This window comes from Motacilla alba, chromosome 8 (assembly GCF_015832195.1).
Source record: "Motacilla alba alba isolate MOTALB_02 chromosome 8, Motacilla_alba_V1.0_pri, whole genome shotgun sequence".
In the NCBI taxonomy this organism is placed as follows: domain Eukaryota; kingdom Metazoa; phylum Chordata; class Aves; order Passeriformes; family Motacillidae; genus Motacilla; species Motacilla alba.
The window spans coordinates 18,886,756-19,175,113 of record NC_052023.1 but is presented as its reverse complement, the minus strand read 5'-3'; the positions used below and the strand labels follow the sequence as shown (position 1 = coordinate 19,175,113).

The following is a 288,358-nucleotide window of genomic DNA, read 5'->3' as shown; positions in this document are numbered from 1 at the left end:
GCTGCACAAGCAGCCTACCTTCACTGCATGAGTAAAGAAAGGCACGTGGAGCCAAATGTATTTCCTGTTTCCAGAGACTGGAGGTAAAGAAAAGCTCTGTGGATGCACATTTAACCAGTCTAGTAAGTCTTCAGCTTTCTGAGGAATTTCTTTATGGCATTTTCTATGCTGATTTTCCTATGATTAACTTTTATATTTTACATTTTTAATATACCTTTGGAGCTTCATTTTGCTAGTTGATATTAATCTTTTCCTACATTCTATAGCAAATACTCTTTGTGTATGGCCATATTCAAGTATTTCAATTACTGTTTGGGGGATGTTTAAGGGGCTTTCTGGCAGTATTGATAAGACAGAAATGCTGGATTTTCTTTTTTTTTTTGCTTTTGTGGAATTCACATGAGACTGAAAATTACAATACAAGAGAGCTCATCATACCCCACAGGAACACCATGTAAAATAATAAATCAGATCATTCAAGCAGCATAAAAGCATCAAACCAATTGAACCAAACTGAATTGAAACCAATGTTATTTGTTTAGCACAGATAACAAGTCAATGTGTCATTGGAGCTAAAACCCTGAAGGAAAGGGAGGTTTTGGCTCTAAACACTAAATGAGAAATAAAAGAGATGTGTCTGTGTGTGTGACTCCAAGAGCAGCCCTCATCATCTTGTGTTTGTCTTGTAATGTTCTAGAGGCACCTGGATTTAAGACAATTCCTGCAGCAGTTTCCAAATTCATGCTACTAAAAACCAGAAGTGCAGTAGCTGACAAGATGATTGAGTGACAGGATACAGTAAAGTGTGTAGTCTACAGACTATTTCAGAGCTCCATACCTTGGCCATCACTGACCATGAGGACAAATAAAACAAGTAGATTAAATGTGCCTCTAATGTCAATTATATTAATAAAATCAAAAGTGCAGTGAAGGTTAACCAACCCTGAAGTCCATTCATTTACTTCAGTGCCTTACAAAATCATCAGTTATGATTACTTCAATAGAGCTCATTTACCCTACAAGGTGTCTGGTTAAATGAAATAACTTTATCAAAATATATAGTTAAACTGTAGTTGACTCAATCTAGATTTAATTTTCCAGTGCTTTAGCTCAGACAAATGTTTTTAATCCTCCCCTCCTAAAGCTGTGGCATTTTTCTATTCTGACCTTTATCTGACATGCATGATGGATAGACACTGCATTGGCAGTACAACCCTACATAAATTTGAACTGCCACAGCAGGAAGAAAAAACAATGTGTTAAGAGTAGTCAGAAAAGACTGCCAAGTACTGTCTCTATTCTTTTTCCTTCTTTGAACTACAAGAGCCTGTAGCTGAATGCACTTAAAATACCTGTCTTTCTTTAAAAGATGACATGGAAAATATTTTGAAAATCAAAGTGTCACAAATATTTTCTCATCTTTGGAAAAAAACAAAGGAAATTTACAGTATCTATATGAGTAGATAGAGACACAACCTACTCTTAATTCTTTTTTTCCTCCAAGAAATATTAAGTATGATTGGAAAATGTCTTATTTTGATACATAATATCTGGCAATAGACAACATCTACTGTTGAAATTGCAAGGAGAAATAGTTAGCAGTGTTTCTATTATTTCCTTTTTATTTATCCACTAGTTAGTGTTGTATTTCAAGCAAAAAAAGCCAAAAAACCCCAATAGAATAAATCCAGAATCAGTGTTTCCTGTAACAAAATCCATTTCTAATAAATGAGACTTTCCTGCACTCTAGACTGCCAGAACTAATTTGGCTTTTTGCACCTGCATAATGTCTTCTCTGCATTTCTGTGCTTCGATACAGAGTGGCAACAGAGTCCCAGGCAGTTTAAAATTCACTTCTGGAAAATAGCAAAGACAAGAATGAGTACCTAGTTTAGCTGTGGAACAAGGAGTGCTTTGCCATCGTGTCCTCACACAGCAAAGGACATTGGGCAAGTCACCTTCTGTCCTTTCTTCCCTCATGGCCCCCAGGTTACTCCCAGGGCTGTTGTTTCCCCCACACCCGTGGTCAACCTCTGCAGGACAGGACTACCTGACACACACTGAGCAGCAGAGTACACGTGTGGTGAACATTGCACCCTGGAATTCCCATGGCATGGCAGAGAAAAAAGGGATAGGAGGATGAAAAAAGAGAAAACAAATGCTGCCTTCAATTGACATTTATACACAGAAGCTGAGGGGTACAAAAGGCAAACCAGATTAGCTAAATGAGTGAAAACCAGACACCACACACATGTGCCACACCTTCTCTCCTCCCAGAGGCACAGCCTCTCGCTCCTCCTGTCCCGTGAGCACAGCAGGCCATACTCAGCTTGGTCTCACTATCTCTCCATTTATTTCAGGAGATCAATAAAGCCACTAAAAGACTTTGTTCCCTACTTCCCTGCAGCCAAAAATCAGTTACAGTCACTACAGAAGTTCTGTCAGCCTCTGTGCATGTCTCTGGTTCTACATGATAAGAGCACTTTTCATAGATAATGAAAGATTTAGTTATGCCTCATCAAACACTGTGGGGTTGTTGGCAGTCTCTGAAACACAGCACATTGTTAAGCATAGATTAAAAATAAACAAGTGGCAAAACTGGGAAATGCCTACCTGTTTTCCAGAGATTTTAACTATATTTACATTTCATAGCTGTGGCTGTAGAGGATGTATGTGCTTAGTAACTTCTGAGATATACTGTACAGATTATCTCTGTCCACAGAAACAGATCTGTGGAAATAGTCACAGCTTATGGTAATTGTATACCACTAACATAAATTTTCTTGCAGCAGATAGAAATTATTAAAATTATACCTCACAAGTCAATGAAAATGCTGCCCCAAGCGGATAGTGGTAAGAAAATTGCACTGCTATTTTTCTAATGAAATAAAAAAAGTGAACACATGATTTTCTGATTTCCTTATTGAGAAAGCAAAATAGATTTTATTCTTACTCTCAATTTACCTGCTACATTTCATAGACTAATATTTCAAGCTCACAGCACCTCAAATGCACATTGCAAATATGTAGACATATGCTTATTGAGGCATAGACTGAAATTAATATCTAGGTTTTTAAAAAAAAAGTAATTAGGCATTACAAAATATTAATATTCAACCAGTCTATGTCTGAAAGACAACAGAAAAGCAGTCCATGCCAAATTAACAAAAAATTCAATTCCGTCCCATCCCTTCAGTATTTAGGAAAAAAGGGAGAGTTCAAAAAATGCTTTGGATATTCTTGGCTGATATCTATTGTCTACTTCCACATGCATTTAAAATGCTTTAAAAATACAAAGCCATTAACATCTGCAAGCCTGTTGGCAGGCTCAGGCTGGGTATTTGATAAAAGACCTGCACCACAGCAGCTCCCTGAGAACTCCTGCTTTGCCCTTTCAGGTAGCACTGCAGATGCGTGCTGCAGTAGCTGCATGTCAGCTCAAGAGCAGTTCCAAGGGAAACAAGCCTTTTGCTATGCATCTGCAGGTGACCATGGAGTGCTCTAATTAGACCATAAACTTCATCCTCAGGTGTGTCTGCTCAAGCTACAGCCTTTAAGCATCACTAACAGTTCCAGTGGTCAAAAGCTGCCCCACTCTTGGAAGAGCAGAGGTGCCTGAAGAGAAGCATTCCATGTCAAATCTCTTAAACCCCTCACTTAAGAATCAGAGGGGTTTTTTTCCAGTTGGCAAACCTTATTTCTGAAAATCAAATGCTGTCTATTAGAAGCCACAGTTAGTTATGACTGTATAAAAGAATTTTCAGCTATGTATAGAAACAGTACAGAACTGACTCCCTAAGGTGGGGTGGTTATCATGCAAAGAAATCAGAGCCATGAAAAACAGGTATAAAAAAACACTGCTTTGGTATCTCTGGGAAAGCCCCTCTGCTGCTGCACATGCCTGTGCATGCACACCCTATTCTTCTCATTGTTCAAATCTAAAACCATGTGAAACAATAACATTAATATTCCTACAATAGACATAAGAATTTTTGTAGATAAAAAAATGCCATACATAAATGCTTTCAAATAACACTAAGAAGTAACATTTAAACAAGTAGTTTACAAGCTTACAATCCTTCAAGAATATCTCTCAAATAATAATTCAACAGAGTAAATACAAGGATATAAGCAAAGTGCCAAAGTGTTTTATTACAACAACATAGCTATTTGAAGAAACAGAACAGCCTAATAGTTCATTAATTTAAATAGGTCATTAGCTATTCCATGGGGGGAAAAAATCTATTAGTACTAGGAATGTAAAGAGCACTTAAGGGTGAGGGATGTCTGCCATCACACTGTTAGCAAACAGCTGAATCCTCTATTTAGGGCTTTCTCAATTTTTCCCATTTGTGCCTCAGCTATGCATATATGCCAACAGTAATTATTCCAGCAACATACAGTGTCTCCTGTGTGCCTGATATAACACAAAATACCCATTCTCATCCTTAATCAATGTTCATTCATTTCCTCTCCATTTGCATGGTTGAATGAAATGTTAGTTCTAAGCATAACAAGAACTGCTCCAAACCTCCAGACAAAAATCTTCTTGTAAGTACAAAGTAAAGGAGAATCTTTGACAAGGTTTTTCAGAGACATCTCATCTCCAGTGTATTGCCCAGAAAACTTCTGCTTCTCAGATCTGCTCATGTACCACATACAGAGGCACCTGTATTTCACTGTTCCTGTTCTTTGTTCATCACACAGGTACTGAGCTTTAGAGGCCAAACTGATTCTGAGCTTGTCAGGACATTTCCACTGATTAGACCACAAGTATATGAGCACAGGCTCCCTCAGGGTGTAGGAGAAAGCACAGATGTGCTTCTCTAGTATTCCATTCAGTTTCCCAAGTCTGTAAAATCACAGGCTGACAAGGAGTAAGAAAATAATTAGAATAATACATCCAAGATCAAATCAAATCCATCTTGCAGCATATATTGTTTCTTAGATTAGTGACACATATTAAAAAAGAATGTGTCTAGAGCAAATAAAAACTCTAAATTGTGATATGTTCACAACAGTGATCATGTGTGACACTTTATCAAAATCTGTCCAACTACTGACATTTCACACAGTCAATGAGAATGATTTAAAAGTAAAAAATTTTAACACTGTTTTCAAATATCTACTGAAGCCAGTTTCCATCGACATTTCCTCGTAGACAAATTTAAAATAATCAAAACTAGTAATATCAGCCAACTTTTCTACCAAGACAATTGAGCTCTGTCTGAAGTGAATTGGGCGTGTTGTTGTTAGCTCTAGCTGGGAGGCACTGTGCTGAGAGCAGCCTTTGGTACAGCACTTCTCATTTATAGCAGTCATTGCTAGAAAGCCTTACTACATATCTAAGGCACCTCTGCCAGACTTTGTCCCTTTAGGACAAGCAGAGCAAGTAATGTAAAAGTACTCCTGGCCCTGGACTCTGTGATACAGGTTGATGCAAAGAGGTCAAGCACTACCAAATCTGAATGCAGCCAGATAGCTCCTCATTAGAGTGAGACAGTTTTAGTCAGTTCTGCCTGGAGCCACCATCCCACCTCTTTAAGTACCCAACCGAAATGATTCACCTAGAGATGTGGCAGCCCTGAACTCTGCAGCTATAGGAACTCATCTAATCCCTCAGGACAGGGACAATAATAACTTCAGGGAGCTCTAATCTTAACTTTGGTGCTGCAGTTCCCTGCCTAGGGGTAGCTGAGCTTAACTGACCCCCATCTGCACCTGTACAAGGTTCAGGACACACGAATGTTAAGGTGTCTGCTCATGGCTGTGTTTTGGGGACAGGCCCCTTGAAAGGTACTATGGAACTATTTAAAACATCAAGAAACTGTGAAAATGAGAACTGTTCACACTTAGGACATTATGTATTTTGCTACTCAAAAAAGTAATACAATTATCAGAGAATAAAAGGAAAATAAACATACTGGCACAGTTCAAGATTTGCCTGAACTATCAGTTATTAAGAGTCTTACACTTACACTGCTTTACTTTCACCCAAGCCCAGAAACAGTTCAGGCACACAATACCCATGCCCATTGTGCCCAAGGAACAAAACCTCCCCAATGAAGAAAAGGCCATTTGGATGCCTCAGCTCTAATCTTATTGCATTATAAAATGCTTCTTCTATTCTTTGGGGGGGCAAGTATGAAATATAAGTAATATAGTGCAATAAATGTGAGGATTAGGTATTTTCAGTCTACTATAAATATGCAAGATAGTGGTGGCAGTTCTGAAAGAAGCAAGTTTATAGTGTTATTCTACAGCTGAAAAAAATATAAAAACTCCCCTGCTGTGAAAAAAAATAATCAACTGCACTAATGTGCTTGTTGATACAAGTCACATAGAAGTAGAGGTGTTAGACAGATACGTGAACCAAATCTTACAAGCTCTGGGAACTCAGCTCATGGGCACTAAAGCTGTATCTAATTTGCAGCATCCTGTCCAAGGAAGATGAGAAATAACAGGGCAAAGTCCAGATCATCGCAAAGTCCAGATCATCACATCGTCTGAAATCTGGAAAATCTGGCCTCTTCTTGAAAGAGTTGGGTTTTTTTGCTGTATGGGAGAATAAGAACTTGAGGAGGCAGATGGTGATAGGGGATTATGAGACTGCAGTGAAGAAGACAGAAGTAAACTCTGCTCCATGTTCCTTGTGGGAAGAACAAGTAACAACGTTAAACTGCAAAAGAAGAGTCAGGCAATGGAAAATATTCTCACTGAGCAGACCAGTTTCTTTAACTCCCAATCCTCATCCATCCTCATGTGATTTGAATAAACTAAATATGTGTTCAACTCTTACATATTTTTAAGTGAACGAGTTAATTTAAAAAAAAATATTAGGCATGAAAAAGGTACATAGTTCACTAAAGACAGCAGCAAAAAATTCCATCAACTTTTATAGTTTTAGGATCTTACCCCTTAAGAAGATCCAATGCTGATATAGCTGTTTCCCATTTGATAATGTGCAAAAAGGGATAGAGTAAAAAACATTTTTGTGAGTTCATAGTCTCCACAGCAGAAATAAATGTTTCTAGAAGTATATATGTTTACTTTTTTTTTTTTTGCCAATAGTACATCAAAAGTGATTCTGTTGTGCTTGGAACAAATATATTCTTTTTTTTCTAAAATTAGAGCCACATGTGTGTTTTGAAATGTATAAAAGGCAATTACTATACTGTTTAATAGGTTTCTCATGAATTATGCTACTTTTTCATAGACCTCCTTTTCCTGATACTAAAAAATTTGAAATATCAGAACCTTCATGAGACAGCAAGTGTTAAGCCAACAATTTATGGTTTTGAAGGCTGATAACCCTGTGCTGGTGGAGTGGCTTTTCCCTTTATGGTTCATCTTACGTAAAATCCAATTTTATTCAGTTTTCCTAAGTGCCCAAAAAGCAATATCCTGGTAAAAACATTGTTGAAAGAAGTAATTGAGTGAAACAGCTATGAATCCTAGCCCTCCACTCATCTAGAAAATACAGGGCATTACAGAATAATTGTCTTCACTTCGCAGTTACTCCAAAAGCAATATTCTACAGAAAAATACAAATAATAGGGGGAAAAAAACACCTTTATTTTTCAACATTACTTGGACAAGAGCTCAAACAATGCTCTGTAAGTTTATAACAATTTTGCCCCCCGTTTTATACATTTACTATCAGACAGTTTTAAATCAAATCAGGCTGAAGGTTTGTACCTGGGCTATCAGCTCTAAAGTGATGGGATTTTTGTTACAAAAGGTTTTCAATTACCTATCTTGCTGAATTTATAAGGAGAAAAGCTCCTCCATCTTGGGAGCAGATTTAGATATGCATTGCCAACAGTACTTTGATTTGATTCTTTCAAAGATATACATTTTATTTTGAAAGTATGAAGAATTTTTGGATAATAAATTGACTAATGCTAAGATGGAAGGTTATCAAAAAGCCAGTAACAAATGACACCTAAATACAAACATTAACAATTTATTATAGAACATTTCACAGCTAGATATTTGATAAAGCGCTCAAAAAGATCAGCAATATGCTGAAACATTGTGACTGTGTAATGCAACTTGATAAGTGAAGCAATGGTTTCCAGTTACACCTATTTTATTATATTTAGATTGAATTAAAATAGATTGAACTAATTTTATTTCTGTATTTAATCCACTGTTGCTATTCATAAAGCAGGCGTACAGGTTCAATCAAGGCAGAGTTGGATTCTGACCCCTCTTTTCCTCCTAAAACTCCCTAAGGCCACAGTGCTGTGGCAGCTGCTGAGGCAGGGGCCAGTCCTGAAGGGGGTGAGTGGAGACAACATCCAGGAGTGCCCATGGGGCTGCATTCAGAGCAAGTGCAGATTCCAGAGTTCAGGCACTCCTACAAACCTCTGCAACACTGGGGTTGCAGTTTTAAGCTTGCCCCTCACCCCAGTTATGGTGTTCTTATTCCACCTTCAGGTTGTGCTGCTCTGTACTGGCGTTGGACTGGTGAGTGCTGATTCTGTGTTGTGTGTAATGTGCAGGGATCACAAAGAGCATACTCAAACACTAGAAAAGCACAAGAGAATGATGCTTGCAGATGTTCTAAAAGCTTAGCAAACACCTCTTAGGTTCACATTTAGATCTTCTGCATATCTTGACAATTACTGCTGAGAACTAGGCTTAATCAAATTTCAAAATAACATATGCTTCTGTCTGCTTCTATATAACAAAGCCTCCCAGATAACAAGTGCTTTTAATTGAAAGTTAGATATTAAAATTCTTGTGGGGATTTTGTTCCCTCTGCCACCACTCTTTGTCTGTAAAATAGGACAATGCTCATTAGCACTTCCAGTCTTTTGTAAAGCTTAGACTCTGCCTGTCTGAAATGATCTGAGTTTACAGAGTTTTACTGGACAGAATTCTTAATTTTGAGAATGTAAACACCACACCTTCAACATTTCTTCAGGAAACATCACCTCTCATTAATTTCAATATAGTATGCTGCACACTGATTACACTTGTTTATATATTCCGGCAAAGACAGGGCCAAAGTAGTTTTTCATTTAGAAGAGACATCCTTCTGAAAAAAGATATTTTAATGAATGTTGCTAAAATATTCTAACCATTCCCTTGAATTCAGGCAATAAAAATTGTTTACTATACTAAGGATTTCATTAGGTCTTCAGTGTAGATTGCCTGCTTCTTTAATCAATAAATTGTGGACACATGGGGCCAATCTATTCAACTTATTTAAATTTTAGAACCATTTGATTCAAAGGTGTTTGAATTTCTATAGTTATATATCATTTATCCAGTTTCTATATATATAGTCTGTAGACTATGTCCTTACTGAGATGTAATTTCATTACTGTGTGTTAGAAACAATTGGTGCTGCAATGATGTTACAGCAACACACATATACTTGACACCAATGGATTTGTTTTCACTGCTTTTGGGTATCTCTCCACATGATGACAGCTTTATTCTTCAACTGGATCCAGACTAAGAATCAGTTCTAGTAGCAAGTGCACAATTCATTTATTTCTAATGAGGTGTTTAATCAAAGCATATTTGATATCTTAGCTGTGGAAAGTAGTACTGAATATAATGCAAGCACAGAATCGCTTAGCCAGAAAATATCCTTGCTCTTCCTCCTGAAATGTTTAGGAAGCAATAATTTCAGACCATGAAAAGACATCCCTCTCTTGCAATCCCAACTCTAGAACTTTTAAATAACATTTAAATAAATAATAAATTAAATTATACCACAAATAAACTGAAGTACCAGTCAGGTTGTATTACGCAACAAAACAATTTTGAGTCCAAAAATTGGAGGATGTTGTAAGAACGTCACAATTGGAGAAGCAACACAAAGTCCAAGACATTAGAGCTGCATTTGTTGTCTTGGGAATATATTTTCTGAGTTAGTATTCTACTGGCACAATATTCTGCATACTCATCTCCAGGGTCAAAGAGGTCTCCATAACAGAGAAAGGTTATCTAAGATAACAAAGGTTTCTAAGATAACAATGCCTCCCTCTGCAATGAAGTGGCCTGACAGGAGAGCACGAGGCTGTATCAGACCTGTGTGGACACCAGCTGTGAGGAGGAGGTGCTCAGGAGCTGGACCAGGATGAGAAAGAAGCCTTAGAGTCATCTGGGCTCCCATTTACATTTTCCCTTGCAGGCAGGATGAGAATTGGCAGATAACTAGTAGAAGGGCACAATGCTGCTGCCTGGCTCCTCTCTAATTTCGGACAAGCTGAAAGCAGGATAGTACAAAGAAAACATAAAACTTTCACTGCAGTCTACAGAGTTTATTTCAGTTCACCCTAACTGCACAAGCATGAAGGGAAAGAAGTGGATTGCTATGGGATTTTTACAAAGGCAGATCTCAGACAAACTGAGAATAAGAAGGATGAGAAACGCCCAATTCTGCACTCAGTTAAGTGGACAACACCATATCTACACATTTGCTAAAAGAAGTTACAGACCTACACCAGGGGTAGGAGCTCCTTGGCCTTTTAAGTTCCTCCCAGCATAGCAGCTAGAGATATGAGCAGGGGTAAGAGTCAGGTTCTGCATGTCCTCCAGACCCTGGCTGCTGCAGCTGCCTTCCACTTCAGCAACATTTGGCTGTTAGCAATACCTATCAATCAAATGTTACAAAATGGCACTAAAGTAAGATTTTAAACGCTCTACAATATGCCCCCAGATTTCTTAACTTATAACACAATTTGTATAGCTGATCAAATAATGTCCATGAGTTTATTATTTTACACCATTTATTAAATGGTGTAAAAATATTATAAAAGCAGATGGTATATTAGAGCTTGTTAAAGCATATGTCAGAGAAAAGTTGATTCAGTTCTTCAGTATATTGTTTCCATTATACCATTATTTCCATTATAAAAAGCTGTCTGAGAGAGTCTGGTCAGCCCAATGTCTCATTCTAGACAAAGGAAGATGAGAGCATATCTCATCTCTTCAACACAGAAGTTTTTCCAAGCTCTGCAGCTTTTTCTTTCTCTGGATGCCCTGCACAACTGGAGGGAATGAAGATACCCAAGACTAATTGCTTGTTCAGTAGTTAATTTTCCATGAATACTGCAGGCACAGAAATGGATGGAAAGGCAGGGGCAACTCGACATGACTAACAGCAGCCTAACGTTGATAAAAATACTTGTTTACAAGCAAATTAAAGAAGTTGAAAAACACTTTCACACAACATCAGCAGAAACATGTAAATAATGTGTTTTTAATGTGGTGTTTGACATTCTTCAGAATGATACAAAGATTGCAAAATTTTAAAATGTGCTTAAAATATTATGCTGGCAAAAAGAGAAACCATTTGACATGAAAATTCTGTAGGTGTTTTCAGCTACAATGTTTCACAAACAGATTAAAATAGGGATAGCAGATATGATCACATATTTTGTCCATTGGCTTTCTCTCCTTTCACTACTTCTCTTTGCTGAAACACAAAATCACCCAGCAGTCCATGTGCTTTATGGCATAATCTGTCCAAAACTAATGGGGCTGTAACCATGACTCAGACAGCTCTCCTCTCTTACTAAATCTTATTCAAGTATCTCACCTCCTGAAGTCACAGGCACAACTAAAGCCATACTTTACCACAAATACATCTGAGCTATAAGATGTCTCAGAGGTTAGAAACTCCTTAGCAACCTCATCTACTCCAATATGGATGTCCAAAGTAAAAGAAATTCTGATATGCTGAGTTCATTCAAAGACATTACAAAAACCCACAGGGGATGGAAAACTAAAGTCTTTCCTTGATGTTATAGGCACCAACAGAAAGCAAAAATGAACTGCCATTTGCACAGCAAAGGAAAACTGTTTTGGGGACAGTCTCATACCCTGTGATGCTTGCAAGTGTGCCCGCAATCTGCAGAATGGAGGTCAGAGTTTCATCACCTCTCTGATGTGTTTGAAGGTACAAGCACAGAACCTGAACTGCAAACACAAAAACTGGGTTGGTCCCATCTGTCTCTTACATTAAGGGTGACCATGGTAATAAATCCATTTCCCAACTCTCCAACATACTCCATTAATGCAAAGACCTGGAAGTATCTTGATTGGAAAAATGGAAGTGAAAGAACAATGTTTGAGGGTGACTTCTTTTTTTAAGGAATTTTACAGTGTCTGGAATAGATTCATTATTATCAAGCCAAAAATATTCAAATTATCATATTTTTAAAAAGGTTTTGTCCAGAGGTTGGGAAAAGAGGATTTTTTGACCTCACAAAAAGCCTTGCAGGGACACATTGAACATACTAATTCCCTGATGTAAATTAGAATAGCTTCAAAGCTATTCTAAATTCCACTTTTTCTGCAAAAGCCAGGGAAATTACACCTGCCAAAGGCTGCTACAATCCAGTATACCCCAAGAAGGAAGAACAGCACAGACAGCTAACCTACCTTTGTTCTGCACAGGGATTTATTTTACCAATAGGCAACCTTACCTGTCCAATTAGACCCGTTGCTAGACTCTCATTTTTAACACACCAAGTGGGTATAATTGAGCAGTCCTTGACATGCAGATATTGTTTTGAAATACAGCATGATAAAGGGCTATATGGTGAGTGCTTTCTTACACTGATCTATGGAACACAGTTGGTTAAAAATGGCTGATCACGGTGAAAAGACATCACTGGCACCACTTCAGCCCAGACTCAGCTGCTGCAATTTCTTTATGAAAACCCCAACTGGGATTTGTGATTATGTGCAATGGCCCACAGTTTGTTTCAGACTCTTGAAGAGACTGCAATAAGCCAGAAGAAACGTTTCAAAAACATTCCCAGGCGGAAAAGCACCTGCACAGAGATTACCACTTGCATTTGGTTATACAGGTTTGGACCACTTCCACAGTGTTTTATAGCAACTCCAGAAATTAGGGTTTCTCTTGGTGATCCTTTGTAGAGGATTGGATAATATGCTATGTTACCCCTAGTCTATCAATATAAAAGTAGTGACTGAGTAATGAATAGAGCACAGCCTGTGCTGGGCTGAATTCCCACAGCAGGGATTTGATTTCAAAGTTATGAAGAGGGATCTTTCCATCATCATCTTTCTCATGTGGCCCAGCATAGCCTCAAGGAAGCTCATAGGGGTGAGCCTCCAAGAGAGATGAAACGTGAGCACTATTAGACCTATTGTTCTTTCTTAACTCAGGTGGGAAATATCCTTTTCCACACCCAGTCCAGTCCCCTTCCTCATGCCTACCAAAGAATTGCAGTATTTCTAATCATGTTCAATGTTCATAAAATGATGCCAAGCTTGAGTACTTCTACAGAAAATTGTTTTTCTTTTCAAAATGCAATTTTTGAAGTGCCCAAACTGCACTTTTTGTAAAATATGCCCAAGTGTTCCTTGCCACATCTCAGATGCCTAATTCTAAACGAAAAAAAATACCAAGCACAAAGTAGCAGGCTGAATCCTGAGACTAGTCTGTCCCAGCAACCAGAAAACTCAAGCTAAAGGCTTCTGAATATTCATTAGGATCAGGTTCTGATTATCTTACATGTGCTAAGCAGTAACTTACTCCTCATATTACTGTACTGAAATTGATGTATTTGCACAGTTTATATGCCACGTACCTGTTACTTCACCTGGGCCATAAGTTGCTGCTAGGGAATTATGTAGATAATTTTGGCCGGGCTTTTTTGCCATTAAAAACCACAACTATTGTATTGTTGTGTTCTGACATCATACTTTGATAAGAAGCCTAACTGCTGAGGGAAGGCTGTGCTGCAGCTGCTACTACTGGATACGACTGTCCAGATGTACTTCCTTTTGGCAAATTAAAGCCTTTGAAGTTATCAAAGTTATTACCATTGTTCTGGCAGTTTGCTGAATTTCTAAGCACTAGATGTCACAAAACCCCTGCTGGTTATCTTCAAACTACACTCAGTGGCAAAACACAGACTACTGTCCACCTTCAGCCCTTAGGAAGGAAGAGGGAAAGCCCAGTGGTTGTCTTTGCCTTCAGAACAAGGGCAGGAGCTCAACTCAGGGGTCTGCTGTACATACCAAGAAATGTCATCTGTTGTTGCCATCACATCCTCCCTTCCCCTCACTGTGCAGGATTGCATTATCTCCTGCATGCTCTTTGACTTTTATTTCTCCTGGTGATTATCCCCTGGTATTTCTAGCTTCCTTTTGCAATAACAATGAAGAAATAATGTAGTTGCCTTGGGGAAGACAGCATGGCAATCAGAGAGAGCAAGATGCTCAAGCACTCCATAACTTCCTCATTTTTATCTGCATTGTGCTACTACCTCGTGTTATGTATAGTTTCCCATGATGCAAAGTAAAGGAGAAAGCACGCACATAATTACTTCTAATGGATTATATTTACATGATTTCTGTCTCCAATAAACTAGGAAAGGTTTTGTGAAGGTCACCTTGTTTATGCAGTGACACAGGACAAGCTGTCACCCCACATTAATGCAGAGTGGAACCACAGCTAATGAAATTTGGAGTCCCTGGGTGAAGGGCTCACCCAGCAAGCTCTCATATTTCAGTGCACAATATATTTCTGCCAACAGCACCAACTGATACCTCATCAAGGATCAGCTCAAGCCTCTAAGGAACAGGTTTGGCAGAGAGAACAAAAATGACAAGTGTCTCTTCAAAAAGGCTTCTTTTTAAAAATGGTCTCTAAAAATTCTGATGGAAATTCCCACATGATGGCATTTCATTTTTCATATGATAACCATTAAGAAGTATCCAGATTTAATCTGGAAAATTTGGCCAAAGTTGTGGGCAAACAGAATTTAGGAAACAGGTGCTGCTTTATGAATCTGACTTGCAATCCTTAATGAAAAGCTCAGAAACTAAAAATTGAAAATACATATCTTTACTTTCAGGAACAATCACTTGAAAAAATTTCCTCTGAATTGTTTATAAAACATAATTCTTAGTTGCTTTACATGGAGAAAATGGTTCATTTTCCCTGAAGTCTTCAAAAGAAGAGCTTAAGCTGCTCTGCAAGAAGTACCACGTCAGTCAATTCTTAGAATTTAATGCTTATTATAAAAATTAACTAAAAATCAGTTTTACAAAAAGAAAATTAAAATAATAAACAAAAAATTCATATAAAAGTGTCAGTGGAATTTTTTGCTTCCAGGTAGATCAACTGATAATGCATACAACTATGTGCTAATAAAAATTACAGCAGAGGACATTGTGTTATGCTGAATAATGTCCGTGACAATTTTAACATCTTCAGGGATGCAATTTAAAGAGATGTTATTCAAAATAGTGTATTGATACACTGCTGAGACAAATTTCAATCCACGGAACTCAGGGAACTTCCAAATCCAAGGCTTGTTCCCATGGCAACTGCAATTACACAGCTTCACTTATGCATTATTGCTTTTCCTTATGAGCTGCCAGAGCAGTCTCTGACTGCTAAAACTCTACCAGGACACTGCTTTCACTGCATTCGTAACTCTAATCTACAGGTGCTCCTATGCTCCAAACTCTTACAGGTTTTTTTTTTTTTCCACTCTATTCTGAGTTACGTTTGATCTTGAAAGTCAAGAATATTAGCACAAATCCAGACTGAAGCAGCAAAACCACAGCACTTAAAATATCTCTGAAACACACAACCCAGAACAGCACATAAAGCTAGTCACGTATGGTTTTCATGACAGTAAGCTGTAGCTACCTCATGATGGACAACAGTCCCCTTTTTATTTTTGTTTTAATTCCTATTATTTCAGGAGTTCCTATTCTGGAAATGTGAAATTTCTCAGAATCAAGATAGACAAGGAAAACTGTATACTTCTGTTGGTAAAGGAAATTCTTAATAACAGGATAAACCAAACACTAAAGGAATAAAAATATTTGACTAAGTTCTCAAAAACCCCTGTCCTCTGCATTATAGATTATGACAGAAACATCAGCTAAATCGTTGGAATTATCTTTTTTCTTCCCCTTTAAATTTATTCTGAAAGAGTATATTTCCCTTTGAATGAAGAATGAGTGAAACAAATCCTCACACCATTCAACCATTCTCCTTTCAGTTTGGTTAGACAATGTAAAATTGAGCCAATAGTTTAGTTCAGGGCAAAGAGCAGTTGCAGCTGCTGAGATCTTCTTCAACTATAGCATAAAAACACACAAATATAAGAAAATTAAGAAAATATATTAGGAGCCACCTAACATTCTGGGAAATAGCGTTTAAGACATTTAAGCACAGCTGTTATGCCAGAATTTATAATTTGGCTTACTGAGTTAAAAAACAGATGTAGCACACTCATATAATATGAGCTTTCAAGGCATGTGAAGGTACACAGCTCCCACTGGGACAGAACACATCAGAAACCTGAAAGTCTCTGAAAATCTGGGTTTATTGATATCTATAAGGAAAAATAATTGTCATGAATTCTCTACTGGGGTACTGTGTACATGAGCTCAGTGGTGTATAGAGCTCTCAGGCAGGCTGCTCAGGGTAATTCAGGTTCTGCAGACTGCTCTACGGCCATCACTATTCTCATGTGCCCTGCAGTGAGAGCCTCCCCCCTGCACTGGGCACTCGGGACAGCCTCAGGGCATCCATCACACCTCTGCAGAAGGCTTTTCCAAACCTCAGCTAACCTCCAGTGAGGTCAAACACTCCCTAAAACAAGCAGGTAGGGTACAGTCTCAGGTAGGCTTAGTTTTTCAGGGAGGAAAAGGGGAGGGAGGGGTTGGGGTTTGCTTTTCTGTTGTTACTGGTTTGGTTTAAGGTGAGATTTTATGGGTTTTGTCTGGTTGGTTGGGGTTTTTTTGGTCAATTCCTTTTATTTAATAGTGTTTTTAAAGGATTCGATGTATAATAGGTTATCTTTTCAATGAAAATAGTGAAAAAATATCAAGTTATCAGTAAGCTATATGAAATAGTCTGCTGTCTTGTTTCCCAGCTACTTACTGATCACAGAACTACCCACTCTCTACCCACTCTCCCTTTCTCAGTTCCTTTATTTGTGCATATGTCAAATGCTGGCACGCAGGCTGCCCAAAGGGAATAGAATATCATCTCCAGAAAGCTGTTAACATAAGGCTGTGCATGTACCATGCCATTATTATGACAGTTTGCTCTAAAGCAGAAGAGACAAGCAGAACAGGGGAAAAGTGCACAGCTCCTCTTTCTACCTCATGTCTCCTGTTCAATTCATTCCATAATATTAACCTTGCTGGCGTCTCACATGCAGGCAACTGCAAAGCACAGAGCACTTCAGTTTGCTATAGATGAGTTTATCCATTTTCATGACTGACAATTGAGAACAATCTTCTTCAAAGGCTCCAGAATTGTTAACTTCAGTCAAAATACACCTCAGAAGCACTTTGTGTGACAAGAATCTCACAGCTCTTCCCTTCTCGGAACATTGGGATCATTTGGGTATTATCTGCAGGGATTTCCCATGCTGCAACAAGCAGTAACCTACAGCAAGAACCCATTCACTTGATATTGCTTGAAGTGGCCAATCTGGATCAAACTCAATTAGCAAACTTGCTTCAGATATGTTATTGCTCCTCAATTCTTCTGCCTCATTATATTCCCGTCTCATAGAAGTAGCCTGGAAATACTTAAAAACACATGACTCGCATAAATATCTTAAATAAAATATTAATGAATTACTGTTTCCATTAGCTTCTTGAGTATTTCCCCCAGAGTGAACACTGCAGCCTTGAAATATTCAAGAACCGTTTCTGCTCTCATATTGCCAGTTCCTATCAGAGCTATCCTCTGCTCCTTTCCCAACACTACAGCAATCTCATTAGCCTCTGGTATTCCCTGGCCTCTTTCTTTAATAGGCCCCAAAGAGATTGTTTTTAATTTCCGTTCTACCTCTTGCATAATTAACCCGGAGAACCCCTGCCTTCCCTTCTGTGATTTAATGAACTCAAGAACAGTAAAAGCACAGTATTTCTCACCTACCAATACTCAGAATCGCCTCCTACATTTCTGTACTGATAGTGTTTTTAAAATTCAGTTGATACATAAATTTGACCGGGTGAGTCACTAAAGCATTCCTCTCCACCATTTGGCAATTTGCTAAAAAATAGCATTTTGTATCTTTTATAAATAACATCAAAGCAAGGATTTCTCTAGTTTTGGCCAGAGTGCCTAGTCAGAAGAGCGGAGTTAGTCTCAAGGATAGGGAGCCAGAAAGCCCCCTGCATCCTCATCAGGATACCTGTCTTAGGGGCCAGAGGACAAGTCCTTTCCCCACAGGAATCCAGGCAGCTCACAGAGAGGGCTGGCCCTGTGCAGGTCCCTATCCCTCACGTAGCATTTATTTTGGGATAACCCTTTCTCCCTCTTTTGTGCCCTTGGCACAAACGCTTCTGCTGTGTTCAGAAGGAAAGTCAAGGACAATAGCTAGATCTGAATATATTTTGCTTGCTCTTCCAGCTAGCACACACATAAATCAAACCAGTTCCAAAAAAAAGATCTTTTAAACATGGAAAGGTGCTGACTTTAAAACACCATACTATATAATGGGGGTTGGGGTTTTTTGTTAATTTAGTTCTAATATAAAGATAGATAGCAAATATCAAACAGAAAATTAGTACAGAAAAAAGGGACCACTTCAAAGAGAATACACCCAGAATTTCTGCTTATTTCCTTTTTTTACCTTATAGATTGTCAACAGACCGTGAGTTCTACAGAAAAAAAAAAAAAAAAAACCACCAACCAAACAAACACCACACAACAGCCTGAGAAGGGAGTCTGGTGTGATGAAGGACATACTGGCAGAAGTTCATTGACTACTTCAGCCAATTTGCCTCCCCACCAAAGGACACTTTTTCTTTTTGAATGATATGGGTTGTACTTGCATCATGTTACCAGCTTTCTCATTTTTTTTTGGTTTTGAATGGTCTTCCACTTCAAAAAGTTTAAGGACATTTTCCTACTCCCTCAACTCATTCCAGTATTGAAGATTCACTCTAATTCTTACTTATAGAACTTTAATATATTCTTGAACATCTTCACAATCACTAAACATTTTCCTGAAAAAACTGCAGATAAGTTGGCACCAAAAAAAAAAAAATGAAGCAAATAACAGGTCCTTTCATAGCCACATCCATGCCACCCTTATCATAAATTAGACACTAACACCTACTACCAGAAATTAAATTCACCACCCTTGGCTCCAGACTTCATCAACAGCAAAAGATATGCCCACATGTAAGGGAAGAACCACATATGCACTTTTATCTCCATGTATTTTACTACATGCACATGACCTCATGTTTATATAAACAAGCACTGGTCAGTAAGGGGGAAGTCTTGCCTTACAATCAGAAGGGAGTTTAAGATATCAAGGATGAAGGCACTGTACAGAATAAATAAAGAGAACACATGTATGGATTTCTAACCAGTGCCAGTATGGTTCTGAAAATTGACATTTGTTTTGCACTAGCTCTGGAGGTAATTGGTTGTACTAAGTATGGCATTAGTTTTATACAAGTGTAAGATCTCATTTTCTTTCAATCATAATTTTAAATTATAAATAGGAAATACAGATTTTTTTTAAAAAAATCTTTTAGTCCACATTTTTAATAACATATAAAATACACTTCTCCAGAGTTTTTGATTATAACCTAATTTAGAAAATTCACTAAACAAGCTGATTATCTTGAGGTATTCTTACTACTGTAGACATTTCATTGTTGTGCCAAAGAACTTAGCAGACCATAATAAGCAAAACACCTCCACAGCCTTGATCTTCCTGTGGGGAAGAGCTAGTATGTGCAAAATGGAAGATGATCAGTTGCCATCCTCCCCTCAATCCATAGGCACCATACACTTAGAAATCCTCTGAAGACCTCTTTAACTCCAGTAAAAGTGTAAAGGCATGAAATACCCCACACCTTGAACTGCTCTATCATGTTGCCTGCAGTACAGAAGGAAAGAAATTCCAGAATGTTACTTTAAGTTATCTTCACCCTTTCATGAAATCTCTTGAGTGGAATCTGACTCGAAAGGTCAAAGATTACAGAGGAAATAATATGTAATAACTCAAAACATTAAGCTTGGGGGGGGGGGGGGGGGGACACGACTTTTTTTCAATTTTTTTAAGGAATCTTGAAACAATTTGGGGTGGTTTTTTTGTTGAGCAGGTAAAATAACTGTTCTAGCAAACTATCAGCTTATGGCTATTTCTTGGCCAAAATTCTAAGACGTTCCTAAAAATTTTGGTTCCTTAACACCCATTATTTAGTAATTATCCACCCCGACCTGATAAATAAAGAAAATGAGCTGAAAATATTTAAAGACGTTAATACATTGTAGCAGATACATAAAAAGTCCACAATATAATTCCCTATTGGAAAGGTATTGATACATCTTGATGTATTTGTGCCCCCTAAAATGAAGGGAAGAAACCAAATACATTTCAGCAGAGTTTGTTCACTTTATAACTTGCTTTGAGTTAACTTTGGTCTAAATGAAATACTACATGCAAGTAAAGCCATTTACTTCTTTGCCTTGTTTTAGTCTTTAAATTACCTTGCAATTTTGGAAGACAGAAATGGATTTGAAACACTGATGGATTTCTCTATGTCTTCCAGTCTACAACAAGTGTATTATTGTAACCTTGACATAAGCCTACTGAAAAAACGTTTTTGCACTCAAAATTAAATACTATGTTTTGTGGGAAACAGTATTAAAAAAAATTAAAGAAATTGTGTATGCATTTGCTCCTTCCCCGTTTGGAGATGAAAAAGAACCTGAGGCTGCTCGTTTTTACTGCGAGTTTGCTGTCAAGGGGCAATGAGGTGCAAATGGGAGCCAATCGAAGCTGGTGGTTTGTTTACTCAGGAAGGCAACAGCCAGAAAAAATGGAGGATTTTAGTGATCAGCCAGTCACATCAGATAAGGGACCAACTGGTACATGATATAATTATTAATATGGATACTTCCTTTGGGGGCTTAGAGATTGATTAATTATCTTCCCTGAGGATCAAGGAATTTATTTCACCTTATCTGAACTTGCTGGTCCAAGATATCCTTATCTATTTTTTCCCAAGCCCTCAGGCAACACACATGTCACAGGTTTTTACTTCAATATTCGCAAACCATTCCAGTACACCCAGTAGTCCCTATTGTCTCCAAAAGCAAAGCTTTGTAAATAGGAAGTGGTTTAAAGACTTCATAGCCAGTATTTTGTGAAATTAAAATTTGTGTTATCAGGCATGTATCAATGACTTCTAAATATGTGGCGCAGCTCAAGTATCCCCTACCCACTGGCAAGGAACAGAAAAAAAAATTTTCTACATTAAAATGCCTGCATGCAAAATGCCTAATCCAAAATCTGCTGCGGCAAATAGAAACCTTCCTGATACCATCCTGATTCCAATCAGAGTATGTCTTGTGGAAAAACTTGAACTCCTTTCATGGACAGCTGAGTAGATTTTAATGTTCAGTGAGTTCAATTGGAATTGGTTTTACAAGATGTTATTTTAGACCTTTGACTAAATTGACCAACTTTCTTGATATGCAATTAGAAAACAACAGAACTCACAACACACAGCCCTGAAAAGCATGCAGAGAAATCTGTAGAAATTACAGGGGACACTTTCTGCAGAAAATAATTGTTTCTTAACCCTGTATAACAATATTCTTTGTATTGATTTAGCTGAGTAGCAGTGACTCATCATAACTGGACTAATTAGAAGATGAGGGCCAGCTCTAGCTGGAGCCTATCCTTTAGTCATCAAATTTGAAGCTGCTGAATTTCCATCAACTTCTTATTTCAGCATTATTTTACAAGAGAAATAGACCAAATACTAAGTGAAACACATTAGGGAAAGCAATTGCTATGAAAATTTGGGTATTCCTTACACCAGTATTTCCTCCCCATCAGCCCAAGTGCTCTGTTCCAAAAATGTCACAAAATTCAACTGAAAATCACAGTGGGGAAGGGCAGTAGAAATTTTTATAGTCAAGCTTTGAAAAGTTAGGAGGCAAGTCTGATATTTTTATTAACTAAAAAGTGCTAACACCATTCTCTTGTCTTCTAACAGATGATTACAGGTCATTAACTTGCCTTTGCTGTTGTTGGCTCCTCAGGACAGATGCCTTTCTGCCACCTTGGTTTTTCCGGTAAGGGGCACCTGACAAACGCTACAGAAGCACAGCCTGAGCAGCCTTTCTTGCCACTGCTGCAGTTGGAGGGGAATATTTAAGCAGTTTTGTGTCCATAGAAAAGAAACCAAAGAAATAACACAATTCTGCAAGTTGAGGCAGTAGCTGCTTACCTCATGCTAATTAAAATCAGATGTTATGGGGAAGAAGCTGAAGGAATAGTTGTTAAGCCACTATCTCTACAGTTTGATTTGTACAGTCTGTCACACAGCACACACACAACAGGGCTTTATGACATTTATGGTTAAACTAATTACAGCAACAATTTATTTTTTTTAACTCCCTCAAGCTTCTATGCTTCATGATACAATAATCTTGTCTTCTCCATTTTATCATTACAATCTTGTTAAAAATCTGACAGAAAGGAGTTTAAACTCTTTCTGCTGATAAGCTGGTGTCATACTTAAAACCAACTCATCTCTTTTAATCTAAAGCTATTCACATGCTAACAGCCTAATTTGAAGTTTACATCAAACAACTTCCCAAGCAGCCTGGAGTTCTCACCAGCTACGTTCATGTTCTCTCTGTGAGTAAATGGAAAAGAAGAAGAAGCAACAATGACAATGAATTAGAAATAAACCATGGCAACATATTCTTGAAAGTTAATTTTCAACATGTCCTGAAAGAATTTGCACCAGAATCCTGCCTTTTATGAGGCAAATTCCCAATCCACAGATACTAATGGTATCAAACATATTTTTAGGATGTCTAAGAACACTGCATCCTTGTCTACAGATCAAGAACTATTTTGAAAACAATTAAACATACAAATGAGCTGATGTTTTCATGGGTAATTTGTATGCTTAAAAGAGGACAAACAGAGAGTACATTGTGTCCCCCTGTCCCCCATGAAATACAACTATCTCTAGTTGTCAAATAATTCGTGCAATAAAATAATTCAGCAATAAAAAAAAAAAAGAATTTATCATTTTAACATCAACCCAAGTGTAACCTCCTCTTCCTGAAAAAAAAAAAAGCTAAGACAAAGTATTGCTATTCAACAAAATAGAAACTATCAAAAGACAGCAAAATAAGTTTAATAAGACACCAAGGTACCTGAATTTCTAGAGTTTACTATTTAATGTATGCAGCAATTCCTTCTGCAGATGTGTAAATAGCTTTTCTCCTCATTAGGACAAATTAAATTATGTTCTTATACTTATGAAAACACAAAACCAACTTCAAAGAAAAACAAGGACCATGTAAAGGAATTTATTCTTTTAAGTTTGCAAAATTGATAATACTTCAGATTTCTAGAAAATTAATTAGAAGAGAATAACTTTTGGCAAATAAATGATGGGATGTGAAATTTATGAAACGTGAAAGAAACCAAACTTTCAAATGTTTGTTCTGCTTCAACTGAATTATTCATTGCAAATCATATTCTTGTGACTTTAATCCCCTCTCTTATCACAAATTCTCTGGGAAATGACCATCATTTTATTCAAACATTCATCACCTGCAAGCATTTGCTGAATATTTTATGTCAACAATTTTGAGTCCTTGGTATGTTTGGAAAATCTTTGCCTCAGTACCATACTACTCTTTTATATGTCTGAAATGTTTGGCCAACTTAATTAAAAAACAATGTTTCTAGTTCTCTTATTGAATGACTAAAATGGTTTAAACAAGAGAAAAATAAACTATGAACACTGAATAGCAAATAATGAAGCACTGAAAAAAAAATCAAGCAAATATTTAAAGCATAGGCATAAGAGTGGAACACTGATATGATTAATCATTGCCTTACTTGAAAGTAATTTTTTTTTTATATCTGTCCACTTTCCCTACAGGTTGTTAATTGTCTCACAACTGTGTTTTAAAGGTATTCTTAATTGTAAGACTAATTCTACATGGAAAGAGCATTTATGGTGACTGTTTCTCCTATTCCATGACAGCTGAACTAATAGGTATTTTTTCCAAATGAGGAATATATGCAAAATTAAAGTAAAATCTAGGACAAACATTTGAAGTTTTCCCCAGACTTCACAACAACCTATGCATTAACACACGGTCACATTTCTCTGAAGTTCTGCTGAGCAGCAATTCCCTATGAACTCAACGTTTTGCTTTATCTTCTTAAATATAGGTGATTCTCTCTAATATTATATAAAGCCATTTGAAAATCTCATTCACAAGCTCCCTAAAACCAGGCACAATATCAAACTAGCAGAATAAACACTTCAATCAGAATCACATTCCTGGCTTTATACTGTAACATTCCATTATGAATCTCATAAACAACCATTTACATTTTCCAGAAATATTTACATGCTGTAATTTCATTTTGCTTTGAATTGGAACTAGAAGTTTTTAAAACACACACTTTAATATAAACCAAGTTTGTCTAGCATTGGGGCATTATACCTCAATAACACTGAAAAAAATGCTGAATTTCATATATTGGATATATCTACATTATCAAACCTGAGGAAGGTGTAATGAGTAGTATATTAATGAAAGTTTTGGAATAGAAACCAAAGCAAAAAAGAATCAAGATGGACAAAAAAAATATTTCAGCAACATCAAAATTAACCCATTTTCAGCATCTATTTTGACTTTTTTATATAATCCTATAATTAGTTTGAGTTTAGTAAAACTGTGTTTTCAGATGATTCTGCTTGAACCAGCACAGAATGCAAAATTTAGAATCAAATATTATTGAAACCTCCCTGCTGCCTTCTGTCAGACACTAATTCTAAGGAAATGCAGTACCAGTGTCTGTGCCGTAGCCACAGTGCAGTTGGAGAATATCAGTATTTTGTCAGGATGGAAAAGGAACATCTGGAACTGAATTCTGGGAATATTTCCAATCCAAATACATTGTTGCATTCAGGCAGTATATTTATGAGGTACTTTACAAAGAGTTCAGAGAAGCAGCGCCCGAGACACAGTAATTAGTGTTACTTGGAAATAACCAGTAGCACCAGTTTAGTGAAACTTCTGCTGACACTGACTTCACAAATGAAATCAGTGTTACAAATTCAGAGAATCCAAATCATTTTGAACTAATATCTTATTGGAAACCAATAAAAGATCAACATGAGGGCACTTCTGATCATTAAAAAATTCCTGTGTACCAGAGCTCAAAACCAAAAGGATCTGATAGGGCAACATGAAACAACCACAATGGAAAGACATCAGTGGGATAAAATGGCAAGGAAGAAAAAATTCTACCTTTTCTGTAATTGATCAAAGCTAAGGTAAGATATTTGCATAATTAAAAATCTGTTGACATATGAGTCAAAGAACAGAAATTAAAAGAAGTGTCACACAAGTGAGCAATATAAAGAACATGGAGAAGTTATGAGAAGATGTAGAAGGAAATGAACATTATTCTCTACAATCTGTAGAATCTAGCTTCAAAACAGCCACTGGAGAAAAAAAAAAGAAAGAAACCTCTTTATTGTGATGAAAAACCATAAACAAAGACAAACTTTTATACCAGAAAAATCACACCACATACTGAGAATGCTAACTGGAATAATCAGTGCACGTTCAAATAGGTGTGCAAGAAACTGCAATGAATCAGACATTCCTTCTGTTTCCAGAACAGACTGAACATGCCATTTTATTGCTCTTGAATGTTGTATTCTCTACAAACAAAAAGGGCTGTTTTTCCTTCTCTTCACAGTACACCGCCCCTGCAGTTCCTGGAGTCAAACAAATCACACACAGTACAAGTGAGAGATGGATGGGTACAGATCGATACAAGTTGACTGCAGGACTAGCATGCTGTGTCCAGTGTTGCATTGTTTACCTGAGCAGAGTTTGATCATAGGACCTTATAAACAAGGAGAAAAAGAAATTCTAAAGGAAAAAAAAAGTGCCATTTTCCATAGTGCCTGTATTTTTTCCCTCAGACATTTATTACAGGACCCTGTATATTTAGAGAAAAAGGAACTGGTAAAAAAGCCACACAAAACTGTTGAAGAAATAAGGATATTATTAAAAATGAGACAATGGATTTCCTTACTATATTTTCTTTTTTGCAGGATCATGTAATAAATGGCAGTAAAAAGAACAGGACTTTTACATGCACACAGACAGAAGCAGCATTGGGAAGGAGAGTTAAGAACACTGTAAATATTAACCACTACGGCTTCCTAAGAGCCACTCCATCCTGTGTCAGACTGTACATAATCATTTTATTTTCAAAGTTGTGTGCTGCTGCTTTTATCTAACAATTATTTCTTATAGATTACTATCAGACTGATTGCACCTCCAGTGCTTAAGGACATTTGATGCCAATTGACTCCACTTTTCTGAAAAAGCAAATCACGCTCTCCTATTTCTGCTTTGCATCAGTGTCTGGCTTAATGTATCACACATTTCAAATTACTGCTCTTACTGCAATCTACTGTAGCTAATCACAAGAGGCACCAGTATTTATTCTTAACCTTTGGGTAAAAGTTTCCATTTCCCTTTTCAGCATAATCTACTGTGCTCATTACACTGGTCCGAACCCTCACTGGACAGTGCAAGGACAAACACTGCCTTCTACTGCTCATTTTGTTACTCTCTCAGATACACCTCATTTTTGTACAGGCTAATCACTGAATAATGGAAATACTTATTTCCACAGAAATTAATGGGTTTACAAAAGAAAGTAGTTAATATTAACACTATTTGTAAAACATTACCCCTCACTCTACAGTAGTAATTGCCTTAAAACATCAGTTTCAGTCTAAACATTCTTGCAGACCTTTGTAACATCACAACTGCATTGACTGTAGATAAGTTCTTCATACTTACAAGTTAGGATTTCAGCTAAACAAAACAGCATCAACACTTTTGTAAGGGGATTTTCTTGGGATGAAGAAAGGAGAATTATCCTTGACCTACTCAGAATATTCAGCTTTGTTATGGTATCAGAAGGAAGGTCCAGATGACTACCCTTCATTAGACACCTAATTTTGCACAAGTGGGATAAACCCATTCTAAAACCTGCACATATTAGCAGTACCTTCCATTTGTGGCCACCAAAATAATTGCTTTGTTTCAACATGTTATTACGGTTTCTTATTAAATTGCCTAAAAAACTTATTTTTTTCAGACATTGTTTTGTCCCAGGTGACCCTCATTAAATTCAGTAACAGATTTACTATTGACTCAGCCGGGAGCAAAGTAAGACCTATGCAGCATGGATATTATTTTCTTTGTCTAATACTTCTTTACAGAATACACTAGAGAAAGGAAGGGAGTCTTCTTTTTCAGACAATGAAAATACATGGTTTTAATTCCTTCCTGAAGTATATCCAGCACTATCCCCATGACATTCAGTAAGTTCCATAAACATGACTAAAGAATAAATATGGCCTCATACATCTGCAAAAAGCAATCCATTGAGACAAAAGTCTGTACAGTTCACAGTTTCTACATTTTTATTTTTTAATCCATTGACCTCAGTAATAACACTAGCACAGAGCAGATGGGACAAAGCTGGCATTAAAGCTTATAACCCATCAGAACCCTGGACTAACAATGAGCTGTTACACTTTTTCTTCACAAACTTCATCAGTTGCTTAAGCCAATGAACAGAATATTGCCTGAAATAAATCTCTTTGCAGCAATTAATTCCTGTAAACAAGTCCGTTACTGATCACTTGAATTAACATTAGGGTATTATTTTGAAAACATTAGCTAAAAGTAAACAAACTGTATTTTTCTAAACTTACATATAATTAATTGTTAGAGCAAGCAAACAGATAAACAATACTCCTACTGCAATTTCACTCTGCCAGCATCCACCAGCAAATCTAGGGATGACTCTGAAGTAACTCATTAACCAGTTGGAAACATTTTGTTCCGTTCTAATATTTCTTCCTCAGACTACTATACAAAGATATAAGAATTTGGTGCCAATGTGTCTTGCCTGAGATAACAAAATTGACTTGAAAAACAAAAGGTAATAAACGCATCTTCTTCAGATGCTATTTAAAGAAAAAGTCTTTAAACAGTCTCTGAGGATTTTTGAAGGTAAACATGCAATTTTAGAGATTATTTAATTCTATTTCTCTTAAAAATATTTTAATGTGCTTTAATTTTAGACAGAATTAAACAAGGAAAATCTAACACTCACTAATCTAGACTCAGTCCAGTAGTTTCAGTCATTAAGAGCTCCACAATTTTTGTAACAAGTATATAGGGAATAGTGAAACACAAAACTGATACATTCAGCATTTCACATGCCCCATCTCACTATACAGCTGGGAAAAGCAATTCCTCAGGTTTCAAGATTTTCAATAAGAAACTTTATTCGTTTCCTCTGCTCTTAGTTGTTCTCAAGCCTAGATTTATTCACAGAAACATTAAACCTAAAATTTTTCAAAGATGGCACCCAAGGTTCACATGAAAACATGTTCTGTGTACATGTTATAAACTTTCTGCTATTTATTCTCCTGCTTTTTAAAAGCTTGCTGCTGAAAAATGGAATAGAAGCAATAATGCATGAGTTAGGTCACTAGTCACACACCATGAAAATTCAAAATGGGCAGCTCCCAAACAACCTAATCATGCAAATGTATTGGCTGAGCTGTCTGGCAAGTACCTCTAATTTACAAATAGATCCCTAGAAATCAATAACCATTTCCAGACAAAAATATTTAGACTGAATTCATATTTAACTGTTCTGAGAAGATGAACTATTTCTAATCTAAGAATACAAATCAACAATAAGTGCAAAACCTATGCAAAAAATAATTAAACCAGTAATACCAACTTACACCTAGTTTGGTTCTAATGCAAAAAGTGATCTGTCTCCTTAGATGTCATCTATTCTGCTGTGAGTTAACTTACATCTTTTCATACTGATGCTTTCATGTCTTGGGTTTTTTTTCCTCATGTATATTGGTTTCAGAACCTTTTTCTTTAGGTGCAGTGAATTATTAGCATGCTTTACTAGCAACATTCATAAACTGTGTACATAGCACAAACCACTTTAAATAAAGAAGCCAACTCCAGGTAGCCCATTTTTTCTGCTATCATAGGTGATCAGACTGCAAAGCATTACACAGGCAGCTGAGGAGGACAGAGCAGGACTGCATGTGGGGCCCAAAGGATATGGCAGTCAACTGCATCACCACTGCAGCACCATAAAGCAAGTAGTCGGAAAGGCTGTCTTGCTTATCTTGCTCTAATTTTTAAGACATTTGAGACGTTATTTCCACTTGCTTTTCTTCTTCAATATGAGACTTGGTTTTTTTCTCATCTTTAGTAGTTGGTCCATTCTCACATAAAAGGGAAGAGGACCTCAGTTTGCCCCTGCACCGTCCCAAGGGAGATGACGCAAGCACAGCCATCACATTATCAAACACCACAATATGTTCGTATTACACATCTGAAAGCTAGATGTTCTTTCCTTCACAATTCTCTTAAAAAAACTCCTCACACTTCAGCAGTCCCATGAAAATGTATTTTAACAGATATATCACAATTAGGCATAGTTTCCAGTAGAAGCCAAAATACAAGTGTAGGCCTTCAAAAAACTTTATTCCCAGATTCCATTTTCTGAGAGCCACAGACAGCCTTTAGTGTCCCCATAGAATTCAGTTTCCCTTTTACAAGTGTATTCAGCTATCCATCTTTGTGAGAAATAAATCTTTCACCTGACAAATAGCTTTATAAAAATCCTGACATCTCATTTTCTTCCACTGTATTTGTAGGTACCTACTGCAGTAAAAGTACAAAAAACTCCACACAAATCACACGTCCTAAAAGCAAGCATTATGATGCTTGGGAACTTGATCTGGACATTGTTACAAAGCAGAATTTATCAAAAGAGCTATGCCTAGGAAAAAAATTACTCTGGAAACACAACAAACAAAAAGGAGAAATCTTTCACTTGCTGTGAAGGGAAAGCCAGTGGGTAAAGGGGGAGGGAGCAAGAAACAACCAGGACTCACACTAAGTTGCAGGGGAAAATCTGCGAAGAGATCCAGTGCAGGATCTGGTCCTTTGGTTTACAAATGACTCTGGAAGCCTCATGCTCAGACTATAAAATCTACTATCTTGCTCTTTCCTGAGGATAGGCATTCATACGAGGTGACTTCCCTTTTTTCTGTTTTACTATTTTGCCTTTCACCTCAGAACCTCTTGATGGTTGTCTTGCCTACCTCTTTCTTTTCCAAAGTGCTTCTTAAAGTTCTGTCCTGGGTCAGGTTTTTGGAGGGTTTTTTTCATCTTTTCAGGTGTTAAACATAACTGATTTTTACAATTAAAAAATTGTAGTGAACAACTAACACTGAACAGAACAACTAACACTGAACAACTAACACTGAACCAGAAAAGAAGCTGTGGATTAGCTCTACACAAACTTGTCTCCTCTCTTTCAGTAAAAATGAGGGAAACAATAGAGCCTTAGAGATGCTTCCCATCTTCTCCTACACACCACCTCAGATGGGAACTTGCCAGACACTCAGAATTAAATACTCAGACTCTCCTGTGTCTGAGTATGGAACTAACACGTTCCATTGCAAAAGCCCATCTCAGGTAAGAGCCATTAGGGAAAAACAAAGATGTTGGACTGTAGGGTGCTATTTGGGTCAGTAGGGATTGCAGCAGAAGCATGAGGTTGTTCATTTGTCATGAATGTGGAGGAATACTTGTCTCATTTTTTCCACCTGTGTTTAATCAAAAAATTAATACCCCAGAGGCCTAAAAAGCCATAAGAAATCTCACCAAGGGCATATGTGTTTCCTCATAGATAAAACTTACCCTTGTGATAGCTGAATTCAGGGAATTTTGTAACTTCAAGGGGGGAAAAAGTTGCTGAGAAACAACAACAAACAAGATTTTACAGCAGGAACAGCTTGGGATGAACACTGTGAATAGCAAAAAATCTCCCAAGATATTCCATAATGTATAACAATTCTGTAGAAAAGAAAACAGACAGCAACATTTGTGCTATGGTGATGCTGGTGCTGGAGCCCATGGAGAGGGATTTACAGCCCCTAATGTACTAAGAAGAGATTTTGTGAATCTATTTGTGTACACACACACACACATCATACTGAAGTCCTAGTGTTTTGTGTACTGAACACGCAACAGAGCTAAAAACCTTTATTTCCAGCTAGCACTTGAAAAATTAAGACTGTCATTTGGTTAATACTCATTTGAAGTTACAAAACTACTGCCAGCAAAAGCAATTTATCAGAACACTTGGCGAGCTATGTGGCTGATTGTTTTTGGCACGGGGCTCTTGCAGCCTGAGTCATTCACATCAGTTAAAATGAAGACTCTCATTCACAAGACATTGCTCTATTGAAGCAAAGGAGTGTTCTGCTTTATTTTTCATACTGTATTTCTGTGACATCTAGAATAATTGGAATTAGAGCCTTAGATCACAAACTTCCAAACATCTACAAATAGAGTGATGCAGCACAAATATTTCCAGAGCATACCTGATACTTATCTTTCCATTCAATTCTGAAAGATGTGGGCAGCTGATCTCAACAGCACTAATGATAGAAACAGTACATGCATATACCCAGAATCTCTGTATCATTCTGTTAGAAAAGAAGATGCTCTCAATCTGAGACTGAAAATTAAGTGACCTCCACATTCTCAGACAGTTCCATCAGATAAAGGACAGTTTCTGTCAGCCTCAATTTGCATCAAATCCTCACTCAGCAAAACTTTCTGCTTTTGTTGTCAGTACAGAGCTCCTTAGGAATTCTAGGATCTCCAGAAAAATCTTACTTGGTCCATAGCACTGATGAAAGCATTCTTAAGTGTACAAATACAGATTTCATTAACAGAACATGCTTATCAGATATGAAGGAAAGTGATAATGCTAGTACATGAACTATGATCTCCCAGATGCACTTCATAGCATTTTCCATTACAACTTTCTTGTATGCTTGCAGCCATCTCAAATGTTCATGCAATTTTTGGTGGCTTTCATTTGAACATAGATGCTTGATTCACTGCAGCTTGGGTCTTATAACCACTGAGATGATAAAAGTAACTTATTGAATAAAAGCTAGACTAAAATCCCAAAGGTTTAAGATTTAAAAAGCAAGTTTCAGCCTCTGCCCATTATGCCAAACTCTTCAAGAATACAAAACACCAAGAGGACTAGTTTAAGTCCATGTTCTCAGGGATAATAGATTTTTCATATTGGACTTCATATTGTCAATTCACTGTAAATTTTTGTGCTCTGGCACACAGAGACTCCCGCAGTTTTGCTCCATCTCTCCGAGGTTTAGCACTGTCCACTGATTCTGCAGTCTGATCCCCTTCAATGTACAGCAGTTCTCACCATGTAAATCCAAATTCTTTCACCTCTCTCAAGCCACAGCAAAAAGTCAGTTTGCTGATTTGAAAGGCAGCCAGCATGGGCCAGTAATCATTTTCATCACACTACACCTCCACCAACTACACAAAGACTGAGGCAGCATATCCTCTAGTCCAAGACAACCGAAAGGAGTTCAATCACTCACTAGTTGCTGTTTGAAGGCTTAGAACTGAGAGGGATGATGGTTAGCCAGTTTTCAGGCACTTCCAAGATATAATATTCCCTTCCTTTGGCATACACTTATTTCAGCTACACGAAAGTGAGAAAAGTTTATCCACACAGCTTGTGCTATTCTAGCTAATGTCTTTTGAGCTGTGTCTTCTTGTAGTGACCCTAACCCAAAGCTTGCTGTACATGAAGGAGTTTGAGGCTCAGCTCACAGCTAACATTGTGTTGTGTCTCATGTACATTTCTGGCCAGGGCTGGGCTGGCTGCTGGAAGAGCTTAGCCAGATAATTGTGGTAACAGGAGCATGTAAGGCAGCTCCCATTCAGCATTAGCAATTTCACCACTCCATGGCCTTGAATTTACCCAAAACTCCATTAACAACTTAATCTGAACATCAATTTTCTTTGACAGTAGAAATAATTGCTTACATTACAGCTATTTTGAAAACTAATTATTTCAATCACCTCAAGGAAAGCTAAAAAATCTTAGAAACTTTTATTTTTACCATACATACCATATATGAAGAATCTTGTCAACTAATAGTATAGAAATTGTCTTGTAAGTGAAAGCACAACATATCTCATGTGTAGCTCATTGGTTAGATGATCTGTGGAGCCTTAAGAGCACTATCTCCCATTTATTTCCATTCTGAAAAGTCTTCAAATTTTGTCCGTTCAATAAAAGGAAAAGAGCTGTCCCAGAGCCTGCAGAAAACCCTATTACCCACACTCAGCACACAATGCAGAGGCACTTTCTGCTCTTCATTCTGTTCAGTAATGGCCAGCAGAGGAGAACTGGTTTCACAATAAGTTTTCTGCCAAAGAACACAATTTTAAATGCAGAATTTTATGTGAGAGCTGTTTGGAGGAAATATTAGTCATACAACATGACTACAAGTTTATTCTGTATGTATTTCCACAGAAATGATAAAGCTCTCTTGAAGCTCTGAATTTTATTCCAGTGTAATATTAGACTGTTTAACTTGGTGCTACATAATTCAAAAGTAAAAGTGAATGTGCTGTAGAAAAGAAATTGTATAATAGAGTCTTAATAAATGAGAAGTCAGCATTATCTGGATCTTTCTAATCATAATTTCAGTTGTTAAAGCACCAGGGACTCCATCAGTCTAGACACTATATTCTGATTCAATTACATTATGCATTAAAAGTGGTGGTTTACAGCATCCATTAGACTTGTTATTACCCTTGTGCCATACTCAATTGACCACAGGAAAAAAAGCTTTCTCCTATGGGAGATGAGACTAAAAAAGCATATTCAGTGAAATGCATTAATAAGTACCCCCCAAAAGAAGTTTCAGTTCATTTCTTTCAGAGATGAGTATTTCTGCAAAATGCAGAGTAAACATCATGCCTCATTAAACCTTTGTGTTGTTCAGACCCTGCATATATATAGGTGTAACACTCATTAATGGAAATAAACTACAATATTCTGTGACTCAGAATAAATTACTCCAAACCTTAGCAGGACTAATAACAACAACTGGAATAAAGCATATTAGCAGGAGACTAATCCAAGCCTCATTCATAATATCTAGCATCTCATTTTTCTCTTTATCTTGAACCTCAAAAGTCATAAAAACACAGCACTGCCATTCTGAGCATTCCAGTTGATGACAAAAGCCATGAGAAAATGTTTAACTCTGGTCAGACTGATGAGGAACTCTTTGCTGTTATACTGAACATGAGACACCTGTTTTACAGCTCACAATTTAGCTGTCAGTTTAACTCAGATCTACAATAAGATAACTTTCCATTTTCTAAAAGTGAAAAAGTGCCATCCAAATTTGTTCTCGGGGTCTGCATAGAATTTTCAGACATCTGCAATCTTTATCTACCAGCAACTGCTGTGTTAAAGCCCCTCTACTTAATATTCAGAGTATGATTGATCTCCAAATTAGATGTTTAAGCACTTTTACAGTAATTCAGCCACAAGGTTAATCTTTTTGAGACAAAGGTAGGTCATGACTTTGCACATAAATATATTTATTGCTAAATTAACATATTTATCAAGTAATTGCAGTATTCTGGGTTTCAGATATAACTAAGAATGAGGAACAGTAAATTTCCCCATTCCTCTAAGAGTTTGACATGTAAAATAATTCTCATTTGAAGATTAAAAATATATTTTTTATATTAGTAAGAAAGAGATGCATGCATTTGAATTTGAAAATCTAATTAATGAATAGGAAGAAATCACATTAAATTATGTCACAGAAAAATGTTTTATTTGCAAACTTACCTAAAGAAAAAGAAATCAAATTAGTGATTAAAAAACCTATCTCACTAACATAGCACCTTTTTGTGCAGTTTCCTTTTGGGTAATGAAATCTTTTCAGCCAAATAATTCTCACTATTCTATGAATGCACAGTAAATTTACTCACAATTCATGCCAGTGGCATAATGCTTTTTACTCTTTTGCAGCAGCTGTGGATGCCTCAATTCCTTTACATTCCTATACTTTAGAGCATAAATTTCCTACAAAAGCCATTCTTGTTCATGAAATATGAGCAGTTTAATTCAGGAGCTGCACATGCTCCAGCTCCAATTCCTTGCCATTCCAAGGCAGCCAGGGCTTGCTGTCTCCCAGCTCTGTCCCATCCATCCCACTGGCGCTCCCAAGCCGTCGTGGCTCTGGCCATCTGCTTCCCTGCTGCATTCAGTCTGTCTCACACTTGTCAGGCAGCACATGAGATTTCCTCTCCAGTTTGCTCAGAAAACAAAGTGTCTGGCTAATAAACGCTGCCTGTTTGATAACACTGAACAATATTTACAAACAGTGGTTCCCTTTAATCAACTCATTTGTCCCTGATTCCAAGACGTGATCGTGGCTCATTTTAAGTCTGCACAAAATTCTTGTTGAGACAGATGGAACTGATGGTAAGTGTGGGCCCCACTTTTACAGCAGGCTCCACTCAAAACAGGGTCCTCTCCCCGTGACAGATCCCCACCACCAGAGTTCTGTGCAAGATTTTGGTATAATGGTATAATAACTGGTATAATGCTCACACCAGAAACAAGACATCATCAGTGAATAATTCCTCAAAACTGATAGATAAGCTGAATCCCAGACAAACACATCTTTCTCTCAGCAGCTTATACCAAGGCAAATACCTGCCATATCATATGAAGAGTGACTAAAGCAGCTATCCTCTTCTAGTGTCAGTGATGCTATCCTGGTTTGCTGTAACCATCTGAATGCTTATCTGCTAAGTTCATTTCCTCTATGAAATCTGATGAGGCACTCTATCTGATGATATAAATATTAAAAATATATAACTTCCAAGCATGTAGTTTGTGGAAGGTTTTTCTGGTGAGATTGCTGGGGTTAAATCTTTGGTTTTGAAAGGTGAGGACAGGGGGAGAGTTGAGTGAGGTACAACTTTGAAAAACTATTTTTCCCATAATATCCTTTAAGTATTCCATATTGGCACTAGTCAGCAAAGGGTTGAGTTTTGTAACAAATCACTGTTTACCATCAACCTTTTCCTTTCCCAAAGAAATTTGCGTGACTTCCAACAACCACTGCCAACTCATTATGCTGTAATGTCATTAGTTAATTGCTAGAATAAAAAAGCCCAGAATCAAATTAGAAGCAAAACAACATTTGAAATGGGAAAGCTGAATCTGACAAACCAACCAAGCATTTATTTGTTTCATCCCCACAGACACTAAAAACATAAAATATTATTACCCTTCACCTGAAGATGGCACAGAGCCACTGGCTTAATAAAAAAATAATGAAGCATCAGGAGCAATGCTAAAGGAATTCAGTAAGGGCCATAAACTCACTGCCAGTGACCCAGTGCATCAAGTGACCAAGACAAGCCCCAGGTTTGGCAGCCCTTGGGTGTTTTTTCTCATTATGTGATTTATCAGTTTTTAAACACCATAGCCTCTGCCATGCAATATGGAATAGCCAATGACACAGTTCCCTGCTGGCTTTTAATGCCATTATTCCCACAGTGTTGTGGTATCCTGCAGCAAGAAATCAAAAGCAACCAGCCCTTATTTCTCATTATCATGATGGTATGTGCCAAATCTGCAGCTGGAATCATGGCTCTGCAGAGCTGGAACACTACTATGACAGCTCATCTGACACTCCAAGTGCTCTTGCTCAGGTCACCTTAGACATCAAAAGTCATGCTAATAAGCAGAGCAGATACATGTAAACCAAAAACACAAATAAAAGGAGATAGAGTTTACATTGACTGCAAGGCCAGATACATCTTCAGGCTTTTAGGTTGTCCCAAGCAAAATGACTGAAATAAGATGATATCACTAGAAAATACCATGTATAAACTGTCAGTTGCCTCTATCATTTACATTTTTTATATTTCCCCATTGGAAAGTTCTAAGTTCTACTAACTGTCCTATTATCTCATGGTTTTAACATTCCATTTGTTAGTCAGAACTTCAACATTACACCTCACTCAGAATGGATGCTGTTCTCCATTAATAGCCCTTTCTGTGGCAATGTCCAGCTGTGTGGGTGCAGGAATAGGACTCCCTGACATGATGGATAAAGTTTTTTAGTTCTTTCAAACTCACCTGGGATTCATGTAAATATGCAAACACATGGGCTAAGATCCCAGTCCTAAATCTCTTGGCCTGAAAACAATCTTAGGCCAAACTCACAGCACCTGCACAGGAAGCATGTGATCTGTAGGAGTAGTGAAAACAAAATTGGTAAGACAAAAAAAGAAAAACCAAACCTGTGAAACAAGAGAAAAGTAGACAGAGTTTGTGTTTTAAGATGTCATAGAACTTATGATTTCTCTTTCATTCTCTTTGTAGAATTGTGTTTATGTTAAAATTTTTGGTAAGTGGTATCAATATTGTCTTCCAAAAACATTTCCTCATTTAAAATGCACTGGCCTGCACTGCCTCCAGTTCCAGCAATATATTGATTTAAAATCCAGGCTTCAGAACCTGGTGATAAGGAACTCTTATCTAATTGGAATTATATCACTTCATTACTACACAACATGGAAATTGTGCTTAGCTTTCCATGCTCAGACTCAACTGTTCTAATGCAGAGAGCATTTATCTGTGAAATTGAGCTGTTTAGCAAAGGCCCAAGAGCCTATGAAGCTTTGTGACCACTTCAAAAAGGTACATGTTTATGACCTTCAAAATCCACCTTCCTGATTCATTCAAATGCTTACTCAATTGTTCTCTGAAGCTCCTGGATGATACCTCTGCATCCCCTTTAACAGGAATTCAATTCAGTCCACAAGCACAAAACCCAGACAAGACCAGGAATTCCACTGTTAAACATTTGCCTAGAAAATGTTGTTTAAAGGAAAGTAAAGGATTTGTTTATAATAACATATTAACATTGGTGGAAAATCCACAGAAAAGCATTCTCCCTGTCAAGAGATGTGCTCTGTAATTGCCAAGAACTGTAGGAGATAAAAAACCTTATTGTTCTCAAACTGTAAATGTTACTGTCTTAAATTCTCAGTTCATGCCAAAGCAGTGATGGTGTTAGAGTTCCTTCTACAAGGCTCGTTTCTGACCAGTCACAATAAAAAAATTACAGAATACTGGAAAGGAAGTCCAGAAGGACAGTTCAAATTTATTGCTAAAATCACATGGTTTCTTACAGCTTACTTTTCATAAGGCATAATAAAGATGGCTGACAGAGTAAAATCATCCACATGCCCTTCAATAAACTCCACAGATGCACATCCTCAGACATGACTTTTCATCTTTTACATCCTACTTTCCAAGCATACATCACACTAATACATTCAAATTATAACTCTTACTGCCTAGCCACTACAATTTTATATGATCATTTATTGCTGCAGTTTCTATAACATAGCAATGATATTGGCATAACTAGAAGATCATTTGTAGCAAGGAGCTACCACAGCATTGTGTCTCTATTTCTGTGTGTCTTCTAGTGGGTCTCTTATTTTTAGAGTGAACTCTTAGTGACCCAAGAACTGAAACACAAGATTTGCTTGTGCTCTCAGAATATCAGTTAACCTCAGCCTGAGTGACGTCTAAGAAAAACAGATGTGGTACCAGCCCAAAAATAGAGGGAGAAAATTACAACAGAGGCTTTGAAAAAGCAACCACAGAACGACAATGGAGACCACAGTATTACAAAAACAAATCACAGAAGATTGATTTACAGTCACTATATGCATGCAAGCTTAGGAGCTGGATAAAACCTGCTTTGGAGTACCAAAAGACAGACATCACGTGTAAAACATAACACAAATAACAGATGTTCAATACAACATCACTTACATTCACTGGAGGAAACGCAAGTGAGCAGACTGCTTTAGCAATCACACAAAAAGAAGCCGAAGAAGGTGCAAAATCATAGGGAAGAAAGCATAATCGCATTTCCCTCAGCAAAGGGCTCATTGTGTTTACAATTCATTGTAAAACCACCTTCTCTTCCTTTCCAGGAAAATTAACTCGTGCAACCTTGGGGCTAAAGTAGCATGGGAACAAAGGGCAATAGCAAAAATGGAGATGATAAATTTTGCACATACCTATTTATATTATCATCACAAGTAAGCTGTAATAACAGCTAACTTGGATATTGCTAGCACTGTGACTGTACTAGTAGTAATCCTTTGACCAGATGATTAGCACCATACTTGAGAATAAGTTCTTGCTTCAAGTATGTTTCTTCACTCTGCACAGAGAGGGACTTCAACCTAGCATCCTGCCTTTGAAGGCTGGCTGTTAAATCAGGAGGTGACTTTATTGTCACACTCCTACAATTTAACTTTGTTAATACTGATTTTGCTCATAATGAAGTGAAAAAACTGAAGCATTCCACCTCAGTAAAAGTTGCATGCTTATTTTACTTTTCTGCAGAAAAAAAAAGTTCTACTTTCCTGAATGACAAAGCTTCTTACTCCACCCCTCGTTATTGTACACACACACAAAATGCAACGAATGGAGTCAAGTTCCTCACAAAGTTTTCCCTTAACATTGTCTGTCAAGACAAAGCATCTCTTTGTGATCAACCAGCAGATTAACACATTTTCAAGTCTAAAATACTTAGAAGACAGGAAAGTTATTTTCCCACTTGTGCTATGAAAACAATCAAGAAATGTCACGTTCCTCCAATGCAATATTCCAGTTAAATTGCTCTGCTGCCTTAGAGAAGAAACATATTCAGAATAAGCATTTCAGCTAAATCATACTATTTTTGATGCTTGACAATGGTTGATTTTGATTTGTTCTGGAGCATCTCAGTTGGAGCTGTTGCAACAGATCTTTAAAGAACACAAGAAATGATTTAAAGAAAATGCCTCTACTACTTTCATTTCTTACCACTGTAATTTAACCTAAGAATGATATAGCATATCCACTTTAACAGAGTATTTTGAACAGAGCTGCACCCCAGGTGGTCCAAACTGAAATTAAACCACAAGGAAGGATTGACTTGGAGCAGCAGAGGGAAGGAGAATTGGGGGGGGTGAAGAAAGTAAAAAATCATTCTGTTCGTCCTCCTGTTTCTGGTATCCTTTGTAATTGCACTGTCCACAAAGAAATCCTACTTCCTTTCCAAATCTTGCCTTTTTTAAAATACACAATATATTATAGAAAAAACAAGTCTCGTACAAAACAGCCATAAGCATCCTATGTCACTTCCTATGCTACTTGTGTTGCACAATACTCTGAATGCATGCACCAGCAGTTCAGGAATACAAACTCTTTTGTGGCTTATCACTTAATTGGCAATTATAATCCTATAATTAACTACAGAAAAAAGCCTCTGGCAAAAAGCAGCTGAGTAATTCAAACATGAGTTATAAAATAACTCCTAAAACTAGTCAACAGCAGCTTATCTGCAAATGCAGAAATAAACCCCACTAGAGAGTTAGTACCATCAATTCCTGTGCCCACTCAATCCTCCAGCCACCCAGGGGCCACATCAGTTTAAAAGTGGCAGGAAGTGGTTTCAATGCAGCCATCAATCTGATACTGGCTGAGACTGGCTGTCAGTCTTCCTCATAAAAAGGGAGAAGGCTAAAAAAATCCTGACTCACCTTGCTGCTGTAAACAGCCTGATATATTCTCCTAGTTGACAATCACTTATAGAAGTAGTGGTGCAATAAATGAGCTAATGAAAGTGTCACTTGCAATAAGATGTCAGCAAGCCAAAAAAGCCAAGCCTGACTGGCACCCATCCTGCTGCACTTGACTGAATTCTCCAGATCACACTGCACTGTTAATTACAGTAACACAAGCATCTGCAGCAGCCAACCTCTTCTTTTTATGAGAGCAGCAGATGGGCCACAACTGTGAGCAACAGAAAATAAAATCCAATTGGATTCACCCCACCTTCCTTCTTGATACTCAATGCTTCTTCCCCTATCTGCTCATCATCTAAACCCATCTCTAAAATACCATTCCAGCCAAATGATAGCGCAGTGGATTTCATCATGTACTACAAGTTCCTTCACATAACCTGAGCCCAACCAGCCTATCAGACCATTCAGAAAGCATTGAACATGAGATTATTCGATTACATACTCTTAGATGTTCATTTCACAATATCTGCAATTCTAAGGATTGAGCAGCAAGTTGAGCAGGCCCTCAAGGAGACTACAGCTACTGCAGCTAACTTCAGAAAATATAGAAGTATTGATGTCTAATTCCCACCTTCTTCAAAGACAAATTAAGCAAACCACACAGCTACTTCTCTGAATACTAGTTTGTTATTTGCAACCTTGTATTTATCTTTTTAATTTTTTAAGTTAAGGAGTGTACAAAAAGAAACAACTCAGAGGAGCACAGAGCTGCTCAGGGAGCAATTCAAACTCTTCAGTGGTATGGGGTGGGAGCCCATACTGTAAAATTCTGACATAATTGCCAAATACATAAGTCATTTTTCTCTGGACTGGAAGCCAAGCACCTCTAATTAGAACCCATGCTAAGGGCTCCAGGGTCATTCCTATCCCATCACTCTATTTCTCAAATACTAGAAAAAGCAGAAGCATCTCCAAACCCATTCTGGTGCTTAGCACTCTTATATAGCATAAATAGTTTAAAACACTCAAAGAATTAAAGCATCTGTGTCTTCCTCATCAGAGCATCTGCTCACAGGAATGCAGTGACAGGCTTGCACCATCTCCAACCAGTCCTTGGCTTCCTCCTTGAGTGTGGCTAAAATTAATCACATAATTTATCTCTACTTACAAACATTCTCAATATTAAATAAATCAAAACATGTAGTTTCTCTAACACAGCCAAAAAATACTTTGTTCAGTATTATTTGTCTCCTTTATTTTCCAAATACTAATTCAAGAAGGTGCTAAAGTAAGATTTGTTGTGCTCAAAGAAACAAATTTATAATATGCTGAAAATATAGGTTTTTGATGATTAAGAGCTTGCTGAACTATATTGTTGGAATTCACTGCTAATATTGTGTGGGATTCTGCTTGCTCAGTTTTATATTGCTGGATGCATAAAGTTCAGTGAAAGACACAAAAGGGATTACCAGAGATCTCAACAGAAGTGATAAACAATGATAGAAACAAAAATATCCCGTGTGCGCAGCTCCAAAGCAGAAAACTAATAGAAAACTGCTCCATCCACACCAAAATGAAGTCCTTTTCCTAAGACCAAGCCTGCAATAACAGTGAAAAATGTTAGAAGGAATGGGAGATATGGATAATATGAGAGGTTTTCAGATTTTGTCAATGCAAAACTAACATGCTGGGAAGACTCAAAAGACAACGGAGTTGCTGCAAACAGTTGCAGTTGAGACAGCTTATTAAAAGTTTCTGTCAAATCAGAGACAAAACAAGATGATAGGTGCTCATTTATTGTCTACTGTGAGTCAAACATTTAGCTAAAATTAGTGGGACAGAAGCAAGACAGACAATTAGTCATAAATCAAAGTACCTCTTCAAAAAAATCTTTCTAAATTTAATTTTAGAAGATTAAAATTGACTTTTCAACAGTGTTAAGCACCACTTAGAAACTGCTTGTATAAAATTTGCCATATAAACAACATGTTCTTAAGCTTACAAAGAAATAATTGTCCTTAATTTTTCTGAAAATGCAAGCTTTGGATCCATCTAAAAGATGTTCAAAACTCTTAATTACATATTTTTAAATGCGTAGTTTTCTTTTAAGATATACAACATATTAAAAAAAATATCTACTTCCTACCCAGGTCTATTATTTTCCCTGTAGTTAGGATTCATCACCTCACATTCTCCTCCCATACCACTTCACTGATCAGCTAGGTTAGAGTGCACTCTTTCACTTTTTCAAAAGTCCAAAATACCACCTGTATAATATCACCAGCTCCCAAAAGACAGTTGTGGGAAACTGACAGTAAATTCATGGAAAAAAATCCAGCTTTCTGCAGTGGGAACACATGCATGAGAGCTCACACCTAACAAAATGTCAAGGTGTGTGTTTCAAAGTTGATTTTTTAATCCATAGCAACTTGGTGATAAAGCCTGCTGTCTCCACAACATCCAAAAGCTTAAATCCAATAAAAGTTTTAAACACAGATCACCTAGGTGTATTTGAAGCTCACATCAATCAGTTCCTCCCAGTGTAACTCTGTCCAGAGTCTCTTTTGTGCTGAATTAGCACACTCACAGTGATACATTCATTTCACCAGTGCCCTGCCAGAATCACACAGGTATAGCACAGGACTGGGCTCTTCATTGTGCCTCTTACAGTATTCCAGTTTATGAAAAGAACATTCAGCTCTGTTCACCATGATGACCTTAGTGACATAAGTCATCTTTTATAATTCACTTTTCTCTTTACATTCAGACTGGCTGCTGTATTCAAAGACTGGAACTGCTTCATTTGTTTTGACATGTGAAGCTGCAAAGTGCACCTTTCAATCCATCACTCAGGAAGAATGCACTTGTAATGGCAGGAGAGGTCACTGAGCAGCCACCTCTCCAGCAACTGAAAAAGCAGCATCTGGAGTTAGAGCTGAGACATTTTTATTTTTCATACCATGATAGGAAACTTAATTCATCTCAAATGCAGGAATTCTCATGCCTCACTCCAGGGGAATGAAGGGTTCTCACTGCTCTCAGTGTATAACTAGAATTTTAAGAGGAGTTGAAAAGGAAGGATTTTATTTTTCTCCAGGGCACTGGCACTCAGTCACGGCAGGAAAGGTGTGTATACCTATAGAAAGACTAAGAACTTCTGGTACTACTGGACTACTTCTTAGTTCTTAAGTTCTTAAGTCTCAGGACTTCTGGTATATTAAGTCCTCCAAAACCTGTCCAGCTCTGGTTACACACTTAGGACCAACTGCTTGATTTACATTTGAAGGCAGCAGGATTGCCCTTCCCCAACATTCATAACCAGCTCCTTAGGATGCCAATAAATACATTACCTATATTGATAGGCATCACTCCTGTGTAGTGTTTCTCAATAACAAACTAACCTGATTAGAAAAAATGCACTGCCAAGCTGTTTGATTAGGTATTTCTTTTGTTTTATATTTATTTCTTTCCATGACAATAACTAAGTAACAGAACCAAAGCATGCTATCTTAAATCAAACTTAAACCTCTTGACATTTCTTTTTGCCCAATCTGAAAGATTTTATTTAAACAAATCCAGAAGGTTTTTGTTTTATTTTGAGTGATTTATCCTTTGCATCTTTTGTCATTTTTACACATATAAATGAGAAAATTAGTAAAACTGGACTATTGAAAATGCTATGAGCATGCCAAAGTGAAAGGGCTCAATTTAAGTCCCCTCTTTTTCCAGCCACAGGATTTTTTTCTACTTCTATTTAATCCAGAAAAATCACATCAAAAATTTTCCTTTTTTACATGAAGGACTACACATGTAGCTACAAAAAACTCAACTTATCTCTCTGAGGATTAGGAAAGAACCGAAGAAAATATTTCTATCCCTTCACTTCAGGGAGTTTTACACTGTCCTAATAGAATTCAGTCACACGTCACCATCCCACCAAAGGGGCTCCAGCCATGGTTGCCACCTTCTGTTGATGTGGTTTCCTGGACATCATTTCACTTCCAACAGCACCACTGTGCAGCAGTGTTTCCTTCACCACCCAACATACAGCAGAAGCCAAGCACCTCTTACTCACCACTTCCCCCCTAAATTTGGTTGGAGAGAAGGAAACATCTTCCTTCAACCTTTTAGACCTTACTTTTATCCCCTAAAGCTTAACCATGCTCCTTCCAGGACAAGCGTAGCTGAAGCACACTGGAACCCTAGCCAAGAACAGGGGTAGGCTCCTTTTATGGCATGGGCTAATGAGCACATTCACACTGACTTGCAGGGAGGGTCCAGACAGAAGAGAAATAAATCCCACCTCCTTTTTCTGGAGGATAAATTAATCCAACTGCAATTAGGCAAGAGGGCCACAGCTCTCTGCATCTGCAAGACAGATTGTCTCACCTTGCAGTCTCTTGCAATGTAAGACCCAAGAAGTTTGTGTGGATCCTTAAAAATCAGTGGCCTTTCAGGACACCTCAAATACAAAAATACCCCTCAGTGGAAGATAAGATGCCCTAGCTGGAAAAGAGCAGAAGCAGAAAATGAACCTCCACACTCACAGATGTCATTATTTGTCAGTAGCACCCAAGATCTAGATTTTTACATTTAGACTGGTAAACAAATGAATAACAAAATCAGTCACTGAATCTGGTTTTCAGTTCTGTTTTGCTCATTACAGAAAGTGTTTATTTCCTCCCTACAGAGCAAGGTAAATTATGCCAGGGAACGATAGGATGTATTTAGGTCTTGATTTAACCATTAATGTCATATAATTAAACAAAAGCTCAATGCATACCTCAGTACAAAAGGGCTTAACCAGAATATAATTTTTTTTCTCCTCGTGCTTTTCTCACAGCTATAGCAAAGGAAGCTCTGCTCCCCTCCTGCCCAGTAACCTTTTCCTTTACATTCCCCCCACCTGAGTAGTTCACAAAATGAAGTGTAATGACAACCACCTCAGCAGCAGCCAAAGAGGCGCCAAAACAAATCAAGTGCAGCAGTGCTCACTGGCTGACAGCTGTAATAAATTAAATTGCCTATCCCAATCCAATTCATTATGCCTCCCATGAAAAAAAGGCCTAGATGTAAAATGAGCTATTCAAAACACATTCTGCATTTCTATTAATCTAACAGAGTGAATTGTTTTGTATGCAGTAAAGCCAACAATGCTTGCCTCCACAGCACTGCATCACAGCACAAAGCTGTAGCACCCACCCAGGGAGAAAACAGAGGTGATGCAGGGAGCAGGAAAATGTCACCTTTGAGGGCTGCCTTAGAAGCTACCAGTCTGTGAAAAATGTGTTTCATTTGTTTCGATGTTTGCAGGTACCTGCCACATCTGTGTCATTTAGTTCCTAAATGAATCCAATATTTTTTAACTTTCTGTGGTGGAAATTATTCTTCATTTTTGCAGCATTCAAATTTCAGACTGTTGCTCACTGCCACCTGCTGGAGTCACAGGAATTTTATAGCTAGGAGAAAAACTGTGGGCACAGAAGTGGGGTTTTATGCATGCTTTTATTTACCAGATCCACCGGCATTATGTCTTGCTACTGTTTCAAAAGTAGGGCTATTTTCAGGCATGTTTTACCATTCCCTTTTATGTAAAAGCTCTGAACTCTCTTGCCCCCTGCACAAGCTGGGCGCAGGTACTAGAAGGCAGACTGTGGTAACCTTACCCATACTAGAGCTGTGACCAGGTGATCATAAATATAAAGGGAGAAGCAAATATTAAAAGTTAATTTCACACAATTTCTATTTTCTGGGATGAGCAGAAAAATCTAACACTACTTTTAATACAGCTGTCTATTTAGATGATCTAAGGATAGCTGCCCTTCAATACTGAGCCTGTTTAAGCCCAGTTTGCAGGGAGCAGTATGTTACAAGCTCGGTCCCCTAGCCTAAGCTCATTTACAGAAGTTATATAGTTAATTAATGCAGAAACTGCAGAGAGAAAAATATCCAGGAATTTCATGATCAGCACATTCATTTCATGACCACTCACATTCAGCAGCACATGAAATGAGATATTACTTGCCTGGTATCATCACCATACAAGTATTTCCCACAAGCAGGATAGTAAATTAGACCAAGAAAAAGCAGACCTCATGTTAGAAGCAGAATAGTTAACTGAGTGTGGACTCTTGAGTTTTTTAACCCTCTTACCAACTCTGGTATCCAAAAAACACTGATAGCAGACCCCAAGGGTGATGAAATTCAAAATATTTGAAAGTGTATTACTGCTTTCTTGGGAGATTTGAGGGACTGTTTCAGCCTCTCTTTTGCTTTGCTGGATAAAGTGTCATTTGGAGGTATTTGTTAAGGTTTTTCCAGCACTTTGAGCAGAGTTTTAAGGTATTATTGAAACATCCTCATTATGCATAATAGGGGATTGTGTCAAACTCAAGTTACAAATAGATGCTGAGCGCTGCAGAGCTGCTGCAGAAATGCAAACATCTTGCATTATCTGCTTAGACACGTGTGGTTCAGTACACAATGGATGCAGATGCTTACAATGGCCTGAATGAAACGTAAGATCTGAGAGCCAAAAATTCATCCAAAGTCCTACCTGCTTATGGGGAAGGCCTAGCCCTGAATCCATGGGAGGTTTGGACTGTGAATGGATGTATCCTTTTTGACTTCACAGCCAGATCCCACTGCCAGGAGGCAGCTGAGCCCCTGAAAGGGCCTTTACTGCCTGCCAGCACAACAGAGCCTCAACCACAGTCTTGCATGTCAGGTCAGCTTGATGCACAGCTATTTTAGCACATAGCCCAAGAACACACTAAGCATTTGGAGTCTGACCCCTTGCTTCCAGAGCAGTCTGTAAGTTTATGCATATTAGACTGCTGGAGGCCATGGCTTATATGCTTCCTTTTTGTAGATTTTCAGCCTTCTCTCCCTATCTTACTACACAGCATAACAGACACTGATCTTCTCTACAAGCTGCCAAAACTTACAGGAGCACGGGCACAAAACTTTTTTCACAGGAGTTTTTCACATTCCCTCCAACACCCTGACCAGCATCTACTGTTGCTAGAAATCACCCGAACATAAGGGAGTTCAGGAGTTTCTATGAATCATTTGCTCCAGCCCACTCTTCCTGCTGTCTGTGAGGAAAGGAGCATTTGCCCTCAGAAAAAACAAGGTGAAGCATTTTGCTTCTGTTACAGGGCAGCAGCACGACAACAGCTTCCTAAATCCCAATCCCTTCCACTGCAGCACACTGCTCCCAACACAGCCAATATTCTCTAGAGCAGTACACATTGTGCAGCAGCATCCAGGAGTCACGGCCAACCACCCACTGCTCCAGACGCCGCTGCACAGGCCAGGAGCCTGACCCACATCTGCTTCCAGGAGATTCCCACCACATTCATCCCTTTCTTAGAATCAATGACCATTCCACTGCAACTTAGAGGACACATTACACAGTCTGCTTCAATTCCAGCCCATAGCAAAAGAAGATACTGTGGTTTTGTGGATTTCCAAAACTGCAACCTCATGACCTCAAGAAGGCTTTCTAGAACCTAGGGATCATCAGAGTGGAAACAGAAAGCTGAACTTCTCCACTGCCTGTCTCTCTCTGTTAGCACACAAATATAGCCAAGTGAGTACCACAACCGAAATGAGAGATGATAAATAATGAATGAAACAATATATATTTTAAGGTGACTGCATACTGCTGTGACAGTGCCCAGAGATCAATGAAGAATGGTCACGTGGTGACTGAAACTGTACAAATATAAAATAAAGTGACAGCTACAGGCCTGACAAGCTCATGGGCTAAATAAAAAGCTTACAAGGTTAAAGAGATTCTTTCCATCGACTTCAGTAAGCTTTTAAGAGGGCTCTAGGGCATCTCTCATGCGACAGGCACAACAATCTCCCTGAGAACACACTCCAGCAGTTTCCTGTGCTTCCGCACTTCAAGATGGGAGCGGAACAGAGCTAAGTAGGCATTTAAAACCCTATTTGTAAAGGCATTCAAAAACTCAAAGAAACATACAAGTACCTGGATCACAGTTTTTAAAAGGTATTTATTTCGGTGCACAAGCACCACTGATAGAAATCAGTCCTCTAGAAGCTCCTATATTCAAATAAATTCAAAAATATCTCCATTCAAAATAATAACAAAAACTTAAAATAAAGACCAATCAAAACATAACTACAAACCCCACATAGCACAATAATTGATGAAGCTGACAGCACTGTAAAATAAAGGCTCATTCTTAGCTGCTTAAGGATGACAAGAGGTACCATTCTCCTAATAAGTCACTTCCCTTTTGAAAGCATTCAGAATCAACACCTATCATCACACTACAGCTCTTCACACAGAAATGTAGACCATCCTATGCCAAGGTGAGCAACATTTTCCCAATACCTGTTAAAGATCTTTCAAAGAAAGCAGGAATTCTTGGTGCCCTATTAAACCAGTGGGCCACAAACACATAATGAAGAAGATTTTTACTAGTGGGATTTCAAGCTATAGAAGGCAAAGTTGGTAAATCAATTCTTGCTGAATAAAGTTGTTGAACTCTGATTTTTTGTTCCCTTGATCAATTAATATCACTACTTTCAGAAGACAATTTGGGGGGATGGAGGATTCCCTCCAAATAAGTACAGCTCATAATTTCTTCCATTTTGGAATACAAATCAGGCAGTCTGCAGGTCTCATGAATGTAACCCAGCACTCCCAGGATCTCTTCTTCTGAACAGAAACTTCCAAAGAAACTGTAGCCCTGCATTCAATTTGAATAACATCAAGCATAAAGAGGCAATGAGTGACAGTTTCTGTGAGAAAAGAACTCTTCTAGAAGATATGTTTATATATTTCCAGCACATGAGATTCCCAAAGTCACTGTTTGCATACACCATGTATGTGTAGAAGGTTAACCAGAACTAGGAGCAGATATTTAAATTTATGAAGCTTGACAGCTTCTTCCACATTAGTAAGCTGCCTCCGTCTTCACATCACACTCTTTTCCTCCCACCCTCAGAACTGCATCCCACTTCTTTAAGCAGCACTGCTGCTGGGAGAGGTAGCTGGGAAAACTGCAGTAAGAAATGTCTCCCAGCTGAAATTCTCATTTCCATTTTCCCAGTTCCTTCCCTAATTTATTTTGCACATCAGGAGCCCAGCTCTTCTATGACCCTGTTCACTGTTCTCTTCAACAATACCTCAGAACCCAAACTCCCTTAACTGCAGCTTTTTCTCCTGTCATGTCTCCAGCCAGGTTTTCCAACAGCCCAGTGCCCCAGTAATTCCTCTGCAGTATCCCCAGCTGCAACACAACATCTGAGTGTGGTGTAGGTACTGACTGGAATACAAATATCACATACCACATTATAAAATGCATCCACACAGAATAAAAGTGATAAGAATACATAATGATACCCTGAAGAAAATCTCTAAAGGAATAATATAATTTCTGTCTTATTTTATGGACAAGGCGCTGGTAAAACCCTGGCATGCCCCATAAGTTTTGACTGTCATAAAGAAAAAAACTAAAAACTTTCAACATGGTAGCAATCTGCTTCAGCTGTTACTCTCACTAAAAGTAATTTAACGTCATGTCAGATACCAGTATATCCAATTGTGTGCAAAACTGCAAATACATTTAAAGCCCTGGCACTGGGTAGAGTGGGAATTCAGTTTTCTTAATGCCAATATAAATGTGCACAGGTAAGCAAAGAGAATACAAAAGCCTCTCCCACACAGGATAAAAGTGTGTGTAAATGTGTGCTTAAAGAGGTTTACCAGCTCTTTATTTCTTTCCTTTTGCTGTTAGCCTTGAAAAAAGCAGTCACTGACACTTCATTGCCTGGGGTCCGTGAGCATTTGAATCTGGCCAAATAGAACAGATCATGCAGGGGCTGTTAGCACGTTCAATAAACTGCACCAAAAGTTTAGATTTAAAGTTTAGAATCAGTAGTACAAGAGCAGAAATACAGAATTAAATCTGTTGCTCCATTTCAATACAGAGTCTGACCGCTTTTACCTGCAGGTCCTAATCCTGCAACATTTGATTACACCAATAACCTCTTTCTTGGAAAATGTCCCCTTAGACTTAGTGCTGAAGTCATTATTCAGATAAAGCTCCCATTGAGCTGACCTGAATACATAGATTTTTCTCCCAGGAATAAAACAATATTTAGTATTAGAATCATAGCATATGGTTCAACATTTGTAAAAATATCTGAAAACATGCCCTAAGACTTCTCAATTTTACATAGATTATGTTGTATGCCCTAAATAACAGGTGAAGTACTGTGCTTTAATAGAAACAGTTAAAATGAAATGTGAGTTTCCAGGTTCCATCTGAAGTCATGGCTAATAAAACTAGCTGTGTGTCTGAGTTCTCAATAAACAAAGTGAGGACAGAAATATGATGCACATTTTACAGACAAGAAACTGAGGCTTGGAATAATAAGTCCCCAAACACAGCATAGAGCTCACCCCTAATACCAGATCCCTTGGGCTCAAATTCTCTAAGGCTCAAAAATCCTTAATTTCCCCTGTTTTCCCTCATTTAATAACTTTATTAATTTGTAATTAGATTTGGCAAAAATGTTACTGTTTAGTGACATGACAGAGCAATCCTAATACTGTCAAATTAAAATATTACAGGAAAGTTTTCATCTCTCTATTTCCATACAACTTCAAAATATACTTCTGCTCCCATCAGTATACACTGAGTAAGAACATAACAGCCTTAGTGGGTCAGAACAGAAGCTCATTAGTCTTACCTCCCCTACAACAGTAGCTAACAACAGCAAGAACATTAAAATTGAGTAAATGCTTCCCCTGAATAACCTCCCTCAACTTCCTACAATCCATAGTTCTGAGACTTTAATGCTGAATATCTTGCAATAGTCAGCTTTACCTGTTGAATGGTGACACTGATTATATGACATGGAAAAAAAACCTGATAACTCATTGCAGCTTTAAAAAGGCATCAAAGCCAACTCCAAGGAAGTAGCAAAATATTTCCCCTTTTTTGCCTCTTACAGCTTGCTTTTTATAGATTTTTCATCTGTTAGTAGGAAAGTCCAAAGCTAAAAGGTCCTGTTAGTACTGAAAGGCATTATCAGCAAATTGTCCAGCTGCTTATAGAAAGCATATGTTTATGTGCTGTCAAAAGTGTGTCACAAATACTGACTAGATGAAATAGACAACTTTCTAGCTATAAGGGAAAATAAATTTTGTGAATACTCTAATAACTGAGTAAAAAAATATGGTATGGCCACAGTTTACAGGGAAACAATTCATTTCAGCAAGGAATGGAAAGGAGGTCTAATGGCAAGAAAAAGGAGGAAGTGTAACAAGGCAGAAAAGAGAAAATTAGTCAAGGAATTTCAGCATGAACAGTATGTAATAAGTAATTAACCATATATTTTGGCCACATAGCAGAATAAGTGAACATGATGTGATATTGTTTAATCCCATTATGTATTGACAAGATTTTGTGTATTAACACAGAAACAAAGACTTTGCATGATACACAATAACATATGACCACAGAGTTTAGAAAGACAAACCACAAACTGCTGAAGGTAAGAATTTCAAATTATGTCATTATTAGAAGTATACTGCAATCTTATCTAAATGATTGCTAGCATTGAGACACTGATGGTTAATCTCGTAGGTCATTCCATAAAGCTCTACCTCAAACCACCAAAGAAATCAAACCAAACCTGTGTTTGAATCCTGCTTTGAATTGCTAATAAGGTTTTTGCAGCAGAAGTAACCAGTAAATTAGGATTCTCCAGAGCAACCCTCTATACTCTTCCATATCTTCCCAAACAGCAATTCACCAGAATGGCATCTAAACCTGAGCAACCCAGAGTCAGCTCTGATCCTGCCAGTGCTGACCCCTCTCTTCTCATTGTTCTGGTCTTACACATCTGCTGCACCCACCTGCTGCCTGTTTGTACACAGATTATAGTCCCTGGGACAGGGATTCTGCCTTTGTTCTGTTTTTACAACATCTGCCACCTAGAAACTGACTACAAACTGATTACTCCTCACTGAAGAGAAAAAAAATAGACATTATTGTCTAAAGAGAAGTGAGGCTTATTTTCTACTTTCTCTTTCATGGTCAGACATATTCTATAAAATGTTTTTCAAGTTGATACATTATTCATTTCATTTTCCCAGCCACCATGAGGCAATTCAGAAGGCCATTGTTTCACATATCAAGACTCCTCAAATTACTATAATTATTTTGCACTGCAACTCTTAGGATTCAAAGAGTTTATAATGAAAAATAGCATGAACTGGAGTACCATCTTAACACGAAAATGGTTCTTGCACCAAAATGAGATGGATATTGGCTGGAGTTTCAAAATCCATCATACATTGCAAATTACAAAAATAAAAATATTTATCTCTGCACTTGGCACCCCTGAAAATAAAACCAATTTCATATATGTGATAATGGACAGTCAGAAGTCAAATGATCCATGCTTTTGAATCTCAGTCTTTGACACTGACTTCTTATAAAATTACCTACACTTACAGGGAAAATAATACTGAACTATTTTACTGTCAGTGTGTTATTCTCCATCCATTCTGTTCAAGAACACACCATCCAGAAAAGTAGGGCAAATCTAATATTTGGGTTAGAATGTAGAAATCTCAGGCAAATTATGCCTGCCTCTGCAACAGTCCTTCACATTCATAGATTTCTGTTCCACTTTGTATTTTTACTTTGGTATTAGATGTTCCAGGAAGTCCCTAATAGGATGATGTGAGTACTGCTTATGAGTACATCACATTCCACACACCCTAAAGGTCTTTGCCTTTTGCATGTGCAGGAAACACATCGTCTGGTAACAAATGAAGGATATCTGCATACATAAGGTAAAGAATTTCCTCCTGTGTAAGGCAAGGTTTAGGTTGCATGCCTTACTATCAGTAGGTTCTTCATGCACATTTATAGCTTCTACTGTGTATTCTCCTACTCTCTGCTCTTTATTTATTGGCATCTTGCACTATGCATGACTGTAAAAACTACTAAAGAGAACCTAGTAAACTAATAGCTCTAAGCAGTGTTCATTTTCAAGCTTGCGTTTCAAAACTTGTTATTTTTACATTAGAACAGAGTGAAAGACAAGAAAAAGTCATTATACAGAAACCAAGTGAGTCACGTGTCTCCATTTCAGCATATTGTTGATTTTCCCCAAAGACCTGTCAGTCCCTTCTTAACTTCATATGGTGTTTCTTTCTCCACTTTCTTTCCAGAGAAGTCCTTCTGATGTAATGCTTGTCTGAAAAATATACCAAGTCTGAGAGTGGATGTGGGGCCTACTGAGGCTGATGTAGGGTTAGGATAACAGTACACAGAAACCATAAAGCAAATGGTGACTCATGGTAACTTGCATGGCTTTGGTTACTGCCACGTTTCATGTGAAGCATACTCAGATCTTTTTTTCAGCTAAAGGGAAAAACCTTAGAACCTCTCACCAATAAGAACAGAGCATCACTGTAAGCTTTTTACAACTTATTTAACATATCTTTTTTTGTTGTGTTGATTATCTGCATAAGCTAAGACAATGAAGAAAGTAAAAAAGTTTATTAAAGGAACATTGCTGCCCTCAACACACCTGTCTTGGCAGTCATAAACAAAGAGGTCATCACACCCCAAAATGTCATCCCTATGAAGTCTGAGTTAGTAGTTCCATTTTTCCAAGGAAACTATAACAAATATTCTTAAAACACTGTCATATACTAGCAAATAAACAGCTTAACAAGAGTCAAGCATACATTTGACATACTTTGCATAAAGGAAATATTTCTCCTTCACCTTTGTTTTCCTCAGTGGACCAGTAACTCTTACATTTAACTTCATAAGCCACTCTAAACAAGTGTGGCCTGGGCTTTAGACTGGCTACTTCAGACTGGAAAAGATAGATGGTCTTCCCTGGATAGAATGCATGCCCAGACATTTCCTTGCTTTCATATTTCAGGGAACCCAGACTCTGCAGATCTCAGCTGAGGTAGAATGAAGTCAGAGGAAAAAGGTGTTTTCTTCAGTGGGCTTCTTTTGGGCTAAAGGCACACTGGTATGGGAAAAATGCTTTTTCTAACATTGCTCAGATCTTCTAATAGGCACTACTGAATCAGATTTACCAAGTCTACTCTTTGTCTTAAAGATGTATAAGGATGCCTTTGAAGATATTTATTCCTTAAAGCACAAAATGGACCAAGCTCCCATGAGAAGCAATAATACACTTCCATCAAAGATAGGAATATAGCCATTCTATATTCCCCAAACTACATCTCACCTGCCTCACATTAAGGTGTATCTATATTTGGAGAAAAAGTCTCTCAGCTGCTAGATAAATTTCTTTATAGCAAAGAGTAAAGTTGAAGTGATTTCATATTTGATAGAGACAGAATGACAGAGTAGCATGGGGAATGCATTTTTGAGGGGGGTTTCACGGGAACACATATCTCCACATCCGTAAGTCTGGTAGGTAATGCCTTGCCTGTGATGGATCCCAGCACTTTACATCCCACAGGTTTGCAGTGACCCTATAAAATTACTTTCCATCTTACTGAAGTTCCAGTGGCAAGAAATATTTCTGACAAATAACCAGGGCCTGGCAGCAAGTCTAATAATGTAGTGCCAGGTTTAAAATGCTGCAGTTATCAGTCAGTCACACCATAGAGCAGGTCATGCATAGCAAAGAGCTGCTTTATTAGCTTGAAGGAATACGCAGCATGTATAAAATGATAGAATGCAACTACCAAGCAGAAGCCAGAGCTGAAGCAAAATCCCCATCATGGCCTAGATAATGTGTGCCATTCACAATCTTACTGGAGATCCATCCTAACCAGCATATGCTAGTTAACAGCAGAAGGTTGAGACAACAGTTAGGAAGCCATCCAGGCTCAAAACTGAATTTTGTTTTCTTTCTTGAGGTGAAAAGAGTAAATAGACAAGGAGAAAATTGATACACTTCCCTGAAACTGCAAATCATAAAAAAAAACATAATATAAATAAAGAAGAACTTCTCTGAGGCAATTTTTCACACTAAGACAGTGACCCTTGTCCTTTTCCAAAACAGACCAAAGCACTTCTCTTGACAATCACAGCCAAGTGCAGGCCTCTTATTATTCAAAAGGCATTAAAAGATTATTAAGAAAGGAATGCAACCTTTAGGGATATAAAAAGGAACGACTAGAGGTCAGGGGCCTCCTTTACTAACAAGCAATGAACAACTGCAACTCACTATTGTTGGGCTACTTTGTGCAAACCAGACATTTAATAAAATGCATTGTACACGGTGCTAAGCATTTATGAGGTGACTGCCTCTATGAACAGTCCTGGGCTTTACTATGTCTTCCTAGCACTTTGCTGTAAGATTCAATAATTCTTTTAAAACAATTGTTGAGCTGATAGCAAATGCTAGCTATTAGGAGGGTTTGGTTACAATCTCTCATTTGTTGCAAGAAAAACAAAGAAAAATATTCAAATAGCTGCACAAGAAAAAAAAAATTTGTTCTGTCTCACTTGATACAGCAATGGATATAGGAATGCCAAATTTGTGATTCCTTATGCTTGACCCAAATGTTGGACAACATCTATAAATATCAAGGTATTGATAGAGAAGATATCAAAGGAATATTAAAAACCCATGACTTCCTATTTTCAGGACACATTACAGTCAAAGGTATCCATGCTACAAATTCATTTTCTTTCTGCTTAATTTAAAAATCCTATTTCAAGTTCCAATGCGATTCAGAAATCTTTTCACCAGAAGCAATACAAGGTGTGAATTTTTGTCCCCTGCTCCCCCCTACATCAGCACACCTGAATCCGTAGGCCCCTATGAATGTGGAACTAATATTACTGCAGCAGTACAGAGACTGGGAGAAATCTTCCAAGCCAAAACTGGGCTCATCACACAAGGGATGTCAATAGTAAATGGGAAATGCATCAGAACCAAGGGTGGAACATTAGAACATTACCCAGAGCATCTGATGAATTTTTTCTTTTTCTTTGTTGGAGGAAAAAACATAGCTACATAATAGATCTGATTGCCTTGAAGTTGATTGCAACTACTACCCCAACTCCTTGTTTCCCTCATCAGTCATTCCAGCACCCTGAAACCTGCCTTGCTCAATATTTCCCACAGCTTCTTGCTGTTCTCTCAGAGGTGCCAGCCTCAGTCTCACTGATACCCTGCTCTAACTCAGTGTCACCAACTGATGAGTGCCATACAAGTGACACCACCAGAGCACTCAAGAGAGCTCTCACTGCTGAGGCTTGCTCATTGTCTGTCATTTGTAAGTGCTGGCTGAGGAACATACCCACCCTCATGGGAAACAATGCCAGAGTAACAGCATGGAGCTATAAAAAGGTTCTGTACTGACACATGAGTCTCTTCACACAGAAAGGTAATTTAGACCTTTTGTGGGCCATATTCTGCAAATAGATTAAAAACAGTGTGTAATGGGCAAGATCAGTATGTTCAAGTGTAGGCTATAAAGCTAGTCATCTCCATTTGCACTGAGGACTTGAAGGAAACAGCCTAAACTTCTGAAACCATCTGCTCTTATTTGCCTTAGTAGTTATGAAAAATAAACTGTTTAATTATATACTTTGGCATGGACCTGATTGGCTAACTTCTGACTGCATAAGTTAAAAAAGAAGTGTCTGAAGTAGACGGATCCCTCATTCAAAGAAAATATTGCTTCCCCTCACCATTTGGCCTTCTCCACGTCCTTCATTCAGCTCCTGAGTAACTATAAAAAAACCCAGTCTTTTTTCTCCCATCTAATTCTATAATATCAGTAAAAGTTTATATGTTAAAATGGCAAAAGTTTTTTTCCCCTCCAGGAAGAAGCAACACCAAAATACAAAATTTTACAGCACTCGTTGCTAGAACTATCTGTATCATGGACTGAAATATATGCAATCAAAATAATATCTCAGACTATCATATTTTTCCAGGCATGCTTTTATCACAAAATGAAGGGCAATGTGGAGATATGTAAACTAGCAGAAGCACTGGTGGGACATATATATTGTGCAGTGAAGCATCGTAAAGCCTTATATCACACTATTGCACCCAGGCTGAGCTCTGCCATCAATCCAAGTTTCCTGGCTCTGATACTGTCTCATTCTGCTGTGGCCACACCAATTACATTCTGCTTTATTGCTGTGAATACACGTCTTTGATTCTTCAGGGGAGAACTAGCTCAGACTTGGCAAAGAAACTAGTAAAATAAGAATAAAACTCTAAATGTAAGAAAGAACAGTTTTAAGCATGCAACATTGTTCTTGTTACTTTGTGCAGAACTATACTTTTTAAGTGCACACAAGCACAGACAGGTGAGAAACATGGTGGTTTTGGATGGGGTGAGTTTTTTAATACTACTACAGTTCTGAAGGATCTTGAGCTTAGATTTGAAGCTGCTGCCTGGAAAGATCAGTCTGAACTACTGACTATATACACCACCTTTTGAATTGTATTTCTTAAATATTTGAAGCCCAAATCCCCACCAACACATCCACAAGCTGCTCCAGCACTAACAGTTAATAGGGTGGCAAAGATGTTTGAGAATCAGTAAGGGTAATAAAATGCATTCACATGGTCTCAAGTAATAAGCTGTCTCTATGTCAGAAACCAGTAAAGTTTGAGGTACATCTGTCATTTCCCATCAACTTTTGGCTCAAATGCTTGGGTTCTTTTCCAAAGGAGAGGAGCCTCGGCTGGGAAATGTGACAGTCTGACAGGATTCAGGAGGGGACATCAGAAATAAGACAGAGCAGGGCACAGGAGAGTACATCTGCCTCCAACAATTCAGCCATTCCAATGCATGAATAAGTCAAAATCTCCCCCAGCTGGCAGATTTCAGTCAAGAAATGAGATTAGTACCTATGCCAATCAAGATAAAAATGAAGAATATTTTACGGAAGTTTTGATAATGTCAAAAGTAATAATTTTACTCAAAATAATGTCAGCTTTTCAGGGATTCTTAGAAAGAAAGCATATGACATAGCTTTGTGCTTGAATAAATTGTTAATTTAATGAGTCCTACTAGCATACTTAGCTTTTAAACAGCATTATTTACCAGTGAATCACAAGGTGATTAACAAGTCTTTATTGTTTGTTTTGCCCTTGAGAACACAGGTTCTTGAAGAGGCATAATGCATTATTACCTTTGGGTATATTTTAAGCACATGACAGCTCAGAACGAGATATGTTTTTCATAGATTTTTCATGCCCATATCCAGACCTCTTAAAACAGACCTGTCCTTCAGGTAAATATCAGCACTAACAGGAATATTTGCTTCTATAGTCTATATTAAAAAGCTGCTAAGTCAGAAGTAGAAACGCTCAGTTACACTGAAACACAGTATTCTGAGTTCAGATACAAGAAAATAATTTCCTTTTCACCAAGGAATTGTACTTCAAAATTAACAAATAATTGCTGTTTCAACCCAATATGCATTTGTTGAACAAAATATGCAATCATACTCCACTGCAAACACTGAATAAATTTTCTTCCTCAAGAAAGTTCTATCTTTTTGTGGTGGTGCATCCTTTCCCCTCTTCCATGCTGCTCTGTGATCTGAGAAATACTTTTTGGGCTTGGGCTTGGTGAACAGCACCTTGATGAAGCAGTCCTGCCTCACTTATGAAGATATAACTATTTGTGTGAATGTATGGCAACCCACATGAGGAGATGGTTCTCTTGGTAAAAGAACACTTCTTTTTTCTCATCCTTCTGTTGCCTAACTCAGCTCACTAAATACTTCCTTGAATAATTGCCATTACACAACTGCTAAGAGGGGTGCAAATGAGAGAAGAGGACAGCTGATTTTCCTCAGTGTGGTGCTGTGTTTTGGATTTGTCACCAAAACAGTGTTGTACAAATTGAAAACAAAGGAATCTTGTATTTGTTTCTACAAAATTTCAGGTAATTTAATACTGAAATAATTCCTTTCTAATGCTGTTTCTCAGTGAATTGACATGGCAGCAAAAAGGAATACTTCTATACTATTACAGCTTCAGCATGAGTTCATTGGCAGGTAGGAGCGGTATCCTTGCCTCTTCAAAATTGGTCTTCCCAGGTTTTACAGAGTGATTCAAGGCAAGAATCCAGGTTAAGATCATGCAATGCCCTGTCCATAGAACACTCATGTGTCTGAATGGCTTTAAATTATTTAGTACCAGCTGTTCTCTACCTGAATTTCTGTCACCCTTTTGATCCTCAGTCAGCTGCTCTAAACAATTCTTTGCTGTGCTTCTCTTCAGCAGGGAATATCAGAGAACCCACAGCTTGGTCTTGTTTCCATGCCCTTCCAAGCATGGCAGATCTGTAGTATTTTCCATAGGAAAAAGCGTAAAGCAATTCTAATGCAGAGTTGGTTCCATTTGCTTTTTTGAAAGCCTTTCTTTTCTTCTTTAACCTTTCTGGTCACACAAAATACCCACTTCTTCCAAAGTCTCATGTTTAGTGAAGTATAAGATTACAGACAAACAGTTTCCAAATCTCTACTCCCCAAACCTGCAGCAAGAAGTACACTCTGGACTGGAACACACCTCACAGATATCGTTGCCATGGCAAAGCTTAATACGAGTTTGGAGACTGGGCATGCAGCCAAAAAGAAAATGAGGAGAGCTGACACATGACATTTCCCCCTTTGTTTTTTTCACATAATTTGCTTTCTGCAGCTCATCTCAAGAGCACAAGAAATGTTTCAGCTTCAATTATCTCCACATGAGCTTCATTTTCCCCCCCTTTTCTTTTTTTTCTCTAAGAAAACAATCAGAGCTATTGTGACTTTTTGTGGGGTTTTTTTTCTTCAATTCCCAAAGAATTACATATGTTCATTGCAAATAATTCCTAAAAATATTGTTAGCATATGTTCTGTTGATTTCCTCTTTATTAAAATAAACTGGAGTTGAAGATGGAAACACAAACCTAATGGCTTCTCTTCAACTACAGATTAATTTGATAGCCAATAAGGACAACATTTTCAGGGGGAAAAAAATTTATCAGTATATTGTAAAACACTTTTTTTTATATCATTCTAAACTGAGCTTACAAGCCCTGACACTTATTGTATCACTGTTTAAGTTCCAACATTTTCAGCCAGTGTTGGGCAAGACTGATGTAACCTGATTCAGCAATTGCATCCAGTTAACTTTAACATAAAAGTATAGTGAAATCCAAGTATCCTTAAATATGGAGACTCATATAGGCATAGAGCCTCCAAGCCCTCTGATCCATTATATTGTGAACTTGGCCAAGGCCATCACACTACAGGGAGTTCTGGCTGGCACAAGGAGTTGGTGGCCGCTGCCAGCACAGTCCTGGAGCAGCCCTGCCCCAGGTGGGGCTGCCTTCCCTCAGTGCTGCTGAATGCCTGACACAACCCTGCTGTGCTCTCCAGCAGAGAGCTTCCTCTTCCCCTTTCTAGCACCAAGACACCTCAGCCTGAGCTTCTAGTAGTCACATGAGCACAGCCTACAGAATTCTGCATGTCTGAGCTCTGTTGGCATTCTGCCACAATTCCAGAAAGCTTCTCTTTGGATAGCAATCATGCTCAAGTTTGAACACATCTGAAATCAAAGCCCTGGTCTGCTACAACAGAGAGCAAAATGAACTTAGCATCTGGTACCTCTAACCTGGTCGTACATCTTCATTATTCCAAAACAAGATTCCAGAAAACTTCTCCTTTCAAATATCCTGAGGTTTTCATTTTATTCAAATTCCAAAATTAATTTAGTGTTTTTACAGGAATAAAACTTCATCTCTCAATTGATTTTAAGAAATCCATTACAAAACAAATAACTTCATGGCAAAAAGGAGAGGTTGGAGCTGTTGCACTGTATTCTGTACATCACAGTAATTAATTGGAGACCTGGATTTCTAAACTGTTTCATAAGATGTAGGCTATCAGACATGCCTCTTATTTGGATTTGTAGCAAACAAGTAAACCCTAGGTGAAGTATTCTAAAACTCAGAAATACTTTAAACTCACACCCTCAATGAAATAAAATTGTAAGGCAGGAAAGTAGTCAGCAGGCTAGTGCACAGTAATAAACTTGTACACCAGGCGTAAGGTGGACAATCCTTTGAAATGATGAAGTTCTCAGTGGCAATATTAAATTAGAAGGAAACAAAATAGAAACATGAGGCACTTATTAATGATCTTGAGTTTATACACAAGGGCTGACAGTCACTACCCTTAACTACAAGGACAGCCATTCTCCTGTCACATGGAAGCAATCACTTATTGGCAAAAGCACCTGTAGGGATGCTACAAAGAACAACTGCCACGGGCAGGCATTTCCAACTAGATCAGGAATTATTTCATATGAATGGTGACAATGTTCAGCTGAAATGACTGGATGTGGACTAGGCTGAAAAAAAGCACCCTGCAACCTGATGGCTTTATGAACAGAATGAAAACACTGCATGGCAGTACAGGAGGGTTTACAGCTGCTGCAATCTATTTAGCCATCTGTCCAGCAAAAGGTCCATGTAATTAACAATTTAAAGACACATACTGACATGGAAAAGTAGAGACCAGACTTCACATAAAAAGAGAATCTAAATCAATAAAATAAATGCTTTGATTCCAGAGATAACACCATTAATATCTTCCAGAACACAGATCCATTTCCATATAAAGTGCTGTAGAAAAATGTTACTACAACCCTTAAACAGGTGTTTCAGTCATATTAAGACACCAAGAATGTCAAGTTTTAAGACCTGGTTCTGGGACATTAGATCATATTAAGAAGCTTACAGTTACACACATAAAACCACATTTGATCAGACACCAAAACCCATTCAAGAAGCCACTCTTCCACCCTTTCAGCCCCTTTTCTACATTGCCAACTTCAAAACATCAATTGTAATTTTAATATATGATTACATTGCATAGAATTTGGAAAGCACAAAGGCGATCACAAGAAATGCTAAAAAAATCCCAGCATTCAAAGAACACTATTCTAACAAATAGGAATGGTTAGAAGCCAAGAAAAGGCACTTGTTTGGGTGAGGAATACACATAGCTGAATTTGCAAGGAAGTGCCAGAGGTCCCCAAACCAGCAATGGCCTGTGGAGAACTGCTCAGACTCATGGTTTCAATTCTGCTTTTGCTATCTGTAGAAAATTCCTGCTCCCAAACACCTGAGAGGTATTCTACCATGCCCAGATCTTGGGGTGCATTCATAGAAAACCTGTGCATGGCTTCCTGCATGTGGCTTTTAAGCACAGGGCACCACACCAAAGGCAGTGGCACCTGAGGACAGCTACTGCTTTGAAAATCCCAGCAGCATCACTGTGTCTGTGCTGGAAACAGCCAAACTGGATGGGCACAAACACCTAGAAACCAAGCCTAACACTGCCATCCAAAAATCTACCGAGGTAGAAAAAGCAGTCAGAGCCAGCAAAAACAGCAGCCCTAATTTAAATGAAAATGCACTAGATTTTATTTTCATACTAGCAGTTGCCAAAGGGATGTTTCCTGGGATCTTTCAGGTTAAATCTCATGGTCTTAAAAACAATGTGGGACTAACCATATAACTTGCAGCCACACCATGCTCAGAATAAGCACTACTCTGCTTTGTAAGGCTGGGGATCCAACACCCACACTCTCAGGAGCAAATAGGTGTCATCAACCCAGAAAACCACTTGAGATACAGCAAAGAAATTATTCTTGCTCCTTTTTCTCTTTTGGAAGCACTGCACCTGTCACAAATACAGAAAGGTGGCAGCTTAAGGAAGAACAATTCTGAAGATTCTGATGAGCATATCTGGAAGCATAAGTTCCAGACAACAGAAAACATTCACTGCTGAGCAATAAGAACTAGTATCCAGGTTTTAAAGCTTTTCTTTTAAAAAATTTTAAAACTATTGAAAATATTAGGCTGCTTAAATTTAATCCTTACTTGGTAGAAATCTATATAGCTTTACTAAACTTAGCACAAGTACTCTGATTTTTCTCTGGCCAAATATCTAAAGGCAACTTGGACACAAGAAACTTAAGTGAAATTTCACAGTAATTAGGCACAAAATTCTACAAAATTAATTTACAAACCCCTAAAGAGGGAGAATTACTAAGAATCTCTACATAGGGTTTTTGATCTATCCTTAGAAAAAACACAGTTCTCAAATGCACTATTGTCATGCTACAAAAGAAAAAGCTAAACTCAGTCCTTATTCATGAAAAGGCTTTAGCAACCCCATGAGGCAAGTAGAAATATGTTAAATTCTTATTGAGTGAGATACACGGGTATTTCCATAACCTACAGCTGTTAATGATCATGAAATATCTGCCAGCTGCCATAATCAAAGACACAGTAACTCAACTAGTTTAAATACCACAGTAAAAGAATGACCGCCTGCCAAAGCACTTTGAACTTGAGGTAGCATCTCTGCAATTGACAAAATAGGCATCCATTCCAAAGATAATCCTAAAATTATCATTTTCTCACTTAGTGGATTTATGTGATTTAACATGCAGTCATTTTCTCATAAAGACCTAAATATAAAGTACTTGAACAAGTGATTACTGTATTCAAACCATTACAGAGCATTTCTTTAATGGTGTTCCTGCCTGTGGTACCCAGAACATGCAATGCTTTGCTTTTCAAAGCCAATATGCTGTAGGAGTCAGGCATCCTCAAGCTGCTTCACACATTCAGCTGCTGCAGGGAGCAGCTGCCCCCTGGGGCCTGCCTAGGTCCAACATTAAAGCCAGTCAGCTTTCCTGCAACCTCCTCCCCTGCAAGCAAGGTCACCCCACTGCAGAGATCCCATCTAAGCCTTTAAAAACCTTGATCTTCAATACTTTGGACCTTCTTTTGTTCCCTCAGAGTTCTGGTTTATCAGATGACCCTGGAGCAACGACAACTACCCCCGCAACTGCACACATCCTGAGCCAAGGACATAGTCACTGCCAGTGGCCTTGCAGCCTTCCCCAGGGCAGCTGGAAACAGCTTTATGGCCAATACACACACACTTCAACAGATGAAGGAAGGAAGCAGTGATTGTCAAAGCCTGCTGATTAGCTAACTCCAGACAGGTAACAAGTGATGTCATTTACTGAAAAAAAAAAAAAATTGCATTTTAAGAGCAAAGTGCTTTTCCTTACAGAAATGGTAACACATTAAAAAACTGGATTTACAGAGGTGGTAGATTCTCTCATGTAAATGGATCCTAAGTGCATCAGAGATATTAAAAAAGAAATCAGACATTCAAGATGTTTTAATTCACAGTTCATAGGCTCCACACAATTTACTTGCTAAGCTATCAAACTGTCACAGCAATAACCATCTCTAAACACCACCTTCTCAACCTCAAAACAGCCCTTCTCAAAAGTCACAAAACACAAAAGTATAGCTTTCAATGAAAACTAGCAGAAAGCTAATAGCCAGATATATTTAAATATAAGTATATTCTTAATTTTCATTTGCTACAGTAAAACATGACAGACACAGGCTGGATCATGTGACTTGAGAAAATCAGAACACTCCCTGAATTCTTAAAGAGCTTTCAGGTGTGCCCAAATATTTCTGGCACACTATGAACAAAGGTTGAGATATGACATAAAATGAAGATGCTTTCAGGAATACCATTTCTAGTCCTCATATTCCATGGAGGCATAGGAAATGATGCCACATATATCCAGCCATAGTTTCATAGTTTCTAATGATGGAATGATGGCACTGCAACATTAATTGGGGGGGAGGGGGAAGGAGGTCTTAAACAAAATATCTTAAATATATTTCATAAAAATGATGGATATTTACTTGTCAGAGCAACCTAGGTGATATTGGGGTGGAAGAGGACAGGACAACACTGTGTAAAGCAGAGGCTTCAAATACCAAGGCACTGAAAAGTAGCAATTGCATTTAGCAGTCCAATGCTACCCTAGTTAGCTGACCTATCATAATGAAAACAAACTTAGTCAGGCACTCTGAGTTTTTTCACACAACTGTCTATAATTATCTGTTAAAAACCTATTCATTAGTGACCGCTGTGTTAACAAGAGGGTTTTCAGAAGCTGGGACTGGCTGGCAAACAGTACATTAAATAAAAATGTTTTCCTAATCAGAATTCATAAAATAATTTTACAGCTCTGCTCTCAAATAACAAACCTCATGTTGAAAGGCTTTCTTCCTCTCATTCACAGCAACATGAGATATGGTATTTCAGTGCTGTTCTCAATAGGCAGCCATAATAAATACATACTGAATAAATGATATACTCTTCCACATATAGAGAAAGGCTATTAGTGAACCAAACTTTGAGACACCTCTGGACACCAGTAACTAAGAACACAGCCATACTCTTCAGCTTTCCATTTATTTTTGACCTGTTTGGTATTTGGGAAAACATCCTAAAACTTGCAATAAGAATTTCCAAATTGTCCAATGATTTAGGATTACATAGAATAGAATGCTATATTACTCAAATATTTGTATCCCTTCAATTAAAAGTAATTACTTCACAGCACAAGAAAAGCTTGTCCTTGAGGCAGGGTCACAAAAACAACCTAAACAACAAAGGTGTTTGCAGGTTATGTGAAACGCCAGGAACATTTTGAAGAGCATGTAATCAGTGTTAGAAATAAAGTTGCTTGTGCTTTTCTTCTTCCCCCATGTTATGTATGAAATTGCCAATTAAATCCAATCAATAATTTGCAAGAGCCAAATTATGATAAAATAACTAAGTATAAAATTTATTTTGCGATCAAATGACAAAATCTAGGTCAGCCATGAATCGGACAGAGTCTAGCCCGGGAACAGACCCTGGGTGACACGCTGCGCAGCTCTGAGCCCTGGATGCCTCAGAGTGCAGCGGCACACCACTGCGATTTGGAGCTCAGTTCATATACTCTTTTTCTTACCGCGGGCCAGGATGCCCTTTGTCCTTTTCTTAATCAAGAAAGTCCAAAAAGCTTCTCCGGTCCAGGATAATGCTATCAGATGAAGGATGGTCCAGCTCTTGATGTCTTGGGAATAATTCATCGACTTCTTGTCTTGTGCTAGACGGAACTCGAAAGAACTGTGTTTGCAATACACAAAACTCTATGTCTGGGGAGATAGACAAGTCAAACAGTCCCTTACTGGAAATCTCTTACATGTTAAGAGATTTCCCAGAAACAGATTACAAGCCTGAATGGATTTTCCTCAACTATATTATCCCACTCCCTCTGGTTGTCAGCAGCCAGGTGTGCTGCTGATGGCATAATTCTTTACTCAACTAAAACCTTGAAACTCTGTCCTACTGTTTTTACTTCACATGTAAATGTAGTATTTCTGTGTGATATGTGTGTGTTGACTGGTTTCCCAATCTTGTAGGCTGCTTTTCCTTGGTTTCTTAAAACATGCCCAGACAAGCTTCCTCATGGTTAAATTCAACTTCTTAATTCTTGTAACTATTTCTAACTTATTTATATCATACTTTGCACTTATAACTACATTACATTCACTATAACATTTATTATTTTATGAATTTTGACTCTGTTCATAACACCCCACAACATTATTTCAATGACAAAAAATTCCTGCTGTTGAGAATGAAAACAAGAAGTAATAGTCACACAGTCAAAGCAACAAAAATCCTCAGGTTTAGAGAATTAGTATGGCCTTGGAAAGAGCCAACCCATAGCTGAGAGCAGCTACCCACTGACTCAGCTGTGAATAAATCGTTAAGTTGCTCTTATTGGTTTTCCCTGAACTTACTCCAGACAATGCTGATTTTTTTTTTGTCTTTGGTTTAGACAACAAGAACTCCCTACACAGGAGACTTCACTTCTTTGCAGAAATCAGTATCCACATAGAAGTTCCACAGAAGAACTTTTTCTGAAGCACTTCACAGGTGAGGTCTCCATACAAAATGCTTACTTCACCTTATGTGAACAATCCAAACAAGCATAATATCGTCCGTGAGAAAGGCAGGAGAAATTAGCACACTTTTCCTCCTCTGCAAACTATGCAAGCATCAACACAACCCCCCTGGGACTACTCCAACAGCAAAAGGTTACATTGAAGCAGCATCAAAAGCCAAAACCCATCTCTTTAAATCATGCAGCACACACTCTGCACGCTGTGCTCAATTGCAGAAATACAGAAAAACAAAAGGGCACTTTCTAGTGGCACAGCTGACTTAAGTATGATTCAAAGAGCTCACTGAGGTCAAAGGGGAGAAAGGGGTGGCATAAATTTCAACGTAATTCCACTGAGTGTTGTGTGAACACAGCTCTTGAGGCAGATTATCTGCCACAACATGGCCTCTCAAGCTCCTCTTGGAGTACACTAAATTCCCTGCTTATAAAATTACCATGACCTATCAGCTGTGATGGTTTAGACCCACATCTGCTACCACCAAGTAGTACTCCACACCCCACTACGAGGGACCCAGAGTGCAGGTACCTCTAGGCTGGCTGCTGCTCCAAAATCTCAGCGTTCCAGGCAGGGGAAATCCATTTGCAATTGTTTATAGCCACAGTCTCAGCACTCCCACATTCAGCTGGAGTCAGGCTGAAATAGTCTTCTTTATCCTGTGGGGTGGAAAAAAGCAACCTTTCAGAAAAATAACACAACAGGAGCCCATACCAAGCTACTGCTAATGGGGTGGCTGAAAGGGTCACAAAAAGGTCCTCCAGATCAAAGAGCAGAATGACACTTGTTAGACAGTCAAGAACAGATCAAAGCAAGACAGGCAGACTTCTGGCAACAACGAAGCTGCTGGTCAATATTAGAAGGCATAGATAGAATCCTCTCTCAGATGAGAGCCACAATGCACAGGTCAATGATGACAGGGAGTCACAAACTGATGGGGGTGGGGAGGAAGACTTCAACTGCTGCTCCGGTTCTCAGATGAACACAAGAGCCAGAAGCAGCCTAAAACCTAGGAAGCATTGGTTCCACTGCACACTGGGGCTGGGGAGGAGCATTTCATAGCACTGCGCTCTTCCACAATATGAAACACATGTCACAGAACCTTAATAAGTGTATTTCATAGCATTCGAACAGGATATTTCACATTGCACAACACATTAATAGACAGAAGAGATTATTTTGGGAGAACATGATATGCATTCGTGATTTGCATTCACATGAAAATTCACAAAAAAAGAGAAGTATTTATGTGGTAGGAACAAGAGGCAGACACTTAATCCCTTCTGTTCAAACCATTTCTTGTAGAACTGTATTTTACCATATTTCCCCAAGACATAAAATGGAATTTTAAGAAGTAGTGTTATATAATGGTGATGACATTGCAAAGCAGAGCTGCCCTGCCACTTGCTCTAGACTAGACCACTGGGCTTTTTCTGTTCTGCAGGGGAACTCGTCTGGTAAACTATTTCGTTCTGGATCTTTTTGTGCTCTTTTTTACTCCTAAACAACCAACTCTCTGATTTCCTTAATACACAAAAAAAAAAAAAAATTCTTCAAAATAGATACCGACACTGTTGCCAAACTCATTAATGCAAAATGAGCCCTTCCTACACTTTTCCTCACACTCAGCAAGGTCCCCCCAGCCCTGCTGCCCTTCACAGTGCCAAACTCTCCAAAACAGGCACACACAAGCATATGAATGCACACCATATAAAGACACGAGGGGTAAATTTTCTTTCAAATGCAGGCTGTAAGAGAAGACGTATTAAAAACCAAAATCTTACTCTCAATACTGGAAAAAGTCCAAAGGGGTAGTAGTTCAAATAAAAGATTTTTTTTCTTAATCTGTGCTGGAAATTGGAAAGAATAACAACCATCTGCTACTTTCAGTTCTCTTGTGGACAGTGTATTGAATGATGCAATGTTTTGCCTTTCAGTGCTTCAAAAACTGTGCAAGGATCTGCAGGGGAAGCTGAGAGGAGAGGAAAAATGAGACTGAAGATGGCCCCAGTGTCTCAGGTCCAGACAGCTCAGCAAGGGAGCTTGGAGCTGCCAGGAAGGCAGTGAAGGGACGCAGCAGGACCCACCAGAGCCAATAGCCTGAATTCTCAACAGCTCACTGCAGAGAGCCTTCCTCTGAGCCAGGGCTCGGTGGAAAATAACAGCAAGGAGCCCAGGAACAAAAAGACCACTTGGCTTGAGACCACACTGCAGACAGAGGAACTGTGCCTCTCCAAGAGCAGCTTGCAGCAGCCGCACAGCGCTGGAAGCAGCTGACCCCACCGAGTTCCTGCCCCCACCAGCCCCTGGCACTGCCCAGAGCCCTCCAGTGCCTCCAGCTATGCACTGGTGCCCCTGCCACACCTGTCCCACATTCCTACAGCAGGCCAAGCTGAAAGTAATTTGCACAGCAGAAACCTTTTTCTGTGCCTTCTTTTTTCTACGCACTGGCATATTCCTGTACTGATCACCTAAATGTGAACTCCCCTACTATTTATTTCCAACTTCCAGCATTTTAACTGCTGTTAATTTGACTCAGACATTTGGGCATGTGCCCCAACACAACCACAAAAGTTGTAGTAATTCCATTCAGTAAAACTAAAGAACAAATACTAATGACTTTAGAGTACTTGTATAGGAACATATACATAGGTATCTGTATTTACAAAGAGGTGCCACTGTTCCATTCAAGTTCCACAACAGCCGGACCTACCAAAACCAGCTGAAGTTACCCACCACAAAAAAAAAAAAAGTGAGCTTATTAAATAATACTTATAAATTCCAAAGCATTATTCCTGACACTTCATAAACTAGTTCCAATATTCTGTGGAAACGCTGAAGAAAAATGCTCAAATAAATATTGAAATTCACTTTAAGATGCTACTAAACAAATAAGTTTGTTCTACTAAAAAATTTCATTAGTTTTGTGAAAAAAGCTTATTAAGAACTTACCAGACTGCATTCCCATTATCTTTTCAACTTTAGTAATATTTTATTACAATATAAATGGAGCATAAAAAGTTAAAGGCAAGATTCTAAGAAACACACACATCTTTTCATAAAGAAAATGTTGTAGAAAATATCTCACATACCAAACACAAAAATACAATCTTAGCCTGTAACTAAACCAATTATGGTTTCATAAAAATACTCAAGAAATAACACTCCAAAATGCTTTTAGGAAACACTCCTGTTTACGTCAGACAGCTTCATAAAGCACTAAAAATTCCATACCATAGCCACAACTCCAGAAGTCACTAAAACGAGCTCTGTACTTATGGCAAGCATCCTCAAGGCCGTCTCAACCTCTTCTTACAGAATTCCTACTTCCACAGCACTTAATTCCTCTCACAGGCCAAAACCATCCCACACCCATCACACTACTCTTCTGCAGCTGTTTATATACTCACCCAATTAGTTTTTGTGATTGAAATCAGCAGCAAGCAATTAAGACTAATGATGATCAGGTGATCAGAATAACAAGGACCATGACTGACACTCTCACCCATGGCAACTGGGGAAAAAACCAAACAAACAAACAAAAAAATACCAAGACCATGCTGGACCCCAGCATCATGAGCCTTTCTTCATGAAGGACCCAGCTTTTGGTCATTGATGACTTTTCTTGCTCAGAGGCTGGAGCTTCATTGACTTTCACAGGGCAACATAGACTAGCTCACTAAACCCCAAGGAGCTGCCAACGTTTCCCAGCCAGAAGCTGCATGAAGCAGCAGGGCTCCTGCAGGACACTGACCCCAGGGGCAGCCAGCTGTGGGCTGAGCAGGTCCCTGTGCTCCAGGGTGCCCTGTCAGACACCTTGGATCAGTGGTGGGCACTGGCAGTGGGGAAGGCACTGTGAGTGGAGGCTGGGGCTGACTCCATCTGGCTCCACAACAGCCCCACAGCTGCAGAGCTCTCAGAGAAAGCTGGTGGTGCCTCTCTTGGGGGAAGGCAGGGGGGAGAGGGGAAAGGGAGAAAAAAAATTAAGAAAGGGTAAAACTCTGCCGTGCAGCAAGCAAAAGATATAAGAAAAAGCCCTGCAACCACCAAGGTCAGAGAAGGAGGGAAAGACCAGAGGTCCTCCAGGCATCAATTAGAAAATGATAAAAGAAGACAAACAGTGAACACTCATATTCATTGCACAAGAAAATTATAATGGAATGATCACTGAAAACCCTTCACAGGGGGAATCATCCTGACACAAAGATGCTTTACTACTTAGTTCAACTGTGCCTTGAACCCAAATTATACTTACCCTTGTTCCTGTGGTATTTATTGATATTCTGCACACTGACCCTTTCCTAAACTTTAACCTTTCCTTGAAAGTACTAGTAGCTCTTATTCAACCCAGTTATCTCCATCTCAGCCATGGGCAAAGACAGTTTGCTTCACTTGATGTCATTCTCATTTATCTTTGCATTCCCATCAGCCCTCAGAAAGGCTCATGGGGCAACCCCTGGCAAATTGCTCAATCCTTCCTCTTCATTATGCCAACATTTTAAAGGTTCCCTTTGATCTTAGCTGCAAGTCTAGGATGAATAAACCTCACCAGACCAGCAGAGGCTACAAAAACAAATCACAAGTTTTATCATTGCTCCATTGTCCTCAAGGACCCTTGGCATTTTGTGGAGTCTATCTTCTCACAAGCACTCCTTCAGCTCCAGTAAGTTTATATTTCCAGCCCTGTTCAGTATAACCCTGAATTCTGGCAAAAAGTCACATAAATGTAAGTACACTTGTTAAAAAGAAATATATATTTATGCACACACAACTTGCTTTCATTCTTCAGTTATGAATAACATGTCATGTCTTCCCTGACTAAAGTAATACACCTTTTGATATCTTTAAAACAAGCCAAATTACAGCCCTGACCCAAATACCCTCCTTTTTCATAGCCAAATTGCATTTCTGTTGTGAATGCTTTGCTTAGGTGAAATTACCTTCAATTTAGCTTGCACTATACTTACAAAGTCATGCAGTGGTATTTTTGCCTTATGCTTCTCCAGATATTGAAGCAAGGAGATTAGATGGATAAAGGCATATTTCAGCCTCTAGTGATCTGATTTATACTTGGATACATTATTATTTTTAGCTATACAGGCTCATAAGTATTCTGAAAAATCAAATTAGAAACACATATTAGGGCTAGGAGAAACTAGAAGAAACTTAGTGCACCAATACGAGAAATAAAACACCCTAAATCAAACAGAGTTACCAAAGGAGCACAGGCATTAAAGCTATTGGATGTGTAGGACTTCTTACTGCTAATGTTTTACAGTTTCAAAATGTAATTTTTTTTTATCTTTGTCATCAATATTCTGCAACTGTCTTCTGCAATTTATATATATTAAATGCTTGTGTTCCTAAATTTAAAAGAGCTTAAGAACAATTTTTCTGAGATCTTAGCTTCCAATAAATGTGGGGTTATACATAACAAAGCAGAAGAAGATATGAGGTCTGAAGATAGAGGCGTGAGCCCAGACAAGGTGAAGAGGGGAGCTGGGGGTGGCAGCAGGGCCCATCCCACAGCACCTGACAGAGAGCAGGGCAGCTCTGGAGCTGGCAGCCAGCTTTAACCAGGATCTACATCCATCAGGATGGTTCAAGGTGATGGGGCAAGTCTGAGGCCAGGCTCGCTGGTCAATGGGTCAGACACAGTCTGGAGATTTCCAGACAGACCCACAGTGACAGAACTACTCCACCACCGAGCCAGGAACCCCGTGTGTGGGCCAGAGTCCATGGGCAAGGACAAGCTGTGCCTAAAGTGGAGAGCAGCTGCTTTAACAGACATTGGCAGCTCAGGGTTGAGTTTAAATCCTGCTTCTGGGGTGGGAGGCCCTAGAAAGGCTGGTCAGGGGCTGTTGTCAGTGACCCAGGGCACTTGGCAGAAGCTTCCTTGAGATCAGTGGGATGCTGCCCTGTTGAAGCTCACTGTTGGCAGAAGCATGTCGCTCACCCCAAAGAATTACAGTTGGTAATGAACAAATTTTAAGGTGTTGTCAGTGCTCTATTCATCATGATATCATTACAGGGAAAGCAGAAATAAGTTGCTATATCTCTCAGTCTGTCTAAATCTGTTTTCCATGACAATGAAGTAGCTCTATTAGTACTTAGGATTCCCACCCACTCCCTCACCTACCACTACCACCCATCCTGATGCTTGTGTGGAAAGAATTTTGCCCAAAGGATAGCACAGTTCTCAGTAAAAAGTGAAAACGTAAGGACTTGGCTCCTTCTAACAGGACAAGTTTCCATTAAGCTCATTCTACACCACTAGTCAATGTGTCTTACAAATCAAACAGGTGATTTTCTTATCTACAAGACTTTTAGAATCCAGCCTAGATTGTGCTCATGTATACGTGGCAAAAAGAAGAAAACTCACAAGTCATATCAACCGAAGGAGAGGCAATCTCGTCCAGAATCAATGAGGTCTCTCTAAAGGCAATTGTTTTACAGAAACCAGAGAACCAATAAAATTCAGAGCAAGTTCCTTCTGGCAGATGTGTCTAATAAACACATATGTTCAGATGGCTGAGGTTGTTAATATGACCTTCCATCTGAGCAACTTCTCCATAACTGTTTTATCTTTTAGTTGTTGTGTTTGGCTGTCAGCAGGGCTCATTTTCAACTGGTTTAATTTTTAAAAAAATTAAAGTTCTAAAACAAAAAGACAAATGTAACACAGTCAATATTCAATCCATAGTGATTCCAGCAGAGTTTCTAGCAGAGCATGCATTTATAAGTGATCTGAGCTAACTCACTGGGCTCAGAGGAGAAAGGTCACCTTCTTATTGAGAGAGTTGCATATTTTCTCTACCCTGCTGTCGGAGCCATTTGGAGAGACTGCAGATGGTGAGCTACCACAGCAAAGAAAAGAGGAATAATTCCAAAACCTATTTCAAAACTCTTTCAGCACAAAAAACCTATTCCTTAATCCCTTGCATAGTTTGGTTTAATTTCATCATAACATGGTCTGACCTTTCAAATACCTTTTTAAAATAATTTTCTTCCCATTTTCAACACTTTAATTTCCACAGTGCACAGACTCAGAGGGAGCAGTCCTATCTATACAAGAATTAGCATCACCCAGCCTCTTTAATCTATGAAGTCTGGAACAATCAACTCAGCATAACAGTTTGTTTTGCAGTGGTTTGGAAATGACACAGTGTGCAGAAAGTTTCACAGCTCATCAGTTTTAGAACATTTTCTAAACAAGTGCTTGTAATTTAAGATCAATTTTAATCTAACTCATGCATTTTCTAATGAAGTCAAATAGTGACACAGTAATTTAAAAGATATTATTAATTCCCAGTTAGGAAACCAGTAGCAAATCTAAAAACTCTAACATATTTCCAACAGCTCTTTCTTTAGTGCATTTGGCTTAACACCAAAGGCAGATTTTTATTTATCTTCAAACGCTGTTGTATCTGAAAGTGATGTGCCACAAATGGAAGAACTATAATTTTAGTTGGATGTGTAAATCAGTTTGTTTTCTGCAGATTTATAGCATTTGTAGAATATATTTGGAAGTTACACACAGAACTTTTTAATAGACTGTATTTATTAGCAGCACACTTGTGAGTGAAAGTGGCATTTATTCCTGTTTCAATTTCACACTTCTTTTTTGCCAGTTGTATTTTAGCCTGTCCATACTCATATCTTGAGTCAGTATGATACAACCAAATTGTCGGCATGCAAATTTCAGTGCAGTGTTGTTCTAGTTCTAAGACAGTTGGAGGACAGATATAACAAATGACTCAGGGATATTCTGAGTAGTGGTAAACAGAAGATAACTGCTAGTGCATGAACAAAGCCATTGTTCCCCAATAACTTAAAAAATTTAATTGGATAATTACTATATGAGTCTTTTGTAAATGTCATGAGAGATAGTGTTAAGACAATAGCAGGTATTTCTCAAAAACCATGCTAAGACTATATTTTTCTTGTCAGTTTATGTTCAAAACAACTATATGCTTGAGTTCTCAGTTGTGGAGTTTGTGAATGTCTATGAAACAGCGCTTGTTTCCACAGGTAAAGGGGTCACAAAGGCCATACCTCTGTCTTTTAGAGCATTCCCTGCAAAGTACTTATCCTCTTTAACACTCATGTGTGAAGAGATGTTGAGGCTCTGTTATAAATGGGTTCATGAACAACGCAGACCTGTGATATGCCTTAAACAGCCACATCTTTTGAAGGGATTAAAATCACCCTGCAGCAGCAGTCACACAATATTTAGCTGTGAAATGCTGAGTAACATCAAGAGAAAGCCTCTGAGATGTTAAAAAATGAGGTAGTGGTACTTGTGAGACAGTGGGGTTTGAGTTCCTGTGAGTGTTGCCCAGCCCTAAATTAGGAGCTGATACGACTTTCTAACAGGAGTTATGGCCATATTCTCCTTCTATTCCCCAAGGCAAGGGTTCTGTTGTAGCATTTAACTTGCGTATTGGAGCAGAGGAGCAAAGACTGTCAGAGCTCTGTGTCTGACCTTCTAGCATTTCAAGTTGAAGAATAGATGCAAGAAAATAGGAAAACACTAAAAAGCAACTGTTAGATGATGAAGGTTTTAAAAAATCTTATTGACCTGGATAAAAATGGCAGTCTTTGCTCATTAGGCTGTGCCCTTAGAGTAACCTAACAGAGCAAGGGAAGCAAAGTTACAAGGAAGAGATGTGCTAATAGGCGTGGCCCTGCAAGAGTTATGATTGATTAAATCCAGCATGTAATTTACCTGGTTTCAAGTTACCATACAAATCCCAAGTGAGAAGATTTCCCTGGGATATTATCTTGGGCTCACAAACTTTTCAAGAGGCTGGAGGATCTGTTGCAATGGATTGTTACTTCAGCCCTCTAGAATTAACTAGCTGTGTGTAATTCTTCCTTTCAAACTGGACATTCCCTCTGCTATTTAGCTCTTTGATGCTGCCAGAGCCCTAAAAATCAAGAGCTGGCAACATGGAAGAGAAGAGCTGTGTTGGTACCTTTGTTTCCATCACTTTTTTCTCTTGGTTGCTATGTTAGTGTGTAAGCATAAGAGATAAGATTTTGATATGCAATCTCATGGAAAGAGAGGCTTAAAATTCAATTGTAGTTAAAATCTAGCTTGCATTCAGAACCCCTGAAATTTACATCAGTCTTAATCAATATTTGGAAAAGCACCTGATGAAGAAACTATGACATGTTCATTCTCATCAAAACTTAGAGATAAGGCAGGGACAAGAAAGACTTTGCTACAAAACTCCACAGAGTAAAAGAACATATAAAATTTTGTACAAGTCATTTGTTCTTTATGTAGCTAGTACTAACCCCAAATTATTCTGAGTCCTAGGAATGACCCAGATTGTCAGTGTGATGCAGTCAGAAAGAGACCAGTCCATCAATCAAAAGAGAAAGCAGAGGTTTGCACAACTCCTGAAACTTCCACTTAGTGGCAAATTCTTCCCCTGTCTAAAGAATCGGTGCTCTGTTTATCTTCATCACAGCACACACATACAGTCCTTTACATTGAACAGAAGGCCCCCATCACTCATTCTTGCTGTTGCTGCAATGCTGTTCCAAAAGGCTCATACAAACAGGAATACAGAGAGTTTGTCTCAGGCTTACAGTGCAGCCAAGGCTTGCTTTACTCTGTGTCATATCACAGCAGGCTACAAGAGACCACTCCACCACTGGCTGAATGAGTGGGATGCAGACTTCTGCCTGCCCTTCCTCGTCTCTGAGCACGAGCTGAGCTGCAGACTCCAAAGGTTTTCCCAGAACATGGCAGTGACTTTGACAAACCAGCTCAAATCCTAAGAGGTCAGTGCAGATCTGACTGTGTCATTATTAATTTATGAAGTTATAGAGAATATGTCAAAAGTGTTGGTGGGTGCTGAAGCGGGGCTCTATGTCCTGCTGTTACTGTTGACACTCCCCATGGCAGTGAAACTCTGACACAAATTAGCAGCATTTGCCCTGTCCCCACTGGCCTGCTGAGTATTCGTGTCATGCACTAGGCATTAGCAGGGAATATTTTTAAAAGAGAGTTAGATTACATTTTAAACAACAACAGCTCACATTTTCTCTAGCTACTAGCAATTTTGATTAGGAAAAATAGCTGACCCTCTTACTCCTTGCATAATTAAAGAATCATGCTGTTCTTCCTGTGGATTTTCTTGTTTATGATTTTCCATGACAATCCATTAAGTGGTACAGTATTAACAGGGACCTAAAACACCAAATTTAATCAACACTACTTCTCACATATTAACACTTGTGCTCAGCAAACTGTACATTAAATAGTGGCTTTACTGAATTATCTGACCTTTCCCTCTCAAGTCTGCACCTCCTAATGGCAACTTTCCTTCTTTAGGTATAAAATATTGGCAAGGTCAAACCCTGCCATATCACCTGCAAATTTCCTCAAATGGCTCACAGAACTGGCCCATCTACCTGTAAAACCATGCCTGCAAATGTGTTTGGATTATCTATATATTTGGTAGTCATGATGTTTACAGTTCTAGCTTGTAGCCAAGAAAATTGCTTTGTTTTTTAGTAAGTCTCAGAGCAGAAAGCAAATAAAAAATATAGTATGTTTACTACCACACACAGTTCGTTAAACTCCTGCTACAATTCCCCTGACAATTCCTTTTCCATCAATCTTCCTGCTCTTGGATATCTCCCTGACATTTTCTGCCATGGCAGCAAAGGACATCTTCTGGTTGACATAATTTAAAATTCCACTAAAGAACATTTGCTTTTTCTCTTACGCTTAGAAGCAACTGGACTTTGTTCATGAGTCTAAGAGAAACAAACAGCATTAATAAATCATCTTCATATTCAACACATAATTATTTTGTGGCACAATGGTAGGTGTGTCTAACTGGAATACCTCCAAGTGCCCATCCCATTCTGCAGCAATTAGAGAATATGTATAAGGTCTGTAACATTGCTGGTTTGCTCCTGGAATTTGAGCATAACTGAAGTCTTTGGAAACAATTCCAGTCCTGCCAAGGGATCTGACCAGTCTTCAAGAGCGTAAACAACCACTGGCATCCTCAGCATGTATAAATGCTCTTTGTCTCCTTCTCTGAAAATTCTCTGAGAGACAGAGATAAAAAGCAAGCTGCTATCTCACTGACTGGTGCTGTACTCACTGCATCTGAGATATGTGTCACAGCCTGTCCTCATCTGCCCTCTGCATTCCCAGCCCATGGGGACACTTCTCTCCAGGCCTTTCACCAGGAAAATAGCAAAGTCTCACTGGAGGTTCTGAAAGTTTTCCTTCTTACACTACATTAAGTGTCTCATATCTCATTTCCAGGTAGTTTGGTTTTGGCTGGACAATGGTTTTTCAAACATAAAGTCTACCACGGAAGCCTGTAACACTCTTTTTCTTCCTTAAAAAACCCTGCATAGACTGTTTCATCTATGGGAAGATTCATTTACTTTGATTAAGAATATTTAAATCCCCCTTTTTTTCTCTCCTTCATTTTCTGCCTTCATACCCTATTTTAAATACCTGACTTGAGTTTCAGTAGGATGCTGGTGTGACTCCGGGGCTCCCTGAGGAACAAGGGGGTATTTCAACCTGGCCCATCACAGCTTCTGGAATACTAATAACTTTTGCTGCGTGTATTCCAGTCCATTTGATAATTATATCCACACTATGAGGTGAAAAATGCAGGGCATAATGCAGAGTACAGCTGCCACACCTGCACTTAAGAAAATATAATTTACGCTAGAGTCAAACTCACTCCCTGCTGGAATTTTAGCAGCTTTTCCTTCATGAAAAGATTTTTAATAGCATTTTTCTGTTGGTTCATTTTGTGTCTCTGGTATATGCAAGTAAAGAAATCACATTTTAATGAATGAGAGTGCTGGTTTAAAAGGCAGTAGGGGAAAGCTGTTGTCTTGATTTAGTTTACAGTTTGGAAAGTCTTAAACAAATACAGTACAGCAAATGCAGAAGCAAAATAGATTAAAGAGGAGGCCTTTTCTCCACAGAGCACAGAATGACATTTACAGATGCATGTTCACAGCGCACAGTACTAACAAATGGGTAAGGGTCTGTTCAGCACCATCTCTGATACAATTTGCTCTCTCTAAATTTTAAAATCTCAGCGGGTGATACAGAAGAAAGATTGTTCTCCTGTGGACAAGAATCAGTGTTTTGGCCGGGTCAGGCAGCAAAGGAAGCTCCTCTGAAGCTGCAGCAACAGATGGGTGAGAAGCGTGTTTGTGTAGCCGGGTTCACTTCTCTCATTACCACCAGAGAAGCCAAGCTGTGAGCTGCCTGTGGTTTCTCCTCTAAAGAGTTTCAAGGAATCTGCATCAGAAAGAATCCACAAAGATCTGCTACTCTGACAGCTCCACGAAGCAGACTCAGAAGACATGCCTGGAGGGCAGCAAGGCCATGCTGTCAGCAGTGCCACTGCCAGGTGCAAAGGACAGCCGGGAATTCCCCACAAACTGGCACAGCTTTGGTATTCTGAGCAGACACAGCCAGAGAAGCTTCTGAGAAGCAGCCTCCAGGGACAAGCTGTGTTTTGAAAGTCAAGGGAGAAAGAAATAGTAAGGATCAAGGGCAGGAGAAGGCAATGGAAGGACAACACAACCTGGAACTTGACTATTAAATAAATAATTAATTGTTAAAAGAAGAGAGACTGTAGAATCCTGTCCAGTGAAAATTCAGGAAGAGCAGAGAAATGGGATGTAAAAAGCATTACCAGAAATGTGGAAGCAAAAGCATGGGAAGACCTGAGAAAAACTTGAAAATGTGTTCCCAGTCTGAAATAATTTCTTTTAATGTGATATGTGACACCACTGAATGCTGACAGGATGGAGACAATAAACAGCTTTTCTTGAAGAATATCTCCCTTCTGTGCTGTGCTACAGTGGGAAATTGGAAGCATTTGGACAAGACAAACCAACACGCACAAGGCACTTCTCAGCAGAGCAGTTGAACTCACAGAGACCTGTGCACTGGGCAGAGCTCTGTGTACCCGAGCTCCCCAGCCCGCAGATCACTCAGGCATCTCCCTGCTGCACTGCTCTTTGCTGCTGCAGCATTAGCACAACCCAGGTCTGAGAGATGTGAGCCTTTAGAGGTACCTGTACACCTTCAAATCCAGAAGGCTTGTCATCTTTTCACTGATCTGTTGTACAGGCCACTTATTGTACTTCGGAGAACCGATCTGGGAGAGCTGAAAAAACCATTTGTTGTCATAGAAACAGCAGGACTTTGTACTACTGTGCAGGCTGATATGTGAAGGTATATTGTTTGGCCTTTTTCCAGGTAACCAGATTGAGAATTGCTAAAAAGCTTTTTTAAAGCTCCTGAAATTTTGCCAAATAGTCAGACCTACAGTTCTCACAAACACATTCAAACATTTACTAATTGTTGTGGAAAAATCTGAAAATTCCTGGGTATGGCAAACACTACTGAAAAAAATATGTTCTTGACCCCAGAAAACAAACCAGCAATAGTCATCTTGTAAGGTTGCAGGGAAATGTCCAAAAATCTGAAACCAGTTATGAAGAAGCAATTAAAACTGCAGCCATTGTCTTCAGTCCCCCCTACTTGCTGAGGCTGATATTTTGAACACCTAAAGTTAGTGTGGTAATTTAGGTCAATCCTGCAAAAGCAGCTGTCCCAAGGGTTTAGCAGGTGCCAGAGAGCACCACTCACTGACCCCACTGACAGGGCAGGTAAGGGGTTTGTGACTTTTCCTTTATTTTCTGCTCTTTGCTGCTGTAGAGTAGCAGTGCTAAAATCACTGAATGAATGCTGGGAGTGACCACACCTCTCGGCACTGCAGGCAAACAGCTGTGCTCCCCTGGGAGCTCCAGAGGAAGACAGGTTTACAGCCAAATTACAGCCACAGGAGCATTTAGGTTGGAAAAGATCTCTAAGGCCATCAAATCCAACCCTTGACCAATGACCACCTTGTCAGCTAAACCACAGCCCTAAGTTCCACATCCAGTGGTTTCTTGAATTCCTCTTGGGACAGTGACTTCCCCATCTCCCTGGGCTCCCTGTTCCAATAATTAAATTACCCTTCCCACAAAGTTCTTCCTAATCCACTGGCCACAGAAATACAAGGCATATGTCTTAGATGTCATTTACTTTAGACAAAAGAAGTCCTTTCACCAGAATTTTTTTTTTGTTTCCTTACATCTTTATCTTCCACTTGCAGAACAATATTTCTTGGTTATGACAGAATGGAAAGATAAATATCAGGGTGCTCCTAGTTCATAGAAAAGGTGGAATTTTTAACTTTTTGGCTTGGTAAATGAGTGCATATGAATAGGATATATAATGCAAATATTTACCTGTATGCTGGGCACAGTGGGAGATAGAAAAAGCAGTTTAGATTATAAAGGTCTAATCCATCTGAATAGAAACTTCCCATTCTTATCTCAACAGTCCAATGTTCTCTACATCTGTTCCAAATAGTTCAAAACCCTGTCCCATTTAGCACAGAAATCACCACCCCCTTGCTGTAAGCTATAAAAAATGATCCAAATGGCCTTACATGTCCTGTGTGGAGGAAAAAAATAGCCCTGTGACTTGCAAACAGCCTGTCTCTGTCATGCAGGTATGACATCATCTGACATCATCTGAGCTAACATCCAGCTGGTCTATTGCCCCATAAAAATATTCTCCATTTTTCTTACTGAAGTAATCTGCTGCTATTACAGAATACATCTTACTCTTCTCCCATCGCCACAGAAACAGTCAGAATGCCTTAGGAATTACAAATATGCAATCACTAAACTTTCAGCTCTCTCAGACTGTGAAAATGGATGGATGTGACACTAAATCGAGCCATGAAAAAAATAAAGGAAAATGGCTGGAGAAGCAATTTATGTGGGAGTGCTTGCCTTAGATTTAATTTCTAATTTTTTGTTGGACAACAGCCTAGGGCTGCAGCCAGCAAAACAGCCTCCTCTTATGCCAGATCCAGCATCCATCCTCTATTCCAGCTTCCTTTTACAGGTTTAGTCCCTTTATATTCAAGTCAGTTGCCAGCTACAGGAGTAATCTAATGTGATGCAGAAGGGCATAAGCCTTTAGGAACAGACAAGCACGTGAAAGACAAAACTGTGAGTAAAGGGCTACTAATTTACACTGTAAACACAAACAGAACAGCAAGGTGAATTAAAAAAAAAAAAAGCTGCCATTTTCTAGATTATAATATAGATTATCCTTACTTCATTGGCTATTCAGACTGTTGCCACATTGGCTATTCAGCTCTGTTGCCACAGAGCTCAACAAAAGAGAGGACTGAGAAGCCTGTGGTGATTCTATTCCTGACCTAACCATGGAAGAGAGAGGCTTTTAGCCTAGACTCCTCTTCAACAGCAACCTGTGTGACCATCAGCTGTGGAAAATCCAGCCCAAGTGCTTTTCCTTTCCCTCCACATGCTGAATAAGTACTTGTTAAAGGCAAAGTGAGTGTGACCAGATATGTCAGTTTTTTCCAAGAAAGGAGAGGTCATGACTCTCAAAGCCATGAGTCTGGGTCATATACCTGATCATCAAAATAATCCCCTCATTGCCAAAGCCTGGGATTACGCAGGCAGGGGAGTGTTGCTTGTTCTGCTGCATCTGTAGTTACTCACATGGACTGCAGCCCTTCACTGGGTGGCACCACAGCACAGATGTCTGTCACTGGGATTTGAAGAAACTCTGATGCTATAAATAGTAACATCAGCATGCAGACAAACACAGCAAAGTTCACTTGGTTCTGGAATTTTCCCTCATTTAGGGATGTTTATAACAACAGCTATTAACTGACATGATACAGTTTGCTTGCAGAAAGTCACAGAAGTACTTTACTGTGATGAAATACATATATCTGGAGTGTCTGGACACCACCTGGAGACACGGAATGCAATGAAAATTCAACCATATTGCATATAAGCATTTAAAGAGCTGTAAGTCAAGTATCTTCTTCTTGTGACACACTTAGCTAAAACTGATCAGAAAATTCAAGTTATTTCAAATACAGAAAATAATCACCTGGGCATTCTGATTCTGACTTAGGTCCCAGAAATTATAGGACATGTTCTCTGCAGGACATATGAAGCAAACTAGAATGACATAGTAAAAATCATAGTTCTCTCATTATATGCATTTGTGCTCCATATGAATATGAGAAAATAGCAAATTTGTACATATGAACACTACTTCAGAATATTTTCTCAAAGCTAAAAGCAAACTCTTGACATTTGCATGACAAGAAAATGAAGGTTGTCTGGATACAAGAGACATGGAGTCAGAGTGAGACATAAGCACCAGGTATCACTGGCTGAAGTGAACCTCTGAAATTTCTCTGCATGACAATTGCAGGCTTGTGAAATTCCTGCAGCTACAAATTTTCCTTCTGTCATGTCCTTTCCCTGGCTGGGGAATCAGTTTTCTGCAGGAAGCAAATTAATTTCACATCAAGAGTGACATCCTTCCACTCTCCCAGAAGGTACAGGTTCTGTGTGGGAAGACTCCAGGGTCATTCTGGTGAGATGTTGAGAAGGCAGGTCAGGTAAGCTGCTTGTAATTCACCAAACTAAAATCCACAGATCCAGAGATTGCTCAGATTGTGCTTCAGGAAAGAAGTAATGGGTGTCCAAGGGAGAAGCATATGCTGGGTCATGGGATGAGTGCTGCAGTACCAGCTGGGAGAAATCTGGCAGGAAATTTGAGGATAATCAGAATCTGCAGCTAAGGAAAAATAAAGAGTGGACTTTGCACAACAGAGAACACTGAGAGTAAACATAATTTCCCCATCCTTAAGTATCATTTATATAATGCTAGAAAATTACTAACCAAAGAGGGGAAAACTGGAAAGAAAACAGCTGATGTAATGAGATTAATGTTAAAAAAGGTTAGAAAAAATAATTATGTTAAAGCATCAACTGAAAAGCTGATGTTGCAAAATTTTGTCCTCCTTTGTCCTTACTTTTATATGAAAAGCTTGTTTTGATTTTATTTCCTCTACTTTTCACAGACTCATAGGTTATATCTGCAATATCTAAAACTTGCTGTTCCTGTTTTCACGGTGGAACTTTCCTTTGCAAACATAAGAGAGGTTGGAAAAGGAGTGTTTATGTGCCCTCTGCTGGAAATACAGCACTGACAGCACGGGCAAAAAATGGTTCCCCTCCACACAGAGACCAGCTTCATCATGGATTCAGCAGGCACAGAGCACACAGGCTGGATTTTGTTTAATGAACCTAGTCAAAATAAACTTTCTGTCAGTGCTCAGCATTGACTTATTCTTCTATGTAAATGCTGGGATCCAAAACCAGAAGTAAATAGAAAATATCTCTGTGGAAATCAAGGAAATTTTGGTTTAGAAAACCATTTAAGTGAAAGTTGAATTATACTGTTAGAAATGGAACTAGTGAAATTTGCATGGCTACATTCACAGACAGAGGCACTGTGCATACCAGCCACCCCCAGCACAGTGAGGAAGCAAAGGACCTGCCAAAAACACTAAACATATCCAGCCCCATTACTATACTTACCCTTCTTCTGAAGTCATTCTTCCCCATAACCGTATTGTATTTAAATTGTATTTAAACATACACTTATCACATACTGTTAAAAGCATTTCTAAAATGGCAATTTAAACACAGTGCCAAAGCTGCCCCTTAGCAGCCCTCTAATTCACATTTATCTCTGGTATCAGCTTCAACCATGATGCTCTTCCTTTTTACAAGGTGCTAGAGGGGTATTTGAGTTTGCTTTGGATTACAGTCCATCTCTGCCTTCTGATCTTGCAGAAAGGGATTCTCTGTTAAACAGGAGGCTTTCAGAGCTGCAAAGAGCAGTTGGGAATCCATCTACCACACATATTTTAGAAAGTTTCTCCCAATATTTTATGTGTATCAAAACATACAAGTATTTTAAAAAGCCAGCTTGCTACACTGCTACAAAGTTGGTTCCTGCCTGTATGACTGAAGCTCTCTCTTACAGAAAAGGAGACAAAGAGGTCAATGATTCCTAATACTTAAAAAGCACAAAAGCCACAGCTAACACTGCTTAGCAACTGTCTTTCCATTCTAAACTCTCCTGTTGCTTCTCATTGCCAGATTTTAGACATTTTGCCTTCATTTAACACTGAGTTGTCTGCATCAGACTAAGGGTTTGGCTTTAGGTTTTTGCTGGGATTTTTTGCAGGGGAGAGGGGAGAAGGAAAAAAAAGGAAAACCCAACCAGCCAAAAAGACAAAACAAAAACCAAAACCACAAGGGATCTCAAAATCACCTCATCTCTGCAAATTTATCTCCTTCACTGGGAAGTTCTAACATCTCTACCTTTGAAATGGGTCCGGCTGAGAAGTGTACTTTTGTTGGACCTGGTCACCACCAAAGCCTGACTAAATCCTTCCAAAATCTTCACAAATGCTAATTAATAAAAAATGCAATGGATTTTAGTGGATGAATTTTCTGAGGAGTCTCTCCCAGATGCACATTCTAGCACTTCCTACCAGGCAATGAAACCATGAAAACACCAGCTGCAGACAAGGCTGCAACATCCCAGGATGGGACTTCCCAGGATCACTTGTCAAAGCTCCCCTGGGGTGCAAGAGCTACTCTGACTTCTGCAGTGTTTGGCTTTACAACTTTGATATTACATCCAGGTAGCCTTCATGAAGTGATTGCATTATAACAGTGGAAGATGCACAAAGATATAAGTGCATTTTGCAGAAACATTTCATATTAGTATATTCTCTACCAGCCCAACTTCCACTGCAAATCCTCAGAGTCTTGCCATTAAAATGAACACTAACAAAATTAAATATTTCAGGTTAACAGCTATTTCAAATCATCTAGGGTGAGGCTCAGCAGAGGATTTGGGGTCCAGTACAGATTTATTATTTAGAATAAAGGTGTGAAATACTTACTATTTATTATAGCAGTATATTTCTAAGCTATAGCCAAGAATGTCTGGGCCAATGACATTCAATAAACACATAGCAACAGGCATCCAACTTCTGACCTGATTATTTTTGGACCAAGGTGATCATACAGGTTTTTACATGCTGATTGTAAGGAAGAGATGGAAGAAAAATGTTAAGTAATTGTGACTGAGGCAGAAGTTGTTCCCTTTCAATTCATGATCAGCTGACAAAAACTGATGGCACAGCACAGAGCCAACATCATCAATCCCACCTAGTTACTTACCTCCAGTGTATACCCTGTACTTTAGCTGTTACTGCTGTTCTGAAAGGAAAACGAAATAAACCCCAGAGGGACATGGATTTCTGTAATGACTTATGCAGCTCCAGTTGACACAAGCTGTATGCAGGCTATTTCTAGAGACTTAACATCTTACAACAAAACCATAGATGTTATGGATGGATGATATCTGCTAAGCCATCTGTTCTGTTTCACTGCCAAGGCAAAACTCTTCCTACTGCATATTTATTTGACTTTTACAGTAGTTTTAAATACTCAAGTGAATGGAACTTCCCCTGTTCCCCAGGGAAGGTTGGGCTCACTAAAGAATACTTTTCATTGGCAGGATTTTTTTCTGGGGTTAAGCCTAAGCTCCCCCTTTTTAATTGCATCCCAAGACCTTCCCTGACCTCCATGCATGTGCCAGTCTCCACATTACAGCACACAGGGAAGAGAAGCCATGCACATTTGATTGATACATAAATATTTTTAAAAGAGTGCATATGCAGAGGGTCTCAGACAAAATATAATCTACTCTCCTCCCAGAGAATGTCAGGACAGTGGAGCCTCAAATTTCTCAGGTATGGGCTATAATTATTGCAATTTTATTCAACAGTTCTAGAGGTGGAGACAGACTAGAGCAGACAGTTTCAGAGCACCTTCCTTCATCCATATGAAGGCAGCAGTAGCTTATTTCTAGGCCAGAAGCTCTGTGGAGGCACAGCAGGCAGGCAGCTCCCAGTCCTCCTGATTGTGGAAGGTGAAACAGGAGAGAATGCAGAGACAGAGGAGAGCTGGATGGAATCTCCCAGCCATCAGCCTTGTCTCACCACAGACTGACAGCTGACCCAGTGTCACACTTTCCAAGGGATGCTCAGACAGGTTCAAAGTCACACCTCAAGTCCAGCATTATTGCCAGGCTGTCGGAAACTCTCCAGGCAGCATTTTAGTGTACCCCTTGTGGTTTCAATTGTTACCTGTCAATCATCCTCAAATCTGGAGTGCTGATAAAGGATTTTGTATTGCTGTACATCTGCACTGACTACCTTTTGCTCTCCTCAAAACTGATTAAGATCTGACATCTTTAATGCTTTCCCGTTGCATCTTTCCCTGTGCATAGGTTGTTCTCCAATGTAAAACACTTTGTCCTGTAATAAGGTTAACAATAAAGGGTTTTACCCTTAATCAGCCTCCTACCTCCTTGCTAATTTGTAGATTAAGTAACTGAAGTTAATCATTACAAGATTCAATGTCTGGTTTTGTCCTGGTTCTAATAAGAGTAGCAGAATTCTTATAGGTATTTAAATCTCACTGAACTTGTACACCTAAGTAACATCTAAAACCAAATAGTTGATAATTGATAAGTTTTCTACATAGTCTAAGGTTGGCTTTTTTTTTGCTTTGTTTTGTTTCCTCCTAGCAAATGAAGTTGGCAAATGTAATTTCAGATAATTTCATTACAAATTGCCACTTTCATATTTCTCACCAGTTTTGGGAGCATTGCTTGTTTTCAAGGAAGACAGTGGCCCATAGCAATACTGAGAAATATCATTAATGGAGGCACAAATTTGATACATGTATTTTTTTAACAGTTTAGTGCTGTGTCTAAGCACCATATACAAAGCCTCCATAAAAAATCCTAGGAATCTGGGGCAATTACTGTCTCCAATGAGATTTCATCAGATTCAGTGGCACATTGTGGCTAATCTAGAAATAGATTTGCAGTTGCAGCCCCATAGGTCATTTGTAAAATCTATTGTCCCAACTTTTCTATTGCCTAACAATCAAAAATTCGGTAACAGCGTCCTCTCTCGTGTTCACAGCTCCATCTTTTTCTGACTAAATCAGAATAGTCAGAACAACAGAAATGTTAAATACCATTGAGTCTAAAAGGTTCTCCTACGAACAACGACATTTTATGACCTATTTTAGATTATTTTAAATCCTTTCCCTGCATACATTTGATTTTGTATCACACTTCTGCCTTTACCAAAATATCGCGCGGGACCACGGCGTTGCACTCCGTAATTCCTTGCCTGCAGCGTGGGCAGCTCCGGATTCCAGGGACCGGGAGGGGGAGATGCGTCCGTCCCGCCGCCAGGTGTCGGTCGCGCCGCGCCCGGGGAGCGATCGGCGGCCCCGGGATCCATCCCGATCCATCCCACCCGCCCGCTCACAGACGGCGAGGGCCGCTGGGATGCATCCAAGGACACTTCAGCTCCCGCACGGGGTCCCTCGACTCCCGCAGCGCGGCTGAAAGCCAAGCTCAGAGTCACGGCGAGGGTTTGTTTGAGCCACTCTGACTAAAGGCCTGGAAGCGATATTAGCTCGGAAGTGAACTAATTAATCACTTGCTACCTGATTACACATTATCCATTCACAGGCTCAACAGCTGACTCCTCTTTTTTGTCTGGGTATGTATGTAAGTTGGCATCTAAGTAAGGTCAAGCTAAACACTGCTTGTAGACAGAACACAGGAGGAGTGGGGGGATAAACCAGGAATGCAACAGAAATGGGGAAAGGTCTGCTGACAGCTGTTTCCGGCTCGTGGCAAAATTATCAGCTGGGGTAGGACCATTTTCCTCCCTCCAGGACAGCAACACACTTCCCTCTATTTTCTCTCAAATCAGTGCTGTAAGCATCCCCTCCTGCCAGCTCCCTTCTGCCCTGCAAAGTGAGCGGGTTTTAATTGAAAAGGAGAAGCAGATCAGAAGAAGTAGGGGCTGGAAGAAGTAGGGGCTGAGCACAGCCAGGTGGTGAAGGCGGGAGGAACAAGAAGATGCTGGAGCAATGGGATTCCCCGGGGCTGTCGCTATTGCTGAATCCTGGAGAAGCCCTCTCCAGAGCCTAGCTGCTGCTGGAATACTGAGATGCTAGAAGGCTGTAACAAAGATTAGGGTGGTAGAAATGATTGCATTGGGCAGGCACAGAACACACATCCATAGGAAAACACATTCCATTGCCCTGAGCAGCCACAGGGGAACCTGGGTTTAAATTAGATTTTGGGGCAGAAGAAAATGAAAACAGCAAAACTCCTGTTTGCTAAGTTGTCATACGCTGAGTTGATTGAATAAATTCTCTGCAATTTTTACAGGTGAAAGGCTGCAGGCAAAGTACCAAACAAGAGAGACAATTCATTTCTAGTAGCCCAGAATTCCATCAGTTTTCACTAGCAAGTACCAAGAAGAACCAAGCAATAATTTCAGAGAGCAGCTGTAGACAAATCCAAGTGCAGGCAGGAACATTTCTCCTGCTTTTATTAGAAAACTGTCCCCATTACTAGCCAGTCTTACTCATTCATCTGAGCTGACACAATAGCTAATGATAGATGACACAATCTGCTTGCAGTGGAAACAGTCCTGTGTACTCGCTTCGCTAGTGTCTGTTAAAGGGGGACGTTCTCATGATTTTTAAAAGACATTTTTAAAACTAATAACATGATGTATTCACATAGACATTGTTATTTGCTGTGCATGATGCTTTCTGTTCAAAGCTCTAAGACCATTTAGTTGATTCTTAAAAAATGTATATGCATGCTCACATCAAGTATTATTCAATTAAAGATAGTCCAGAGGGAAAAAAAAAATCACTGGAGGTATAGAAAAAAAAATACCTTTGAGGAATGATTACTTTCATAAGTTAGTCTAAAGACTAAGAGAATGAGGTGGCAGCCTGCCAGATTTTAAATACATAAAATTTTTCACAGCTGCAAATGGAAGAGTAACCTCTATTGACAAAGTAGATGGAATAAGATGGGCTTAAACTGTAAAAAGAGAATTTTAGGAATTTTAGTGGTAACGATAGCAAGTTCTAGGATAGATGGCCTAAAGAACTTGCAAATCTTCACCCACAAAGATAATTTATACAAGAATCTGTTAAAATGTACAAGACTGTTAAAAATGTCTCTAGGATGACCTTCTATACTCATTATCGTTAAAGGTATGACAACATCTTAGATTATTTTCTATAATATTTTCTGTTACATTAATTTATGCAATACTAAGATATTTGTGATATTGCAAGTTTTATAACTTACAAGTTTGTAGATCATGTTGACTGATCTCTAATGGAACATACACCAGTGTTTTCCCTGTGTCCAGTCATACTATAACCCCATGGGAATGCTCATTTTTAATGGATTTTTGCTATTTCTCCTTCCATGCCTGGCAGAATCAGGAAAGGCAGAGGCATGTTCCAAAACCTGAAAGAAAAATAGAAGCCAGGTTCCAGGAATCACCTAAGTTTAAGAATGAGCAAAATCACAACAGACTCAGAAGGGGTTCATCTTCCCCACAACCTGAATTTCAAACAAAGATGCACATTCTGAGAGATTAAAGAAAAATAAAATGTATTGAAGTGGATAATCCTATCGATCTTATGATGTGTGAAGGCTTGAGACAGAAAAGCTCTATCTAGCACAGATGGGTGCTGATATCCTTGGCCCACAGGAAAACCTTCAACTTAACCTCCTAAACTATTGATTAACTGTTAAATCTCCCACAGGGTGGGCGTTGAGAGAAACCTGGACTTACCTTTCTTTTGTTCTGTGGTTTTTTGATTTAGTGCAAGTTAACTGAGATAGCAGAGACTGAGTTAGCTCTCAACTCAATTGTTAAGTACCAGCCTTTCAGAGAAAGGACCCCACCATTTGCAGTGTTCGTTCTGTACCTTAAATTGGGACAAATATTATTCCACAAAATACTTCTATGCCTATGCTGTGAATCCCATTTCATGAAAAGAAATAGACCCTCACACAGCTGCCATTCACTTGTTTTGCTCTATTCTGGATTCTCAAGAATGAGTAAAAAACGGTGTATTTTCTTGCTGATGCAGGCTGTCTCAGTTTGCTCAACCACATATTCAACTGTGCCTGGCAGGGTGGGGCCGAAGTTTGGTTTTTCTAAATATCTCAGATTGTCATTCTGAAACTCACAGACGTGATCAACTTTCCGGATTTCCCTTTCATGCTGGAAAGCAAAAATGCAGACAGCATGCAAGGAGCAGCAGAGGGAAAAGTAACAGCTGGTTAAAGTAACAGCAGGTAAATCTTCCACTGACATCAAGAGTTCAAAGTCTGACCCAGAGCCAGCGCCAATGCAGTCTTGTCAGATGCAGGTCTTGTTTAAGTGGCCTGATCTTTTATCAACTTTGGTGGAACTTCCACAGCTTCCATTTGTTCCAAGAACAAAATCAATCTGAGTGTAGGATCTGCATTAAATGAGTGTTGTTCTTGCACTACTCGTGCAGTCTCCTTTTTGCTTTTTGATGCTTTCCATTCATACTCCCATTGCTAATTAACTGTTAAATAATAACGAAGACTAAGCGAAAGTGCTTTTTAGAGACCAATCAGCAGAGTCCTGTGGCAGACCACTGAACAAGGAACAGTGGGGTGACACCTGAGCGGCTTTAAAAAACCAAACCAAACCAACAAAATAAAACCCTTATGAAAAGCAAGACAAAAAATACAAACTTTAATCCTTCTCCAGAAAAGACAAGTAAACACTCTAATTTCAACTTCCCTTGAACTTTACATATAAAAGCTTGCTTTTGAAATTCACAGAGAAACCACAAACGGAACTGTAGTAATGCCTCTGCAATCAAAACAGCTTTGGGTACATCTGCATGCCTGGGGGCAGATAAATTAGAATATCTAGAGCTGGAGGGATGAAAGAGAAATCAAGTCCAGACAGCAGCTAGCCATGTTAGTGCTGCTGAAACTTGTAAGCTGCACAAAATATGGTAGATTAGTTTAGGTTGCCTTGTGGTTACTCAGCTTTACAGCATTCAGGCTCAGCTGACCAGGTCAAAGCACAGGGAAGACGTGTCTGCACTTGACATACCTTCCATGTGAAAGGTAAATTAAATTCAAACACAAACCTCCAGAAACGTGTAGCTACAAATGGAAAGAAGAAGGGCAGCCTGTTCTTCAGGTCTTCTTTTGCTTTTCATCTAACTTACTCTTCAAACATCACCTTTGCAGGCTAATAAATTCACCAGATACCGTGGCAGTGTTTTAGAGATTGCTGGGACCAAGTCAGACAAAAGTCCAAGCCTCTTTCCTAAATCACTCTCCAGATCAAGCTCTTTTAACTGAAATGCAAAGACACACACAGCCACTCAGAACGAGGAGTCAAAGGCAAATGACAGTGTTTACACTCTCCTCTCATATATCATCAGCGACAGAAACTGCTGTACCTCAACCACAACTAGTCAAACAGGCCAGACATTTCTTTGTAATGGACACAGCAGTAACACACAGTCTGTGTAAGAGTGGCTGCAGCCCTGAGTATCATCTTGATGGGAATTCATGAACCCCATATGAATTATGTTTGTGACCATCTCTGTTAGATCAAAATTTTATTTAACTTGCAGGACTTATTTATCCTCCACAACCTCCTATTTTTTCTAAAATTCCAAGTCTAACAGCAGGGCTAATGGCAGAGAAAAAACAGCCTCTAGAGGCAGTCAATTTACATGGTATTTCCAGGCCAGCATGTCATGAGCCAAAGAGGGTCACAACCAGAACCAAAGCCAGCTCAGCAGCCATCCACCCCAGAAGAGAACTGAGCTGAAACCTAAGACATGTTTGCTTCTTTCTTCATGTAAGGAGTTCATTTGTTGGCATCCTTTCCACACCTAGAACCCAACAGAATGTAAGGATTACAGTGTTGCCTGAATGTGCAAGTTTTTCAAGCTTTAAAGGCCATAAAGACTCATGACATGTTAAAGTCATAATTATATTATTCCAAAACCCTGGCACACGTGGACCTGCTTGATGTACCCAAGCAATGCTCGCAGGGGACAAGCTTTTTTCAGTTTCCTGACTCCAAACAGGAGGTCTCATGCGCGCAATTCTATCAGTGAAAATCCTACTTCTGATTTGTGGGAACTCTTCCACTTTCAGTTTCATTTAATTATCGCCAGATTCTGATCACGGTGAGGAAACTCAGTTAAGGCTTTCCAGCTGATTGATGGAAGGAGGGGGAACTCATGCTGGTGAGTTCTGGCTGCCATTATTTTGAAGTTAATATTGTTTCTTTCCTGACTCATTGTATTATAACAATGACATTCGCTTAGAAGGGAAGGAGCAGTTTTATTACGTTGATTTCCCGTAACAGAAAGAGAGTAGAGGCCACACAAAAGGCTGAGGCTGCAAGAGGCACATATCAAAATGCCTTTAAATACAACTAAAAATCCTTTGCTATTGCCTTCGTTCTGAAGGCAAGTGTAGATCAGAGCCATATTAGCCTCATTTCATGACGGGACACAGTCAAACAGGACAGAAAGCATGACCTCTAGGAATACTTACACTTTCTCCAGTGTACCTGTGTGACTCTGTGTTTGAAGTCCTTTTTATCCCTACAAATAAATGCTTTGACTAAAGGAACTAGTCCCAAGGAAACTTCTTCAAGAAGGAAGATGAAAACAATGGTTATTTTATCAACTAACTATCTGCATAAATGCACACAAGATCAACAAAGGCTAGTGTGAAGGTTGCTCGATAACCTGCGTGAGAAAGCTGGGTCCTCTCCCCAAGCAAGCATTAATTTGTATCATAATTCCCAAGGTGTCAGGCTGGAGTGGTGCCAACCTGTTCCGTGTCTTGTGTCTTCAGTAACCTGTTCCCAGAAGGCTGCCCACAGGTGGATGAGAGATAACAGATAAGTTTGAAGGGCCACAGTAAAGACTGAAATAAACACTTTGTCTATGAACTGTGCCTCAGCTTTTGCACGTGTGCTCAATGAATTTTGTAATTAAACTCCAGCTACTACGACTTCATTACTCTGGGTTTTAATTTCAAATAGCAGCATCTACTCTGCCTGCACTTCAGCAGGGGCATTGTCTCGTAGCCACACGAGAACACAAACACACCACTACTGCTGTAAATCTACACCGTTCCCATACAAACACCCCGGCCTCCTCATAGTGCGAGGGGACAAATCAAGCTGCACCAGAGGCCTTCCTTCCTCTGGGACACAACGCCTGAGACCCTTCCCCGCCTCACCCAGGCTCCCTGCGCCGGGCCTCAGCCCCAGCCGCCCCCGGCCCGCGGGCTTCCCCCGACTGCCCCGCTGGGCAGGGAGCAGCGCCCACGCTGAGCTGCACCCGAGCCGGCGGGGCCGGGGCCTCCCAGGCACGGCCTCGGCCCTAACACCTCCTACAGCCGGCGGCTGAGCTGCTGCTGCTTCAGCCAAGTGACAATAAAAATCGAGCTTTCAGCAACCAGACCTAGACCTGCAATGCACTTCGAGGGGCGGATGGGAAGAAAAAGAAAAAGGGAAAAAGAAAAAGAGAAAAAGAGGAGTCGAGACTTGTGGTTGTTTTCACATTGGCACAAAGCTCCCCCTTGCCGGCAGGAGAGGCTGCCGGGGGCAGGGGCAGGGGCCGGGGCTGCCTCGCTCCACCTGAGGGCCGCGGGCTCGGCCCGGCCGCTCGCCGCGCCTCAAGGGCCGCTCTGAAGGGGGTGGTTTGGTGCTCCTGTGAAACACTCCGAAGAAAATAGACTTCTCTAAGTACTTAAGCACCAAGGAGAACTCTGTGAAAGCCTGGCCAGCTTTGCAGTTGCCGCTCTTGGCTTCTCACCTTTTGGGCTTGGGCTTAACACCCGCAGCCCGAGGCGGCACTGGCGGAGCCGGGCGGCGTTTCACCCTCCCTGGGAGCCGAAAGCTTTCGGGGCTGAGAGGAGCGGGGGCTGCAGCTGCAGCAGCGCGCCCGCAGCCCGGGACTGCATTTAACTCCTGCCAGAGCCTTTGAACTTCTCCCCGTCACAGCACACGCTTTTTGTTCATGTGCTTATCCCCGAGAGAAAAGCTATTTTCAGTGCTTTTTCTGTCAGTTCGGGTTGGTTTGTCCTGTCGGTTCGGGGGTGGCTGCAGTTCCCCCGCCGTGGCTCGGGGCTCCCCGCGGCCGCGGCCCCAGAGAGCGCCGGGAAGCGCCGGGAAGGGAAAGGCGGCTCAGGAAGCGCCGGGCCGGGCCGGCAGGAAAACCGTGGGGAGCGCAGGAACAGCACGCAGGAAGCGGCCCGGGGGCCAGGGCAGCGGGAGCCGTCTCGGTGGCCTCCAGGAGGCTCGGAGAGGAAGGGAAGGTCTTGTTCACCTCCGAGCGTGCCCCTCGAGCCGCGGCTGGCCTTTCTGAGCGCTGGGAGCCGCCGCTCCCGGCCCGGGCCGTGCGGTCGGAGCTGGGGGCTGTGACTGCGGGTGCCGCAGGAAAGAGCCCGTGCTTAAGTGCAGGAGTCGTGCTTCTTGGAAGAAATAAAATAACAATAAAAACCAACCACGCTTAATTATATTCTGAAATACTAAGGTACTTTGAATCTTCAAACATCAAAATACTTTGAAAATACTCTGAAATACTTTACATGTTTTAACTGGTTCTGGTTTATACAGACAGACTCTGCCTTTTGTCTGGAGCTTTAAAACGTTTTCTTTCTGTACCACCCAGCATACTTCCATAGCGTAGCTCCTGGGCTGAGTATTGTGTTTCGCCATTCCCGCCGATGTGGTGGGAAAAGGCTTTGCTCACTGAGCCTTTTATGTTAGTTCATCCTATTAAAGCGCCTTGCTTTGTTGTCCTCTGAACCCTCTTTAATGTCTCTGCATTTTTCAGCAAGTTTGGTGAAAAGAAAAACTTCACCCTGTATCATTAGAGTCCTGACTAGAGCCACATTCACTGATGAATTATTTCAAGTTGAAAGATTCACTGCTCCTTCACTATCACCTTAGCTGAGCAGACAAGTTCTGTCCCTCACATCGACGTTATTTATTAGAAGAATAAAATTCAAATATTTTTGCTTGGGAAATGGACAGTCTCTGAGATGAAAGTTAATCTGGAAGATTTCCTCAAACAACATTTGCGATATGACATACAAAGACAGTAAGAGAGCTGATAAAATGCAAAATGTATTGAATATTTCTGAGAACAGCAGGGAAAAAAGTTGTTACACTTTTTGGAATAGAGTTGTAGGCTGCTTTGAATGAATGTCTCTGTGCCAACATAGAGGATTTGTTCAAAAGGTGCATGGATCATATAACACAGATGAGAGAGAAATACACACTGGCTGCAAGCAATTTCTTATCTTGTGCCTAAACCAGCAGTAGAAGTGGGAGTTGTGATGGAAATAAAAAACATGTAAAAGTGCCTGGTGTTTGGGAAATGGCTCACATGGATTCCTTGTGCAACAGGCATCGAAGTGGTCACCAGATTAGCAGAAATCGTTAGACCATAGTTGTGTCTTGCCTGAAAGCAAGAAAGATAACAGTACAGGCTGTGGTGAGTTGTTTTTCAGCACTTCATCAGAACGTGTTTTCCAGCTAGCATCTTGATCCTTCTTCCAAACATGAGGATAGGGTTGCACATGTTGGTAGAATTTTTTTTCCTTCCACCTTAGAGTAACTGATACAACAGCATCCAGCTCATCAAAGCACAAGGAAATACTGCAAGTAGCTGGGTAATAATCGACCCGGCAGACTCTCCCCCTTATTCAAAATGACACAGATACCAGCTCTTTGAATAGCACCACAAAATTCAAAGTATTCATTTGTAAACATCCCTGTGTGTTTATTACACATATCTCTGTGTGGGAGGGTTCATGAGACCTTGCCCAGAGTTGCTCAGGAAAGAATTACAGATCTAAGGATAGAGTTCACAAGTGAAAAGTCTTAAAATCCTCAGCTTTGTGTCTGCATTACCACAGAGGATTCCTCCATTTCAAGCGGAAAATATCATGGCGTAGTCCAACTCCCTCCCCCAGCAACCCAAAATTATCCCTGAAACCTGTTCTCCCATATACTCTCAATCACAATCTTGTGCCAAATACAATTTTTTTACATAATGAAAATTGTTATTACACATTCTGTGTCACCATATAAATTCTATTTCTGCTGCTTAAAGTAATTCACACCCTCATCTTCACATTATTCAGCTCTGGCTGCTCAGTGTGTGCAAGAATTTGCTGGAGACAGTATTCTAGCAATTTACACCACTATCCTGCTAAGTCAAGAAGTCTTGGTTTATGCCAAGTGTTTCTGTGTTTAAGAGAGCAAAACTACCTTTAGCAGACAGTTCAGGACCTATAAATGTCAGCTGTCAGCTGTGGTTCACGCCAGATTTTCCCCAGGTAGTAAAACAGTTTTCATCCATGATTTCACAAAGCCCAGCAGATAATTTTAACCCGGTATTTATTTGGTGATTTCCCTCTAGCCTGCGTTTTCCAAGTGTCCATTTGTTTTCAAAGCTGAGCATTTGGTATTTTAATCCCACTTTTAGCTGAGCAGAGTGATTCTGAATAAACACTGCAATTGCTATGGACACATCTTAATATTTAATGGGGTTTGGGTCACACAGGTTTCTGATGTGCTGTTTTTATGTACCGTGCACCTAAAAATGGGTCTTCTCCTAGTGATCGTCCACAAAAGCTCAAAATAAATATTGCCCTTTGTATCAGGTTTCCATGATGCGGCTGCTACCCCAGGCTCAGCGGAAGGTTCACAGAGGGTTGACGGAGCTTTGTGAGCTCTGCTTTATTAGGACTTTTCCAAGCCGGAGCATTCCTGGGTGTGGCTGATGGGATTTCCTGCCTTTTTGTCTTGTGGAGGTAGCTCCAAGTGCAAGGAAACACTTCCCGCTTAGCTGCCGTGCGGGGTTTTTCAGCAGAGGAAGGGCTCGGGCAGTACCGAGCAGCCTTGGGGAGCTCCCATACACTGTTGCATTATATAGGCACAGGGATCTGCTGCTGCTGCTGCTGCTGCTGCTTTGATTCAATGTTTCAAACCGTGACACACAAGAATTGAGTCATCCTGGGGCTGCAGGGGACATGGTCCTTAACATTGTCATTCTCTTCAGTGGATCACCCAAGTCAACACTAATTACGTCCCAAGCTTACAAAAAAACTCAAACCAAACCAACCAACCGAACCAACAAACACCCCCAAAACACACCCAAACAATCTTTTTGGATAATAATGTAATTTATACTGGCTGCTTGGCTTCCAGATTTCTTTAAATTCTTACTTAATCAGAAAACTTGTACAAGTTACTGTGCCACATGCTCTTATTGCTCATGTGTGCAGAGTGGATTTAATTACTGTTAATTACCATGGAAAATCCTCTGCACAGAGTGATAGTTGAAGGGAGATTTCATGACCCTATGCAATTCTTGCTGACTGTGTAAAATGAAATAAGGTTCTATCAGAATAAATCAGATGATAGCTAATGAGCAAACTCTTTCCATCTGTAAATAGAAAGATTGGATTAGAAAAGTCTGTGAAAACAAATTATAGGAACTTAATTTAGGTGGATTTTGTTTAGGGTTTCCTTGTTTGTTTCTAAAATCTTGACACTTGTTCTATTGAATTAACCTCATTTTCAAAAGGAAAAAAAAACAACAACTAAACATATGGGTAGTTATTGAAATACAATAGATGTTTTCTGGCAAACTTCAGAAGCCTGGGGAATTTCCAGCATTTCAGAGCTGAGCAGGTTATGTGTTTTTGACTGCTTTGTCAGTTTGACTCTTTTTACAACATCTGATAATGCCTCATCCCATACAAAATGCAATCAGTATTGAGATCTTCTGGGCCAGATTAGGAATTAAGGAATGTTGCAGTTGGGCAATCCCTGTATTTCTTGGGTGACAGGATGAAATAAGGATGGATAACAGTATTTTTACACATTTCTGTTCCCTATTTTAGTCCTGGCAGCCTGTGGTGTACAGCAAGCCCAAGGTTATTTCCAGCTGAGTGATCCATGGGGCATTCCAGCTGCAGCTCCTGTCTTGCTCAATGTGCACCCTGCTATACCTGGCTCTCACACAGGAATACCTGGGCAGGGAGTTGCCAGGGAAGTAACAGACAGATTTTATGATAATTTTATATCCCTGTTCTATTCCTTGCACTGGAAGAACAGCTAGGAAAAAGAATAAACATCAAAGGACCAGGTTGCTCTGAATAATTCAGGCTATTCTATTTCAGGTAGACATTCAGTATAATGCACCTTTTCAGTTCTGAGTTCATTTTCTCTGCCTGTTTGTCACACGGCCATCACCAGGACAAAGCTGCATGCCCTTTCCAGGCACACAGAAGGCAGGCCAGGGCTGGGAAGGGTGCTTTCTACACTGCAGCCTCAAAACTGTGTGGTACCTCTGGCCTAACCTGCTGGTGTGTGGCAATGCTTGGCCATGGCTGAGGAGCTGCAGGACAAAACGGCCTTTTCATTTTTTTCACCTAGCATGTGATTCACAATAGCATGTTAATAATGCTATTATTTTATTACAGCTATTATTGCCTGTCCAAATCTTGTCTACTTGCATGTGGAGTGTCTATGGAGGAAGCAGATTTCAGTCACCATGACCAGAGCATAGGAAATGCTTCCCATGGCCCAGTGCCACACTCTAGGGTGTGCACATCTTTTACTGCATGAATTACGTAGGGCTTTGAGTTCCCTCCCAGAAATGGGCTCCCATCACACAGTCACCTCCATAGGGGAAACTGTCATTTTCCACAAAGGCCCACAGTGCTTAGATGAGATAAGCAAGGGATACAGAAACACCAGAGAAGGGAAGGGAAATGACTCACCTGTGGGCTATCAGCTCCTACACAGAAACAGGGTGGTAGTCACAAGGGGTCAGTGGCACCATGCTGTGATGACACAGCTCAGCCCTTGTCACAGGATCTCAGATGTGTGGGATGAACAACCTTAATGCCTTCAGGAGCAGAAGGGTCCCAGTCCCTCAGATAAAAACACCCCTACAAATTCAGATGTCTCTGTGCATTGCCTCATCTCTGTACATTGCATTTATTTACTCATTGGTAGCACAAGGGTTTAACTTGGACTTCCATGGTTTATACATTTTTGGTGCTCTGCACAGAAGTGACTTTATCCCTGGGACAAAGCAGTGCTTTCCCTCATGACTGTCAGCACCCAGGGTAAACCATCCCTGCCCAAATGAATGCCTGAGCCAAGAGACACTTTATCTTGTGCGCAAATACAGATTTGATGCTTTTTTCAGCCCTGCTCAGGTCACTATTTAAAAGGCTAGGAAGTGAGCACGCATGAAATCATTCCTTCCATACAGGCAGACAGATGGAGAGAAATTCCAGCCTGCTTCCACTCTTTTGTCTTCAGGGCATTTTTGGAATTTCCTTCAGGAAGTGAGGTTATGACCCAGAGCCTTCCTCGGTGAGTAGGCTCTCATTTCCCACAGTAAACCCTGCATAGCGATGACATACAGTACGAGAAGGTGAGGTTTATCTTCACTCTCCAACTGCATCCGCTATGAGCTCCATGGAACTTAAAAGTAATTCTGAGGGGGAACGGCCACAAAAAAGGAAATGGAAGTCAAACCTTTGGGAAAAGTAACGCAGTATCTGTACAACTGCACTGCCACGGTCTTTGCTGGCAGACCCAATGGAGCTGGCAGACCCAATGCGCAGCTGAGGCCACCATCCTGGTTTCATAAACTTCCTTGACGTTTGCAATAAACTAAGAATTGAACTTATGAATCATATTGGTGATACAAGTTAATTACTTCACTTTTCTACTCTAGGCAGTCATGGTAAAACTAGCGACTGTCTGGTTTTTCTTCTGTTTGTACTTCATTGGCTGTCAGAGAAGAACTGCTCTTGTAGAGATTCTTCTAGTGGCTTTTCAGCCATACAGCACATGCTGACAAGAAAGTTATAGTTTAAAATTCATTTTGTATTTTACATGATCCTGTGACATTACACATTATGTTCCCACAGAATGGACTTAATCCTAGCATGTACTAAAATCAAGGAATTCTTTCACTGACTTCTGTGGGAACCACACATGGCATGAAACCACCACAGTAGTACAAAACTGCTAGTAATCTGATAATGGACTCATTTAAAAAATCAGTTTATTAATGTTTAGAAGTCAATAAAGCTATGTGCAAATTGAACAATAAAAGTCAGAAACATTTTAAATACTATTTTTTAAACCAGAAAAAAAAAACCCCAACAGTTTAATTGCACTGGAAATTTTACTACAAAGGCAATACATTTTCTTTACAAAATACCAGTCCTAGGAGTTGCTGATGACTGTAGATAAGTCAATTGCTCTCAGCTATCCCAGATATACCACATTTGTTATAGTAACACTCTAGGCGCATGAAGACTCCTGTATCTTATTTACATTGTACACATTCAACCCCATTAGCACAGGTTAGAAAAATAGAGAAGTAAAAATGATGCTGTAAAACAAATACATTCAATTTAACGACAGGTACTTCTTCCATGATAAAATACAGACATCTTTGCTGAAATTACAAACATTAATAAAATGTGCCAAAATGTATTGCATTTTGTTATGGAAGTGCATTTATCTATAGTCATTTCACTTCAACTTTCTTTTTATTTTTTCTGAAACCCGACGTACTCTTTTCTGATTTTCCAACTGATCCTTCCTTATGGAAAGACTGTGAACCTGACATTGAAATACCCCTTCAGATTTTAGCTCTTCTTACTTAGGAAAAATCCCACTGTTGTCAATAGTATTTTTTACTATTTTGTAGACTTTCAAGTCATCTTGAAGAGAAATGATATTTAGTTCTTTCTTGCATTTTTCATGATAACGCAGTTTATTTAATGCTATAGAATAAAAAGGCAATCAAAATATGGGGCCAAATGCCCTTCTGAGCTACTCCATTAAATCTGACGCAGCCAATGGAATTGTGCAGGCGAAAGTAACTGCAGAATCAAGCTCATGGTCTTCAAACGTAATACAGACTGACAGCAAAAATTCACAGCTATGATCTTGCTAAGTAAAACCCCAAGAGCTTTGGACTCTGCAAACAAAACCTTATGACTTAACTAAAAGCTCTGCAAAATTATGCCAATTATGGTTGTATGTGGTGTAAGTTACATTTGTGTGATCTCCTTCCATGTTATGTACTAAACAAACACAATTCTTACCAACGATACCAGAGCCACCACTAAATTCAGTACAGAAAGATCTTTGTGTCAGTGGTTTGCTGTGAAGAGAAAAAACTTCACATTCTTCTCACAGGGAAAAAAAAAAAAAAAGATTCATTCTCCCTTTCCCTCCTCCCCCTCTCTCTTTCTCTCACACACACCAGGCATCATTTCACCAAGGCATCAGTCTTTCAGAGTTACTAAGGAGATTTCAGGATATGAATGCGCCTGACAATCCTGAGCTGCCTCAGCGCAAAGACAAAACATGCTCCAGGGAAAAAGATTTTCAAGCCAGAACAGTGTGTCCCATTTCTTGAACTCCAGCCTTGCAAGTGCACCGTTTGCCTCACTAGAACTAATGCTACTTGCTCACTCAGCCCAACACTGCTGCTGTGAGCAGGAGGCGTCCCAGCTCCCTGATTTCAGAGGAAGACTCTGAAATACACCCCCATGGTTACTCCTAAGAAGATGAGGTAACATTGCCTGAAGACATGATGGTTTCAGGATGGTCACCGTCCTCCTTCTGTGGGTGTGAGGAGTTGTCAGACTTACTCCGGCTGAACTCCATCCCCCCAATGATTGGCCGTTTGAATTTGGTCCCAGAATCTGCCGGGGGACATGTGCAGCAGCACAAAATCTTGATGAAAGCCCTCCGCATCTCTTTGTTTGTCAAGGTGTAGATGATAGGGTTCGTGGCTGAATTGAGCACGGCCAGTACTAAGAAATACTCTGCTTTATAGAGGATTGGGCAGGTCTTCACTTTGCACCCCACATCCAGTAAAAGGAGGATGAACAGAGGAGCCCAGCAGGCAATGAAGACGCTCAAGACTATGATCACTGTCTTGAGCAAGGCTAGTGACTTTTCTGAGCTCCTGCTCGCTTTGGTAATGTTTTTCCGAAACGTCAGCCTGCGGCTCCTAGTCCTCACCATGGAGTAGATCCTGCAGTAGAGGACCACAATAGACAACAAAAGGCCAGTGAAAACAGTTGTGCAAAAGAGAATATAGTGCTTGTGGTAGAGAGGCAGCACGGTGGAGCAGTTGGACAAGAGGTTCTTGCAGTTCCATCCCATGATCGGGAGCCCCCCAAGGATGGCGGAGATGACCCAGCACGCACTGATCAGCAAGAAGGAGCGGAAGCTGTTGCTGCCATTGTGGAGTTTCATCTTCAGCATGGTGATGTATCTCTCAATGGCAATAGCCAACAAGCTGAACACAGAAGCTGATAAGGCGACAAACATGCTGCCTTCTCTTACAAACCACTGGTTGGGGGTCAGGCTGTAGGTTTTGTGTCCAGATAGCAGGAGGTTGGCAGTGTAAGCCACACCAGCCAGCAAGTCTGAAAGAGCCAAGTTCCCAATGAAATAGTACATGGGTCTGTGAAACTTCTTGGTTTTCCAGATGGTAAGCAAGACAAAAATGTTCTCTAAGATTATAAAGCAGCAAATGATGATAAAAACCACCGACGTCACTTTAATTCCAGTGTCCACGCTCTCATTTAGCTTTCCCGTGTAATTATAATGCTCTTTGATGACATAGTTGACATCGGTGTTGGTGGGGTTGCTGGTGACCTTCTGCGGGGCAGTAGTGTCGGAGTTCATGGTGCCAGGCTGGGGACTGCTCCCCCAGCGGCCGCCGGATGGTGATGCGACCGCAAACCCGGTGGCTGCCCCGCAAATCCTTGGCCCCACAGCCTGCCCGGCACTGCTCCACGGCCTCACAAACTGCAACCCTGAGAACAAGAGGCACAAAACCCAGACTTAAAAGGAGGAAGACAAACAGTGTAGCAAATGCTAAAGGGTTTAAGATGATCTGCTGTTTTAACTGTGCATCAGAGTCATAAATGTATTCACACATGAATCAGTTTCATTCAGCTGGTAAAATACGTTTAAAAGGCGGTTAGGCATATTCAATAAGTAAAGCTAATAAGACAAAAAAAGTTCTGTCATGCAGAACTGAACAAGTTGGAGTCAGCAAGGACTGTTTTACTGGACTTCTTCCAACACAAAAGATCTCAAGCTCCCCAGCAATAAGTTCTAGTCTTTTTTTCTTCAGTGGGAAGTACAACAGCAGAGATTAAAAAAGAGAAAAGGCTTGCTTGATTAGATTTAACTCTAAATGTATGAAAGTCTGCACAGAAATTACTTGACAGAAGACTCGTATTCTCCTCCATTAATAGTCTGAATACACTTTGGAAGGGGGTAGTTATGCAATTTACTGATGCCATCTCAAACAGTGGTAAATTCACTGATGTAAATATAAACAAGAGATCATCTCAAAGCTGTAAACAGGTAAGGGGTGCCCTTGCTAAATACAAGAATATACTTTACAAAGCCCACAGCAGTAAAAAGTTTAGAAAAACAAGAAAAATATGGAATTACGCTAGAGAGCAAGCCTATTCCATGGGTCTGAAACAAAGAATGTCAAAAAAAACCTCCTTGCATTTAAATAACTAGTATCGCAAGCTTTTGAAATGGGCATAATTAAGGAATACGCATATAGAGGAAACCCCCTTTACACATAAAGGTTTCGTAGTGGACATTTAAAAAGAATCAAACACATAATATCACGCAAGGAAAGGAGAACAAGCAGATTTGCTAAATTACAGCCTAAGCGGGGCAAGGCAGTGGGTTCGGCTCCCTGCACTATTCCCGGGCTCCAGTCCGCATCGCTCCCGGGCATAAAACTCCCATCGCTGCTGTCCCGCACCGCTCCCGTCCCGCACGGCGCCGGGGCTCAGACTCGCACCGCTCCGGCTCCGCTTCGGTCTCCAGCGCGCGTGGCTCCCGTCCCGCACCGCCTCCGCTGGCCGCGGCACGCAGCCGGGCACGCCGGCGTCCAGGTAGCCTCCTCCCCACCCCTTCTGTTTTGTTCCGTGGCCCCGGGGGTCGCTCCAAGCGGGGAGCGCAGCGCTGGGACTGGAGGCGCCCCCGCGGTGCGGGCAGTGCGCGGCCGCGGCTCCCCGAGCCTTACCTCGCTCAAGCGCGGCGCGGAGCCCACACCGGCCCCGCACATCTTGCGTGCCCGCGGACCAACTCCGGTGGGCGGGCTGGAGAACTCGGTGGTTTTAATGTTTCTGCAGCTGCTGCTCTCCACCCCGTTTCCGATTGCCTGTCTCCTGACGTGCCCGGCCCGGCCCAGCCGTCGGGACACCCCCGCCCGCCGCCCCGGCCCTGCCCCGTCCCGCCCGCCGGGGCGTGATCTGCGGTGCCCGGCTGCTGCGGACCCCGGCGTCGCAGCGGGCGGCACTGGAAGGCGTGAGGCGAACTCCCCCGCGGGACCCCCTCGCCCTGCCGGCCGGGGGACGCGGGGAGGGGACGCCGCGGCCGGGCTCCAGCCGTCCCCGACCTGGGAGCCGCCGCCTCCGCCACCGGGCGCACCCGGCATTCCGGGGAAGGAGGTGCTGGCACGGCCCGGCCGGCTCCGAGCACGGTTCCTGCCCTCGCGGAGCGCCGGGGCAGCTGCCCGCCCGCCCGGCGTTCTTTACCCACCGAGTAGGCCCAGAAAGGCTATGGCCAAAGGCAGCATCCCGTATGCTACCTCCGCTCTCCCTCTTAGAGAACTGTGTAAGTCAACAAACAAAATCAAAAAGCCCAAAGCAAAACCCAACCCCCCCCGAAAAACAAAAAAACCCCAAAACTAACCTGTGTGTGTTCACAGGATGCTGCAAAACAACTATGTTTGAAAGTATGAAGAAAAGTTTTTAATGCACTTTTTCAGAAACAAAATTGGCAATGGCAACTACTTAACACTGTTATCACTGGTTTATATTGTATATTCTTTTTAAAAGAAAAACCACCTTTGGCATATGTGAAATGCCAGCTCTGGTGTATTCTACACCATTGCACTTACTGCAGAAATTCTCCTCTTCCTTCCTTGCTCTGCTCTGCTCTTGTTAACTCCAAATTGAAATGTAAAAGAATATCACAATAGGCTAAAGCACAATATATTGGGTCTTTCAGTATAAAGTATTTTGCCTGTCAATTAGCTGTAGCAGTTGTTACGGGGAAGCAGCTTTCCTCTGAAAGACAGTACAAGTATTCTACCCTCAGGAAGAGGGTCCCTGTCTTATTTATGCTAATAGTCACACTTCAATTGCTCCACACCTCTCCCAGAATGACTCAGAAAAATTACACTGGCAAACACACATTTACTCTTCTACCACAAAGCTAGAAACTAGAAAAGATATTTAGCCTCCTGAGAGCCTGGAGGAAAATGCAGCCGTTAAGTCACAACTGTCAGAAAAGGCACATGAGATAAATCATGCTTGAGGTTGACATATGTATCCCCTGCAACTACCCAACATACCTCACATATTTCAAGCTTTCCCCCTTATTTAATATATAGAAAATACTAAATACAAGTGTATTCATCAGGCATTTTCTTCTAGGAAATAATTCTCACAGAATTTTAAGTAAGAGGAACATATTAAAGGAACATGCTTTAATTAAAGGATAGAATGATTCAGGGTTTCATTAGTCAGATGTGCAGGCTTTCATGTCCAAGCTATTGGTTACCAGCTGAGAGGATACCAGCTAAGAGATGTGACATTCAACAAATTAATTGTCTGTGTAAAATCACAGAACTATAGAATGGTTTGGGTTGGAATGGACCTTAAAGATCACTCAGTTCCTATTCCATTGCCATGGGGAGGGGCACCTTCCACTCGGCCAGGATGCTCAAAGCCTCATCCAACCTAGCCTTGAACATTTCCAGGGATGGGCAAATCCTCCCTGTCTTTGGGCAACCTGTTCCAGGGCCTCACCGCCCTCACAGCAAAGAAACTCTTATCAATATTGAAACTAAGCCCACTGTCTTTCAGTTTGAAGCCATTCTCTTGTCCTCACACTACATGCTCTTGTCAGAAGTTCCTTTCCAGCTTTCCTGTAGGGCCCCTTTTATATACTTAAGCATCACAAGGAAGTAACCCCAGGCCCTTCTCTTCTCCAGACTGAACAAACCAAATGCTCTCAGGCCTTCCTCATAAGACGTGCTCCAGCCCTGCGATCATTATTTGCATCTTTCCTCTGGACCTGCTCTGACCATGTCTGGTCCATGTCTTTCCTGTGCTGAGAACCCCAGAGCTGGACACAACACTGCAGGTGGGGTCTGGCAGGGCAGAGCAGAGGAGCAGAATCCTTTCCTTTGACCTCTTGCCCACACTCCTTATGGTGCAGCCTAGGATACAATTGGCTTTCTGGGCTGCAAGCTTGCATTGCAGGGTCATGTCCAGCCTCTTATCCAGCAGCACCCCCCCAAGTCCTTCACCTCTGCCTCTCTCCACCTAAAGTGATACAAGAAGTTGCCCCAACCCAGGTGCAGCGTTGGGCAAAATATGCAGACAATTTCAGTTCCATTCCAAAAGGTGGGTACTTGTATCACAAAAAGCATCAATAAACTTAGACGACCACACACATTTACAGCCTTCTTGATATCTTGGCAGTGGGGAAACTGAAATACAGCTTCACTCTTCACAGGCAAATGGAGCGAGACCAGCTGGATTTGCACTGAAGGCTGTCTAAACCCTCAGAGAAGATAGGTTAATATGGCTCAACTGCACAGGCTCTAACCTGCTTACAAGGGCTGAAACACAAACACAGGACTCAGGTTGGTCCAGCCACCTCTACCAAAACTGTAGTTGCTGGTAAGTGTTTAGCAAGGGGCTTTACACCAGGGTTATACTCCAGCCTCACTCGGAGAACAGGCCACCAACAGAAGGAGATCTCTTTCTCAGTACTTCTCCAACTGCCTCGTCCACTGATAAGGAAGCTTGCACTTCTACTACAGAAATCCAGTGTATATACGGCTCCTTTGAGAACTCGAATTGCCTATGGTCAGAATAAGGAGAAAGAACAACACAGTGTTATTCATGCATTTCATAAATAACCAGAATGCAGGTCTCTGTCAAATGCCAGCAGGAAGGCTGTGCACGTCAGGACACCAAACTGACACACAACAGCTGCCTCTCCTGGCTAAACTGGTTAAAAAAAAAAGTTCTGCACCATGCCTACTAGCATAAAGAGGCAGACACATTTTTCACAGGGATCCTGAGTACGTATTTGCTCTTAGGTTGTTTTCAGGATGAGCAGAAACTCACATTTTAGGGAATGTCATGAACAACAACAAAATAATACTGACTGTGTGTGACAGCCGAAGTTCTTCTGGAATTTCCAGTGAGAGCTTAGTGTGGTAGGGATTGCAGAAACCTGGCTAGTCACAGAGCAATTTCCTTGCAGGAAAATGCTTTGATCTTGTCAGAAAAGCTGTAAGCTGGGGTGCACCCAATGCCTGCATATCAAAAGACTGGTGGCCTCTGACACCACCAGACGGAACTCTCCCAGTGCAGCTGGACAACTCACAATTGCATCAGAGAAATGTCTGAACACTATCCATCTTAAAAAGATAGTGACAATTCCTGCAAGAGAGATTAGCAAAGCATTTTTCTCCAACATGTCATTCTTCTGCACTTTTCAAAAGTCTTTGTCCATATAAGCCAAAACTATTTTTATTCATCCTGATGCAACTTGGGTCACAAAGGGAGCCATTCCACTCTGAAGTGCTGGGTCATGACAGGAGATCTGTGAAACAGTACCAGAGTGCAGGTTTGGTCATCAAGAAAACACCAAGAATGGCCTGCAGAATCCCCCAAAATTCTCATGACAAGAAGAAATAAAAAAGTTGGATTCATTATTCTGCTGCAATCCCTGAACAAATATTCCATTTGTTGAATAATTTGTCGAGATCTATATGCATTGTAGCATGATCTTACGTGCCTTCCAGTAATTGATACTTTTCAAAATCTGTAAGGAAAAAAATACGCCTAACTAATGTGTTCAAATGGGTTCAAATGACTCTTTAAATGAAGTACATGCAGGCAGAAGAAAATTATAATATTGTGAGATAACTCAACCCATACTAGGAGACTATACCAGAAAGTTCTAAGAGAGCAGAGAAGACACTGAAAGTATTTCTGTATCTTTAAGAAAGTTACAAAGAATAAATTAAATTATTTTATTAATTTGTTAACATAAGAGTAACTACAAACCATTTATACTGATTCTTGAGTATACTGCGTACCTAAGAGAACAATTCAGATTTATTGTTCAGTTTTAAATTAACCAGTGTTTCAGTTGCATAATTTTTCCAGTTTAGAACAGACTGGTTTTAAATTATTTTTTCCACGGGGAATAGGTTAGATGAATTAATTTTCTGTTGATATTCACAGTGTTCAAAAATTCCATATCTTCTTTCTTCAGATTAGAATCAAAACCCTGGTTTGGAGAAAAAAAAAGGCACGAGAACATTGCAAAGATTAAACATACACATTTTTTCAGTATTATGATTCTATAACTTAGATGGTCTGGTTGTAAGTTCTTGATATTGATAAATAATATTAACTAAATGGCCTTTTTTGTTTAAAAAGGCAATTATAAAAAGTTTACCATTCATTTTTGTGAGAAGCTGCACTTTATTTTTAGCCCACTAAGCTGAATATATTATTAGGAAAAGCTCAGGTCTGAAGGGAAAGAATTGAAGTAGTTGAGAAAGCGACATGCAGTATTTTGCATGGATATCATTGTACCCAAAAGTGACACACACTTTAATATGTGGAACAATCATTAACAGGATGATAAAACTGCTAATATACTCTTGAACTTCCTACTGGTAGTTCAACTAGAGAATGTTTCTCCAAGGGCACTGGCTGGCCCAGCCACTATCAGGATCACACACATTCCACTTGGGCACAGCCGGAGCTTTGCTGCACTGGGTCCCTGCCCGGCTCCTTTGAGCAGCACATCCCGCAGCTCCGGCCTCACCCACAGCGCCCTACAGAGGGAACACGCTACAGCACCGGGAAACGGGGCACACACTCAACACTTGCTTTTGAGTGCGTACCTATCTTACTGGAGGCTGCAAAAAGTTAAAAAACTAGGTACAGAAAAAGTCTCCCAAAACAGCAACACAAAAAATTATCAGAAGGTTGGCTTATCTGTTATTTTTACCCAATGCACAATAGTGAGAGGTGAGCTTCAAAGCTTTGGGAGGAATGTGGCAATGTGGAAAGAGTTAACTGCCTTGGATTCAATCAGTAGCAGCAAGAGCCACACCGCCTTTACCCCCATTTTCAAAAGCATGGGTTAACCACAGAGGTGTGAATATTATGTAGTTGGCTTAGCCTAGTAGATTTGTGAACTTACCACTATTACAGTTTATTTTCTACACATCCTACTCAGAAAATAATGCCTTGGAAGTCATGCTGGGGGGACAGACATGATAGAAACACTTCTGCAGCCTGATTAAAAAAATTCCTGAACATTTACATTAAAAACCCATTTCCATTCTTTTCCAATGAAGCATTCTTAGGTGCCTTCATCTCCAGTAAAACAAGAGATGAAAACCAGAAAGAAGCAAAAAAAAAATAGGAGAGAGAGCTACTCAGAGTCAGGCAGGAAGCTACTTGGCTGCACAGAAAATGGCCTCACCCTTTCCACTGACTTTTGTTTATATTTTGTTCCACTGACTTTAGTTTATATTTTTCTTTTCCTTATTTGTTTCAAGAGTTTCCTTCCATTAGGAGTCACAGAGCTCTTGCAAAGGCAGCTGACTGCATTTAGGTAGATAGCACTGATAAATTGCATCTTATTTTAAGTAATGGTTTATCTCAACTGAAAAGGAGTGTCCCAATCAGTCACTGCCATAAATGACATAATGATAGGTAAGAAAAAGCATCAGTTTTCTGGTGTATTCCCTGATCCTATTGGCAAGGTGATGGGTTACAAAGATGAAATGGATGCATTGATGCATCCTGAAAAGGGTCACTGCAGAAAGGTGAACTAATTTTCTCTCTGGGGAAGTTTGTTTTACAGAAATAAAAGCAAGAGGAAGAATTTCAACCCTGGGGAAGAATATGCATATAATTCCAAGAATTCACTTGAGGGATAAATTCTGAGTTTAAAACAAAGCAAAATCTTAAAAAATGAGCACCTCTAGGCTAACTGACCAAAGAAGAAATAAAAAACAGAAATAAACTTTCTGGTTTTGTATTTCTACTACTTTTATACCCTTTTGGTCTTCTGTGTTCTGCATCTCTTACCATAAATTACTCCTCCCTGCTATTCCTAAATCTTGTTAGTGTTCACTCGTCAATTTCTTATTAGTTGTCTCATTTCTTTGACCAATGTTGGGAGTACTTTAGAAAGGTTCATTTAGATGAGGTGATGTGGACTTACTCTTCAGCAGCCTTCACTTAAGAAGAAAATTATTACTGCCAGAGTAATGCCAGTGTAGTTGTAGATAGGGGCATAAAATATGAATTTGCTGAGTCTGACTTTCCTTCTGCAACCTCACCATAAGTAAAAGAGGACTTGCTCAAAGATTCTAAATTAACAAACATGATATAAAACTTGTGAATACCACAGTCAAAGGAAGAGGCTTCAATGATCTATCCCAAGGCCACCGGAGATAACAGGGTTTCAGTCTCTTGGGCAATTATAGCTTCTAACAGAAAACAATGGCTATTAGTGAGGCACAATTTGCAGAACTGCTCATCACACCTGGGAGAAAGATAGCTTGGGTCAGTGAGTCCCAGCACTTAAAATCTTGTGTCCTCTCAAATTACACTTCACTTAGTACATAGCTAAAATTAAACTCTTCTGTAGTTCTAAAGGCACTAATTGGCAGCAATGGAAATTCTAGGAAAGATTACAAAATTATAATGAAAAAAACCCACCACAGAAAAAAGTCCTGAACCAACAACAGTTCATCTGAATGTAATCAGAAAAGTACCTGATTAAAACTGTAACTTGCCACAGCTACTCCTTAAGAAGAAGAATGCTTTTTTAGTAATACTATTCCTGATTATTCCTCTCATTACTCACTGAATGTCTTAGATACCATGATCTAGCCTGAGAAAATGGTGGCTTGCCCTCTTCACAAATGCAGGTGCAGACACCAAAAACATTGTAAAATCTCTTTAACAGAAGGAACACTGAAATATATCAATGAACTCACAGCCATTCTCACACTAGCCTAAGGTCTCCTATGTGGGGCATTGGCAAAAAAACTGGTTTAATTCCAATTAGCTCAGAACAGGGAGGTGATCAGTCAGAATCAAGTGCAAAAACCCAGAAATGTTATAATGGGCATGTAATGGAGCTCTAGCAATGTAGTCCTAACTGACATTGTTTTGGTAACACTGGAGCTGGAATTTGCCACATAAAGATTTGGTTCCTTTGACACATCATTTATGTTTGAAACAGCATGTTGATGTGATGTCTGTTTCTTTAGAGAGAACTAGAGGTGAAACTCCAACCTGTGTTTTGTATGTTCTTAGAAAGTCATGACTGCCAAAAGCCTTATTTAGGAAATATCAGGCACATGACTCACTTCTAGTCCTTGTTTCTTTAATTCAGATACACTGTGAAGGAAGGAGTCCCTCAACAGCACAGTTTGAATTTTTTTCATACTGCTAAGGCATTGTTCTTTTCAAAAGCAGTATTAGCTGAGAGCCACTGGTAGAAAGATTTATTTCTGGACAATCTTTCTAACTTTCACTTAGTCATTGCCACAGTTATATGCAAAAGCTAAAAGAAATGCCTAAAAATTACATTTGTTTAATAAATGAGCTTTACTGTCTGGAGCTATTGAACCCCTCATCACACAGCTGAGCCAGGTAGAGAGCTGTTCTTAGACATCTAAAGTGGCATTCCTAGGTACTGGAGCCCCCCAGACTGCAGGCCATGCTTGAAACTAAAAAATAACCTTGCTCTGGAGATTGTGTATATTTCTCCGAACACCACACTGTGCAGGTATTACTGATATTACAAGATATAAAATATCTTGTTTTTCATATAAATTATTCTAGATGCAAATCTAGACAAATTTTTGTGGATAAGTTTACCAGAAAAATAGACAATAATTCTGAGGAGTTGTTATGCAAAAGGTAAATTTGTCTGGATTTTAGGCAAGCTGTATAGAAGTTCTACACTTTGAGAACAAACAATGCAGGCTAGAATATGTGATTGCTGTAAGCCACTTCTTGATAAAAAGCTAAGGAGCTTTGTTTCACTATATGACTAAAGCAGAACAGCACTGGGAAAACTGCCTCAGGAAGTCCACACACAATATAAATCATAATCAGATTTTCCATATCTTTCTAGACACAGGAACTCCTAAAATATCAAACCAATGCAACTACAAGTTGAATACTAAGCCAATAGATTCTGCAGGCATATTTCTCAAAACAGATCTGCGAGCTGCATTTATCCATATTCATCTCTCAATAGAGACACCTATTTCATAAGAAAATCTGAGGAACAATGTAGTCTCTTAATGGGATTTCCTCAACAAACCCAAAATGAAATCTAAACTAATTCTCACAAAAAGCTACAAAAAACTCACCCCAATTTCCAGTAAGTAATAACAAAGATGTCTTTCTGGCTCATGGAGCTTGCTGCTCATCTCTCAGCCCTGCAAATACTTAATTTGTACCTGGACTTGTCTGGAAAGATTTCTACTTTGGTTTATCTACAGGCTAGTAACTAATATGCATAGAACTCTCTGAGTCAATGCCATAGTAATGCTGTGATATGTATAAAATTTTTTTGGTGATGCTCAGATATTGTGTATTAAAATGAGATTATATTTTTATGGAGATTTGTAGTATATTTACAACATAAATACTGTTATGATAATGGCATTAACATTTTTTTTAAATCCAGCTTTTTCTTCTTCATATATTGCATCTCTCTAACAAAGTACTTGAAAAATTATTTCACACCCAACACCTATATTGCACACTAACACTTTTGCCCTGTATTTTTCAAGGAGTATCTCCTCATTTCAACTAAACAGCCTGATGCTGTTTAACATATAAAGGGTCCGTGGTATAAATAGGAGTCTTTGCATGGACTTCAACGGACTGAGGAACAGCGTTTGAGATGGAAATCTAAAATCTCTTTGAGGCTTGTACAAAAGTGCTACCCTCAAAAATATCTTTTGTCTGTTGCCAATGTTAAGGATTTCAAATCAGTGATCACTATTAGCAGACATCACTATCTTGATTAGATTCTTACTGTAACCTTCTCTGAATTAAAATTACATGGTGTGATTCACTGATCCCCTAGAAAGCAAAGAAAAGCTCAAACCTTGATTTCACACAATAAAGCTTGGATCCCAGGAAACATGTCTCCCATCATGCATTCCATTCAGAATTTCAACATCATCTTCTGCTATTGTAAAATCAAACACCTGTGGGAATGCATATATAGTTAACATCATGAACACAGACAGAATCAACAACCTCAGATATGTTCTAGTATTTAACTGACCAAGATTCATTTAAATGTGAGACCCAATTTTTATATATTTTTCCTTTGGAAAATTCTTACATTTTGTCTTAGAAAAATAATCCATCAAGCTGACAGGCCCCATTGGGTCTTTTGCTCCTTTAGTGACTCATGTTTATTTGCAGACTATGTTAAGATGGTTTTGTAGCACTCTGGCCTCAGGCAAGGATTCAAGACATGGGTAGTATCAAAGCTGTTTTTGACAGCAATCTCTATTGTCACTGCCAAAGGTAGGTACAGGAATATCCTGACAGCAATCTCTTTGGAAGAATGAGCTCAGTATTTCACTTACATCCCAATGTTCAGTTTAGAGTATTACAGTTCTCTTTCTCAGAACTTTAGACAAAGAGAATTTTTAGAAGGTATCAGGACATTCACAAAGCTAACAAGGCAAAGGCAGTGTCTGCCATTTCTATGACTGAAAAAATTCTCACAAATCAGCTAAATACAGTAAAAGTGCTACAGTGCCTCAGTACTAACTCAAACTTGAAAGCAACCACCTGTCTTCAAACACAGGTTCTTACAGCCACTGCCTTCTCTCTCCTGTGGCCACACCTGCAATGTGAACGACGGTGTCAGTGCTTTCTTAGCAGGTGTCCTATTGAGACATTATCATCAGGCAGTTGCTTCTGTTCTCTTTGTCAGAGCTCCTCTGTGCTCAGTAACAAGATTCTGTGGAGCCTGAACTGCAGCCAAGTGAGCTCCTCCCATCCTGCATTATCCAGCAACCACTGTTTTCTGGAATGATCCTTGTAGTCAAACCTCAGTGCTCTTTTAAGCTTAAACCAGGGAGCAGTCCCAGAACTAGAAACCCTATGTATTATATACTGAGGGTTTAATGAGGACCAACTTGACCAGAAGTGGTAGAGACTCAGGCCAACACAGAAACATGAGGGAAAGAAAAAGAAGGGAGGTGTGATAAACAACACACAATGACTGTGCCAGTTCTTTCCTCTCTCCATCTTAGTGTTTAAGTTTGGATTGTAACACATTCCCTGAGTTGTGTGAAATGAATTGGTGGTGCCATAGAGTAAACCCTTTAAAAAATGAAATTAATCTGGATTTCAAATATTATTGGGGAAAAATAAAAGTATAAGGAAGGATTTTTAAACTGGTTTTGTTCTCTGATCTGGCTCCCAATACAGTACCACAAGCAGCTGTGCTTGTACCACAGAAGGCAGTGTGAATGTCAGAATAAACAGTCAAGGCAGGAGCTGTATAAACAGGCATGGCCACCAGCAGAAATTCTCATTACATGTATATTGATTCACACCTCCACACACACACACCAAGGATAAAAACAGCAGATGGAAGATTCCTGTATTCATGCAAAGTTTCTTTCAGATTTGCCACAGCAGTTCATACCCCTATGATATTTTTGGGAATAAGTTGTAGTTTTGTCTACCGTAAAGAAAGAACACTTTCAGATTAGAGAAACAGAGACACAAAGCAAGTAATGAATTAAAACTATTTGGTATGAAAAGAAAATTTAAAAAAGATGCAGGGCAGGAATCATACTGCCAATTCTCATTCATTTCCACTTTTCTTTGTCCAGCCCCTTCATGCTGGGACCTTTTCTGCACATTGAGTAGAAGGAGAAGGTAGGGGAAGGGTCAGGACAGGCAGGACTGTGATTTCCTCGGAAGGTCTTTATGTTGGAGCTATCCCTAAGTGAGTTTTAAAGCTTTCATAAACTGTTATGCATAGCATCCAAACTCCTTCCATTTGACCTCTGTGCCTATCACAAAAATAATGTAACCATAACCAGATCAGGATGTTCTACAACCAGACAGGTAATAATTAGAACTATTAATTACAAAAATCAACTACAAAAGGTCTTCTATGGATTTTTCTTTACACACAGTGATTAGCTCTCCAGGTCTTTTCTGATACTTGTGAGTTATAGTTTTTTTCCTACACTGTGGTCATTTCATGGTACCATCATTTGCCAATTTTGTGGCAGTATAAACCCCAGTATAAAACTGGGAAGGAAAACAGGAAGGCAACCCAAAATATTAAAACCTCTTGCTTGGATGTTAGTCAGGCTTGAGTGCATAACCAAATCTTACCTTGCAGTTTTCCTCTATCCGTTCTGCCTTTGTTGACTTTGGAATAGTGACAATCCCATTCTGAAAAGAATTATGCTTCTCATCAATAAAATTTGCAGATTTTAAGAAAATTATCTCTCTTCAAGCCATTACAATAAATTCCTCACATCTTCTGAGGTTCTAATTTCATTTTCTAGGGGACACTGACATGTTTCCATGTCATTTGCAACTGCAGTTATATACGCTGTGTTGATTTCCAACACACTACATGGTTTATATCAACTTAAAACATTTCTGTCACTGCTTAGTACTTTATATTCAGTGACAAAAATGAAATTATGAGCAATACTGCTTGTAACATTTCCTTTGGAAACATTTCTTAGTGGTGGCTCTTACTCTCTACAACCAGATTATTAATATTAATTAATACTACATCCAGATTATGAATATTAATAAATATTTGAAATACTGGCATGATTTGTGTACTACATTCTAAATTTACGGTACAGCCATCAGTTCACACAGTATCAACATACTGAAAGCAGAAATACCTTCTGTATAAATTCTGGTTTGATGCACAAACCCCAAACTATTTGCATTTTTTTCCTGAGCAAGGAGACACATTTTTATTACCACCCTCCATTACCTGTATGCTCCAGCGTATGCAAATCTGTGCTGGAGTTCTGCCATACTTCTTTGCCAGCTGAATGACAGTAGGATGGGTGAGTGCTTCACCTTTGGCTAAAGGACAGTAGCCTTCAAAAACAATATCTCTGCTCCTACAGTAATCAACCAGCTCCTGAGGTCTTTGGAAAGGGTGGTATTCAACCTTAGATAAATAGAAATAAACTTTTAGTAAAAACCCTGAAAATAAATTTAGTAGAAAACATAGATGAAAATTAAAATAATTTCTCTCCTGTTTTAAAAATAGAACATGAGTGAAGTCATTGCTTCTGGGAGGTAGATGTAAGGTATTAGTTTTAGAAGACACATGAAGGGTATTAATCACGTATTTTACCAGTAATTGGCACAAAAACTTAACTGCATCTTATGTTTCCCTCAGAAATAAGGTGCAGCTGTTTGCCTGGACTGCAGCTGGACTTTCACTATTGCTCTGTTTTTAAGAAATATATACAAATGCACAGTGGAAATCAGCATCAGGTCATTTTTACTGGTACTTTGAGATTACTTTCTCTTCCCCAAATCCATGTCCTTTCCTGTTTCTTTACTAATGATTCTTTCTAATGAACTTTGAGTTGCCCAGGCAAAGGGAGGGGGCTGAGCAGGGGCTGGGTTTACAAGTGACCAACCAGAACAATTTGCTTAGGGTGAGGACTTGACCTTGGAAGCAATGTCTGTTGGCATGGATTGCACATGGCAAATCCTGTATTCTGTGTGGTGTCACCATCAGCTTGTGCAGGGAAGCAATCACACTGTGGAACTGATGTGTGAAGGAGACCCTTTGTAGGAAGGAAGATCACAAATTGCCAAGAACCAGCTAAAAGAGGAAAAGCAACAAGCTATAAAAACACAGTTGCTGGGAGCAAAAGGAAAAAGACTTCATTGGACAGTAATAATCTCAGAGGAGAGACATATTCTGGCATGTAGCTAAAACCAGAAAAGAAACTCTGTGATGTTCCTTAATAAGTTAATTTAAATAAGTATTTCACAGTCTATTAATTGTAAGAAGCATGCATTACTCTGCATTTAGATGAAAGTGGGTAGTATTTTCTTTAACAAAATACAAAATCATATGATGTGTTTTTGTGACTGGTCATCAGCAGTGTTCCAGGGATTGAACTTGTACGCATTTTGAAGAAAAATACTCTTCTGAGCAATCACCTCAATATGTGGAATCTGGAAAATTTCTTCTGCTACAAAGAGGAAAAATGAACATTTCCTGTTTGTCATCTTTAGTACATGTTGTCTTTTTAGACAACAATAGTCAGGAACAATAGGCTGGCAGTCATTCAATATGAGCTAAGAAAAAACTGTGCCCCTGGAAGGCTGGGCTGAGTCAGCCTAAAGCTGCTATGATCTAAATTACTAGGTGGACTCGGGAACAAGGTTCAAGCAGCAGACATCCATGTCTTCAACCTTTGATGTTTCTTGACCTTTGAGTACCCTTTGTATTTCATGTTTGTATGTGTAAGAGCAGCGCTTAGGTCATACAGTTATTCCCTTGTTTGCACCTGAGCTGGATTTGAAATATTCTCATTGTATCTACGCAAAACTACGAGGGGAGAAGTGAAAGAGCAAGCCAGGTGTATTCCTGGATTATCAAAAGAGTAATAGGCAATTCTAGCGGATGTTCTTTACGGTAAGTAGAGCAAATAACGTAGTTCAGAAAATATTAAATAAAAAAGTATGTATTTAGGACCAAATCTGAAATATCCGCAGCACCTCTATGGCATCATGTGACTTATTCAGCATTTATTACTAATTAAACTGCAAGTACAATTTACCTGCTGGTCTAGTAAGACTCCAGGCAGCACAGTTTCGGGTTGCACCAGAAATGTTTAAATAAAGAGCAGTATGCTGAGATATCACCTGCATGCTTCACAAGCAGAATACATAGCAACAACTACTTCCCACCTGAAAAGATCATACTTTGTGCCTCTCATTGAATCCAGAGACTCCCAAATTTTGCGAATTGAATTTTTGACATTTTGACACATGCAGTTTTGTGTTGGTAGAAGCAAGTATTTTTCTTAAATATATTACTAAAATAATCAAATGCATCAAATAAAACAAGCACTTTTGAATTTTTTTTTAAATTAAAACATCCTGGCAGGTTCTACCAGCATCTGCAAAGCACTAGGATCCTGAGCTACAAGAAGCATAAGGTGAGTGGTCAACATATGCTTCCCCTCAAAATAACAATTCTTGCTTCCTGTCTTGCCCCACCCTTGCTATTTTTGTCACCAGACATTTTTCAGGCTAGGGCTGTCTGTCACGTGATGGCAGAGGAAGATCTTGATCTTTTCTGGCACCCTACCCTGATTGACTGGCATGTAAAAACTGGCATCTGTTTAACAGAACAGTGTGCAGTTCACATTACAGAACTTCACAGCTGCTACATGCCCAGCCACAGGGGACCTCCAGCTAAAGCACTGTTTGTTTACAACACTCATAGCAAATGGGGAAAAGCTGAGCCTAATAACAACCCTGACACATGGCCCTAGAAAGTCGTACCTCAGATGATGGTGCACAGAGGCCTTACTCTTTCCACCCTGCTGTGGTCCTTTTCACATGATAAAATTTCTGCATGTCTGGAATTCAGTAATTTTCTCAATGGGAACGCTGTCTTACAATTTTTTCTCTTTATGAAACTGAAATACAAGCCTATGAGTATTTTCTATATAGAAGAACAGTTTAGGTGAGTTTATGTACAAAGGGGTTGTTTTCTAATGTCTCGTCTGCATTTTTACCTTGTACAAATTTACACAGTAAAGCTCAATATCAATGGCAATATCAACAATGTAACCAAGTCTCTCTGAGGTCATTACATAGTAATTCACACTTCTCCAGGACTGGAAAAATATTGATGAACATTCCTATCTATGGAATTCATAGAGGAACAGCTTATATTTGGCTTCAGGGCATCGCTTTAGTAAATGAAACATATATATTTATTAGGTACTTATAGAACATATTTTTTCCAGTAATGAGTGACAGGGCAATGAGCCTTCAGAGAGACTTCAGAGATTTCTTTGAGCACAAATCCAAATTTCCTACTGCCAAGTCAATTACAAAATTCTGGCACACAAACCTGGAACTTCTAGGTTGTAAGTTTCACACATGATGCTAGAATAAAGTACCATCATTTTACAGTGTTTACCAGTACTTATAATAGTATATTGAAATGTGCTTGCTTATTAATAAATAACTTACAATACCATATTCTTGAAAAGACAGGCCTTGCCTGCTTCTTTAAAAGAAATGACGATACTGGATTTTCCCCAGGAACTGAGAAGAAAGGCAGTACTTAAAACTTGGTTTGTAAAACAGAAGTATTGCTTATTTCTCCTGCCTTCCTACTTTCTCCCCTTCACAGAAAAAAACCCTCAACTTTCAATTTTAACATCATCAGGGGACTGTTGTAATTTTAAGAACACCCTGAACTCTAAAAGGGAAGTATTTTTCCTCCACTTGTTCCTTCAATATTTAGGCTGTGTATCCAAAGACTATTTGCAAATGTTTTATATTCAGTAAGTCCATTGAGACAGTACACTATTTTATGCATAAATATAGTCAAGAACCTGTATTATAATTTGTGGACAGTGAAATAAGAACTCAGTACAGCATTCCCATTTTGAATTTAGAAATTCATTATTTATTTGATGGTACTTAAGTAATCTTACCATAAGATTCAGTAACTCCCCAACACAAAGCAAGAAACAGAATACATACTTTTTTGAGGATAAGCTGAAGTATGGTTTATAAAATTCCTTTAACTCTAAAAAAATATAAATTAATGCTATAAGAAAACTGTTTTAGGTGGAGCACTTGGCAATGGTATGGTTAATTCATTGTTGATTTTTGCTTTCAATTCACAACTGCTGTGTAGCATCTTAAAGAAATTACTAGCAGGGGCCCTCTCCCACCCCTCAACTTTTTGTATCACCACCACCTCAACTTTTTGTCTCCTCTTTTTAGCCCCAGAAAAAGTGTTTCGTCAAATAGCACCAAGAAACAGCTTGTCTCCATGAACACCACTGAAAAAGTAACACTGGTAACATTTTGACGCAGTGGGTAAGAGGAAATTTCAAAACAAAAATCACTATTTTTCCCTTGCAGTAATTTAATAGAAAACTGAAAAGCTACTATTATTTAACAGGCAGTAACAATTCATGCCAAACTCTATTAAGTCTTTGTAAATGTGTATTTCTTGAACCTTGGTAAATTCACCAATTATTAAACAGTCATCAACCTGCCCACTTTAACATATATCTCAATGGTTTATTTTGAATAACTGGATTTAAATATTTTATATGGGTTTATGCTTATTTAACATTAATTAATTGCCCTTTAGTAACCTTTAGTATAGTGGACAGCCAAAATCAGAGTTGTTTGGTTCTGACAGTCACACTCTGAGCAACACTTTTATGGCTGTTAATGACATTAAACCCTAAACAGCTGCCAGAAATCCTGACCACCTGTACAAAGGGGAAAATCATGTGCCTGCACTCCATCCATTCCAGTTCCCACATCCATGTCAGCATACACACACTGTCTGGCAGGAGGTGGAAGGAATGGGAGCATGAACTTCCAGCACAGCTGTAGGCAGAAACCTGCAACAAGGGAACATTTGTCGAGTGTCCTGGCAGTCTGCCGGTACGTAGGTGGCCATCCTAGATCTGCCTAGGGCAGCAAAAAAAATTCTGCCAGGGCTGTCACAGCACCTGCCTAAACCAGGAGTTCACTGAATTTATGTGAACTAGGAAACGAGGGGGGAGCAAGGGAAGGGCATCCTTACACGGGTATGTAACTAACTGACGCTTTCCGTGTTGCTTACAGGAAGCACAAAAGTATTCGAACGCAGGCTTTCCAAAAACTGGTTCACTCTGAAGATGCTAAATGTTCTGTGATTCTTGAATTTTATTTCTAAACTGTTTTATCACCAAAAAACTGTCACAGGGACCATTTGTTTGTGTCTGTGTACCCAGACAAACAAGTAGTCTGGGAGAAACTGAGAGGGGGAAATTTGAGGAAGGACTTCCCTACCCTTCGGGTCATCTTCCTGAATGGCTTTCAATAGGCAAATAGAAATGTAAAAAGAAATTGCATGACTAAGGCAACAGTTTGGGTGTAGCCTTTCATGCATAGGAGTGGGGAAGAGGTTGCTAACCAAAAAAACCAAAGTAAAACTTCAAACCCAGATACTTTAAATACAGGTATCCACTCACCTGATTAACATGTGGAGTAATCACACAGTCCTCCTTTAGTTGCTCAAGATGGCTGATAAGAAAATTGCTTACGCCAATTGATTTACACAAACCTAAAGAAAAACAGAACAAGAAAAAGTTTTATGACAATGCTAACTACTTGGGTGGATGATTTGAAAAATATCACTTTCAAGAGACAAAATTATTTTTTACATCATTGCTATAGAGGAAAATACCACAAAGGAACACAGAAAAACGGGACTGAAATCTAGTTTGACAGTGTTATCTGCAAACGTGGTTCTGTCACAGTAACATTAGGAAATCATTTTATAATCTAAACACACTGGAAACTCCCCAGTGTATAAAAACTCCAGGCTAAATTCTGGGAAAGGCTAATGTAGTATAAGCAAAGAACAATTGGACTCCACCAGAATGAAAAGAAGGAAATGGTGTTCCAAGCAGCTTGCCAAAACTAAAGGAAAGTGGAACATTTGCTGAAGACTAATAAGGTGTGAGCAATACAACCCAAGGACATGCAGCCCAAATGAACCATGTCACACTGCCTGTTTTCTATTAGATCATTACAAGAGGTTACGTAAAACTCAGTGTAAAATCTTCAAGTTAATAAGCAGTGCCTAGCAAGAACCATGAAGGTTAAAAATGTAGCTGGATTTCTCAGCTCCTGGTGACAAGTAAATGAAGTCAAATGGGACCTAGGTGATATGAAGGCTACTTTTTAAACAAACCTCAAGTGTGCATGCATGTGTACAAATTAAGAGCTGACAGGCCAGAAATCAGATGTCTTTCTTCAAACCTCAGATATGATAAAAGCCAACTCCCAGTCCTGGCCTGCCACCACCCCTCAGCCCTGACCTGTCTGGGATAGTTTGGTTCTTCTGCTTTGCTAAGCACAGCTTAGCAAAGGAAGGCAGCTGGGGCTAGGCTAGGAGGGGTCTCCTTAGGCTGTGCACTCTGTGGACCATGGCTCAGGCTAATTTCTTCAGTATGTGAACTTCGTCTGGATTGACTTGAGCTGCATTTCAGTTTGTAATGCTACAGATGGAAAGTCTGTCTCTGTGTGAACACAAAGTCTGATCACTGTTGTTAATCCAGTACTTATTTGAGCAGACCAATTGTATAAAATGCATAGACATGTGTGTATCTACATAAAAATAAGAAAGAAATTACATTTTTCTAGTCCTCTGTGAAATTCTGTAAGTGAAGTTACAGCTTACTGCTAATTTGTGTAAACAGATTGTTGGAGTCCTAAAAAAAATCAGCTTTCACATATTTTAGCAGCATAAGCTAAAGCATAAGCTGTACCAAAAAAACCTGCACACATACTATCACTTTTTGATGTGCTTCTTTTGTGGAATACCAAAAGAAGAAAAAAAAATTAACAACTAAAATTCCAGATGTCTTTCCCTTACAGAAATTACCATTGTTCAAGATGTATAACATAATTAGGTTCAAAACCAGCACTATAGTGATTTACATAATTTACATCTGCCAGAAGGAGCAAAAGCTGAGCTTTTGACAAACAACCCTGGAGTGTCAACACTAATAAATCATTATGCCACAGCAGTCAGAAAAACACAGTTTTAACACAATGGTGAACCAAAATATTATACACTATTGTTGAAAGCTAAGGAGTTACAAAAACATGCCATTATTGTCCTTGAAGAATCAAGCTTTCATTTCAGGTTGAAATAAAACAAAATTAAGTCACGGACATGAAATAGTACATTTCCACAAAAAGCTTCCATTTTTTTCCCCTACACTATATTCAAAGATGTTTTGCTTCTAGCATATTTCTCACAGGAGACTTTGAAATCTGCTCCATCATGTTAGATTTCCCATCAAGGAATTTCAGGTCATTTATGTTTTGCATTAAAAGTCACCTGAGTAAATTCCTACTAAAATCAGTATTATTGCATTCATATGTTCAGAGTGATGTCCCACAGAGAAAGCTTAATTCAAAACTGCCAAGAAAGTAAACATTCTCCCAGAAAACAGAGAAATAATTAGAATTTCAATGTTTTTATAAAACCAATATTTTCTTAAGGGAAATTTTTTAAGAGAATACACTTAAAACATTTTACTTTCATTAAATACACATACTTGTTTGGGTGAAGTTAGAACCCCTCATGTCAACTCCATTGCTTTGGTGTTAGTTACAGTTTACTATATGACAGTTAAAGTGCTTTGACTTTTGCATTAAATTACAATATAAAATACGAATAGTAATTAAACAATTTCTCAGTCTAACTGTATTAAAATATCTTATTTCAATGCATGATTGAAACATGAATTCAAACCACTGGAAAACAGAGCTTAAATTTGAACAATCAGTCAATGGATTCTACTCTAGAGAATTGCTTCCATTTGCCTGATGGAAGATTAACACAGTTCCTCCGCATTGTCCAAATCTCAGAAAGACTGCCTTTAAGAAGAGGATTATACAGAATTATTTCCATATTTATATCTTCTGGATTAATTCAGAAGAATGAAGATTTAGGAAAAAATGGATAAGAAACAGAAGGTCTGGTCAGCTCCTGGGCCTTATCTGAGAGATTGACACTTGTGACTATGTGACCATGTCTATCAAACAAGATCCATGGAATCATATCAACAGTAGAACTAAAAAAACATGCATATTGAGAAACTTGTGAAAAATGGTCCTGACTCATTGCCTTGAAATAACCTGGGAGATGCAGGGGATACATTTCCTTGTATTTCCTTTCTCGTGGGGCACTAACAGAGGTAAGCTCCTGCCAAAGGTCTCAAAAACACCAGAATGCTCTTGAAAATGGGGGCAGGCTTCCCGCCCCACCCCCCCCCCCCCATTTATTGCCTGTTTAGAACACTTTAAAATCTCATTTCAAACAATTGAGGCACAGTACATGTTGTTATAGCTGTTGTGATTGCAGGTGGTTTTGAAGTCCATATTTCTTTTAACTTCGCCACTTTAACTAGTCCTGAAGTTCAGGTTTCCTGAGATAAAAGTTTGCAATGTATTAGCTATAAACCCTCTAGAAAGTACTCTTAAAATATACATTTCTACTGTCTTATTTACAAACTTACAGAGCTTTGACTCAGGGAGAGAAAGCATCCTCCTTATCTGCTTGAGGAAATGATTGGTCTGGCCCCTGTGAAGCAGATTTTGAGAAAGTGCCAGGTGCAACAAACAAAGAGTTTGCAATTCCCCATTCGCTCCCAAAGGCTCCTGTTATATCTTCTGAGGCTTTGTTCTACTCCTTGCGACTCTGACTTCACAGGCTCTAAGAAAAACGTAGGAACACTGGTCCCTTTATGCATGCTAAAAACTGACTGACCACAATGCTCGAACAGAAAATTTCATCCAGCTTTGAAAGCCTATCATGAAACTCTGCAAGACACATCAGAAAACATATGGGCAAAATAACAGTTGATTATAATGGGGAAAAAGGTAAGGATCTTTTTTATTCTCCACAAAAAAATCTTGGCCCTCACCACATTGATAATTTCACCACACTGTACTTCTCCCAGCTACTGTGAAGCACTGTATCATGCTAATGGACTGGTTTGCAATATAGTTGAGTATTAAGCTTAAAGTGTTTTGCATTGCAACTTAGAAAACAATTGGGTATTTTTATCTTTATTCTGCATAATACCAAATGATACAAAGTTTGATGGGCACTGTTAGTCTTGCAGCAGAAAAGCATAAATATACTGTCTTGGCACCACAACCGTGTTTTAGTACAATAGTGAGCCTTATCTTTCTCCAGCACTACTACAGACTTTATCAAACTGCTAAATACCCTCCAGAATATTAAATGTACAAAGTTCAGATCAAAAAGATTTTGTAAATTACAAAACTGGATACCAGGTTTGTGGAGCCCATTTTCCTCCCCCTCCCTGCTGCTCCACATGAGTCAGAGCAAGGGAGAATTCCCACGTCAAGTGAACAGTGCCCATTCTGTTATATCTTCTATTCAGGCCACAGAATAAAAACACAAATGGATCTACTTTTCACAAAAGGTCAACTGCAGTCACTGTATCTTTATTAACTAAGGTTGCACAGGTTGGAAAGGTCCACATTCTCTCTGATATGCACACTGGGTGTAAATTGCACTACTCATAGAAACCCTACAAGATTTCATTTCAGCATAACTTGCCAAATCAAAGCTGTAGGCTTAGAGTGCCCCACATGCAGAATGAAAGCCAAATCCTTGATAAATAAAGCAGACTACTCTTAGACAGAATCAATGAGGAATTAACTTCTAAATCTGTGAAATAACACGTGTTCCCACAGCACAGGCTAAAGCACACAGACACCAGAAGGCTATGTGCCCCTCTCTGAGACACACACAGGAAGACTGTGGCAAAACTGCAAATACAGAAACCGTACTTCCTCCTCCAAAGGATTTCTTTTTAGCCTATTCACTGCCACAGTGCAGGTGCTCGTCTGCAATTCTGTGACCATCACTCCTGCTACACATCACCTTTGACCATGATAAACTATGAGGACAACAGGAGAACAGGCATGAGTAGAAGTCCAATTGTTAACTTCCTGACTGAAAACTCATTACAAATAGCCAGTTTCCACTACTGTTAAATGGCTAACTAAACAGCATAAAGCAGCATAGTACTGGCTTAATGCACATTGTCTCTGACCCTGCCTGCTCATTCTAACTACTTCAATGCAATGTTATTTTAGTTATGTTGACATATTTTTATCCTCACAGTTGACATTACAAACCAGACCAGATAAAAAAAAAAAACCAATCAACTACATGGGACAAAATCAATCCCACCATACCTTATTCAATAATGCTACCACACACAGTGACTTGAAAATGTGATCAAAATTATCAGCAACTCAGCTACATAATAGAATAGAATGTACCCCTAAAAGTAGCTCTTTTGAGGTATTACAGACAGCAGATAGATAAGATGTATTAGAACATATATATATTCTAAATAGTTTGTTCTCCCTGTTAATATGATGGCATGGTTTCCTGAACTGGAATACTTTTTGGACTTCAGTGTCCGAGAGGATAATGATTCCTAAGTGCTATGAATAACAGCAGCCTAATTGATGTTAATAAATCAATACTGATTTGAAATAGTTTAGAATCTAAGGTTTTTCTTCAACATATGCGAAACAGATAAATTTTGCCTTTTCCACAATCATGTACATTATTTATTGAGAAAAAAAGTTATTTTGGACAAGGAGTTTCCTTTGAAAGATATTTCAACATTGCCTACTTCACAAGAGTTCTTGTATTCACACTGGGACCTCTTGGCACATCTGTATGGGAACACAACTCTGAACATTTGCTTTAAATCTTTTTGCTCAGCTTGCTTATTTCCAGTTTTGACAAAAAGGATTCACTTGCTAGCAGAAAAGGTGTAAACCATACACTACAGTAAGACACGAAACAAATTCTTCTGAAGGTTTATTTTTACTCTTAGAATTACCCATTAAGTCCTTGACATTAAGAAAGAAAAATGAGCAAAACATGAGCACAGATGTAAATGCAAGTTTAGATTCATTCTCACTTTTTTATCTCCACCAAAAGAACTTCTTCTATGGTAATTTCTTATTTTTAAATGAGATACTAAAATTATGAAGGTTTCTTTATGATCTTTAACATAAATATGTGTAACATTTTTTTTCTGTCTTTACTGCAGTCTTATCTGATGAAGAGGGTGTGGTGCAAAACCAAAATCCTCACCAATCTCCAACCACCTCCCCATGAAAACACACTTCTGAACTTCTCATAAACAACCCACAAGAGATCACCATCTATGCAGACAGAATATTATCAATGTGAAAAAGAACCGTTTCTAGGCAAGTGAGTTGCTTTTCCTTATTAAAACTTCAGTGCGTTCTCGTGCTTCAGTGTTCTGAGCACACATTCACATGATTCCTACCACCATAAACAGAAGCTGCGCTGCTAAACATTAAAAAGATAAGCAAACCATTTTAGTAAAATGGCACTGAGTTCTAGTGGGATCTGAATCCACAACAACCACCCCAGTACTACTCTTGCCAAGTTCAGGCAAAAGCCCTGGCTGGAAGCCCTCGTTCTTCCCAGCATTTTTAGACAGAGGGACGAGTAATGATGCGCATGTGCGTAGGAAAGCTTGCTGAGATGATGGGCTAGCCACAAAGCCAAAATCAAGGTCATCAGAGACACTGCTTTTGGAAAGGGTCACTTTGCTAGGAACAGCCCAATTACCAGTGAGCACATGCAGTGACTACTCCCCATGTCAGAGCAGTCTGCCATCCTGCTTTCATCTGCCAGCCGAGAAATGCCTACACAGGAATGTTGCAGCTGTCAAGGGAATATATGACTCAATGTATGTATCTTGGAATGGATTCTGTAGGCAGCCTGGATTCTGTTCTGAGGTACTGGAGAAGATAATTCCACAAAAGGACAATTTTGAGACCGCAAAAATTTAAACCGTAGCCTTGATATTACAAGTACTCTAGTTGATTTCAGCTGTTACAACAGAGATAACCAGTTATTATGCACAAATGTCTCACTGACCAAGTTTTAGAATTTTTTTCCTCCCTTTTCCCTCAGCAGTGTTTATCCCATAACTATTTAAAGGAAAACACAAATGCATGCTATTGAACAAAGACATGGGTCTAGAATTCTCTGCCTCTCAGCACTGCAGCACAGATAGAGTCTTCTTCACTCAGACTGTGACCTGAGTCACCTGGCTCCTGTGAAACAGCTCCAATCAAACTGCAGCAGATTAACAAGTCAGAGAAGACAACAATTATAATTTTAAAAAAAATTGAACAGCATTTAAATAAACTAATTATTAAAACTATGTTTTCCTGAGCTAGTAGAAGTCAGTTTAGCAACAAGACCTTTTCTGCAATGAATGGAGAGCTATCAGTTTGGTCTATCAGAAGTCACACAGAACTTTTTAGTGGCAGAATGGCAGACCTTTTTAGTGTAGGTAAACACTATCCTAAATTCCATTCCAAATTCTAAAACCAGTAAAGGAAATAATTCTCCTTTGCCATTCATTTGTTCTTAACGCTCAACATTAAGAAGTTGCAATGGCTTATCAGTAGAAGCTCCTCAGGATGTTGTTTATGAAAAAATCTTCTGATCACTGGGGCTGAATACCAAGACCAGGTGCAGAATTCTGATCCCCACTACAGAGCTACTGTAAGAGTTGGCACGATTCCCTCTGGAAGCAAGGTCAGGCCTAAGTGCATGCAAATCCCAAGTCTGAAGGCATGGAAGACACAGACTGTAAGACAAAACAGAAATCTCTGAACTGAATTCTTTCTTCATCAGCACATGAAGGTCTCATGAATAAAGTAGTGTTGTAATTCATCACTATGAGAAGGAAGCATTCTAATACTTTCTGTATGATTTGGGGAAATATACATAAAATTTGTCTGTTTGATTCTTGGTATGGAATGATAGAACTGCCATATGTTTGGATACCACCATAAATATCTATCTACCTTTGCTGACCAGAACTCTATCACATTTTTCCTTGGAAAGGTATTAATGAAGACCAGCAACTTTAATGGCTTGGCTCTGTCTATACAATAGGAATACTACAAAAACAAACTAAAAGTATAATCTTGCCTTTGTAGCAAGGAGAAGATAGAAGGCATAAACATACAAATTTCAGGTTAAAGAGGGAAAGATGCTAGCAGAACATTTAATTGACTCTAAGAAACTACTGAAGGATTTAGCCAGGAGAAAAGATGAGCATATTTAGCCAAAGACTCTCTAGCTCAAGGGCAGAGAGTCTGTCCTTGAAAACAAGAAAGACACAGACCATATTCCTGATGTAATTCGGAGGGATTAAAACACCTGAGGAAGGCATAACTTCCAGGGTGTGTTATTTTAACACAGATAATTAATGTAGTATGTCATACTGTTACAGTGAAAGACAACAATGGCTTTAGAATCCCTAGGAGAATTTTTGGGCATGCTCTCATATCTGTCATGGTACCTCAGGATTCTGGGAAATTGTTTTTAACCTGAAGTATGATCTTGAGATAGCTACTCAGTCGCCTGAGGCAGTTGAACAGTGGATTCAAGCACAGGGAAGGCTAAAACATGAAACCTTCTTTCAAGTGTTCCTGAGACTCCAGCCTCGGGGCAGTAACCACATTCCCTTCAGTTTCCAAAGCATATTGGATCCAAGCAGTGTAGCCCAAAACTTCAGTATGGTGAGCAATCAACTGGAGAGGGGAATCAGATCGCCAACAAACACTGTTCAGATTCTCATTTTAAATTGTTCATAATTCCAGTCCACATCATATCAGGACAAAAGAGTCTTTCACAAAATGTTAACCTCAAATCCCTTTTGATGAAATACAAAACCAGTGGTAAGCCAGAGAGGGGATTACTCAGTGATAGCAAAGGATCTCTCTCATCACTTGAAACTGCTACTTTCTATTTATGATAATATTCTGATGTGACAGCTCAACTCCAAACCTGCATTAGCAGTACATATAAGAAACATTACTAAGCAGCTACGGATTAAGAAACAGTGAACAAGGATGCCCACACATCTCAATGAAAGCACATCTACCAATTCCACACCAAGTTCATTGGCACCTGCTGCCTTCAAATAGCAATAAACCTGCAACAATAAATCCTCTACAGCCAGAGGTACTTGGGAGTTTATGAAAATCAGACTCAGTATAGTATGAGTTTTATTTAGTTCTTCATGCAAGTCTTCTGCTTTCTAGAATATTTATTTTAATAATTCTGAAAAATATTCAGATTTTTTGAAATTTGTTGCACTAAGTTTATATTATTTGGGGACATGGTCTTTTAAATTAGTGCACACTGACCTAGACTGGGCACATGTCGGAACCCAGGACTCTCCTCTGGGTGTCCTGGATGGCCAGAGCCGCTGGCAGGGGGCTCTGAGACCCTGGCATGCAGCCAAAGACACACGTGGGGTTTTGATCTTAGCCCATGGAGCAAGTTACTAACTCTGTATGAAGAATTACAAGCCACACACACACAAGTTTAGATAGTATAGTAGAAGTAGTCACGAAGTAAAGGGTAGGATTTCTGAGTGCTGTACAGGGGGGTTTTAAGCCTTGTACGCAGGGGTCCAAGTTTTGTACATGGGGGTAAGGAGTTCTAAGATGGAGGGACTTGGGTGTGCCCTGTCCTCTTTCTTTCTCCTTCCTAGCCTCCATGTCTTTGGTGATGTTAGCACTTACAGATTGGTTTAGAGTAGAAAGTCACCATTCAATATAGATAGTAGGTATTGGAGAGAAAGCATAAACATGTAGTACGTAATATATAATATAAAAGATGGCAGCAGCCCCTGGGAGGGCAGAGTGTGCCTTTGTCTGAGCTGCTGAACGGGCCACAGCAGCTCAGGGAGAAGAATCTTGTAGATAACCAACAATAAACAACCTTGAGAACAGACAACAGAAGGCTACTGAGTCTTTCTTCGAAGGCACGGGTTGGAGGAGGGACTTTTCCATCTTTCGGGGTCATCCCAATCCGGGGGTGAAACCCCACAGGCACAGACCCAGAAGCTCTGTCTCTCCTCAGGTAGCTGGGTGGGAAGACACTTGAGGCCAGAGCCCTGCAAGTCATGTTACAGCAGCCCTGTGTCCCAGCAGCTCTGTGTGGGCTCTCAGATGAACCTGAATGAATCTTGTAGACATAACTTAAAAAAAAAATCTCTCAGAGCTATGAATATAGATAGAGTTGGTATTTTGCTTGTGTCAACTTTTGACCAATGTGACCTAAAAGTTAATATAATATTTTTTAAAAAAATCTCCTTTATAGAGTTCTCCATTTTTCAGTCTGGAGTACTAATAGTTTATTTACTCTCCTTCTAGTTTAATTAATAATATATAAGTAATAATTTACATTACTTTAAAATACTGTTTCCTGTCCCAGGTAGGTGGAATTTTGCAGAATAAATACTAACCTGAATTTAAATTGAAGAATGAGATTTACAAATACCTGCATTCAAACTATCTGTGAATACAGAGAAATTATGAAAGAAATTCTTGGTAACTTCAGCCAGATCAAAGACTTAGGTGAATGCTGACAACTTTTAATCATCTTGCATGACCCTTGCAGACAGTTCCACAACACCAGTTTGCTTTCCACAGAGGACAGTGAATATGGTCTCTCCACTTTCAGATGCTCTTCAGGATGGACACAGCTAGCTACCAAACCCACTACCAAGTTGAATAATTTTAATATTACCTTTGTGAATTGACTGCAGAAGCAAATTATTTGTTTAGAATGTTAATTTTTGAATGTGAAGCATTTAGTTTATAATTTTTTTCCAGAATAAACAAGAATTCCAAACACAAACCAATGATCACCTGAACTAATGGCAAGTTCAGAGAAGACAAAGAACTCCCTTGTTCATATAACTTTTAATTTCTTCCCCTAATCAATGAAGATTTTATTATTTTCCTCCAGTAAGGATTTTGACCAAATCCTACATTCAATTTAAACCATGTTGCTCACATAATACATAGCAAGTCACAAAGATATGCAGCAAGTGTTTAATCTTCAGTGGAAAATCTAGTGGTTAACCATACAAACAAATTATTTCACTTTTTGCTCAGGAATCAATGCATTTCCAACTCCAGAGCGGTTAACATCTGCATGTCATTTCAGGAACACATAGTTATGGTCAGGACATCCAGAGCCCTAAAGCAAAAGTGTGGAAGTTGAGGTTCTAAGGCACTTGACTCAACCAGACCATTAAATTTTCCTTCCCCTGTAAATGATCTGAGGTAATTTTGACAACCAGAGCTGGAAAATTTATCCTCAGCTAAATGATTCATGAGTCTACAGAATGCTTAAATTCAGAAAAAGACTGAAATTGGGAAAAAAATTGAAGAAATGCAACCACAGGGAAAAAAAAATCTAGCATGAGATGTCTTTAAAGAGGTATCATGCATAGGAACAAAGATCAAAAGCAATTTTCCCCTCTTTTTGTGAGAAGAGCAATAGTATTTCCAGTGACTTTTATTAAAAGACCACTGAATTGCTCATAGTCTTTTCCATTAGCAAGATACAGACAAAGAAAGATCCTGTAAGACAGACGAGATCACAAAGATGCATGCAAAAGCAGAATAAATCCCATAGGATAGGAATAATAATAAAATGTGGAAAATACAACCTGTTTGCGGGAAATTAGGATGGCATATCTAGGCACAAATGGCATGCAGTAACTTAAATACTCATCAGAAAAAAACCTTCACAGTGGAAAAGATGAAAGGCATTGTGGAATAATCCATCTTTGGATGTAAGTGCTATTCATGCTTTGAAATACTAGGTCAGTGAAGCACTTCTTTAAAACTGAATGTTGTAATGTCTGACATGGCAAAAAAACACTTTTAGCAACTTCCCTTATGCTCAATATAAAAGGAACAAAAGATATATCAAAGATCATTTACTTTTGCATTTGCAGAGGCACAGCAAATTAAAGGAAGGATTGAAGTGTAAGAGGCTCTGGTAAAGCTGGTAGTGACACACAGCCTGAAACTGCCACTGTACAACTCCCCTGCTGCAATCACTATTTCAGTAGCTCTGGGTCAGTGGATACATCACTTCATCCGAGAAATCCTCTCCCCACCTGTGGAACTTCTCTGAAGCTGTAAACAGGGTGGTCCACATGGCCCAAGAATGGCATGACAGGATCTTCTCTCACATAATTTCTAATAATTCTGCATACTTCAGGAGCAAAATCCTCCCCTTAAACTGAAAGTCTACTCTTCCTATAACTATGAGCATAAACTGAAGTTTGCTGTGCACTGAAAATCAAAGTGAATTATCCCAACCTGAGAGAGTAGCTCTGTTCTTTGAAAATTCTTCCCAAAAGTTAGTACCAAAGAATCTGCAGTTGAGTGAGTACTTGTTCCTCACCTAAACATCTTATTTTGTTAACTTTCAAAACACAAATGCAGTTATAAAATACAACATCATATGATAAATTGAAAAATGGCATCATACAGTTACAAAAAAAAAACCCCAACAAACCTAAAGGAGACAAAACTTGGCATGATTTATACTTAAAAAGGAGGTTACTACAAAGACATTCTGTAGTGTTCAGTGGTGTTCTGTGGTGGCATAGAGATTTCAATGAATGAGTAGATTTCCTCAAGAAAGTATGCACAGCATTATTAATCTCATGGACAGAATCTGACAACATATTATTTACAAGCAGGACCAAATTGCTAAGGCTGCAATTTTCAAAGAGATTTTCGAAACTTACACACCCAAATTCCATGAAAGATGAGCATCTAGCTCAAATTAAGTTTTTGAACATCTCTCACCATGAGTTTCCCAATCCCAAAGCACACTATAATTCCTTTTCCTAAGGTAGGCTTTGTTATTAGATCACCTTTCTCATAGAGCTCTTCCATCGCACTCCAGGTTTCAGCTCGGACCTCTCGATTGCTTTTACCTGGAACTTGTGCATCAGGCCAGTGAATCAAATAAAGATCTAAAAAAGAAACAGAACCAGACTGCTTATTAAAGTGTCCAAAAATAAATAATCAAACCACATGAGACAGCATTTTCCCTCCAGTGGCCCCTAACACATTATCATCATAATAGTTCCAATCACTACTCAGTGATCATTAGAGGATGTATCCAGTTAGTTGTAATAAATGAATTCTATAACATCACATTAACAGCTAAGGGTAGCAGAACTTGCACATGTTCCACATGCTTAGGTCTCTGTAATCAGAATTTCATGGTCACATATGCACTTAATAAACTTTCCACACATAACAAGCCCTATTTAATCCAAAAGGATTTTGGTCACTGGAATGATGAGTGGATTGCTACTTATTAAGTGCTGCAAGTCTTCCATTTCATGGAAGATAAATATATTTGACAGTTCTGCAGATATTTTATACAACCTCAGCAGTGGGTCTGTCTTTTTCCTTTCTAAAGAATACTTCTACTTATGAATTTCTATTGGAAAATATAGCACATTATTTATGCAGATTTTTTGTCTAAATTTCATGTCAGCCTTTTTGATTAAAAAAAAAATAATATTTTAAGGGACAAAATTATGTTTTATTATATTTTTTGGAATGTTAGCATCATTTCAAACACAACCAAGATTTACTGCTGATGAAATTATCATAGAATCATCGAACCTTTTGCTAACATCCAACCCAAACCTTCCCTGACACTGCTCCATGCCATCCCTTTGGGTCACTGGTCATCAGAAAGAAGGGACCAGTGCTGGCCCTCCACTGCCCCTCGTGAGGAGGCTCTTTGTGTGCTGTCTTCCTGCAAGAGAAGACTGTGCTTCAACTGGAAAAGGAAGCACTTCCTACATACATTGAGAAATGTACATCTACTGGACTCAGTTCCAAATCAGAGTTAAATTTAAAAAATGACAGATCTATAACTCCTTTACAAGTTTGTAGACACTGCTAGACATTCTGAAAGAGAAATTTAGAGATACTTGGAAAACAATTACATTTCTATTCAAATTCCAACTGCAGATTAAACAGGTAACTGCAGGTATCCCAGTCAAACAGGTTTTGGCCTTAGCTGCATACATTAGTCTGATGAAAAACAGGAAAAGAAAAGAAATAGATGACTGAGATGTGTACCATTTTCCCTGTGCTTTGTAATATTCCTTTTCTGGCAGTTCAAATAGAGTTAAGAAGTAAAAAAAAAACCTGACTTGTTTTCAGTGAGAAGAGTGCTTTGTTCTTTGGATACATCAATCCATTCATTTACAGCACTTCTTTGTGAAAATACAGATCCTCTACTTTGGGAATCATGAAAAAAAAGGGGGGAAAAAAGGGAAAAAAAGCCTTTTATTCACAATCTAAGGACTACACTAACAATTACTGCATCAGTGGGGTGGTATATTAGCTTTCCCCTGCCAAAAATGCAAATTCAACCTTGATTTAAGATGAAAATGTACCATGAAATTCCTTATAACATACCAGCTCCAATTTTGGTACATCATTGCAACAAGTAAGTGCTTTACTTACCTTAAAAATCTAATTAGAACACTACAGAATTATGTACAGCAAAATACATTAGAGATGTAGCAAGAAAAACATTATTTTGGATGTGTCACAAAATCCACAAGCTACATTTGCATTTCTGATACCAATATTCATTTAAATTCTAAATTTTAAACTCTTAGACTTTTTAAATACAATAGCTCAGACAAGCCAATAATCACTCATATATAATAATCTCCAGTGTCTGGTTTTGTACCTCATTTAAGGAGGAAGTTGCTTGCTCTTTGCTCTTTTATCCATAAAATCCACTTCCAATTCCACAGGCTGTCTTACTGATCACCAATCTATCAATAATTACTTCTTTACTAATTTCTCTGAGGAAAGAAGTTGTTTTTATTAAAAGTAAATACCAATACATGATATTGGAATAAATATAAACTCTGTGATTTTAACTGAAAACTAGCCCTGGGATATTGATTAAAGCATTTGCTGAGGTTACATGCAAAACTCAGGACTACTCACATTCTGTTGCCAATAAAATTTCCACTGATTTATATCAGACATAAACCCAAAGGATTAGCATTAGGAATTGCTAATATTAAGTGTTCATTTTGATCCAAAATTATATATGCTACTGGGGCTACTTACTGCATAGATATTGACATGTTTGTATTGAAACTTTTTTGCTTCTATAAAGCAAGTGTCATATATAAGTAGGTGTAAGTTACTGAGATCTGATGCCTACCTCCCAGAAAAATGGAAGAGCAATATATTTTTAATTGCTGCTTGCTATGTTCTCCAAACCAGACTAATAAGAACTGCTTAACTATGCAAAAAAATGTCATTTAGCAAAAATAATCAAACTTCAGCAGAATTTCACCACCAGTTACTTCTTTAAAAGCCTGACTGTTCAGTTAGACACCACAGTTTGGAAATGCTCACAGAAATAGTTACATCATGGATTTCCACAGACACAGATGCATTGTACTCTGCTCAGGAAACTGAAACATACTCCAAAGAAAGACTTTTAAGAGATTTGATAACTGAAAGATCTCTGGCCTCAGACATCCAAAAAAAAATGCAACACATCCCTCTTCTCTGTAGTACTGTCTGAGGCCTCTGATGCAAACAAGATTAGCTGTTGGTCCTTTATTTTAGAAAGGTTTTGTTACCAGGTACACCATGACCATATTCTCCCATTATGTTTCTTTCTATTTAGACTTTTTCATTGAAATAGAAATTACTTCAAATTCCAAAATATTGGCATTTAGAGCTAGAAAGCATCTAGTGGATCACCAAGTACAGTCTTCCTGACTGCAAGAAGTGTTCATGAAAGGTGTAGGGCAAAGGTGCCTTATCTCATAGATAAAAGACTCCTTCTGCCAGTGTGAAGCCCCTCAGCACAGCCAGGACCTTACTTCTACTGCAGCTGTTAGAAAACTTTCTATCATATCTGCAGGCCAATAAAAACAATGAGCACCTCACAAACCAAGGTCTGTGATTTCATCTTTATTTGTACACACATTCACACCCTACACCCACACACACGTTTTCTTTTGCTTAAAATATTTTCCCTCCTGGGGTACTGTGAGAACACAAACACTCTTAAATTCCTTTTGGAGACAAGAAATTAGCTTTAAGTCATTGATTGAAATAGCATGAAGTTCTAGTAAGCAAGAAATATATAACTATATCACTGGAGGTTTTTAAGAACAGACTACATTTTTATTGAGAACGAGGCTGTGCCTTGTAGCATGGGAAAGATTAATCAATATCTTGAGATGCCTTCCAACAATTTTGTTTGTATTTTTAAAAAATAATCTTAAATTTAAAAATCCACCTTGATTCACAGTATCAGGACACACTTGAGAAAGAAGGAAAAAACCTCCAAACATTCACAATCTGGTTTCATATTTAACAGCTTTTTAAAACATCCTTTGCACACAGACAGGCTGCAATGGTGCAGCAGTGAGCAGAGGCCTGAAGGTCATTAAATGTCAATGCACAGTGCTGCAGGAAAACTAAAAGTAACACTTGAGTTGCTTTAGTTGCTTTCACACAGATATTTAAAATATAATGGCTTATTGCTTCTTAGTGGTTGCAGCACCTACGATCAACACACCTCCTCTTAACTGAAAAGCCTTTTCACACATTTAAAAGCCAACGTGATGTTTTCGTGGAAATAAAATGCAATTCTATGCAAAACTCCTAATACAATATTTTAAAAAAGTTAGATTTAACTAAAACAAACCTAGTAGTATGAAAAACAAGCCTGGTCTTCTATCAAGCCTAAAGGCAGAAGTATATTCTGCAATATTTCCCAGCTGTCTTAATGCTGGGAATCATATTTCCTTGCTTTTCTCAACAGTCACTTAATACTGATATGATGTATTTTTCTTTCTCACTCAATCCTTTTTGTTTTGTTTTGTGTTTCCTTCTATTGAACAAGGATTAATGTGAAACAATCTCCAAAGTGTTTTGAAGCAATACAGCATCTGAATTATGATAATACACTAATTTCATGTGGTTCATCTATTACAGTGAAGCTGCTGATAGAGCATTTGTCCAGCTCCAGCTGGGGACTTGTGAGAGGCCAGATTTGCCTGAATGGGACAAACTCAGGACAGTCAAAAGGAAAATAAAATTGTTTATGAATTCAGTAACCCGCAAATCAGCGTTCAAGAAGTTACTTTAGAGGTTGGATCTAAATCCCAAGGAATGTATTCTGCTACTGCCAAACCTGTAAAATCTGCTGCCATTCCATATTGGTTTACTGTTACTGCTAGTTGAGGATCACATTTAGAAAATGCAAGAAGCAGAGTATCTGTTACAACCACTGCCCACAAATAATACAAATTTCCATCATGTCATGGATATATAATCTACCAGCTCAAAAAAAAAAAAAAAATCCTGCTATCCTAGTACCACTTGTCTGAAAAACGTTCATTGAAAAGGCTTCATAACAAGTATTTTACATGGAGTATTTTACTTTTTCTCTTAAAAAGCCATGACTGCTTTCAACAGCTCACACTCCAAATACTGATAATGCAAAGACTTATTAATTCCTGTTAGATTATTTCTCAGGTTTCTAATTCAGTCTTTATGGATGGACTGGGTAACTTCTAAGGACCGTCCACAAAATTAAGATGAACAAAGACCTCAGCTGCACATTTAGCTGCCAGGGCTCCTCGAGCTTTTTCTTCTTGCACACTTCTGAATTACTAACTTTCCCTCCAACATAAAGATCTAACATCACAGATATATTATTTAGGATCTTTCAGTTTTCTTTATAAAATATGTATCTTTATAGAACATGTGAACCCCCACACACTTGGTTAATACCATAAAATGAAGTCTTGGAATTCTGATTTATTCTGGTCACCACTGATTTAGGTAACCACCGCAGACTAAGTGGTTCAGGAACAGCTGTATGAATTTTTGAGACATCTCCACATCAATGGTAGAAAGGTGAAGAAGGAGGGAAGACAGCTGAGGGTATTAAAGAACCAAACCAAAAATATAAAAAATGAGGGAAAATCTAGTATGGAGACTAATTGTGCAGGCAGCTGTAACATCCCTAATTTGGTCTTAGTAATATGTGCACAAGAAGTCTCAGCTCTGAACACATCTGACAAACAAGTTCTGTTTATGCTACTCCAAGGATTCACTCACATATTGACAGCATTGGCACATTTCTTGCTCTCATATATTTTTTCTTCTTTTAGACATTTCTGCTTAGCAGAAACTCAGTATTTGTGTGAGCATCTACTCTAATCTACTATCTGAGATAAAAAGAACAACTTACAGCGCTAGAAGGAATAACTGCAAATAACTTCTTGGAAGTGAGTCAAGTTTTCCTCTCATCAACATTCAGCACCAGTGCCAGAGCAAGCAGAAGAAAAAAGAAAGCAAAAAAACCATAACAAGCAGAAAACAGAGAGGAGGAATAATGTTATTTCTCAGTTTAAAGGACAAAGTCAGGGCTTGAAACTTTGTTTATTAAAGTCTCATTGCAGTGATCTGCATTTGCACAGGACAAACAAAAAGGAATTTTCGTTCATTTTGTATTATTCTGTACCTGTGGAAAAGTTAAGGGATACATTTTCAGAATGAATGGAGCCAAAGATGTGCATGTAAGTATCTCAGTCTTTAACAAATATAGGTTTTTCCCTGTTCACCTTGTAAAGTACTCAAGCAAAAAAGACAGTGAATACAGCACACAGCTGCCATTAATGTTATACATTATTAATTCAGCAAAATTCACTTCCTCATTGAAGTCTGTTTATTGCTAAAATATGCAAATATCATGTTTATTTACAGGTACCTCCACTCGTATGACCTGTTGCAAAGAACTAATTGGCATCATTACTGCAACTCTGCCTGTCTAATAAGGAGTAACAGTATCACATCTTTGACAACAAGAAGCTTATGATCAGGGTAAATTTATAAATGCAGTGTTAGTTAAGGTTTAATTTTAGTTTTCTAAGTTCTTTTAGATACTTCTAATATTTTCTCCAAAAAATATTCCATCAAACAGACCAAACCAAAGGCAGTATTCAGAATTTTAAAAAGTTAAAAGGTCTACAAAACAAGTTTTAGAAAGGACCCCCATTCCTTGAGAAAAAGAAAACAGATCACAGAAGAAACCGGCATGTTTGTCATCCTGTTGTCAATATATTATTGTAAAGTTTATGAATCCTTGTTTTGTACGTTTTGGGTGATTTTAGCAAAATATAAAAAACTGATGTAGTTTTTCCTCAAGTAATTTAATAATAAAAAATACCTTTACAAAACATTTGCAACAAGAAAAAGCTCTGTACTCCTAATTGTACACATGTGAACTTCCTAGAGAACAAACAGAACAAGAAACCTGCAAATGTGTAAATAAAGGCAGAATTTGGTTGCTGTGACCCATCCGTACTACACAAATTTTTTTTCAGAATTTGTTCATCTTTGCAAGTACTCCCATGGAAAGCACAACAAATGAGCTACACGTAAAGATTCATACCAAGATATTCAACACCGAGTCTTTCACATGACTCCAAGCAGGCCTTTTTTGTGTTTTCATAGCCATAATCACTGTGCCACAGCTTGGTAGTTATCCAGAGGTCCTCTCTCTTCACACCACTCTCTCTGATGGCCCTTTGGAGGAGGGGCTCACAGCCATATCTCTTTGCTGTGTCAATGTGACGAATGCCACATTTCTGCAGGGCATGGACCACTGCGGCATGGGAATAGCCACCCCGGTGGGAAGTACCTAAACACACAAAAGCAGAAGTGAATTGTCAGCAGTGAATTATGAGGGGCATATTTTATCATTGTTTTCAATTTTTTTTTAATATTGTCACAAAACCTTGTTTATTTAATTTTCATTTCCTCATAGTAAAGAAACGGGAACTGACTGATCTTTAGGCTTGGAAAATACATAAAGTAGAAGGTGGTGCTGATCAGAAGCAAGTCCATCAAAATCAAATATCAACAGCATTTAACGGTAAAGAAGTGATTCAAGGAGCTAGGCTGAAAATTATCAAAGAGAAAACATGTATTTTATTGGAAATTAGTATCTCTCTTAATTTTCATACAGAAGCATAACATTTACAGATTAAAATATTTTAAGAAACCCAAAAACCTGAACAACTTTCAAAACCATTTAGTTTGCAAAAAGCATATCCCGAAACCTTTACTCTGTTGAACTCCTGGTAGCATGAAATCATTATTGCATTGTACAATCCCAGGCTAGGCCACATTGCAGGTACCAGTCACATAATGTCACATTCAGCAGTCACCAAAACAATGGAATCCTACAAAAGAGTTACAGAATGAGCATGCAGGGAGTTTCAGTAACAAAATCCTGTTACTGTCATTGTGTGGGGATTCACTGGATCTGTATTTTGCATGGGGACGGAAGGAGGAGGAAACTCAGCAGGAAAAGCAACCACCAGGAGGACTTCAGATAAAGAACTGGTTGAGAGCGAGGATGATGTTTCTACTTACCCTTTCCTGTTAGTTGCTTTTCCTGCCATGAGCCCCTCACCCATTCACCCTCACTCCACACACTTCCCACAAACAGTATTTTCTACAGTTTGTTGGAGGAAATGCTCGGTCAGTTCCACTCAGTTCCCAAAGTCACCTCCTTCCAAGCTGATGATTAGTACTTAAAGGCCCTCATGCTGTAAACAACAGGCAGCACAAAACGGCTCCGACACCGACCTGAGACACAGCCCTGCACAGTCCTGAACAGCAACAGGGCTTCAGCCACTGCTAAACTGAAACAAATGAATAAAGGACTCCAGGTTAAAGAATTATCTAAAGTGAAATTTGTACCTGCTCTTACCCTTCTCTTTCCACCCCAAACACTACCTGCACGTTATGGAAGTACCCCTGCAAATGGCCACTCAGACTGGCAGGAAGAGGCCACCACTGAAAGCACCACAGGCGCTCCTCCGCAGAGCCCCCGACCCCAGCTGGGCAGCAAGGCCCAGAGGAGGCTGCAGGACATTCTCACACGCTTTTAACAACCAGCATCAATCAGGAGAACTTAGAATAGCCCGACTTTCATGGAAGGTGAACCAGGTTTTCCTAAATGCTTATCATTTTGGCTCGTTCCTGATCTTAGAAGGAAAGCCAGTGAGTCTTGCTGAACGCTCAAAGTCATTTAAGCTAAGATATAATATGATCTGATCTCCCATCCATACACATCAGGATCATGTCATCCTGCTAAACACAAAAGGACAATTTCCACTTTACATTTGAGGCCAACAAAATGTGGAGTCAAGAACAAAACTCTCGTAAAAATACTTCATGGATTTTAAAGCGATGAAACTGTAATGCTACATTCCTATGATTTTGACATGCATTCATAAATAACTTACTTTCCAAACATAAACAAAGTTTCAATGTTCTAAAAGACAAAACTTTATTTTTTTTTCATAGCCACTAATTATGATTGCTAATTGGCCTAATTTCTGAGCCAATTACAAATAAATGTCTCTACAACTTGTTTTACATCAAAATAAGCTAAGTCAAGCTACATTCAGCTAAGTCAAGTTGGTTTTCAAAATAGCTATTTCGAAATCCTCAGGAATGTTTAAGAATTTTAGATGACCGCAATGCTACTACATTATACTTATGGGCAAAGAATATAGATGCAATTTTACAATATTGAAATCCTAAAGGAATTTTATTACAAAATTATATAACTAGCACAGAAAAATTACTATATTTCTTCACAACAAACCCTTCACTTTTAATACGCTGGTACTGGTGCAAAATAAATGAGGTTGTAACTATTGTGTCTGTTTCTGGCTGAATGGACATTTCTAAGCACAGAATGAATGGAGTTCATTTAGAGGTCTTGCAAATGGACTCAGACTCTTTTCATGCATAATGGATTTCAGTAAGAACATTTAGGACAAACAACTTTTTTTTTTTATTTAACCCTTTAAGTTAAAGGGAGAGAGTGGTTAAGAAGGAAAAGTCAGAATAATTTTGTTATTGTTCCCCATTCAGTGATGGCATGCACACTTGTTACACAAGAAATAAAGACAGCAAGATCAATCTGGAGGAAATTATCTCAATTTCTATGCCTAAAAATGAACTACAGCAGTCCTGGTGTACTACACAGTAATCAAAAAGAAATCAACAATTACTTAATATTACCACTTTGCAAGCCAACTTAATAATGAACAATAGGTTGATAAGTTAATTATACTAATATAACACTTCTAGACTTTAGAAACCACAGTTTTCTTGTGTTTACACATGTGATTAAAGAAATCACAAGTCACAGATGCAGAAGGATAACAAAAGTGAAGGGATTGAACTTTCTAATTCTTCTTCCATTAGAAATTTAAGCAATGCTATTTGAACACATTAACATTCTCACATGTTTGGGATTCCCCTTTGCTCACAGAGATTCACACTGTACATATATATTTAAAGACAGAATCCAATCATGCATTTAAAACTACTATGAACCTGCACCCTTTCCATCCTCTTCCCATTTCTAAAAATATTTAATACATTTTTCCCTTAAAATTTGCTGATAGGAAATAGGAGCTCCTTTCAAGAAACTATGTCAAGTATCAGTAAGTTTGGAAAAGCTTCCTATTTTTTAGCTAATATTTTAACTTATTTTCTAGGTAAATAGCATTGTTACCTCACTGACTGAACGAAGCCAAATTTGACAGATTGCAAGACATTCAAAGCAGTTACATTCCTATGGATTTTGTGAAAAACTGGCGGTTGTAAGGGACAAGGATACTCCAGTGAAAATATAGATAGGTCAGAGGACACAAATCCATGGAAAGCAGGCTTAACTGGTTACATTGTTATTTAGTCACAGTTACTCATCACTTTCTCCGTACCCTGAAGAACAGTGCCATCAAAACTGGAGTGAGAAAATGCTCTGACAACCCATAAAATGATACAAAGTTTATGAGAAAGGCAGACTCCTGCTGACAAGGCAGTTGCTACAGGGGAAAAAGCCCCAACATGCCAATCAGCCACACCACCCCCAACCCCTCAAAACCAGAAAATCAGCAACATCTCCACCCCTGACCCCACCAAATATGTAAAACAAGTAACAAACCACCCGCTATTCCCCCTCCCAGATTTATGCACAATCTCAGCTCTCAGCCTCATTAAACTTTCTGTTCTCCCTCACAAAGCTGTAGAATTACAGAGAGGGATCTAAAGCACCAACAGTTTTTCAAAACAGAACAGGATCTACTTTCTCTCCCTGCTTTCTCCCTCGCTTTGTGGCAAAGTGTCATGTTCTTTGTGAAATGGGAAACGATTATTCATTTGAATATATAAAAATGACCAGTGATATGAATAACTTGGGCTACTTGAATTCAGTGGAATAACATTAGGAAAGTTCCTGCTGGTGAAACCCCAGCCAGAATATTCAGAGATCATATCAGAGACTAATGATCTTCTGACACCAGTACTAAATTTAGAGTTGCCAAAGAAAACATCTGTAAAAACACCATTCCTTGCTGATTTTTTTAATCTCAATCACCTAAAAACTCTCAAAAGCAAAAGCTCAAACATTCTCTTCTCAACTTTTAGACACTCATCGTGTATTTATGGTATTTTATACCATACCAGGCTTGAAATACCTGATTCTATTAGTTTTAGTTCTACTATTTCAATATTAAATCAATATAACACATCTTATGAATATATTGAATTTGTTGATATTCATGAAGTTTGATTTCCTAATTACCTTATGAGCAAATGAGATGATAAAACATGAAGTGGCCATACATAGTGCAAATCAACATATAACACGTTTCCAGGTTAATTGCTCAGACGTTCACAAAACCACATGCCTCTTCTATGGAAAGGCCCAAAGACAGACAATCCTTACTTGCTGTCTGTCTTATATCCTCTTTCTGATTTTGTATTCATATGATCCTCTGACAAGCTGACTCAGACTGTTAAATGGCCAAAAAAGAGAGTACAGTTTAAGAATTATTCATGAACCTAAATAATTCCTCAGAGAGGAAAACCCACTAAATTTTGTGCAAGGGATGGAGCAAAACAAGTTCCCCCTTTAGCAGCAGCAGTTAAATAATTTGATTTAATAAATGCTTTTATTTAAATTTAAAAAATAAAATCACAGTTGTGTCCTAGCCAATCAACAAAAGATCAGAATAACCCTCTCCATGAACTTTTCTCCCGGAGCCCTTCTCTCTGTTATATTCCCCAACACCATCCCCACAGCTCCTCTCAGACAAGCCAATAATGTCACATTAACTTTCTACTACCACAGCACTAGAACCCAAGTAACCTTGCCATAGTAAACTATTTGGCATAGTTTTATCTTAACAGTGTCAGTTACTCTGAAAATCCTCTGCAGTATATGATGACAAAATATTCAAGGATCCTCTCTCTAGATTTCTAGAGAGAGGCTTCCTTCTGCAGCAGGTGAAACCAAAGTCAACCTTGCTTTGAAGTTACTGCACTCTACAATTTTCCTGAGGCAACTAGAGACTATTTCAAGGTAAGAGATCCAAATTTAATAACAATTACTTTTACAAAATAACTTGGATATTTTATTCAGAGTACAAGACTGGCACCCAATGTGTATAAAAATAGGGCAGCTACTCCTGAGGGAATGGAGCCTATGGAGACAAATGGCTTCTGGAAAAACTGGTAGGACACCATCAACAATAACTGAAAGACACTGAGCAGACTCCCATTATATAATCAATGGTTTATAATTGGTCAGAACAAAAGCGGCGCACAGGTTTATCTACAACTCAGTCATTTAAGGCAAGTTTCTCCTGCCTCTGTAAAAGTTATTTGGATTATGAACCATTAAAGTTTTTTAGTATGTTTTACTTTGGTAATGCTTCTCTTATTCTTTTGTTTGCTTGTTTGTCTGCTAAATATGATCCATTGCTTAATGGGGGACTGTTTTTCCCCTGTGTGACTCAGAACACACTAACAGAATTCAGTAACACGAGCAAAAAAAGGTAAGCAAGCTTGATCTAAAACTCTGCAATTCCACTCAGGCAAGTCTACACAGGCAACAAGAAACAAAATGCAGGAATACAGCCTTGCCTCAAGGCAAGAGGGTAGGAGAGAGCCATTACACGTTTATTGTGTATCCAGGGAAAGGGAAGCCAGAATTGCTGGTTTTCTCTCTTCCTGAGAGGAAGGAAGAAATGGCAACGAGCCATTGTTGACAGAAGCACTCTATTCCCTCCATCCCAAAGAGGCTCTGACTGTAGAGGATATTCAGATCATCTACTGTAAAATGACCACACATTTCTGTTCACTGACCGTCCATTTATCTCCTCAGAACCTTAGACAGAGAGTAGGTGCAAGAGTAACTTCTCAGAATGTGTCTCACGGCAATGCCAGGATGTCTGCAAGTGACAGACTGATATCAGTGGGATTATATCGCTCTGATATGGCACCAATTCAATAATGGATTTCTGGCAGTAGAAATAACTATCGCCCCAAAAATGCAAATTTTTCTTTCAGCAATAGTAAAGAGATTTCCACTGGAAAAGTGCCAGCTATTTAAATTATTCATCTGTAGTAGTCAAATATTTTAATCATGCAGAATATATCAATAAAATCTGGAAGGAGACCTGTACATTTAGAAGACAATTATGAATGTGTAATTCATTTAGAAATTTCATAAGCAGAGCAGCAGCACACATTTATTTAAATGCCTTTACAGACAGACTGCCAAATCTTAAAGCCTTTCTTTCACTCCACACTTTCCCAGCACCGTGAGAACTATTTCTCATTAACAACCAAATTGGTTTCAGATGCTCTGCTATAAGATGTTACCTTAGAAACCATTTGGTAAAAGACTGTGGCTTCCTTCCATAGAAATCTCAAGCAGTGAAAAGGCAGATTTTCTGGCATAAATCAAATCCAATTTCTAGGGTTCACTAAACCTTTTCTCCTCAGAATAATGTTTTGTGACTAGATCTTAGCAGTTAATAGTGCACGAAGAATTGCTGGTGTGAACCAGTTTTAAATAATTTTCATTCTATTCCCTTCTTAACTCAATTGAAACTACTTTCACTACTTACCATACCTTGATAGAACCTTTAACTTCTTAACTATAAGGATATTTACTATGTGCAGAAAAATACAGACTGGACAAAAATATTATTTTCCTTCCTTTTTGAAACATGTCCTTAGACTACTCTATCTGATAAGGATAACATTAATTAATTAACATTAGACATTTGGAGATACTTTACAAATGAGACAAATAGAACAAATGAGACAAACCTGTGACTAATTTTTTTTCACCTATAAAACTTCCAAAAAAAAGAATGATCAAAAGAAAATAAAATACTAAGCCCATATTCTGTACTTAATTAGAACATTATCAAAATAATTTCTGCTGTGACAGGTTGACTTAAAAGTAAATTATATAAATAATTTATGATAACACATAGCCAACATCCAATTATGTAGACGGACAGCAAATTTAAGATGTAGTTGAATGTGAGACCAATAATTCAAAGCCACTTAAAATACTGTAAAGATAATATTATAGGAAAAATTATAAAGAAAACTGTGATTTGTAGTGACTCACAGCTTTACACAATGAAAAGCTATGTACAATGATTACCATTGTGACATCCTAATTCAAGCTGATGGGTAATTTCTGACATCATACCAGTGCTCTTTACTTGCAAGTGCAATTGTGAATGATGGCAGATCCTCCTCCTGCACTACCAGGAGACAGGGTAGAGGGCTGAGATTCTGTCCCACTGGTAACTAATTGTGTTCATGAGCTCCAAGGACAGCAACAACCCAGCTCCCCTCAGTGCAAACTAAACTAAACAATAAACACTTCTGATTAAATGCTTCTTTTTCCCCCACATCATCTTAAGAATTTAAAATGCACTTTCTAAAAGTTTCTGAGACAAATAACATCTCCTCTAGCCCCTCCTCTCACCCTGCATATTCAGCTTTAGAACTGTACGCATTAGAATGCAAAGCACCTCCATTCAGGCACTAAGAATGACAAACAGACCTTCAAGTTATGAAACTGCTGCAAAGCCACAAAGAGAGCTTTCCCCTTTCTCTCCCTCCTTCCCCTTTACAAGGATTTTGTATCGCTCTCTGTGCTATACTTTGCATAAACATTAGAACTGAAGAGAGTTCAGGAATTAGTACCACCCTTCTCATCTACTGCAATTCAGGTTACAGCAGCATGTGATATCACCATCCAATGCTGCCAAAACTATGCTAGCAAGCTCTGGCAAAGTATGATGACTAAAATCTGCTGGGTGAAGGTTGAAAGATAAAGCTTACCTTTCTTCTTCCCCCCCCTCCCAAAGTTTGGTCTATTTTTTTTACACTAAAGAAACACACTGAAATACAAAAATTATGCGTACTGGAGCTTGCTTCTCTCTTAATTTCAAACTGCTTACAAATCATTTGTTCTTCTCTTGGGCAATTAGGCTTGTAATATTTAAAAGTCTTAATGGCAAAAAAAAGTGAAAAGCATACACATGAAGTGCCTCTACTTACACTGGTAGAAGTTTCAATTATTAAACAGTGGTAGGAACCTAAATTCATTTATTACATAAACTTAGTGAAGGCTACCTAAAATTCACCTGTATCACATCAGCAATACAGTGATTACCAAAAGAATGCAGTGTGAGAAAGGAAGCTATTTTTCTGCTATCACAGTTCATATGCCATAATCTAAGGTAAAATACCCAGCAAACACATAAAAAGCTGACCCCATAGATTTGCAAGTGTACAAGAGAGCAGAGACAAAGCACCAACTTCCCTCAGAAAAAGGGAGAATATTTCTGTACTGTGTAGACTCTGATGTAAGCAAAAGTTGGCCCAGCTTTTTGCTCCAGATGCATTCATCAGCACACCCCTTAAAACAACACTCGTATAGTATTCAGATCTTTTTAAGGAGTAAAACAGCACCAGGCTGGAAGGAGGTGAAGCTGGAAGAAAGCAAGGAAGGCAGGAGCTCACGAGCTTCAGTCAGGCTGGGAGAGGACACTGCTCTGCTCCACTGTCTACAAGCACCCAGCTGCTTGGGATACGGCCACAGTCCATACAGGAGGGAAGTTAAATATCTGGAGGCCCTCAAAGATCAAGTACAACTTCTCAAGGTCAAATCTACTGAAACAGTGGATGAATTGAGACAGAAAGATTTATAGAGGTGGCATTTTGTTCATCACAAGAGGCTATTAAGGCAACTTGGTAACCATGGGTGAGAAGCAGAGCCTCAAGAGAACAAAAAAAATGGTTGAGACATAAAAAGGGAATAAATAAACAGCCAATTCTTATTACAGGATAAGATTAATAGCAGGGAGTGCCATAGGTCTTGGTATCAGGATCAGTATTCCATAAATTTCCTTAAGAACCAAAGCCATGAAGAAACAGGAGCCATGAATTAAAAAAAAAAGGCAGTAACAGTAGAAAACCAATAAAATTGAAGGCTTGACTCTATTGCCATTGAATTGAAAAGCAAAATCTCATTTTATTCCAGTCCAGCAGGACTGGGTCTTTTTTTGACCACAGCTAAGCTTAAGAATGAGAATAAGCAACTCTAGGATTATAATTAGTAGGTAAGTGGATTACTAGTGCATAATGGAATGTTAAAATACTTCCATTCAGCATTAAGATTTAAATTTATGTAGCATTTTGATGAAAAAATCCCAACACAACCTGATGCAATGAAAGTGAAGCAATCTGATTCTGTGCTTTTTGCCAGGAGGTCTATTTGTTGTGAAAAGAACTGGGAACAATACGAGAAGTCCTGAGTGGTTGCAATGCAAATGATGCAATGTCTTAATGCAACCAGTAAAAATCAGTCAAAACTTACTTTTACGATTTATTTACTTAGACAAGGGTACAGCAGAGTATCAGGAACGTTATCTATGAAAGACCCTGAAATGAGGACAGAGGTATTTCAGTGGTTTCCCTTGAGTCTGGAAGGATTGTGTGTGTGTATTGCTCTCCTGCAGGCTTTGGCTGTTTGACCAGAAGCTGCTCAGAGCAGTACCTGACTGCTTTCCCAGCTACAGCGCCTACAGTAATGATGCTGGGCACTCTTGTTGACCTTCTTTAAAGAACATTATTACTACTGATAAAATACTCACTCTCTATGACCTCAGTAAGGCACAATGAGTATAAAGACTTGATTATTTTGTTTAGTAATTGTGAGTCCTGATGCCCCTTCCCAAACAAATATGCAATTAATTTTATTCTTTAATAAGAGGGTATCATTAGAGACTTTATCTCAAGTTGTTATTAATTCTAGCTGCCCCAAAGATTACATAGAAAACAACATTACACAAAAAGATTCTGTGTATTTTTGGTATCACCAGCATATCTTCTAAAGAAATCACTGGCTACTTGACCAAGCCACCAGAATTGAATTATTATCATCCCAAAAAAACCCCAAACAAAACAACAAACGCGAATTAACAAAGAAAAACACACACAAAACCCTGTTCTAATGGGATTATAACTACTATATAAAGGGGATCAAGAGAGTTTCAATAAACAATCCTGAAGAGATGTCAACCATTCAGCACACGACCTTGACAAAGGTCCTAATATTTCAGACACAGGAAGAAAAGTCCTTGTGCTACTGAATTATAATCAAATGCTACAGAGAGTGGCATTTTCACTCCTCAGACTTAAAAAAAAAAGGAAGTGACAACTGTCTAAGTGAGAGCTTCCTACTGAACAGAAGTAAGCATGAACAGTTCAAATTATGCATTTTTCTTCCAAAACCTGATGAGGATGATACTGTGTATGCCATTTTGACAAGTGCTAAGTTTTTGAGGATGCTGCTTTAGGTAAGCACAAAGTCTTCTGTAGTTAAGAAACTATAAGAATATAATTTTCTACTCTAGTACAAAGTCTCACCAACAGATTCTCAGACACATGTAGCTCCTATGGAAAAGTGTGGCTACATCTGTAACTTCTAAACAGTGTCAGGTTTTGCACCAGTTATTTGCCATGCAATTCTAAAACACTAATCTTATGAGCAAGATAGTGCATGTCTCCTTTTCCTAATGCAATCTACAGCCACTGTGAGGTAATGTACTCTCTGGGGCACAGATTTAAACTTGAGGCAAGTATTAGGGCCAAAATGCCAATTCATTTTAGACTTAAGCCTACTCCAGAAGAAAGCAGCCTTTGTAAAGAAAATTGACCATAAACACGCCTGACCCTCTGCACGTGAATAATGTGGCTAACACAACAGTTAGCATTAAACCATATGAAACATAAAGTTACCAACAGTTTTCATAATCATACAATAAACAAGGTGCAGATTATTTTTATCTGATAATTAAAACTTTACCCATGTTTCCAACATAAAGGTGAGCTGCCTTATAATATAATTGCTTGGTGTCTCAGGGAAGTCAGCTTGTTTTACCACTGCTAGTAGACTGGTCTTCTTGCCAGACACAAGACACTAAGAATATACATCTAAGTGGATAGGAAATTTTGGATGTACACAATTTGGCCCGTTATTCCAAATAACCCTTCAGACTGAACACAAATTTTGGCCTTCTCCATGGCCTTCTCTGGTGTAAAAATTCATCTTTCTCACTAGAGATTTTAATGGAAATGGATCCTTCTCACTAAGAACAGTTTATACAGGAGCACAAAGTCCCAGAAAGTGCATGGTAACCTAATGAAAGACTTAACCTCCTTCCCCACATCTTCCCTTTTGCAGCAAACCTTGACCAACTTACTGAACTTCTATACAAATGAACAATAAGCTGTGGCACAGAAACCCATTAAAAGAATGAAACCATACCAAAAAAACACCATCACAAATACCTTTTGATAACTGAAGCCTGAACAGGAAGAAGAGATATTTTTGACAGAATGCTATTCCAGGGTGTGGCGGCACTTTCTGGAGTCACATGTTCTGGACAAGAAACACATTACCCATCTCCTAAATCAGCTCTCAGATACTACAAAAAGGGTTTCAGCACTTCAAAGTAACTTGCAAACCTATCCGAGCAGCCTTCCAGGTGGCACAACTGGACAGTTGAAACCATCTTTATGGATATTTATCTCTTTTATTTATCCCTCTGAAGCTTTTAGAAAGATTATTTAGCAACAGATGCAACATCTGTATCTATTAAAATTGTCTTTGAGGCACCAGACAACAATTAGGTCTGCATGTTTAGAGGGATAAAAAATGGCAAACAAATCTCGAATCCTGCAGAAAATGGCCTTGCAGAAAATGTATTCTCATTTAAGAAAGTTTGCCTCTACTTCATATCCGAGTAAATTTTTTTGCACTGCAAATATTAGTTAATGCAGTAAGACAGTAACAAAAATAAGCCATTAATGTGGAAAAGAGAAGTTAAGTGAAAACAGCTACCATAAAGATCCCATTGTGTTGGGCTGCACATGGTGGTATTTATAGCTTGACCACAAATGCAAGCGTGGCACGTCTTCACCTTTTTTTTCCTCCCTTCTTTTCTTAAATTCTCAGCATTTTGCAGCATATATCAACAATTTCTTAAAATTACTTGACTGGTGTCTATCTATTGCACAATCCTCAAAGATCTGCAGACTGTATAAAGCAGTATGTAAAGTGTTATTCTAGCAAGACAAGTAAGTGAAATCCAAGAACTAAATCCTGCTCATGACAACACCATCACTCTAAGTCAAGAGTTCCTTGAAAGTCAAGAGAAGCACCTGGAAAGCCATACCTGGCAGAAGTTACTGGGCCAGAAAATTTCAAACTTGATTTTCTTGTATGCCACTATCCATTTACTGTGGTATGAGTTCAGGCATAACAATAAACTACTCAGAACTTTCCAATACAGCAAAAGGACAGGGAACAGCTAGTGGGTGGAGAGTACAAAGGAGTCTTCATGCCTGCTTTCTAGTCAGTTTATTCTACCCATAACCCAAGAAATGTATTACACCAATAAAAAGGTGGTTCTGTAGACAGTCTGAAGCACAGTTCAGCATATACTGAAACAATAGATATAAGACAATCAAGTCAGGTCTCTAAAAAATATTATTTACATTATTTTTTCCTTAATTTTATAAAAATATCTCCAAGAAAAGTAAATTGGCAGAAAGTGTTACAGGTTAAAATAATCAACCACAAAACAGCAAAAGAAAAAAAAAAACCCAGTAGTTTTTTATCAATATAAACCATTTTGCTCACTACACAGTGACTGTGTAAGAAACAGCTGCATCAAACACTCATCCTTATCATCAACCACCATTCCCTTGTGCCTCACAGATGCCGAGATTCCTACACAGGCTCTCAGTTGAACAGGTGCAGTAAGGTTAATTCTATCATGAGAGTCTGCTCTAAAGAAAAGTCTGCTCCCAAGCCTCCTAAGAAGACACACCCAAACCCCAAAACACCGCACATGGCCCGGGCTCAGGTGGGAGGGGAGCGGTGCTGCGCCCAGCCGCTCGCATGTGGCCGGAGCACGAAGCCTCGCCCGGCAGCACAGGGGCTCTCGGAGGAGCACCGGGCCTGCCCGGCTGGGCGCGGGTAGCTCGGCAGGAGGCTCCGGTCCGGGCTGCCCTGAGGCGAGTCCGGCTGCGGGCCAAGGGCAGCGCCGAACCTGCCGGGCCGGCCGGGCCGGGCCCCGGGGTGACCCCCGCCCTCTCACAACGCCTCTGGCAGGGAGGCGGGCTCTGGGCGGGCCCGCCGCCACTCACCGAGCCCCAGCACCGGGATGCTGTGGCCGCTGGCGACCGGCACCGCGGGGACACCGCCCGGACCGGGCTTGCCTGCCGTTGCCATAACCCGGCTGCGGCCTGGGACTACAACTCCCGGCGGCCCCTGCGCCCCAACGGCGCCGCGGGCAGCCGGGGGGCGGGCGAGAGGAGCCGGGAAACGGAGAGCTAGGAGCCGGGAAACGAGCGGCCGGGAGCCGGGGAAGTGGGAGCCGGGGAACGAGCAGCTGGGAGCCAGGCTGTGCCCGGACCTGGGGCCGGGTCCCGGCGAGCGGTGGGGCGTGCGGCGCGCCGGCTGAGCCCGCTTCGTTGCCCTGCTGAGGCAGGTGGCGGCCGGGCGCGCTCCCCGAGCATGCTGTACCTGGTGGGGCTGGGCCTGGGCGATGCCAAGGACATCACGGTGAAGGGGCTGGAGGCGGTGCGGCGCTGCCGCAGGGTGTACCTGGAAGCCTACACGTCCGTGCTCACCGTGGGCAAGGAAGCGCTGGTAGGTCCGGCCACAGGGCCCGAGGCCTCTCGTGCCTCGCAGCCGGGGCGTGCTGGGGCTGGCGGGTCTGTGGGAGAAATGAGCGGTGCCCGCTCTTGGGAGAAGTATGTATGTGGCCTTCACATATTTTTCTAGGAAAAATTGTTTTGCTACCTTGCAAGAAGACTGCGGCAAAAATAAAATGTTCCTACAACTGTTGGCATTAGTTTTCATCTCAAAACCTACCAATATGTGCAAGCCCTGAGACACTGGAGGACTTGGTTAGAAAGTGTCTAATCAGTTTAAAAACAACAACGAAAAGAAAACCCCACCCAAAAGTCATAGCAGAAAAGCACATATTTTGAAGCCCTGCACCTCTGTATCAGCCTGAGGTGTCATGGCATGCCTGCTGGGAATAGCAATTTAATTATGCCACATTTCCACGTGGGCCAAGCTGCCTCACCGTGTGGGGATTCCCAGAACAGGCACAGTTCAGTCAGAGATGGGCTGTTGGACAACGTGGAGATAAAGTTTTGGTTAGTAAAAACACCTCGTGGAAGACAAGGGTTGTAAAAACGTGCAAATCGTAACTCTGAGGAGGTCACAGATGAAGTTTAATGGTCATAGAAAGATGAAGTTTAATGCAGAAATAGCATAGCTGCCCACAGACCAGAGATCTTGCCTCTGAATAAGCTGATGCTGTCTGGGTCTTGGTGCTGTATGGCCATATTGTACCTGTATGCGGAGCTGCAGGTACATAGAGCATGTGAGACCTATAGCTTGTAATCAGCATGACATGGTTTCCATATTCCAGGTAGGCTAGAATATTTGGAGCATCTCTGGTTTATCTGCTGTGTGGAGATATGGTCTGTGGTTTATATTTCTTGTCAGTACACTGAAGCAGTCTAAATTGCAGTCAGTCCATTCAAAACAAAATGTTCTTCTTTGTGGTTGTTTGATAGTTGGAAAACTACCAAATGGAAAGGATTACTTGGAGATTTTTACTTTTCAAAATGAGCATTTGCTATCGATAGAAAAATTAATGGATTCCTATCCATCTGAAAATAAAACACTGAATAATAGGAAAATGCTGGCAGTTTTTGATGCGGTTATTTTGGGTTTTCTTGTAGTATATTTCTTACTGTTTTAAGTCTTTTGCAAACCTTGAAATGCAAAAGATGAGATAAAAAGATCAATAAAAACAAAGTAAAAATGTTGTCTTACCTAAAACACCTAAGAGGGAATATAGGAGTTAATAACCAAGTGTTTATAATACAGTCTGGTTTACATATAAGCAACAATGCTGAATAGTTTATTTACTAATCTGATGGTCATTCTCTTCTAAGCACCATGAAAAGTTAGAGGAAAACTCTCAAGAAGTAAAGAGCAGATCTTTGCCTGCAGAGACTTCCCAGAAATCCTTCTCTGTTGATGGTATTAAAATCAGGTCATAAAATTCAAATGACAAGACTTGCTTGTTTATTGGGATGTCCTGAAATGTATATTAAAAGTTATTTGATGTTGACCATTCAAATTGGCCCTGAGTTTGGTGAAAGAACTGTTTGCACCCAGTGACCTCCCAGTGAGTCTACATTTTACTTTTGATATATTCTCTACTTAGCATGCTTTGATTAGCATTGTGGAGCAGTCTCAAAGCATGCAAATAGATTCCCTTGGATGAAGCCAAACTGAAAGGCGTGTTCCTGGGGCTGCACCCATCTGTTCTGGAGTGTGCATTTGCTCACAGTTGGGCCCAAGCCAGGCTGGTGCAGTGGCAGCCCACGGGAAGGGATGTGTGGTGTTATGGAGTGCTCTGCTGTACGGCCCAGCTCCCCTTGTGGTGATGGGCATCTGGGCTGAGGTACCTAATGGAAACCAGTAGGGTGTCAAAATTTGCTGCAGTTGGTTCAGTACTGATCTCAGCATTACTCCAGGCTGACTGTCAATGGTTCAGAATCACACATGCAAGATTTGCTTACACATTTATTTGGTCCCCTCTCTGTTGAATCTGTACAGGTTGCAGTCTGTTTCACGAGGAAAATAATGTCCTGATTTTATACAGTTAGGAAAACCTACTCAAAAATGGGCAGGAACTCATACTCGGGGAAGGGCATGTAGCCTGGTAACAGAGGTCCCATACCTACTACTCTCACTATGGGATGGATTTTTTATGGAAGCACCACTCTGCTTCTGTACAGGTGTTACAGTTCTCTCGTCAATTCACTGTTCTTTGTGAGCAAAGAAGTCACAGAAGTCAGAGGAGAACCTTTCTGGGTGATAACTGACTTCAATGGTTTAATCAAATTTGCTGACTACTACTAAGAACAGAAACACCTTTCTTGGTCTTTGCCCTGGAAAAAAACTTGAATCATGTAAAGAGCATGTAAAATGCATGGTGACACGACATGGCAGATGTTTTCAGTATGATCAGAAAACATGTTCTAGAACTAACTAAAATTTCATTTACATGTGTGAAGTTGATTCAGGAAATAAAGGCATTTAAAATGTACAAAGAGACACAATGATTACTGAGTTGCTGAAGAAAAATTAAGGACAGGATCAAATACATGTTTACCTGTATACTTGGTAAAGTACTTTTTAAAGAGAACTCAAGACGAAGGACTAATATGAAGTCATTCCTTAGATGTGGTTAGCTAAAATGTACTAAGGAAAAATCTGAGAGAACAGGTTGTGGTGTAGCTAGTGTGGTACTTGTACCTGGTTTCGTGCCAGTATTGTAAGTAGCCTAAGAGCTAGGCTCAGGCTGGGAGAGGGAGTGCCTTACAGCAGCAAGTTAAATTAACTCTGCCTGGAGTCCACCCAGGTACCCTCAGTGCAGGTGGGACTGAGCTGCTTTAGGTGCAGCTGCTCAACTGACACAGAAAGCATGGAGCACCAAGTCAGTGTCAGGATAAAGTCCACATTCACTAATGTTTGTCAGCTCAGGAGCTGTTCTATGGAAAGCTCAGGTGTTCTTGCAAGCAGAGGTGAGGTTCTCCAAGACACGGGGCAGGCTGTTGGGGAGAATAATGAAGTTACCTATTCCAGTCCATTGGCTGTGTTCCTGAGGGAGCACCCAGAGACATACAAAAACATTCCTAAGTGTCTTATTTTGATGTTTATTATTAATTTCAATTTCTAGGAAGAGTTTTATGGAAAAGAATTGATTTTGGCTGACAGAGAAATGGTGGAACAAGAAGCAGATAGCCTTTTAAAAGAAGCTGATGTTTGTGATGTCGCATTTCTTGTGGTTGGTGATCCTTTTGGGTAAGACAAAGCAACATTTTAATTACAGCTTCATCACTCTTTTTTTCAATTGGAAAAAGCCAACTCTGTAACTGTAGTTATATTTGAGGGAACTGATTTTCAGACCAGAAACACTTTTTATGTCTGTATATTCCTTACTGTATTAAAAATATACATACAGTTGTCTACACTTTATCTTGCTTTGGAGTTTCCTTGCCCAGATGTCCATTATAGATAGGAATGTGGATCCTCCAGGATGTATGAATCTTTCCTTCAGCAGATACTTATAATTTCATTCATTATCATTTTATTCTCTGTGCTACCTTTTATAACAAATGCTTTGCCTCATGATTTGTCTGCTAACAGAAGAAATTCTAGGTTATAACTTAAATAAGAAATATGCTATTTTTGGGCAATATTCTTTTGGTTGCTGTTTGCACTTAGAAACTGCAGCTTTTATACCCAGTTGTTTTAGAATCAATACATATTATTGGTTGTATAATCTGCTTTAATGTATGCTAGTTTGTAAAATCACTTATGTCATTATAAATGTCTTCTCCTGTTGGTTTATTAGGCCTTTTGTTTCCATTTTTATTCCTGCTGGAAAGTATAGGCTTTTTCTATGACCAGAAGGACCTCCTTCTGTCTCTTTGGTCAGGCATCATCAATCTGTAATGTCAAGCCATGCAGAAGAGCTTTTCATCTCCAGCTGGTGATGCAAGATTTATACCACAGTGTTAAGGGGCACAAGAAAAATGAAATCTGAGAACCCTATTTGTGAGGGAAAAAATGGAGTTTATGAAAAAAGGAGCAATGTGCACATCTGTCAAAAGCTGATAATTTATGTAAACACAGGCTGAAGGCAATTGGCAAGAGAATATTCTATTAAACTAATTATGGGCAGATGACCCTGTATTTCAGAAATATTGATTATACTTGCAGTCCATGTTTACATTCAGACTAGGATTTGAGCAAGATTTGTTCCCTGTACCCTTGTGCTCTGATCCAGTGACTGATACAAGTATACAAGATGAAAAAAACAAACTACATGGATTGAAATGTAGCTGCTACTTGTAAGCAGTGTTCTGGTCTGCCTCAGTTATCATAAGTTTCAATGTCAAAATACTCAGTTCTGGTTAACATACTACGTTATTGTTAAAAATTACTCTTTTTTTGAATGAGTTGCTTCTCTCTAAATGTTTATGTTCTTAGCTTTTACTACTGCAGCAAGAACTGCTCCTGTGCTCACACAGAACTGTAAGGATTTAGGGGCTTGTGAGGTTACCAGGACAGAGTATTGAATGTTTCTGTCCTGAGAGAGACCAGAGGCAGGGGAGGAGGACAGAAGCCACTTGCATCTGATCACAGACTGTCAAGTATATTCGCAGGTGAGCAGAGTACCCGGCAGCCACAGGAGATGCCACGTGTTGGTGGTTAATGATGGATGTGCTACAAGAACCTGACAACTTCAGTAGTGCAATGGAAAGTCCACCACTCTAGGCTGGTGTTAACATTCTTATTATTACTACCCATAAAACTTAACCTCTGTATCCTTCATGAAACTTTTCCTGGTATTAGCTGAGTGCTGATAAGGGCACTTCTGCCTTTAGCTGCAGTCATTATAGACAGATCTACTGGGAGAAAAAAAAAATACTGGCTGGAGAAAATTTCAGTGAATAAAACCAGCTGATGCCTTGGTCGGTATTAGCATAACCACAAAATCTTCCAGTGCTCCTTGTCCTTTGTATGTGCAGGGAATAACACAGGGCTGTAAAACCACTCTCCTCTTCTCTTAGAGCAGACATTCTTAAATCATCTTTGCTTCTGGAAGTTGGGAGCAATGTTTGTATAGTAAGTAAAGTATTGGTTCAGATTTTACTGCCTTCTCCTAGGTCTGGGAGCCTGTTTGTATAAGGGTGTCAGATTTCCCAAATTCACATTCCTCTTTTTTTTTTTTTTTTCTTCCACTGAAATTGATTTCTTTTTTTAAATATTGATCTTTACAGCCTTGCCAGCTGCTGCCACATTTGTGTTCCAGCCTGAAGCACCTGATCTGATGACTGGGTGCTGGTCAGACACACAGCACCGAAATTATCAGGCTAGAACCAGGGGAATTCTGTTGGGGTAACTGAACAAGGCCAGGGTGAAAGCAATTTTCCTAGTTCATTGTTCTGATGGCCATATGTTATTTCTTTCCTTCCTTCTTTGGAATGGCTACACAGAAATGTGTGGTCTCATCTTGGGAATGAGATGTCTAAGGTCATTGATCAGGTCTGATAAATTTAGGCAAGAGGTAGGTGCATTTTCATATTTCACATACATACAAGCAAAATACGTATATAAACATTGTCGCAGTTCAAAGATTTGCTTAATCTGTATGTACTGACCATTTTAGAAAGGCTCTAATCTCAATGCTTAACTGCAAACCCAGTAATTCTTGCAGCAGTCAATCCCTGCAACGTGTTTATTGAGCCTTAGACCTGGAGCTGAACTTAACTCTGTTTGAAACTAAAATATTCTTAAGTCTTTCAGAATAAACTTTATCACTCAGATTTAGGCATTGTTAATTTGAGTAACCTGGATTAAATATTAGAAAAATTGATTCAGCCTAAGGGTGTTTTTTTCTTGGTAAACGTGCAGTTCACCTCTGTCTGTTCAGAGTTCTTGTCTGAGTGTGGGGCTTTCCTGGCACATGCTGGTGCAGATGGGAGAGGGCCTGGCTGTGCAGCCAGTAATGAAATTCTGGAGTTTTGTGGAAGTTTGTGCCAAAAAGTTGACCTTTTCAGTTCAATGCATGTTCAACAGACACCTGCAGAAGACAAAGGATACATGGAACTTTCCTTTTCAAGTACTTGCCAAGGCTACTTTATAAAGTAGCATTGTAACAGTGTTACAGTTTTAACAGTGCCAGAAAGCTGCAAAGGGCTGTACCGTACTGAGGATGCCTGGCATTTCAGCTGGGGAAGATGATGTGGAAGCCTTACTGGAGTTTTTATGTTCCTGTAACCACGAGGATATTGTTGCCATTTTTCCACCTCTGCATTGTCCTTGTTGTGAAGGATTTAATTTTATTCTAAAACAAACTATAGTGATAGTAACACTTGGTAACACCATGTTTTCAGTGTTTAATTCCTTCCTTTTCTTACCACAGGGCCACAACACACAGTGATTTAGTGCTACGTGCAGTAAAATTGGGGATTCCTTACAAGGTCATTCATAATGCTTCAATAATGAATGCAGTGGGCTGCTGTGGTTTACAGGTAATATTTTTGTGTATACATATATGTTGTTTCACAACTGCTAAGCTTAGAATTGGTGAGCTCTTCTACTGCAGTGGCAGTGCATGTTGCAATCCCAACTTCGAAGATCTGTACCAACTGTACACATTATCTTAGAATTTTTTAACACTTCCTTTTAGCATGCCACATGTCAGCAAAAGCCCCTTTTGATGAACTCATATGAAAATGAATAGTAACACTTCTGTTCTTTTCTGCTTTCTAACTTCCTTCTGCCCCAGGAGCCTTTGGTATTTAAAGTTATTTTACAGATGAAGCTTTGCTCATGGTGGCTTCCTTCTACTACTGATGGTAAAATCAGGTATCAGGTAATACCTGATAAGTTTATTCTTAAATAAGGTTGTTATCCTGTAGAGAACTATGCTGATTTTGTCATATAAGAAATACATGCACAAGCCTGCATACATGTCCTACTCAGATCATAATTCCAAAGTCTTGAATATGATGCACTCTTTCTCTTATAAAATAGATCTGTCTCCACTTTCTGCCAATCTGATGAGGGAAGAGGGGTTTGCTTAGCCAAGGATTAGTAAAGCAAATGACAGTTTTTGTGCATCTTGAATGGCTAAAGTAGAAAAGGTCTAGTGTTCCCCAAGAAAATACTTCCTTTTACACATATATAGGTCCGTTATTACTTTTACTTCATGAAAGATATTGTGGCAGTGTATAAATCATAACTAATCACATATAAATTAGATGAAGCTTCCCCCTCTTGTTTTCATTCATCACTTCAACATAGAACCTGCCCTCTCAAGGTTCAGAATGGTTTCCCGTGTATGGGACCCCGAAATCAAGTTCCCACTTTACAAAAGCCAAAAGCAAGCCCGGGAGTGTAAATATACTACAGACAAGTTGGGGGTTTGAAGGAGGAATTCCTTTCTTGCAGTACACAAAGGAACGCAATTTATTTTAATTTCAGCAAACACTTGGTACATTCAAATTTCCACTGACTAACTCCAATACTCCAAACTCCATTCAAATAGTAATGCTGGCCAACAGCAGAAAATCTGTGTCAATGAGTTTGGGTATCATCCTTGGTTTTGATTAGAAATCTGAGCTCCCTGTCTGACCTGGCTCAAAACCAATGCAGTGACACCTGTCCCGTTAGCTAATGCTAAAGGGAATGCTGCACAGCATTCACACTCTTTGTAATTCTCTTGTGAGCACCTTCTTTGTGGTACCTGCCTATTGCTGCAAGACTTAGGCAAAATTATCTTTCAGAAAGGAAATAGGCTTCTTGGCGTCTAAAATTTACAGGTACAGCAGACAAATAGCAGCTGTCGCATGACTGCACTTACCGGGGTGGGTAAAACAAGAGTGTTGTGGCTGGGGCTCACCCTTCCCCTTTTGGCTTGGTTTGTTTCTGCTGTCAGGTTGTTGACAAGAAGTTTCTACTACTTGCTCTCTTTTTTACTGTTCTCTTACATTGATTAGGAAGGAAGATGCAAGGCCCAAAGACATTTTTAAGTTTTCTGAAAGTTTTCTTCCCCCACAGTTCAGCCAGGCATAGGAAGGAGCAGTACACAGCTTTTAGATTAATTGAAAAAAAAGACCAGAAACCTAACATGAGTATACTATAAACAGTCCATAAGGTTATTCACATATGCAGAGTTTTGGAGATTAGATTGCTATTTCCTTATCCCTTGCTGAAGGGAGCAGACCATAAAGGAAATGTGATGTTATTCACTCTGGCATTAGTCCCCTTTTCCATTCTGGCTTGGGAGGGGCTGCCTTCTCCTGAGTTCACACTCCTGTTGTCGTATAAGGCATTTTAGGAAATAGTGATTGCATTACCAGGCTGAATAAAACCAGTTGTATGTTCAAGTCTTGATTGCTCCTTACTGGCATAAACAGCAAGTGAGGTGTATCTTATAACAAAGCAGCCTTTGATTAAGAGTTGTGTTGGAGGTTTACAAATTCTTTCAAAAGCCTTTACGTTCTATGGCTGTCTCCTGCCATCAATTTAATTTTGGAGTTATTGTGTCTCAAATTGTAAAGTTCCTGTCAAGTATAGGAGGGATTCCTCTTTTGCTTCACCACAGAAAAGGCTTTGCTTTTTTTCTTGTTTTAATCTGATTGTGATACAAACCCCCTCTCCTTCTTAGCAGAGAAAAACAGGAAACACCTTTATACGCCGTTCAGAGAGGCATGTGCGTAGCGAGCTGTAACTGCTGATTAGGCTGTCAGTGAAATGCAGCTACAGCACTGTCTGGTCAGTGTGCAATGTCTCTGGTCATAGAGCAATGTTTCTGTGCAGCCAACAACGTTCTGGTACTGTGCAGTTTTACTGTACAGTGATTTGGTCAAGTTGGTACAGCATCAGTGATGGTTTGTTACCTTCATTCCATAGTTGTAGTTCTTGCCAAATTATAAAGAGGGGTGCATATCTATTTTCAAATACTTTTTTTTTAACTGTCCTCTTCATTTAACAGAATTAGTGAAGCTGTTTTGGAATACTGAAAAAAAGAGTGGGGTTTTAATTTTGAAAATTAGACTTCTTGGAAGCTCTCACAGTCTGATAAACTGTGCTGGGATAGTATAACTTAGCAAAGCGGTAGTCTGACTGCATAAGGCTCTGTGATTTGCTGTGCCTCTCTCTTTTACACTGTTTTTGCTGCACTTCACTGTAGCAGATTTTTTCTTTCCAAGGCTGAAGAAGCTTTTTTCCCTTAGAAACAGATGAATATAGTAATGGGAGAGAAGCCAAGAAACGTGCTCCTATGTCAGTGCCTCTTAGCATGTTCTCTGCAGGTTCACCTCCCTTGTCTGGAGTCTGCCACATGGGTGTGTTTGTCACTCTGACTCCTGTTGTAGTGGGGAGCAACCACCAGTGAGGACAGTCAGGCACTTTGGTATCTGCAGACACTGCCAGGGAAGCACAGGCTGTACCTGTGCCCACTCTCAGTTTTTCAGAATAGGGCTGATTGCTAAGGCTTTTAGTGCTAGAATAAAGAGGCAGGAAAATGAGGATCTCTAATTTGCATATTTCCCCTTCATTTCTAATATGCATGACATCTGGGCTGGTTTGGGAAGGTCACTGGCCAGAGTGGTGCTCTCAGGACAGAATTCTCTCTGACCCAGTGCTGGTAAGGTGTCCTTGAGGTAGAACTGCTGGTGGTCAAACACACCTGGAATATTCTGCATCACGCTGACCTGTGGTGTGTGGCATGTGAAGGAATGATGCAACTTGAGATGGCTTGAGATCATGGCATTAACATGAAGAAAAGAGATTGAGAACTGGAGTGCAAAGCTGGAGGCAAGTCACAGGATGAGATAAAAGGCTAAAATGAGATGCTCATTTCTCATGAATGGTGTTGCTCGTTTTGAAAGCATTTGGTTGGGTAGCTAGGAAGAAAACATGTTACAGCAAAGAGCTGCCTTTCTTTTGAGATGTACCCACTTTCCACCTGAATAGCTTCAGAACAAACATCTGCTCATGCCCTTGTTTCTTTCAGTGACACATCTTGGGTTTTTGGTTTGCAGTCCATTTAATTCTTGTAAGACAATTACAGTTATAAAATAGAAAATAACCTTTTTGCTAGCAGCTGGTCACTTAAATGCAAAAGCAATGCTTACTGTGTTGAGTTTTTGCTGAACAGGTGAGTACATTTCCAGTGTCAGGTTGAAAGATACTACTTAAAGATGAAGAAGCTGGAGGATGCTATCATTAATTACCGTGCTCATAGTCAAATAGAAACCCTGTAGTAGCTGCAGGAGTGGAGCCTCTGAGTCCCACCCTCTCTGTGTGCCCTAATCTTCAAAAACACTCAGCTCTAATAGGAGGGACTTTACACAAAATTATTGACTGTTAAACTGTTTTCCATCACTGATTGTTTTTTCAGTTACTAACAGCTTCTGAGCCTTTAAGAAGTTGGCATTTGTTTCTCAAGCCAATTAAAGGTTAAATCAGTGCTAGTCACACTATCTAGTCACACTATTTCATTACTCACAATTGCTGTCCAACTTAGTGCTATTTGTCACCAGCAAAAATAACACAGAAAGATCTATTTAATCAGGTTTGGGGTTGGTTTTTTTTTTTAGATATCTTCATTTCATATTAGTAACCCTAGTGAGCTTCAGGGCAGGAAGGAAACATTGCTTGATATTGACAGAAAGAATCTTAGAAGGTTTTTGAAGATAAGGTGGCATTACCTCGGGGGTGTAAATCCTCTCCTATGCAAGTCTGCTTTCTCAATATTTTGATAGCTGAATTTTGTTCTGCTTGTGGAGTGGCTATTTCCTAAGCAGATCCAAGAGGCAGCCAAAGCAAAATGTACTCGTCCCTTCAACTGATTTTATGTGCTTTGTCTCAGCTGCCTTCAGCTGAGACTGCAATTATGTGGAGTGGGTTTCCCTCAGACAAATGTGCTTTCTTCACAGTCCTTTTTCTCTGGCATGTACTAAGGGGGCTGGAAGTTTTTGGGACAGCTAGGGTGATCTCTTAGCTTGCAGTACAAAAAGGAGTCAAAGCCACATACAGGTGACTGGTAAAACATTTCAGTTTCATGTGAAGGCTCTCATGAGAGGCATTTGAAGTTGCTCAAGGTCTGTGGTACTAAATAAGGTAGTGTAAAGGGCTAGAGCTAGGCTTGTGGTTGTTTCATATGAGCAATTCCAAGCAAAACCAAAGATTGAGCGATTCTGCTACCTCTTTGTTGATGATTGCACTACTTCTTAAGCTGCTATCAAGCAACAATATATAATACAAAGAACGGCAGGAGCCCTTTAATTTGACAGATGTGGTCTGAAGGGTTGTTAACAGGTTAGGGAGAATAAAGGGAACCTGACTCAGGTTCCTTATCTTTGAGGATGAACATTGCATAGCATTATGTCAGAACCCCTATGACAAAGAAAATATATCTTAACTTTTCTGGGTATGCTCATTGGGATCTATCAGGAAATAACCCGGGATAATGCAAGGTGCTCTGCAGTCTCTAAATCCATTGAGGAATAGTCTTGGGAGAAAAAGCCTCTTAGTTCCTACCAGTGGGTTGTGATTAGGCTGAGAAGAGTCTGAATTTCCGTAACTCACCTGTGCTGTGAGAACTATCTGCAGTGTAACCTGTGACCAGAACATGGCTCTGTAGCATTTCAGCCCTATGAGGTCTCAGGTATTTGGTTGTGTATGGTGGCATGTCTGAAGAATGCAGTAACTCCTTTTTTTGGGAAGAACCTCAGATATGTGACCAGTTCTGAAGCTATTTGAAATGTTAGGAAAGGAGATAGGTTCATAAGTGAAAAATTGCTGTGTCACCATTGAAGCTGATACAGCAATAATTCTGGGAAAGATGCTGTAAAAATAGATGTCTGTGTTTTGAAATGTTTACTTCTTGGTTTCTCTGCAGCTGTTGGCCAACTGACCTTTAATATTATTTTGCATCTTCTCTCCTGCTTGCTTTAGTACTTTTTAGAGGGGATGGTGGATCTTCCTTTTTTTAATTTCCCTATTTAGTCTCAGCTTGTTCCGTCTTTTATGCCCTAAATTTTTGTGGTGATTGACCACACCATGATTTCAAGTGAGGACAATTGATCAGGAGAGTTTCAGGTATCTGATATCATTCAGACTGGTCTTTAACAAAGTAGCTCAGCAGTTTCATTGAAATTCCACTTGCATGGACACTTTCCAAGGTGAGATCATGGTACTTTCTCTCACAGTTCATTCTGGCCTCTCAATTTGCAATCGATTTTGCTTGTATAAACAAGAAGTAAAATAAGAAATAGCATTAATAGAAAGGTTAAAATACTAACAGAAAAGAAGCACCAAAAGTTGTCAATCATTCTTTCATATCATGTGTGTAAATAAAATAGGAAGTTATATCTTGTTCTGAGGTGATGTAACTGTGAGTTGAAGAACAGCTTTCTGCAGTATTTTGTGAGGCAGAAAACTCTAGCAGCAGGACATTGCCTCAGAGTGGAGTGCTGGCTTCCTTTGCTGACCTGAGCTATTGCATTGCAAAATTTGAGTGCCCAGAGTTTTGCTTAAGCCAGTTACTGCTTGGGGGGAGGGTACGGACAAAGGAGTATTTCCAAAGACTGAGGTCTTTCAAAAGGACCTTTTGAAACTTTTCTGTGATGTTTTTGAGCATTGAGGAGAAGGTAAGAAGTTTGGTTTCCAAGCTGAAAACATGAAATGTCTGTCCAACCATTTCACTGCATGCCTTTGAAATTCTGGCGCTTTTGTGCCTGAGCAGAATGTAGGCGCACTAACAAATCTGCTCGTCAGTGCAAGTGTGATGCCTGAGATCTTGGGGCTTGCACAGACCACACATTGCCCACTCCTGAACTCCACATGCTTCATGTAGAATGCAGCACACACAAGCTGGGCTGTGAAATTTAATTTGCTGCTGCCTCTCTTTAGAGCTGTGCCAGCCACTGTACAGCCAATCCCTGATCTCTGCAAATACACACAGCTCATCATCTTGCTGAGCTCCTGAGCAGTCTCAAAGTGTGGCAGTAATCCTTAGTTGTGCTGTAACACTCCTTGGTTAACAAACATGTCAGACAGCTCTATTTCAGTGAGAAGCATGATTCCTGAAATTTTGGGACCCTCTGCAGCCTTTTATGGTTGGTGGAAAGAATGCACTTTAATTTGAACGGGTTTGGTCTTTAGTGGACCTGCTGTCTTCTGTAACTCCTGAATCCTTAAGATAGTAGTGCAATTTTTGGCATTTACTGCTCTCTCTACTGCAAGGCTTTTCTTGAAAGTCAGATACTTCATTCACAAGTTCAAAAGGTGGAAATTAGAGCACAGCAGAGGAAATTAAATTAGGAATAAATTGAATTTTGCATGAGGTACAGGGAGAGCATTTCAAGTGTAAGTTCTGATACAGTCATGTCCTTCTTAATGCAGGCTTGTCCTGGTGAAGAGCAGTTCCTATGTTTGCCTAAATGTCACACATCTGCAGAGATCAAATACTGCATGAGAAATATTGGTTTGTGTCTGTAGAAGTGTTTGTAAGGTAATTGGTTATAAGTATTCAAGCACAATAGAGGTATCCCACTTCTACTTTGGTTCCTCAGCATTCAGATTGATGGTGTACCAAGGACTTTCCAAAGCAGTATTCCTCCCTCTGTAATTTAAAGTAAGAATATGTGCACATTAATCCTAGGAAATCTGTTCTTCACAAGTTTAGTTAGTAGAGGGGTATAAACTGCAAAAGCATTTCTAGGAGGTTAATAAAATATGTCCTGTCCTACTCTATCTTATTGGTGTAGAAACTACTTCTGTACTTTCCAGGTGCTGAGCAAATAGGTGTATTTTTTTTTGAGACTAAGTACATGTTTTTGTGGTATCAATTCTTCATTAAGGTGTTCTGAAGGTATTTCTACTGAATAGACAGGCAATTTCTGACAAAAAATGTTTTACTTTTTTTTGACATCCAGGCTTTAGTATTAATGCAAAAACCCTGTAAACAAAGGACAGCTTAGTGAATGATTGACAGGGAAAAGGATAACTTGCTTAACTTCTTGTTGGCAAAGAGGATGGAGAATCTTTGTAATGAGTAATGGAAAAGTGAATGATAACAATCAGAACTAGCACTGTATGGTATAAAGTTAAACGTCCAACTCACTCTTAACATGTGGCAGAGTGGTTTAGGTTTAGGAGTTCTGATTCCCAACAAAATACCTCTCAGATAATAACATTTTTCCCATTTCTGCATATCCTTTCCATTCCTAAGGGCAGAGGTGGAAGTTTTTCTTCCTTGGTTTATGAAAATGCCAAAGGGCCAAGGTAAGATTTAAGGTTAATTGATACTTTCTGTCCTGAACAAGTACTGCTGCTTTAGGGAAGTGGCTGCAGTGGTTTCAGGTGCTGATGGGGAGCACTTAGGTTGGTATCAGACATTGCAGCACTTCTGGAAGATTGTGGGAATGCTACCAGGGAGATTGAAGGTATCTTGCTCCCAGATGCTCCAAGAGTGAAGGGGAGAAAGAGAAACTTCTTCTGCTAATAGTTTTTCTACAGATTTGATACAAAGTGGGAATGAGTTCTAGGCAGCCACATGAAAAACAGGCAAAGCATATTTTCATTTTCTAGAACATAGCCTTGAAATAGCTAACATCAGGAAAGTTACATCAGGAGCAACTTATTTGGTTCAACCTGTATTTACTTTACTGGAAGAACCTTTAGGTTGTGAAATGTACCCAATATGTTCTTGTCCTTGTGCTAGAATGAAATACTTAAAAGAGGAAATGTTTTCAGTTATCTTCCAGGAATCTTTGAATAAATTTTATGAACATGAATGGTTAAAATTTGAGCTTTTGAAAATAAACATGTTTCTGCTGTTATTCAAGTTCTGCTCTACCAGCATAAAGGAGCTAAAGCCACAGCCTAATGCCACAGTAACAGAAGTATGTATAGGGGAATCCCCACATGGCACGGGGCTGCCAGAGCTGCTTCTATACATGGTCCTCTGCCAAAGCACACACAGTGCCTTTGTCTCCTTTCATGGGCTTGGAAAAGCAGCTTTTCCTTCCAGGAGTACAGAGAAAGTGAGAAGGGTGGCTCATGTAGCTGCTGTTTCTCTGGTGGGCTTGAACAGACAGAATATTGGCAAGCTGTAAAATCCATTTGGGGTGGCCCCAGTCCAGAGCTAAATAGACCAAAACTGATGCATGGTATTCCCCTATTTCAGGGCAAAAACTACTTCCAAGCCAGATACTGCCTTAAGTTATATATGACTTTCACTTTTGCATCACCAGAGATGATTGGCAAGACTATTGCTTCAAATGTCTTCACCAAGATGAGGGACTTACAGTAATAAATGTGTTAAGGCTGAGAATAGAATCAGTGAGCATGCTTGACATAGAATCTGCTAGCAATATTCTTTCCATATGTGCATAAACCATGTTGTACCTCTCTGCTTCCTGCACAATCTGTCTTCAGATCTTCATATCCACTATCTCCTTAGACTGTAACTTCTTTTGCCTGCTAGAGCTTCCATCTGTAGCAAAATGCCATTTAAATCAGTAGAATCAAAACATTGTTATAGCATTATTCCAAGCTGTCTAACCTTAAACAAAGTAAGAAATAAAAAGCCCTTAGCCCAAGTAAGAAATAACAAATAATAATTTTGGTGCTAATCTTACAAAGTTTTTGCCTTAAAAAGGACTTCAGAATTAAGTAGCAATAGAAAGTAGAAAGTAACTAATTATGCATTGGAAAGGTGAATGCAGTAAAAACTTTACAGGTAGTTAATGACTTGGCCTTTAACATTCTTGAATGCTCTTATTTTTTCTTCTTGCTCATGTGTGTTATTGCATTTGCTGTGTTATACAGTTGTACAATTTTGGAGAAACCGTTTCCATAGTGTTCTGGACGGATACATGGAAGCCAGAGAGCTTCTTTGACAAGATTGAGAAGAACAGGCAGAATGGAATGCACACTCTGTGCTTACTTGGTGAGCAGCAGCCACTCTCCTGCCTTTTGTTTATGTATTGAATTTTTACCCAGCTGACTAGATCACCAGATAAGCAAATGTGGCATTAAAAAGGTTAGTGCTAAAAACTTTTGAACTGAAAATGACTTCATGGACGTAGAAGCAATTTGGTAAACTGGGCACTTAGAATCTTGGGGTTTTGCATTTTTACCCCTTTCATCTGAGTCCCTTTGGTTTAGAAGTTGATTATGTAACAAGGAATATTTATTCAAGGTTAAAAATATATCCAGCTTTCTCTATGGGGGAAGAGGAGGTGTGTTTGAGTACAGGTAATGTTTGGAAAGATTATGGTCAATTTGTTTCATAAAATTGCAGCTTGCAGAGTCTTACCTACCTGACCCCTTCTCTATTTCAGTTTTGCCCAAATCCTTTTGTTTTCCCATAACAGAAGCTTGTTCTAAATTTTGATTGGGACAGGAAGGAAGTGCTAATGAAAGTCAGGTCCCCACATGGCAGTGATGTAATCACTGTCGAGCAGTCAGACTGCTTTACATTCTGTGACGTAATGTGCTCATAATTTAAGAGTTGTCCCAATGAACTGGTGTGCTCAAATGTGCCAGTGTTTGACTATGTTATGGTAAATATGCCTATTTGTATATTTACCAGGATTTTTATTTGGCTGTGTTGCTCTGAAATCTGTGAAATTTGCCCTATTGTTGGGTGAAATCACATGCATAAAGTCACAGGGTTTTGAGATTAACTAACAGATGAAACAGTACAGTGTGATCCATATTCTAATAGCTAAATATAATAATATTAATAATAGCTAAAATGTTGTTAAAGGTTTACCTACATAGAAAACTAAGTGGGAAGCTTGTAGGAAAGCTGTGTTTTAATGTGTTTTGTTCTACAGATATTAAAGTGAAGGAGCAGTCTCTGGAGAATCTCATGAAGTGAGTCACCATTTTGAAAATACATGGAAACACACAGTGCCCCTACAAAGGTTTTTTGTACAAGGAACACAGGTTCTTTGCCCATAGTCTAATACGGAACTTACCTGCCTTCATCTCTCATGCTTCTTGGTGGCCACTGTCTTTTGTTTCTTACAAGGAGTGAAACTCTTTTGTTCCTTGCAATAGGGCTGGTTTTATTTACAGTAACTGAATGGAGTTGCAGCAGAACATGATTTTTTTTGGTAACTGTTCCTGTGAGAAGCACTAAGTCAGAAAGGGATAGGCTTTCCTTTTGGTGAATGAAGTATTATTTCTCTACTGTTCTGTCACCTCCTGAAACAGATCAATATCTGAAACAGTATTCTAATTTTATTCTTTGTACACTGGCTGGAACAGTGCAAAGTGCAGAATAGATAACACCCTTCTTAAAGAGTTAAATAAGCAATATACAGAAAATGCTTTTATGCTTGTTTAACTGTAGTCAAAAAGCTTTTGCCACATCTTACTCATCTCTGCAATCTGTATGTTTTCACAGTGGTGAATATAAATGGCTCCTCTATACACATGCTGTAACTGGTCTAAATTAACATTTGTGAAGTCTCACAGTATCATTGAGGTTTGTTTATTCTGGAGTTTCAAAATAAAATCTGTTTGACTGAATCCACAGTTGGCAAAGGAAGCAGCATTTCATTTAAGAATATATTTCTAGTCTGTAATCATCTGTCTACAGGGCATTTAACAGAAAAACAGTTGTATGCCCTTGGATTTAAGTCTAATGCATCCTTCAAGAGTAGCTGCAAAACTTGAATCTTGCTTCTAGCAGCTGAATTTGCTTTTAGGATCTATATGATCTGGCAGCTGAAGCCCAGCTGTTTCACAGGTGTGGTGAGAGCACAACAGATTTCTGTATTCTTTAAAAATTCCACTCTTGTGTAAAAGACCCAGCCTGAGAGCATGGGCCTGTTTAAGTTCAACCTTCTGGTCTAGAGGTCTCTTGAAATAAGCTGTAAGATTGCTGGGGATAACAAAATGGGCTATATGTGAAATTTCTCTGCTTTTCCTTCCCTGCAGAGGAAAAAAGATTTATGAGCCACCACGTTACATGAGTGTGAATCAAGCTGCAGAACAGCTTCTTGCCATTATTCAAAACAGAAGGCTCCAAGGAGAAAAACCAGGTATGATTGGACTGCTTCTATCTGCTACCACCCCTCTCCAGTTACACCTCTTGAGCCCCTGAACTCCACTCCCTTCCCCTGACTCCCAGAATCCTGCTCTGCAGTGGATGTGCGCTGCCTTAAAGCCTAGTCACGAGATGGATTTAGCCAAGCTTGAGCCCAGCACAGTTCAGTGAGCATCAATGACGGTGCACTGGTGGCTCCTGGAGCTACAGTCAAAGCCTCAGTTTGGAAACCCTGCACTGTTTCTATCCATGTGGAACTGTGAGCTCTTTGAGCCATTACAGTTGCAGGAGGCAGAAGGATTCTGAGCATTTTAGATCAGTCAAGCTTCAAAAAAATCTCAGCTCTGTTTTACTTAGACTGGTCACACTCTGCTCTATGTGAACACCAGCAGGAATCTAGGTTAACCCAAAGATGCAGAACTGTGATTTTCACCTTGAATTCTTAACACTAGGCAGGAGCAAACTGTGAAATGTTTACTGAGACCAAGGGTAAAAGCACAGTAGCTAATAAAGATGATGCAGTTGTGTCAAAGAATTTTTTTCTAACAAATTCATCTAGGTCTAGTCCTCATTTAAAAAGTTTATTCCTTCAATACTGTTAAAATGAAAATCCCTTAATTTTATCCTTTACATAGAATGAATCAGAAGCAGCAGTTCCCTCAAAGTGAACACAATTCCCAAATGAATTCTTCCTTATCAACATCCTTAAGTTTTATTGTCTTTGAAGAGCAAGTTTTTAATAATTGGAGGTTTAAGAAAGCAGTGTTAAGGTTTAAGCACTTTGAGTACTTTTTCCCTTATGATAGGATCATTAGTCAATAAATTAAACATTTCATCTTCTTTCTTACAGAAATTACTGAAGACACAATTTGTGTTGGCCTTGCTCGTGTTGGTGCTCTAGATGAAAAGATTGCTTCAGGCACTCTGCAGCAGCTGTCCACTGTGGAATTGGGTGCTCCACTACATTCCTTAATTGTTACAGGCACTATGCATCCTCTGGAATTGGAAATGCTTAAACTGTTCTCTGTAGATAGTTCCAGTTTTGAAAATAATGCATGTCAAAGGACTACTTAAATAAAAATGAGGCATTTACATTTTTATTCCATCTTTAATTGCATAACAGCATAAAGATATTGCTGTGACTATTTAAGACTTGTCTAACTGTAGTTAGACTCTGAGGACAACGCTGCAGGAAGATGGACCTGCTTTTACCTGAGGCTGCAAACTGCACCTACTGGTATGATACCTGCAGGCTTCTACCCTGCAGACACCTCCAGAAACTCCTAAACCTTTGGTTCAGATCATTGACATCCACACCAGTCTTGGGCTGCTGACTAGGAGAAGAAGAGTACCAGGTATCTGTGTGGCATCACCAAACCTACTGCATATGTTATTTTATGTGCATTAGATGTTAAATTTTGCCTTTCAACTTTGCAGAGACTTAGGAGTTCTCTTACCAATAGAAAACATTAGGTTCTTGTTAGGTCTGTGTCCATCTTTGCCTTGGGAGAGTAAATACAGGCAGGTGAGAATGTTCTAAACCAAAGAAAACCAAGAACTTTCCCTTTGGACAGCTGGTGAAAGAGGGGGAGAAGCTGCATAGAATTTCAGAGTTCAGAAGACTGCAACTTAAAATAGAACTGGATTTCTTTATACGTTAATGCTAGCACTTATGAAGGGCTAGACTCGATTGCAGCAACCACAATTAACCTCAAGCCAAGTCTCAGCAAACTGACTGCAAGAATTCTCTTTAAAATCAGCTTGTAGATGATGGTGGTTGCTATTTCAACTATTCTTCACAGTATGATGAAAACAAAGCAGACCTGTATGCATATTTTTTTTAAACTGAAAATTTATTGGAAAGAAATTTGATCCCATATCTTTTCAGCAATATAGGATATTTAACATTTTATATAGACTGTATTCAAGTAGAAAAGATTACATTAAAAATTTCTTAATATTGCACTTGGGACAAGCCGTGGCTAAGCTACTAACATTAGCATTCCAGAACAAAATCATATATAGTCTTCAGAATTTTAGTGAGCTGCCTTGTGTTACCTGCCAGATTTCTTCACAGGTACCTTGACACACTTTGCTATTGAACTGAAGCTCACTGCTAAGAGTAATTCCTGTAATTTAAAGGTAAAGGCAAGCAATATGCTGTATGCTACCAGGAATGATTTTGGCAATTGCTTCATTCACATTATTTCACACTTCAGCCAAGATACTGTAGTGATTCACTTAACTCTTGTACAAGATCCCAGCATACATGTGAGAGGCTCCAATGCACATGGGAAGTGAAATACCCAGCTCTTTTTACACATTATTTCAGCCAAATTACCACAGAGGCAGGAAGCTTTTGTGGCTCACTGAAACAGACAAGTAGGTTGAGCAGTATTTGCACACAGCAAGACTCGGTCTTCGCATGCCAGGCCCAGCATGGCTGGCATCGATTCACATTATAGCAGTGTCTGGCCAAGGAAGTGCCCACAGGGATGGGCATTGCAACAAAGCCTGAACGGGGGACAAATCCAAAAGGGAACCTCAGCAACCTGCAGATAAGGATTTTCACAGAAGTGTCAAGGAGGAATTAACTAATGAGTCAGTATTGAGGATCAATGAGATTATATAAAAAAAGAAATCCTGCTTAAAGGAATGGGATAATCAAGAATCATAGCAATCTAATGGCTGCTGGAGAAAACAGGACAGGGTTTAATTATTAACTAAAATTCTTGCTCTGAATTGGTATTTAAAGACTTTGTGTTATGAAGCAAGATAAGAGTTTGCATTTTATAAAAGCACACAACTGAAAATCTGCACTGTGAAAGAAAAACCATGGACTTTACAATTTGTTTGCACACTATGTGCAGAAAATGGAAAACTGCAGTTCAGCAGCAGATTCTCTCCTCTTGTATCTTGTTTACATTCCCAGAACAGATTCACTTAAAACAGTTAAAAAGAGAAACCATTAATTTTCCTTCACCTTTAAACCCAGCTTTACATCTTTAAAAAAAAGTAAATTAAGAATGTTAAATCACTAAGGTCCATTTTATTAGTAGTAGCAGCTTCAATTTTTGTGTAAAATAGTGTCAGCAGTTTTTCCTAATGATGCAACTGAACTTTTGCTTTAGTAGGCATTATTACATAAAAAGCAAAGTCATTTATTTACTTTCCATTCTAGCTTAGCAAATCACACAAGTAACTCAGCTGTCTGTAGGGGCCCTCCTGATGAAAGGAGCCAGTCTATCCAGAGCTGTATACTTACCAGATTAGCCTATAAAGGACCGGTCCTTACTGTGCATATTCATAAGAGGAGTTTTCTTCTGCTGTTACTTAGCACAAAAAACATTGAGGCATTTAAATACAGACACTCTGTAACATTTGTTTTATCTTCTTATTTTGCTGTAGGTCCGGTAAAAATCATGCAGTTTGCAGGCTTGGTCTTTGTCTTTGCAACAAGGGGGTTTTAAGTTACTGGTTTCAGTCACAGAAAAAAATAACTCACTAAGACAGTCCAGTAACCCCACAGTAAACATCAGCTACATGAAAACATGAGAAAACCACACTTTGAAAACTTGATTCAAAATTCAGAAGTGGATACCAGGAAGCTGAGTTTTAGCACATGATCTGCAGCCATTCATTCACACAAGTCTTTGTTTATATCCTGCCTTGCATCTCCAGTAAGTGTCAATAGCAAAGTGTTACATAAGCAGCCAGCGTTAAGTAATTAGCAAAACACAAGTAATGGTGCTTTGGCTCTCAGGGTAAGGAAAGCTTCGCTTTTGCTTTCACCTGCATGGTCTGTACTCTTCTAAAACCTGAGCAAGTATCCCCTTAGATGAAAAAAATATCAGGTGTCCCTTGTTTACTGGCATACTACATGTGACTGCAGTTACTGACTGAACACATCATACACTGTGTTTGTAGAATTTTGTGATGTTTATCCTTTTTCAGAAAGCCTAAAAAGGCTAAAGTCTGTTTTGAATCTGACTTCCCTACACTATCCCCAATTACATTTGACAAACAAATGATCTATTTCTTATTATAAATGTTTAAACATAACGAAGCGCTATCTTGCTTGGCTAGAAAACTCAGACTTGAAGACATGCTTCCAACAATCAGCTAAATCATAATAAACATGAACAATTACAAAAAGTTATTAAAATTGTTGTGTAATTGTAACAGGCTTATAGGCTTTTTCACTCCATTTCCCATATTAAAAATTTGGTAGATGTACATTTAAAAGAACACCATCACCACCATCAAACAAACAGCCACTCTGCCAGGTTCTCACTTGGAAACAAACAGCAGCAGTTGTCTTTTCATTAAGAAGCTAAAATAGTGGCCAAGCTCAGCAACTTGGGCAGCACTACAGCATTTCAACAAGTCCAGGAACAGTCAGTCCTGAAACATGCTGGTGTAAAGATGACTTAAACCAAAGCCTGCTCTTGGATCATGACACAATTGCAATGAACCTGTCTGGTGCTTGCCTTTAAAGTGTTATCAGTTGATCTTCTCCAGCCTCAAATAGCAGTAATAGTAACTCTTAAAAAATGAGGAAGTCCTGCTGGCAGCCAGCAAGCAGCAGTCTATATGCACCACACTACAAAACAGTACCTCCACCCTATAATCACAACCGGGTTTTCATCACCTTCTCTGTGAACCTACATGCACAGAGGATCTTAAACTGCAGCGCTTCAATCTGCTCAACAGATTCCTGCACCCCACCCTGTGCCGTGTAACTTCCATCTTCCAGTCAGGAACTCTGCGCCTGGCACTGCCAGGAGGGACAGGGAGAGAGCCTGACAGAGTGCCAGGCAGGAGGCCAGGAAAGAGATGTGGAACATGCAGCCTGCTGGGAGGGCACTCTGCACCTGCGACCCCAGGGAGAGCAAATGGGATTGGAAATGGCAATGGAAGGATCTGAGGACGGGAAGAGACAGCAAAGATTAAAACCAGTATTATGGGTGGCTTTGTACTGCCATTTCTTTACACCCTGATTCTAGTTCTAAGCACAAGAGTACACCCCCAAGATCTGGACAAAATCAACATTCATGTTTCAATATCTCAACTGGAAAATTGAGGAACCACCATCAAATTTGGCAAGTGTTGCATTTTCACATAAAAAGAAATCAGGCGTTATATAGGAACAACAAAATGAATGCAAGAAACTCTTCATATCGATGATGGATTCAACAGGATCAGTGGCAAACCATTTCTGCAAATCAATCTTCAGTAATTTCATAGTGCCTAGCACTTACTACACAGACATTGTAAGCTTCTCAGGGCCTTGATTTTAGTCATACCTCTGACAGGTACCAAAATAAACATAAAATCCATACCAATCAGTGGCAGCCATGATTTCTCAGAAAAATGCCTGCATTGCTTTTTACTTCACCATGTTCTGTTTGTAAAATGTCCTCTTAAAAAGTCTTCCATTACTAAGTGAACTATTACAGCACAGTGGAACTATCATCTGTAATACCACACATAGCAGATTGCTTTTGAAAGTGACACTCAGATATCTGAGTAAAATGATTACAAATGCTAGAAAATACATGACAGAAGAATGTTTCTGGAAAAAAAAAAAACAATCTAACAACCCTTACTGCACTGAGAATTTTCTCCCCTATGAAAACATACAAGGCTGCAGTAAAATAGTCAAAGATGAAAGATTTGTCAGCCTGGGAAATGCATAAGCTAAAACAGCATGAAAAGTGGTCCTTATTTCCATTTCGGGTATTACTGACAGAAACAACTAGTTTCAATATTTGGAAAGGCAAAATTTGAACTTGATGACTTTAATGAAAATTATAGCAACCTATTAAAATCAAGGAGACTTAACCTTTCACAATTTCAGGATTTAATTTTTTCCACCACATTAATTTGGAAAATAAAAAACTTCAAGCATTGCTTCCATCACCAGCATCTTCATTCAACTGCCCATTGTTTAAGTGACTGAACATGAGCAACATCATGCAATGTCTCATTACTCTCAACAGTATGAAGAGACTAAGAAATGGAGTTAAATCTAATAGTTGGACTAAAATAATTTTCACAAGACGTGCAACAAAATATCCAGCTTGTCTCAGAAGCATGTCTCTTGACAACAGCTTTGTCTTTTACATTTAGAATTTTTCTGTCTGGTAAGATGCAAATATACTGGAAGTCTAACAATCTACAGTTATGTAAGTACACAACCCCCCCGCATACATCACTAGTAAATAATCAGACTGCATACACGATTATTTGTAAAAGTAGTAAAACCCTTTGATGCTCCATATTAATGCTGGCAAATAGCTCTCCTGATATAAAAGGCACTTTGAAAACCCAATATGGTTTGGTTCATTAAGTTTGCAAAGTACAAACAATTGTACAAACATACAATTATATTGAAGCATGTCAGCCATTGTGACATTGTCTACAAAACAAGTTTCCAATTGCCGATAACACTGGTTTTATGGGAATGAGCAGTGGTTTCAGCAGCTTTACTGAAGACATGACAGGGTTTCCAGTACCACAACCTTATTAAGTAAAAAAACCCTCAAAAACTTACAAGTTTAGGGGCCCCAGAAAAAACAAGACCCAAAGTCCATAACATTCATTCAATATTTACTCCTTAGAAGTGAACTTCCTCCGTAGCCCAAGGGCAGAAATCTATTCAGTCAATTCCAGACGTGGTGGAGGCAGGCTCTGTCTCAAGAAGTGTTGCTACACCAGTACAGTACTGAAAACTTTGGTCCAACAGCACCATTCCAGAAACTGACTACATGGCTGCAACATCAATCTGTATGTAAAGCTGCCTTACTCCTGCCTGTGGAAAAGGGAAGGAGGGTTAAAAACACTGTAAAGCCAAAGCAGTTTCCTGTCCTGAACATCAGCCCACATCAGTAAGTGATCTAGCAAAAACCCTGAAGTTATTTTTCTGTAATTCATCTCCACATTTAGCACACTCAGAGAACACCAGATGAGTAAGGAGTTCTTCCCACAGTCAAGTGCACACACATAATGTATTAACATTAGCTTTGCTGCATTACCTCTTCTGATTCATCCTAAATAACTGCCACATGTGAAGCTGCACAAAAGCAATTCTTACTTTCTTTTGTGCCAGTTTAACTTCCTGAAAAGCAAGCTGCTTGAAGAACTGTCAGTTTAAAATGGAGCTAAGCACAAGAGCGTACTATGGGACTTGTTCAAACCAGTTCTACATATGAATCTATCCAGAAAGCCATCACATGTGCAAGCTGCCAACACAGAGAAAAGCCTGAATAGGTCCAGTCTGTGGTGAGAAACTCTATCCTAAGAGAAGCCTCATCTGTTTTCTTAGTTCCTTATAGGTCAATATAGATCAACTCCATCTGATACACCTGAGACAGTTACATCTGTTATTTCCATAAAGCGGCGTGAAAAACTAATGCAGAGAGGTACACTAATTCTATCTACACAACTGAGTATTTGGAAATTGTTCTATACAGCTGGAGCAGGGAGGCTTTTCAAAACAGGTATCAAACTCAGAAATATTTAACCTTTCTTGGTAAGAATTACAATGTCACATCAAGCAATTTGCACTTTGAGATGTGATTTCCACTGATAAGACATACCTGAGTAAAAATATTGTGAGTCTGGCTTAGAATCCACCTCCCATCAGCATCAGGAGCTACTAGTAACTTCAAAGTCCCTATGTAAACATCAGTACAGAGGGTCCAGAAATGTGGGTCATGTAAACTGTAGACTCCTTGCAACTGCTGCACCTAAAAATAGAGGCAAATTTTAGAAAGTGTATTTCAGAAAATATTTTTCTGACCTATGGTTTTTTACAGAAAGTATTATAAAAGCCAATGCATTCCTTTACTTCGAGTTCACTCGAAGTAAATTTTGTCATCTTTTACCAAAATTTTTTGTTACTATATCAGTTACTGTAAGGAAGATGAAAACATATGGATTTGTCCATGTCATGATTTTCTGTATGTGTTGTGATTTTGTACCCAGCTGCATTTAGAGGTGTTCATGAGAGAAAAGCCAGTTACTGGATTTTAGATGGCATCCAGTTAAAACTGCCCTTTTTGCACAAACTGCCATTTGTGAGGTTCTAACTTTAACAGAAATATATTCATATATCATTTACAATTTTGTGAGGGCTTAGATGTGTCCTGCCAATCCCTTTGTTTTTTCCTCTTTCCACTTTCAGCAAACCCTCCATGTGATGATTACAGCCTGTAACTCCCGAGGAAAGGCAGCATTCCTTCAAGTGCTTTGTATTAACTTTGCAAAGGCACTTCATGGCGTACTAATAGAGAAGTTAAGTAGGAGAACAGGTCAAATCAAGGTAATCTTTGAATTCTTATAAATACACTTCCTATGTTATATATAAGCACAAAGTACTTTGGGAGGAATAGCTTCAGGATCTATTTTTCTGAACTAACATAGGAAATTTTTAAAACACACACTGAGGTGAAGCTACATGTAATTTAGGACTCTGGGAAACCATTAATTAAACTAGTACCTCTATTTGTGTATTCTAGGGTACCTTTGACTGGCAAAACATCATAAAATCATTGCTTTTACTGGAAAAATATCATAAAACATCCTCATGCACACAGCTGAGGCTCAGTCAGTCAGCAGCTTGATCAGTCAGAGTAAAACCAGTGTAAGAGCTCACCCTCTGGTAGCACTGAGGCAGGGCATTTTCCAGGGAAGGAGGAGTTCGCTGCATCAAAATCCCAATGGACTCTTTTAAAAGTGGAACAATACTAGAAAGAAAAAAGGAATTTAGCTATTATTACATTTCAAAAAGTGCAAGGAGCAACCTAAGATTCCTTAATGCTGAGACATTTTTCTCTAGTTCTTCCATCAGAAGCTGAGGAAGTCGCCATGAAAACCCAGTACAGAAAATAAAAGGATTGACAAAATTGCTATGGTGTCCTATCAAAGGCAAGATTATTTCCCCCCCACGGTTTCCAGAGTCAACTGGTGGTCAGTCACAAAAGATTAATGGTTTAATCACGGGATTTGAGATGAAATCTCTTGGTGTCTTGGAAGTTATACAACAAAGCAGCTGTATAGCTCAAAACCAACTTCAATGGCAAATCATTCACAAGCAACCATAAAAACACTCAACTGAAATTGGGTTTGCTTTTGTGTTTGGTTTAAGGCATATTTTTCTTATGAACTAAGATAATAATGGGGTAATCATAAAACAAAATTAGTGTGGAACAGTCCAGCTACAACAGAGTTATTTTGTCAGAAACAGACAACTTGGCATATTCTTGAAGTGAACTAAGTGTAGGGTCTCATCCAAACTCAAGGGTTAAACATTTGGAAGCAATTAGAGGTTCCCTCCTGGCCAAATGGTCTTTAATCAGCAAACTAAGAAGACATTTAATACCCTTTTTTATTATTATTACTTTTTGTTTTTTAATAAAACCAGGAGAGCAGTAAGCCTATGCCCTGAAGCTACCACTAAGAGGTTATACTCTTACTAAGTATTCAGCCTGGTGCTTTTTTTTGTTTAGGAGTAGTGCATCATGTCTGGTTCAGTAGAGCATTCTAAAATTTTCAAGTGGATGACAAATATCGACAGCCCAACAGTAAAGCTTTAAGAGCAATTTAATTTCAAGAGCATCCAAGTCACCTAACATTCTAGGCTGAAAGGGATTATATATTGCAGAAACTGTAAGCTTCATTTCAGAGTTCAGCACTGGCATCACAGCTGCAGTACATGGAGTTATGGGATTAAAAGCACACCTGAAACATTTGTAAGAGATTAACTGGACCAGTTGTTAAAGGACACTGCAGAACCTTTGTTTAAAATCTCATGAAGTGATGTGGAATGCATGGCACAGACCAGCTGTGTATTTGCAGAAGTGAACAGATGAACTAATCATTTTTTTAAGTGGTTCCATTTGAACATGGGGCAGTGCTGGCTGATGGACTGCTCAGCTCACTCCCTGGCTAAACCTTGGCCAGGGTGGGAGGAAGCGAGAGGCTGTGTGTCTCTTGTCTAATGAACCCCTGCAAAAACACCACCCTAAAATTAAGTCCCCTTGCAGGCACAATGGTTGTTGCAGGCAAATTCACTGCCTGGTGCCCTCCAGCACATGGCCTCCCACGGTCACACTGCCACCAAGGCCTCGGTTCAGAAATAGGAAGAAGCAATTAGGGGCAAGCAGGAGTTGCCTAAACTAGACCGGTCACCAAGACAAACATTTAGCAATGCAATAACTGTCAATCTGTCTAAAGGAAGCTTAATTGGAGTGTCACATTCTACAGTGGATTACAGAAGTTTAGGGAAAAAGGGTTCTCTTATTAATGGACCCATCTCGCTAAATAATGTCCATGTCACAAGCATTACATCAAAGGGAGCTGGAGCTGCCAACACACTCCACTGATGAATTGATTTCAGTTTAACCCCCTATTTAAAATGCAGGTTTGTTTCTCAATAAAAACCTTGAAAGACCAATACACAAGTTCAGGATGCTAAGTGAATGCAAGTGAACACTATTCCATTGCCATAAATTTCACAAGGCCTGTCTAGCATATGCATCCAAAGGTTTCAAAAACCACACACATACAGGCTGAATATTTTTTCCCAGGGAAACAACTAAAGGAATAGAGAATGTAGTAGTCTACCTTTTAATTGAAACATACCACTAAGTGTGAGAATAGCCATGAAAGAAAGCTAACAAAAATGTCTAATTTGTACAACTTACTTATACTAATAAAACTACATTATCTGATGGAAGAGAAATTAATTGTAAAGTAGATTTGATGAGGCTATGAACAAGCACATCTTAAAAGTCCAAAGAATAGAGGTCAATCAGGATGTGGCTTGATCCTGTTGGTGAAAGCTGAAGCCTATCCTGGGTCTCACCTTCTTCCTGTACCTTAGAGCCAGTGTTCAGACACAAAGTTTATCTTTTGCAAAGCTGAAAAGCCAAAAGACAGCTGCAGTGATGTGACAGGCCCTCACAAATGCTGTTCCGAGCACAGGGGGCCATGGATGCCCCCTGCATCCAAAGGGATACTAGCTCATATGGTATCTTAATGTAAGCCCAACTAACACAACAAACAACAGAAAAGAGTTTTATGATGCCTGATTTCCATTGTTTCATGCATACCACTGAAATACAAAACCTTTCATTTAAAAACCAAAACTCCACAGAGTATGCTCTTTTCTCAAACATTAACTAAAACCAGTATTACTTAATCACTAGGAGGCCCTAGAAATATCAGCTCCACTTCATGTGACTGAAGAAAACATAAGGGAAGATGACAAAACCAAGCTGGCTGAAAATACAGTTAGAGATTTTGACCAAGCTTTCTCTTTTCTCTGGTTTAGTCATTAGTGAAAAAAAAACAAAAAACCAACGTGGCTGCCTTCACAGCAACTATTACACTGGTGCTTCCCCCCATGTTTGTTTTAATCTACAAGACTATTGAGGAAAACAAACAATGCTGAATTCTCACTGAGTGGAAAGCGTTCTCATGCATTAGCAGTCAGTAAGCTTTGCTATTAAAGCAGACACAATTCCACTGCTTTCTGATTACCAAGCCTTAAACGTAAAATATCACACTCTTTTCAAGACAATAAAATTTGAAAGAGGAACTCACCCACAGCAAGATTTTGAAAAAAAACATATCCTCTACAAAAGTCAGAAAAGCAAAGGCAGCTATTGTTACAGCACATGACATTTGCACATACACTGTTACACATATGAAAGGTGTTCAAATAAACCAAAATGAACGACTGACATGAATCTGATAAATACAGCCTGCCACTACTACACCTGGATTGATTAAAAATTAAGAGCGAAAGCATCAGACTCTTATTTAACCTGCATCACATTCAGGAAACACTCATGCCCATTCCAGTGCCATCCTGTTTATGCCACTGTTTCTGTAAGCAGCCAGCAAGACCCCAGCATTGCCATGACCTTGGGCTGCAAAGCTGAAAACAACTCCAGGTAAAGAACCCTTTAGACAGACACTGCACTCAGAGCACAACAGGAAATTCATTCAGTGCTCTCAGCACTACAGAAAATAGGGGATATTTTTGATAGGTTTTGTGGAAGGTAAACAAACATTGCTAAGGATCAAGACCAGCTAGGGTTCTTCAAATACCACAACTCAAAATCTACAGTCACTTTTCCAAATTCTGGGTTTTTTTCCCAGCCACCATCCATATCTGCAGTGTGAAGATTGTTGGCCTGTTTTAGGACTTTAATGATTTTCTTTTTTATCAGGCAATGGCAATTTTAACCAGACTGCAAGCTTTGCTCAAGACAAGGACCACAGGTTTAACATTTGCTTTACAGATTTTGAATTCTTTGTTCTCATAACAATGTAGTACCTTGATTCTCAAGCAAGGCTGGCAGGTACCGTTACCCTGTAAATAAAGGTAGTGCTTGACATTTAGCAATAATGGCTTAAAATAACACCAACAACAAACATACTAGTTTGGAGGAGTTTTGCTATAGAAAATGCCTTCTGAATCTTAAGGAATGCAGCACTTCATTTAAAAAAAGTAATTTTTTTAATACTGCTATGCCCCAAACATGAAAGGCCTCAAATGTTACAGGCACACCCTCCCTCAAAGCTCTTTCATATTATATCATGTTCAAGCAGCTCAAGGTTTTATGCAAAAAATTATGTAACCCATGGAAACAACTTCACTAAATGACTGAAGTAAATTGCCTCATTTCTTTGACCACTTAATATGCAGTCTGCATGCTCTGTGCAATCTAGTATCAGATTTAGTCTACTGTGCCTTTCTAGAAACATGTGGGTCTAATAGCGGCTTAGGACAAACTGGATTTATACCAGAGTTGTGGCTTTTGCGTGGCGACCAGTTTCACATAGCTGACTGAAATACTAAAATTGCTTCAACATTGCAGAATAAGGCTTAGAATACCAATGTTAAAAACTAAATGAGTATTTAAATATTAAAAGCAGTTCAGAGACTTGGGAAATTGTTTATTGATTCAAGGCACATATAATTATGCAGACAACACTCTGGAAAAAACTTGAACAGTGTCAGCCTAAATTACAATGAGATAGTCAAGCTTTTGTTAAAAAAAATTAAAATGCTGGTAAAACAGACTTGTCTATTTTAAGCATGTCCCATTTATGCTTTACTTGCATGAGATAGTGCAGAGTAATCGAAGAAAGAGTCACCAGATAGGAGTGGCTGCATCCAGGAAAATTCAGATCCCACACGGGATTTTCACTGTGCGGTCAGAATGTTCTGTGCTAACTCATGAGGAGTTAGGCAGAGAATGTCACCCCAGAGCACCCTTAGCAAAGGATCACAGGAGCAACAGAGCAACTGTGTCAGCAGCTGACAATTTGCACTAATTAGAGATGTTGTCTACAAGAAGGCTCAACCATTTGATTTAAAAGCACTGCCTGACTTCTCTGAAGAAGCACTGCTTAAGCCTTCTGCACGTGCACAAGGCAAAACAGGTTACCAAGTGGAGTCTGTACAGCTTTACACTACACCAGTGAGTTTTCTAGTCATCTTATGCAGGTATTTTTGTGATTTCTTTGGCAAGTGTGGTCATCATTTCTGAAACCTGAACAGAGAAAACCCACTAATAGCAGCAGGCAAGGCTCAAATAAACCAGAGAGAGCTGCCCGACACTGAAGCAAGCAAACACTCAATATAAAACCAATGAACAGCTATTTCACAAAGACACAAGCAATCCTGGATTAAGAGCAATGATTTTCCTCTGCATTCTCATGCAATAGCTTTGATATTCTACTGGTTCACCAGACATAGTTCCATAAAAGGCAGTAAGGATTTCTGTTCTCCTTTATTCCTTCTTTGTATACAAAAGTATCATAGAAAGAATACAGATTAAAAATGAAAATAAAATCCAGACAGAACCAAACTAAAACAAACTCAAAAAAACCCACAACAACAAAACACCCTAACAAAACAGAGAAACAAAAGTCCTGGATCTAACCTACTCCCTACTCAAGCCCTGCAGACTCTCTAAGTCAAACTCAGACCATTAAGCAATAACTGGAGGATACAGTTCCACTCAGGGCAAATTCCCTAAACACCATTAAAACTTTTGAATGACTTTTGAAAACTTTATCAGAATGGCAGTTGCATCTCTGGCTCAAAACGATGTTTCTTTTATTACAGCCACAAAGATCCTGATTACAGAACAGATCCTGATTTTTAAACACACATGAATGGGGTCTGCTTTTTGGGGCACACACATACTCTTACTCCACTTTACCTTACCAAAGCTGGTTTAACAGTAAAAGGAACACAAACAAAATCAAAAAGTACTCATTTGAAACAGAAGACAGTTATTTATTCTGAAACCAAATTTACCCCAAAAATTATTTATTAAGGTTTCAAATTGGCCCACAGAAATTGACAGCAACTCCTGTACTACAAATTGAACATCCCAGTCCTTCCCCCCTCAAAGTATCCCATGAGGAAATAGACAATTAAAAAACTCAAACAAACCCCAAAACCCAAATATCCCTCCCCCTGCACCCCAAACTAGACATAGCTCTTGCCATTACCAATTTAAAGTATTTTTGCAATGTTATTCCCCTCAAATTTTAAATTTCACAGAACTTCAGTAGTTTTTTTCCTCTGGGTTAGATTTAGGTGACTTTAAAAGATTAAGTACAAAACTATTATATATCCTAGCAAGCATCACCTGGGCTCCCATATTACTGTTACAGAGGACCACCTTATGGGAAAATCTGAAAACCCTTTTGCACTAGTTCTTAAGGACATTTCAAACACACCATAGTGAAGAATAAGGTAAAATTAACAGTGGTTTTATGTCCAGAACAGTCAATGAAGATTACTAAAATCAAACATCACAAAAAGGGACTCAAGTTCTCAACAGCCATCTGAAACTGCCAGTAATCTTATTTATGATCCTAAAGGGCATTTCAAGCAAAACTATCAATAGCTCAGTCTGTTGGACTGCTTAGAAAACAAATAAAATACCAACACAAAACCACCCAACTCTGCAATTAGTGTTTGCTCCACTGATGTGCCAGGATGTGTCAGATGGCAAGAAATGCAGGCTTGCTTCTATCAACTATGACGCAGCTGACTGCACTGATAGCAGAATTATTCTACTGATTTACAGCATTGTGGACCAACAAAATAATGTTACAGGCTGAAGTCTGGCCTAAGATCAAAAGATACATCAAACAGTGAACTTCTCCAGCATTTTCAGCATGGAACACAGGTCTCAAACATGGCTTTTATCTGTGCTAGAAAACCTATAAACAGCATTATTATGACAGCTCTATTATGGAATTCAGTGTAATTTCAACTGCTGTATGAGTGGGAGAAAAAACAGAAGTGTCATTCATATGGTATCTTCTGCTGTATACAAAGCTGGACCCGTAAAATACAAAGTATATGGAAACCTTTTACTCAGCTATTACCTCTACCTCAGCAATAGTTTCTTCCCCCTTGGAAACTTGCACATTTTCTTTCCCCTTTGAGATTTCAGTACTAGAAGTAGTTTGCCAATAATTTGTCATTTATGAAATTACAGAATGTTGAAGTCAAAATCTCTGAAGTTCAAACTGAAGTGGTGATTTAATAGTGATTTCTAGCACAAACATTTCTGTGGGCGTTGTGTCTGAAGCCTGCTGCCCTACTTTGACTAGCAGGGAGATTCACATCAATAATCCTGTGAATGCTGCCATGCACAAGCCATAAACATGCCATACATGGTATGAGCAGAAGTAGCTGCAGTTCATCAGATGACACTCACCACTGCTGAACAGACAAAGATGTTGAGTTATTAGGTTGTAACTGGAGTTGTGGCACACTGCCCTATGGCACCATTGAAACTGCTGCCAAAAAAGCCTCATAACATCACTCAATGAAATATTTGCTTGACCAGTCTAATCAAAACAGCTTCACAGTCACAGTGATCTTGGTAAGAAACAACTGTGAAATCCAGAAGTACATGAAGCATTTCCATCAGATCTTAAAAGGGGTAAAGATACCTCAGAGTGCAAATGCAAAGTAAAAGACAGTTCTCGTCAATATTAAGAAAACTAAAACCTAGCAGCCTTGATTTGTGAAGGACAAGGGCACATCCTGTGCCAGCAGTCTCAACTCTGCTGCCCTGAAACCATTCTGCTCCATTTACTGGAGTACATTGGTTTATATAAGCATGTACTAAATACAGAGATGAAGCTTTCTACAGTTTGAACCTGAAAGACATTTTTGTAGTATTATGCAAAGAAGGACAAAACACACAGATTTAAGAGTGAAAGTTGTAGCTGTAGAAAAAGGAAAAGAAAGATAGCTCATGTAAGAGCTCACCAGAATGTCTGTACAGAACAGAGGTAATACACACTCCTGGAAGAAAAGCAAATGTTGTAAGTCATTAGCATAACAAAACCCCCTTTCCTTCTGATCTGCAATTTTTGCTGTAAGTAGCATCAAAATCCTACCCAATACCAGTGATAGCAACACTTACCTTACACCTATAAGTAGTGCTATCAGCATTGAGCAAATAGGATCTGCTATCATTAGACCATAGTTCTGCATCAGTATAGCAGATATGATTACACCAATACTTCCCAGCGTGTCTGCTACAATGTGCAGAAATACACCTGTAAGAGATCAAGTGATACCATTACAACTTGCTATTCTTAAAGCTAATGGAGCATTTCAGAGATGTTTTACAAAAAGAAGTTTCAAGAGCTTAGATAATATGACCTATACTTTTTACATTTGTGGTCAGTTTTGGGTCAAACACACAAAGATTTTAATGTATTTGTAGAATATGGGCCATTTGAAGAATTTACATTCTGTTATGCACTTAGCAGTATTGGGCATTTCATAGCAAGGCTATTAACTTGAACAGTGATTAACAGCTGCAGCTAGACTTGCTTCATTCAATACTCACCCTCATTACAGTACAGAAACTCATATTCCCTGATGCCTACAGTAGTGAGGTCTGCATAAGATGGGCAGACTGTTAACAGAAACAGTTCTGCAAAGCTTTGACATGTGCTAATGTTTAACTGACAACACCTTCTAGAAGTTATTTGGCAAAGAAATCCAAGACAAATAGTTTTGAAAATTAAACAATACTGCAGATTTGAGAAGCCTTACTCTTATTCTGAAGAGTAACACTTCCTTCAAGTACAAAGAAACACATACTCTGCAGCTAGTCAATGTTTAGCCTTTGGAGCTCTCTGCTGGCAGTGACTGGAAGTCATTCACAAACAGCTTTTTGAATGCAATTCTCCAGACAGGTAATCCCCCCTCGTAAAAACAACACACCACTGTAAACCAGCTCTTTGGGGATTTCTCCAAGTGTGTATTTCTACTGGGTCTGGCTGGGACAGAGCTGGATTTCTCCACAGCAGCCTGCATCAGGGCCTTCTGTTTCTCATGACCCCACAGCAGGAAGGCTGGGGTGGGCAAGATGCTGGGAGGGCACACAGCCAGGCCAGCTGATCCAAATGGACCAGAGGGATTTTTCATACCATCCAACACCATGCTCCCCAATAACACTGGTGTTGTCTTTCTGCTGCTCAGACTTTCCTAGGCACTGATCTGCTGGTGGGATGTGATTGCTTGTGAGTGATTGTCTTGACAGTGACTGTCTTTACATCGCTTGGTGGGGTTTTTCCCTCAGTATTGAAAAATTAAAATAAAATTATGGTTTTTTTTAATATGCTTCAATTAAAATCAGTGTTTCACGAAAAGACTGACTTTGAAATATCTTCAACTGAAGTACTGAGTATACATATACATAATACAGTGTACTGTAAATTCTGGAAGAACTTGTACATGCTCCTTCTCAAGGACTACAAACAAACCAGAAGATCACCCAATAAGAGAAAACCCTGCATACATTTGGGTATGCCAAATAATTACTACCTCCTATATCTCATAATTGTCTCCCTTTAATATCTGAACATTAAATAAAAGCAAAATAAAACCAACAGTCAACCAAAGCTCAAAACCAACATCTAAATTATCCATAACTAATGCTCAGGAGATCAGGGACTCCAATATTATTTAAAGAAATTTAGGTGCATTACCATCTGCTCTAAACCAACTCTAAGAGCTTGATGAAATACAAGTTTTAAGCTCAGGTACTCCTAAACAATTATATTAATTTGTATTATATCAATCTGCATCCTCATGTTACAGAACATATACTGCAATTAGGCTCCTTAGGTTTCTGCTTTTAACCACTCTTTCCTAGTTTTTCACTGATTTTTTCTGCATCAATAACAAGGTGAATCCCAGCTTTTGGGATGTCTCTTCTGAACTGTTTTGACAGTGCATTACATTTAGACTTCTGTGAATGTCTCAACACCTAGTCACACACAGGATACAGCAGAGCTGTTCACAGGGGGAATGGAACTTCACTAAATAGCTCCTTTAAGAAAAACATGGCATTTATCCAGAGGAACTCTCTAAAACAGAGGTGTGACAGACCCAGGCAGACAAACTGTGATGAAACCAATAAATCATCATACTTGTTCTCATCGTACCTTGTAAAATCTGTTTGCTGGATCCAGCCATTACTTCAAGGGAATGGTCATCTGTGAAGGCAATTATTGACACATTAGCCTAGACAAAGGCTCTCTCTAGTGGCCCTTCTGTTACACTCTTCCTTTCAGAAATGTCTAGGACAGACAGGCTGCTCCCAATGACCAGCTTTTACTCAAGCTATTGTTTTTTAATGCAGCAATTAAGTCTTAACATGCATTTTTTAAAATACAACATCCCTTTACACAACAGATTTCTACATAGGTATATACGAAAATAAAATACCTACATTTGCTCTTAATTAAAACAAATGGAGAGGTAAGATCTTGCTAGCATATAGCAAAATAAGACCCCTCAAGAACACAAGCCATGACCAGAAGTGAGAAGAGTAGGTTCAAATAAATTTGCTAACCAGAAATACTTCACTTAAGCAAGCATTTACACCTAATGCCAAAAAAACAAGGATAAGACTTGGAGAAGGAACAAGTAAGTAAAAAATCTGCTCATCCAAGCAGATTAATGCCTCTGTAGCATTAATCTGAAAGATATTTTAAGAAAAAGTTGTTGAAGGATAATAAAAGGCTTCTAGTGAAGATATACAATATATTACACAACAGGTGATTTGAATGTCAAACTGCACAAGACAGATAGTTACATTCACTGGTCTGCAAGGGTGGGGGCCACGTGGAAGGCAAGGAAGAGGCAGAAGCAGGGAACTCCTGCTTTCCAACCAAATTCCAGGAGAACTACGGGGAAGACAAAAGCCAATTTTCTAAGAATAGCAAGGAAGGGACAAGTAAGTATTTTTATATTCTGTCACCTCCTGTCTGCCAGTTCCCACATTATTCCCTGCTCTGAATGTGCACATTTTGAGTCACGTCAGATCTAATTTTATTGCTTAGGCAGGAAGGACGGACAGCCCTGCATTACCACAAGGCTTTCATTTGCATTGTTTCAAATAGGTGCTGCCTACACAATCTCTTCTCCCATGGTGAAGGCTACTGACCATATTTAACATGAATGTCTCTTCTCAGCTTGTTTGCCGTCATAGAAAAGATTTCAGCACAGCTAACATAACAAGTGTCTTTTCCACAACCATCTTAAAACAGATTACAACTACACAAAATGGGAAAGTCTTCTTTGAGATCACAAACCAATTAACAAACCGTAAGCTCACTGGTTCATTTTTTCTAATACCTTGTGCTGTAAAATTATACAAATAGAGAACAGTAGCAAAACAATTCAACTTTGTCAATTGATTTTAAGGAAAAAACTGAAATGGCACTTGGAAACTAATTTCACTCTATTGCAATAGCATACAGCTGTTTCATCTTTTGCCAACACACAACATTACAGCACACATTCAAAAGCCAGAGGTAAAGCAAAATCTTTAAAAACTAACATTGAAATTACTGCAAGTGAAACACAAAATGAGTCACAAAACATGATGGTGGCAGAGCATACTAGACATTTAATGAAGCTACTTCCATGTATGATCACAACTAGCTGAAAACATGCTCTTTTTATTTTTCAGTAAGTTATCAATTGCAGATTTCTATTGAATCAGGATGATCTATGATATCTACTCAGTACTTACCATGACAATAATCCTGACCATGAGAGTGTCCATGGCCATGACCATGAGTGTGTCCATGGGAATGTTTATGTTCATGGCTGTGTCCATGATCTCTGTGACTGTGCCCATGGCTGAGACCACCGTTAAACAGAGAATGGCTGTGCTCATGCCCTATGAACAAATATCACCATCAGAGTGAATTTGTGAATACATAAATGATGAGTAAAAGTACTCATATTTGTTTCTCAGCTACTCAAAACCTATTCATCTTTTAGGTCATCTTAAGGTATGGCTTTAAATAAGAAACTTAACACAGGGTGTTTGTCATCTACAGCTCTGCTGTGCAGACATATTATATATATATAGATACATAAAATATACCAGGTTTGAGAAGTCAAGTGCTTTTATACATCCCTACTTCTGAGATTTGCTGCGCTAGACTTCTAGTACAATTTGAAAAATGTACCCTTCATTAGATATAAGCACTTTAAAAACAGTTGTTCTAAGAAAGCAGAAATTGATTGTCATTTGCAGATTAAAAATTCAAGCTTAGATTGCTGCTTAAAGACCAAAGACTATGTTCTCCCACCAGTCTATGTAAGTTTATGAGGCCCACAGGCTTCACAGAAAAAAACCCAGAGTGTTTACCATATGTATTTACGCAAATAAATTCTGCATTTCAATTCAAAAGGCACTAAGTTGAGAAACATCTGAAGCAGAATCATCTCATGCTTAAAATTTGGTTCAAATACTGTTTCTAAATTTTTTAGCCAGAAACTTGCTTAAGCCCAGCTTAAATTTGTCCAAAAAGATGGTCTGCAAATCTCTTTCAATAAGGTTGCAGGAGAGTGCAAGAACTCCAGAAAGCAGTTTCTGGACTCCTAGGTGTTCCACTTAATGGGTATTAACATGGGAAGTACAACAGTGGCATGCCAAGGCTGGTAATAAAAGACCAAAGTCAACACAGCAATAGGTCACCTACACATTCGGCTAGGATTGCCATTAACAAGACATCAAATGTAATACTGGGGTTCTCACTGGGGCATAACAAGGTCCTGGAACACAGGCTGCCAAGAAAGGAAACAGTACTGAAGTTACATCCTACCAGAGCTGTGGGAATGCCCATGACCTCCGTGCTGAAAAACAAATATTCCTATCAGATTTACAATGAATCCTAGTATAGAAACAGGAAGAAGTCTCTCATGATGCACATCAGGAGGCTCAAGGGCTCTCTAAAAAAAAAAAAAAAGGAAACAAACCAAAAAGCAAATGTAGAGTTTTACAATCCCTTTACATTATTAAAAGGCACCACAAAACTACTTAGATACAGGAGCATTCTCAGACATAACTAAAAAATATTTTCAGGACTTCCAGTTTTTGGGATGATACACAGACCAACTCTCAGTGTCTGAAAATAAAGTTCTATTATTAAAGCTGTGAAAGTACAGTAGAATATTCTGAGAGTCTAGCTCAGTTTTATCATAAGATTTGGTTATGCTGTGGGATGTGTCTCAACACCATCTGAAAACATTCCGGTTTGTTGCAGCATGTAGATTGCTTCAGTCACCTATAAGACTTCTAAGAGTCTAGAATGCCATTTCTTCCTTTCTCCTTAGAGAGGTGAGGCAATGAGGGGAATGAAATGAAGACTCAGAACAAATTATGATATTTTTTAGAAATTCTCAAATCTAATAGATTTTTTTCAATTCTTTTTCACCCTCCTTCCTCTGGAATTTCTTTCTCAGTGAGACATTATAGACCTAATGCAATTTGCATCTGAAGCTAAGTGTTGATGAGTGTAAATTACTACTGACAGAGGAGAAAAACATTCACCATCTCTCCACAGGGACGAAAGGTACAGGCAGTAAACAGCAAGACAATAAAACACTTAGCACAGTAAAATTTTAAAGTAACTGAGAGAGTTACCATCACAAGCAAAGAGAATAGTTAGCATGGCAGCTCAGATAAGCAGGAAGAGGATGATGTTTCAGTATTACCCTTGACCCTGCCACAGTTTTTAATTTTTCTAGTAAGTTTTGCTCCTGTTTCTAGATTTGAAGTTTTCCCAGGCTTTTCGGGAATTTCAGCCCAGTTTTAACTGGTTTTGAAGTTTTTACTGGTTTTGAAGTATTTACAAGCCTATCAATGTAGAAAAAACTCTTCCCAATTCTCTGTTAATAAAAGAAAAATTCAAGAGACTTACTCTGAACTAGAAGTCTAAACAAATTTATAGTGTATTTCCCATTAAAAAGTAGAAACATGAATTCAAGCTGATTAGAAATAGTTATCAGTTTTACTCTTAATCCTTGATGTTGCCCTTAATATCTAAATTTCAATCTTGAAATTATTACCTGACCCACCATGTAAAAAAGAATGCAGGAAAAGAGCCCTTGCAAATGTTTAAGCTATTCCTACTTGCCATTTATATCAGACTTCAAGATTTGGAGAACAGTGTTATTTCTTTAACAAGCTGGTCCAACTTCTCAACTTACTTATGACTAACTTCTCTCCTCTGAATGACTAGTTTGGGCCTTTCTTTCTTGGCCTCATTTTTTCTTTAACAATGAGAAGTGAAGATCTTTCTAAGACATCCTTAACTGGCTGAAAAAAAAGGACAGGCTCCATCTCACAGAATCTTTACACATAAACAAAATACACTATTTAAGAAGCTAGCACAGATAAACTGAAAAAGCTGGGTTTCTCTGCCATTAAACAGCAATTTCAGATGGCCCTATTCTCTGTTCAAATCAGATTTCTAATCAATTATGAACATAATTTAAATTTTCAATTCATTAATTTCAATAATTTATTCCTACTAAAATCAGAAATATTTATCCATATTAATTATAGAATGTAATAGTGTAATTGATTTCATACCATACCTCAACACCTTCAGAAAAAATGAAGAACGCTGTAAAGATGAGGAATAAGCCATTTACAAACCCAGCAAGTACTTCCGCTCGAACATAACTGCAAGAAACACAAAAAAGTAATAAACTTTCATTTAAATGCTGAAAATTAGAACTTAAAGAGATTGGAGTGCAATCTTCTAGTTCTCAAACTGTTATATTACACAACTTTGCTACATGGAAGATGGCATATAAAATACAGATTAGTATATAAAACTGACCATGTCGTACTTTGACAGAAACTGCCTGATCCAGATCACCCATTCTCTGATCTAGATGAAAGAAATCTTTCAGTATGTCAAAATCTTTCCATTTGAGATTATGTCTACTAAAAGTTTTGGTATAAAAATAATTTAGAAGCTACAAATTAAGATAAGCACATGAAAGCTAATCAAAGTTTTCTGGTGTTTTGTTCAATATCAAACAGACATGTATTAATTTGCTTCCCCTCCAGAAGGTGGATTTTCAGTAAAAGTTTAAAGTAGAAATAAATTATTTCAAACATCACATTTTGACAATAACAAACTGCCAGGTTAGAATAATAAGTAATTTCAATGTAGCAAATACCAGACTTAAATAAAGTGTGGCTGTTCGCTGATAAAGGGAACACCAGCTGTTTAAATGCTCAGCAGTAATTAATACAGAACGTGCTTTCACTGCAAATAGTTCATGGTACAATTCTCTCTAAATTGATTTCTATGCACACTGGAGCTTCCACCTAAATTAACCTGTGCTTTAAGTTTCAAACTATATGATTCACACTTAAGCAAGGCAGCTGAAGCTAAATGCTGACAGACCATTAATGCTATGGGGAATGCCCATGTTACAAGCCATTTGCTATTAATCAGTATTACCAATCAATAATATGGTACCACCAGTATTGTTTTATAGGGCACAGCTGCCAAGTGCCTGCCAAACACCAGCTGCAGCAGATAAATCCACCAAGGGCAGTACGGGATGACACACCTCAGCCTTGAGGATCTGAGTTAATGGCAGTCACAGCTCCTGAAACCTGCTGCTTGCAAGAGTCATAGCTTATAATCTCCAATGCAGCATCACTGAGACTTGGATCCTTTCAGTTGTAACTTTCTCTTCCAACGGAGGAGCGGGACACCCGCAGTCTGGCAATCCCTGTAACGCTCCTCACTGCGTTGAGGACAAACCCAGGATGTGGCTGCTTGTTCTTTACTGTTGTCATTAATACACAGCAATGCAGGGCAACTTTCTGCTCTCTAACTTGTTTCCACTAGTATGATCAGAGAGATCCTGGAAGTCATAAACCTTCTCCCCAAAAGCAATGCCTTCATATTTTTATTATTCCTATTAACTTAGATGTTAACATAGCTCACCTTAAAAAACACCTCACTTTCAACGTAGTTTTTCCATGCTCAGCAAAAATCTTTTGTTTGTAAGTGAAAAATAACTGCCTAAGCACTTACTACAATACATTAAAGTAACAGTCTGAAGTTTCTTACCCATATGAGAAAGCATCGTTTGACCTCCATTTTGAAATAACTGAAGCTGCTAATCCAGCCAATAGAGCAGTACAGTCAAAAAACATATGAAAAGAATCTGATATCAGACCTAAACTGAAAGAGAAGAGGAGAAAAGGGTTATGTTTCATATGCTACATGTTGACTATGCAAAAAACCCCACAGACATTAATCTTTCACACTCTAGCAGAACACACCACTGCTTTCTAAGCTTCAGGCATGGTTTTGCTAGCACAGAGGAGAAATCCACGCTTCATCACCAACAAAAATATGATGCCAAAACTGTATTGTTTTTTGGTTTCAATGCACACAGTTCCCTGCAGACTCACAGAACCTGTTCATGAGTAATTTGATAAACTTTGGCAGTGCTTGTGTGTGGTGTTAACCCCAGTTTACCTACAGCCTACAAACTGATAAAAGTTCTACTAACTGGCTAACTCATGAACTAATTTAAGTTGCTTTGAACCTCTTAGCATGCTGGTTCACTTTAACTGTTTTTCTCAATCAAGATTGACAAACAGTTGTGCTTTGGTCTTTGAAATAAGCCATTTAAGATGTAGTCTCTCACCCTCTGATTCCTTCAGCCTCTAGATCTGAGAGGTATCTCCTAGTCAGTGCCTTGCCACTGCTAAGGCAAAGATTTAAAGATGAATTATGTTGATGAGAGATGTGGCTGTTCTGAACAAACTTTAAAACAAGAACCATAGGCTGGATGCCTATGAAGCAGCAAAAGAGAATTAGCCATTGAATTCTTGAAGGGTTTTGGTGGAGTCTTCCTCCTCCCCAAAATCAGGCAATATCTTTATGGAAACAGCTCGTTTTAGGTTTGGTTCTGAGCAGTTAGGAAGATCCAGTGAGGAAAAAACCCACCAGAAAGTACATCAAATATTCAGGTAGAAGGTAATTAGTGACAGTAGCCCTAAGTTGTACTGATTGTGAAATGGAAGGCATAAGCATTGATAAGCAGAGAGCGACTGCTTTTTGAGGTGACTGGGTTTTGGTGGTTTTGTTTCTTTTTTTTTTTTTTTTTAATAGAACCTTCTGGGAAAGAGAATTGTTAGAGTAGCAGTCCTTATACAAAATCCCATACAAGTCCTAGAACCAGAAATAATGCAGCAAGTTACCATGGCACTGTGCTCACACCTGCAAATCTCACAAGGCAAGACTTACCTTAAGTGCAACACCAATAAAGCTGTGCTGCTTTCAAGACCTAAGCTAACAATTCCAGGTGCCAGAGGCACGTGGATTTATCAGCAGGGGTCAGCAGACTGCACTTGCAATGCAATTCACCTCCCAGCATAACCACGCTGATAGGTATGATAGGTACAGCTACAAGTCATTGAGCTGCACAAATGGCAGGAAGCCTGGTAAGAGACCAATCTCATTTCATCTGAGACTTTTTCAAAGTGACCTGTAAAGTAACAAGACCTTAGAAAAAATGGGTGCAAAGTGATTGCTAAAGTGATCAAACGATTCAGCCAATGACTACCAATACAGTGAACCACCAGCAACACGGGATACATGCAAGAACTCCTGTAGAACCAAACACACCATCCAGGACATAAACTAGTAGAAACCCTATACTCAAACACACTGTGTCTAAATAAAGACACTTCCACAGCTGATTTAGTTTAACATCAAATTAAACAAATGTGCACATGTAGCAAATTTCAACCTTAAACAAGCAAACAAGCTCTCAGCCAGCAAACTCGTGACCAGTGACAGAGCTCCAGGAAACGGCATGAAGCTGAGTCGGGGAGGCTTAGATTAGACATTAGGAAAAGGTGCTTCACCCAGACGGTGGCTGAGCACTGGAACAGGCTCCCCAGGGAAGCAGTCACATCACCAAGCCTGACAGAGTTCAAGAAGCATTTGGACAACACTCAGTTTTCTGAGTTCAGAAAACAATCTACTTGGCAAAAAGAAGCTCAGGAGAATTTCTCATGCGAGGAGCAATGGAACTGTGTCTTCAAAATGACAAAATGATTCTCCCTATAGGGTTCCTTGTGTGCTTGTTACGTGTTCGCTCTTCCAAGGCACGACCTGTCTGCTTTGACTGAAGACATTCCTCATCATATTCTCTGCTAACCCTCTCCACTAAAGAAGTGCTTGCTAAGACCCCGTTTTCCTCCAGGCCAAAATCTAGACTAAGACATACCCAAAACTAGTAACTTGAAATACAAACAAAAGGTACAATTAATAGCTTGCAGTAAATCCTAATTCTTAACCTCAAGAATGAACAAAAATAAGTGTCTTCTGAATTCCAATATGCCATATTCTTCAGTGACAAAGTTCTGTGAGTGTCATTAAAGTTTCTCAGTTTAGTTATCTCATATACAGGACTTTTTAAGGTCACACTACCAAAAAAAATTGTTATGTTTAAAAGACAGACATCAGAACAAAGTCACATGAACACAAAGCTCTTTATAGCAGAACAGCTAAGAAAAATATTTACATCTGCTGAGTTATTAGGAAAAAAAAATCCATACCAAATAGACAGACTACGCATTCAATAACCCTCAAACAACTGCAAAGTGAATCAACATCAAAGCCAAAACCAAATACATTGAAAATGGTCTGGGTGCTGCCAAGATAGTCTGTGTCCATGACAGCACTGCATGCTCTCTGGTGCCACAGTAGCAATTACTGTAATCAAAGTTAAGGATTTTATAGTGTCATTTGAGAGATTCAAAATAACATTGCAAATATCAGGATGCAACCATTTCCAAATCCACACCACTGCATTCACTCAGGACTTTTAAGAGTTCCAGTAATTTATGTTCATATTATAGCTTTTGGTAAGGAGGACACTGCTGGACTTAAATGACATTTCCACACCAGTCACCTCTGAAGTGAACTATTAACAGAGACTGAAATATCATCATAAAACAACTACTCTATTGCCAGTGAAGCATGACAGTAATACTAGCACCATTGCCTGTTCTCTACCTTTATACTGTACACCAGTTCTGAAGTTATTCTGCATTTCTTATATTTTGCTACAGATTTTTCAGTAGCAGTTTAGTCAAGTCTCTTCCATTTTTTTCCACTCCTGTGAATTTTTGCACTGAGTAAAGTAACACTCAGCTATATAAGGATGTGTCAAATCCTATTTCTCCCTCGAGACAAGGATGTTTGAGGCAGCGATGTCCAGGTACCAACCTACGGATGAAGCCACACTCCCCAAGAGAGGACCTCTGTGGCAAGCAGCAGCTACAGCCCCCGAGTCCCGTAAATCGGGCTAAGGCCAAGCTTCCTCCTCAGCAAAGCACCGAGCATAACAGCAACTCCAAACAGCATTCCCCCGCAACGCGCCGAGTCGCGCCCCCGCCGCGTCGCCGGGACCCGGCAGAGGGGACGGCGGCGCCGGTCGCTGCCCACGAGAGCGGTCCCGGTCGGAGGAAGCTCTCCAGCGGCCCCCAAGGCTCTGCCGAGCGGCCCCTCCGGACGGCGGGCCAGGAGGCCCGGCCCCGCCGAGAGGAGACGTGGCACTGGCCGGGCGGGACGCGCCGCTTCCTGCGCGCTGCAGCCGCGCTCGCCCCGCCGCGCCCCCGCCCCGGTTACCTGTTACTCCAGATGCCGTAGAGCAGCTCCACGAAAGCGAAGGAGAGGTTGAGACAGAGGAAGGAGAAGAGGTTGCGGGAAGTCTTGTCCGCCAGGATAGACCTGCGCACGGAGCACACCGCGGGTCACCGGCCGCCGTACAGCGCCAGGAGGCCGGACCCGCCCGCCGGGCGGCCCGGGCGCCTCGGCACCGGCCAGCAGAGCTCCTTCACGGGGGCTCGGCCGCGGCGCCGGCAGCGCCCGGCCTGGCCGGCCCTGAGCCACTCACCTGAACCAGCCCGACACCTTCCTGAGCAGGTTAAGCCTGGGCGGCTTGTACTCATCGTCTTTGATGGAGAGGGGCAGCATCTTTCCGGCGGCGGGGCCGCGGCGCGCCGGGCCGGCAGGACGGGCGGGCGGGGCGGGAGCGCTGCCCGGCCGGCCCACACGCCGCTTCCGGCCGCCACCGCGCCTGCGCCGCCGGGCACCGGGGCTGAGGGGGCGCGCCGGGGGCCGGGCCGGGGCTGCGGGGGCTCGGGGCTGCGCCGCCCGCTAAGGAAACACAGCGCGCCCCAAACGTGAACGCTTCTCCGTCCCGTGCCAGCCGCTCGCTCGCGTCCCGCCTGCGATGCCGGCTGCTCCCGGTGCAGCTGTTGCGGCAGCGCTCGGCACGGGGCGGGGGCGGCGGAGCAGCGCGCTCGCCGTGTGACAGCCAGAGCCGCCGGAGCGCTCCGCCCGCCGCAGGACCCTGGACTACAACCCGGAGCCTGCCGGGAGGAAGCGCAGGGACGCACCGCAGGAAGCGGGCACGGCGGCGCCGCCGTAGCGCTGCCGCTGTCCCGCACGGCCGCCCCTGAGTCACCGGAGCGGCTTGTGCGGGGCCGAGCGGCTGGGCTGGGCCGGTACCTCCTCCGCCCTGCCCTGCCGTGCTGCCGGTGACCCCCGGGGAAGCACGGCGCGGCCGGAGGAAGCGGCGATAGCGGAGCCTGCGGAACGTGAGCGAAGCTGTGGGCGAGGCGCGGGGCGTGCGGTGCCGGGCGGGGCTGTGCCGTGCCCAGCGGTGCGGTGCTGTGCCGTGCCGGGCGGTGCTGTGCCGTGCCGGGCGGGGCTGTGCCGTGCCGGGCGGGGCTGTGCCGTGCCCAGCGGTGCGGTGCTGTGCCGTGCCGGGCGGTGCTGTGCCGTGCCGGGCGGTGCTGTGCCGTGCCGGGCGGTGCTGTGCCGTGCCCAGCGGTGCGGTGCTGTGCCGTGCCGGGCGGTGCTGTGCCGTACTGCGCGGTGCTGCTGCTTGGCTGCACCCAGCTACTCCGGAGTGCTGTTAAGAGGTGTTGCCCGCCAAGGGAGAGGACCCCTTTTTCTTGGAACGAGGATTAAAATATTAGTCGTTGAAGTAGGGATTTTACTTCCGTCAATTTTGTGTTCTCTGCACGTAGTATTGTATGCTTTTTAAAAAGAGGTCAATCTGGCATTGAAATTTCCTAACTTTATTGGCAAAACTTAGCTGCATTTGCTTGTTAGAAAGTGCCGTGATGCTAATTTTAAAACACCTAAATAGACATTTATTTTGAGAATATACAGTAATATCATCATTGCCTATCGCTACACCTGTTGTAAGCACTAGAAGGTATGGCAAGCAAAGTCTCATAAACAGCAAACAATATTTATATTTTCATTTTAAGTATTCTTTTAAAGTTTAATTAATCATTACGATAGCACTGGTAAGGGTTGCAAAGTGCTGAAAGAAGATCTGAGGTTCACTTCTTCAAAAGCACATTTGATAGGACTATAGTGGACATCATAAATGCTGTGTTTCCACTGCTGCTATAATTTTTAGAAGTCAGGCATGATTGTTTGTTCCCTAGAAAATGAAGCTACCAGAACAAGCAGTTGGCGTCTCAAAATAGTTTCAGTGACCTCTTGTCACAAAGTAATAGTAAGATTTGATCTCAGATTTGGGGAGACCTGTTTATGTTGACATATTCAGATTGGTATACACACAAATAACAAATCTGTAGTTTTAAGAAGGAAATTTATATAGCCCAAACAAATTACTCTTATGGAATTTGACAGAGGTTCACTTATTTAACAAATTCAACAAATTCTTGTGCTCTAAACTTTCATACTACCATTCTCAAAAATTAGCAACTCCTGGGTTGTTTGGCAAATTTTAAAGGAAAAAAAATCTCTCCAACAACCTAGGAGTACAGCTTTCCTATAGTGCTGTCCTGACTCCTGTATATCCTTCTTTTACATGCTTGCACTCATGTTTTCCAAGCTGCCAAACCTCATGGGGAGACCAAAATGCTGTGTCTTAAACCTCTGATACAACTGATAATCTTAGTGAGAATGTGAAGGGGATGACCCAGAAAATAAAATATTGGGATAAAATTTTATTTGCCTGACTGTGGTAGCCACAAAATATTTTTAGTGGTGTCTGGTGAGCAAAGGAACACCTGTCAGGTTCTGAAAACTTACTTGTATCTGCATAGCTGGACTTAGGGATGGAACACACAGACATTGCACTGGCACAAAGCAGCAATTTTACAGGCAGAGAAAGAGACTGTTCTTTTCTTTTTAACCATCTGGTGTAATGACTTCTTTCAGGAGTGTTCATTGAAAGGCAGAGGTAATTATTCAACTGAGCATTAGGAAAAGGAATGGGATAATTGCCATGAATGCATATATCAGTCAATAATTGGAGAACCTTTTACTTGTAAAAGAATGCTGGGTAGCATGTGGATAGCTGTTGATCTCCAGTTATAGAGTCCTTTTAATTTCCAGCAGATTCAAAGATCACAAACAACTGCCCTGTAAAAACAAGCTGGGAAAATAACCCTACGTGGCAGCAATGAGGTAAGTTGTGAGGCATTTTAGACTAAAATAATTTACGTTCATATTTTCAAGCAGGTTATTTGCACTTTGGAAATAAATTATTCAAAATTCTGTTGAAAAATAACCACACAGATACTCTCTCAAAAATTGTACTTGTTTGGCTGGCCTGGATCACTGAATTTGATCAGAATTCCCTGCTGAAAACCTAGAAATTACTCACAGAGTAACATGAATAATATGTATACATGAGTAATAGTATTAAAATGTATAGATGAGTTAGTAGCAAGCTTAGAATGTTCATCTTCTATTCAGTTTGTGCTAATCTTGCAAGTAAAGAAGGAGAAAAGGGAAACTGTATCAAGTGCAACAAAAACAAGTGCCAAACTCTGCACCTAGAACGGGGCAACCCTGAATGTAAAGACAGACTGGGAAACAAGAGGCTGGAGAGCAGTGCCACGGAAAGGGACATGGGGGTCCTGGTCAATGGCAAGTAGGACATGAGCCAGCAGTGCCCTGGCAGCCTGGAGGGACATCCCTGTCCTGGGGACATCAGGGACAGCACAGCCAGCCAGGCAAGGGAGGGGATTGTCCCGCTGCGCACTGATGCAGCCTGACCTCATGGTGGTTCTGTGCAGTTTTATAAGAATACAGTATAAGAAGGATATAAAACTGTTAGAGAGTGTCCAAAGAACAGCTACAAAGATAGTGAAGGACCTTGAGGGGAAACCGTCTGAAGAGTGGCTGAGGTCGCTTGGTCTGTTCAGCCTGGAGAAGAAGGGTCTGTGACGTCTCCCAGCTGTCTATACAGCTTCCTGACTAGGGGAAGTGGAGGGGCAAAGCACTGATCTCTTGGCTCTGGTGACCAGTGACAGGACGCAAGGGAATGGCATGAAGCTGTGGCAGGGGGTTTAGGCTGGGTAGTAGGAAATATCTGGCTATCTTAGCCAGAGGGTGGTTGGGCACTGGAACAGGTTCCCCAGGGAAATCGTCATAGCACCAAGCCTGATGTGTTGGGACAATGCCCTCAGGCACATGGTGGAATTTTGGGGGCTTTCCTGTGCAGAGCCAGCAGTTGGACTTCAATGATCCTCATGAGACCCTTCCAACTCAGGATATCCTGTCACTGTGTGAAGAACGTTTGAGGGGCTATCTTTCTAGAAGCTGCTTTTTAAGAGCTTCTGTTTAGTTCCAAGTTCACGATGATCCAGAAATCCTCTGCCTTAAACTAAATCTACATTCACAGTTAGCTGATAGGTAGCACCTAGCATCTGACATTGCCATTTTCTCGTAAGTTCTAGATGTATCAGTTCAGCTGTACTGAGGTTGTTCATTCCTGTATTACTCCATTTGGCATGTTTCTTTTGCTCCACCTCTGTGTTATAACCTTAGTGTGATCAGCATCACATTTTCTGTACTGATTACCATTATCAAGCAGATATACAAACTATTGACCAAATGTCCAGCAAATCAGTTATAAAAACTGTTCCTTCTGTGTGGTGCCTGAGCAACAGAAAAAGAGTGAACATTTTATTTCCTCCTTCCTGCCAGAGCTTTTGAGAAGGCACCTTCTCTCCTTGCTGCTTCCCAATTAAGGTAGAGCTCCTGCAATGCTGAAAACACTGAATCTCTGTACAAATTTACTTTCTACTTTCAGCTGGATAGACTTAGTGAGGTATGTAAATGTTCAATCAAAAATGTAGTACTGAGAAAATAGGAAACAATAAACACTCTAAAGAACTGCTCTAGATTTATTTCACAAAACAATGAAATCCAAAGTTAACCAAAAAGAGTGAAAAGCAAGTAAACACAGAAACTGGGTACCAGAAACACCTGTCTTGATAGTTGAAAGTAATTTGCCAAAGTGCTGAAGTCCTCCTTATTTACTTACTTAAATGAAAATGTACTTAATATTTTGGGAGTTTCTATCAAGAGAGAAAACTGCATGGGTTTAATGACTTCCTTTCCTGTTACTTGTTTTAAAGGTGTTTCCACTTCTGTAAGCTTCCAGGAAGAGTTATGGGAATCCGCCTACTGCGCTTCACCTCTGTGGTGATCATCGTCTTGCTTCTTGTGGCAGGTGCTTTAACAGCTTTGCTTCCCACTATCAAAGATGACAAATTGCCCAACTCGAGAAGGGAACCAAAGGCCCAGAGTCAGTCTGCCCTGGATTCATTCACTCTTATTATGCAGACATACAATAGAACTGACTTACTGCTAAAGCTTTTAAATCATTATCAAGCAATCCCCCACCTACATAAAGTAATTGTGGTGTGGAACAACATTGGTGAGAAGACACCAGAGGAAATGTGGAACTCCTTGGGGCCTCATCCTGTCCCTGTTGTCTTTAAAGTTCAAACTGTAAATCGTATGAGAAACAGACTGCAGAATTTCCCTGACCTGGAAACAAAAGGTAATCAGCAGTTCATATCACTATTGCTAATATTATTTTCATGCTTGAAATCTGAATTAAAAGAGAGATGGTTGAGTTATACTGTGTACTAAATCAATGAATCTTTTGGACCACTTCATAGAGTGTGGGTAGTATAGAGGAACCCTGTGTTGTGATATCAGGTGCACACCACCACCAGGCTGTCAGTGAAGAGTAAAGGAAAGAAAAGAGGAATGCCAAATGCATTTCATGGTCTTTTGCAACAGTGCTCCATTTCCTTTGTGAGGCAGACATAGGTAGTTCAGCTTCTCTTCCTTCTGTACCATAGACTGAAATTCAAAATGCATGTTATTTGTTGAATGTCTGCACTAATCTGGACGTAAGTCATCTGGTAAAGACTTGATTTAGTCCATTCCTCTTACGACTAAATTCTCAAGCATGTTCTGCTCTTCTGAGAAACCTCCCTCCCCTGTCTGGCTTTCTATCTCAAATTACACACCTTTTTATTTAAGAGTACGTTCCCAGTCTCCTGGGTATTCATCTAAATATTCTTCCTAAGCTCTTTCTAGGACGTGTACAACAATAAATCCTGTTTGTTTCAAGTGGAAAAACCCCTCATATGTTGCATTACAGACCTGACCTTACTCATGATTAGTAAAGGTAATTGTATTTATTGCCCCCTTCCTATCATGCCTGCTAGTCCAAACACATGATTTCTAGGAAGACACTGGAAACTTCAACTTCCCAAGTGTTTTACTTACTGTAAAGATCTTACAGTAAGATCTGTGCTAACTGTAAACTTGAAAAGTTTTAATGCATCTGCAGTTCAGATCTAAGAATATCCTTCCTTTTCCACTTCCTGGTAGTCTTTTGTCTAAAATTTAAGCAAAAAAGTCTTCCTTCTGCAGTTAATAATACTGAATGTTGCCTGGGCAATTTAACTTGCTTACATAGTGTATATGCTAAAGAAAAGTATCTAACTCTATTCTAGTTGTATCTTTACACAAGATAAGTAGAATTTTAAGTTGCTTTGCCAAACACTCCCAAGTTTTCTAACACATATTTCTCCAGCTGTACTACAGATGATCAAAGGTTGCTGAGTTTTGTAACAGCCTGGCAGATAATCTAAAACTTAGGTTTGCTTGCAGTTACCACAAAGCTGTAACCTTGCTTTAGCTTTGAAATCTAATTATGTTTTATCAATCTACTTTCAAGGAATTGCAATTCAGCTTAATAGTTGTAGAAATTTTGTATTTCATTTGTCAAACATTGTGCTGCATACTGTGCTCATGTATTTAATATTTTGATCAATTAAAAAGTTTTTCTCTTTTTTTCCTCCCCTCAGCTGTTTTAATGATGGATGATGACACACTAGTCAGTGCTCACGACCTTGCTTTTGCCTTTTCCGTTTGGCAGGTAATTTTTTGCATCTTGGTAGGCAGTATTTGCGAGCTGCACTTGAGATTAATAGTTTAATAGTTTTAGTTAGAGCAATACTATATCATACTGTTTTACCATTGGTTTTCTACCTTTAAAGTTAATTTTTAGGAAGTTTGAAGCATTGAATAGTAGAAATCGCAAAATTGTTCTTTAGTGGTATCTGTATCTCTTATCTGTAACTTTAAAATTTTAACTCCTACTTTACAAAACCATGAAGTTGCTAACTGCTGAATTTATTTAAATGTGTAGTACTCTGTGTGTTTTGTTTTGCAAAACACGAGAAATCGTCTGTAAAGTTATTTTCAGTGCCAAATACACAGCTGCCAATTGTGGGTAGATGTTTTGTTGGCACTATGTGATGTGGAATGAGGCAGACTATCAGTTTTGTGAAACTGTATTTAATTGGAACATTTATGCAGATCAAAGGACCATATGCCAACAATTTAATTCTTTCCTGGCAATAATGTTGTCCGCCTTTCATTTAAAAAATGCATGAATCTCTCTTATGAACGCACTGAAGTGAACCCCGCACTGTGAAATATGTGTTGAGTTTCTTTTTTTCTTTCAGCAATTTCCAGAGCATATAGTGGGATTTGTTCCTAGAAAGCACATTTCTACTCCTTCAGGCGTATACAGTTATGGCAGCTTTGAACTGCAGAACCCTGGATTTGGCAATGGAGACCAGTATTCTATGGTGCTTATCGGGGCAGCGTTTTTTCACAGTGGGTATTTAGAAGACTTTCAACAGCAGCCAGAAGCAGTTTACGCCTTAATAGATGAAACTCAAAACTGTGATGATATTGCCATGAATTTTCTGGTAGCCAAGCATACTGGAAAGCCTTCAGGAGTGTTTGTGAAGCCTGTTGACATAAGAAATTTAGAAAAAGACACTAACAGTGGCTATTCTGGAATGTGGCACCGAGCAGAGCATTTGTTACAGAGATCCTACTGTGTAAATAAACTCGTTAATATTTATGATGGCATGCCCTTAAAATATTCTAATATCATGATTTCCCAGTTTGGTTTTCCTAATTATGCCAATCACAAAAATAAAATGTAAGCCAATGAATTTAAGGTGTTAAATGTTAAACAATACTCAGTGAATTGTACTGAGTTCAAGGAGAGAAGAAGGTGTAATTACTGCATCTTGGCCATCCCTCTTTGTAGCCTCTGATTTTGTCTCCACTAAGCTTTTTATGTATTTTCTTTCTAACTAATTCACAAAGGTAAGTTTTGAGAAAACGTAAAGAATATATAATCATGCTTAGCTGTGATAAAATCATCCTCTTTCCTTAAAACCTGAAAAGCGACTCCAATTAATTAGGTCAGTTCTTCAGAAACATGCAGACAAAAATGCACTCCTATTCTTCAGATCTTAATATGTGGATTTTTTTTCCCCTTGAATATACACATCCAGTCAAATGAGGCCTAGGCCTATCTGTGACAGTTATATTTTGAGATGCTTCCTTGCCTTCCCACTCCTCACCTGCTCCTACCCAGTTTCCAGTGAAGCTGTAGAAGAGCTACAGTGAACTGCTGGCCACGCTTCTGGCCTCCTGTACAAAACCCTCTTGAAGTTTGTATATAAGCTACTTGGTGTTCTGAGATGTTCTTGAAGCTGCTATGAAAGCCAGAAGAGTACCTCACCTTAATCTCAGATAGTCCTTAAACCATTGCCCACAATATCTACTCCTGCTCAGTTAATGGAAAATGATCTCTGATGTGGCTTTTTTTTTCTATTATTGACTTGCCTGGAATTGCTGAAACACTGCAAGCAGGCGAAAGGAAAATCCTATAGGTTGGAAATATAAGAAACATGAATACATGAAATATGAAACTTCTATAAGGAGCCACAAGAAGAGGATGGAATGTTACTAATTAATATTCTCTTTAGTACTTAGTTTTATTTTAATATTTTGCATATGTGTTGTTTCAAACATGCACCCAGGAAAATCCTCAATTAGTTAAAAATTTCTTGTTTGAAGTTCCTAGTAAGAGCAGGGTGTTCAACATTTATTACAGTGTACATTTTGTAATTTTACAGGTCTACTGCTTTTTTAGCTACTCTTTCAATGAGTATTTACTTTTTAGTTCCTTTTTTCCTCTGTTTTTGGTGGCTATGACAACAGAGTTAAAATGTACAATAAATGGGTAAAGAATTATGAAAAATAGTATTTTAAGGTACAGTGATATTTGACAGGGATGGACTATTATCAGTCTCTGAATTGCCTGAGCAATTTGTAGCAAGAAACAGAGCTGCTGTTAATGGCTTTTGTTGGATTGGGACTCTGTAATTCTGGAAACCTTCTATTGACATAGACAGGGCAAACCTTTTCCAATGAAGATGCAGAAGAGTTGGGTTGTTGTTGTTTTGGGGTTTTTTTTTGTGGTATGGAGGAGAGAATAAAAGACAGTGATTTTCCTGGGTCACGGAATCAGATTTGGCATCCAAAGCAGATTTAGTTTCATCTGCATCAGCTTTTAATTGATTCTTAGACTCAGTTCAAAGGTAGCTGTGGGCAACCAGTCACAGCTAATACCTAGTACACAAATAGCATCTGCACAAATGGTATATAATTCTATCCTTTTTTGTAATAAGTTATCTGAACAAAGAGTGAAAAATATGACAAGTTCTTTATAGCAGGGTGTGAGTCTTTGGGGGGAATGAAGGAATTTTTTGCCTTGTTCTATCAGTATTAAAGGATTTGATTTCTGTTCAGTGAAGTCTTCCTAGTACTTTTGTAATATTTAAAGGGCAGAATCTTAACCTGGCAATGTAAAGTCTGCTTAATTTTGCTGTAATAGTGAAAAGTAGTTTTTAATTATTGTGCTGTAGTGCTAAGTAGTATACAAACAGGTCTATGATCTTTCCAGAAGTGCAAATTTCCACGATTTCTGTTCTGTGCAGTATCACCTAGAGTTGTGAAGACTCACAATTGTTGTTAACCTTATTTTTGAAATGTGGAATGAACTGTCAACTCAGCCAAACCTTGGTACTGGGCTCTTTGTTGGAGTGAAGGAGTTGTTTTGGTTTCTTCTGTATCAGTGAAAGAATTATAGAAAAAGCTTTTAATGATATTGTTAAATTTAATTTGCACCATTGTAAAATAAAATACAGAAAGCAGACTTGTGATGTGTTTATTCTCAGATTATTGACCAAAATTTTTAGTGTTAAGATGTCTAAAGTAAACTCACAGTTTGCATACTCATGAGAAGCACCAAGATTTCTTCTTTTTTTTTAAATGTGTACTTGTTGACACATACATTGATTTAATTTAGGTAAGGCCTACTTATGAAGGAAGAAAAGGCATAAAATAACCAACAGCCTTAACCATTTAGTCTTAGCTAGCAAATAAAATACAAAGATAAGACTTAAGCTCCAGCCATAATTCATTGTACTTTGAATCCAAAAGGGGTTGTTTGCTTATTTTTAAAAGTGATTTTTTTATCCCTTGGTAGTTATAAAAATGTCTTAAGATTCTTTACTGAAAATACATTACCAAAAAATTATATTTTAAACAAATAATATGCATGTGATTATTTCTTTGAGAGATTATCTGTGTCATTTGGTAATATTTTGGAGTCTAAACAGAATCATCACCACCTCTGAATGTTCTGTTGAAATTACAGGTAATGCAACACAGGATTTTAAACATGGTATCTGAAATATATATTTTAAAAATCTGTAATAAAAAATCAGGCTATAGTGCTAAAATGCACAAGAAAATTGCTTCTTTACAAAAAAATGCCACAAGATGTCACTGCAGCCTTGATATTTGCTCTCAAATGTAAAACGAGTACATTAGTATTAATTAGAATAACGAAGTTGTACTAGTTGAAAATATTCTTAAAGCTAGCATTTTTCAAAGTGAAATTCATGAAGTAATCTTACTAATAGCTATGACACACTACTGGAATTGAAAAGACGTAGAGATTATTTTGCACATATTTTTACAGGGAAGAAAAGAAATGTTTATTTCTGATGCTTACAAAGGCTGCAGCTAATTGCCACAAATGAGAACTTTTCTACAATGAAAACTGAAATTTTAACTTTGCAGAAATCATATAAGCAGTAGATTAGAATTTGACAGCTGGGCTTCAGTATCTAGTAATATTTGCCTCCTAATATTTGCCACAAACTCTGTTTCTACAGATTCTAGATAGTGAATAGTAGGCTGGAGACTGGTCCATCTTTCCTGTTGCCCAGGAGTGCTGCTAAAGCTATTTCGAGTATGCTCACTCAAACTCTCCTTGAGCAGAGTGCAGCACTGACTTGGAAATGTATTACGTTGAACTGTGGTGAAAGTCTGAGTAAAAAAGGGCATAAAAAACCCTGTGGTTCTGGACAATATACCTTAATACCCTCTTATCCAGGATATAGTACCCCTCAGAGAATTGCTTGTAGATAAAAAAACACTAGTGAAATACTTGGTTTTGTAAAGGGTTACACACAAATGAAAGTTGTAAAGAACAATCTAAAGAAAAATAAACTCTGGTTTCCATGAAAAGGAACAACCCTTCAACAACCTTTATTTAATTTGCTGGTACATTAGACTGCAGTCTCGTTCTTGTGAACATCTTGTATGAAATAGTACTTACTACTGAAAATGAGGTTTTCTCAGCTTTCAGAATCAGGCACAAACAGGGACATATTTAGCACATCAGTTTTGGAGCTTTTTTAAAAAAGTTGGAAAAAAAAAAGCAGTGTAAGAACACAGGTACAAAGCATTAGTATCAACACAAAAATTAAGCAAATACAGCTGCAGTGTGTTCTGCAGTCCTTCACCTTATTTGTAAAGCTTTAAAGATTATCCAGTGCTTATGACACCAGATTAAAAACTGAAGAGTCAGAAGTGTTTCACACTCGTGTTTAGCCTCATTAGCAGACACACCAGGATTAATTGCCTGCACTGGTGGTTACAGTAGGTTATTTACAGTGTTAGGGAAAGCTGGTGATACAAATGTGAACCTCAGGGCTGCATATGGCTTTGTATTACAACATCTTTTAAAGGTGTTTCAAGAGTGGATTTTTTTTTTTTTGCTTGTTCGGGGGAAGAGTGACTTTTTAACCCCCTTTTTTATCTCCTCAAGGAACCTCTCCGTCGCAACCTTTGCTTTAGTTGTAAAACTGAGACGGACAGTCTGCCCTGTTTGACACTTACCAATTCCTTCTACAGGGGAGAGGCGGAAGAACGCGCCCAGAGCTCGAACCGGCGCGTTTGGAGACCTGCGCGACTCTTCCCGCGGCTCGCAAGCGGCCTCCGGCCCCGCGCCCGAGAGCGGCCGGCACCGCCCGGGCGGGAAGCAGCGGCCGCGGGGGGCCTGGGGCGGGGCGCTCCCCGGGGCGCCCCCAGGTCGTTGGCTGCAGGCGTAGCAGGGCGGCCTCTGATTGGTCAATCGACCTGTCTGTCACGACAAAGGGTGTCCCAGGTAACGCGATGGGCGCTCCGCCGGTTCCCCCGCGCCTGAGGCGGCCCCGCCGCTCCGCCTGCCCCCGTCCGGAGCCCGCTCGCACTGCTGAGGCAGCGCTCCTGCTCAGCCCCGCTCCAAGTGCGACACCGCCCGGTGCCCGTGGGGCGCTCTGCCACGGGCCGCCCCCGGGCGGGGAAAAGCAGCCCCAGCGCAGCGGGGAGCGGCGGCTCTGCCCGGGCAGGCGGGGCGGAGGGCGGGGCGGTGCCGGGCTCAGGGCCGCTGCCTGCCGGAGCAGGGGCGCTGCCGCGCCGGGGAGCGGGGGGAGAGAGGGGGGCCGGTCACTCGCAGCGTCAGCCCTGGGCCGGGCGACACAAAGGCTCCGTAACGCGGTTGCCAGAGCGCCGCCGGTCGCCTGGTAACCGCCCGCTGCCGCTTTATCCGGGGGCGTCTCCTGGCTGGGGGCGGGGTGGAGCTGGAGTCTCTGCGGGCGCTTGCCCGTCGTGTCCCGGGGCTCTTCTCGGCTCCGCTCCCGCTCCTATGCGGGCTGCGGCCGCCGCGCTCGCAGCACCCTGGGCCCTGGCGGGCGGCCCCTCCGGCTCCGGGCAGCGGGTCGCGTCCCTGCGAGCGCGCCCCGGCCCCGCCGGCGCTGCCCCGGAGCGCCATGAGCTCAGAGCCGCCCCGCGCCTCGCTACTCCGGGCCCTCTTTAAGATGGAGCCGGCGGCGGCCGCCTCCGAAGTGCTGTTGGGAGCCTCGGAGTTCGTAAAAGGTGAGAGCGGGGCGGGAGCCGCCCCATCCCCTGCCCGCGGGGTCCCGGAGCCTGGAAACCCGCTGCCTTCTCTACCGCCCTCCCGCGGCTTTGCTGCCTGCCCGGCTTGGCCCCGGCCCCTTTGCCCGGCGGGTTTCGCGGGCTGCCCGCCCCGGCTGCCGCGGGCTCCCGGGCGAGGCGCGGGGCCGGCACCTGTTGCTGCGCGCTGCTCGCTGGGTCGGAGCCGCTGCCGAGGGGCTCCCGGCAGCGCGGGGGGCCCGGCAGGGACAGGGCCCGCGGGCGGAGCGGTCCGGGCGCTCCCGCCGCCGCTCACGCAGCAGAAAAAAGAGCGGCGGAGCCTCTTCCGCCCCGCGGTGACAGGCGTGCCCCGAGGCGGCGGCCGGCTGCTTTCGCTGTCCGACACTGTGCCTCTAATCTGTCTTTCAGATCGGTTGTACTTCGCTACTTTACGAACTAAACCGAAAAGTACCGTAAATACCCACTACTTCTGTACCGATGAGGAACTGGTCTATGAAAAGTAAGTGTTGTGGTTTGCATATTCAAAGTGATCACCTGAGAGTTTCCCCAACACACTTTGATATATTCTATAGAATATTTTTGCCCCGTTGGGCTACTTGCATAGAATATGAGCATGAAGTTAGTCCAAATGTATGTATTTATTAGCTGAAACTAGTTTAAAAAGGTGACTCTTTAAAAAAAGACCCATATAAAACAACTGCAAGGCCAGTTAAATGGCTTAAATTGTGGTTGAGCTCAAACAAGGATATGTGAGCCTTGTCAGATTTGTTTAAAACGTGGAGGACTATTTGGCCTAATCACACTTTATTGAATGGTGTCTTGAATAGAAGACTTATTTGGCACGACTAGATAAACAGTAGTTTGTTTTATATTTCCTGTATTTTCCTGTATAGAGAGTGTTAAGTTTACAGAATCATAAGAATGCAATGTGTAGATGTGCTCTTGAAGAGCATCTGCAACTTCTTTTATAACTCTGGTTTTATTAGGGGGTTTTGAGATAGCATTTCTTGATGGCTTTTGTATCTTTAGAATGGTAGAAAAAATATTTTCTGTGTAGTAAAAGGTTCATGTTTGTAAGACACTGACTTCACATAGAAGGTAAAAAACAAAACTGATTATAGTTGTGAATACTATTTAAGGACATAAAAAACATCAAACAAATAAAGTAATCACTCTGTGCTATGGCTAAAAAGTTGGTACTTTGGACTGCATTTCAAGACCAGCTGTCTCCTGTGTGATGATATATCCCTGCTTGACACGGAATTGGCTGCAGCAGAAGTGAAACAAAAAGTGTGTTCCTATTTTAAGCATAACTTGCTTTCCAAATGATTTGAAGCAATTGTGAATATCAACCATTCTTCCCTCCTTTCTCCAGTGACCAGCACTACTTCTGTGAAGATGTAAACCAATATTCCTTGGTTTTTAGCTTCCTTTCTTTGCACAGCTTGTAGTTTCAGGGTATGTTTTCTAGATGTTTTCTTATCTTAAGCTGTATGTCTTCTACTGGAGTTCTCAATGGTTCATTCTGAAAGTTGACTTTAGTAACGGGCTGCTTGGGTTGGGAGTAAGTTCTTTAATGATCATTAAGGAATTTTGATTGGAAGGGACCTTTGGAGTAAGCTAAGGGAGGGTTGACCTAGTATTGACAACAACTCAATTGGGAAAGGTCCTGAGCAATTTGTGTGGTATGAAAGTGTTACACTTGCTTTAAGAAAGGAAACCTGTATCTCTTCCAGACTTCAGTATTATGTTTTATTTCTTGATGTGCTTTTAGGAAGTGTGAAGGACTCTTATGTGGCATTTGATCTTGTGGGTAGGAAGGGGGAACAGTACTGTACTGTTAGTTACCAATGGCTGTACTAACCAAGGCCTGTAACTGAGGTATTTGTGTAAGGACAGTGTCATATTTTTTAAAAAAAGTACTGGGAAATTTGAGAGAGTGTGGGGGATAAAGTAATTTTCTTTAACATGTAGAGGAAATTCTGTAGGTATATTCCTTAACTACCTATGAAGGCGTAACCTGATACCAGATATAATTACTGGGTAATGGAAGGAAGCAAAGTTTCCTTTATCTTCTAGGGCACATCTAAAGACTTTGAGCATGTAACTCCTGGTGTATGTTCTGAATTGATGGTTCCTAGTGTGTTTGACCCATTTTAAAGGTGTTGTCCTGTATCTGATACCATAAAGATATTCTCCCTTTCATGCTCATAAAATGCTGAAATGTGATATGAAAATAAGTGACAGTTACCAGGTGGTACCAAGGAATTGTGCAATAACCTTTTACATATCATTGCTAAACTTTCCCCTGGTATTTGTATTGCAGCACCCATCCCTATCAGTGTCAGCAATATTTGGTAATGCCTGATCTTAATTTTTTTTTTTCTTTCCCTCTCATACCTAAGGAGATTTATATGGTCTCAGGGAAGTAAAAGCAAGTGTTGGTAGGGCTACCATGTTATGTATATTTTTAATATCTTTCTGAATTTGGAAGGCTAGAGGTAAGTTGGGAAGTAGAATGTAAGACTGAGTTTTTGGGGAAGTGCTAATTTTACTATAGCTTCCCTTTTGCTCATCAACAAGCTTAACATCAGTGCCTTGTCTTTCCCAGGCTGCACGTAAAGTGGAGGGCCTGATAGGGCTTGTCTGCAAGTAGTAGTGGAGTGTAACTTTAGTACAGCAGATCAGATGGTCTCCTCACTTCCTCAAAAATGCAGTCTTCTTTCTGAGAAAGTGATTAGAAGTATTTGTTGCATGATAAAGTAAATATTTGGAAGTGAGTTTCGAAATGCTGTAGCTCAGAACAGTGGTTTGCAGAATCTTCATGAAAATTGCCTCCTTGGGTGGTTCTTGTGGTCAGAATTCCACAGCCACTTATCCTTTTCAATCAAATGACTTGTTCAGAGAGTTCTCAGGAGGGCGATAGGAGATGTCTGCTCAGGCATGAAATCCTCAGCACCTGTCAGGTGTGTAAGTAACTACATTAATGAAATTGTTTATTGATTTAACTTTCCTTAGATGCATCATTGTAATGACAAGATAAAGATACATCATTGTACTTGGAAGTAAACTGCTTTTCTTTCAGCTCTTTTTCTGTTTGAATTGCTTTTCTTTGGGCTCTTATTGTGTTAGCTTGTTTAGAGAATTTTATTTGGCTGACTTTACAGAGGTGTCAGTTTGCTTCACTGAAGCAGTATCTGATCTGAAAACCTCATGAATATGTAGGTTTGGAGTTGCCTGATTACAGAGAGCCTGTTACTGTATCACATAGGGCTTAAAAACTCACTGTCTTGCTTCCCTTTTTTTCCCCCTCTCTTGAGGAGACATAAGGAAGTAATTTTTATATTAGTACTATACACCATTTATTACACAAAAGAGCTGTAGTGCTTGATCTGATGGTTTGGGAAGTTTGGGGTTGACTTGCTCCTGTACTTTGTCACATGATTTATCACTAAATTATACACAAAGTGGGGTTATGTAATCTTGAGCACTTTAGACTTCAGTTCTCACTTGAAGTTTTCAACTGTTCTAATGACTTCATAATACTGTCTAACTTAAACATTCACACTAAAAAGATAATAAAGATGTTCTTAAAACCATTTAAGCCTACCTTAAATGCTAGCAGACTAGGAACTTGCTACTAGAACTGTCACTATTTTAGTTAAATGTGCTGCAATTTAACCTTGAACCTATTATGCCAGAGAAATTATATACAAATGCCTCAATTAAGAAGAAACCTGAATGGAATGGTGCAATTCTGAAATGTCTTCTTTGATAGTTCTGTTTCTGTAAGATTTTCTCAGGGTATTTCTGAAACTTTGAGGTTTTTCCTGAGAAAGTCTGCACTACTTCTTATAAGGGAACACAGTCTTTCAGGGTAGTGTAGTACAGTTAACTTTTGCTTCAGAAAAATGGAGTTAATGAGAAACAATCCATCTTGATGAAGATTGTCATTTGGCAAATAGACAAACCTTGCCTTGGCAAGATCTCAGTTAATGAGTTAGGCACTAGTAAGAAGCTTTTTATTCTCTAAGAATAGCATCTTTCATGTTTCACCTTCCCGTAAACAGATCTGGGTTGAGAATACTACACCTGACTGGTTAACTTGGCTTTCTCATAGTTTTATCAAAGCAACTTTTAATGTCCTTTTTATTTCTGAGTAGTTTTCTCAAACAAAGTCAGAATTTAAATACTGTGAAACAGAAATCTCATACTGATGATTTATAATGGCCTTCATAAATCATAATGGTTTTATTCAGTCATTTGTTCTGCCTTTGGATCTCTTATATAAACAGCTTTTGCAGATCTAACCTCTGACATGGTATAAGCAGCAATAGAAGTAGTAAATATGATAGTCTCTGTAAATCATGCTTTACACTGAAACATTCTTTCAGGGTATGGAATGTTACTTGCCCTTTTCACAGCAGTCTTCGTGAGAGCTACTTCAGTTATGTAGCAACAGAGCAAGACTCTCAAGTGCTTAGCTACAACAACATTAAATGAGTACTGTTTCTTCTACTGCATGTGTATATGCAAAGAAACAGTTTGTCTTTCCTGTGACAAGAGTAAGGGTTAGCCTATCTGCTTTGGCTTCGGTTAAATGCTGCTTTTCTGTGGCTCTCCAGTAACAGTTCTTGCATAGGAAACTTGAACTTCTCACTCTTTCTGTGGCTTAAATCATTGGAAAGGAAAAAGAAAACTTAAACTTAGCCTTGTTACAATAATCAGAGCTGTCACTTCACACAGAAAGCCAGTCACATCAGTAATTTTGAAAACTCAACCTTGACTATTGCATGACCAAGACAACTTAGTAAGACTAAGTCCAAAATTAAAACAAGGAAATTTCCCAGCTTAATTTTATACTTTACCATATCTGTCTTTGCTTTTTCATAAGTACAAGATAAAAGCATTTGCCAGTAGTACTGAGGAAATTTTTCTTTTGTTTGCAGTAAAACAAATAAAATACCAGAATAAAACAGCAGCTTTCTAAGCTCCAGTTTTATGTTGGATGGGAACGTAGTTTGTCTAGGAAATCCTTTATGTGCCTCTTGGCCTCTGTCAAGATGACTTTTTTTTCCCAAAGGGACTAGGCTTCTGATATGACTTGAAAGTTCTGTAGGGCAACTTCTTATAGGAGAACCTCTTCATTGGTAATTTGGTTTTGATATCAAAGAGCACTGGATTAAAAAATCATGTATCTGGAATAATTATTTTAATTATCTATTACTTAGATCTGTGAGTTGTTGGATTTTCAAGAATCAGGATCTTGAGGAGGATTTGGAACTTCCAAGATAAAATGGACTTAATACCTGGGGGTTTTTGCATAATCCAGGGTCTCTGCACTATTCCTACCTTCAGCTATTTCCAGGGTTATTTTTGCTGTATCATCCTTGGTCTGTTCAGAAGCACGCAATCCCTAAGCAGCATTAAGCATTAGGAATTTTGTCTCGGCCCAATTAAGGAAGCTCCTAACAATCCACGTGTTAATGGAATCAGTGGGCGAGAGGACGAAAACAGTGCTCACCTTTTTTCATGTGCTTGAGAAGTGGGGAGGAGAAACACACTTCAGGAAACTGGAGTTGGGGAAAAAAGCCTGAATAGGTAAGATTTCCCAGCCAGCAGTTAGGTTGTAATCAATGTGCAGGCTGATCCTCTCTCATCCAGAGAGTTTGTTGCACGTGAGAAGTGTTCAGCTTATGATTTGAGGGAAGTATCTAAACAGTCAGGTGGCCACTTCTGCAGCACCTGGGCCTTGTGCTGTTAAATAGCCAGGCTCAGAACAGATGCAGTAAGGCCCTTGGAGGGTCATAACCTGAGTGTTCCTGCATAGGAAAGAGGGAGGAAGAGAAGAGTGAATCACAATAAGAGAAATAGTCTCATTGCCTAATTTTAATAGAAGCTGGATATTTGTAAAATGCTGAAAAATTAGCCAAGTTTTGCAGGTAAGGAGCTGTGTTTTTCTTACTTCACCAGGTTCTTTGGTTTTATCTTTTGACTTAAGAAATTGCAAGCTTAGGGGGCTCCTGTTTTGGCAGGAAAGTGGCTTTATATGATTGCAAGTCTTCAAGAAGGCAAACTTCATACTTTAACAAGTATACTTTTACTTTGTGCTACAGTTCTGGGATATGTAAGCCAGAAAATGATTGCAGTTATTAAATGGTGCCTCTGTTTTCAAGTTACTAAACCAATGACTGAATAAGGTGGAAAACAAGAAACATCATGCCCTGATGGGAAGTGAGTGGCAGTGTAAAACTACTGCTCTTTAGGGAAAAAGTACTTGGAGTAAAGTATAAGTAATGTATTTTATTTTTGAAAGATTATATCCTGCCCTGACAGATTGACGAAGGTTAACATGGACCTTAACAGATTAGAGAGATGGGCAATCACCAACTGTATGAGATTCAGCAAGGGCAGGCGCCAGATCCTGCACCTGGAATGGGACAACCCTGGATGTAGGGGCAGACTGGGGAATGAGAGACCAGAGAGCAACACCACAGAAAGGGAACTCGGCATACTCTATGATTCTGTGGAAATTAGCAATTCAAAGTCTGCTAGGCTATAATATTCCTTCAGTGAATGGCATCATCTAATCATTCAGGATGGGAAATCTGTTTATCATTTTTCTTCAGCGCAAGGGTCAGCGATATTCAAATGCTTAGTAAAAAGTGGTGTTTGCTTTCAGAAGAGCTGGTTCAGGCTTGTACTGACTCGTGGCACCTTCATGTGGCATCCCATGGAACTGCAGTTGGAAACGACTTCTTACTAAAGGGATGTGGCCTGCATTTCCTTCACCATTAAATTCCCTGGAAGAATTTACAGTAACTGTTTGCGTGACAGAGTAGAGCAATGGGCTGGCCTTTCTAGGGGAATGACCATTCCTATGATACAGTACAGCAAATGCCTCAGATATAATACTGCAACAAATTACAGGTAGGAAGAAATGGTTCCAGGAGTATAAGGAGAAAACAGATACCAGAAACTTATGCCACTGCTTCCAGGTGGCATCATGATAGTATTTGTGAAGTAGAGTATTTAAACGTTCAGCTAGTATATTCTGGGGTTTTGCTACTTGGTTTGAGAAGCATTAGGGTAGCAAGTCCCCATGGGATGAGGGGGGAGAATAACTTAAGGTATCATCTAGGTACTTGATTAAAACAAAATATAATTAAATGTAATTAATACCATGCCTGCCTTCTGCTCCTCTGGTTTCCACCTCTGTTGTAAGTAACTGTCTCTCTTAACTAGCTTAGGCTTCAGAGGCATACCAATTTCTCTTACTGTTTTTCAATGCTTTGTTAAAACATCTAGATTTTAAAGAGATGGAAGTAAAATAATATTGGATGAATTGTTATCAGTGACTATTTGCCTTTTCTTATGTTGATCTTCAGTTTTTGCCAAATGAAATTCTTTATTCAGCTGGTGACTTAGTGTGTCATTTCATCCCCATTCTCTATACCCTGCCCATTTCCCATGTTCCACTTACATTTACTTAAAATTCTGGTCTTGAGATGAAAATCCTTTGGGTGAAGCAGGATCAAGTGTCACTAATTCAAGTATAAAAATGGCCTTTTGTAGAAAAAGTAATGAGGATGCATAGGATTAAATCCTTCTGCTTAAACATGTCAGAAACTGTATTTAGGCCTAGGGATGTAAATTGAAGAATGATTCTGTAGATCAGAGTTCATTGACTTCAGTACAGAGTCTTTTATTTTCTTCCAAAGAACTCTTTTTGATTTGAAAATTTGTAAAGCACGTGTTTCACTTAGCCCCATCAAAGAAAGGATAATTAACTTACTCCAATTTAGAGGTATAAAATGGAGAAAGATTATGTTACATGCATTATTTTAACTTTCTGCCTCACATTTCAACCACAGTGTTTTATCAGCAAAGGCAATAGCTGGTTTATAGTGCTTCTATGGTAGGAGAGAAAGAACTTGGGAATCGACAGTGGTTTTGTGTATGGGTGGTAATGCTGATGCAGCAGGGACTGAAAGTGCCTTTCCTTTGACTGTGTTTGTATTCTGAGAAATAATTTGTTTCTGCAGCATAGAAAAACAGGGGTAGTAACAGTGTCTTAAACACAGATGCTTCTACCCCCCACTCCACTGTTAAGAGAAGCACAGGATTCTTAATGGTAATAAGTGATGGAGAAAGTCAAAGATTGTGACGTCTTTAACTTGGGGGCTGAGAGAAGCTGAATGGCTTCATTTTGTAGAAAGACAATTACTTCCTGGACAGACTCAAATGTATTTTATCCTTATACCCACCAAACTAATAATTTGTCTTGTGGATAAATTTGTAAATTGATTTTCATGTACTTTTTCTACACTGCTGTTCAAATTTAATCATGTGGAAAAGTAGAAGTGGATATATTACTTCATACTGATGTACTTCTAGCAAATGAATTGTAAAAATCTTATCATAAACCATGGCTGTACATCTTCAGTTCTTTGGATGTACCGTGTATTCAGTTATAGCTTTCAGATACTTTGCTCTCAATTTTGAAGTATTCTGTATTCTAGAACTATCTCATTCCATATTGTTCCACAATACCTTAAAAATAATTTTTCTGATATAATTTTAATATCATAAGTTTTACTCTTCCTTCTTGTATTTAAGTAAAAGAATGCTCTAAAGTTGATGGAGTAAGATATGGTGGGGGTGTTTAATTCATGTGTTAGTGCAGCTGGATGGGAGGAGATGTTAGGAAGCCTTCTATGTGACTTTCCTAGTGGCTACATTCACTCCAGTGTTGTTAGAGCTTCAGTTTTAACTTCTTGTTTGTCTTAACTCATGCTTGTCCTTAGAATGTTTTAATTTTGTTTCTATGAAAAACTGTTTGGAGGGGTTTGTTTTAAAAGAAGATGATGAATTCTGCAGTTAAACCCTGCTTTCCTGGGGCTGCAGTTTTCTCTTGGTTTAGTTAACTTCTGTCCTACCTAAAAATTAAATTCTAGTAGTTGGACAGCTTGGTCTTTTTCCCAGCTAATTAGCTTCTGCAATTACATCGTAATGTTTTGTGCTGAACTGAATCTTAACCAACACTTGTGTTGTTACTTGATATTGTGAAGTAGATGATACTGAAATAGCATTGGTGTGGCAGGAAGGCTCCTTGTCTTACAGAGTGATCAAACTAATATGGTTGTCTGGCTTTGCACTGGTCTTGGCTTTGTTGTTTGAGAGAATGTGGGGAGGAGGAGATCAGTGATGTCACAAGCACTAAAAAGATGAAGCACTCCTTATTTGTTTTTGTGTCTGTGCAGAATGGATGCAGCAGAAGACACCTCTGCATATATGTAATGCACCATGGGCTCAAAGCAAGGTTGACAAGAGCAGGTTGTTCAGATCCTTGTACAATTTGGTCGTGACTTTACAACCTCTCTGTGCAATTGCTTCTCAGTGTTTGATTGCCCTCAAAGTGGAAGTTTTCTTTTTATGTTAAACTGAAATCTAATTAGTTTTCCTGAAAAATAAACCCTTTGTCAGGGGGGAAAAAAAAGCTTGATAGGTGCTGCTCTTTATTCTATCATGTAGTTGCAGTACCTTTTTACTTCTTCAAAGACTGTAAGTCCAGAACAGCTTTTTCCTCTGTGATTCCCCAGATAGAATGTATTCAGATGCCCATGGCTTGTTTTGTTAGTAGGCAAGAAGCTTCCTGTCTATTTTATCAAAAAGGCTTAAGGTAGATCAAGTTAAAGCAGTTGAAGTAGAAGTCCGTTCTCACTGTAATTCATAATGTGTGCTTCAACAAATTTGCATAGACCATCAAGATTTTTATACACAACAGGAGAATTACTGCAGGAAGTCTGCAGGTTGTATTTTGACCAATTTTGCACAATTGATGGAGAGGGAGCTCTAGAAGGGCTGCTATCAGTTGCTTGCATAAAGGTTGCTGTTATTTCTATAGTTGCCTGTATAGAGGGTTTGCTAGGTAGAGCACTGGGAATCACTACAAGGAACTCCTGTTGTGCAATAATTTTCCTGTACAGATTACTGCTGCTAGCTCTTACCTTAAGGCCAGAGATTGTTGTTCAAAGGTAACACAGTTTAAAAATGTAGACGAGAGAAACAAGAACAATGAGAAGTTGATATTTAGAACATAAAATAATAAATTAGAAGAGCAGCCTAGAGGCAAGAGGATTTGGGAGACAAAAAGAAACATAATTAGATGTCAAGTATGGATGTAATACCTAATCTCTGGAATAGCAAAGAAAGGGATATAAAGAAATCAGCTTAAACTTCAGACAGAGATCAAGACTAGATGTTATTAAATAAATTTTATCACCCATAAGAAATTCTGTTTAGCTTATTCTTGATAGTAGGTAATGATATATTCTCATCTTAAATGGTTGTAGAATCTTTAGGATGACATCAGCATGGTTTAAATGTATATCATGTCTTCAAGCCTTCACTCTGCGGTTTTGGCCAAAACCAGACTGGATATCATGGGGTGAAGTGTGTGTATGTAATGGGAAACGTAGTTACTGGATTATCTTAAACTGAACCTACAAATAAGTTTAAATTGATTGTTACTATTGTCCTTTTAAATTAATTAATAAAGGACTTATCTGTTGTTCCAGGTGTATTGGCTACTCAGTATCCTTGATTTTCAGCTTTATTTATTAACAACATGCATGTTGAAATTTGCTTAGCTCTTTTGTATAAATAATACTGTTTTGTGTTTTTTTTCCAGTTTCTATGGAGATTTTGGACCATTAAATTTGGCAATGTTATACAGATACTGCTGTAAACTAAATAAGAAATTAAAGGTAAGCTTAGTTTAAAAACAATCTTCCTATATTTTTGTATTTTCAAATTGAAATACAATTAGCCAGTTTGAAATTGGTTGTTAGGTGCTCACTAGCTAGGTGGTTATTGCTAAGCTTTAAGGATATTTTGTTGTGAGTTTTTTTCCCTCTGAAGAGTGAAAGAAAATAATATGCCATCCTTTTGGCTGAGGAGGTGGGGCAGGTGACTGGAGGCTGTGTTCACCTTTTTGCATAACCTTAACACTTTCAAGACAATAGTAACAAAAGCTCCTGGTTGTGTCACCACAAATTAGGGTTTGCAGCTAATGAAGTGTGTATGCTGGCCTGAATAACTGAAAAAACAGGTACTCAAGGAACAAAACATGGGTCCTGAAATCCCACTGTTTAAAGTAAGTCTCAGTGGAAAAGGGGTTGGGGACAGGGAGAGAACAGAAGGCCTTGAGACTACGAGAGCACTGCTTGGCAGCAGACAAAATATGGGTGTGCTATGAACACTGTTTCACTGTTTTGATGACAAATTTAAATCACAGCATCACACTGGCTGCTGTGCTTAAATCCCAGCTCCATCCCAGCCACACCCTCTGAGCATATGTACAGCTGCAGACTTCACTTTCTCCAAATACCTGTGATGAAGTGATTATAGAAAATCTGTCCACTGCAAGAAATGAAACAAATGTTTTAATTCCAAAATGCTAATTAGTATAATTTGTGGGCAGATAATGAGGATACCCTTCGCTAAATATTACAGATTTAAAATATTTTATTATATAAAATATTAGACCTGTTATTGACAGAAGGGGAAAATGGGACAACAGATGTGATTGCTTTGGCCACTGTTAAGGGGGTCCCTTTATTGAAAATGACATTATTTCTAGGGTCACAAATGAAACCTTTAGTTGAGTTGATGCATGCTACCTGCTGCTTTACGGGGTATGCTGAATTCCATGAATTCTAAAGTGGAGGTTCTGCAAATTGAAGGGCTTGTAGAGTTGCTGCAGATTTCTTGAAAAAAAAAAAAGTGCTTCTAGTGAAAATTTACATTGCTTCTTACTTTAAAAAGATACTTATAAAAAGTTAATCTCTACTGTTTGTAATTCTGAATGCCTGTGCTCATATTGGGGAAACATTGGATTTGCCATTTGATAACACCACCCACCTTATACATACATTATCATCCCATTTTGCAGTGCCACTGCCCCATTCAAACACATGACCAATGGTTCTTACTCAGTAAGAATCTATTTTTTTAACCTCAATTCTGCTGTTTGTGACCTTATATTTGTGTTATTAAAAACTGGAGTGTGGTTGCTCTGTGAAGCAGTTACTCCAGAGAGGAACCAGTAATCAGCCTACTATTCTGACTTCGCTGTGCCCATGGGAACTAGAGAGATCAGTTAGCTTTTCCAGGTTCAGATTGTGACTGTGATCAGTTTGGGACCTTAATACAGTCTCATATATTACTGTATGCCTTCAGTCTTGAACCTAGCTACCAGGAGTTTCACCCAGAAAATAAGTAAGCAACTAATAAATCTCAGGGGTTTTTTTAATGGTTCAGTATTAAACAGGAATGTGTCTGCAGTCTTTATTCTTGTTCTAAAACCATCATCTTTCTCATTAAATGAGGCAAGTGGCTCATGAGAAGGGTCTTATAAGGCGACGAAGATTGGATTTTATAATGGGAAAAAATAAAGGAGCTAAATTAACTCTTTTAATAGGAACTGTTAACCCTAATGTTTGCAGGGTTGGTTTAGCAAACTATAATGTCAATTTTAATGTAACTTTTCTAGTGTTTGAAGAGTGAATATACTTGCAGTGCAGGGTGAAGGGTACAGCTGGCCAGGACCAGAACAGAGGTCTCCACTGGGAGGAAGTGCAGTTTGTTGCTTCTGGCTTGCTAGAGGCTAATTCCAAATAGGTTAAATTAAACTCCTAGTGCCTAAGAGAGAATGATAACCTGATAGTGCAACTACTTGAAAGTAATACCTGGAATCAAACAGCTAAAGCTTGGACTACTGCCAGAGTGGTATAGAAACTTGCATATGAATGGACTGCAGTCTGGCTGATTGGCACTACCCCTGGGGCAGACCAGTACTGCTAATGTAAGCTTTGCTCTTGTAGCAGTTAAAATTTGTGCCACACTCTCCTAATTGAGATGCCATCTGCAGTGGGTAACTAGGCTTGTAAGACAGAGCCAGGGCTGCTTCTGCATGTGTATTTACGTGCCTCAGAGGAGTGCATCTGCTGGGGACTGTAGGCCTAGCTACAGTGACTGCTGCTCAGCTTTCCCAGGCAAGAATTAGTCACTATTTGTACACCTCATCTTCTTGTGTCTGTCCTTCACACGTGTCCTCAAGGGGAGTTCTGGGGCCTGAACTAGGGTGTTCACAAGTTCGTGACCTGTGACTTGCATGCCCTACAGGAGCAAAAGTATGGTAATTCTCATGTGGCACCTGGTGATGTGTAAGCAGCCTGGGATGAGTGTTTCAGTGATGGGAAGTGCAGATTGGACTAAGAACAGAGAGAGAGCCCTGTTGGGAAGCTGCTGCTTACACATCCTTGCCTTAAGGGTGTCCTGTGACCAGCTGCAGGAGTTGTTTGATCATAGGAAGTAAAAGAGTCTGCAGATTGTCATGGGATGGTTGCTATTACTATACTGCAACACTTTTGGGACCCTGAAACAATCATAGTGCTTAAGCCCAGATGATTTGGTGTGTTTGGTTGGGTAAGCACTTCATGTACTTTTCTTAAGAAAAGAGTCTTCAAGTATGGCACAAAAAGAAATTATTTGCAAACATGCGGGGTTTGGTATGGATATGGTGTCTCAAATTTAAGTCTTAGGCTTCTTTAATTTTAAAACTTCTAAGGATAGCAACAGGAGAAATGAAAGTGTCTCAAAATTGGAATGACTTGGTATACCCATATGATTAAAAAAATCCATTCTATAAAATAAAACAAGAAATATGGTCTTATTACATGGAACTTACTTCTCACTAGCTAGCTTTGCAGTTTAAAATAGTGGTTTAGGTGAACTGTAAACTGCTGCAAAGAACTTTGCTTTAAAATAAGTAGTAGTCAATAAGTTATAATTGAAGTTCTGTCACTGTTGCATAACTACTGTAATCTTATCCCACCTACACATCATGGGTGGAATTGCAGTTAGAGAACACTAAAATTAAAAAATTGAGGAGGGGGAAGAAAGGAGGAATCTTAAAGTACTGGGATTCATTTTGTCAAGTTTTAATAAAAATTGAATGCTTCACTAATTAAGTAATGACTTGTGCTCTGTATGTTTGCATATACACTGAGAGAGATGTTGCTGTTGGCCTTAAGATACAACCTCTTCCAATCAACAGCAACCATCTATTTCAGGAGTTACAGTCCTATTTACACTCACTTGCATTAGCTGTCACTCCTTCCACCTCTGGAAGTTGTGCCTTGTAAGAGCAGACTGGAAGGTACAGTTAGAACTGTGAGTAAAGGTGCTGTTTCTGTGGGGCTGGGAGTAACAAACTCACTGGGGTACCTGCATCAGTTTTCTCCCGAGTTGATCAGATAATTGATTTTTTGTGGAAATTTTGATTCTGTGGTTAAAACTGTTCTAAAATTTGCAATAAATTTTGAGATTAGATTTGCAATAAGTTTGAAGACTCGACATGGACAGGTCTCTGTGAAATACAGTTGGCACTACAAATGAGGCCCTATTCTGCAGCAGTTACCTCATCTCCCCTTCCCAAGTGTCAGCAGTGTCAAGAGATAAAAACCTGAAGTTGGGTAACAATGGCACTGGTATTAGGACATTTTATAGAGCATGCAACTTTTAAAAATAGAAAATTGCTTCAAATAATTAGAAACAGAATCTAGTATATCTATTGATGACTTCCTCAAAACTGTAGGAGTGCCGTGAAAATCGATCTGGAAAAATATACAGGGGTGTAGCTGAGTGTAATGGAAGTGTGGCAATTCATGAAGTTCTAAAAATTACTAATGCGGTAAATTGTTTGACTTGCCGTTTTTAAGTGACAATATTGTCTCTCTCTGGCTTTAATGACAAGCTGCAGCAAAACTGTTTATTGTTCTTTTCTGGTGCTTGTTGATTTTGTTTTCAATGGGAGGTTTGTCCACAGGATTCTGACACAGGCTTCTTTTCTTCATAAAGAAAAAGAATTGTGAGTGATACTGGTTTTGTCTTTGCCTAGCCTTTCCTTCAGGCTTTTCTCTTACATAATCTTTTTCTTTTTTTACCTTTTTAAGTAAATTCTTTGCTGTTGAAGGTTTCTAAATATGCCCGTCACCCCATTTTAAAGTAGTATAGATGGACGTGTTTAACTTATAAAATGACTGTAAGGTTGATTGCTTGACTTTTTCTCCTGTCTTCTCCACAGAATTATGTGCTAAAGAGGTTTAACATACAGGATGATGATTTGGATGATTTGCAAATTTCAACGTCTTTAATCAGTGTTCATAAGCGAATGTTTCAAATATTTAAACTTGGGGGGGAAAATCCAGATTTTTATATTGAAGATTTTGGTTCAGCTCCACTTTATAGCATGTTTTTGTACAGCTAACCAAGAGATCTGCCCAGAAACAGTGGCTACTTCCCTGCACTCTTATTTATCTGTGATATAAGAAGATTGTTCAGAGTATCAGTAACTTTTTCTCCTTTAATTTTAAGAACTTCTTGATAAGAACTTTCTCTAACATGTTTTGCAGTTTTGGAAAAGTGATTTTGCTAAAGTATTCCTAAAGCGTGTTCTTTTCTTAGTAAATATGCTGATTTGTTTGTTTATTTTCTTTTAAACAGTATTTCAGTATCTCAAGGATGAAGATTGTGTACTACACCAGTTTTGACCAGCGGAAGCGAGCAAATGCAGCGTTTTTAATAGGTTCATATGCTGTAAGTATTCTTGATCACGTGGATACTTAAACATTCCAGAAGAGACTTCTGTGTGTAAAATGGCTTCTCAAGGGGTGCTCCTTTAGGGAGGTGGGCAGATGGTCATTTCATTTGTCTCTAAACTGTTTTTGAAAACTCTGGATGAGTTTTAGAGAAACCTGGTCACATCCCTTAACTCCATTTATTTTATTAAATAGGGAATGGCTTTGGCAGATCCCCTGCATGTTTTTCCCTAGGATACCATTTTCTTGAACGTTGAAAATCCAAATTGCTTATCTCTAATTGACCATGTTAGGATGAATTGCTTCTCATGTCAGTAGTGAGATTCAGACTGGAAAGGAGAATGTATTTTCCCACAGCCTTCTTAAAGCTACTAAACCAGAGGCATAGTGATTATTGAATTTATTTATTTTCTCACTTAACTTTCATAGCCTACCCAGAATAATAGACAGTGTGCCACAGCTGTACTGGTGTTTGGAAGTTAATTGAGGAGGTTTGGTTTATTTGTCCTGGTTCCTGTTCCTTTTTCTTATGGGTAGCAGATGGACCAGACATATTTCATTCTCATGATTCTCTGAGTGTGTATTTTGGTAGTAATATCTTTTATTAGATTTCTGTCATGGCAGTGAGAGAGAAAAGCTGTTAAGTTCTTAAGTTTGCAGTTTTTATGCAGCAAATGACTGGGTAACAGTAAACTACTATGGCATGTCCAGTTACTTGCTTGCAGAAGTGTTTTATCCGAATTAAAAATTTCAAGTAGATGTCTCAGCCCTACCTGAAACATGAAGGGTTTGTTTGCTGGTAATCTAAACAGCTCTAGAGGGGATCTGCTCGTATACTTCTGATTTCTAAATGGCAGATGTGTGTGGGGAAAAACACAATTCCAAATTGCATTTGAAATACTGTGGATAAGTGTGAAAGTGGACTTGGAAAATACTGATTCCCTTTTTGTTCTGTCAGCTTTTTAGGAAATATGACGTGAGTTTTCTTGACAGTGGGTACATGAGGCCATTATTGCTACATGTCATGTGCCTGTGTAATGGCCTAATTGTGGGGACTTTCCCATCATCACTCAGAGGGTTGAAAACATAAAAAGGAAAATGTCAGAGGAAAAGAAAAATGTTCAGTATTTATTGAATCAGGGTTCTACAAGTAGCAGCGCCACATGGTTAGAGTTACAGTAGTGACAGTGGGGAAAGGCAAGAAAACCTTGTCCCTTGTAAAAAAAAAAAAACTGCTCTAAGAGAATAGTTAATATCTATAAAGTAATTTTTAAAGCTTATACATTGCTTTTTACATATCAAAAAAAGCTTCAGCTTATCCAAACTATTCACACTGGGCTTTTTGTGTTGTTAGGGTGTTTTTAATTTGTCTATGTTGCAGAAGGAAAGCACTCTGAAGATTCATCATATTAGATTAAAAAATGAAGCTAAGTTTTGCTTGCTGACTTTTCATTGATACAGATGAGTCAGAAAATGTCGCCTTGATTTTTCTTAATGGAATTCATTATTTTTTAGGTGCTGAAGACATACTGTAATGTTTTCCTCTTCATTTCATTATCCTTCCTCCTTCAGTTATTGCATTGCTCCTGACATCCAAGATACTTCTGATTTTTTTCAGGAGCTTGTTCAGTGTTTCTTTCCCTCTCCTTTTTCTTTTTGTGTCCTTAATATATTTTTTCTGTTTCCTCCTGGTGTCTTTTTTTATGAGCCTTTATGAGCTGTGTGGACAGACAATGACCAGTGTTTAGTTCAAAGTGTCATGTGTCAATGTCTTTGAGCAGACACAGCTTTGAAGGGCCAGAACTTCTGCCAAATAAAACCTGCAGTATTGGGAGAACGTGTGGTACAGATTTCCCCCTGCTTCATGCCCCTAATTGCTTGATAAGATGGAAACGCATTTTTTTTCCTGAAGTTCTCTGAAATACCCTCTAAGGATTTTTTGTCTACAAGCAAGACTTTAGGCTTTAAATGCTATTTTACAGTAATTCATGCAACATTGAAGACTCTCAGTTGTAGCAGTATGTGACTTTTTTTCCAATTTTCTTTTTTTAAAGTATGGGATTGACACAAAACAAAGTTTTTGTTGACTTCTGTTGATAGCTGAATCTTTTCTTTGTGTAGGCATGTCTTTTTTGATCTGTGTATGTCACAGGAATTGGTCATGAAGGAGTATAACAGCCATTCTTACAAGTTTAGTGTGCTGCAGGAAGTTCCTGTTGGGTTAAAGAGTTTTCAGGCTCAGGGCTGATTTTTTTTTTCCCCCTCTTCCCCCATCCCTTTTAGGTTATATACTTGAAGAAAACACCAGAAGAAGCTTACAGGATGCTTTTATCTGGATCTAATCCACCATATCTTCCATTTAGGTATGTGAACACAAGAAATGAGGCTACTTCTCTGTTTTGAAATTTGCTAAAAATTTTGGGGTTTAGATTGCCTCCCAAAAAGGTGTTTCATGTCTGATACAGGTATTGTATAAAAATGACTGATCTCCAGAAAAAAATATTTTTTACATCTCCTGTAATTACTTGCTGTTTGTGGGAATAATAAATCATATACATTGATACAAGTCTTAAGTAAGACTCAGTCTAGCAAACTGTCAGGTTTTGGAAATAGTTCTTAGCGTGTTTGTGATTTAGCACTTAAGCCTTTCCTTCATAATGCATTGTTTTACAATTTGGAATTCATTCAACTATTCGAAATTACCTAGTCCCTAGCTAGTGAGACTTACAGGATTGAAGGGGGTTTTATGCTGTTATATTTTCTCTGTTTTACAGAACGGGTTAAGGTTACATATTAAGGTTACAGAATGTTTTCAGTGAATCATAGATGGTTTCTATCGATCTGTCTTTAATCTCTGTACTAAGGTCACACTCAGGCTTGACTCTAAGGAATTTTAGCTATCATGCCTATCTAATAGAGTGACTTCCAAATATTTTTCATGGTGTGGACTATGAAATGCCCTTATGCTTTTTGAATGAGAATACCTCATGGTATTCTTATGCAAACACCGGCAATAAAATGCAACTGCAAGAAGGTCAATATCCTCTCTTTTAGGGGAATCAGCATTTTGCAAGTAGTGTTCACTGTCAGCCAATGCATTTGTAAATGTAGACCTACCTTGTCTATATCAAATTCCTCTGATTCTTCAGCCACTCAGCAAAGGAAGATCAGATTCTCTTCTCATGCTTTGCACAGAAGTCAGATGCACTATAAACTGCTGGGGTGGTAGATTTCTTTTAATGTCAAGACCAGTTTGACTATGAAATCTTGAACTATCAGCTACATTTAAAGAAAAGGTGTTAAATCAATGATAGCTTTTATTGACAGAGAATTTATACCCTGATCTGATTATTGATAGCTCTCCAGAGCCCAAGAAGTTTACTGAGCTGCTGGTATCCATATTTTTTTTCAACTAATCATAAAAGATACTTGGTGCAATGCATAACAAAAATCATTTTTAAATATGTCAGGTTTTTTTTAACATCTCCAGGTTCTGTGTAAGATGCAGGGGTCATGATCTACATTAAAAAATATCTTGTATGTGCCCTAGCATTGCTTCCATGAGGATCTGCTTCATGATCTTCCCAGGCACAGAGGTGGTGCTCACCAGCCTGGTCTCCCTTTCTACCCTTTTTAAAAACAGGAGTGATGTTTCCCTTTTTCCAGTCACTGGGGGCTGGGCCTGTCTGCCATGACTTTTCAAATATCACAGAGACTGGCTTTACAACATCAGCCAGTTCTCTCAGGGCCCTGAGGATAGATACATCTCATCAGGCCCCATAGCTGAATAGCTGTATCTTGTTGACCAAGTAAAGAAATTTACTATTTGGAATTGTAGTAAATTGGTATGTCTTTAGGTTTTTCTCACCCCTGCCAAGGTGAAAATTAGGGTGTGTAGAAAAGAGGATTTGACAGAGTGAAGAAACTTATTTGGCAGGTACATAAATGGTAAGACAGAAGACGGGACGAATAGCGTGTTTGCAGAGCAGTCTCACAGGACACTGTTTGCTCCAATCAAAGGCCATAGATTCTTGCCTTGCAACTGATTCCTTATAATATTGATACTGATAGTAGCAGCCATGATAAGAAAATGCTGTTTCTGCTTGACTGGTAAGAACAAATGAAAGTAATTGTCTCTGATTTCTTGTGAGGCTGATTGGAACCACAGTAACAAATTTAATGACACAAAACAATTTCCTATTAAGTGTTAATTGATTATTCATAGGCAATCCTTGTGAGTTTGAATTAATAAAATTTTGTTTCAAAATAGAATAGTTACCTACTCTATAATCATCAAATGAGGGATCAAAAAATAGAAGACACAGCAAGATTTTCTGGAGATAATTTTATATTATATACAAAAGAGCTTCTTTGTGTTTCCCTGGGAATGGTATACTATTCAAAAACACTGAAGAAAGCAAAGTCCAACTAAGGGACTACTCAGGTTTTGCTGTCTGGGTTGGCAAAATGATTACAAAAGATGAATTGTCTAATTCCATTTGTCAGCTTCAGGAGAAAACGGCAGTAAGTTCATGGAGTAGGATATTCTGAAACATAACTGCTTTGCAGTCTTTTTCCAAGTGTTTCAAGCCCTAGGTTGCTGTGAGAGAAATTATTGTCTAAAGCTAAAGCTTTTGACAGTTATGGGGTTTTTGTGGTGGGTTTTGTCTGGTGTGGGCGGGATCTGGTATGTGTTTGGGCTTTTGTTGCTCTGTTTGGGTTTTTTAAGGCAAAGCTTTGGCAATGTTAGAGGGACACATTTTTCTTAAGTCTTGCTGTCTCTAGAAGGAATATAGTGTTAGGAGCTTTTGCTAGAAACATCCTGATTTCTTGAGCATTCTTTCTTGTATGGTGTGGGGCTGGGAAGCACCTATGTTTCTTTTGGATCTGCTTTGGACTATGTCAGCTCTTGTCTCTGGATTGGAGGCTAAACAGATTCTGTTACCTGCAGTGTAGTTTGTCCTGCTGGGGAAGATGGGTGTGTAATCTGGCTGTACTGGAGGGGAGACAAAGAGGAGGGAGGAAATAAAATGAAGGATTGTGATAAGATAAGATGCTAGATGAGAAATGAGAAGTCTGACGGGGAGGGGCTATTTGGGTATGGAGTTCACAGGTGGAGCTTGATCTATACAAGAATCTCAAGAATTACTGGTTCTGAGAGAAGGGCAAGTATATCTGATGAGGATCTGCAGTGGGACAATCTACATTAGCTGGGAATGAAAAAGAAATAATTTAATCATCCTCCCTGGTGTTTCAAAGGCCTTGAGACATTTCCCCTTTCCCCCCATTCCAAGACATTTGGACCATCTCTGTTGCAAAATGTAGCACAGTACAGAGGCTCAAGCCATCGTGCCTGTGCTGGAAGCAGTAGCCTTAGGTAGTGTCTCCTTGGCAGAAACAAGGTGTCCTGAAAAGAACTAAAATAACTCTTACTTAAAACATTACCCAAACGTCTTACCTCTTTGCTCATGTTCTAAGATCTATCAAGGAAGTAATTTGGAGATACTAATCACTGCTATTTAGTATTTACTGACTTGAATTTATTCTTGCAGCCTTGAACTTAGATATTACGTAACTTCTGTGGTATAGGTCATCTCTGTTTGAAGTTTAAGAGTTTGTCAGTGAACAATGATCAGTTAAGTGTCACAACTGGACTACTTAAAAAGTTTGTTAATTTGATAACGGAAGTGTCCTCGATTTGAAAAAAAAATAGAAAACTTTGAATAGGGAGAAGCTGCAGCATTGTCAGATTCTTTGTGGAGTACTGAGGTAGGTTTACATGAAGTGAGCACTGGAGAACTGATCTACTTTCATGTAGCTGAGTGACCTCAAAAAGCCCTAATCGGCTTAGGTCTTCAGCTGGTATTTCATTTAAAGACAGCTTCAGCAAATACAGTTCAGGGGTGGAAAAAAATCAGATTGCTCCTCTTACAAAATTCATAGAAATTTGTTTTTGTTTGGTTTTTTTGTTTGTTTTTTTTTTTTATAATAGAAAAGCTAAAGATAACTTGGCAGGATAAGGCACTGCTGTCTTTGAGACACTTTTGTCTTATTTTTGGCTGATTCACTGTCACTTGGTGACGCTCTAGTCTCTTGAAGATCTTATACTATATCTTCTCACTTCCATTTAAAAACAGTGCTAACACCACTTAAAATTGTCATGAATGCCAGTTGCCTACTGAGAAGCAGAGTTTCAGATTTTTACCTCAAACTACTTTGTATTGATGAAAAAACAAATTTATTTTAATATTATTATGTTCTGTCTCTAAATAATTACGTGAATTTCCGAGATGGATTTTATTTCATAGCTTCTGGGGTTTGTTTCTTTATTGGCAAGTGCTGGGGAAACACATTTTTTTTGTTATTGACAGTGTTTAGAGGTTTGGTGAAAGGGAAAGCATTATGCAGTATTGAGGTCAGCTACAACTGTGAAATCCGATGTGGGATATGCAGCTCTGTAATGCCAGCTCAGATTCATACTGAATCTGTATCTCCTAGAAATACTCACATTTTTTCTCATTTTGAAAGTGAAAAGAGTTGTGTCACTGTTGGAAAAGTAAGGTGGCTATTCATTTGTGCATAAAAGACTCTAAGGATACTGTAATGAAGCATGTGGTCAGTACCTACTTTAAAGGTGCACATCAGGAGAAATGAGACATTTGAGACATGGATGCTGGAGGCAGTCCATGTTAGCTGCCAGCATCTGCGTGCTGGTCTGGTAACAGCTGGCTGTGGGAACTGTAGCTGAGGATACTGTACACCTGGAATTGTACATCTAGGTCAGCTTCACCATCCTCCCTCCCTCTTTTGTGGTATTTCTTATTAATGGATTAGGGATTATGTGGGTTTTTCCCCCCAGCATGGTTTTCATGTACAGCACTATCAGATGCCTTATCTGTCAAAGTAGTAATTATATACATACAGATAAAATAAAAGTTACATTCTTGTTACAACAAAATAACACATAAAATTGAACCTGTCTGCTACAGGCATATCTTCTATTCATGTTTCTCTAAATATTTAATTTTGTGGTTTGCATTTGTTGATTTTATTTCTGTCAGCCCCTCCAGAAAACTGGTACAGCTTTTAAATACCCTTTCTGCTATTTATGTGTTCCCATTAGGGCCATTAATTTTTTTGCTCACAAGACTTTTTTGTTTGCTAAAAGCATTTTGTGCTAAAATGATCTGTTATCCTGTGATATTCAAAATAATAATCTTAATCCGTTGTCTGTCAAAAATGTATTGTCTGTGAAATTAATATATTAAGTTTGGTATGTTCTGTTTAGTCAGTATAATGAAAATACTGTATGGCTTCTCATTTTTAAAACTTCTCTGTTGGCTTTGGATATGGAAGATTCATACACACTTCAAAGTTCCTATTCCAAAACATTATGGTTAAGTGTGTTTTAATAATCTAATAATTGGAAAGCATTTTTAGACTGGTCTGCCTGCAATATGACACTACCAAAATAGTAGCTTTTGATTTTCTTAGAACCATTTTCTGTGAACAGTGCTTGCTCAAAACTGCTAAACTTACTCTGCTCTTAAAGAATGGGAGAAAATTTTCTACTCTTAAAGTACTTGAGATTGAAGGAGCATATCACAAACTTCATACTACTTATAACAAGTCTTATCAAAAAAGGAAAGTTTTCAATGAAAGATTGAAATTTTGAATCAATTATAGTTTAAATATGTATCTGCCTGAACCTAAAATTTTACTATTCTGATAATTTGCAGTTGTTAGGACTCTGTCTAAGATAGCAAAGAGAAAAGCTGTAAAAGATTCCCGTAATGAGTGATAAGGAAATAATCTGCTCAGGCAGAGTTTTGTTAAAATCAAAGTGGTCTGAAGCACACTTCGAAAAGTACATTTTCATTTTTCCCCAATGCTTTTTTTTTGGTGGTGTGTGTTTGATGGTGTCTCACTTCATCTTTTACAGACAAGTTGTAATTTTCATGTGGTATATTGAGGTTAAGTAATTTTAATTATATCAGGATAACTTTTAATTACATCTGTAATCAGGCATCAAAATGGAAGCCTGTAAATTAATTCCAAGCTATTAATCTTATTTGCCTGTCCCTGTTAGTGTAACACAATTAAGACTTGAATATTGGTTTAAGCAAGCTGTGCTTTATTTGCTACTGTCTTTACACAATCCAAACAGGATGCAAACCTTCCTGTTCTAGGATAGCATAAATAATTTTGTAAAGAGCATGTAGTTGCCTGATGTAAAATGTGCACCTAAAGTAGCTTGCAATATCTAACTGCATTTAGTCTGAGCTACATCTTGGGTAGGGGAGTACTTTAGCCTCAGCAAGCTTCTAAAAATATGTCTTTGGACTTTAATTTAGAGTTCTCCAAGGGTATTGCATAGCTTGAATGTGTTCTGTTGTGTTCTGCCTTTGCCCTAGTTCTTAAAAAAATTCTGTGTACATTAAATTCTTTTGCATTAAATCTATAGGGATGCTTCATTTGGGAACTGCACATACAATCTTACGGTCTTGGACTGTTTACAGGGAGTAAATAAGGTAATAATATTTTTTCTTAGCAAAACAGGTTTAAATTGTTTTTTAAAACATGAAGAAAAATACTGTTTAAATAGATTATAAATCCTGGTTTCAGAGCAGGTTTGTGAATAAGTAGTGATGAAACCTGAGTTACTGAGGAGTGTGTTTGAGTACTGATGGTGGAGCAAGGTTGCACTTTTAGACTGCCTGGCCTGGCCTTTGACAGCTTTTTGAACTTCACCTCATGAAGTGGAACATGAAAATGCACCAGACCTGGCTGGGGACAGCTCTTAATGCAAGACACTGTGCTAGGTCTGCTGATAGATCATTTATAGCCACTGCTGAGAGGGGATGGCAGGTTGATGAGGTCAAGTGAAACAGATACCTAGGTGTCTTAAATCTGGGATTTAATCAGAGCAGTTTTTGCATGTACTTGGCCCCTGCTTTCCCCAAAACACTTGGTTCAGTGTTTGACACTGATCTTTTCAAAATTTTTTAAAACCAGTGAAAACTAATGTATCTTACTAGTGGTTTGATGTGTCACTTTAAGTAGTCCTGATCTATTAAGCTCCAGTATTGTTCTGTCAAAAAATTTTACATCAGTTCTTAATTGGGGACCTTTAATTTTGTTGATCATTTCTCATTGTTCTTGGTGAAGGGAACGGGCTATAGGAACAGTGCTGTACAGATACTTTATAGACCACTTGTAATTCTTAAAAGTGGCAAAACATGTGTTTTTTAAGAATTGGCAAAAGAGAGATCAAGCTTAATATTTTTAGTTCTGTGGAGGTGGGAAAGGAGCTGTCAGTTACCAGCAAGACTGTAATTTGTGAGGCATTCTGAAGATCTGAAGTAGTCAGTGCAATCACTGTAATTTATCTGCAGCTAATACATCAAAAGGACGGTGAGAATCAGTTTTTCCTCCTTTGTTCTCATAAAATGTGTTATTTAATTTTTGTCTAGTTCACCTACGGAGGTAAAAACACTTTGGGCAGAAAACATATACCTTAATTGAAAGTAGTCTTAGTTTACCTGGATAAATTTGGTGTTTGTTTGTGTTTATGTCATATACATGTAATTCAGGGGGCCTGCAAGTTGTGGAGTGCAGCCAGCCAGCCATGCTTTGATGAAATACATTTTTCAAAATGAGCTATTCAGACAACCTCTCAGTATCTTAGGTTTCATGACAGGTCCAGTCACTGAGCCTATCTTGTCTATAACCAAGCTATTTTTCATTTGTGCTAAAAAGATGGTCTGTATGTAGCAAACAATGGCAGTCTGATTATTGGTTTTAAATTACAGATCTGTGATGTGTTCTTATCACACCTTAATTCCAGAATTTTGTGCAATATCTATGTTTTTCAAAATGCAATTGGTTCAGTATAAATATATGGTGCAGAAATGTCTCCCAAAAATTTGGAATAAATATTGGCTATGAATTTCACATTCATAGACATGTTTTCAATATGGTTATTATATGCAAATCTTTAGTACAAGAGTGCTGTAATTAATACCAGTAAAATGAATCGAATAGAAAACTTCTTTCAGTCCTGTAGTAAATACTGTCTAATGTAGGCTAGTGGACTTTATTGTACCTGTGAAATGTGCATTAAAAGAAATAATAAAATACATGTTATATATGGCACTGCATTCTGTATGTGCCATTTTGCCTAGGTATTATAGTGGTAAAACTAAAGTATCATACTAAGAGCAGAAAAATCAATAAACTCTGTGTTCAATGCTTAGTTATGTCCAACTGCATGAAAATACATTTGGCATAGGAATCATTAAATGAGTGTATGGCAAAAAGGGAATTGCTTTTTAACTTGTCACCTGCCTTACAGAAAAAACCCCACAAGGTGGGACGTGTAGAATCAATGTTACAATTTAAGTGATATGCAACAGCCTTGTGTTCCATCCTCATGTCTTTGGAGGGGAAATAATGAGCCTCACATGTTTCAGTGACATTGTTGGAGTTTTTGTTTTATGTGTTGTTAATTTGTGCAAAATGTCATGTTGTCTTAATGTAAAAGCTTCAATAAGCCACAAGCACAAACATTTAGGGATTTAGTTTTGCTCAAAAAAAGTATTATAAAATGAGATTATATATTGTATTTCAGTGTAAACTGACACCTTGTTGCCTTTTAGGCCTTGCAGCATGGATTTTTTGACTTTAAGACATTTGATGTGGATGAATATGAACACTATGAGGTTTGTACATTTAATAATGCATTGAACGTATTTGAGTTACCTAAAATAAGAGTATTCAGTATCCCCAACTTAAAACATACTGGAAACACACTTTGAGTAAAACCCAGTGTTCATATGCAGGTATGTACATGGAAACCTATATGCTCTTTTTGAAGAACATGCAAGATTACTATCCTTGCAATTTCAGTGCATCATATCATAAATCTACTGTTTTCTTGTAGCCTTTCTGGCTTCTTAGACCTCTCTCATGTTTTCCCAGCCTTCTCCCAAGACACAATCCAAGATTTCTCAGCTGGTCCACAGAATGTTTTCTTTCAGCACTTTTTAGTTCCTTATTCTATTCCTATTAGTCCCAAATATATGACAAATTTTTTTATAGCCACATAGATCAAGCAGATTTTGAGGGTTTTTTTAGTAAGGATGCATTATGTGGAATTCTAGTAAAGGAAATACATCCAAAATATTTCCCTAATGAAGTCCCAGGAAGCTAACAGACGTATTTCACTGGTCTGCCAACTTTCCTACAACCTAAGTATAGGTACTCTTGTTGGCTCTAGATGCTTCTAGGACTTAGTAACATGCACACCTTTATCTGCTGGTGTAAAAAGTTATCTCAAGCTACCTTGCTTTAGAGAAGCTTTAAAATATGCCATGCTGTACCTGTGGACTGGGCTGCGTGCAGAGGAAATCTCAGGCACAGAAGGTGTATGTACATCTGGTCCAAAAGAGTTGCATGGTCTTTGTCTACCAGGTCTCACTCCAGGGAAGGGAAAAGGTTTTTACTGAAGTCAGTGACAATCATTTAGTTTATTGGACATTGTCTTTGGAACCTATAAATTACTGCAACTGTATTGGTTAAGGAGAAAGATGGGTAAACTAGAGGTGTACTACATATTTGAATATAAATTTAACTCTCTTTTTAAACTTGTGTTGCTTTACTGTAGTCAATATTCTTCCCACATTCTTCCACTCTATTGCAATTTTCAGAAAACTCAGAAGTAATGAGAATGAAGTTGCTAAGTTTGAAAATCTCCGTTTTAAAAGCATTTCCTATAGCTGTATGTATTTCAGGTACATACTAAAATGCTTCATAAATGTTCAAGAAAGTGAAGAGGAATAAACAGTGGAAAAAGTTAATTGACAGCACATCTGTGCGGTAGATGTCTGCAGAAGGCAGTCTGTAACACAAATCTGCCTATTTCACTAAACTTGAAAGCATTTGCAGGATACAGAAATCCTTCTACAACGTTCCATAATGATTAGGTTCAAAAATTGGTATAGCGTTTGCAGAATTACCAAAATTAAACGGACAGGAACTAAAATTTGAAGTATGAAATTGCTGCTTTTTGATTACTCTATGTACAAAAAGAACTTGTTCTAAAAACAAATGGTAGTTTGGAATTCTTTATGTATGGTAGGTGTTAGTCTGCTTGAAAAAGAGTCTTAAAATAATTGACTAAAGCTATCCCATTATCTTGTTTAAGGCTTAACATTATTTTAGCATGTGAAAAGTACATACATGTGAATGATGTTTATGATATGCTGTTTGCTGAGTTTAAGAAGCAAGAATTTGGAATCATCTTTAATTTTTTGTCCATTTTTTGGTACGTCTTCTTTTTTTTTTTTTTTTTCCACACCTCATGGTCAGCTTTATGTTTAGTTATGTCCCGTGCTATATTTCAAAACCTTTCAGTGTTACAGGTTTTTGCTATGTTAGGTCTTCAAATGTGTGGTTTTGTAGACAAAAGTTGCATACAACTTAAATGGAGCAGGCTGAAAGGAAATTTTCTCTCATGTTTATAGTTCTTTCATCTTACTATCTTATCAAGGCAGCTAATTCCCCTTTTGTTGGACTGGAAGTAAATTACTGATTGGGTTTTTTAGTAATAATGGTGCTTGCATGTGATGTTGAGCATACACATACACACCTATACAGAGATACCTGTGGTTCATATTGATCAACGTTGAAATTATTCGCCATGACCCCTGTAACTATCAGGAACTTAATCCACAAATAAAACTGGTGATAGAAATACAAAAATATTTTTAGCTTACTGAGCAGGACTTCTTCCCTAAAGGGAGTAGGGGTGCTGCAGAGCCAAGATGTCAGTCTGTAATGCTGGTGGGGGGCAGGGGTCCTGCCTTGGCACTGAGCTTGGTTCTCTAGTCCTTATGCAACCTGGGTAATTTCCAGGAGTTTCCATTGTGTGGGGACATTGGGAGCAAGCCTAATGGGCTCAGCTGAACAAACAGTCGCTGAATTGATTACAGTGATGTCCATTATCAGAACCTTTCACTCATTAGGATGTTCTGATGAGCTGAGAGCTAAAAACACAAGCTTAATAATGCAGCTGAGCAGAGTGCCATGTCCTTAAAAGTCATGCTGAGAATAACTGCATTGCCAAACAAGGAATGAGCAGTCTTCAATTAAAGAAAGAAAAGAAGGCAGTTTGGAGCTACAGTTCATGTTCTTCATGTTCCATATTTCCAAAGAAGCTTTCATTTTCAGGAGTGACAGAATTTGAAGAGCCTTTTTAGGTTTTCATTTAAAAGCGAGCAAGAAATGCAAAATGTCATTGTTTGAAAGTTTATTAAAATCTACTCTATTTATTTAATTTACAGTTTTCTTCTGTGATTACTGGCTCATCAGAGTTTATGCCAATATGTAAATTTCAGTTTCTACAGGGAGAGGGTAATTGTTTTGAAGGCTAATTGGTTTTTAATTTGTTTTCTGTGAAGTGGGTTTTTTAGCTACTGCCTCACAAGGAAGAACTTTTCCATAATTTTTGATTAAAACATAGAAGAATGGTGGTGTTTGTCAGTGTTATTAATAGGTGTCCTGAAATACTGAACCCTCTCAAGGAGAAATATCTTACATAAAGGATCTTTCTGCTTTTGTTGGAAAACTTAAGCGAGTGTTTACATTTCATTTCATTAAGATCTGAGAAGCAGCTTATGTTTAATTTGTCCCATACAGTTAAGCTAGCTAATTACATTTTGAAGTGTTTCATTTTAATGCCACAAGAACACAGTAAAGAGTAAAATAAAATCTTGAGTAATTTTTTTACCTTGTATATACAGATATTAAAATGTTTTTCTCTTCTGAAATTTTTGTAGCGAGTGGAAAATGGCGACTTCAACTGGATTATTCCAGGAAAATTTTTGGCTTTTAGTGGACCACACCCGAAAAGCAAACTTGAAAATGGTACGGTGTATGTTTTAATGCTGTGCTATGATCTTATTTTTCCAGCATGTAAAACCATCACAGCAAAAAAGCAGAAGGTAATAGAGGATAATAGATCAGTTTTAATCTTCAGAAATAATTATCCAGTGAGCATTTTATATATGCTCATAGAATTTAATTCAGAAAGTTTTGGAATTCTTCTTTGCCAGAAGAATTTCAATTCTTCTAACAGTCAGTAACTTTCCATCCTGTGACAAAGTGCCTGAGAGACTCAGGTCACTTACTATCCTCCTGGAACCTGACACCTGATACAGTAAGTGTGCAGAACTAAAGGTGAGTTGCATTAAACACAGAAGACTATGTTAAGAGTTTTGTGACACAGATCAGGAAAGACTGTTAAAAGAAGCTTGCCTTTCTTACTGAAGATACTTGGGGGAATGTGAAGAACCTGGAGAATGTGATTCTAGTGGAATAAAAAAAGGAAAAACTTGACTGCTTGACTGACAGAGGGAAGGTAGAGATTTGGTCCAGCTAAAAGGAAAATCAGTCACTTAAATATTACCTTCAGGTTTTTTTCTAAATTTGACTATATTATTTGTGCCACATCCTGTTGTTTATGTGAGCATATTTTCTGAATATGTACCTGCCCTCCCCATCCCCTTCTTCTGCTCTCTCATGTTTCTTTTATGGCTGAAATGCTGCCGCTTACAAAGCGTCCACTGAAAATTTAAACAAAATCAAGAAAGAAAATATTCTGGTTGGTTTGGGTTTCTTCCCCAGTCATTGTTGCAGCCCTTTCTTGCAGAATTTTTTCCAAATTTACTTAAATTGTTCCACGGAATTTTTAAAACCTGTTTTATTTTTAACATATATAACTGAAAATTATTAAATTAATGCGCTTAAAATGCAGTTACGAAACTAGAAATAATCCTTTCCCAGGTGATTGCAAGTACTCATTGCAAAGCTACGTTTTCCTTGTTATCTTGTGATTCAAATTGCATTTACTAATGCATATATGACTTGACCTGAGCAGCTGTTTTGTGGTTGGTCATTGACCTCCCTCCCTCCCCCCCCATCTTCATCTAGAGGATCCTTTTGTCTCTCAACTGAGAATCAAGGCAATAAAGCTCTCTTACTTCCCAGTAGGACAGGAATAATTTTGGTATTGCAGTTTATCCTTTGACTGTTTCTCTTGTCCATAATATAGATGAGCAATCTACTTTCCATAAAAAGAGTGTTTCCTCTTCAAGCATGCTTTTATGCTTTGATCTGCAGCTTGATTCTAGATACACAGCTGTTCTGAAATGCTGAATTCATACATGTCCCCAGATTTTTGTATAAATCCCCTTGCAGAGAAGAATGGGGGCTTAATGTGAGACAGTACAGTATTTCACATAGATTTTCTTTTAACTTTTTGCCTCCTAATACTTTTTTATTATAAAAGTGGTTTTAATGAGCATTTTTGGACAGTTTTTTTTTATATCACTTAACATGTCTATTCTAAATAAAGTATTAAAGCATTTTTAGTATTACTGTGTTTATTATTCAAAAAGTTTTCAGGTGCTATTTTGTTTAGTGGGATTTTGAACTTCATGAACCTAGGACATTAAATGATTGTGGCTTTATTTTTTTTATAGGTTATCCTCTTCATGCACCTGAAGCCTATTTTCCTTATTTCAAGAAGCATAACATCACAACAATCATAAGACTAAACAAAAAAATTTATGAGGCAAAACGCTTTACTGATGCTGGTTTTGAGCATTATGATCTGTTCTTCATCGATGGCAGCACACCAAGTGACAGTATAGTCCAGAGGTTCCTGAACATCTGTGAAAATGCTGATGGTGCCATTGCTGTACATTGTAAAGGTATGTGCACCTATTCATTTCTGACTGAAATTCAAAATAAGTATAAATCCATAGAGTGTATCCCAGAAATACAGCATTTAAGAACATTTTCAGATTGTGAGTAATAATGCTTTATGGTGCTTGACTAAATATATGCCAAATATTTATTTTCCTGTGTATATGTAGTCCTTACATCCTACACTGTTATTTGCAGGAACTGACAGTCTGTTGTTCATTGTTCTGTGGGGTTTTTTTAATAAGACTTGAAAACTTGAGATTTAGTTGATGCAGGTTTTCTTTTTTGCATTATGCTTTCACAGCATTATGATAATTGGCTAGGAAATGCAAAACACTAAAAGGTTTTCTTTGTGCTTTTTGACTGTTCTACATTTTTCTGTGGCGTATGAATTCCACATTTCAAGTTGATATTGAGTTATTGTGGTGCCAGCATTTCAAACCAGCCTAATTCAGCAAACCAGCCAGAACATGCACAAAACATGCTTAGTCAAGAGAGATTAACAAAGGCTTTTAGGGGTTCAGCTTGATTTATGTTTAGAGTTTTGTAAGGACATTGTGGAGACAAATGTCTTGCCTGATCAGAAGCAAGAATAGTATTATTCATCATTTTCCCATGAACAAAAAGATACATATCAAAGTTAAACAGGTTTATTTTCCAACAAGTTGTCACTGTTGCTAGAACCCAAAAGTACTGTCATTGATAAGCTGGGCATCTGGTACTTGGCTAAAGAAGAGTATAAACCATTGATCTACAGGAGGTTGTTAGTAAGTTGTTCTCCAGGCTCAGCTGCTAAAGGAATATAACATACTTGGTAGTGAGTTAGAGATGTGCTTTCTCCACTAAAGTATTTTTGGTCTTTTTTCTGACCATTTAGTAAGCAAATCAACAATCGTGTTCTTTTTAGTTTTTATACTACTCTAAATAATCCTCTATAGTCTTAAATCAACAGTTAACTCAGGCAGAGTTATATTGCAGAGATGTCCTGAGCACAGCTATTACTCTAGAAACTGCTTGTCTCAGATGAGATAGAACAGCTAATTGCAAAGGATTGTAATGGGAAGTTTGTACCTTAGCAGAATGTTGGAGGATAGAAATGAAATCAATACTTTGCCTTTTAAATGAGTCTTCAGAGCTGGTCCTCCAAGCTACAATTATGGACCCTCACTATGTGTGAACTTCTACCTTCCTCCTACCTAAATGATGTTCACTTTCAAAAAAGTCAGAGTTAGTGGTTAAATGTAAAGAGCTTGTAGTTGTATATAGAGTTGTCAGCAGAAATGTCTGGCTGCTTGGGGAGTTTCCATTTGGGTAGTTGTTGGTACATAAACAATAGCAGGCTTCTGTGAGACTGTAAATCACAAATACTGTATTTGTGGGAAATAAGCTTTAAATGGGGAAACATTTTACCTAGTACATGAGCTAGAAAGAGATTAATTCTCACTCTGTAGTTTGAGATTTTACTGATTGATTGTAAAAGCTAATTTCTCTGTGTCTCTGTTGTCCCCTTAAAAACAGGATTAGTTTGGGATTTGTTGGGCAATGGGTTAATTTTTTTAAGCTCTTGATATCTAAAATTATACACTGGCCAACAGTCATTGCTGTTTATACAGATAGCAGTGAATAGTTTTATGTGCTGGTTTCACAACAAAACTGATGCAAAAAGAAAAACCCAATGAGTTGCTCTCTGTTGAGATGTGATCTATTTGTACCCTGGGTTTTAGGTATTTGTGCTGTCCTCTCAAAGGTGCTTTGATTGTAGTTTTTTTACTGGTATCATAAATATGAAGTTGGTATCCAGCTTGATCATGGCTTTTTAAAAAATATTGGCCTTTTTTGAAACAAAGTTTGGAGTAGAATTTTTCAATTGAAATTGAATTATGTGATAAATGGGACACTGAATCAGAAATGATTTCTTCAAATACTGCTATGGTGAATAACATTGCATGGAAGTTTTCTTACATCCCATACTTTTATTTGATAATTCTGGAATGCTCATTCCTTCTTATGTGGTTGTTGATTCTTGTGTTTCTGTAGCTGGCCTGGGGAGGACAGGAACACTGATTGCCTGTTACATCATGAAGCACTACAAGTTCACACATGCTGAAGCCATTGCTTGGATAAGAATATGTCGCCCAGGCTCTATTATAGGACCCCAGCAACACTTCTTGGAAGAGTATGTATACATATATATGTACCTTCTTTGCTCCTCTCCATCCCTATCCATCTCTCACTGTTTATAGGATCTAATTTGTCTACTGACACTTGTTAAGTTATTGCCTGTTCAACAGATTTAAGGTTAGTTAATTGGGGATTGAAATCTGAGTTACTCAGAAGCAGACAGCTTCTCTGGAGTTCTATGCATTTTGTCCCCTTAGAGGGGCACAGGGCCTCAAGACTGAATGTTTCTGTTCTGGGGAATTTAGAGTTAGACGGATGTGTTGGAAGTGGACAGATGGGGACAAAAAATTAAATCAACAAATAGGATTTATTAAATATTAACATCAAAATAATAGTCTTTAAATACTTTATATACCATCTGTGGCACTTAAAATTAATCTTAAAATGGTATCATTTGTATGGTTTTACTTTGTTGTAACTAAAGATTAAATAAGTACTTGGTAGAAAGCTTATGATCTCCATCAGATTCCTCAGCATGATGCCTGAAACATTTCTCATTTGGAGCTAGTAGTTGTAGGCAAACAAATGTATGGTTTTAATACAGCTTCAGATTTGATCCTGACTGGAAATGAATGTTAGTGATGTAGACAGTAAGTTTAATGTCATAGTGGTTTCTGTGTTGTGCATTTATAATTGTGGTGGTTATGCTGATATATTTGAGTTGATGGCACGCTGACATTTACTTAGAGGCATTTTCACTTTGATGCGACAAAACATTTTAAGAAAATCCATTACAAATAGGAAAAAGAGGATTCATCACATGTAAATTTTTTCCAGATGAAGATGTACAGAAGATTCAAATGTTGGCAGTCTGTCTGTTTTTTTTATGTGTATGCAAATGTGTTGAATGGCTTTGGTTTTGTATCCTGAAGGAAGCAAGCGATGTTATGGCGGGAGGGAGATCTCATCCGATCAAAGCAGAAGCAGCGAGGAGTTGATGGAAACATTAACAGAGTTCTTTGTGGCTTAAATGACATTTCCATCAGTGACAGTCTGAACAAAGCACAAGACTTGGATCAATTCAAGGAGGTAAGTGTTCTTAGGAAAAATTTCAGACTGAAGCTGAGCTTTTAGTAACTAGCTATAGATAACTTCTAGGGTTTTTTAGGTCATAATTAGAACAAAGCTCCGTTTAATAAAAAAATCAAGTAACATTTAAAACTGTTACAGGTAATTTTTCAAGCTTCCAAAAGTTTGCATTATTTAAAGTCATTGTCTCAGGATTTTCAGTTGTTTTCTTGAGAATGAAGGAAAACAAAAAGTCAGCTTTCCTTCAGAAAACCAAAAATCTGCTTATTCCAAGTTTTTAACTAATACTAATGCAGGTGTGTATAAATGTCCAACAGACTTCTTGAAGTAAATAAGTGCCGGCATTAGGCTTGAGCGTTGTGAGCTTTGAAGTCAGGTTCTGCAAAAGCCCTGTGTAAGTGTGTTTGTACAGAGGCACATTTCATGTACCAGCACTATGCATGGCACTAGTGCCATGTCTGCAGAAGACCCTAGAGCAGCCTTCTGGGTTCTGATCTTTGTGAAGGGAGACACTCAGTGCTTTCAGACTATGCTGCTCCTAGGATTTGATAGAGTCCCTTGCTTGCATGCTTTTGTTTCCCAGAATGATTCTGAAGACAGAGATGTGGAAGCTGAGAATGGGATGACACAGGGAGATAAGCTGAATGCCTTAAAAAGTCGTCGACAGCCTTCTTCTGCTACGACTGGAGCTCTGAGGTAATTATACCAGTCTGAGGTAATTTGCAGTTTTAAATTCTGTCCATGCTATCAGATCTGTGTGGCAAGTACATGATCTTGCTGAAGGCAGTGGTACTACCTGTACCACCTTCTGTGGTGGAAACTTCTCCAGGTATGTATCTATTAGTTGCAGATTTGGTTTATTAATCTTTTTTCTTCTCTTCTTTTTTGCCCTCTGCCTCTCTGTTTAGGGATGCCTTGTTACTGTGTAGCTGTAAAAGATAATGTAAATAATACTTTAAAATTTTCTAATTTATATCTAGTATTTTAGAACTTACGACTTGAACAAAATCTTAATCAAACTTAGTTATCTTTCTATAATTACTTTTCTGTACTCCTTATAGAAATATAGAATTTTTCAGAACCAGTAAAGATGTGAACTTTGAAATTAAACCTGAAGTAACTTTCTGTTCTTTTACTGTAAATTAAAGCACTGATTGTCAATAATTCTAACTCTTATTTTTATATTTTAAGCCAACCTGAGACACACAGATATGGTTTGGAAGAGGGGAAAGGTTTTTTATCCTTGGATAAAGATTGCTGCTTTTGTTTCTTTAGGCTGCAAGACATGAAACTGTACACCAGGTCAATATCACAACCCTTCAGGTACTGACTTTAAAATTCTAGTTCTAAATGTATATCACTTGACTAGGGTCTTAATTTTCTGTGGTTTAGATAATTGCTAATCAATTGATGTGATCACTATTTCAAACTTCTGAGCATAGGCAGGTAACAAACCTTTATAAATACCTGCAAATTGCATGCCTTAAGCCCAGTGAATGTAAAATACAATATGTAAGACAAAATTTCTGTCATTATCAAGCATTCATACTGAAAAGAGCACATTTTTTTCAGTTTTGTGACCGGAATTACTGATTTGGATTTCTCTAGATGTCTAGCATTGGAAATGAATGTTTCACCCTTTCTTGGTGTGTAATTAAAGCTCCTCAATGTCATTTTCCTTCTGTGCTTATAGTTGGAGCTCTGTACTCAAGTTTTTTCATCCTTTAAGGTCTGATTGTTGTATCCTCTGATCTAGGACTAGAGAAAATTAATTTTTTAATTAATTAATGTGGACAGCTGTAATAGTAACAATTTGAGTAGTCCAGTGTAACATACATACAGCTCATTATCAACACATGAAGGATTTAGTCATTAAGAATCCCATCCTAGAAGGAGCTTCATGTTCTGTGCAACTTTGTGAAAATTTTCATTTGGAAATGATGCTGACCTCATGAAAGCTACAATTTTGGGTTTTTCTATTCATACTTACTCTATATGCTCAAAAAGTACTCTTAATGAAGTTTGCATTTAGATTTCTAAAATTTATGATAAAACTTACAATAATTCTATTAAAATGGACACTTGGCCTTCATAAATTATCAAGGTGAAAAGTAGTTTGTAACTTTTTAATAAGGTGCAGCAGGGGAAATACTTGGAGTGGATATCTGAAAAGTTTTCTTAAAAAATATGTTTAAGCAGGCAAACTTGAATTTTTCCTGTTGAATTCTGAGACTTGAGAATTCTCACGTTTTAAAATACCAATCTATGTACTGATAGATTATATGTGTTGGAGATGTATATTTTAATTATAAAATCTTGCTTCTCACTGGAACTCTTCACTCTTTTTAGACTGAGTACTTCAGGTAGCACGGACGGATCCATATCTCCTCTGAAGGCCTCCAGAGTGATGGCAGTCACTTCACCATCTGCAGAAAGAATAAGCAGACTTTCCATGTCTTCAGGCTCTAACCTTAAAAGGTTTTTTTCTTCTTCTCATTTTGGTACAAATGCTTGCAGTATCATACTGTGGTTGTCAGCACATCTGCAGCCTATGAAGTGCTTGCTCTTCTTGGCTATAAGAAGACTTAAATTTACTTACAGTGATTTGCTGTTCCACTAGCCAAACTTTAGTTGCCTACAGACTTAAAAAACAAACAAAACACAAAATCTGTCCTACTGGTCTGAGAGTTTTTATACAGATTGTGCCATCAGAAATAGTACTGTCTTGTTCAAGTGGGTTGTCAAGGTTTCTTTCACTTATCTCAGTTTATAGATGTTTTGTAGATATTCCCACTAGTCTATATACTATTACTCTCAGAATATGGAGTGGTAATTAATTTTTTTATGAACCCTTGATTTATTACTATTTAGCTCCATTATAACTATTGTCCTAAGTAATTATATATATAAAATGACACTCAGAATGATTGGTGCATTTTTAATAAATATGTGCACAAATATTTACCTGAACAGAGTAACTAGCTTGAGGTATTTCAGGACACGCTCTTTCTAGTCTCAAATTTTGTCATATTACTCCTTGGTTACATGAAGGCTTGTATCACAAAACTGATAGCAAGAAACAGAGGAGGAGTTCTTAAACTGTTCCAAGTACACAAACTACACTGCCTAAACCTTTTAACACCATCTCCTGCATGCATGAGGGTTTGACAGAGGTGAAAGCTGGTCATGGGGCAGTGCTTGAATAAGCAAAACTTGGAAAGTCCTCACAAAGAATTCTGCTTTTTGTTACTTAGGAGCTAGAAACGGTCTGTGTTATTCACCTAATGTCTTCTGAATTGTCTGTTACATTTTTGTGTTTATCTCTACATACCTTGTGAATATTTTTTTCCCTGCATGTGTTTTCCATTCAGCGTTTCCATAAACTCCAGACTAGCCAGTTCTCTAGGGAACCTGTATGCTGCTTCAGATGGTGATGAGAGCAAAATGACATCATCGTCCCCTAGGACAGGTTTTTCTGTAAGCCATATCTCCAGTCACCTGAATGGCAGCTTGCAGCTGCCACACAGAAAAAACCATGAACTGAACAACAACTTATACAACAGAAACAGCAGTAGTGGCAACAACCTGAGCAGCCCAAGCAGTTTTCACAGCGCCGTGACAGATGATTATGCACCAGCCTTCCTTTATGGGCCTTACAGCTCCTCCAGCACCATACCAGAGGCCATTCCTGTAAGTCATAGTCACAACAGCACTTTCAGGCAGCTCACTGATGCTTTTCTTCCTTGCTTCTGTGAGCAAAACTGTTGCAAAAAAAATCTTAACTCAGCATCATTCTCCAGCTTCCTCTAATGTTTCTGAACAGCACCTTTGTCTGTTAACTATCATTTCAGCTGCTTTTCTTCCCATCTGTTCTAAGCATCTGTTACATGGAAGCTTCATGTAAATTGTGCCTGAACTTCACAACTTTTCTGATAACTTTTTTTATGGACCTTCTTACCCTTTAGATTTTATTTCAAATTATCCATAACACAGTCTGTAAGTTATTTGTCTTCATCTTTGTGCAGTAACAGATTTTAAGAAGCCTTTGTATGTATCTTAGTAAACAGAAGGTAGAACATCCTTAAAGATAAGGCTTATTTGAACAGTTAGTGCTCTTGACTTGAAACCTACTCCTTTTCTAACACCAAATGTGGACAGTATTATAAGCAAGATAGTTCTAATGGTCTCACATTGCAGCTTTTATTCCTCAACAACTTTGCTACCTTGGGCTTATTTTGTGCTCTTTTTCTGTGTAAAAGAGTCTGTATAAAGAGGATGTACAGATAAACTAATGCAACTTGAAAGTGTTTCTATACGAAATGTAGAGAAGAGAGACTAGAGAAGCTTCAGTTATGAAATCAGAAACAGCTTCATCTATGTTAGGGAAAAATAATCATATCTACTACTGTAAATCTAAAACCAATTTAAAATACCTGATTTCCAAGGATTTGATAGCCTACTGATTATAAAAAATAGTACACTGTTTTTAATAGATTTTGCCTATGATTAAGGGAGCCTGTCAGCCTCTCTCTACTAGTTCTGACACTTAGGATTTTTTTTTTTACTGGGTGGAAATAAAATTGGCTTTGTTTAAAATTAACTTCAGAGTATTGCACATCGCTCTTCTGTTTCCTTACCACTGATAAAGTGTTTCATATAAAGCAAGTTCTGGTGTTATACCTGCTAGTGGTTTTGGGTGTGGTGAGTCTGTCTTAAAACAGCTAATAACATACATTGCATGTAACTAGGATATCCTGCCAAAGGTCATTCATGGGCTGTGTTCTTTTCTTCCTGCAGAAGTGGAGGACCTACCCTCTTGTTAGCAGCTCGGTTGTGGCACCACTCACAGTTCAGAAGCCACATCTCTGTAGCTTGGGAGTATGAATTGCTATTTCTGAGGATAGATGACAGTAGGAAATAAAATCTCATTGTTCCATTGTGGAATTAAATTGCATGTGTGACTGAAATGTAATCTGTATAAACAGAACATTGAAGTTAGTTGAGGGAACGTGATTCTGTATTCTCTAACTCGGTGAGTTCTTCCTTCTGTGTTAGAATCTGCTTAACTAAAGCAGCTCTTCAGAATTCTTGATGCTTTAAGATTCCTTGTTGAGAAAAAAAAAAAGCTTCTTATCCACTACAGTTTATCTGGAAATAAATGCCAATATTCCACGATCTTAGAATCACTGTTCCACACTGAGTTTGAAATTGAGTTTAAGCTTCACTTGAAACAGCAGCAGAAACTTGTTTGGAGGGGAGGTCTTGAATGTTGCCACACCTTCACCACTTAAATTTGACTCTGTTTTTCCCTGATACATGGGATTGTAATAAACTATATATAATTCAGATTCTTCAAGTGAGATATAGAAACTGTAACAGTTCTTCTATGATGGAACGAGTTCTAGAACAAGAGGACTGTTCTTGTTTAACTAATTTGGTTTAATTTCTTCAGGCATAGAGAGGAAGAGAGAGGTGAAAAGGTATATATCAAGCCAGGAAGGAATATCTGTTTGAGATACATTGATGAGTCTTTCATTTGTTGATACATTCCGATTGCTCTGGAAAGTCATCCTTTTTAGGTGTTCCCAGTCTTCAATCCAATATGCTTACAAAAATTCAGTCCTTGGGAGTTCAGTCCTCTGCTCCTGTTGAGTATACTGGAACTAAAAGTCAGTGTACCACCAGTGGGTGAGAGCAATCACTCATCTGAATAAAAAGTGGTAAATTGGCTGATTTTTAAGTGTCTCACTGTCAATACTGTCTCATATTTAACGTATTGAACACTAATTCTTTCAGCCCATTCCCATTCTTTTCAGTTGTTTGTTTTGTAAATTATATGCTGTTAGCAGCATTTTTAGAGGGTTTTTCCATATTTTACTTACAGCTACATATTGTGCATAAAGCATATGCATGTAAACTTACATGCAGCATCCTAAGGGGAAGAAACTCCTAGTAATTGTAATGTGACTTAGTCATGAAAATAAGCTGACATCATTCACAATGGCCAGAATTTACAAGGGTACCAAATGATAATGTAAAGCATTACAGAAAGAGTAAGCCTATTTTCCTCAAGCAGTTTTAAAGGTTGAATGTAAATATAACATCTTAGAAGCTAAGAACTGTCACCTCCTTTGGAGAGATTTGCTGTAACTTAATGCTACATATGATTTTTTACATTGAAAGTCAAATTAGTGGGTTTGTTCCATGAGCATAGGACAGGAAATTAAGTGTTGGTGACACTTTGGGTTTCTTTTGTGTCTAGATAGTTACAGAATTGTAGGATAGTGCTGTGGTTCTCTGTAACCTCATAAACCCTTGAGGTGCAGCATAGTTGGCATTGACACAAAAATTCCCCAAATCTCATGTGGGGAGTGGGGGTGGTTTACAATGTAACTTCCAGAATTGTAGCATGCCTTTCTTTATTAGACAAGGATGACTTAGGAAAAGGGAGAAAAACCAGGAATGTTGATTCCTGTGTAGTTTGAGGAAGAAGAAAGGAGCAACTTGTGAACAGGTGAAATAGCCATGTTGACAGCAGAGAGGTTATTACAGCTCTGTGCAGTGAAGAAGGAAATTAAGTGTTGTCTCTCTGCAGTAGAACTATTAAGTGTCTTAAACCATTCATTTAAATGAAATATCTTAGGCATAGTGTAAAGTTTTAGGTTGAATGGAAAGCATTTTTAAAGAAAAAACCTTTCTAAAATACACCATTCTCCTGTTACAAGAACATCTTTAATTTTCTTTCTACCTATCTTAGTGACTTAATAATGCATGGAAGGCTATAAGGGATATAAAGGATATAACCTTTGAATAATTCTTGGCTTGATTTTGCCTGCTCTTGAGGAGTAGAGGTTACACAGTCAAATGCAGCAAGATCTTTAAACAAGATTCTATCTCCAGTCTTCTCTGAAGAGTGAGGTGAGCTAAAAATACTCTATTTTATTCTGTGCTGTGATGTGAGAAGCAGCATTTCTTAGAAAGAGTCATGCCATGCAGAGTCTACATAGCAAAGTGCAAGTTTCTGATTTACCTGTGAAGTAATATTTTTTCAATATAATAATGGGTAAAAAGTGTTCCTGTTTGTAATGTATTTCAGATATGAAAACATGTATTTTCTGATTAATGCATTTGTTCTAAATGTACCCTGTAGCCCTGTACCCTGTAGCCTCAGTCACAGAGGAGTGCACTAAATTGTTACCCATTTTATGCACAATTGACTGAGTGCAGTCACTGTGATGTCCTGGGGTTTAAGACAAGAGAAGGTTTTTCAGTTATTTAATCTCCTAATGCTTTCTGTCTGGTAGTGAGCAGCTCACTGGCAAATATACAGATGGTTATTTTGAGGGCTACATATTTTTTCTGAAAGATTAGTCCCACTGATTGAACAGTCATGCTTAAAACTATTTCACTTTTAACCTGAAACTTTCTGTATCTCTTTATTATGTCAGTGTTGTAGCCCTTTGTCTTATTTTCTTGTTGTGGAGTTATCTCATGCTACTTATCTCAGCTTATTAAAAGAAAATCAAGTTAACACTTTTGGAAAGTGTTAAAATTCTTTCATTTTTTTCAATCATTCTGGTCCAGAAAGGTGCTGTGCAGTGCTATCCTGCTTATAACTACATAGCTTCTTTTATTTTCTTTGACTGTAATGCACTGGGAGCTGAGGGGGAGGGGGCAAAGAAAAAGAGTTGTTGCCATTGATGATGGTGACTTCCATTTATTTTATTTGAGTCCTGTGTCCTGCATTCCTGGAGGGATTTTTGGTTTGATTTGGGATTTTTTTTCATGTGGAACTCTGTCAAAAAGCATCATCTTTTTTATTTTTAGTTGATTGGTTGGGGTTTTTTTTCTCCTTCCCCTCCCCTCCTCTTCTGGGACAAATTAACCCATCAAGGAAGATTGGTTTTTCCTTACAACTTCAGCCCCTGACATGCAGCTGTTTTGCTTTTGGTGGCACTTACCAGTGGTCTGAAGCTCATCAGCAAAATATGGAGTAGCATCAAACTACCAGTTCTGGCAGAATTCTTTTAAAAACAGAATTCTGTTTAATCATTTCCACTTCACTGCTTTAGATGCCGAAATTACTTGAAGTCGTGACAGCCCAGCCTAGGCTTGTTGCAGTGTTTGTGTTCTTTCTAATTGGAGCACATCAGGTGATGTACCTGACAGAAGTCTATTACATGTCCTGGTGCTATGTTTATTCATTTGGCTCATCAAAGGACTCTTAAATGATACTAATTAATTCCCTTTCTCTTAATTGCCAAGAATCTCCCTTCCCTGAATTAGATATCAAGCTAACCAGCTGTAATAATGCAGTAATTTTATTTTAGAAAATCACCTTATCACTCTTCCTTATCTATCTTTGGTAAAATGAGTGGTTCAGGAGCATTTTGAGATGGCTAGCACAGCAGTTTTTCAGTTCTAGTTTATGTTCACTAAACTCATTAGTGAGTTTTTCCTGCAGTATGGAAGAGAAAGGTTATTCACTGATCTTTTTTTTCCCCAGTGTTTTGCAATGAAACAGCATTAATACTGCTGTTGCACATTCCACTTAACAGAAAGAAAGAATAAAAAATAAGTGTGACTGCAACTATTGTTGTCTGACATGTATTTTTCTCTAATGGTATTTGTCCTTCATCAGTGCAAGCTTATAATCCACTTTATTGTGTTTATGCTGGTGAACTAGTAGAAAAGCTTGATTTTTCAAAGAAAAAAAAAGAAAACTTGCTGTTCCAGTAAATAGAATAAATATTTTATTTTACAAAGTGTGTGTTTTGATTAAACAGAATGTCTCACAATAACATTTGCAAAATTACTCTCTTCAACTATAATCACACTTAAGGTACTGCTGTAAGATTTTTTTCTTTGTTCTTACAATAATTCTAAATCCAAATATCACTCTTTAAAATGTATTTTTATTGGAGAATATGTAACTGGGTAGTTTTAAGATGAGTCACCTTTTGCTTCTATAGCTGTCATGGAAACTGGCAAGATGGAAACATTGCCAAAAAATTGAGATGTGTTGGCAGTGTTTTAAAATTCACATACATCATCTTTACCTGTAACACGGTTTTTCTTAATAAGAACTTAGAATTAATGGAGATAGGACAGGCTTTGCAAAAACCAAGCACTAGTGCATCTCGCTGATGTGTAAATGGAGCAGACCCACGGCCATCGTATGTGTGTACATTTTCTCTAATGCATCGTGAGTTAGTTTAGGGGCTCTTGTGCATTCACAGTGGTTCTTGCCTGCAGCAACACTCCTATTGCAGCAGTGTTTTGGGAGAGTTGATGCACAATTCCGAAAACTTAAGTTACGTTTTTGCAATTATCTGGGGAGAGGGCATGTTTAAATCTAACAAATAGGCCTGAATGCTGTGGGGTTATTCTGTCCTGAAACAGAGTTCAAATTCGGGCTGGCTTGGTCCTGCAGTCCCACATCAGCAAATACAGTTCTCGTGTCTCAGTGGATTTGGTGCTGATTTTCTCTCCCAGGAAGCTTTCTGTGCCTCCTCTTGAAGAAAACTGAAAGCAATTTAGGCAGTTGTTTCAGCATAAACTTCATTAGATATCCTTAACTGTAGTGAAACAATCTAATTCTTAGTTCTCTGTTTAAATGTCTGTTACTTGGGTATAAAATGGCGAGCTTGACATGGCATAGGACCATTGTAGGAATACACATTGAGATTTCTTCTCCATTACCTGATTTTATACTCTCATCTTGGCAATTCAGCAGTCAATTTTCTTTGGTTTTCTCCTCTTATATTTTTAACTCGATTTTGTTTAATAATATTTAGTATTTAGTATAATAATATTTTATTAAATCCAGAAAATTACTTGTAAAAATGGATTTTTTTTTAAATTAAGCTTTCAGAAGCATAGGGCATACTTTGAGTCATGGCAAATGTAAATTTTAAAATAGAAAACTCCTCAAAAGATTTAAAAGAAAAACGGGCAAAAAACCCACAATTACAGGCTTTGAAACTTTACAGTCAATCTCTTTAGACATGTGAAGAGATTTGAACACAAATGACTTTTCTGAAAATGCAGAAAAATCAAAACAACAAGCCTCTCCTGCTATATTTAAATTTTTCAAACTCAAATGTGAGTCTGTATACTTTCCAATAGCTCAGTTGTTACAGGTATCACCATGTTTTTAGTGATAGAAATTTATTTGAAGTCACATAGATTAATCTGAAGAAAAATACTATTTAGGTTTAACTATTTCCCTGTATTCAGAAAAGATTTTGAGACATTAGGATGAAATCATAGGGATGCGAAGTAGAGTTATGATGAGGGTAGGAACACACTGAAAAACATATTTCTCTATTTGAAAGTAAATTAACTGTGCCTACCCAACTGTAAGGAAAATTGCCAAAACATGCTATCCTGTTTCCAAACAATGTACGCTGCTGGATATTTGGGGGTTTTTAATGTGTTTTCTTGAAGGTTTTTTTCCCATATTTTTTGTAACTTGGATGGCTAACAATTTTAAGAATATCAGTTTAAACTTCATAATCTTTAATTTGTGGTTTGCTCCTTTCATTGAAATCATGATGTAGAATTCCTGATTACTGCTGTCTGCTGAGTGAAGGGCTTGTGTTCTCAGTTCTTTGCAACTAACACTTGCTGGTTTTAAGGGTGTAAAGTGCTTTCTGGTCATCTTTCATCTGTCCAAGCTTAAAGTCATCTATTACTGTCCATACAACACATGAGAGCATACAACCACACTTTATGCTTTTTAAAAATGTTTGTTAAGCAGCTTTACTTGGGATTCTGTTTTGATGGATCCATTTCAAATACTGCACTAATTAAGTGTAACCATCTTTTCAGTTGTTAAAATGCACTTCTGAAAATGAGAAGCCTTTGAGGATCATTAAGAGAGAAGTTTCAAGTGCTCATTAATGAAGGGCTATTCCTTCTGCCTTGCTCTTACTAAAACCAGACCTTTTTAAGCCAGTGGTATTCAAATCTATATGCTGACAGCACTTTTTCTACCTAGGAAAGAATATCCAGATGGTCTCAAATTTTCAAGATATGAAAATGCACTTAAAAGACAACTTTGAAAATATACACTGAGATGTAAAATATAGGGGGAAAGTAGTTTTGTGATATTAGTTAGAGTTATAAAGCTATATATATGCACTGTACTGTTTCATTATGGGTGCCAAAGAGCATTTTCTGTGATAACTAATTAGCAATAGTAGGAAAATGGAAGGGAAGACTGTGAGGGTCTAGTCTGTCTTAGGAGTCATGTTGGTCTCCAGTAGTTCTCTCGAATTCTGAAGAATTGATACAGTTTTAAAATATGTTTGGGGGTTCTACTTGCTCTTTATTTATAACCATACTAATCTGGGACAGCTCATCACTGTACAAGACTTACATTCATCAGAATAACTTCTTAAACACATCTGTATAGGGGCTAATAAAATGACTGGATACTGTCTAAGCTGATTAACTTTTATTAAAACTTTAGACTTGAGTAGAAACAGAAATGTAAATAAATACAGTAGAGCAGGTCATTATTTTCTCTTAATTATACTGACTTCTTACCAATCCAGGTGAACCATTTGCAGTGCTTCATTTTCATCTGGTTTTGGTAGTCATAAACAAACTTATGCATCTGTGTAATTACTGATGTAGCCTTTTTCCTCAATAATGAACATAAATAACATCATGTGTTTCCTATATCATTATCTGAATCCACATCTAAAGTAAGCTGACTTTCACAGTAGCAGTTGGATTCTCGTTCAGTATAAATGGAAAAAATTCAATTACAGTAGCAGTGGTATTTTAAAGGACTTGTAACACTTTTGTTAAGATTCTCAAGAAACTGGTTTGGAAAAATAAGTGTAGATACAGCAAAGTTGATTTTAATTTCTTTTATTTTATTCATCTTTACCTATGTAGAGATTCAGGCCCCCACCAACTCTGTTTGTTTATTTTTCTCTTTTCTGTTCTTCCTCTACTCTTAAAGTGAAGAATACATGTTATATATAAATAAAACCTCTCCAGTGAGTTTTAATCAGTTTTTCTTCTCTGCACAGTCCCTTCAGTCTGGGTATGTTCAGTACTAAAGCCTTGCTGCTTTGGTGAAACCTGCTGAGCTCTTCAAGTCAATGTCCTTCATGATGGAGAAGAACTGAGGAAAAGAAGCTGCTCATTAAAAGGGGGAACCTTCAATACAAGATGTATTAATTCCTTAACTCCAAGAGGAGACTTCTTAACAGGCAGAAATTTATTGTTAATGACTACTGCAGATGCACTGAAGTTGAATTTATGGAAATTACTACCCCATGTTATATACAAATCTAAATTTTTTTATGTTGAGACAGCTTGAATATATTTCTAATGAGTTTCATTAAGACATTTATTAACTTGTGTACAGTGTTAAAATATGTATTAAGAGAATATTTTGGTAAACTATATATAAAAATTATGTAAAAACTAGTATATATTTTAATTTAGGGTCTACTTTGCTACAAAAATGTGTATTTTAAAGAATTTGTACATGTTTATCAAAGATATAATTTTTTATGAACAGGAGATTTTTCTTCTTTTGTGGGTCCATCATTATTGCTTAGAGCCTAATGTAATTTACTTTTTTACTAATTGGTCTTCTGGTAATTTGATGGAAGTCTCTAGCGAGAGATTTGTTATTACAGTATCAACTAAAAGCAGTTGATACATAGTCTGCTTTCCACTTCTGGCTGCTAATGTTTCTTAAGGAAACACAATGAAAGAAAAATAAAGGGAAAATATTTGTTGAGATGTGATGTAATTACATCTTCTACTGCAACAACAAAGTAATTTATGTGATGACTCAATTGTACAATTAACGCTCATTCAATTTCTTAAAGGATTTATGTTTTGTTTTCAATGTAGAGTGTTAACTTTTGCTATGCAATATATACTGCAAAAATGAAGGCAGACCAAACTGAAGTTGGTAAAAATGTACAATGAATTTGGTAGCACTGCATACTCGCATGCTTTTAACCTGCATTTGGCAGTATTGTACAATTTCCTTAGCAACATACAGTATATGTTGGTCCTATATTACATTTTTATCTATCAATTGGATGCTTTGTAACCCTGTACATTTGTTGTTAAGCATATGGCTGAGGTAGCCTCCTGTTTCATGGAAGATGCTCTTTACTCTGTGGAACACACAGCTCAGATGCGATTAGGAACGAGGCTTAGGATGAAATGGTGTTACAGGGAGGTGCTAAAGATCATGTGTAAAATTTTCAGAACTAACAAGTGCATAGGAGGGAAAAGAATGTAAGCAACTGTGAGGATTTTATTTGCCCCTCGTGTACAAGACAAAAACAAAACAGATTTGTTACCTGTTTGTTTTACCAATAGCTGCAGAAATTTGAAAATAAAACTTAGCTGCCAGTCTTTGTTCCTGAAGACCTGTGAATACCCTGCATTTGCTTTACAACTGAAGTTAAGTGCTGCATCATTTTGTAAAAGATGAGATCACAAATTGCTATGGAAAGTTGTACTGAAAGTGTTCAAAAGCAATACCGAGAGCAGCTATAAAAATCAAAATCACTGAATAAAATTTACATGCAATACTGTACATTTTTGCAAGTGTGTATATGTAACATATCCAAAGTAGCATGTATGTGTGTATATGTATACAATCTACTGTATATGATTTATAGATTAATAAGGTAATTCTACCTCTCATAAAGAATTTTCTCATTTACTTTGTTATAAATAGTTTTCCTTAATAAAATAATGATTAATTTTGAAATGTAGATATATATATATATATAGCTAATTGATAATAAAATGCCTGTATAAGCCAGCTGCCTTGTTTCTTGGTTTTTTTTCCTAGATCTTTTGATGATTTGATCTCTAACTGAAGATAATTTTTCAAAGTCGCTTTCTTTCCTGTAAACCATGTAATGTACTTAAAAGTAGGATAACATTGCAAAAGGCCATTAGCAAGATAGATACCTCTTTTAACAATCTCTCTAAACCTTCTTGTTTATGTTTGTCTGTTGTATAATGCCAGGTATTTAATCATTATGATGATGGCATTATATTTCAAAATACAGCGATTTCAAAGCCGTGTCTGAACTGAGGAATCCTTTCTGGGTGAGGCCCCTTGTTACAGGTGTAATATACCTTGACTTTTTTGCATATGCAGCAGGTCTCTTAGTCCCACCAACAGCAGGTTCTTTGTGCATAAGAATCTAAACAATTTAGCTTTCTTTAGCTTTTTGCCCTTCCTTCAATTTAAAACTAATCAGAAATGGTTCTAACATTTGTTTAACCCTGTTGCTGATTTTGAGCTAATTTATTGCATTACATGATTATTTATCTATTATTTATTAGCCTGTCAGCCTCTCTTGCAATAGACGGGGACAGTGTGTAACTGTTACACAGCCACTCTAAAGGAATGGGAAAGCTGGGAATAGAGAGGATGCTTTCCAAGTTGCCTAAATTCTGGTGATAGTCTGACCTAAAAAATCTAAAGGCTTCTGCCACTGCATTTGGATGAATAATGGATGGTGATTTGGATGTGCAAAGTAAACAATATTCAGGAAGAACAGCTAATTAAAAGGTTTCTAGTACATAGGAATCAACCTCTCCCTTGGCCTTTTCCTAGACTTTTATTGATTTCTAGACTTCAATTGATTAAATGAAATACATAAATACCAGTTTATGTACAACTCTTTTTTTATTCATAAATAAGTCAGTATTCTGCAACAATCAACTTCTTAACAACAACAACAAAAAAATGCAACAGTGAAAGGTCAGGAAGGTTTTTTAGAACCTTGTAGCTTTTAAGAAATAGCCTGAAATTTATTTTATACCCTGTGTTCACTTATCCTTGAACTTTACCATTTCTGTTCCTTCAAATATGAATATATCTGGTTCTGGGAGAACAAGTTGTATTGCACAAGATCTCTAAAAACATGAATGGATGGATCAAATAAATCTAAAGGTCTCTACTGGGCATAATATTCTGTGGCTAACATGAAACAGTTAATCATCATAATCTCTTTTTAAAGTATGCTTGATGAAGCTTTTCAGTTAGGGAGGTATTTCTTGTTACAAATTCAGAGACTATTTTTCAATTACAGTACTGCAGAAAGAGGAGGATTTCAGTTTCTATAATAACTGTTCTTTACTGACAACTAAACAATGAAAGGCCTCAAAAGGTTTGACACTTGATTAGATCTACACTGTGAAGTGCAGCAGGCAAAAAAAATGGTAATTAAGGGCCTGATCAAGTAAATCACTGAGGTATGTCTTTAACCTTAAGCACATGAGCCATCAAATTAATTAAAAGGGAACATAGATACTCATGTTTGTAACAAATCCACCTTTGGATCAATATTTCTGTCAATTGTTAACATGAGCCTTTTTTATCAAATAAAAGATGTGCTGTATTGCAACATCCATTAACCCGCAGAGTTTAACTTTTTAAACTTGAAAATATGTATATTGCAACTATAACTACCTCTTAATACATTATTTTGGCATTGCTGTTTGTTAGCATCAGGAGTTTAACAGTATCTAAAAATGCCTTATGAAGGTCTCTGGTACAGATAATGCCTTACAAGCTGTGATTGCTTGCTTTTGTAGCCTATACCTAACCTACCTGCAAAAGCAGCTTTGTTCTTAAGCTCATCACAAAATTAACCAGCATTCTGTATCTGAAAACCTTTCCAAAGTAAATGCAAGTTCTTTTACTTATTAATTTTAATTTTATTATTATTTCTTTCTTATTAAGTCTTGTCCAGGTTAAAGACAGTTACCATTTTGCCCGTGTTTGAGTAAAGCAGGGTAGAGTTCCTGGGGGAATCCCATGACTAATTATTCTCCATCTGGGAATGGACTGTTAATGCCTATTCTTCAATCAGTTTTTAGTCCACTATGGGAGCTGTTAGTCACCTCTCCAGGAACTAATTTTGGAGCGAGACCGTTTCAAATACTACACAGATCCTGTGTTATCTGTGTGCCCACCAACACCAGTGTTCACCTCTGGCAGGGTGGCAATGCAGGATTTCCTGTGGGTTGAGACAGGCTAAGGTTATGAAGAGATGTAAAATGTTCAGATTGAGAACCGGCTTCCTCAAGTAAGTAAGACAGTACTTATTTGGATTGGTCTATTTATTGTGTTTGAAAGATTTCATTTGGAAAGTATATTGTTATTATAGACCAGTTCTAAAATTAACTAAAATTGCAGAAGCATACTGAGCTTACTCTTAACCAAAAAAAGATCAGGAAAAAATCTGTTAAAAACTGAGTATCCAGCAGAAAGATTTCTACAGTTAATGGACCGTATTTCAGACAGAAGTGACTGATACTGGTTTAAAACCTTGCTTCAAATGAAAGTTGTGTAAATGGGTTAGACCCAGAAGACTGGTAAGGCAGAGAGAAAAGAGTCAGACTGTGTAGTTGGAGTATTTCTGGAGCATGATAGGGTTTGGCTTTTTTTTTTTTTTTTTCTTCTTGATTTAACAAGTTGAAAATCTGCTGAATAATTCATGAAGAGTGGAAGGGCTGAATCTTCCTGGAATGATATACACTGTACGTACTGTGGCACAGGAGAAACTGCAAAGCTTTGTATCAGTTGCTGCCGTTTCTGCTGCTGATTGCAAGGTGCTGCTGCTTTTGCTGTTTTCACAGCTACAGAAACCTCAGTCGTGCTCTGGTCTGCCAACAGCCATTTGCCTCCCTATGGACCCACCTTCACCAGCTACAATCAGTGGACTCTCTTGCTGCCTACCTGCCTTGGACACTGCTGGTTTTTGGATCCTTACTGCAAACAGCATTTTCTGGACCTTACAGCTTGCATGACTGAAACCTGCCTTAGAGTCCTTCAGCTGCACAGCCTGCCGTGTGCTTGGTGAGGACTCCGGCAGCAGAACTTCTGACCCAGACAAGGATGGGATTTACAGGGCAAAGTCAAAACTGAGCTGCATTCAGCGAGATGCCCAACGCCTCTTCCTGGAGTGCTAGCTCGCCTCTGCTGCTGCTCTGGGAGGACTCCTCCGGGACCCGCATCTTTCTGTCCTTGCTCTACGCAGTCTTAGCTATCTCAGGGACTTTATCCAATGTGATGGTCATCTATTTAGTCTTCTCCTTCAAGAAGCTGCAGACAACCAGCAATGCCTTCATCGTGAACGGCTGCGCGGCAGACCTCAGCGTGTGCGCCCTGTGGATGCCCCAGGAGGCTGTGCTGGGGCTGCTGCCCCCCAATTCCTCCTCCCTTCGCTCGGCAGAGTACCGGCTGCTCCGAGGGGGGCTCCTGGGCCTCGGCCTCACCGTCTCCCTGGCCTCGCACCTGCTGGTGGCTTTCAACAGGTACGTGCTCATCACCAAGCTGCCCAGCGTGTACCAGGCCCTCTACCAGCGGAGACACACGGGCTGCATGATCGGGCTCTCCTGGGCCCTCGCCCTGCTCCCGGTCCCGCTGCTGCCCGGGCTCTGGACCCTGGGCTCAGCCCAGTCGGACGGCAGCTCTCGCTACACCGCCCTGCTCCTCGCCCTGGCCGTGCTGGGCCAGACAGCGCTGCTGCTCCACTGCTACCTCGGCATCGTGCGGCGGGTGCGGGGCAGCGCCAAGCGGGTCAGCGTCCTCAACTTCCACCTGCTGCACCAGCTGCCCTTCCCCGCCGCGCCGCCGCCGCCTCGCCGCGCCCAGCGTCGCCTCAGCAGCGTCTCCGTCCTGCTGCTCTGCTGCGTGTTCCTGCTGGGCACCCAGCCCCTGGTCTGGGTGAGCCTCCTGGGCTTCTTCCTGCGCCCGGCGCCGCCGGCGCTGCAGGCCGCCAGCTGGCTGCTGCTCTGCTCGCTCTCGGCCCTCAACCCGCTGCTTTACACGTGGCGCAGCGAGGAGTTCCGCCGGGCGGCCCGCTCTGTCCTGCCCCGCGGCGAGGGCCCGGCCGCCGCCCCGCGCCCCGCGGCCGCCGCCGCGGGCCCCACCGGTGCCCCGCCCTGCCCGCAGCTGCCGCGGCGCCGGGGCACGGGGAGCGGCGCCAGCGCCGCGGCCGCGCCGCGCTGAGGGCCCGGGGCAGCGCCGGGACCCCGGCGGCCGCGCGCGGGAACGGGCGCTGCCCCTCAGGCCGCTCCGCCACCCCCGCCGGCGGCCACCGCCCCAACCCCCGCCCCGGTAGCACTTCTGCCTCTCCTGTTGCTCCTTTGTGACCCCACGCACTTCTTGCCCGCTCCCCCTTCCACCGCACGGCCAGGCAGCGCCGGGTGCTTTCCCGAGGCACCGGGACGGACACTGGGGCGGGATCTCCCGCCCGCCCCCTCAGCCCCGCTCCCGGCACGGCTGCTGTCCGCCCCCAGGAACCGGCCAGGACTCCAGCCAAAGCAGTGGATTTAGGAATCTGGGATAAGCGGTAAATATGGCAACGCACGTAACTGTTGTTATGCTCTAAAGATTTCAGTATGAGACAGGCACCTAGACAGCTCTTTCTGAGACATATGCAAGTTTGTTTTTATAAAATCGATGTAATTCTTTCAGCATTTAAAGTAGTTCTTTGAAGTGAGCTCCCTGAACACAAGGTTCGTTTGTGCAGAACTGGCAGGTGTCTCGTTGCACACACACGCACACAGACACCGGGAGCTGCTTCCTTTCCCCCAGCATACCTGATCTCTGTGCTCCATGCAAGACCCTCCTTCAGCTTTCTCTGGCAAACTTCAGGATGATGCTGTCTGTGGAAACTGTTAAAAACAAAAACATATGCACCTTTGTGGTGATCTGGTTTGGATATTTTGTTTTGAAAGCTTTCTAAGGCCCGTTTTAGCAAAGGTCTCTGTCTATGGGCACTCGATAAAATACAATGCAATATGAAGGCTGATGTTGTCCATCTAACCTTGTCACCTGTTCAGTTACCAGTTTGTTGTATTTTTCTTAAATGTATTATTGCAGAAGTATGATTTCGCAGCCTCTGCCAGATACAAAATAACAGATTCTGTGTGGCATTTGGAAAGGAGACAGCTCCTCGCACCAAAACTGTGGGGGTGAGTCTGCAGGCCCATTCGTCCCAGGAGTGGTCTTAAAATCCTTGTATTTCCTTCTCTGTTGCTTGACTTCCTCCTTCCTCTTTTCCAACGCAGTCGCTGTTGTTCTCATGGTGATGATACTTAGTGCTGATGATACTTGTGCCTTCTGGCACAAACATCTGCAGGAAGGTAGTTGTTTTCTAAATCCGTGGGCATCCACAAGCAGTATCACCTAAGCTGTGCTGTCTCCAGAAGAATGGACCCATGGGAACATAGGAAACTTTGTCAAAACAAGAGTTTTTTGCATTGGGTGACACAAACTTAGATCTCTCATGAGGATAAATTAATGATGGGATAATAACAAGGAAAGACACACATAGGTAATAATATAAAAGGCCCTTTGGCCATATTTTATAATGCCCCACACACTTTGCTTGCTTTACTTGCTGAGTTTGAGTTTCCACAGAAAATGCTTTAAGAGAAAGGAAATAATTTAATTTTTTTTTCACAAGACTGACCTGTTAGGTGATACAATGATGTATCTAAAAGTCCCATACCAATATTTTGTTTCCTGGCCTAAAAAAATCTCCATAATCACAGAAGAGATGCTTGTTAAGGTCAGGATTTGAAAAACACAAAGAATGAAGGCCTCAAAAGGATTATTTTTTTTTAATTGACATCCAGAAAATGTATGAACATCTTGGAAACAGCTTTTGCCACTTGCAAGCACCTGTAGGAAAGTAAAATAAGTTTTCTTGAGTCTGAGTTTTACAGAATGCTTCTTCCTTCATCTTGGAGACAGTGTTCCTCTGAGCGATGGCACCAGAAAGATGCAGAGAGCCAGCAAGGAAATATTGAACATATAAGATATGCAAGATTGATTTTATTAACACTGTGCACATATCTTGGAGAGTGAAGGAGCCACTATATCCTTGTTGTAATAGCTCATCCTAATTGCAGTGGCTGTGCTTTAGCTGTCTTTGTGTAGCAAACGGAGAAGGAAAACTGCTTCGACCTCATCTATCCCAATACTGGAAAATATGCTGGTTCACTTCCAAAATAAAGTTCAACCAAGGGTTGAACCTGAGGGTAAGACCCTGTTCAACTACGAAATAATCCTTACTCTGGAACCCACAGAACAATGCATGTTGCATCTCCCACCATGGCTAAAGGAACTCAAGACACTTGGTAAAGTTCATTACTGGGCCCATAAGCAAAAAAAAAAAAAAAAAAAATCAAACTCTAAAGTAAAAAATTAGACAATGCCTCTCCCCTGTTTTTGGCTATGGAACACCTTAGTCTGGAATTAAAGCAATAACATTTTTCCAAATTCAATGTCCAAACCATCAGATAACTGGAACTTCCGGGCTTCTTCCCTTGTAAAATAGCATGCAAGTTAAATCTGAAATGCCTGTATTTTATATAGACAACCTTTAAAATGCAAACATGTATAAAAATGCTATGATGTACAAAACTCTAGACAGCTATCCTTATGCTATGCATCAATTCCAGAAAACACCTGGAAATCCCTTGGAAAGTTTGATGTAATTACATCTGACTGTAAATCTTTGACTGTTTTAATATACTCAGGTGACCTAAATAACATTACGCAGAAAAAAAAAATAATTTAAAGTAATTAAGAGTATTTGTCTCAAGATCAGTTTCTCTGAGAAATTACTGCTCTGAAAAGCCCTCTATGCCTTGTTCTACAGCCATAATCTTTGTATTTCCACTTGTAAATACTCCATGGTAAATTGCAATGAAAGCTCGGCTTGGCTCAAGTTCTCCTGGCTCTGTGGCACTGCTTCTTGGTTAAGGAAATGGATTTCATTCTCAGTTTCTGTCATTCTGTGCTTTAATTTACAGATTATTTATATGTGTCCTCTGCTAGTTTAATGGTGACTTTTCTTCTATGTGAATTCCTGTCATGCTCAAACAACTAATTTACAGACACAAGGGATATGTTGCCAATTGTCCTTTAAAATGTCTCAACCAAGCACTCTTTCAAGAGGTGGAAATGAAGATGATGGAAAATCCTGTCAGCAATTCAAATGAGGTTTGCTTGAACTGAGTTGCTCCTTTCCTCTGGTGTTGTGCCAAGCAAGTTGTCTGAGCATGGCCTGAAGCTGCCCTTCCTAGACTGGCTGGCACTGACATGTGTTAGCTGGCTTCACGTGCTTTAGATGGGAGGTGAGAGCTCATTAAAGCATTGAATTTATGATGCAGTAGTGCAGATCAGCCACAATGTTCATGTGCAATAGTTGCCTATTCCTTTGCTATTTTCTCAGGGCTTCTGGGAACAAGAGCAGGTAGGAGTTGGTAATAGTCTGGATGAATTGTGGTCAGTTTGCACTGGATGTGCTTGAAAAGTGCCATTTGGTGTATTCTGGCCCCGATAAATCTGCCACTCAGTTTGTGAATTGTGCATGCAGAAATACGTTTGGGAGCTGCTTTTTGAAAGTAAAATTGTGATGCCTCAAAATAATGCCCCAAGGCATGGGTTATTTGTGAAAATTGCTTGTAGAGGTTGTTCCTGAAGTTAGAGTTTGGGTTCAATCTTTTGAAGTCACCCTTAATTCAAATTAAATATGAAAAAGCCATAGAACTGCTTTGTGGAATTAGGTACCTACAGCAATATGAGTCTCCACCAAAACTGGGCAATCATTGTCCTCAAAATAGGTGTGTAAAAAAGTACAGGCAGCAAGGTGAAGCTGCGAAATTATGACAAGGGGAGATGAAGAAGGCAGGACAGGGGCACTAACAGTTTGATCCTGAAAAACAACACAGAAAAATATCTGAAAGCCAGAATAGGTCTGGGATTATGATAAAAGTAACCATCTCAGATTCTTTGGTTCTTTGTATGTGAGGAAATACAATTCTATGCTTTTCTTAATAAATAAAAACATGCACTTCTATTCTCAATTTCTTCCTTTAACAAAGCATTCCATACACCAGCAAATTTTCTTTAAACTCTGAAATCAAAAAAGGTATGAGTTGCATCAGCAGTCTTGTGGAGACTGCATTCAACAGCAGTGCTGGACTGACAAGCAGAGATAACATCTTAGCTAACCTCCAGATTCAGTCAGCCATAAGCACATTGTGAACCTTTTTTTCCTAACTAGCAAGTTGATGCTATTTTTAAAAAAAAAACCCACATACAGATTATTTTCAAATGAAGACATTTAAGTGTAGCATTTCATTAAAGAAAAAAGTGACAACATATACTTTAGCTTTCTATTTAATCTTAAATCACATAACTAGATTATTGCAATATTCTTTAAATTCAGAAGTCCCTTTCTCGAATGGCAGCGAAAATAGCTTTCCTCGTGACTGTTTAACTTCTAAGAAAGCTACTTTTTTTTGCTCTTTTATGTCAATCCTTCCCATGCACTGTCATCATTTTACCAGGGTAATAGTCTATTTTCTTTCCTTCTCTTTCCCTTTCTTCAGTATCTCCTGTAATTTTCTTCACTAAGGGAAAAGTTCTTGATTCTGCTGATCAGGGCACAACTCCTTGAGCAGAGTAAGTTTTGGGAGACAGTTATAAACTAAGATTAAAGAAGTGATGGACAAATCCCACACACTTAAATTTCTATTTAGATTGAGTAGGTATTGAAGTTGGGCTTTTACAGTGCAGAGCAGTGGACAAATTTTTTGTCTATATTTACAGATATTTGCATTTGACTACGGTTGTATAAAAAAAAGGATGATATGAAAAAAAAATTAAAATAGTCTGAAGACTGAAGAAAAAACCTTTTTGGCTGAAGAGTTCAATTATAGTAACTTAAAAGTGACATCATTACAGAATAAGCACATTTATGCAGGTATTCAAACCAATCTGTTACCATACATGGTGATCTAATGATCTCTTCTGGTGTGGAAAACACGACCTTACAGGAAAATAGCTCTGCTTGAAGAGTGTGGGCCACCTTGCCTGTTTATTGTCAAGGAGTTCAATATGGTAAGGGTCCCTGTGCAGTCTGCCCCACACCCAGTCTGGATGGATATTCATGAAAATACAGAACTGGGAACAATCCCAAGAAAAAAACATTTGTGGCTGCTTTCTTGCCTGAAGCTTTGGGTTTCTGAAGAGGCATAATAAGCACTCCAGGAAGGTTAACTGTTTGGAGTTCAGGGATAACTCTGGGATGTCTAACCTGCAACCCCAGACATCAGGCTTGTCATCAGTTTAGAGTCAAGCTTTTGAGTTGTTCAGAAGGAAAGGAAACTGCCAGTTGGAAGGGGAGCTCAAGCCAATCAAGGGAGCTGTGTAGCACCTTAGACTTCACCATGCTGAACTTTTCCTCTTGTAAGACAATGGGTTGAAATAATGAATAATAAAAATGTGCCTCTGCCAAAATTTTTCAGCATCCTTTAAATGTCTCTTTTTTCTGTGCTTCTGTGAGATTCACTGCTGCTTCCAAAGTTTTCCTGCTGCTCTAGAATTGAAAGCTGATGAAAAGCATAATTAGTATTAATAACTAAAGAAACACAAAGGAAGGAAAAATAAATCTCATCCTTACTGGACAGAATCAGCTCTGGTGGTTCAAGAGCCAAGGCACGGTTCAAGAGCAAGAACAGAGCTGCTGTTATTGAAAAGCTTCACTTAAGACCCAAGGTGCCTTGTGCTCAGGCTGTCTTCACCTGCTGTGTGACAGTCTGAGGGCAAAATTAAAAACACAGCCATGCTTCAGGCAAGAGCTGCATCCCTCCTGATCTGTTCTGAAGCTGATGATGTGATGGAGGTGTAATGTTAGTCACAAAGCAACAAAGTGAGCATTAGCAACAGAGGAAAACTGTGAAAGGGAGAGCTTCAGAGACAAAGATGATGACTTGAAAAATAGTCAGTTTTATAAAACATTGTGCAAACTTTGCTTCATGTTTGTTCCATATCCTCTATGTTTTCTTCTGACCCCTTTGTCTGCCTTGCCTCTGTGCACCATAGTGCTGAGATAGCCAGTTTCTTCTCAGCCTGGAACCTCTGACACTGAGTTTGATGTAATTTCATTAAACACTGTTCCTGTGATTCTCTATAAACTTTGCATCTTCCATTCTAAGGTTCAGTGAGATAGCTCTAGCAGTGTCGCTGTGGAGACAGGAGCACCAAGGTTTGAACAGAGTTAGTAACCAGAAATATGGTGAAGATATGTGAGTAGTGCTGCTTCATATCTATGTTTGAGTATTACTCCTTTGTCTTCTGTTGCATTTCACCTATGACCATCTACACATACTGGAATAGATTCATTTTGGGAGTGTCCTTTTCTACAAAAATATCTCTTTCAATTAATCCTGTTTTATAAAGGTAGGAATAAAATCTTGCAGGATTTGAAATGCTCAGCCATATTAGCTCCTCCAGTGAGCATAATTGTCCCTTTTCATTCAACAGAGCATCTCCCCTTACTCTAGATTAGTTTTTCTCAGCTTGTGGCATTATTTCTCTAGGACAGATTAAATGAAAGAGTTGGTAGGCTGCAACATGAGAAAAAATAGCCAGCCTCACTACTGCTTCTATCTGATTTCAACAAAGACATTTTTATACCTTTCACTGGTATCTAGTGGCTACTAGCTTCTTTTTTTTTTTTTTTTGTATGCTAATTAAACCAAGGCAGTAGAACTCCATTGTGTTAAAAATAGAGATAAATAGAAACATAAAAAATATTCATTGTCTAGAAAGAGTAAATATAAGCTCTCTGAATTTCACAGCAGATATCTTGCTTGTCTCTTTGTTGTTTAATGTAACCGATATGTACATATGAATAGGATTAGGACAGTCACATGCAGATTTAACAAATGATGGCTCTGAATTGAATTAAAAGCATGAATTAATTTTCTTTTATCTCACGCATCATTAAATATTGCTGTCTACTGATTATCTATATAATACCTGTCACCTGATAGCAACCACGGTCGTTATGGTAATGTCAAGATTATAATTATAGTCCCTTCTGCAATGTAGTCATACTATGCTAAAAAAATCCTTGAGATGATAGTGTCCCATGCTTGGTAACAGCCCAAACACAAATACATTTTGAGACTCTTGAGGGGAAGATGTTTTGTTACTAAGTTATTAACGTGCAAGAATTATGTACTTACATGTACATACATGTGTATTTAATGACAAAATATGTAGCCTTTTGAACTATGGCTTTATTTCATTTGAGATAGACAAAACTTGTCAGAACTTCGTATCCCTTGACGAGCATCCCTTTGGCTGAGTTTGGGAATTTAGGAATATTTTTAAAATGGAGTTATTGCTCAGAGAAATTGTCTTTGCTTGGCAGCATGTGTCAGAGTGGTAGATGAGCCCATACCCTTTTGTAGTAGAGCACGTGGTGCCCCAGCTGTTCTGGCTGCTCCTCCCAAGGTCTCAGTCATGTCAGGAGCTGGTGAGCCCTAATGCCCAGAAGCTGATCTGGAGATCAGGACTCCTGGGAGACACATGTTTACAAGACTTCACAAAATTGTGGGTGGCAGAGACAGTGTGGCTTCTCAGAGGATAAAATAGGTCTGATTTCTGTAGAATGTAGGGCACAACTCTGAGTAAAAAAAAAAAATTGAGTCATCTGGTAGCTTATGGAAATTTTATTAATTCAGTTTGCCTATATTCTTTTAGCTTTCAGAGACAATTTTCATTTCATTATAAAGAAAAAGTATTGTCTCATAAGTATACAAATGTATAAACAATCTCTTCCCAAATGTACAAAAGGTTCTAGGAAAAGCATATTGAATAATCTGTGTGAACACAACTTGTGGAGCAAACAATTCAGAATAAAAGCCCATTACATGTAAAACTAAGAGTATTGTAGCCATTATATCATTTAGTGCCATCTAACACTGTAAATATTATGTTAACCTGATGAATAAAATAGCTGATTATATGTTATTCTTATCTGTAATCTGAAATCAATTGTGATCAACTTAACCAGGGTTGAATGGCCCATACAAGTTTATGTCTCTCAAGTTTATGTCCCATACAAGTTTATGTTTGTAAATGAGATACCTATAGAAATACTGAAGTGTTCTTTTATTTCTTATTCTCATCACTTACACAGTACTATATTGAAATACTGTTTTTATTAATTGATTTGGGGAACAAAGTTATATAAATATATAAATATCTGGTAATATTTTTACATCAATATTTGGTTTCAAACAGAAGTGTACAAAGCTGCTTATGTGCCAGCCGTTCTTGGGCTGGCATAGGTACCTATTGTATAAATAGTTTTATTCAGATAGTCTGTGGACAGGCTTTTGGCAAGAATGTGCATAAAAACATTCAGTGATGCCAAGGTTGTCTGTAGCTGTTAACCAAGGGTGTCTGATGCTGGTGGAAGCTGTCACAGTGCACACAGCTGTGTCTGTCAGCTCTTTGGGAACAAGAAGGCAGCTGAGCTGCAGCTGCTTTTACAGGGGCCAGCCGAAAATCTGAGCTGTTCTCCCTCATGCAAGGCCATTGCAAAAGACCCCAACTCCTGCATCTCTCTAAGAGCTGCACATTTATGCCACCTTTACACTCAGTAGCTCATTTATCCTCATCTCTTTGCAGACTTAAGGTGGATTATGTGGAAAAGGAATAAGACCAATGGAATCTCAATTAATTTGTTAATTATTTAGGGATTAAGGCCTTAATGTACCCTGATCATTTAAGAAGTTTGGTTGATTAGTAGGATTTCATGGAAAATCTTTATCTTGACATTCATTCTGAAATTAATGTTTAAAGATTCAGCTGTTTTCCTCTTAGGTATTAACAGCATTAAACACTTGGCATTCCAGTAGTAAGAAGTTCATGTAATGGTGGCACTGGAGGAATAAACCATGCTCATGGGACGCAGCAGGAAGTATCTATCCCTCCTGGTAGTAACGAGCACAACAGTGAATTAGAAAGAAAGATTAAGAAAACTAGATTGGATCTTGTGTGGTCCAGCAGAAACTGCCAAGGATATGAGTCAGACCCAGACCTGCAGTGGTAGAACCTTTTTCTGTTCTACCACTGCAGCTCTTGCTCTGAAGTTATACCCTCATTAAAGGGACTGGATTTGTTTTATGCTTGCATAGAGTTAGGTCCTGCATATATTGTAAAGGCAAATGAAACCCAGGCATCTTTGAGTGGATCTCAGATTCCATGTGTATGCAAGGAAGTCCATTATCCTCCCACCACATCATGTGAAGGGAAGGATACTTTTTCTAGCCTTTTTCCTTTCTAGGCATCTCAAGGAATGTTCCAAGTCTCTTCAAATTTTGCTCCTTTGAAAGCAGAGATTTTTCTGTAAGAAACAAGTGCCTTTAGCAACGTGCAAGGATTTAGCCACATTGTCTTTGCTGTCCTGTGAAGTGTGTATTAGTATTGGTATGGTGCCAGAGCTTTTCCAAAGGCATTGGTAGCTTTCCTAGAGCATCAGTAAGGATCTTGATTTTCCCATTTTTAAGGGAAGCAATAAGACCTATTTCAAAGAAAAATACATGCTTTTGTCTCACCTTTGGATTTTCAAAGAGGGATTTATTGTCAGGCTCCCATAATTCAGCTGTATGTCTAGATAAATAGCCAACTAACTTGACAATTCTATTAATGATTTCTCCCTGGCCCTTCTTTTGCTTCATCACTCAACTGTGTTCCACACATGGAATTACTGAGGTCAGGAAAAGAGAAGCTAGATGGCACTATGGTCCAAAGGGATCATGTGCTGCTGGTGAGCAGGGTGAAGCTGTGTGAGTTACCTGGTCTAAAAAGCCTCTAGAATTCAATAAATATCAGCAAAAACAGGGTCAGAATTTTTGGAGAGGAATTAGGGAGAGACCAGGCTCATACAATTACTCACCTTTTGTGTTTTATAACACAAACAGACTTAAGCATATAAACATGAAAAAGAAAGCAGATGTAAAATGGCTTTAAGATTGCCTACACAGATAAAACTGTGAGAAATAGTTTATGCATCATTGCCCTAACATAACTTAAACATATTTGTGATTTTTAAACATATGCTCAGATATTTCTGTTTATATACATTATTGTTTATGGAAGTAGATAAGCTATGTACCACATGTGTGCAATTACAGAAAATCAACACACGGATCTGATATGGTCCCGCAACCTAGAAGGGAAAAATAATCCACCCTGAAGCACTCACTAAACCTTCCTTTAATGACTTTAAGGGTAGAGTTAAAGGGGCCTACACTACCAAAGTATACATTTCATTCAAGCAAATATCTGGGGTAGTTATTGTAAGACACTCATTAAGTTGTCTTCATATACATATATTTTCACTATGATATGTCAGTTTCTATAATCTCTACTTTTTGCTATTTTTAGTTAACAAATATCTGTAATTCATTCATTTGAAATGGAAGTCAGACAAGAATATATTAATATAGTTTTTATTAAAATTGCAAGGCAAACTAAAGCCTTTACCTAACCAGTAATTACTATTTAAGAGCACAAGTAGGCAGTTTAAGCTTAAGAGCTCCTTAGAAAAATGTCAGAGTTATTAAAACACAAAACAAATAAACAAAAACATCTGGAAGTCTGTGCAAGTAGACAGTTTAAGCTTAAGAATTGCTTAGGAGAATGTCAGAGTTGTTAAAACACAAAACAAATGAACAAAAACATCTGGGAGCTTCGGAAGTCTGGGGAGGTCTTAATTTGTAATTACTTTAAAGTCTCAACATTTGAAAGTAAATAGAATCCTGTCAGAGAAACAACTTTGCATTTGTAGTAAAGCCAGCCCCTAGGCTTTTTCATCTTTATCTTTTGCTTATGCAGTGAAGGGGTCTGCACTGCAGCATGCCATGTTTGAACCAAGCTCTTCTGCTAAAGAAATAGTCCTTTTTTTTAGAGGAGTTCAGTAGTTGAGGTGAGGTAGTGCTCTACAAATGACACAAATGTGCATCTGTCACGAAAGAGATGCAAAAAATAACTGATTTAGTAGGATTTTATCATGGCAGAAAGTAGCAAAAATACCAGATTGTTCCTTCAGAGTTCAGTTTATCATTAATGTGACAGGAAGAGGTATGGATGAGCATGAAAAAAATTTGGAAATGCTAGGAAAGCTTCAAGGTTAGTAGTTGCTAGGAAAAACACTTCCAGAACTTCTGCAAATCCAGCAAAAAAAGGATGAGGAAGATGACTTTAAAAGCTTAATAGAATTACAGAATTTTAATGGTCATAAATTTGCAAGACATCATGTGAAGGTCAGTGAAGCAAATTCATAGAACTGCAAGCCTACAAGGACAGTGTTAAGGAAAAAGCAGGAAAACAAACAAGAGCAAAGAAGTTGGAGCAAAGAGGAGAAAATGGGATCGGAAGGAATGGGAGAGCAAGACATCTCCTTGGAAGTGAAAATGAGATAATGGACATAGTCAACACTGTCAAGAAAACAGGAAGTTTGTTGAAGAAGCTTCAGGAGAGGCTAGAAGAGAAGGAATCATCTGTGGACAGAAGGCACAGTGGAGGAAGTTCAAAAGTTTGTAGAAAGTGTGCAGAGAGGTAGGTGTGTATTAATTTGGGATGTGGGATTGCAAATTTGAAGAACCCAGTAGAAGGCTATTAGAACAACCCATAGTAGCAAAACAAATGTCCTCTAGGTTAGCAAATAGCAAAAACTCAGTTATTTTTATCATGGCAATCTGTTTAAAAATAAGAAAAAAATAAAGAAATTCATTTCACAGCAATTTTTTTACATCTTCCTCCCATTTCAAGATACACTGAATTTGCCAGCTCCTACTTTATTGTGTGTTTGGTGATTCCAGAGTCCTTTTTAACTCCTGTACTTAGTATCAGTATACTAGAAGGACTTATTTGAAGTTTAAGTGGGAAAAATTATGCTTCCCAAGAGATGGAAAACATAAAAGGCCTCCATCAACAAAATGGTGAAGAGGGGGGATTTAGGAATAAAATTCAGAGGAAATTATAAGCAAGTCTTTCCCTTCTATCAGCAACAGGTGAAAAATTCTTATTTCTGTTAACACCTTTTAGAGACAACACCTACTTGCTGCTCTGCCCATTTGCATTGAAAACAGAGATGCTGTAGATTACCCAGGGAGGGGAGCACCATCCAGTGAATGCTACCATTCCTCCAACTTGTATTCAGACATGGCAGATCATGAGCCTTGTCCTTAGTTAACCATAGATTTCTTCTGCTTCATTAAAAACTTGCCTTTGGAGAACTTACTGCAGGTTTCAACATTCAAAAAACCTGAGAAATACAGGAGGGCTGATACAGTACTTGTGCAGCTGGGAGTTTTGCTTTGTGCTGCTTCAGCAACAAGGAGCAGGACTGTCTGACCTGGCAACATTTCTGTCCTTTTCTTTTTTTCCTTTTTGCCATTCAAGTGCTTTCCCCCTAGAATTCAAGGAAACTCATATTTTGTTTTTTTCTGATGATGTGTCAAATCCTTTCAGAGTAGTGGGGATGTTGGCTGAACCTTCTGCAGGTTCAGTCCATGGTGGCTAAACTGAATGGAAGCCAAGGAGTTCTCTAATGTCTATTATAAGTCAAGGGTCATGTTGTATATGGAGCAAAATACATCTATAGTGACAGGAAGCAGAGTTTTCCCTATGTTTTAAATAAACAATAGCAGGTCCAAACTCTAGTTATTGGTGATAGGAAGATCTTTTTGTTCTGTGAGATTTCTGTTTCCTGTGACACTCTATAAGGTACATCTCCTTCATGTTTGCTGGCATTATTTGTTTTCTAAATGTGTGATACAGCACATTCTTAAAAATAACTGTCAACTTTGTATTTGTTTTCAAGAAAGTGCTGATACTAAATAAAGTACTAATTTTGGATTGCAGCAACAGCCATTAAATAGGCACACTCAGCAAGAACTGACTGTTTATGGATTTAGTGTCATAGGTTAACTGAAGATAGCATGAGTTGATAAATTTAATGTACTTTGAATCTTTGAATATGTTTAAAAAGATGTTCTAAACATTAATATTTTTAAGCTGCTTATCACACATTGAAACTGCTTATTTTACTTCATTATCCTTGTATGAATTTATCCGCAAGATGGTTCATCAAAGCAGTGTATTTTAAGGGCCATATGTTTATAAAATACTGAAAGTACCCGGATAGTTAAATTTTGGCTGGTGACTGTTCACAGGAAGTCCAAGCAGGGTCTGTTAAATAGGCCTAGAGCTTTGTGAGTCTTCTAGCAGAAGACGGTACATGAAAGCATTAACATTTCTTGAAGTTGTTAATTGCTCTGAATAAATCAACAATTATTTATTATAATGAAGATAATTTCTTGGAAATACCAGGAGTGCATTAGAGATATACAGCATTCTAACAGGATGTTGAATAGGCTCTTCATTGACATGGCATCTTACAATTCTGATTTGAAGAACAGGTCAGAATTTCAGATGATTAGATGAATATGTTTATACTGCAGTAGTCACTTGAAAATCACTCTCCTGCCGTAAAAATTAGTTTCTGGTAAATTAATTTGTTTAACATCCTTGGAAGGTGCCAAATTACTTATGTTCATTTCAATCATTTGTAAATACATGCTGCTGTATTCCATTGCAAATTACATGAGAAATTCCCAGTGCTGGCTCAGTGTTTCCAGAGATGCCCAAAGTTAGTTGCCCTGATTTGGGTACACGGCTGAGGAAGGCAGCTGGAGCACAGAGCAAGAGCTGAGCCTGAAAGACCATTTTCCTGCTTGCCTCAGTTTGGGATTCAAACTCAAACCTGCGACTGCATTTGCAGTTAAGGGGCAGCCTGTGGAAAGGCACACATGCTCCTTTTCATCTCCCGTTGCAGCTGTTAATATTGCTATAATAGTTTGTGTGGGGTGACCCCGTCTGCCTGCCCAAGGACTGAATGCAGCTTTCCCGAAGTTCCTCACCCACGAGCCACAGCCTTCCTTCAGGACCCTCGGGGTGGGGAAGGACAGAGATTCCCGCTTGCCCCTCATTCTTTTTTTTTTGCTTTTCTTCTCTCTGTTTTCTCTCTGAGTGTAAGCCCTGAAGTTCTAAGCTGCAGTATTTTTGTTATCGGCAGGAATGTCTGACAGCCACTTGCTCCAGCACAGGTGAGGACTAAAGAAAAAGATGAGAACGTTCATAACCGGTGTAACAAGCCAGAGGAAAGAGCCTCGCCTCGCTGTGCCTGGTCTGGCTGCAGCATTTGCTTGAAGCAGGAGCTAATTTGACCGCGTACATTCCTTTTTCCTTCAGTTCTAGCCTAGTCTTGCGAAATACAAGAGTTATTCCAACGTAAGTTAAAGAAGGGACTAATATCTAGCAGAGATTAAGTTTTTACTGAGAAAGAATAGTTATAAGCAGGAAATTCTGGAACCATAAGGGCCCCTACACATCCTCACAAAATATCCAGAATGCAAGAAGATTTTTCCATATTCATAAACATTGAACTCCATCCATGACCATGGTATTAATTTTATATAAAATATTTTTAAGTAATAATGGATGTGAAGGGAATTTCCATTCCCTCCTTTTTACAAGGGTATTTCCACAGATTTCCTCATTAAAGTGTCTGCTCTAGTACGTATGTACAAAACATGTTCAGATGTGATTGCTGAACAGATGTGATTGCTATAGTAAAAGTTTGTTAGAGATTTTTTACACAAAACCTGTGAGCCTCTGGGTTCATTGCTGAATGATCTGCCAACTACAAGGATGGTTTCTTGCATTTTTATACCTTCATTTGCAATTCTTATTTAATGACAGTAAAGATTTTTTTAGCAAAACATTTATGAGGCTTCTATTACATAGTTAACTGAAACTAATACCCTCTACTAATGTTATGTATATATTTCAGTATTTTGCACAACTGATAATCAGAAATACATACCTGTGAAGTAACATCTAATTTTTTATTTTCAGTTTTGAGATTGTGTGATGTTCTGAGAGCCTGCACTGAACTTAGTATGAAGAGTATTTTTTAAATCCTATCTTTTTTTGTTTCATTTCACAAATACTACGTTTTGTCCATTCTTTTTCTTCTTTCTTTATTCTCCTGGAGTAGGTTTCAGTTTCGATATATCAGAAAATTTTTTTTTGAGTACTAAGTAGGTGGGGTCATTCCAACAGATAACTGAAAGAAAGAATAGTAGGAAGTCTTAATTAATTGTACTGATTTTGTACAAATGAAGTAACTGAGTGACGCAGCAGGAATTAGGTGGGAAAAGAACAATAGTGTGAGCACACAATACGAAGTATTTGGAAGCAAGGAGTTTGAGAATTTAGCTAGTATTGGGAGTCATAGGACATGCAAAGAGGTTAAATGCCTGCAAATATGCCTGCTATAAAATATCTTACTGGTCCGGTTTTAATTATCAGGGCAACTGCAGACTACATTCAGTAGTGCCTGGAAGCATTAATGGCTTATGAAAGTGTAGTCACCTGAGTGATCTTGGTAACTTTTTCCAGGTGCTGGTGAGGAAATGTTTGCAAAGGTGTAAGAGAGGTGCTCAGCATACTGAATGAGAGATTGGCTGTAATTCAAAGTGTAAGAAACTGACTTTGGGAAAGGCATATTGGAAAGGAAATGAGAACATTTAGCATGTGATTTTGAGAGGACTGGAAAAAGTCCCAAGAGCTATTATGGTGATAGGAAATGTGAGACCTGTCAGTGTAGAAGAGAGTCTTTATAGAAAATAAAAGCAGTTTTGAAGTTACCCTCTGATTGACCGGGAAGACAAAATAAATATGCAAAGGAAAATTGGGTGTGCTGAAACTAGTATATAAAGGTGCAGGTGATTTCATAATTAAGAAGAAAGATAGTCAAACTGAACTACTAAAAATAAAGTGAGAAACTAATTACCAGAAAGAGGAATTTCAAAATAACTCCTAATTTACTGATAGCTGAAAGAGGAGAGTGCAGGTACTTAGGAGATGATACTGCAAGAAAGGTTCAGAAGTTTTATATACCTGCTGTGACTTTAAATGCTAGCACTTGTAATTGTTCTACCATGGGAGAAGAGTCAGTGTTTTGTATTTTACATGTTTGTAAAGACAGAATGTCAGAACAAGTTACCTTATTCAGCACATTGTCTTCATCGTTCTAGGTTATTGTTGTTTGCATGGACAAAAGTACCCAACAGTTGCAGAGAACCAGAGGATGCTGGGCCCATAATAACCAAGAAGGAAGTATAGACATGTGATAGTGAAGGAGGAAATATTTTAAGTTCCTTTGAGTCTGAGAACAATTTTGTCTATCTGGAGATCTAGATGCTTGTGAGAGCATTGTGCAGACACTTTTCAAACAGTAGCATATAAATTGTTTCAGTGCTTTGCACAGCTGGGCTTCTCCAGTTTTGACCTCATCAAAGTAATTTGGGGCATTTGCTATTGCAGTACTGCAAAACTTCTTGGCAGAGAGGGAGCTTCCCAAGGGTGCATTTATCTTTGCAGCTATCTTCTCATAAGGTACGGGGTTTTTACATGTTTGTGCTCATTAGATATTTATACTGTGGCTTCCTGTTCTCCACTGTGTCAGTGGAGACCACTGCCATACTTGGAAGGCATTTGCACAACGTCAGATTGTCCAAAAGGAGAAGAACAAAAGGAAATTATTGTACATAGAATCGTGTATGTTGTAAACATGTTAAAAGGCAGGCTGTTATTTTTGTCATTGTATAACATAGCCTATTGTTCATGGGATGTCTAGCTGGCAATGACTGGTACCACAACTAGTTGCAGCAGAAGAGTCTAATGTGAGTAAAGTTTTGCCTCATGGCATAGGTTCATCAGAGTTTGAACATGGAGATAATAGTAGTCACAGAATCATTAAGGTTGGAAAATATCTCCAAGATGAAATCTTACCTTTGAATAGTCTGAAGCTTTTGAAACCTCCAGAGCATATACTTTTGTGTATTTATTGTAATCCTTTTACGGTAAAACATATAAAGTTGTCTGATAATAAACAGGCCAAATTTCAGTACTTTTTCCCTGCTGTAACTCCATACTACAAGTGTTACATCACACAAAATCCCCTACAGCTAGGAATCACTGTTGAATCTAAATTCTGCACGAAGTTTTTCTCTCTGTAGTCCAGTTGTTGGAGCCCAGAGGAGCCTGTGCTGTGGAGGGGCTCACAGCAGGCACTGCTGGCTGCTTGGATTTGGGCACCTGGGTTCTCCACAGGTGCTGGGCTGTTATCTGTGGGTCCCTCCTCATCCAATCTTCATTAATCTCAGACTTACTGTTTTATAAGATGGCCTGTAACAGAAGAGCTCTTTATCAGGCCCATTTCTAAAAAGTAAGTTCTTTCTTTGTGTAACCAAAGGACTCCACAGGTGTGCTGTGGAGTCACAGTCTCTGCTCAGGGGTGTCATTTCCCTTGAGCTGTCTGGAATTTAGGTTCACTTAGTATAGCAAAACATGGGAACTGCTGTCAAGGGAAATTGCTGTGAGGATCTTGGTCTTGCTTGGTGTTCCTTCCTTGTAGAAATGGTTGTGGATGTAGGAAATGGGACAAAATGGGTGTTACTTCTCATGTAAAAAAGTTTAGAAGCTGGATATGGCCTAAAGCCGTTTTTTTTTTTTTCTGTAGCTCTGTTATTATGTCTTCTTTTTTTAGTCTGTAATCACAAAACATTTCCTCACAGTCTTGAGGATATTACAGCAATTCCTATTAGTAAGAGGATTTCAAAACCTTCTCCTCCCTTGCAGTTTGTTCAGAGGATAATAGATGTACTGAATTCAATCATGTGTTTGTATTGTACCTAGGCCAACATACTTGATGTAGATCAGCAAAACATGAAAGACAACTGCTACTAATTAATTTATTGGTGTTTTCTACCCACTTCTCTGGGGTACCTCAATTCTATTAACTTTGATTGCCTAAGTACCTGAATTTTCAGAGTAATGAACATTCCTTACTACTTTAATTAGGCAAATGACAGAGTTCAGTAACTTTAATTGTGGCTGAATGAGACAAAGTGCAGGTACAAAGAGTCTCCTTTATAGCCCAACCCCTCACTTGTTACCACAATCAATTTATCTCTTCTAGTGTAGAAACAGAAGGTTTCCTGGGGGGAAAAAACGTATGTGGGAACATACAAACATACAAACTTCAATTATCTTCTTTCCCATTTTATAGCTTGTGGATTTGCAACCTTAATAGCAATCTTAAATAAAATAACTCGTTGCAAAAATTCCTTCGTAGCATGTCATACTGCCAGAGACCATGGGAATGCAGCTCCAGCAGAGCAGCTGTGCTGCTGAGCTGCAATGCAGCTGCATTGAGGACTATCCTGGGCAAGCAAGAGCTGAGACAGGTTTATTTGCTCTGAAGGATAGATGAGGGATGTGTGTGGTATATACACCATACTTGGATACTAATTCCATTTGGAAATAACTGAAGTTTTTGGTAAAAAAACCTAAAAGTAAAAATTCACAGAGTTGTGTTTTAAGGAACATATAAAATAAGGAATGTCAACTATATATTTTTGGATGCAGGATATAAAAAATTATTTTGTGGGGGGTAGTAGCATTTCTACCATGACATCTACTGGGGCCTTTCCTATGACCAGTCTGTTTTTAATGAGATTTGCTAAAATACTGGTGAAATAATTTTAAACTCCAATATGGTTGAATGAGCAAGAACTGTAAAACACATTTTCTGCTGTATTTGTAGAATATGGATTTACACAGGCATTAATGTGTGTAGTAAATGATCACGATTCAAAGCTTAACAGATCGAAAAAAAATTAAAAATATCAAAAGGGATGTCAAGTATTTTCAGATTTTATCTAGGACATGATTCTGTAGTGATTTTTAAGGATGTTGGTAGTATGGAAAATTTACACAATCAAGTGGAGTTAAGAGTGCAGACAATTTCAAAATAATCTAAATTGCCAGAAGTTATCTCAAAGCCCAAAAGCCTTTATAGGAAAAATACAGTAATTCCCATCAATGTGCTTTATCTCATGAACTGTAAGGATAATGAGTGAGGACTGGTGAGGCTTTGTATTTTCTGATCAATTTTTAATTTATTTTTTTTTAAGGGAGCATGGAGGTTTCATGAAAGTCTGAAAATCAGATCAGTGCAGTAATGCAGGAGTGCAGGTCTAAGTGAATTTCATGCTCTTGCAGCCTGGACTTTGAAAACTGTTGCTTGAGATGTCAGGGAAAAACAATATGCTAAGCAAAATAAGTGATTTTTGAGAAAGTCTTATTTTACATCTTTATTTAGAGAATTCGTATTTTACAACAACAACAAAAAAATCTGAGGTAGTTTGAAAGTCTTCTAAGATCTTTGGCATGACCTGGAAGGGCAGTACTTCCCAAACATCTATTCTCCAGGTTTCTTAGAAATCTGATTCAGTCTCTTTTTATCCAAGAGAGAAAATGGGCTAGAACAGAGATACGCCTTGGAAGGGACCCTGAGAAGGATTTTGTTTTATCAAATGATGTCAATACAGATTTGACTATGTAATTTTTTTTTGTTTCTACATATAGCTATTGATGTGGGAGTTTCTAAGAAAGTGTTTTGATCAATAGTCATCTTCACTGGAACAAGTTTGGAAGTACAAAGCACTTCCATTTTATTAACAGTATTTGATCCGTGACTAATTGCTTTTATCCTGTGAAGCTGTGTTTCTGTAAATGTATCTTTATGGTTTTAATGAGTGTTTTTAAAGTCTATAACTAACCCGATAGCTGTATGAACAAATTCTTCAAGAACTTGAAGATGAGCTTAGTTCAGTCGTTCAATTTTCATTTTTTTGTGTGTACTTTTAAGGCTTTTAATTATTCCTGTAGGATCTCAGAAACATGAGGTAACCCACAGTGGAAATAAGAAGACAGGCTCTTATCTCAAGAAAGTAGACACCAGGTTCTAGTTTGGCATGTAACAGTGGTCAATTTGGACAGACTTCGCAGCTGGATGAAAGCTTAATTTCAGTGACAAATTTACAAACAGGATGTAGGGGCAGTAATGAGATGAGCTGCATTAAAGCAAATCTTTTAGTATTTAGCATCAGTAGCTAGGTTTTAAAAAACAGGAAACCATTTCAGGGTGGAGACTGCAGAAGCACCTAATGTTCTTTAACATAATTGTGTGAATGCCTGTGTTTCTGTAACCATAGGTTTCTGTAACATATTGGGGTTTATTATTTCAGATGGAAGGCCCTCCCTTTGCTCCCTAAAAGGCTGCATGTAAAAAAATTTAGAGGGGAACTTCCACTGACCTATTGCATTGTATTGTTTTTTCCTAGCAAAGGCTGCTTTTCTCGGCAGTCATTCATAATTTTGAAGTCCTTCCAAAGGAAGACAAGGCTCTTTGAATTGGTCCAAAAGAATAAAAATTCAATGGCTGGTGCTAATCCTTGCCAATAATTTTCTGAAGTGTTTGCAAATTATGAACTTTCAATACCCGATTGGTGGCACAATTTATAAGGCCCTCATTAGAAAAGACTTATGGATGTTTGCATGACCAAATCATTCTGATCACACATTTCTCCATAGAGAAACAAATAAGAAATTTTAGTGCCTCTCAACTGCCTTGATTTTCCCCCCAAATTAATACTATTATTATTATTTTTGTTGTTGTTGTTGTTATTAATTTTTGTTATTAACTATGATGCCTTACTACATGACAATGGTGTTACAAATTTATGAAAATATGACTAGAATATAAACTAAAAGACCCCAACTATAATTATATTATAAGAAATAGAATGTTTTACACAAGGAAAAAAGTCAGCCAGGATATTGAAAGCAATTGGGTACCTGCATCAGGGAGATGAATTCTGTGTTCTATTGGAGAACACACATGACAGTTATGTCAAAATCAAAAGAAGAGATGGGTGAATATTTATTGGTTTTCAATTAAAAATATTTTTCAACCATTTTTTAAATAGAACTGAAATTGACAATGACTTCCCTAATTGCATGTATATGGATTTTATGTGCCCTGTAGGGAATACAGTACTTTTGAAGATTGATGTAATTCAGCATATAGATGCATTGGTTCAACATTTGAGTTGCCTAGAAGGATTCCAGTAGAACTTGGAATACAGAGGCATTTTCTCTCCTTTTGCTACTATAGATACGTCTTAAACTTTGCTGTGTAGTTCATTCACAGTGTTTTCCATTTCCTTTGAGCTTATTAGACAAGTCAAATGACAGTTTCCATCAGAAAGAGTAGTCTTTGGCCTCTACTTGTATGCATGCAAACAACTTGGTGATATTGGCATTCACCCACAAATTGAGAAAAACATTTTTAAATTAACTGAGATGATTTAAATATATCTGAGATGTTTTAAGCTATAAATTCCCTGTTGTATGGAGAATAGGGCTAATAAATTCATTGC

The 288,358-nt window shown here is 39.0% G+C and overlaps 7 protein-coding genes and 1 long non-coding RNA gene across 16 annotated transcripts; 5 read left to right on the top strand and 3 right to left on the bottom strand.

Annotated features, from left to right (window-relative positions):
- Positions 1–101,520: 101,520 nt before the first annotated feature.
- On the bottom strand, positions 101,521–105,716 carry S1PR1 (sphingosine-1-phosphate receptor 1). Its single transcript, XM_038143708.1, has 2 exons — positions 105,564–105,716; positions 101,521–104,322 (listed from the first exon to the last, which is right to left on the bottom strand). Exon 2 carries the CDS (start codon positions 104,189–104,191, stop codon positions 103,052–103,054), a length of 1,140 nt encoding a protein of 379 aa, XP_037999636.1. The 5' UTR covers positions 104,192–104,322; positions 105,564–105,716; the 3' UTR covers positions 101,521–103,051.
- A 2,716-nt stretch (positions 105,717–108,432) lies between these two features.
- Positions 108,433–155,150, bottom strand: LOC119703643 (uncharacterized oxidoreductase ZK1290.5-like). 2 transcript variants are annotated; one of them, XR_005257679.1, is made up of 9 exons: positions 155,026–155,150; positions 141,854–142,102; positions 135,249–135,350; positions 122,895–122,986; positions 117,632–117,814; positions 117,007–117,066; positions 114,737–114,839; positions 109,668–109,861; positions 108,433–109,390 (listed from the first exon to the last, which is right to left on the bottom strand). XR_005257679.1 is itself a non-coding variant. In XM_038143714.1 (8 exons), the coding sequence occupies exons 1-7, from the start codon at positions 155,108–155,110 to the stop codon at positions 114,744–114,746; spliced, it is 867 nt and encodes a 288-aa protein (XP_037999642.1). In that variant the 5' UTR covers positions 155,111–155,150; the 3' UTR covers positions 109,588–109,861; positions 114,737–114,743. The 2 variants fall into 2 exon arrangements, 1 of the variants encoding a protein (XP_037999642.1); XM_038143714.1 differs by lacking the exon at positions 108,433–109,390 and having other exon boundaries at positions 109,588–109,861.
- On the top strand, positions 118,591–122,888 carry LOC119703646. Its single transcript, XR_005257680.1, has 3 exons — positions 118,591–119,305; positions 119,780–119,831; positions 121,645–122,888. It is a non-coding gene; the product is annotated as an uncharacterized LOC119703646 (long non-coding RNA).
- Positions 155,151–155,220: 70 nt separating the features above from the next.
- On the top strand, positions 155,221–174,664 carry DPH5 (diphthamide biosynthesis 5). Its single transcript, XM_038143715.1, has 7 exons — positions 155,221–155,530; positions 158,652–158,776; positions 161,907–162,015; positions 171,332–171,452; positions 172,345–172,384; positions 173,456–173,559; positions 174,415–174,664. The coding sequence occupies exons 1-7, from the start codon at positions 155,396–155,398 to the stop codon at positions 174,636–174,638; spliced, it is 858 nt and encodes a 285-aa protein (XP_037999643.1). The 5' UTR covers positions 155,221–155,395; the 3' UTR covers positions 174,639–174,664.
- A 4,979-nt stretch (positions 174,665–179,643) lies between these two features.
- Positions 179,644–202,027, bottom strand: SLC30A7 (solute carrier family 30 member 7). 2 transcript variants are annotated; one of them, XM_038143709.1, is made up of 11 exons: positions 201,892–202,027; positions 201,624–201,725; positions 198,042–198,155; positions 196,540–196,627; positions 194,763–194,889; positions 193,679–193,828; positions 192,084–192,134; positions 190,046–190,181; positions 182,224–182,314; positions 181,166–181,315; positions 179,644–180,378 (listed from the first exon to the last, which is right to left on the bottom strand). In XM_038143709.1, exons 1-11 carry the CDS (start codon positions 201,969–201,971, stop codon positions 180,331–180,333), a joined length of 1,137 nt encoding a protein of 378 aa, XP_037999637.1. In that variant the 5' UTR covers positions 201,972–202,027; the 3' UTR covers positions 179,644–180,330. The 2 variants fall into 2 exon arrangements, with proteins under 2 accessions (XP_037999637.1, XP_037999638.1); XM_038143710.1 differs by having other exon boundaries at positions 198,042–198,150; positions 201,892–201,965.
- A 101-nt stretch (positions 202,028–202,128) lies between these two features.
- On the top strand, positions 202,129–211,778 carry EXTL2 (exostosin like glycosyltransferase 2). Of its 4 annotated transcripts, XR_005257678.1 has the most exons (6): positions 202,129–202,597; positions 204,381–204,452; positions 206,414–206,841; positions 207,380–207,480; positions 208,166–208,236; positions 208,829–208,899. XR_005257678.1 is itself a non-coding variant. In XM_038143712.1 (5 exons), exons 2-5 carry the CDS (start codon positions 204,448–204,450, stop codon positions 209,318–209,320), a joined length of 996 nt encoding a protein of 331 aa, XP_037999640.1. In that variant the 5' UTR covers positions 202,137–202,597; positions 204,384–204,447; the 3' UTR covers positions 209,321–211,778. The 4 variants fall into 4 exon arrangements, 3 of the variants coding, with proteins under 3 accessions (XP_037999640.1, XP_037999639.1, XP_037999641.1); XM_038143712.1 differs by lacking the exon at positions 207,380–207,480 and having other exon boundaries at positions 202,137–202,597; positions 204,384–204,452; positions 208,829–211,778; XM_038143711.1 differs by lacking the exon at positions 207,380–207,480 and having other exon boundaries at positions 202,137–202,597; positions 208,829–211,778.
- Positions 211,779–214,100: 2,322 nt separating this feature from the next.
- Positions 214,101–262,912, top strand: CDC14A (cell division cycle 14A). 4 transcript variants are annotated; one of them, XM_038144207.1, is made up of 16 exons: positions 214,101–214,439; positions 214,866–214,956; positions 225,151–225,226; positions 230,028–230,120; positions 232,406–232,485; positions 238,587–238,653; positions 240,781–240,843; positions 243,961–244,048; positions 245,665–245,895; positions 247,928–248,066; positions 248,944–249,100; positions 249,684–249,796; positions 250,376–250,423; positions 251,450–251,578; positions 252,472–252,790; positions 253,898–261,140. In XM_038144207.1, the coding sequence occupies exons 1-16, from the start codon at positions 214,334–214,336 to the stop codon at positions 253,982–253,984; spliced, it is 1,887 nt and encodes a 628-aa protein (XP_038000135.1). In that variant the 5' UTR covers positions 214,101–214,333; the 3' UTR covers positions 253,985–261,140. The 4 variants fall into 4 exon arrangements, with proteins under 4 accessions (XP_038000135.1, XP_038000136.1, XP_038000138.1 ...); XM_038144208.1 differs by lacking the exon at positions 253,898–261,140 and adding an exon at positions 261,148–262,912 and having other exon boundaries at positions 214,108–214,439; XM_038144210.1 differs by lacking the exons at positions 252,472–252,790; positions 253,898–261,140 and adding an exon at positions 261,148–262,912 and having other exon boundaries at positions 214,109–214,439.
- A 117-nt stretch (positions 262,913–263,029) lies between these two features.
- Positions 263,030–267,128, top strand: GPR88 (G protein-coupled receptor 88). The gene has a single exon (XM_038144552.1). The coding sequence runs from the start codon at positions 266,058–266,060 to the stop codon at positions 267,126–267,128; it is 1,071 nt and encodes a 356-aa protein (XP_038000480.1). The 5' UTR covers positions 263,030–266,057.
- Positions 267,129–288,358: the final 21,230 nt, after the last annotated feature.

Bases quoted from the DNA above. Each gene is read 5' to 3' on its own strand.
- GPR88 (XM_038144552.1), top strand. From the start codon at position 266,058: ATGCCCAACGCCTCTTCCTGGAGTGCTAGCTCGCCTCTGCTGCTGCTC.
- S1PR1 (XM_038143708.1), bottom strand. From the start codon at position 104,191: ATGAACTCCGACACTACTGCCCCGCAGAAGGTCACCAGCAACCCCACC.
- DPH5 (XM_038143715.1), top strand. From the start codon at position 155,396: ATGCTGTACCTGGTGGGGCTGGGCCTGGGCGATGCCAAGGACATCACG. The intron at 158,777-161,906 runs GTAAGACAAAGC...TTCTTACCACAG, and splicing joins GTGGTTGGTGATCCTTTTGG to GGCCACAACACACAGTGATT. The intron at 171,453-172,344 runs GTGAGCAGCAGC...TTTGTTCTACAG, and splicing joins GCACACTCTGTGCTTACTTG to ATATTAAAGTGAAGGAGCAG.
- SLC30A7 (XM_038143709.1), bottom strand. From the start codon at position 201,971: ATGCTGCCCCTCTCCATCAAAGACGATGAGTACAAGCCGCCCAGGCTT. The intron at 196,628-198,041 runs GTAAGAAACTTC...TGTTTCTTGCAG, and splicing joins AACGATGCTTTCTCATATGG to TTATGTTCGAGCGGAAGTAC. The intron at 190,182-192,083 runs GTACGATGAGAA...GATCTCTTACAG, and splicing joins CAGCAAACAGATTTTACAAG to GTGTATTTCTGCACATTGTA.
- CDC14A (XM_038144207.1), top strand. From the start codon at position 214,334: ATGAGCTCAGAGCCGCCCCGCGCCTCGCTACTCCGGGCCCTCTTTAAG. The intron at 244,049-245,664 runs GTACGGTGTATG...TTTTTTTTATAG, and splicing joins GAAAAGCAAACTTGAAAATG to GTTATCCTCTTCATGCACCT. The intron at 245,896-247,927 runs GTATGTGCACCT...GTGTTTCTGTAG, and splicing joins CATTGCTGTACATTGTAAAG to CTGGCCTGGGGAGGACAGGA.
- EXTL2 (XM_038143712.1), top strand. The intron at 206,842-208,165 runs GTAATCAGCAGT...TCCTCCCCTCAG, and splicing joins CCCTGACCTGGAAACAAAAG to CTGTTTTAATGATGGATGAT. The intron at 208,237-208,828 runs GTAATTTTTTGC...TTTTTCTTTCAG, and splicing joins TTGCCTTTTCCGTTTGGCAG to CAATTTCCAGAGCATATAGT.
- LOC119703643 (XM_038143714.1), bottom strand. From the start codon at position 155,110: ATGGCAACGGCAGGCAAGCCCGGTCCGGGCGGTGTCCCCGCGGTGCCG. The intron at 122,987-135,248 runs GTGATCTAATAA...GTTTTTCTTTAG, and splicing joins GGAAGAGCTCTATGAGAAAG to GTTTGTGTAAATCAATTGGC. The intron at 114,840-117,006 runs GTAAGATTTGGT...GCATTCCCACAG, and splicing joins GGATAGAGGAAAACTGCAAG to GTGTTTGATTTTACAATAGC.